This window comes from Nilaparvata lugens, chromosome 6 (genome assembly GCF_014356525.2).
Source record: "Nilaparvata lugens isolate BPH chromosome 6, ASM1435652v1, whole genome shotgun sequence".
Lineage (NCBI taxonomy): Eukaryota > Metazoa > Arthropoda > Insecta > Hemiptera > Delphacidae > Nilaparvata > Nilaparvata lugens.
This window is the reverse complement of record NC_052509.1, coordinates 40,220,136-40,475,926: the sequence shown is the minus strand read 5'-3', so window position 1 is coordinate 40,475,926 and position 255,791 is coordinate 40,220,136. Positions and strand designations below refer to the sequence as shown.

General features: G+C 35.2%; 3 protein-coding genes and 2 long non-coding RNA genes across 5 annotated transcripts; 4 read left to right on the top strand and 1 right to left on the bottom strand.

Annotated features, from left to right (window-relative positions):
* Nucleotides 1-21,508: 21,508 nt before the first annotated feature.
* Nucleotides 21,509-38,170, top strand: LOC120351917. Its single transcript, XR_005571630.1, has 3 exons — nucleotides 21,509-21,746; nucleotides 21,903-22,017; nucleotides 38,061-38,170. It is a non-coding gene; the product is annotated as an uncharacterized LOC120351917 (long non-coding RNA).
* Nucleotides 38,171-44,977: 6,807 nt separating this feature from the next.
* Nucleotides 44,978-54,528, top strand: LOC111059382 (N6-adenosine-methyltransferase MT-A70-like protein). Its single transcript, XM_039430793.1, has 9 exons — nucleotides 44,978-45,586; nucleotides 48,285-48,478; nucleotides 49,314-49,448; nucleotides 50,105-50,256; nucleotides 50,785-50,957; nucleotides 51,985-52,129; nucleotides 52,750-52,897; nucleotides 53,441-53,619; nucleotides 54,156-54,528. The coding sequence occupies exons 1-9, from the start codon at nucleotides 45,502-45,504 to the stop codon at nucleotides 54,265-54,267; spliced, it is 1,323 nt and encodes a 440-aa protein (XP_039286727.1). The 5' UTR covers nucleotides 44,978-45,501; the 3' UTR covers nucleotides 54,268-54,528.
* A 2,761-nt stretch (nucleotides 54,529-57,289) lies between these two features.
* LOC111061278 (dynein heavy chain 6, axonemal-like) lies at nucleotides 57,290-240,054 on the top strand. The gene is made up of 72 exons (XM_039430794.1): nucleotides 57,290-58,042; nucleotides 58,497-58,587; nucleotides 59,289-59,433; nucleotides 60,880-61,069; nucleotides 63,123-63,267; nucleotides 65,712-65,951; nucleotides 67,442-67,589; nucleotides 68,915-69,017; nucleotides 69,432-69,612; nucleotides 71,639-71,805; nucleotides 71,947-72,173; nucleotides 72,359-72,533; nucleotides 73,904-74,033; nucleotides 74,244-74,345; nucleotides 74,896-75,045; nucleotides 75,728-75,856; nucleotides 76,794-77,051; nucleotides 77,423-77,632; nucleotides 78,239-78,451; nucleotides 79,325-79,471; nucleotides 79,666-79,842; nucleotides 80,212-80,403; nucleotides 80,729-80,875; nucleotides 81,890-82,009; nucleotides 82,194-82,330; nucleotides 84,623-84,813; nucleotides 84,992-85,107; nucleotides 95,267-95,412; nucleotides 97,484-97,629; nucleotides 101,704-101,836; nucleotides 102,028-102,166; nucleotides 103,175-103,387; nucleotides 105,531-105,716; nucleotides 105,900-106,037; nucleotides 106,324-106,572; nucleotides 107,458-107,681; nucleotides 108,091-108,302; nucleotides 108,736-108,991; nucleotides 109,654-109,846; nucleotides 111,058-111,281; nucleotides 111,828-112,080; nucleotides 112,882-113,072; nucleotides 113,470-113,642; nucleotides 114,711-114,894; nucleotides 115,927-116,092; nucleotides 116,968-117,129; nucleotides 119,147-119,323; nucleotides 136,399-136,595; nucleotides 142,142-142,387; nucleotides 145,510-145,747; nucleotides 172,997-173,157; nucleotides 173,903-174,044; nucleotides 176,561-176,746; nucleotides 177,710-177,882; nucleotides 180,574-180,754; nucleotides 181,434-181,613; nucleotides 184,835-185,068; nucleotides 198,211-198,360; nucleotides 198,697-198,804; nucleotides 199,402-199,484; nucleotides 200,334-200,535; nucleotides 205,225-205,465; nucleotides 206,325-206,528; nucleotides 210,353-210,451; nucleotides 211,559-211,710; nucleotides 211,861-212,031; nucleotides 212,660-212,839; nucleotides 214,609-214,701; nucleotides 230,588-230,788; nucleotides 232,082-232,199; nucleotides 234,182-234,432; nucleotides 239,773-240,054. Exons 1-71 carry the CDS (start codon nucleotides 57,936-57,938, stop codon nucleotides 234,409-234,411), a joined length of 12,273 nt encoding a protein of 4,090 aa, XP_039286728.1. The 5' UTR covers nucleotides 57,290-57,935; the 3' UTR covers nucleotides 234,412-234,432; nucleotides 239,773-240,054.
* Nucleotides 103,563-105,165, bottom strand: LOC111055336 (60S ribosomal protein L39-like). Its single transcript, XM_039429861.1, has 2 exons — nucleotides 104,992-105,165; nucleotides 103,563-103,568 (listed from the first exon to the last, which is right to left on the bottom strand). The coding sequence occupies exons 1-2, from the start codon at nucleotides 105,148-105,150 to the stop codon at nucleotides 103,563-103,565; spliced, it is 165 nt and encodes a 54-aa protein (XP_039285795.1). The 5' UTR covers nucleotides 105,151-105,165.
* LOC120351918 lies at nucleotides 128,498-131,602 on the top strand. The gene is made up of 3 exons (XR_005571631.1): nucleotides 128,498-128,904; nucleotides 129,566-129,747; nucleotides 131,449-131,602. It is a non-coding gene; the product is annotated as an uncharacterized LOC120351918 (long non-coding RNA).
* Nucleotides 240,055-255,791: the final 15,737 nt, after the last annotated feature.

Below are 255,791 nucleotides of genomic sequence, written 5' to 3'. Positions count from 1 at the left end.
ATAAAATTACACAAAAACATTTGATGCATTTCAGGCAATTTAACCCATAATTACTCACTTTTCATATTTAATGGTAACTGTAGGAAAAATAAAATGTGAAATATGTGCGCAAAGTTCCTCTGCTGCACTCAAGAAGCCATTCCGCCCTCACCTACAGCTCGGGCGTAAACTTTTCTTTCGGTGCAGCAAACTGTCACTTTGTGCACTAGTTGCACAAATAACTATTTCCTACACTTACCTTGAAAAGTGACCATTCCTACTCTGATTACAGAACGCAAAGAATCACTTTTCTGCTCTAGTGCGCAAAGTATTACTTTGCGTATTATCTTGCAGCCATCCCAATCAGCTGTTGACATTTTTGGTGTGTATTTTGAATGCGAATTTGTTCTATCTATATTTTATCTGATTTTCAGATAAATAAAAATGAGAACTCATTGAATTATACATTTTGAATATTATTTCAAATAATATTTTTTTCATTCATAAATTGATTGGTTGAAAAATTATTTAGAAATTAAGATTTACTCAAAATTATTCAAATTTTCAAATTAATTGGATTAATTTTATTTTTAATTTGAATAAATTATTGATTATTAATGCTCAATTGGATTATCAAGTTTAAAATAAAAGGTTGTTATAACAAAATTATACAGACAAACATTTCATGGATTTCAGCCATCATTTTACCCATAATCAACCACTTCTTATATTCAATGGTAACTGTAGGAAAAATTTGATGTGAAATACGTGCACAAAGTTTTCCTCTGCTGCACTCAAGAAACCATTCCGCCCTCGCCTACGGCTCGTGCGTAAAAGTTTCTTTCGGTACATCAAACTGTCACTTTGCGCACTAGTTGCACAAATTACTACAGTATTTCCTCCATCTCCTGTCTAAAGTGCTTACTTTACAATACCAGTGGCGAAGCTACCTATAACTAAAAGGGGAGTCTAAGAACTCTAAAGCTTACCGTTTGTCTTTCAAAGTACATTTTTATTCAAAAGACAAAGAAGGAAACAGAGTTTGGAGCCTAGACTCCAAGACCGCAGTGAAGCTGGGCCCACCATATCGAGCCCAAAATTTGAAACATGCCAATATTTAGTGCTTTTTTTGGGCTTCCAGAATATCCAAGTTTCAATTTTTGGGCTCAACCGGAAATGGGGTTTATATATTGGCGGGCCAGCTTCACGGTTAGCCCGCGACCATCACCGAACATGAAGATGAAGGTGTCATTCGATAGAGCGAATTTTGGGCTTCCATTCTATACCATTTTCAAATTTTGGGCTCAAAAAATACGACCGTGAGAGACTTCGAAAGTTTTCAAATTCGGCGGGCCAGCTTCACGGTTAGCCCGCGACCATCACCGATCTTGAAGATGAATGTGTCATTCGATAGAGCGAATTTTGGGCTTTCATTCTATACCATTTTTAAATTTGGGCTCAATAATTACGCTGCGGGCGGAGGAAAGACGTTAAAGGCCGGGGGAGGGGGGGTTAATGTATTAAACCAGTCCCTTGTCACCCCCAGGGAAAGTGTATTCCAGAGAAATTTGATAAAAATCGATTGAACAGGTCTTCAGCTATCATGTAATACCACTTTCAATTTCTGGGCTCGATAATTACGCTTTCAGTGACTGGAAGAGCTATAGGTAACCAGCTCCCTTGCCGCTCCCAGGAAAGGTGAATTCCAGAAAAACTTGATGGAAATCGATGTAACAATTCTACAGCTATCATATTATACCACTTTCAAACTTTGGGGTCGATAATCACGCCGTCAGCGGGGTGGAAGTGTAGTAGGTAACCAAGCAGGTACCTTGTCGCCCTCAGGGAAAGTGTATTCCAGAAAAATTTGATAAAAATCGATGGAACAAGTCTTCAGCTATCATGTGATACCACTTTCAATCTCTGGGCACGATAATTACGCTTTCAGTGACTGGAAGAGCTGTAGGTAACCAGCTCCCAGGAAAGGTGAATTCTAGAAAAACTTGATGGAAATCGATGTAACAAGTCTACAGCTATCAAATTATACCACTTTTAATTCTTGGGCTCGATAATCACGCCGTCAGCGGGGGGGGGGGAAGGGTTGTAGGTAACCAAGTCCCTTGCCGCCCCCAGGGAAAGTGTATTCCAGAAAAATTTGATAAAAATCGATGGAACAAGTCTTCAGCTATCATGTGATACCACTTTCAATTTTTGGGCTCGATATATCACGCCGTCAGCGGGGGGGAAGGGTTGTAGGTAACCAAGTCCCTTGCCGCCCCCAGGGAAAGTGTTCCAGAAAAATTTGATAAGAATCGATGGAACAAGTCCACAGCTATCATATGATACCACTTTTAATTCTTGGGCTCGATAATCACGCCGTCAGCGGGGGGGAAGGATGTAGTTAACCAGGTTACTTGCCGACCCCACGGAAGTTGTATTTTATAATAATTTGACGGAAATCGATGGGACAAGTCCACAGCTGTCATATGATACCACTTTCAATTTTTGGGCTCGATAATCACGCCTTCATCGGGAGGGAAGGGTTGTAGGTAACCAGGTCCCTTGCCGCCCCCAGGGAAAGTGTATTCAAGAAAAAAATCATAAAAATCGATGGAACAAGTCTTCAGCTATCATGTGATACCACTTTCAATTTCTGGGCTCGATAATCACGCCGTCAGTGGGGGGGGTGGGGGAGGATGTAGTTAACCATGTTACACACACTTCACAGAGACAGAGTACAGTACAGAGTAGTTTTGGCGCGCAGCTCAGTCACCAGTGCCTTGCCAATCACACATATTATTATTTAGTCTATTTCATTGTCAAACAACACACCCCCTCAATGAAATAACCCAAAAAAAAATTATCAATCAAAAAACAAAGTAAGTTATAGGAAAATTAACATAGGTAGTTCAAAACATCTTAATTATTAAAAAATATTATTTCTAAACTTGACAAAAAGTTCCTTTCCCAAGGGTTTTGTGAAAATGTCAGCAATCTGATCTGAGGATTTTAAATACTCAACTTGAATAACACCTTCAGAAATTTTCTCTCTACAAAATGATACCTTATATCTACATGTTTCATTTTTTTATGATGCTCAGGATTATGAGCTATTTTGATAGCAGACTGGATTGTCTTCAAACAACAAAATACAAGTTTTCTATTTTCAACAACACAAAAATCAATTAAAATTCCTTTTATCCAACAAGCCTCGCTTGCAGCTTGGCTCAAAGCAACATACTCAGCTTCTGTGCTAGATAATGAAACACTCTGTTGCTTCTTGGTACACCAAGAAATAGTATTACCAAAAACCTTGAAGCAATAACCTGAGGTTGATCTTCTCTCTAAATCACCACCCCAGTTTGCATCTACATAGCCTACAATCATATCATCATTCAATTCTCTCTTATATACTAGCTCTAAATCTAAAGTACATTTACATATCTCAATACACGTTTTAAATTTTTATACAACATTTCACTGGTACAACTTTGGAATCGACTCAAGAAAGATACAGTAGGTACAACACAAATCAGTTCTAGATCCTACAACAGCATACATAAGACAACCAATTAGTCTATGACATTTCTTTTCTATTTCTACAGACTCTGACTTATCTCTAGTCAATAATTCAAAGTTGAAATTTTTATCCATGGGAGTGTCCATTGGCTTACAATCCTGCATGTTGAACTTTCCAATACATGTTTCAGATACTCCTTCTGACTAATAACAGTTACCCCCTTCTCAATATCTTGTTTGACATTAATTCCCAAGAAATTAGAAACTAAGCCCAAGTCTTTCATCTTGAAATTTTCTTGTAAGACTGATTTCAATCTTGAAACATCATTCTCATCTGAACCAAAAATGAGTAAGTCATCTACATACAATAATAAAAATACCTTTTTACCCTCCACAATTTTAGAATACAAGCAATAATCATTTTTAGACCTAGTAAAATTGTTCATTTTCATTACAGAATCAAATTTAGAATTCCAATCTTTTGGAGATTCTTCAGACCATAAATTGACTTCTTAAGTTTACAAACCTTATTCCTAAATCCTTCTACTCCCTCTGGTAATGACATATAAACGTCTTCTTTGATATCACCATTAAGGAAAGCATTTTTCACATCCATCTGATATACAGGAAACCCTAATTTATTTGCAACACTCATGAAAATCCGAAAAGTTGGCAATTTGGCCACAGGGGCATAAATGTCATTTAAATCTATGCTATCCTTTTGTTGAAACCCCCTAGCAACTAATCTAGCCTTGTACTGAATATTACCCTTCTCATCATTCTTAATTTTAATACCCATTGCTATCAACAATTTCTTTGTTTTCTGGTACAGTATCTACCTCTGTCCAAGTATTATTCTCTTTCAAAGCATTTAGTTCAGTTTTTACTGCCTCCAACCACTTTACAGAATTGTTTGATTTCATAGCTTCAGAAAATGTAAGAGGCTCATCTACTTGTAGACTAAGATAACTGGTTTCATAGTCTTTCAACCACACTGGTTTTTTAATCACTCTTTTCTCTCTCCCTCTTATTTCATTATTTTCATCCATCATGGGGGGGGGAAGGGTTGTAGGTAACCAAGTCCCTTGCCACCCCAGGGAAAGTGTATTCCAGAAAAATTTGATAAAAATCGATGGAACAAGTCTTCAGCTATCATGTGATACCACTTTCAATTTTTGGGCTCGATAATCACGCCTTCATCGGGAGGGAAGGGTTGTAGGTAACCAGTCCCTTGCCGCCCCCAGGGAAAGTGTATTCTAGAAAAATTTGATAAAAATCGATGGAACAAGTCCACAGCTATCATATGATACCACTTTTAATTCTTGGGCTCGATAATCACGCCGTCAGCGGGGGGGAAGGATGTAGTTAACCAGGTTACTCGCCGACCCCACGGAAGTTGTATTTTATAATAATTTGACGGAAATCGATGGGACAAGTCCACAGCTGTCATATGATACCACTTTCAATTTTTGGGCTCGATAATCACGCCTTCATCGGGAGGGAAGGGTTGTAGGTAACCAGGTCCCTTGCCGCCCCCAGGGAAAGTGTATTCAAGAAAAAAATGATAAAAATCGATGGAACAAGTCTTCAGCTATCATGTGATACCACTTTCAATTTCTGGGCTCGATAATCACGCCGTCAGCGGGGGGGGGGGGGGAAGGATGTAGTTAACCAGGTTACTTGCCGCCCCCACGGAAGCTGTATTTCATAATAATTTGACGGAAATCGATGGAACAAGTCCACAGCTGTCATATGATACCACTTTTAATTTTTGGGCTCGATAATCACGCCGTCATCGGGAGGGAAGTGTAGTAGGTAACCAGGTCCCTTGCCGCCCCCAGGGAAAGTGTATTCTAGAAAAATTTGATAAAAATCGATGGAACAAGTCTTCAGTTATCATGTGATACCACTTTCAATTTCTGGGTTCGCTTTCAGTGACTGGAAGATCTGTAGGTAACCAGCTCCCTTGCCGCTCCCAGGAAAGGTGAATTCCAGAAAAACTTGATGGAAATCGATGTAACAATTCTACAGCTATCATATTATACCACTTTCAAACTTTGGGCTCGATAATCACGCCCTCAGCGGGGTGGAAGTGTAGTAGGTAACCAGGTACCTTGTCGCCCTCAGGGAATGAGTTTTTCAAAAGAATGTGAAACTAGTAGGTAGGTATGAACTAATAGTAGATATGAAGAACTCCTCAAAAATATTATATCATATTCTGAAAAGTTGAAATATCATTGAATAATCATTTTTTAACAAAATTGAAATGAGAACTCAAAAATCAGTTGAATGTCCAGGTCGGAAGTTTAGATATTATTCAATTTTGATTATAAACTAACAACAATTGAATAAATTTTTATAACTTTGTTAGTTTTGAACAGATTGATTTGAAACTTCTTGGGTGTGTTAATTGTAAGAAGCGTTCATGATTTTTTGTAGAGTTTTCCTACGTCCCCGTCTCCCTCCTCAACTGAAAAAAACATGGTAGTTCTATAATGCGAGAAGATTTAAAAGTCGCGCTATTCTGAGCTTCCTCTGTGCTTTGCAGCAAGGGACAGGATTGGATTAAATCGCCCACGGAACAACATTATTGGTCTACTCAAAAGCGCTACTTTTGAATCCTCTCTCATATACCATCAGAACTACCATGTCTTCGGTTTAGGAGGGAGAAGGGAACGTAGGAAAATTCTACAAAAATCATGAACGTTTCCCTTCATACAATTAACACACCCATGAAGTTTCAAATCAATCTGTTCAAAACTAACAAAGTTATAAAAATTTCTCCAATAATTTGTTGTAAGTTTATAATCAAAATTAAATAATATCCAACCTTTCGACCTGGATATTCAACTGATTTTTGAGTTCTCATTTTATTTTTGTTAAAAAATTATTATTCGATGATATTTCAGCTTTTCTGAGCTTGTCATCATATTTTTGACGAGTTTCTTCATACCTATATCCAATCAGGTATATCTTATAATAATGATACAGTTCTTGAGTAATTAACATTTATTTTGTATACTCTTGTATATTATTGTCATTGAGTATATACCTAACTGGATGAATACTTCTTGTACAATTCAATTCATATTCCATATAATTCAATAATATTCTAGTAATTTGAATTAGAATAATATATAGTATGAGGAGCATAAGGCTGTTGGAGAATGTTTATTATAGAATGTAGGAACTGTTTGTAGCATTCAACGTTTTAATTCAAGTTCAGTATACTTTCTTGTGCATATCATTTATCATTGCCATATACTGTACGATAGGTATGGTTTGAAACTTGGAATAAATTAAAATGATAGGCAGTGTTTGGCAAAGATGAATTATTTATTCAATTCAATTCAATTCATTAAAAACACACAAAACAAGACAAAACAAAAATACAAAGAATTACGAAACAAAAAAACACAATAAAATGTTACAAATATAAAAAAACCATGGGCTTTGTGTTTGGGTGTGTTGGAGAAGAGAAAAAAAGAGAGGAAGATACCTAGCCAACTATGGTTTCCCATGTAATAGGCAGGCAAAGGAGAGAAGAGAAGTAATGAGGAGAAAAGGAAAGGGAGAAATGGGGGGAAGGGAGAAAACAAAGGATTAGGTACTCAAAATAAAGGTAAGTGAGTCCACTGAAAAATGAAAAAACAATGCTGGAGCAGAAATCTCGAGTAATATCTAAATGGAAGAAGAAATTACTGTATGTCCAGTTTTTTATATCCAGTTTAATTTTTTCACTGATCTTATTGTCCATGAGAAAGTGATTTGGAATGAGGTTTATTACTTTAGTACCTATGTGAATTAACTGCCTCCTTATACATTCAATATTAGTGTTGTAGGTTACATATTTGTTAGCAGTGGCCCTTAGATTATAATAATTAAGAGTAGAGTTTATTGTGAGAGGAAAATCGGATCTATATTTTATTAAGTACTCAATTATGGTTTTTACTTTCCTTGCCCTATTACCATAGGTACGTAAGGAAAGTATTGCTTTCCGAAAAAAATTAAGGTACCCCAATTTCTAAATTTCTATACGTTTCAAGGTCTCCTGAGTCCAAAAAAGTGGCTTTTGGGTATTGGTCTGTATGTGTGTGTGTGTGTGTATGAGTGTATGTGCGTCTGTGTACACGATATCTCATCTCCCAATTAACGGAATGACTTGAAATTTGGAACTTAAGGTCCTTACAATATAAGGATCTGAGACGAACAATTTTGATCTAATGCAATTCAATATGGCGGCTAAAATGGCAAAAATGTTGTCAAAAACAGGGTTTTTCGCGATTTTCTCGAAAACGGCTCCAACGATTTTGATCAAATTGATACCTAAAATAGTCATTGATAAGCTCTTTCAACTGCCACAAGTCACATAGGTATCTGTAGAAATTCCAGGAGCTCCGCTCCATCTATGCAAAGTTTGATTTTAGATCCCCAATTATCAGGCTTCAGATACAATTTAAATAAAAAATTTCAGATGGAAAAGATTGAGCATGAAAATCTCTACAATTAATGTCCAGTAACATTTTCACCTAAAATCGAAAATAAGCTCAAAATTCGAGAAAATGTTATTATTTCAAAGTAGGGACATATATGATATTTCAAGCTCCTCAATTAAAGCTGTGATTGCTTTTATTGTGATTCCTCTTACAAATTGTATTAATGCCTGTATTGACGATGCAGTTTTTCCTTACATTCTGAAGCATTCCAAGACAGTGCCAGTTCATAAGAAAGGGAGTTGGGATGATCCTGCCAATTTTCGACCTATATCAGTAGGATCAATTGCAAAGGTTTTTGAGACTGGTATGGCAATAGCATTGTATGAATATTTTGAAAGCAAGAGTATATTATTCACATCTTCCCAGTATGGATTCAAGTCTGGTCGGTCAGCAATAACTGAAGCTGTGGAGAGTTTGGTGACAGATATTTTGAAGTTTTGAGATTGAGAAGTTTTGCCTTGCTGGAGTAACCATGTGCGATCTGAGCCGTGCATTTGATGTTGACCATGATATATTGTTGGCTAAGCTTGAACACTTTGGCATTGAGGGAAAGAGCAATCAGCTGTTGAGATCATATTTGACAGATCATAGGCAGACGGTTTGTGTCAATGGTGTCTTCTCTCATCCAAGATATGTGAAATATGGCATTCCTCAGGTATTGAATCTGGGGCCATTGCTCTTTATAATAATGACAAATGATATTAGAGTGAGTGTGGATAGTAGAATAGTGAGCTATGCTGATGACACATCATTACTTTCATGTGATGCAAATCTGGATATGTTAAGGGAAAGGATGGCTGATGCTCAAACAACATTTCTTCTTGGTTTCAGGCAAACTACTTCTTATTAAATCGAGAAAAAACCAAGTCACTTATTTTTAATTTGAAAAATATAAAAGATGAAATCACTTCAGCTAAGCTACTTGGTATAATTCTAGATACAAAATTAACATGAACATGCCATATTGACTGGTTATGTGGTCGGCTCAGTAGAGTGGTTTTTCTATAAGATGTCTGAGAACTCTTGTTCCTCAGCAATACTTGAGGATGTCCTACTTCGGGTTTTTCCTGAGTTTAATTCAATATGGGTTTATCCTATGGGGTGGAGCAGCCAGTACTATAGTGTGGTCCACATTATAATGGCAGTGGATAAAGATAGAAGAATAGTGATGCTGATTATCTACATTAATTAATTATATTTCTACACAGTCAAAAACATTATTCTCATCGAATATGTTCCTTTTGTCAGGCTAAAAAAGCTTCAAGGACATTATAGAATATTATCAATCAAGGCATTCAATAAGCTGCCTGTTAGGGCCGTTTGCACAGTGTAAGTTTAAGCTAAAGCTTAAACCAAATCTGGATTTTTTTTTGGTTTGAACTAAAATTCCATTTACACAGTATCAGTTTAAACTCTGTATTGAGTTTAAACTCTGGGAAAGTTTAAACCTCCAAAACAGGAGGTTTAAACCAAATAATTTGGATTAACTTGACATCTGTAAAGATTTGATGGGGAAACAGCTGATAGTAAATTATTTATCGATGGTTGTTTTTAATGCTTCTGTAGATGATAATAATTATTAATTTAGGTTATAGTGAATCATTATTTGAATGTAAAAATAATAATAATAATGGAGGAATTGATATTGATTGTGCTTTTCATAAAGTCTTATAATTTCTCTACCAATATTAACCCATTTGTTAATATGAGGGCTCACTTCATTATCTGATGGCATTTTGAATACCTGAAGATAGCAATGTGCTTGAATCAAGTTGTCAGATCTTAAAAACTAAATACATACATATGCTGCTGGTGAACACTTGACACTAGAGATTGTCTCTAAGTAAAGGATGCCTTCAATTTGAGTATGGTACAGGCAGCGGTTGGCTTGAACTGGGTTCAGATGCAGTATTGCATGGATCTGCGCAGTTTTGTGCAAGCAGTACAAGTTGAATATGTCATGATAACACGTTGCAGCGCACCAAGAGAAATCAAATTCCTTAAAACCGGTAAAAGAAATACATTATTTTACAGCTAAGACAATGTTATACAACGTACAATGAAAAAAATCCAGAAAATACCTTATCATTTGGCATAAATTGAAAATCAAGATTTTAATCAACTCGACAAGGATCAAATCATCCGGCCTGGAGGACCAAACAACATGTGAAATTTAGTCTTAGAAAAGAGTGGACTGTATAAATACGAGAGAATAAATCAAATTCTGAAAAAAGAGAAACAATGTGTCTTGACTGATTTGACACCTGACTGAAATTCCGCAAGAGTGCAAGAACCGTTGTGCATTCAAAAACCTGTACACTGGAATGAATGCAAAACAGTTTTAGGCAACTCAGTATTAAAACTAATCAACAAAATGTAGGCTAAGGTGAAATACCAAATAAAAAAGTAGGTTAGTAAAATACAAACTTCAATCAGCATTAAAGAATATGAAATCACATGAACAAGAAATAAAATGTAGTTGAAAAACAGTAATCTGAATGCAAGAACTGATTGCAATGTAACAATTTGAAATAGTAAATTATAACTAAAGATAATCAGGTAATGATGTTACCAATATGCAAACATTTCAAACAAATTAATTATTAAAGAGTGACAGTAAAAAGTTATAAATATAACAGCAATGCACATAGAAAATAATCTATCTGGTTATCAAAATGGAATAATGAAATAGTTACTAAACAAACGTTTATAGAATACCAGAGTCTATAATAAGTAATCTTTAGTTTAAACCTACAATTGTCATTTTTAATAACAAACAACACCTAGAAAAATTGAAATGTAAAATATGTTGAATTGCAAGGCTTCAACATTTGAATTGGTTCGATACCAACAAAAGAAACAGGTAAGTAGAAATTAACCATAAGGTTATATGAATAACAGTAGCCTATACCGAAATAGCCTAATTGCAAAATGCAGAAACTACAACTTTAGCAATAATCAGATAAAAGTAATAACAAAGAATTGAATAAGATTGATAATTACAATGTTCACAGAACATTCATGAATTGCTTACAAAAACTGACAAACAATTCTCAAGAGCAATTTGGCTAAGCAAATATAACTCAAAATAAAGTAAAGTTTACTATGAACAACAATGAATTCCTAACCTGAAAGATAAAAACAATAGATTAGGGCAGTATTAAAATACAAAGTAGGTGATACAAAATACTCAGCTGCAGAACATAATGCAAGAGCCAAGGTCCCGGTTTGGTCTAGGGCCTTCAAAGACAGCGTGAGCTTCCAATAGCTCAAATGGACATATCAGGAGAGACACAAGATTCCAACTTGTTTGAAATGCCGATGAAACAGCAGCCAGTTGTAGAGGAAGAGTTTTCAATCAAAGTTTCAAAGGAAATATTTCCCAAGTTTTGGAAATATTCAGTTGCAATACTTGTAAAATGTGATTCACAATTGAGAGTCACATTAATCAGTGAGATTGGCAATATATCAATAATTATCAATAGAATGAATGATGGGTAAACTTTCAGTCCCAAAATTGCAAATAAAGAATTACTAACAAGGTTAGCACTTGATGTAAAACAAGAGTCTGCAATATGTAAAACAAATTTAAACTTGTAGAAAGACGTGGTGATGCACACAAGCAGCCATTTTGAGAATGCCATAATGGAAATAAAAATATGTAAAACTGAAACAAGTGTTCAAATCTTGAAAAACTAATAATAGTTCCACAGAACCAGTCGAGATTATCCAACAATTGAAATAAACAAACAGGGTGAGGTGAAAACTATTTTCACAAGAGATGAGAGTTCAAGTTGTAACTTACAAATTGTACAAGGAAGCGTACACACACAAACACATTGAAAAGTTAAAATAGAAATAACAAAAGAACTAATTGTCCAAATTTTAAGGTTGATGGCTCCAAAGAACCGATGAAATGTCTCCAACAAATAAAACAAGCAAACAGGGCAAGGTGAAAACTATTTTCACGAAAAATGAGAGTTCAAGTTGTAACTTAAAAATTGTACAAGGAAGCATACACACACGAAAGTTCACAAACACATTGAGAAATTAGAAATGAAATAACAAACGAACTAATTGGCCGAATTTTAAGGTTGATGGCTCCAATGAACTGATGAAATGTCTCCAACAAATAAAACAAGCAAGCAGGGCAAAGTGAAAACTATTTTCACGAAAGATGAGAGTAATTGGAGACACACACAAACTTGATGCTAGACAGCCAAGCTATGAGCAGTGAAGGAAGGAAGTGGGTAGCAAGCAAGTGCTACCTCGATCAAGAAATCACCAATAAAAAATTGATGTTTAAAAAGATGCAAAAAATATCCGGAAGCCAAACAACAAATTGACAAATACAATAATAAAATGACTATGGCTTCAGAACATATCCAAAAACTAAAACAAAGATAAGTAAAAATATGCAGAGAAAATGCACAGTATCAGGTTGGCAGTGGACCACTAGCGCTCCAGCGGCAAAGATACAAACTAATGACTACCGCGCAGAGAACATGACAATTCAAAATCAAAAATCATAAAAGAGATTGTTTGAAGATGGAGAATAGTTTTAACACCAGAGTTTAAACTCATTACAGAGTTTTAACTGATACTGTGCAAACGGAATTTTAGTTTAAACAAAAAAAAATCCAGATTTGGTTTAAGCTTTAGCTTTAACTTGCACTGTGCAAACGGCCCTAAATTGTATTTATTTGGTGGATTAATGTATTCTATTCTATTCATAGCGGTAGCCAGGCAGGCACAAATGTTTACCGAAAAGAGAACTGAATCTACGGTTACCGTAAAACGGTGTACACACGTACGTTTGCCTCGGGTGAGCATTCGTGTATGGGCTTGCATTCGCATGTCTGGACACTGTTTGCTGAGGCATGTGGGCGAACCGGAACCCTGTCGGTATTTTGGCGTGCGCAAAGGCGCATCGGGCGAGCATTGAATGTATGTGTGGACGCGTTTTTGCCATACGGGTGAGGCAAAACGTAAACATTGGAGGCGTCATAACCTAATTCCAATGAATTAGGTTAATGAATGACAAATCAAATTGTGATCCAATAACTAATTTCGAATTGTAGGATTTTTGTAATTTTGTAGGATATGTGGATTGCCAAATATTCAAATAGAAACATGCATGGAGTATATAATTTGTATCATGATTAACAAATTTAGAACTGCATAATTTAAGTGAAAATAGCTTCTCTACAGGGTTCCTACAAAAAAGTATAGCTCACATATTATTTTACTTTGGCTATCAAATCATCTTGTGTTTGTTTTATGTTATCAATAAGAGTTGTTAATTAAAATTGTAATCTTCAATATGATATTATACGTTTTATATAGCTAGGCTATCTATAGAGATTTATTCAAACTTTGAACTATTATTCCTTAAAGGTAAATCTTGAAGCTAATCTTTTGGAGAATCTTGTTTCGTCATGTGTATGAGCAGAGTTAATTTTAAATGGGCAGCAATTCAGTATTTGATTCAATTTATGGCTAATTTCGTTGAAGAAGACTGTCAATTTTGTGGGACAGTGTTAAGTGCTTTGATTAGGTCATCAAAACTTCTGGAATTATTGTAGGAATTTTCTTTTTTTGAGATTCAGAATGGATATTGGAAACCAACAAATGAATCGCCTAATGCCAAGAATCTCAAAGTTAGAGCCAATTGTTCTTGTAAAGTTATGGCTTCCCTCATGATGGTATCATTTGTTTGGATAACTAGTTGAATTAGATTCAGTATATTAATAAGATAATGCTTTGACATCCTAATAAATTTTGAATTGTCAATCTCATAGGTCTATCTTATGTCATGTAGCAATTAATTTCCTTACTTCAACCTACAATCGTTCAACCCACCGACATTGTTTGTTAAGTTTTATTTTCGATTTTATTATATAAGTCATTAATAGATACAGCTGCATTTTGTGATAATTATCTTCAATGATGGAATGACGCCATTGTTGTCATGTTGTGGGAAATTTACAACTACCATGTCTTCGTCACTGTGTCTTCCTGTCGTCTGCAAATCAGATAGCTTTTTGAATGCCGAGGCATAGGTGGAACGCGTCCACAAGGACGTACAGTGAATGCCGAGGCATGTGTACATACCATTGTTCGCGCGAATCTGTACAGACGTGAGTACAAGGCTTCAAGCTTTAAGCCTTTAAGTTCCGGTTGCACAAAAGCCGGTTAAATTTTAATTGTGATTAATTCCACGAGAACCAATAAGAGAAGCCGTCTTATCACAAAGACCTTCTCTGATTGGTTCTCTTGAAATTAATCACGGTTAAAATTTAACCGGCTTTTGTACAACTGGGCCTAAGCCTGTAGCCACTGTGAAAAATAGGTTACCTACCTATCGACAAACCACAGCCACAGAATAAGTACAGAATGGAAACTTGTAATCAATCGCCCATCTAACCAATGCTTTTTACATGACCCCAATACTAAACACGTCACGTGACCTTGGGAAGTTCCAATCCTGGTCTTCTGATTGGCTCGTGGCAGTGAATGAGATCAATTGATCCGGATCTTTAAAGTGATCTATTACAATACTATTACAATTCGGCGCTTCCTAACAAGATGGCGGATTTTGGCGTCAGGGTATAGCCAAGTTTCCATACTGTATGGATTGTATACTGTACCACAGCTTCAACAGGACATAGCATCGACAAACCATAGCACCGACACGACATAGCATCGACAAGTAAAATTAAATTAGGCATGCCACCACAGCATTGACACGACCTTAGACCAGTTATAGAATAGACACGGCCAATTGTATATTCATACCATTGATATATATAGTTAGATGACTAAGCTATACCTTCAAGCGTTTGGAAGCATGATGCCTCCTTCATTTCTCGTCGCCATTGAATATCGGCAAGAAGTCAGGCGCCCAGACAGACTTATACGGGAAAACATCGACTTTCATTGTGTTATATCTTTCGACATACTTGATGGATTTCAATATAATTTTTTTTCAACTTTTCGTCATTTCCATTACATATGATACAATGATTTGTTCATTGAACATTATTTTTAACTCGACCAAACATCTAATTTAGTGAACCTACCTCACTACAGATTTTGATCCATTCTATTAGCAAATGAATCTCATTTTTACAATATTTTCCTATTACTATGTATTTAGAATATGGAAAATAAAACATTTATTATAGAACGCTAATATTACTGTATATTTTATCAGATGGCAAATAATAATAAATTAACCATTATCACAATATTTCGTGAGACTGTTTCTCATTCGTTTTGCAACTTAAGTATAGGTACTAACTATACTCTATACTCCTATATTTAATATAAGATGATAAATAGCTACATATTATAAGAATGGGAAAAATAAAACAAAAATTATAGATCGCTGATATTATCATATATTTTATTAGATGGCAAATAATAAATTAACCATTATCACAATATTTCGTGAAACTGTTTCTCATTCGTTTTGCAACTTAAGTATAGGTACCTAACTATACTCTATACTCCTATATTTAATATAAGATAATAAATAACTACATATTATAAGAACGGGAAAAATAAAACAATAGCAATGATGAAGAATTTATAGGCAATTTTAGCAGATAATATTTTTTATAATACAAATTTAGCATACAATATTTTCATAGTTCACAAAATATTACAATATAAGACAATATTAATGGTATGGAATATGGATACCTATATTGGATCTATGGAAATAAAATTTATCATAATATTACCGAAACTTATATTTTATTACTTGGCAATAATGATAATGAATCACCTAAGCACAATATTCCTTGAAACGATCATTTGGCACTAGGCTTAGCCTGCATGAAACATGACTGATGAAAATATAAAAATACTTATGTATGAAAAGAAATATTTTTATCTGGCGCATGCAGATTCGTACATCCATAAGCACTGCATGAAACTACCATACTTCGAATATTTTTTATTGCTTCATAAAAAATATTATCATTTGAAAAAGGCTCTTTTTCTACACAGCGAATACAAATGCCCGACTTCTTGCCCGAAATTTCTGGTAGCTACACTAGCGCAGTGGCATCATAGCGGACTTTGCTCTTCTTAATCTTATTCTCTATATCAATGATTCATACTAAAAGTCGATGAAGCCAACATCTACTGACAAATTCGCCCACCTTGACGTCACGCATTGTATAGACATTGTTGTTGAACAATGCATTGTTGTAAAACATAGCTTGTTTTCCATAGCAGATTATCATTTATTTATGTAATTATTATTCATGAAAATGGTAATCTCCTGCACAGCATATAATTGCACTGAAATTTTTAGGAAAAAAGTGGAAGTTGAAATTTGTACACATAAATATTGTGAGTTGTAACTATTATATTATTATCCTTGGTTATGATGTAAGTGAACTAATTGCAGCATGACAATAAATTAGTTTTGTAGGCTACTGTACCTTATTATTTTCAATACACATTATAACTTTGAAGCTGATATCACATAACACATCATAAATTAACATTATATTGTTTTTGCCCGTAGCTATAAATAACCTAAAAACACCATGAATCTGAAATAGACACAATCTAAGAAGTTTTCAATACGATGCGTGACGTCACTGTTGTGACATCAAGGTGGGCGAATTTGGCAGTAGATGTTGGCTTCAGAGGCTAGACTTCCCAGGGTGTCTATTCTATAACTGGTCTAAGTTATAACTTAGACCAGTTAGAGAATAGACATGGCCAATTGTATATTCATACTAAAAGTCGATGAAGCCAAAATTTACTGCCAAATCCACCAATCTTGACGTCACAACAGTGACGTCACGCATCATATAGACATTGTTGTTAAACATAGCTTGTTTTCCATAGCAGATTATCATTTATTGTTTTCCATAGCAGATTATCATTTATTTATGTAATTATTATTTATGAAAATGGTAATCTCCTGCGCAGCATATAATTGCACTGAAATTTTTAGGAAGAAAAGTGGAATATCTTTTCATGCGTAAGTTGAAACTTATACACATAAATATTGTAAGTTGTAACTGTTATGATGCTTGGTTATGATGTAAGTGAACTCATTACAGCATGACAATAAATTAGTTTTGTAGGTCACCATACCTTATTATTTTCAAAACACATAACTTTGAAGCCGATATTTGAAGGTTGGATGTAACTGTACCCTTGGACCAGTTATAGAATAGACACGCTGGGAAGTCTAGCCTCTGAAGCCAACATTTACTGCCAAATTCGCCCACCTTGACGTCTCAACAGTGACGTCACGCATCATATTGAAAACTTTCAGATTGTGTCTATTTCAGATTCATGGTGTTTTTAGGTTATTTCTAGCTATGGGCAAAAACAATATCTGTTAATTCATGATGTGTTATGTGATATCGGCTTCAAAGTTATGTGTTTTGAAAATAATGAGGTATGGTAGCCTACAAAACTAATTTATTGTCATGCTGCAATGAGTTCACTCACATCATAACCAAGGATCATAACAGTTACAACTTACAATATTTATGTGTATAAATTTCAACTTACGCATGAAAAGATATTCCATTTTTTTCCTAAAAATTTCAGTGCAATTATATGCTGCACAGGAGATTACCATTTTCTTAAATAATGATCACATAAATAAATGATAATCTGCTATGGAAAACAAGCTATGTTTAACATTAATGTCTATGTGATTCATGACGTCACTGTTGTGACATCAAGATGGGTGGATTTGGCAGTAGATGTTGGCTTCATTGACTTTTAGTATGAATATACAATTGGCTGTGTCTATTCTATAACTGGTCTAAGGCATCAACAAACCATAGCATTGACAAGTCACGTGGTACATCTATGGAAGTGTGATCAACTTACTAAATGAACATGCAATAATATGATAAATGAAGTTTTTAGTAGAATAATAAATATAAAACAATTATTATCAACAGCTTTTCAAATGAAATTTTCATTTATCATTGAAATATATTGAGCCTCAGGCTTAATGATATAATGAAATATACAATGTATGGACTTCAGTTTTCTTTTCAGGTTATGTTTTTAGGTTATTTCTACTGGGTGTCCATAAATGAATATCGGGGTTTTAACACTTTATAAGATTTATTACATTATACTTACAGTTATTAATGATATGTCAAATGAAAGAGCAACTCAAACAGTTTTATTTACAAGCTTACAAGTGTTCTATGTGAGCACTATTAGACACATGGCACACATCAAGTCTATAGCCGAGTTCTTCCCAAACGTTGAGTAGTGTGTCTTCTGTAATTGTTGCAACAGCTGCTTCAATCCTCTTTCGTAATTCAAGGAGGTCAGCTTGTAATGGAGACACATACACATGATCCTTGATGAAACCCCAAAGGTAAAAATCGCATGGCATTAGGTCAGGTGACTGTCAAGGCCACGCATAGCAAGCTCTGTCATTGGGCCTCTTGCGTCCAATCCAGCGGTCGGGTACAGTCTTAGACCAGTTATAGAATAGACACGGCCAATTGTATATTCATACTAAAAGTCGATGATGCCAACATCTACTGCCAAATTCGCCCACCTTGACATCACAACAGTGACGTCACACATCGTATAGACATTGTTGTTAAACATAGCTTGTTTTCCATAGCAGATTATCATTCATTCATGTAATTATTATTTATGAAAATGATAATCTCCTGCGCAGCATATAATTGCACTGAAATTTTTAGGAAAAAAGTGGAATATCTTTTTATGTGTAAGTTGAAATTTATATACATAAATATTGTAAGTTGTAACTGTTATATTATCCTTGGTTATGATGTAAGTGAACTAATTGCAGCATGACAATAAATTAGTTTTGTAGGCTACTGTACCTTATTATTTTCAATACACATTATAACTTTGAAGCTGATATCACATAACACATCATAAATTAACATTATATTGTTTTTGCCCGTAGCTATAAATAACCTAAAAACACCATGAATCTGAAATAGACACAATCTGAAAGTTTTCAATACGATGCGTGACGTCACTGTTGTGACATCAAGGTGGGCGAATTTGGCAGTAGATGTTGGTTTCAGAGGCTAGACTTCCCAGCGTGTCTATTCTATAACTGGTCTAAGGTCGATGCTATGTCGTGTCCAAAGACCTTATAGATGCAAAGACCTTATCTCTTTAAGGTCTTTGGTTGTGTCGATGCTGTGGCACTGAACTCTATACTAACTGGAATGGACTAGCAACACAAAGAAAGTGAGGCAGCTGGTAAAGATAGGCAACCCGCATTGCTGTGGGATTCGTCATTTTGTAACACATTGGCTCTTATGGAAAAATGCATTGCACAGTTTCAATTTGTATTTTATTCCTATATTGTATGTCTTATTCCATGAAAGCGTTATTTTTCCTTTATTAAGCAGTTCATTGTTAACTTTTTGAGAGCAAAAATGATGAAATAGGTTGAATATGAATGAAGAAACGATTTTTTTCATTTGTGACTGCAGTAGTTTTAGTATTGTCAACTTTTCACAAGCAAGGGAATAACTTTGGGCCAGATTTCAGAGAAGCGTATAATCTATTTATTTAACAAGGACAAATATAAACTGTCATGAAATGATTGGGAATGAAAAAACAGGCTCATAGTCCTTATTATTCCAATCCCAAATTTTGTTCGTACACAGTCCAAAGGAGGGATGTGTTTAATTGAAACTATTAAACACAGTCTTATGTTTATTTTAATAGGATATACTATTGTTTTTTTGGATTATATGATTTATTGTTATTGTTAAAGGAAAGATTTATGATTTATTGTTTAAGGAAATATCTCAATTTAATAATATAGGCCTACTTACAGCAGGCTATAAATGTAGAATTATGTAGGTGTGCATTGGTGTAATTTCAAATCATGCAAGAGTGGGAGTTTCAGAAATGAAGCAAATAACGAAGAAACATTTTATCATATTATATGACTATGATAAGCAAACAGTAAAATATGCTACATAGTTACCAGAGTACAATGAACAATTTGAAATTGAACGGTTTCAAAAATTAATTACAATTCAGCTGATAACAATCTCATATTTTTCACAATAAAAGTAGGTAAATAAAATGAATTATGTTGACTCATGATGATTATTAACACAGGATTAATAAATATATAATGATAGCAATGCACTAGGTATTCTGATAACATTTCAAATCATGTAAGTGTGGGAGTTTCAGAAATGATGCAAAGAAATCTATAGAGAAACATTTTATATTAATTGTATTATAATTATGACCATGATAAGCAAACAGTAAAATATGCTAAATAATTATTATAATATTGTAAATTGAACGATTATTTATTTGAAATGGAAATGTTTCAAAAATTAATCACAATTCAGCTGATAGCAATATCATATTTTCCAAAATAAAAGTAGGCTACTAAAATAAAGTAGGTACCTAAAATAAATTACGTCATCTCATGATGATAACACAGAAATTATTAATCATCTGTATTTATTCTTTTTTGAATAAGGACTCATTTGTTCTTCAACTATGTTTTTTTATTTTAGATGCTAATAAATTAGGCCTAAATTTTCAATTAGCATAGAAACTATCACAGTATACTAGGAATAAAACCAAATTTGTTGTTTTATTTTTGGTCAAATAAACTGATCAATATAGAAAAAAGTATTGGAAATGCATGTAAAACAAAAAGGTTTCTTCAAATTAATTAATAGACTAAAAATGTTTGACTCACCTGTGAAATGGTGTGAAATGGTATTTCATTTCCTTTAACATGCCCATTCTTGCATCCAAATGCAACACAATACATCACCATTTTTCGGTCGTATTTTTATTCAATTCTACGCATTTTACAACAAATACATCACAATATTCAAGAGAAAAGGTTGTGATCTAATACTGATAGCCCTAATACTTATTCAAATCCATTTTTCAACTTTAAAAATGAAAAATCGTACTCAAGCTCAAGAGCTGCAACAACCTGCTTAAATGTATGAGTAAGAGAGAGAAGGGAATTCCACACGGTATGCCTGTCTCACTCACTCCGCCTCACACACTTTTAGCTGTAGCTTATCATTGGACAGCCCGTTCCAGTTAGTATAGAGTTCACTGTGCTGTGGTAGCAGGCCACCAATAATATTTATAATTTAATTTTACTTGTCGATGCTATGGTTTGTCCTTAGACCAGTTATAAAATAGACACGGCTCATTGTATATTCATACTGAAAGTCGATGAAGCCAACATCTACAGCCAAATCCACCAATCTTGACGTCACGCATCGTAAAGAAATAATAGAAAACTTTTTTGAGTTTGTTATGGAAGTGTTTGTGGTGTTTAACTTACATTGTTGTTGAACAATGCATTGTTGTTAGCTTGGTTGTGACGTCAAGATGGGTGGATTTGGCAGTAGATTTCGGCTCAGAGGCTAGACTTCCCAGCGTGTCTATTCTATAACTGGTCTAAGGGTTTGTCGATGCTATGTCGTGTCGATGCTATGGTTTGTCGATGCTATGTCGTGTCGATGTTATCTATGGTGGTTCCCCCAAAAAATAAAAACAGAAAATTAAAATGTTTCTTTAAGTTAGTTCTTAAGGTTAGGTTATTATGTACTACTTATTTTTTGGCTCTGTAATTGTATTTCTGAATTAATTTCCTCAATGATTATGCTAATTTCTATTTAATACATTTTGAAATGGAGCTAAATTTTGGTCACTAGAGTTTGGTTCATTTGGAAGTGTTTATTTTCACTTACTCGGGTAAGTAAATAGGCTATGCACATCAAAACCTTTGTTACTTAATGCAGTTAATAATATTTATCATTTAAATCGGAATATTATATATTGATTTATTTTATTTATTGTAATAGAGTTTTCCATGTTTATTGATATGTTAAAATACTTTGTATTTTTCAGTCCACAATGTCTGATGCTTGGCAAGAAATCCAAGCAATAAAAAATAAGAGGAATAGTCTTCGAGAAAAATTACAAAAGAGAAAGAAGGAGAGACAAGATATCTTGAATCTTTCAGGTAAGATATTTTTGATTACGTTTTGTAAGTTATATTTTATTTCATTAGTAAATAATTCTTTGCCATTAGAATATAGGTACTGAAATTCATTTAACAGGTTAATAATTTATGCAGACATCACATCATGGGTCATACAGACATTTATCTATTTATTTCCACGTTCAACTTAATAGATAGTTTAAGAAATACGCATGGCTTTTGAGCATGAGTCGTCGCTACGGAATTGCACCTTTAATTTACACGGTGAAACTAAAACAATTATTATAGTTTACTTTTGAAAAAATACATTTCAGTCTGATATAGCCTAATAGAACTCGTAGTGGTTGTTATTGTAATTATCATTTCAATGTAAATCAGGAGGAATTAAGGTTAGCATGTTCTTTAACTCTATGGGTAGACTGAATTATTGAGAAAGTTTCTACCAATCAGATTAATATGTTTCAGTAGAAAGACATACCAGCGGTTGTACATCATACTTCCATTTTTCGTCATGACCAGAGTTCTGAATTTACTGTGTCTGTAGTGGACCTGACTTGGTTCTTGTCGTAGGGCTTGACTTATGAGTTACATCCAAATAACACTTATTATTACGTTTTTCAACTTAGTAAAACATTTAAAATATATGATTTCACAACTTTTATCAACATGGCCTTACTTTTTACTTTGGTATTCTTCTCCGCAGTCTGGTGACCGGGGAATCGTCTATTTCCCCTCAATGGGGTTGTCGTCAGGAGTGTGTTGGTGATCTCTGTAGAGATGTCTCTCTGAAGTGTGTGAATGTGTGATCCTCAATGAATTCGGCAACACTGTAATATGGTCTATCCGTCAGATACTGCTTCAAGCTTCTTGCGAATGTATTTCTGTTCTCTGTAGATTTTATATAGCTGGGAAGCAGGTTGTAGAGCTATGCACCTGAGTGAGCTGGAGAGTCACTGTACTTTTTTTTCCTGTAATGAAAATAATAATATCGTGTGGCCTGGCTGGCTCAGGTCTGGTGTCAGAGTTTTCAGGTCGCAACTGATCAATTTCAGGGCCTCTGACATGACCTAGCGACTGCTTTTTAGGCAGCCGGGACCGACGACTTAACGTGTCCATCCGAAACACGGGATTGGCCCGAGATAAATATCTTCCTGTGTTGAGGAAGGTCTATGTCACTTCTATATCTAGTCCTGTAATTATGTTTGTCTTGCCTTTGGGTTAGGTTTGAATTTGTTACGAGTATTACAGCTTCCAAGATATATATTGAAATAACAGTAAGAATATGCATTTTTCTTTAAATAGGGGTTTGCAGTGTTTTATGTACGGTAGTTGACTCTGCATATAATTCTTACTGCCCTCTTTTGTATTTTTAATACTCATTTTAGATTGTCTTCTCATCTGAGTTGCTTCGCATTCTCCTGATGACGAATGTCGCTGATGAGAGCTTTTTACATAGTTACTCAGTAGCTGGTTGCTTCTATCGTTTGCATGGTAGTGTTTTGATGCTCGTCTTGTGTATGATTTGTTGGGATGAAGTCTATGTGGACTGTCTTCTCACTGTTTATGGCCAATATTATATTATTACATATTAAGGTGGCTTCTGTAAGAGTCGAGTCAACTATGTTGCTTCTGTTTTCCTTTCTGTTGACTGGAAGTAGTGTGCTTTTGGCAACCGCAAACAGAATACATTTCTTATTTTCCTTTAGTTTGTCTGGGAAGTCGTTAATGTAAACTAGGAAGAGTAGTGGTCCCAGGATTGACCCCTGTGGCACTCCTCTTTTTACTGACCGGAGTGATGACTTATACTTGTTTATTGAATTTTGTTCCTGAGAGTCCAGTTCTACATATTGTTTTCTGTGTAGAAGATAGTTTTCTATCCATTCAAGTGCTCTCCCCTGGATTTTCATTTTTCTCAGTATCGATCTTTAGTATTTCCCAGTCAAGGACATCAAACGCTTTCCGGAGATCAATAAATAGACCAGAGGCTGATTTTTTCTCCCATACTTTATCACAGAGTGCAGACATTGCTGTACATTTGCTGCGGGTTGTCCGGGAACCATGTTGGCTTGAGGATAATAATTTATTTTTCTCTAGGTGTGTGGCTAATTGGTTATATGCTGCTATTATCTGTTATCTTTGATGTGATTGGTAAATTTGCTATTGGTCTGTAATTTTTTGGGTCTGATTTATCTCCTGTCTTATACTTTGGGTGGATCTTAGCAATTTTCAATCTTTGAGAAAAGCAGATTGTTTAAATGATTCATTTACTATATGCAGAAGTGGTTTACTTATTCCATCATCACATTATTTGAGGATTTTGCCGGTTCTATCATCATGTCCTGACGAGTTGTTTGAGAATATGACCAAGTTCCACATCAGTGATGGCATTTAATTGGTTACAAGCTTGAACAGTATCCGATTCTTCAGGTCTACTGTGGTATTTTCACAATTTTTAAATTCTATATTTTGTTGTGTGAAGCACTTGTTTAGAATGTTGCATTCCTGTGTGGGATCAGTTATTTTTTCTCATTTACGGTTAGATACAGGTTTTCCTTTGAATTTTTTCCTCTCATCATTTATTGTTCTCCATAGGGGTTTTGTCTTATTTACTGCCTGGTGAATTTTTGTTCTTAGTTGTTGATTCCTTTTGTTTTTCACATCCTGATCATAGCCCTTTTTCATTTCCAGATATAGATCCTCATCTTCTGCTCTTCCTGTTAGTATGTATCTATCATGCGTCCTTTGTGTAGCTCTCTTTAGCATTGTTGTTTCTCTATTCCAGAAAATTGCCAGAAGATTGCCGAGGAAATCTGCCCCTCATGTAATTCTAGTATGGAGTCATTAGCGCATTTCCTCTTAGAGTGCTCCGCTTACCAAAGTTTTAGGTTCCTTATTTTGCCTTACACCAATAATGTTATTCAGGAAACAAATAAAATAATGATTCTCCTCTCTAATTTCTATAATGAAAAAATTGTAAACGTATATGAATATATCTTGAATGCTCTGTCTAGGAGAAATGCAGAGTAGCTTTACTTTACCTGTCTAAAAGTGATTGCTATTGTTATTTGTGATATTTCTTATAATTAGTCATTTTTGCTAATTTTACTGTTTTCTATTGTTACTTTTTTATTGAAATTTGCATGTAATGCTGTGATGATTGTCTGTATTTGATTTTTAAACATATTTCATCTATTGTTATGTATTATGTAGGCCTATCAACTCAACTCATTTGTATGGCGTTTGTCGAAACAAATAAAATGATTTATTATTATTATTATTCCAGAAAATATCATTCTTGGTTGTCTTTATTTTCTTAAATTGTCTTGGCATAGTTTCATCAATGCAGGACCGCATGATTCTTTGAAAATAATTGTATTTGTCATCTATTGAATGAAATGCAGTTACAGATCTCCAGTCGCATTGACTCAGTTTCAGTTTTAGTTCATTTAGATTTGTTTATGAGTAGTTTCTTGCATATTTATAGGTGGCCATTCGATGAACAACTTCACATTTTATGTCACACAGTATGGAATGGTGATCGGAAATTAAGTTTGGATGTGCGATTGTTTGTACTTTTTCAATGGGTATATTTAGGTAGCAGCCTTCTATACTTGTAGTGTTGATGCCTGAGTTTTTCTGGTGACTGGAATGTTGTATTTGTAGCAGCCATGTTGTTTTAGAAAGTTGTTCAAGTCCTTATAGCTTTGTTTGTTTTGAGGATATCCATATTTCTGTCACCTAACAATACCATAAAACACTGTTTATCTGAATAATTTTGCAGTATACTTCCCAGCTTTGTCAAGTATTCTGTTTCCGTTCTTGGGTCTGGTGATCTGTAGGAACCTATTACCACCAAATTCTGTTTTTTGAGTCTTATCTCTGTTGCTACTGTCTCGAAAATTTTTTATGTAGGTTTCTGCATTTCATTGAAAATAATATCTTTTATTATTTTCGTTAGACTGACCTTTTTATACATTGCTATGCCGCTCCACATATAAGTAGTTCGACAGAAGTTTGTCACTAATGAATATTCTGGTATATTTGTGCTCAACAGCTCGTCGAGTCTAAGGCCGTGTTTTGGTAGTATGATTATGTCAGGAGAATAGAGATTAAGTTCTATTTGATGTTTATCTATTTTAGTTTGTAGTCCTCTTTGTAAATTCAAGTGTTTGCCTTTTCCATGATGAGTTTGTGTCTTTGAAATTCTATTTATTTCTGTTTTTCATTATATAGATGGTTTTTGGTTCTGGTATTGGGTTGCAGGGCTAGGCCAGGAGATGAGGCGAGGCTGTATGCCCGTTTGTGTGTAGTTCCTGTTTTTCAATGTTTAGGTGTATATCAGTCGCAGTGTCCAGTGCCATTATCATTCTCTCAGCCAATACTCTAGATCCCTCCGAGTTTGAATTTACACCATCCCAGTGTAGGTGGTCTCTTGTCAGGTGTTTAGAGTTGTCGACATATGTTGCCTTCAATTTAACACATAAATTTCAGGGCTTTGTTTGTCTCAGTAATAAATATCTCATTACAATCCTCTTGAAGTGGAATTGAGTTCACGAACCATTTAGTATGAGGAAATCTTTTGCTGTTTGCCTCTATCGTAAGTCAGAGAGGCCTCATCACATGGTTAGGAGTCTTAGATTTGTTTACGTTGTTTGAGCCTATGTTTAGTGGTGCTTCTTTGGTAGAGTAGGCCTATGTTTGCTTTTCATAGATCTACTAATATATTGTATTATTGCCTCAGGGATAACTTCTATTTCAATTTTCTAATTACTGTTTTTGTTTACAATTTTTGAAGCTTCCTTTATTAAAGTGTCACCCATTATTAGCGGAATATCCAAACTTATATTTTCGTCTCTAGCGCATATCTTAGACTTACTTTGTACAGAGTCGTCAATTTGGTGGACAGAATTTACTAAATTTACTATTTCGTTCACAGAACTGTCTTGGGCCTTTTCTCCATTGCACATCAGAGTGTTTGTGTAATTTTCTATTTTATTTCTTATAGGACACGTATTTTCAGGGTGAACTCCTTGAGAGACGTCTTATATTATGTTTTCCAGTTTATATATTACATCCATTTTCCTTGCTAATACTTCGGACAGTCTACTATTTTCCTCCTTTAAAATTTTAATTTCATCTCTAAGTTCAGTAATGTCGTCAAGTAAATTTTTTACTGTAACATCAGTTTGACTTGTCCGAATGGCATTTGTTTTTGCAGTGAAGTCACCGCGCGTACTTATATTTGACTCCGAAATAATCGAGTCATTTTTTGCGTTCAGCATATCTTAGATATGAGAAGCTTCTTGACTTATACGAAGTCTACAATTTTTACATAGTCATTGATCTGGGGCGTTTCCATCTTTCATAGCATCATACTGATCCCTACACACTTGTTATGTTACCATTCATTTTCGTTACATTCACAGGCTACTACCCTATCATCTTCAACTACTGTTTTCCTATGCACTTGGGACGTTTTTGAATTTTGGCCTCTAATCTTGTTGATAGGAAATTGATAGGCTACTCAAGGCTAACCTAACTTATTTGGTTTCAGTTAATTTCAGAACAGTAGACAAAGATTTTTCAACTGAGGCACAGTTTCAGTTTATACATAGACTATAACGAGCAAGACACACATTACAGTTATTTATTGAGGTCATGTAATTCAGGCAGGATTAAATTCCGTGGTGAAGTTTTATAGATTTTCACTATCAATCACATTAAGTCATCACTTGGCTAGTATCACAGGAAAGTTGCAACAGTTCATGCTTATTGTATCGTTACAAAGTAGCCGGTGTTTGATTGCAGAAATTTTCTATTATAGAGGTTATACAGTCACAATAGACTACTATGTTCACTCTTATGCAATCTATAGGATTAGGTTATGTCTCAGTATAATTCACTTTGTAATATAATAGCATTTTTTAAGTCAGATTCGCTTTCTAGAATTCCAATATCTGCTATTTATACAAAAAGAAGTGGCAAATTGAAATTTTATTTGTTGATTTATTTGGTATGCAAGCAAGTATCTCACAAAGTTTTTTCGTAGGCTCAAGGAATATGAACTTTGACCTTTGACTCTTAAATGCCGAATTATTATTGAGATAATACAGGCCTACCTATGTATTTCAATGGAAGCAGTAAAATATTGAATTTATAAAATAATTTTACCAAGACAAGTCTTGAGTAACTTGAATTTTTTTTTCAGATTACGTCCTAAAGACTCCAGTCATGGAGTATAAGACAAGTCATGTTATTACATAATAATTCTAACACTAAGTAGTTCAACCTAGTTTAGGTTTGAAAGGAATTCTTGTACACTATAAAAAGCTCTATCAACTAAATATTTTTTCATTTGTTTTTTGAAAATCTTCAAATCATCATTACTTTTCAAGATTTGAGGTAGCCTGCTATAAAATCTCCTACAATTATAATCTGGTTTTTGTTCAAATAACCTACTATTGTGACCCATTATATGATAATCTGCTCTGTTTCGCGTATTATACTCATGAACATCTGAATTCTGGATCACACCACTCGTTTTCACATGCATTACAACTTCATATACATACAAAGATGGCACAGTTAATAGACCAAGCTTTTTAAATAAAGGCCTACAAGAGTCTAACCTATTCACTTTCTCTATACATCTGAGTGCCTTCTTTTGAATCTTAAACACTCTGTCCATATTTTGTTGAGATGAATTACCCCATACTAAAATAGCATACCTAATATGAGATAGTATAAGTCCATGGTAAGCAGTTAACAGTAGTTTTTTATCATTCAGCCTAGCAAGCTGCCGCAGGACAAATACCCCAGATGATATCTTATTACATATCCTCTCAATGTAAGGATGCCATGTTAATTTCCTGTCCAATAAAATTCCCAAGAATGCTACTTTCTCTTCTTGGACTAATTCATTTTCCTCTACAAACACATTTATTTCTCTATCCTCTACTGAATTATATTTACTTTTGAATTGTAGGAATTGACATTTCTTACTATTTATTGTTAATTGCCTTTGCTTCAAGAATTGGACAATTGACTGTACTCCAGTAAAAGCATTTATTTCTAGACTATCTAATAAATAATTGTTAAAGATAAGCGATGTGTCATCAGCAAACAACAGAGCTCTGTGATCTTTTAACTCTTTTGGTAATTGGTTCACATACAACAGAAACAGTAAGGGACCCAGAATTGAGCCTTGAGGTACTCCAGCCTGGACCTCCAGTTTTTGAGATTTAATTTTTACTATTTCATTCCCATCCACCTTGGTAAGCTCAACACACTGGTTTCTACCTATGAGATATGATTCAAACCATTTTAGTTCTACACCATTCACACCTACAGTTTTTAGTATTTCCAATAATATTCTATGGTTCACACAATCAAAAGCTTTGGATAAATCAAGAAATATTGCAGCTGCCTTCTCACCTGAATCTATTATATCTATTAGTCTTTCAACAAGGGATACTATTGCAGTCTTAGTAGATTTCCCTTTCTGGAACCCATGCTGTTCATCACATATGAAATTAATTTCTTCCAGGTGCATCAATAACCTATTTAAAACTACTCTTTCAAAAATTTTACTTATTACATTTAGAATACTAATGGGTCTATAATTTTCAACTCTTTCAGAATCACCGCTCTTGAAAATTGGCAAAATTTTTCCTTGTTTCAGATCATCAGGGAAAATACCCTGCTCTAGTGAAGTATTAAGGAGATGCAATAAAGGGTCCAGTAATTCATTTTCACATTCTTTTAAAATTTTGCTTGAGACCCCATCCAATCTTACTGTTTTTTTGTTATTCAAATTTTTTATTATTCTTGACAACTCATCTCTTGATAATGGATGAAATTTAAATACCTTTTCAATTGGCTCAGCATTTAATGTAGTGTTGTATTATAAGTATTAGTGTTCAGTGACTTTTGGAGATTATATGCAACCTGTTGATAATATTTATTGAAAAAGTTACAAATGTCTATACTATCATCCATATAATTTCCATGTTCATCGATTATCCTAGGGACATTAGTAACTGTATCTTTTTGAGCTGCTCTCCTATTTCTATTAATTACCTCCCAAACAGCAGAGTTAAAATTGGTACTAGTTGTTAATATTTCAGCTGTTTTCTTACACTTAGCTTTCCTTACTTCTTTTGCATAGTTTTTCTTTAGACATTTGTATTTGACTTCACTCGGAACATCCCTCACTAATTTAAATTTCTCATAAGCTTCCCTAACAATATTTCTTTGAGTAAGAATATCTTCTGTTATCCATTCATCTACTTTGTTTAATTTACTTTTTACTTTGACTTTTTTTATCGGACAGCATACACTAATGTGAAATCTTAGAGTATCAATGAATTGCTTATATTTGTAATTTAGGTTACAACTGTTATAAACACTACTTCAATTTTCTTGAAGCAGTTCCTGCTTCAAACAATTTATATTTCCTAGCTCATATTGCTGAATTTCTTTCACAAAAGTTTTTTTTCTGCTTGGATTCTGGCCCTGCAACTTAACATCTAAAATTTGATAGTTATGATCTGATAGATCTGAGCTACCTAACCTGACATTACAACCTTCTATATTTGTGAGGATATTATCAATAATTGTCTGTGAAGTTCGAGTTACTCTTGTATATTCGTGGACCTTAATTTCTAAATTATTCATATTAATAATATCTCTAATATCCTCTGTCATTTTATCCTGCCTAGCAAAATCGGTATTGAAATCTCCTACTACTATAACATTTGTGAAACGAGCGGTTGTAATTTCCAAAAGTGTATGGAGCAGCTCACAAAATTTTTGCCAGTCTCCATTTGGTGACCTATAGATACCTAACACTGCTACCTCAAATCGATCATCAATTTTTAACCTTAGTCCCGTCACCTCTAAATCCATCTCAACAGAAAATCTCTTAACAAAATCCAGTTCATAAGTTTGGGTATGTTTAGCATTGCTAGTGAATATACATACACCACCACTTCTATGAGCTACTCTACAAAATTCTGATCTCAGTGAATAGCCTGGAATCCTAACTTGATTTATTTCCTTTATTTTTAAGCCATGCTCTGTGAAAATAACAATGTCAGGATCCTCCTGTTTAAGAAATACTTCTAATCTGTCAATTTTGTTGCGAAGATACTGAATATTTTGATGATAAATACTAAAAATCTTACCATCTTGTGCTCCTCTATCTCTAGCATTTGTAGCTATTTCCCTTTCCCTGTTTTGAGCCAATTTACTAAAAAATCGTTATTTGTTTTTTTGACTGTTTTTAAACCAGAGGATTGCAAACGGCTTTCAATCAGCTCTGCCAATCTATTACAAAAGATTACAAATTGGTAATTATTTATAACGGACACATCAGGTATTTTTCACTTTTTTCATTAATTTTTTAAACACTTCAAAAAAATCTTCTGTGACAACTGTCAGTATACTGTTTAACACTCAAAACTCCAATGCAAAAGGAAAAGCTAATCTCACCAAACCCATCCCAGCCAATTAAATCTTACTAGTGCGTGGGTACATACAACTCACCGCCGCCTCAAAGAAATAATATTATATAAAATAATATATAAATAATAATATAAAATAATATATAAATAAAATAATATATAAATAAAATAATCAATATATTTTATTAAGCAAGAAATTATATTTTTCAATAATTTCATAATAATTAAGGTGAAATATTTTGTTAATTAATTATTCAATTGACACTAATTCTACACTAGTAAAGTAAATTCGTATGGCTTTTGTTGGTGGGGAGTCCCTTTCGGGAAGGTCCCACCGCCTGAATATATAATTTAAGCCGTCAATGGGCCTTACGACTGTCATACTTCAGCCGGGACCGACAGTTTAAAGTGCCCATCCGATAACACGGGAGTGATCTGGTTAAAAAACTTTTGGTAATTGAGAGGGTTTGAACCCAGGATCTCTATGCTGCTACGCAAGCACTCTATCCACTAGACCACGGATCACTCCAATTCTACACTGTTAAAAGACGATCTGGCAACAGAGCAAAAGCGAGAAAGAGATATCGCTATCCGCTTTGTTGAATGATAGACAAGGATAGCAATACCATTGCTTATTAAACACTGCCATTATAACGTGAACCAGACTTTCTTTCAAGATGACGGATTTTGGCGTCAGGATACTAGCCGACTTTCCATTCTGTGGTTCAGCGCCAAAAAATCTGTGATCAGGTTTTTTACTGAACGTAAAAAAAACACGTTGGAATTGATCAGTGGCTTTGAACGCTACCAATATCGGGGCACCGAGCTTTGCTTGTTATTTATTATTTTATTGATAAACAGAAAACAATTCTATAAAATGATTGGAAAAGGACTAACAGGCACATCCCAAAACTATTTCCACCCCGAATTTTTATTTATACACTATAAATAGTCCAAAAAGTAGGTTATGTTCCATACTCTTGAATTCAGGTCCAATTTTAAGTCCAAACATTTAAAAACAACAAAGTTCTATTTTAGATTGGTTACAAACCAAATTGAATAACAAAATAACACTCACTAATCATTTAAGACTGTAAAATAATGATTAACTTTGAAATTTATGATATACTCTAGTTTAGAATGATATACCATGTCATGTCAACAAATCAGTTTATTTTAATTGAGTCGATTAAAATTTCTAGATAATAATTTCTCTTGAGATAAGCTGATTGATTCAACAGCTGAAAATAATTCTGTCTCTCTCCCACACACGCATCTTCTGTTATCGACAGACGACGAAATTATCATCTGTTTTTCCAAGGATGATTTTTCCAAGGTCCTTCAGCGAGTTTTCCCAGGGATGAGACCTAGTGAAATCGAGCTGTTTTCGAGATCCGTTGGACATAAATATATAGCCATATATTTATATATATTTACAGAAATTCCTCGATTAATATAATAGGATAAGATATCTTCATTTCCACTGGAAATCTAATAATATTATTGTATTTAATAGTTTTATTTGAAATGGTTCAAGTTCGTTCGTTCGTGCGTGTCAGGTGATAGATGATCAAATGCCTAAATTAAAATAAAAATCCACTGTTTTAACAGCTTCGTCATTAAATACAAAGAGGTCTTGTCGAGTGCATGCTGGTGCAAGACAGAATTTTAGGAGGTGGTCATCTGACTGGATATCGCCACAGTTGCAGTACGGGTCCTCAATCTGCCTCCAAGTTGTGCGATTTTCTTTTGTGCAGGCACACTCTGCTCTGAGGCGGTTCAAAGTTTTCCATTTTCCATATGACAGCTCTGCTGCTGTTGGAAGTTGCTCCCTCAACACCAAGTCAGTGGCGTCTGTACTCTCATGCCATAATCTCATTCTTTCCTGTGGAGCCGAGGAGCCCAGCTCCTGTGTCTCTGTCAGAAAGCTGCATCGGGACTTCAGCTGGTGATTTGCAGGGGTGTGGCCAAACATTGGGTGTCTGTTGTCATTAACCTGTCGAGTTCGCTCAGCCCTACCAGCTATCTCTCTTCGGATTGATGGAGGGGCTATCTCACTGAGTTGATACAGCTAGTGAGTTTTCGTTGGTTTCAGACAACCTGTCACAATTCTGCAGCTATCATTGAGGGCCACATCTACCTTCTTAGCGTGGGCTGATCGGCTCCACACAGGACAGGCATATTCCGCAGTGGAGAAACACAGGGCTAAGGCTGTTGTACGCGCAGCGTATGAGCATCAGCACCCCAGGCAGAGCCAGTCAGTTTGCATAGAAGTGCATATCTGGAGTTGACCTTCTTTTTTGTTTTTTCACAGTGACCTTTGAATGTCAAGCTTCTGTCCAATTGCACACTATTGGCTTCTTTATTTTTGATGTGGAAAGCATTGACTACAGTCTTTGTAGTGTTCACCTTCAGGAGGTTTGCTTTGTAGTAGGCATCTAACTCTGGGTTAAAACGGTTCAGCTTGTCCTCAACTTCTTCAAATGTGTTTCCTCTGGCTGCTACTGCCAGGTCATCAGCATAAATGAATTGCTTTGTGCTGTCTCCAATTGGTTATTCATTCACAAAAACATTGAATAGGGCAGGAGCTAAGACACTTCCTTGTGGTAGACCATTCTTTTGCTTGTACCACTTGCTACAGTTGTTTCTTATGTGTACTTGGAAGCATCTATCTGTTAGCATAAAGCGGATTACCTTTATCAAGCCGTGATAATATTATACAGTTTTTGAAGGAGTTGTCTATGGTTGATTGTATCGTATGCTGCTGACAAATCAACCAGAACCATGCCACTGACCTTCCTCTCCTGGAGCCCATCCTCAATGTACTTAGTCAGGTTCAATACTTGGCCTGTACATGATTTTCCTGGGCGGAACCCAGCTTGTTGAGGAATTATTTTGCTTTCTAGAAGAAAGCAATGAGAAGTACAGATTCCTGCAGTTGATAATGGAGGGCAAGATTGAAGGAAGACGCCGGCCTGGAAGAAGGAAAACATCCTGGTTAAAGAACCTGAGAGAGTGGTTCAACATTGACTCAACATCTCTGTTCCGAGCTGCAGTCAATAGAATCCAAATTGCATTGATGATCGCCAATCTCCGTCGCGGAGCCGGCATATAGAAGAAGAAGAAGAAGAAGAAGAAGAAGAAGAAGAAGAAGAGAAGAAGAAGAAGAAGAAAGGATATTCTGTTGAGAATAATTCTCTGAAAAAGTTTATACATATTGGACAGAAGAGAGATTGGGCGGTAGGATTTTGGGCACTCAGGGTCTTTTCCACACTGCAATGATCTTTGATTTCTTCCAAATTGCAGGAAATGTTGTTAAATAAGTCTGTGATCCACTTTTTTGCTATGGGACCAAGGTGGAAGAGATGTTCATTGAAAACTTCAATCATGCCTGGTGACTTACGAGTCATCAGTGATCTTATTGCGATATCAATTTCGTCTATCCTTAATGGATCCTGAAAGGTGCTGGTTTCTCTATTTGGACATCTTATGATTTTCTTCTGTCTGATTCTACTTACGGGTTTACCATTCTCAATCAGGACCTGAGCCACTTGCTTTGGAGAAACATTGGTATGGAGGCTTTTTGGTTGACTCTCACAATTCAGTTTCCGAATCAGTTGCCAGGCTTTGTAGCTATTTCTCTTCATGTCCACTTCCTCAAGCACCTTGCACCAAGTTTGCTTTCTGCAGTCTGCAATACTTGAATTCAGCTCTACTCCTAGTTTGTGAGTGTTATCTGAAAAAGGGTTAGCATTGAAGGATTTCATGTAGTCATTGTACAGTTGCTGGAGTTCGTTGGAGAATCCTGGAATATATTGTTGTCTACAGCTCCGGGGTATGCTGCTATAAGATGTAGTTTTTAGCAGATTCAAAAACTTTCCGTAGTCTGCTGGATGTGGCTGAATATTTACTACTCCGGTTTCCATCTGGGCTGTGAAGGAGCTCCAATTTGCTTTTTTAAAGTTGAATCTCCTTTTCAGAGGGATCTTTCTCACCCTGATTGATGGAACCACCACCAGTATAAGAGGCCTGTGTTGGGTGTTGGGATTAGTATCCAGGATATGCTTGTCAAATGAAACTCTAAATTTATCTGTAATGAAAATATTGTCTGGGTTAGTACCTGACTTTCACCTTTTGCTATTGAAGGATGCGCTCTGCCTAGGGTAATTATTTCAAAGTTATTATTATTCATTGTATAAGAGGACATTACTTTTCAGGTTATCTCTGACGAAAATGCAGCTGCCGTATTGCCTGTGGGGGATCTCCGAAACCAGTTCCATCCCATGTATTTTGGGTCTGCTTTGAGCATCAGTTCTATGTGACTCTTGAATGCACAGCACATCACATCGACGTGTCTTGCAAATATTACCAAGTATTTCTTCCTTTATACTAGATAAGCTCTCAATATTAATTGAGATTGTCACGAGGGGAGGCCCTGGAAAGGGCCGTTTTGAGGCATTTCTATTTATATCACCTGTATTGGCTGCAATCTGTTCTCCAACTGCTAAGTTAAATCTTTGGTGAAACTCTTTGAGAGCGCGAAGAGTATTATCCATTTTCGAAACGTTTGTATAGTTTGCAGTCGGTCCAGGGGCACCACGTGGAGGAACAGCCTTACCCCCATGGTTCAAGTAAAAAGCATGCATAGATATGATCTCACCAGGCTGGCAGCCCAGTTGAGGCCACGTCTCGAGTTCACTGCGAATATGCAATTTACTAGCACTTATGGTCGAATTTATTATTTAAATATCAAGAAAACCCGTTTTATAAAGTAATTTGGCAGCAAAAATATGTAATTCGCAAGTTTAATTTGATTTACTCCTTGTCTGTAAATTTATTTATTTATTATTTTAAATGTATCAGTTGTCGCTTGAGGTTCAGATGGTGTTTCTGTTGGCCTCAAATTATTCCTCCACAGAGTAAAATGGTGACTCTATTAACCAGTTCTTGATTTTTTCCCTGAAGCTCCTGCCATCAAGGCTCTTCACTCCATCCGGCAAGATATTGTACATTCTCAGGGCTAGTTCCGGAATTCAATCCTTCTTACTCAGCCTGCAGAATGGGACGTCTACGTTCACTTTTTCTCTGGTGATATATTAGTGCTTGTCTTCTCTTCTAGTGAATGAGTAAAAATTTGCTCTTGTATGCAACAGGGAGAGCAAGATATATTGGTTGTACACAGTTAGTATTTTCAGCCTGATGAAGACGGGTCGACAGTGGTTCAAGTAGGCCTATACCTCAAACCTTCTCTTACATCCATGATCCAAACTTGTATGATCTATGGTGTCATGTCAAGAATAAAAAAAAAAAACTAAAAACACTAGTTGATCAAGATGGCAGTGATCAAATTCAAATCGAAAGTTAATTATCTTTGAATGCCTTGCTCTTTACCTCAATGGCACTTTAGCCATAATGAGACAGGCCATCATTCAGAAATTGCTGGACATTGTAATAAGCCGTGGTTGTGAGGAAACCGGTCTCGAACACGCTGAGGAGCAACTCTCCTACTCCACTCCTGCAGCTGACAGCCTGTTGAAGTAGCGTAGTGCTCAACTCCTATAGCATCGCAGTCATTAACTGCTGCAGAAAGGGGGTCCGTAATAGCATCCACCACCTCTCGAAGCATCAATACAGACATGCCATACACATCAGGGCTCCGGGATGGCTTGAAAGAACAGATAATCTTCCTCAGGGCAGGCGGAGTGACGGGACGGAAGAAACACAGACGAGCATGCACTGATGGAACTCATGCAGCTCATCCAGTTCGTGCAGAAGCCCGCCGAATCCAGGATCCTCAGAGCTTTCTTCTGCTGGAGCAGTACATGTTTACAGCCTGGTGAATAACCCCACAACTCAAGTCCAAAGTTAATGTGACTATGAAACATAGCAAACAAAATACATCTCCACCATATGCTTCCTGGAGATCAATGGCTTTAGACGTTTCAGTAGAAACATCACTCTTACCAAGCTTGGTATCCAACGTGTAAAGCCCAGTAGTTTCATTTCTGTAAGACCAAAATTGCTGGCCCGACCAAGAGTGAATGTTGTCTCCTGGGTTTTGCTTCCACTAAGCACCAGTTCGTTGCTGGTGAACCACTGCTTGGATTGCACAAAAATATCCGCTGCTAACCTCTCGGACAAGTCTGGTGCTCTACCCTTTGCAAAATAATGGCAACGTCAGCAAACATGCGGATGTTTCCCGGGAATCCAAAGTCGTTTATCATCACCAGAAACAGAACAGGACCAATCACTGGACCCTGAGGCACTCCATGATGAACTTGTAGTGGACCTGAGTTTGCTCCTTCAAGGGTGAGAACCTGCTTTCTGTCAGATGAGTAGGTTCTGAAGGTGGTGAGGACTGGACTGTGTACTCCATAGGTGGCCAGTTTCTTGAGAGATTATCGTGAGAGACTCACTCAAAACTCAAAAGCCTTGCTCAGGCTCGCTGAGTCACATGCCTCAAAGGAGTTCAGGATCACAGTAACTAGCCTTCTGTGACCTTTGATTTTACCTGCCTGAATCCATGCTGGTAATTTGTATCATTAGTCTTTTGTCGTGACTAGAATGTATTTCTCATAAGAATATATTGATTCTTTACAGATTCGGCTAATGTAGTTTCACCTCTTAGTAAGGTTCTACATACAGAAGGAGGGGGGAGTAGCGTGCCATCACCTGTGGCTGTAAAAGTTGGTAAGTTGTTTTTATGTAATTCTGAATTTAACCTATCGTAAGGTGCGTTTACATTAGTAAAGATTCCTTGAATTCAAGTTTTCTTCAAGTTTAAGTAAAATGAATGGTTTTTGCAAGTTTACAAGAACAGAAACTTGAATCCACTCTATCAATGTAGACTCTTCTTTAAGGTTTGTTGATTCAAGTAGGGATGTTGAACATGCTTCACTTTGGATTGAACATGAATCTCCAACCTACAAATGGGGAAAAATGAGATATTAGGATACCCTATTCCACTCCCTAGGTTATCTAATAATTGCGAAGTATTGCTACAACGCGGACTAGCCACAGCCGGACATGGGTCGGGGTCAGTAGCCGTACTGAAAGGTGGAGTTACCGGACCTACGCTTCTCCCTCTATCCTGATTCTTTACCCTCTGCTTCTTTCGCGAGATTTTTAATTTCAGGGGAAGAGTATTTGCCCGTTCCGTTGCTGGCCGATTCGGCCCTCGGCCTTTGGAATAAAGGGTGGGTGTTAAGGGAGATTAAGATAACCCTATACAAGGAGACGGATCTGACTATCAGATCCCTACAAATAATTCTATTTATAAAGGTAGTACGCAATCTGAACCAACTGCGAGTTGACGGCGGGCAGACTGGACCTGCGAGCCCGGAAAGAGGTTTTTCTATGGGGTTTAAGGTAAGAGCTATAGGGTAAAGGTATGATGGATCTATGGAGTTGTTATTGGTATTTAAGATATAGTTAAACAGGGTACGGTATAGGGTGTAAGCTATAGAGAATAGGGTACAGGGTCTAAGGTATAGGGTATATGGTACAGAGAATCAATAATAAGATTATTATTCTCTACAGCAAATAAATATCTGCTCAATAATCCGCAATCTGAGAATTGTGCTCTAGCTCCCAGCAAGCTGGACCTGCTAGCTAAATACAGGGTATAAATTTCAGCTATGTGGAAATTAAAGTTTAGAATACAGGGTTTTAGGTGTAGGATTACTAATTCGCGAGCCTGTAGCTGCGAAAGGATTTTCAGCAATTCTGAAACTGCTAAACAGGATTTCCGCGCCAGTCTAGCAATTGCGCGACGGTTATTGAGGGCTAATCTGTAACAGCCCTTAAGGGAATGGAAATCACGCTCAATCGTCCGAAACGCTTTTAAATTAATAGTCAGTATGTCGACTATTATGAGAGGATAGAAAAGGTTTTCACAGACACAGTCTGTAGAATAATATCAACAGACAACAGTCTGTCGTTGTCAGGATAGGAAAGGATTTTTCCAGGATTTTCCACAAGGAAAATATCGAGTCAGCGACTCCTAATTCAGGAAAAGATTTCAATGGGCTTTTCCAAGTAATTGCCAGTCTAAGGACTACAACAAAATCGATCTCTAATTTGCAACTGAGATCACAGGAAAATTCGTGAATTTTCCACAGGGAAAACCAGCAAATAATATTTGCTATTAAAGGAGACAGGTTTCTAGGAATTTTAGAAAGGATTTGCAGGTCTGAAAACCAGCGACCGGGACGATCTCGAATCTGGAACTGAGATCAGGGAGGATTTTAGAACAGGAAGAATTAAGAGAGAAAGAGAAAGGACGTCGCAGTCTGAATGACTTCGACAAGGAAGTTCTCAAGCTGTACCTGAAAGCTGGAAGGATTTCAGAATAGGAAATGTTAAGAGAGAGAAAGAGAAAGGACGTCGCAGTCTGAATGACTTCAACAAGGAAGTTCTCAAGCTGTACCTGAGAGCTGGAAGGATTTCAGAATAGGAAATGTTAAGAGAGAGAAAGAGAAAGGACGTCGCAGTCTGAATGACTTCGACCAGGACGAACTCAAGCTGCACCTGAGTTCTCTGGGAAAAGGATTGGAATTTTCCTACTAGGAATTACAGCAAGTCAGAAACTGCTAAGCAAAGTTGAAATACAGGGCCACCTTATAGTATGAAAACTAAGCAAGGAAAATATACTCAAAATGATAATTATTTCTCTACGAGGATAAAAATTAATCGAGAAAACTATTCTCAAAAAGGACAGGGATTTCCCCACAAGAATAAAAATTACTCTTTAAATTGAAGGCAACCTTACTACAGAGAAGGAAAAACATACGGACTACCAGTCCTGACATACAATTACCTGAATCGACGTGGATACTGATACGGAGAATGACGAACCGATTCTCACTTCCCCTATTAAACTTAAACACGTCGTGAAGCGACAGAGTCGAGACTTATAAATTAAGTACTCAAAATAATCCGCTACAATCCGCAAATGATGCGGAACTCACCGTGATCGAACCGAAAAGAGCCTAGATAAATTTCCCACTTAACTGTTTGTAGTACAAACTTAAGATCCCTTCCATGTTTTCAAAACCAAGGATAACTCGTTCACCTTCAGTGATACGAGTTTAAGAGAAATAACTAACAAGAAATAAAATCCCCAAGGAAGATCTATCTTCGAGTTGTCCGGAACTCGTCCTACAATATCCTATTCTAACACACAAAATAGAATAATTCCCCTAGAAATAGTCTAGTACCGGGAATGTCGTAAGAAGAGGAGATTCGCGACCCGTTCACACGCTCGACCACCGAACAACTGCACTATAAATAAAACCTACAAGGACAGAAAATCCCCCAGGAAAATCTACCTTCAAACAGTCGGTGATTCGACTCACAATATTCTATTCAATAAAATAGAGAATAGAATATTATCCCTCTAGAAAACCACTATTGGGAGCGCCGCTCGGAACGCGGCCGTACACAAACTCAATCACCGAACTACTGCCTCTTGCCTAGGTCTCCTCGAAGCAGAACAGGGTCGCTGAAAATTAGGAGGCCGTGGGAAAAGAGATTGCCGACCAATAGGAGAGACGATCTCAGGAGACGATCACGCCACTGGTCATGTGACAGGGTATGATTCCACTAATGCTGATGCTAAGGGTGTAACCATGATGACAATACTGCTAATTACTATAATAAATTAGGCCGATAAACAATCTTTCTCACCAGAAATTACAAGAAGCGGCCTCTCTGGCGCAACTGCTGCTGACTGTATGTTAGATAACAGAACGCTCAAACCAGTAAACAAAATCTGGAAATTTCTGGTTCAGATGAATCCGCTGATGATAATTGCAGGGTTGTCGCCGATGATGATGATTTATGTGCTCGACTCTAAGCTTAACAAAATAAATTCGGCTGTCGACCATATTTCTCTACTGAAATAAAGAAAATTATCCAAATCATATGCAAAATTATGCTTCTCCTTTCGTCGCAAAATTCACTTTGTGACAGAGATAACACAGTTGTCAGTCAATGTGGAATGTTTAAAAACAACTATATAAAAAAGTATGATGTATTATGAAGGATAAAACTTTGAGAAAAATGTAAATGCAGCTTTACTAGCAGATCCTAAACAGTAAAACACTGATAATGCAATATAAAACAGCTCTTGTAGGAATTGTACCTACTTTTCGAAATCGCCTACTGAATATTTAACAATGAGCTTAGCTTGTATTGTTGAAGTGATGTACATAGTCCTACGTTGGATAATTGAGTGTGTCTTCTTTTTGTGAATAGTGTAAAATTTGTGTGTCTTCTTTTCAGGTTATTGAACTAAATGAACTTTGAATCGTACTTTTTGGTGTGAAAGTAATTGACCATATTTTTATTGAATTTGCTAACTTGTTGCTCAGTTGTCAAAATTAAAGCAATTTTCGTGAATTTATTAAATCAATTTCATGTCGAAAAAGCCACTATATTTGAAATTTGTACGAGCATTGACCTTTTTGCAGCTTGTGCTTTTCCACTGGAAGTTATGCTCAACGCTCGTGGAGGGGGAATAATTTTAAGTGAAAAGGCCTCAGTTCGAATTGAGACGTAACCGGAAAAACATGTAACGGTGTGCGAGCCTCGGTCCTCTGAATGGATCTGTTTTCCATTCAGAGTGACAAATTGACAAGTTCTCGTTATATTATCATTAATTTTGATCTAGTTTGAAAGAAAAAACCGATAAAATTAGTAGAAGTAGAATTAGAAGATTAATTGCGTGGGTGAATCTTAGTAAAGTATAGTGAGTTTTCTTAAATCGTATGTGAGTGTTTCTAAAGAGTCTAAGTTTAAATTGTAAAAATGGTGAGTGCCAAACTTTTGTTGTTTTCGTATTATAGCTCAATATTTAGTTACATAGAATGACCGAGGCCCGAATTTAGTTGCAGCAAGTTAGCAAGCTCCCAAATGTAGAAATTGAAAATGGAATATGCCTTCTGTCATAAAACAATTACTTACTTACTTACTCTCAGGGCCATCTAAATTCAAAATTCATTTAAATATCAAAATTCAAAATTTTTAGTTTAGTCATTAGTTTTGAAGTGGAATTTGGACTCTTTGAAGTGAAAGTGAAATCTTAACCTTATTCTTTTTTGAAACTTTTATTTGTAAAAATTTGGGAGAAGACAGTTTTGGGCTATGCCTGTTGTCTTCTCCCAATCATATTATATTTATTATAATTATGATCTGTAATTGCCAATGAAAAGATGAAAAACATGAATAAATGAATTAATAAGAAATCTATATCTAAGTTGAAATTTGGCCGCACCAACAAACTGTCTCCACGTAGTTCGCTCCTCAGCATCTCTTTCTGTCGCTCCAAGTCTCTTCATGTCAGTCTTAACCTGTTGCCACCATCTCTGTCTGGGTCTCCCACGGGGTCTTCGTCCTAGAGGGTTGGATGTTGAAACTTGTTTCAGCTTGGACTCTTTTCCTCTTCTGAGTATGTGCCCAGCTCATTGTAATCTCCTACACTTTGTTTCACTTACAATGTCTGGTTTATTGTAGAGTTCTCTGATTTCCTTATGTTTCCTCCTCCATTCTCCTTGCTCGTACGTGGGCCCATATATCTTTCGCAGCACTTTATTTTCAAATACTATGAGCTTTTGTTTTTTCTTCTTCTTTCTTGGTCATTTTCCAAGTTTCAGACCCATAGAGTAACACTGGACTTATAATTGTCTTGTATAGTCTGAGCTTTGTTCTGTGAGATAGGGACTTTGAAGAAAGTAGTTTTTTGCAGGCATACATACACAGTCCTGTTCGCTGAGTTTACCCTATTTTGTATCTCTACACTATCCAAATTTTTACTTGAGATTGTTACTCCGAGATATTTGAATTCCTGCACTTGTTTGAATTCATGTTCATCTATTTTCAGGCTGCCCATCCTTTCCCCCTGGTTTCTTGTAAAATGTATAAATTTAGTTTTGGAGTAATTTATTATTAGGTCCATTTTCTCGGCTTCTTCTATTAGCAATTTGGTGAGAGTTTTCATGTCCTCTACATTTTCTGAAATAATTGCACATCATCTGCAAAAGCCAACACATTAATCTTCGAACAACCTCTACACCGATATCTTGCTGTGCTACTTTTTGAAGCGCTTCTTCTATGGCCAAGTTGTAGAATTGGACAGAGCCCATCACCCTGTTTTGCTCCCCAATTAACCAACAACGGTTCACTGTAGTTGCCATCTATTTTAACTGAGCATTTTGATCCTGTCATACTTATTTTTGACAAATTAATTAATTTCTTTGGGATGCCAAATTTCTCCAGTTGTATCCACAGTTTATCTTTTTTAATGCTATCATATGCTTTTTGGAAGTCTATGAAAACTGCATAGAATTCTTTGTTGTACTCCCAATACTCTGCTATTATTTCTTTTAAGATGAAAACTTGGTTTGTTGTTGACCTGCCTTTACGAACCTTTGGTGCTCTTCAATTACCACATCACTAGGCGGTTGAGAATTACTTTTGATATAACTTTATAGGGTATGAGAAGGGAGATGCCTCTGTAATTACCGCAGTATTCTTTAGCTCCTTTTTTTAGTATGGGCACTATAACAGCTTCTTGCCATTCAGGTGGTATTTGCTTTTTCTCCCAAATTTCCAGGGTTAGTTCCCACAATTTTCCAACAATTACTTCACCCCCTTTAACAATTCTGCTGTTATCTCATCTCTTCCAGGCGCCCTGTTGTTTTTCAAGGATTTGAAAACAGTTACTGGATGAATTTGTTTGAAAATTTGAATGTTACATGACTTTTATTAATTCGTTCTATTTACAATTCAATAAACCTGACGTTAAATTTTAAAAGTATTTTCAATGAAGTTCCTGGCTCGTAGTTAGTTTTTGTTACTATAGTTGCTAGAATAGGTGACTATTAAATAATGATGATAATCTGTGCATGTGAATGAACGACTCCACTATAAGCTCCCAACCAATCAAGGATTCAAACATAAGTTTAGTAGTATAATTCCAGCAAATATTATAGAAGAGTAGAAACACCCCCTCCGTTTACAATTTTATTTATTCTTATGGCTTTTATTGGCAGAGAGATCCTTTTGGATGTTCTGCCTTGCCTTATTACCCAATGTCATTTCCTATCAACACTCAAGTTTATAGGTTATGTATTGCGTTCTTTATGTTTTCTCACTAAAAATTTGAACTTTGATTTCCTGAGTTTTTATTTTATAAAATTTAAAATCAATAAAACTCATTTCTAAACACACACATTTAAAAAATTTCTAAACACACACATTTATTTTTATTTTATAAAATTTAAAATCAATAAAACTCATTTCTAAACACACACATTTAAAAATTTTCTAAACTCATTTCACACACACACACACACACACACACACACACACACACACACACCACACACACACACACACACACACACACACACACAACACACACACACACACACACACACAACCACACACACACACACACACACACCACACACACACACACACACACACACCACACACACACACACACATTTCCTGAGTTTTTATTTTATAAAATTTAAAATCAATAAAACTCATTTCTAAACACAAATTCACATTTAAAAAGCAAACAAATATAAAATGTTGATGAAAATATTTCACATTACAAATTTGCATTATTCATTGCATGCATTACACAGATGTTATTGTTATTTAAATAACAATATATACAGCTTGATGTTATTGTTAGTTAAAAAGGTAGCGGTTGGCTCCGTGGTCGGACTGATTATCTATCACTCAGATAAGTTGAGATTCGTGCGGCTGCTACTCCCGTTGGAATGGTGACCACATGAAGAGCCGACTTCTCAAAATATAATTTATGACTTCCCGGTGGTTCGGAACATACCAAAAGCAACTCCAGTTTTTCAACATGTCTGTTTTTATTGTTAATCGATTTCACTTTCAATACTTACCTTCAACTTAATAACACCTCAATGTGATCTTATTTTGTAGAGTAAAAGAAATAGTGAAGGATGGCAACTCGATCCTCGAAGTGGTTTCGGCTGAGCATGCCAAGTTGGTGGCCATGGCTAATGAAACCAGTTGCGACCAAGAAAAGCTCACAAAAAACAATTCTGGCTCAACTGTTGAACAGACTATGAAAAGAAAAGGTTCGTTTTCTTTATTGATAATTAAATTATCTCCATTTTTAACCTATTCATATTTTTGTTTTAATACTTCATAGGGCTGGTTTCCGAGCTCGGGATCTATAAGTTCTGGACTTACAGAGTCCAGGACTAAAATAAGCTCTCGGATCTAAATTGACTTTCTGAGTCACGATTTTATCTTCTAAACTCCGAGGTCTATTGAGTTTTCGACTTATTTGAGTCCAGGACTTTAACGCAGTAAACAGAGGGAAATTCACAATATTTTGCTGTTGTATTGTTGGCATTTTAGCAAAACGGAAACAGCTGATTGCAGCGGGATAATTCAAATGAGCATGCTCTCCAAACTATTTTGTAAAAATAATACTTTTCGATTTCTTTGAAGGCCTATTCAAAGCAAAACATTTGAAAGGTGAATGAATAAACATTTCATTTTACGTTATGCTGTTATTGATCATTGATCCTAACCAGTAATTTTAGAACAAAAATTTCATTAGACTATTTAGTTTTAAAACTCATTTGTTTTGAAAAAAAAACTGGAATAATAATTTATTATTATTATTAATATGTTGAATATGACATTGATTAATAACATTCAGATTGGAATGCAAAAACCAAGGCAATCCTTATATTATTTTTCTTGACCATTTTCAGGTTATGTCACATTCATCGTAAAATAAGGTTAGTTTTTTACGCATATTCTGATACAATTTTATTGCAAAATAAACTTGCAAACTATATTTGGATGGACTAATCCAAATAATTTAGGTATTCCATGACATCTATTTGGCTTTTCATCTACTCCAAAACAATAACTGAATTGTGTTTGCTCAGTTAAGTCTAGAACTTTAATTTAACCCTACCCCAGTCGAGGGTTTAAAATTACGCTGTTTCAAGTTCTGGACTTAACGATTTTTGATAAATCCTCGACTCGGAAAGAGGCGAGAATCTAATTCAAGTCCTGGACTTATGAGCCCTTCACTCAGAAAGCGAAATTATAAACTCCAGGGTCCAATGTGATCTCTAAACTCCAGAGTCTATCTAAGTCCTCAACTACGTTAACGCTCTGACTCGGAAAGCCAATTTTCTGACTCCAGAGTTTAAAGCCAGTTAAATTCTAGAACTTAGCTAAATCCCGAGCTCGGAAACCGGCCCTTAGTATCCCATACTGAGTTAAAAGTTCTCCCAAATGAATTATTCTCTCTGCTAGACCCTTCTGGTAATAAATAGTTCATCATTAAGGCAATACTCACACTAGCGCGACTCAAATCGCGAAGCTACTTCATACATCAGCTGTTCAAGTGAGAGTTTTTGTCAACTACGATAACAAAATTTCTTATTTGATATTCAATAATGATTAATAATAATACTAGTAGACTGCCATATTAAAACTAAAACCTAACCCCAAGCCTTCCTTCAAGCTAACATCAACCTCTAACTAACTTCTCATTAACACTAACTATAACCCTAACCTCAAAGTTAGGTGAGATTTGGTTTGTTAGTGAGATTAAGATTTGGGGTGAAATAGCTTGCATATAAACGAGAACAATTTCAAATTTGTTGAGAAAGTAGTAAAATTTCCCATTTTATACCATAAAAAGATTTTTTGATCAATTCTTATAATAATTAATATATAATATCAATTATATAATAATTGTTATAAGCCTTCAATTATACAATTCTAAATAAGTCAGGTTGAAAGGTCCGAAAGATTGGAGTCGTACGATTTGAGTCGCTCTAGTATGAGTAGGTAGAGCCTAACTCACTAATGGAGAGTTAATCGTACTGTCTGCTTTAAATTCATTATTCCACTGTCAACTACCCTAGCAAATGTTGAATTATAAATTGATATTGATTCCTAGAACTATGTCATTCAAGACGTTGTATGGGTCCTCCCAAAAAAGCAATAAACATAAAAATAAATACTGATTTAAATATTTTGTGATATCTCATCAAACTACAGATTCTGTTTTATTTATTGGTTAATACCAGGTAACCCGTGCTTCGCAAGGGTCGAATAAAACATAACCTACTGAAATCTTGAAGAATTAAAAATAGTCCTATAAACATCCTCGGTAAATTCACTTTTTGAATTAATAATAATAATAATATTTTGTATGGCGTTTACTGGTGAGGAATCCCTGGCGGAAGTTCCACCTCGCCTGAGTATATCATTTGAGCCGTCAATGGGCCTTACGACTGTCATACTTCAGCCGGGACCAACATTCAACGTGCCCATCCGATAACATGGGAGTGACCTGGTCAAAAACTTCTGGTGATGAGCGGGTTGGAATAGGGGATTTTTTGAATTATTCTATAATATAAAAATCGGCTTATAAACAAGTACGGGATAGGAAATTTACGAATGACTCATCATCACGTCTCAACTACTGGACACATAACCTTGAAATTTTGCTTATAGATTCTCAATTCACCGAGAATGGTTACCGGCCTATTTTAAATTCTTATAGATTTCAGTAGATCAAGTTTTTATTTTGTCAAGTTTTTAATTAGACCCTTGCGGAGCAGGGGTTCACTGTTTGCGTATAGCCTATGACCGTTCCACCGATAATTTTTAAATATAAATATTTAAATGTGTTTTCTAATGTAAATTTTTCTTTATTTCTGTATTGTATTGTGTTTCAAGTTTAAGCTAAAGTGGCTTCCCAATTTTATTCATTCTCTCGTTTATTTATTGGTGCAGTGGAGAAGTCATCCAAGTTGAGCAGTGAGCCGGCAGGCAAAGTTGGCAAAGCATGGAATGGAGCAGCGGTGAGTGCGACTGCAGCTGCAGCGGCGGCGGCGGCAGCGGCCACATCATCCGGCCACGTCAGTCCGGCAACTGCCAGTCACAAAGACGAGAAGCGCACCAAGCAAAAGAAAACCAGTGACATCATGGTAAGCAGCAATCATCTGTTCATTCATCTTTACCCATTCGCATGAAAAGAGAACAACAGCTCCTATCTGTTAATTTCGTCGGTTTTTCAAAACTGTAAAATACTAACAAAATCTGAATTAGGTGCTACTTCCAAATTATCCAATTCTTCCAAATCAAAATCCAATTCTTCAATCCTAATATTTCACATTGTAAGATGAAGAGTGGTGAAGAATTCCAAATAATCATTGTAATATTTTAAAGGTTGAAGTATTCATAGATTATCTTGGCTTCTTCTTCCAGAGTGAAATGTTTGAAGCTCAGTTAGTCCTGTTGCTTAACAAAATAATGAATGACAAAAATAGACTTGAGATACTGGTGTTGGTGAGATGTTGTGATATCTATCCATGACACCATTGGTGTTGAAACATGTATGTCATTTTACAATAAATTAGTGATATTTCCGACATCCCAGTGCTTTCATCACAAAAATAGAGATAGTATTTGTTAATGATAATTAGTAGTTTCGTTACCAATTATCATCAAACATTAATTTCCATTTTGGAGAAATGTCACATCAATTGTAGTTAATTGTCAATATTCTTCATTACATTGTATTCAATAGATAATCAAATGCATAATAAACCACATAAGTTACTGTAAATATGGTAACTTGAAAGATTTTTAATAAAAGATTAGGATTGTTATAAAAATTTCTGAGTGGTGTATATTGGTTTCTCTGCATCATAATATAGCTAAGTTTTAATTTGATTTTTATATTACTGTATTCGTAGTCATGAGTTAAGATCCTCTATATCTATGTTATACCTGTTTGTACTTTTACGTAACGATTTTCAGTCGCTGCTTTCCATGCCGTCAGCAAGAGAAAAGGAAAATAAAAAGGTTGGTGAAGAGATTCTAGCGCTGTTGAGTAAACCAACAGCTAAGGAGCGATCATTAGCCGAGCGTTTCAGATCACAAGGTGGAGCTCAGGTAACGATATTATGCAAAAGTTTATTGATTGTTACTTCACTATTGGAATCAGATTTTATTCTCATTTTTCTCAATTAACTTCCGTAATTTCGCAGTGTTAGACAATTTGCTGAGCAAAAATCAGAAAATGTATTTATTTTTATAATAATAATAATAGTAATGTTTGCTTAACAGTATTCATTTTATGATTTGATACATCTTACTTGATATTTGTTACTCTTCCATTCTTATCACTACCGCCGATGTCCCCACAATCATGAATTCTTATGAATCGTAACATGTTCCAAAAATAGGTCAAGTAATGGTCACTTACACAGTAATACTTTCACGATAATTCGTAGTCCAAAAATATGTTAACTAAACAATTTGAATTCATTAGGATTGAAAACTGAATATAAATAGAATATTTCACTCAATAATTAATACAGTTTTTCAAACTGTGTTCTTCTGTTTGTACAAAAACCCGAATATAGTTCAAATATGTATAATATAGAACTTTATTAATCAACTACTAAATCCAAACAATAACTGGATAATAATTATAATATATAATGATAAACAATATGAATAATAATAGTAATTATTATTTGATACACTCCCTTCATCATTGAAACCAATACTTTTATAATTTTCAAAATTACGTTTTTGATAATTAGGTGATGGAATTCTGTCCGCATGGAACAAGAGCTGATTGCACAACAGATCACTGCAAGAAACTGCATTTCAAGAAGATAATTCAAAAACATACCGATGAATCTCTGGGCGACTGCTCTTTTTTGAATACCTGCTTTCACATGGACACTTGCAAGTAGGTTCATCATTTCTGCATTCAAACTTACATTTATTGTGGATTACTACAATAAAAATTAATTTATATAATACGGATAAAAAGTTTTTTTGTGAATTTACAGTACTAATTCATATCGCACAATCAACTCTTAACATATTCTATTCAAATTATAAATCAAAACTTCACATATAGGGCCGCCAACCTTTGTTTTAGTTCAAACAGCATGTAAATTAGTTCAGTATAACGTTTAGAGTGGTTGTTGTCAGTTTTGCGAACGTATTTTTCTATATTATAAGGATATCAATAGCACATTAATAATTATCAATTCGTTATTTTTTTGAGACCCTGATAGAGAACAATGAACAAAAGTAGATGTGAATGAAAAATAATGAAATACGTTAAGAGAGGAATTTCTATTCAAAGTGCTGAAATTTCATGTTAAAAACACATAAATGTCCATATTAAATCTACACCTCTGTGTCTTAATTATTGTTATAATTTGTATTGGGAAAATGATTTGCGTACTAATAATTGAAATAATTTCAGATATGTCCACTACGAAGTAGATGGCCCCACTGTACCTTTGCCCAAAGAAGGTGGACTGACAGGGGAAGATAAGGTGCAGGACGGAAATGTGCTCAAATGCCAGGATGCTACCATTCTCTACCCGCCTCAGTGGATTCAGTGTGATCTTAGGTATCTGGACATGACGGTTTTAGGTGCGAACTACTTCAAACAAAACAACGTTTTTACAATGCTACACGCTCAACCTAGTGCTATAAAGAATGCCAGTTAGAATGCTCGTCTTTCACAAAAGGACAACAACTTCATTTCAGACATTATTAAAAGAAACAGACAGAATAAAACCTGTCCGAATTGGAACTTTGGCCTTTCTTTTGACGCAAGCCGCATGAATTGACACACTATCTAAGCCACTGGGTTTTGCTGAAATTTGTTATTATATTATCGTATCAGGTTTGTTTTCGGGTTGATTTCTGCGGGTATTGCAGATTTGACGTCTTGTGAAATCGGACTTCCCTAGGTTTTATAACTATGTGATTGATGCCCTGATATAGGTTTTCAACCATATATAGGGTTGGGCAATGAAATATGGAGGATTTGGAATAGCTGTTGAACGAAACTTTTTCCAGTTTGTACCTTGGATGTTGCCATTTTATATTTAGAGGAAAAACTTTATTATTAAAGTTTATTAAATACAAAAAATGACATTGGCTAAATGGTGTCCGTTTTTGTCCATATACTTCTGTAGACATTGTGAGAAGTTGTCCATACTCATCCACATTTTCACGCAACGAGATGAGGGGTCCAGGGAAGGTCTGTCTAAAAAATACATAGTTTCTTAATTTATCATCTTCTCAATAGTGGCAGAAAAAAAACACGCAGCATTGTTAGATAACGATCTGAATTGATAGATGCTCAATAAAGTAAGTGCCAATGATGAAGTTCTGACTCATTAAACATTCAATTATCCGCCATTGCTACAGAAACAGCAATTACAACAGAAAATCTCAATCTTTAAACCACAGATTCCCTCCAAGGCAGATACGGCAAGGTTATCTCTTGCACAGCTTTCTGTCATCAACTTCTCACAACGTCTACAGGAGTGGTTCATCAAAAACGGACGCCATTTTACAGATGCTATTTTTCTTACTCACTACTTAATCCATTTTAACATTTTGTTGGAAGAAAATGTATGTTTATTTCTAAAATGTGTTCAATTTTCAGGTAAATTTGCTGTGATTATGGCTGACCCCCCATGGGATATTCATATGGAGTTACCTTATGGTACATTGTCAGATGACGAAATGAGACAACTTGGCATTCCTACACTACAAGACGATGGTCTCATTTTTCTATGGGTCACTGGCAGGTGAGTCATTCCAATACCCAAAGTATTTTTCTGCTCTTATAAAAAATACATTGTATGTGCAATACTACCTGATTTATCAGCAGCTATTGTATCAGCATTATTACCTGTTATTGTAATCAAGTCTATGTAAGGCAGACTCATTTCAATATTATTTTTTTTAATATTCCGTTTTCTACTTTATCTGCAATGCAAAACCATCCATATGGCTTAATTAAAAGCACATCAAGAAATAAAATATAGATACTTCATTGGAAGTGAAATCCTGTAAAACTTGAGGCTGAATTAGAAAACTCGATGAAATAGAATGGTAAACCAGTAAACCGCATGTAAGCAGATCACATACGCGAATGAATTTAATTTATTTACTAGTAGTAATATTCACAACTTTTATTCTTCGGTAATCTTCTTTGATTATGTATACTTTACAGATAATAATTTTCAACCAATTTGAAGCTGAAATTTTAAATTAGCTGTGAACTATGCACTTGACATACAATGTTATTTATATTGTCTGCTGAACTTGACTAATCATTTATTTGTTGAATCATAATTATTATCGATCAATCATTAACATTAATGATAATTAATAATGTATATTTTAATCATTACTATAATTGCAGAGCTATGGAATTGGGCCGAGAATGTTTGAAGCTGTGGGGCTATGAGAGAGTCGATGAGATCATATGGGTGAAGACAAATCAGCTTCAGAGGATTATCCGGACAGGACGCACTGGTCACTGGCTTAATCACGGAAAGGAACATTGCTTGGTAATAACAACATTCGATTTTTCTATTCAAATGTATAAATCCAAAAGATCAATGTAATTCATATATTTGTAAAAAAAGGCTAGTGATTCCCTGAATTGACACGCCTATTGACTCACTGCAGTTGATCGCAATTGAGATTCGAAAGAATGTACCCGGGAATTATCACTCACTTAGTTCTGTATTTTCTATTATTTGAAACGTGTGACTATTATTTTCACAACAATGCTAATTAAAAAGGTAAAAACTAAAACTGTTTTCAATTTAATTAAAATTATGAAAAATTGATTAATTGGCTGAGATATTTATTTGAATATAAAATAATTATTCCGTACTCCCTCAAAAAAACATTTGGTTTCCTTGAATTTCAACTTCCGAAAAATTTTGCTCACAGTAGAATTTAATCCCACGACCTCTCTTTTCAGTGTATAGCTCGGTGCTGCGAGTCAATTTATTTTCAACTTGTCGAATTCTGAATGTGAATTTAGTGACTTGAATCGTCAAGTCTTTTAATAAAATTTCATCCATGTACTACTTCTTTTACAGGTTGGCATGAAGGGATCACCACGTAATTTGAATAGAGGGTTGGACTGTGATGTGATAGTCGCTGAAGTAAGAGCTACTAGTCATAAACCTGACGAAATTTATGGAATAATTGAACGTCTTTCACCTGGCACTAGAAAAATAGAATTGTTTGGCCGACCACACAACGTGCAACCCAATTGGTTAGTCGCGTCAATTATAATCAATAGTCTGTTTCTGTTTCATTTTTTCCTATTACTGTTTCAATATAATTTATCTTATTTATTCCACATTAATTAAATCAATAGTAGAATTTATTGCATCTCCTTTTTATGCTGAATGATGCCCTCACAGGTATTCACTTGTGGTTTACGGATGAGATGTTTTTGTAAACTATTTAAAATTAAAAGTTACACTGTGTGAAAATCTACAATAATTTATCAAATAAAGCTTTTGTTTTTGGTAAGATATAGTGATATTTTCCCATAATAAAACAATAGAATATTGTCCAAAAATACCAAGAATTTATTAAAAAGTTACAAACATGTTTGAACACCTATGGTGACATCTTCTGTGTGAGAATTCAAAAATAGTTTTCAAAACTCATACTGAAGATGACACCATAGGTCTTGGAACATGTTTGTACCATTTTGATAAGTTTGCGATATTTTTAGACAATAATCCAGTGTTTTACTATCAAAGCTACTTTATTATATTTTGAAATGTTGTTTATTTGTAGGATAACTCTTGGAAATCAAGTGGATGGTGTACGTCTTGTCGATCCAGAGTTGATCAAAGCATTCCGTAAGCGCTACCCGGATGGAAACTGCATGGCCCCTCCCAAGACGTGATTGATGCAGCCACAGCAATTCCTATAAAGCTGACTTGACTCCATAAAATTTGCACTCAACTACGAAATTGACTTTTCAAAAGTATATCTAGTCACGAAAACGGACTATTTATTCATAAAACGTGCATGTACATAGTATGGACAATGTTAGGTATAGAATATTTTTCATTTTTTATTAATGTAGATTGATGAACACTAATATTGTAATAGCTGTAGTACAGTATTTAGACTATGAATATTCCAAGTAAATATTTATTATTCATGTTGATTTGTAATTTTGAAACCTCATCTGTGAGTGAGACTAAATAATATATTATGTATGATAAGAAACTTTTGGATCAGATTTGCATCTCACTCAAATATTTTTTTATTCTTATTTTCTAGTCTTAGTTTCATGTGAAAAATAACTGAATGTTTTAGTTTTTAATTATTTTCAGGCATCGTAAGTCAATTTTTGTCAAGAGATCTGACATGCCAAAGAGTCAAAGAAGAGCGTGAATTTGAAATAAATTATGCTCCAACATATAGAATATAAATTTCTGGTGAGATTTCCAATAGCTGATGACATGTATGACATCGCTCATGCACTAATTAATATGTTACCATCAATGTGTCGTTTATGATTCTACAGTTGTACGCTTTCTTAGAAAGCACCCATAAATAACGTAACTGGTTACTGGTTACTATACATAATAACGTGACACCAAACAGACCCGAAACCGACACATAATGAGTCCAACAACTCTCCAGTTCAACTCGTATGAGCATGTTTACGTACCCGGCTCGTACGTGGAACAGTTCATACTTGAAGAGGACGACATAGTTATGTCACTTGTCTCAAAGACATGGTTAGGAGTCAGTGAAATGCTGTGTTGTACATTTTATGTGCCGGTCTGGAGTCGGCGGAAGGAATTCGTTTTTCCCCTGAGTTACGCACTTTGAGCTCAGCAGAAATGGAAGAATCTGATAAGGAAAACGGCTCATGGATAATTTCCTGGTATATTTCACCTTACTTTATCAGGTTAGTAAATCATAGTTGATTTCAGAAATTATCGAATTAAAAATTGAAAAATTTCTTTGTATTGCAAAATTAGAATGCATTTTTATGAATATTTAATAGTAATTGTTTTCTACTCTTTAATCTCCATGGTTTCTGAAGTGTTTTAAATTAATTTAATCAATACCGTATTTTTTGTTGTAATCTATAAATTGGTGAATTACTTGGAGTAAAGTACCTAATGAATGAATTTGTAATATAATTTTCTTTGTTATGAGGTACCATGCCACAGTTGTGCAAGTATAAAATCATCTTCAATTCTTAATATGGAAACAGGTACTGTATGCATTGATCATTCATTGTTACCATCGAAGCTAGTGAGGATAGTAGCCGCCACAAGACACTGGTTTTTCGGACCATTCATTTGAGAGCAAAAAAGTAACACTTCTATACTAGGGGAGCATTATATTTTTGGAGAGTGTGAACATTTTCAAAATACATATATACCTATTTAGGAAATTAAGAGGGCTATTTATAATCAAGCATTTCTTGATGTTGTATCATGCTGTTATTTGGTAGTCGCATACCGTATGGTCACATACCTGATCTGAGGCGGTTCTCGCGAATCACTCCATTCTTCATGGAGTTGGGTTGGCTCAAATTGGATAAGCGTAGACAGTATTTTCTTCTTTGTCAAGTATATAAAATTCTGGTCATGAGGGAGGGCCCTACTTAATCATCTAGCAGATGATTTCATCCGTCTTGTTGATGTCAATCCAGATCGCAACACGAGATCTCATTTGTATAACTTGCAGATTCCTATTCATCGCACTGCAAGATACAATTCTTCGTTTGTGGTCACTGCTGCAAGACTTTGGAATGCTATTCCTGAACATGTCATTTTTTCTGTTTCACTAAGCGTTTTCAAGATGAGACTTTTCAAATTACTTTTGGAGGGCAACGAGTAGTTTTTTTTCTCTCTACAGTATTTTATTTCAATTTTTTTTGAGTTGGGTTTTCTTTGAGCGCGCGCGCGCTTGTGTGTGTGTATGTATATCTGTTAAGAAAATTTAATTTGAGTTATTTCATTTACTTTGTATTGATCGAATTTCATGTGCATTCCTCATTTCTATTCTGTAAACAAATAGGTTCTACTCTTTGTTTCTAAAAGTTATGTACTCTCATCTACATATTTATTTTCTATTCTGAATATGTTAATTGTTCATTTTTCCATTATAATGTAGTGCGACTTGCAAGACCTGGCAATACATTGTCATTTGTGATAAACAATCAATCAATCAATCTGGGACCACTCACCACATGTAAGCAACATTCTCCTACTGCAAAAGAAAGCACTTCATGTCCTTAAATATAGTGAGTATGACGCACATTGCCAGCCCATTTTCCGAAGATTGGGCATTCACAAAGCCCAATTACATCTTAAATTTACTGCTATATGATAAGCTGCGTACAGACTTGAGCAGCACAAACACGCGCATTTTACTTTCTATCTGCTGGTTATATCTGTATTTGTACAGAAACTGTTAGATGCAAATATAATGCATCATCTCGAGTCTGTTCGTAGCTTAATGTGCAACGCTACAACACTGCATTAGAGAAAACAGGTGTAATTCTACAGCACCCTAGAAAGGACAAACCCAGATTTGCGTCGTTTATCAAATGTGAAGGACTGTTTTCCTGTGTTGTCGCTGAAGATATTTAATCACTCATCGGATTCATTGAGGGTCCGCCAAGTGAGTGTTTGCAAATAATCTTTTTCCTAATGGTTGATCGACAATAGCCTATAAGGGATAATTTTTTTTCTATGACGAGGATGCTCAGAAACTGAGGAAATAACTTACTGCCATCATAATTAATTACAGATGTGGTCAGTTTAAAAATTATTTTGTTTAACGTTTTTTATACTTTTGATTTTACAGTTTTTATTTTTATTGTATGACCCGATCTATCCAGGAGTGGCCTAGTCTACAATCAACATATTGGTTGCATACAACTATAATCAAATGACGTTATATTGTGAAACCATTGTCACAAGAATCAATCTAGGTAGATCGATGAATAATTTATCTATTTACTTTGAGATGAATGAGAGAAGCGAAAGACTTAATCACGGTTAAATTTAATAAAGTGCGTTCAAAAAACTTGAAAGCATGCTTGTAATCTTCTATAATTTTTTCCATGGCTATAAACTTTTTATCTATGTTGTAAATTTTACATTAATGAAGGATTTTTAAGAAAATCTACATTCATTGGTTTATATTGGAGCGGCTCATGTTGATTGAATAAATATGGTAGCAATCTGATTTTTATCCAATCGACTTAAGTTAGCTGTTATCCTTATGAATATAGGAGGAGCTGTTCAGCTGTCGACTTGGACCATTACCGTATCTGTTGCTAGGGAAGTTGTTTTGACAACCAACTCCTCGTCTAGCTCTCTATTTGAATGAGAGTCTGACTGTCTTGTCTACGCTATCACTTTCAAATATAATGTGTTTACATTCATTGAATGAATAGAAGAGCATAATTTAATTAAACACTATGACATTGATGTAAATGTGAACTGAGACTTGTTATGTTTTAATAAAATAAATATAAATGAAGTTTTCTCACTAATATTTCTACTTTTCTTGACTCAACTATTTACATTTAAAATGTCGACAAGCAGCAAACGCTCCAAGTCAAGTAAATATGACAGTCCTAATAATGAACAGAATTATCAGCCTAGCTGGCTGGATAATAAAAGAAAGAATTCATCAACGTAAGTTAAAGACAAACTTTATATTTTAATTAAAGTACATTTTTTAATAATATTGTTTTAAAAAATTTATTTGATCTTTTAATTACCGGTCAAGTCAAACCATCATTGTATGTCTATTATATATTTTTATTAGATTTGAAACTATTTAATAACTTTCAAGTAGACTAGCGTGTGTGAACTTGTTGTAATGATGTTGAATGTAGGTAGGCCTACAGAAGAATGTTTGCACAGTAATTATTATTACTATTATATTATAACGGTGTCTACCGTTTGGTACGGTATCCTAGAGGTAGCGTTGATAAACATAACTTAACATACTTATGGCTTGATTTATATTTCATGTAGTTGCATATTTTATTACACACTGTGTCTAATAAGGACACAGAAAAAATATGCGTAAAATATAGAAATTTCCTGCTCAAAATAGACATTTTATCTAACTATTCTATTGCAGATCCCAATCTCATCTTCAATTTGAAACTCCACACAAACGAGCAATGCAAGGAGGAATTCTATCAAAAGTTGATGATTATCTTGCACCATTGGTAAACATTATATTCAATTGCTTAACTATTTTCTTATAAACAACAGCCTTGCTGACATCAATAAATGCCTTCCCCAAATTTATATTCCCTTTCATACGTTATTGTATTGTTTATCTAGTTTCTCATTCATTCAACTTTTAACAGTCAGTGATAATAATTCTAAAAATCAGTTTAAATTCCTCGTCTTTTTATTGAAGCTATATATTATATTGAATAACAAAACTGGTCTTAAGATCCAATAATTATAAGCCCATTCACACAATTATTAGGCAACAAACCACTGGCGTAAAATTCAATTTTATTTTAATATGATTCATTGTATATATTATATCAGGTAGGCTGTTGTTATTTATTTAAATTAGGCAGTTTTTTAATGAAATCACGAACTGTCTTTGAGCTTATTAACAAACTATTCTGTTGAAGAAATTAAGTATGGTTAATCATTTGTATCTATCATTTTGTCATAAGTTTATTATTATTCGGTGCATATAAAATTACAGTACCGTATTCTATCGAAATAATTAAACTTGTTCATAATTTGAATAATAGATACCAATTCGATAATTGATAATTGCTGCCAAACTGTTGAATGAATATAGAAGAAACAATTCATAAAACAATATTCACTATGTATAACAGACTCTCTAAGCATATTATAAAAAAGTAATCACGGAATGGGGATGGGAACCATTTTGTTACAGGAAGATTTTGCTTGTAATCAAAGAGCTAGGATGAGCAAAGCTAGAGAAATGGCAAAGACACCACATGATTTGATTGATTTCTTGGAAGCTGACCAAAAATTAACAGAGTCCAGTTATCCAAATCGAGAGCTACCGTTATTTTTTGGTGTGTATTTAGAATTTTTCTATTATATTCCACAAATTATATTCAGACAGATTATTCATTTGATTAATTTTGTATTTTAATTTATATTTTTAACCTGGTAATTTTGCAAATTCTTTCATGAATCGGCTTACATCTATGTATTTATTGAGAATACATTAACTTTTCAACTTCTTATGTCAATATTTCTATTGAAACTTTATTTCAATGCAATCAAGTAATACCCTTTCATTTGTATTTTATGAATACAATTTAATTGTAATTTATTTTGAATGAAATATTTAATATAATTTTCCTGTGTATGACGATGAGGTGATAATTTCCTACAGTGTAGTTTAGTGTTTATAGATTATTGATGCAGAAATACAAATTTTAAATCAAAATAATGTAGCTTATAGGTTTTAGGAAATGGAGTGAGAAGATGATGAATTAATTAATTAGATAAGTTTATGATATGTTAAAAAATCATGAGCTTGGTGGGATTCAAACTCACGACTGTTCTGAAATCAGTTAAACAATGGTGGATAGCGCCTTTTGTGACTGGAACTGTGGTAGGTAGTTCACAAATAATTGATATTGTAAGCAAGATATGCCTACACCCAATATGTAAAGGGAAAAGAACTATGAATACAAAAAATGAACAGAATAACTAGAACTTTAATGAGTCTTTAACATATTTACATTTGAACAAAACAGGATTAATTTGATTATAAAACAATATTTTATATGAATTAATGGGGAAAACACTCGCTTGCTGCTAATGATGATTCAATGTTTGTGGTTATGAAAAATTTAAGAACAATGATTCAGTAGTCACCTACCTTTTTGAAATAGCTTCCCACTTTGGCATCCACTGGTATTATTAATTTAATATTAACGCGGCGTTAATTATTAATTAAAAATCAAAATAACTGATCTAATGAAATGGGTTCAGATCCCGTCCTATTCAATAATACAATTCTCTTTAAACTGCCCGAACTGCGACAGGAAACTGTATTATAAGACAAGAGCAAAATCTATCCTCTTCACCAGAACAGCCGGACTTTACTCACAGTCCTATCGAACGAGCTCACACACTGACCAAAAGAACAATTTTTGGGTATTAAATATAACTCAGTCAATGCCAAACATGAAAGCCATTTCAAGTACATATTTTTATCTGTCGCACAAGCGGCACGTTTGTTATTAAAAACAAAAGAGAAGCTACATTAATTTTGACAACAAATGAAATAAACAATCTTTCTGTCGATGACAAAGAATTGTTCAAAGACAAAAACACTGTTCATTAAACTTTTCTAAATTAAAACTCTAAAATCCTGATCAATATGAGATAAATATATGATTCATATATATGTCCCATATGACCAGGTGACAATATTAAAAGAAATGAGAAATCATATTATATTTATTCTTATATACTTTTTTTCATTAATAAAATACCTTTTCAAGATTCTTCAGACGCCTTATCATCAACTAGAACTCATAGAGAGGAACACATTAAAAAACGTACTCCTCCACAGACTTGCAACCTCAAAGAAGTTATCAAAGATTTGCGAGAACGAGATATAGAAGGATTCCACTATTATCTCAAGTATTGTGTTCCAAGAAGCTCTGAATTCTATCATCCATATTGTTTGAAGTAAGTTGGTTATTCCACATCTACATTTAAAATAAATCGAACTGTACACTGTACCTGAATAACTCGTAACTAGTACCTAACATTAATAGGCTGGTATTGCATTAGGCCACCTATGAGTCGCCAAGTGTGGCGAGGCATTAGTTGTTATTGTGCTGATTATATTAGGCCAGCAGCCGACACATCAGATTTTTGTGGCGACCGGCTGTTGGCTCACCACCACCCCGGCCACCTGCTTTGCTCAACTACGTTAACAACCATTTGTGATAGTCTGCATTTTACTGCCTTATCTAAACCTTTATCTACCTTAGCTAAATTCTTCCATCCAACTACTTTTAAAATTTGATAATTTTTCAATCATTTGAAATGTTATAATATCCACTCATTTTAAAACTTGATACTTCACAAACGAATGAACGAATTTACTGTGGTTTCTTCACAGAATTGTGCCATACACAGAGATTGATCAGAACATGTTCATGACAATCAGTAACAATGGTGGATAGCGCCTTTTGTGACTGGAACTGTGGTAGGTAGTTCACAAATAATTGATATTGTAAGCAAGATATGCCTACACCCAATATGTAAGGGGAAAAGAACTATGAATACAAGAAATGAACAAAAGACTAGAACTTTAATGAGTCTTTAACATATTTACATTTGAACAAAACAGGATTAATTTGATTATAAAACAATATTTTATATGAATTAATGGGGAAAACACTCGCTTGCTGCTAATGATGATTCAATGTTTGTGGTTATGAAAAATTTAAGAACAATGATTCAGTAGTCACCTACCTTTTTGAAATAGCTTCCCACTTTGGCATCCACTGGTATTATTAATTTAATATTAACGCGGCGTTAATTATTAATTAAAAATCAAAATAACTGATCTAATGAAATGGGTTCAGATCCCGTCCTATTCAATAATACAATTCTCTTTAAACTGCCCGAACTGCGACAGGAAACTGTATTATAAGACAAGAGCAAAATCTATCCCCTTCACCAGAACAGCCGGACTTTACTCGCAGTCCTATCGAACGAGCTCACACACTGACCAAAAGAACAATTTTTGGGTATTAAATATAACTCAGTCAATGCCAAACATGAAAGCCATTTCAAGTACATATTTTTATCTGTCGCACAAGCGGCACGTTTGTTATTAAAAACAAAAGAGAAGCTACATTAATTTTGACAACAAATGAAATAAACAATCTTTCTGTCGATGACAAAAAATTGTTCAAAGACAAAAACACTGTTCATTAAACTTTTCTAAATTAAAACTCTAAAATCCTGATCAATATGAGATAAATATATGATTCATATATATGTCCCATATGACCAGGTGACAATATTAAAAGAAATGAGAAATCATATTATATTTATTCTTATATACTTTTTTTCATTAATAAAATACCTTTTCAAGATTCTTCAGACGCCTTATCATCAACTAGAACTCATAGAGAGGAACACATTAAAAAACGTACTCCTCCACAGACTTGCAACCTCAAAGAAGTTATCAAAGATTTGCGAGAACGAGATATAGAAGGATTCCACTATTATCTCAAGTATTGTGTTCCAAGAAGCTCTGAATTCTATCATCCATATTGTTTGAAGTAAGTTGGTTATTCCACATCTACATTTAAAATAAATCGAACTGTACACTGTACCTGAATAACTCGTAACTAGTACCTAACATTAATAGGCTGGTATTGCATTAGGCCACCTATGAGTCGCCAAGTGTGGCGAGGCATTAGTTGTTATTGTGCTGATTATATTAGGCCAGCAGCCGACACATCAGATTTTTGTGGCGACCGGCTGTTGGCTCACCACCACCCCGGCCACCTGCTTTGCTCAACTACGTTAACAACCATTTGTGATAGTCTGCATTTTACTGCCTTATCTAAACCTTTATCTACCTTAGCTAAAATTCTTCCATCCAACTACTTTTAAAATTTGATAATTTTTCAATCATTTGAAATGTTATAATATCCACTCATTTTAAAACTTGATACTTCACAAACGAATGAACGAATTTACTGTGGTTTCTTCACAGAATTGTGCCATACACAGAGATTGATCAGAACATGTTCATGACAATCAGTAGCCATGGTGTTCTCATCTATGAGAACGGACAAAAGCAGTTTACAAAATTGGAAAACTGGGAGCGTGATTATGACTATTATACCAAACTGACAAAGGTAGGTTTAAAAGCCTTTTTTACATCATCGGTATGATTGATAAAAAATATAACCAACCTAATTATAAAAGTAGGTACAGTTCATTGTTAGTTTTAGTAATTAATCAGGTTGTAAAATGTGTTATGTAAACGTTATTTTACTCGTCGTGATAAAAATATTGTCGGGTTTTCTAATTCACTCGATTGTGATTATATATAAAATTATTTTTATAGTAAAGAGCAGTCAAATACAGTTGCATAAGTAGTGTTTTCTTGAAAGTGCTATGTTTGGGTAGTATTATCGAGCTATCATCAATATTCATATAGGATTGAATTGCAATATTTATTTCACTTTGATTTGTGATGCAGCCGGTTCTCTGCTATTCATCACTTCTTCTTCTTCGATGGCGCTACAGCCCAAATCGAGCCCTGGCCTCCTCAATTCTGCGCCTCCATTCGTCACGATCTCTTGCCTTCCTTCTCCAGTTCCTGATGCGAAGGAGTTCTGCTGCATCCTTGGAAATACCATCCGCCCATCTCAGTCTTGGCTTCCCCACCGGTCTCTTGCCTCCTGGCTGTCCCATATATATTTTCCTGGGGGCGCGAGTGTCAGGCATCCGCTCCACATGCCCTGCCCATCTTAAACGTTTCAGTCTGACATATATGGACAGGGGTGGCTCCTTATAGAGTGCAGCTAATTCGTTGTTATTTCTTATTCGCCAGACACCCTCATCACACACAGGTCCATATATTCTACGCAGCATTTTCCTTTCCCAGCGGTCTAAATTGCCTGCTGCCTTTGATGTTAATGTCCAAACTTCGCTTCCATACGTGACCACTGTACGTATTATGGACTTATATAATCTAGCCTTTATATTTCTATGGACGCTTCTAGACTTGAATATCTGCAGCATAGAGAAGAATGTTTTGTTCCCCGTATTGAGCCGCTTCTGTATTTCTTTCATCTCATCACTGTCCGCTGTTATATTAACTCCCAGGTAGGTGAAGTCTTTCACGTTCTCAAAGCTGTACTCACCCACCAATAGGTTTTGTTCTCTTCTGTTGTGCTGACGTCTGCTTTGATGTAGGAACTTGGTCTTATCACAATTCACCTTTAGACCAATCTCATTAGCTGCATTTTCCAAGTTTGTGAACATTTCTTTGACTGCTGCCACTGATCTTCCTGCTAGGTCCAGGTCATCTGCATACCCTAATATCTGCTGGGTCTTGTTTATTAATGTACCACTTGTATCTGCCAGAGTCCCTCTTATCACCCTTTCTAGTGCAAGGTTGAAGAGAACTGGTGCTAGGCCATCTCCTTGTTTCAGTCCTTGTTCCACCTCAAACTTATCTGTCATTTCCCCATCTATCTTCACCTGACAGGTGTTATTCTTTATTTTCTTCAGTGCCTTCACAACATCATCAACCGTGGGTGGTTCAATGATTATTTCATCATCAATTACTTCTAATCTCTGGTCTGGCAGTACATTTTGGTCTGGGTTGGGGTTAAGCAACTGACTGAAGTAGGTCCTCCATCGCTCCATTATGCTATCTTTATTTCCAATTATTTTTCCATTCAGATCCTTACAAAGTGTTGTTTTTGGCTTGTATCCTTTCTTGAACAGGTTTACTCCTTTATATGCCTCTCGGGGGTCTTTCTTCTCAAAATCCTGTTGAATTTTGGTGACCTTGTTGTTGTAGTATTCTCGTTTTTTCCTTTTAATCACACTTTTAGCCTTTCTTCTAAGAATATCATAGTTTGCTTTTTTTGCTCTAGTTGGCCTTTCTATATAGTGTCTCCGGGCCTCATTTCTTTTCTGTATGGCCTCCTCACACTCATCATCAAACCAGCTCTCCCGTCTTGTTTGGGTACTATATCCAATAGTCTCCTCTGCTGCCTGGGTAATAGCCCTCTTCAGATCCTGCCATTCCTCCTCTGTTGTTCTATTCTCCTCCTGTGCGTGTACAGGTAATTGAATGAGATTCTCCAGTGCCTCTTGATATTTCTTTCTTTCACCTTCCTCCCTCAGTTTATCTACATTCAGCTTTGGTGGCCTCTGCTGCCTTTTATTGTCTTTACTGCGAATTCGGCATCTAAAATCAATTCTCACCAGAGAGTGATCAGAATCACAGTCCGCACCTCTGCAGCTCCTTATGTTTGTGATGCTATTCATCACACGTTCTTTAAAATACTTATTCAAATGCTTGTACAAAGTAAAAATTGAAAAATCAAAGTTTCTTTGATGATTATGTGTTTGAATAAATATTTAATAATTTCAAAATGATCATTATTATATTTACTTTATTGATCTAACATAATGTGTTAGATCTTTCTTCTTCCAATTCCTTAATTATCTATTTATTACAAGTTGAATAATAATGCAAGACCTGTAGACTTTTACAGTGACTTCATAATTTAGTGATCAGTAACAGAGCCGATCTGATAATTTTGTGAATTATTTTCAGATAAAGCTATTCTCAACATTCCCGAAATGGAAATGCTTCCACACGTGGTTCAAAAATGTAACAAGAAACAAGTTCATGAAAGCTCGAAAAGCGATTTGTGAACAACTATTTCTGTTGGATCCAGTACTGCAGCAAGCGTCACTCACCATTAAATTACTTATCGGTGACATGTCTGAATTCACTTTTATGGACTCGTCCAGCATTGAAAGGAATCAACTGCAAGACTTTGTCAATCTACAGGTACCTATTAATATTATGCTTTAGAATTTCAAACATTTAAATTTTCACATAAGAGATTTGGAATTTCTATGCATGCATTCGCTTAATAGTTTCATTCAAAACATTCAAATTTATATATTTATTTGATTTTATTATGAGAGTTTTCAGATTGTGCCTTGTATACATACATTTAATTTCCCAATCAACAAAATAGCTATGCTTCCTTGTATAAATCCATATTGGACTAGCATGTAACCAGTGCTTTGCACTGGGGAAAATGCTGTGTTGTAAAATGCAATCCTTATGTCCAGGAAACATGAAAAACTAGAATAAATTATTAATTATTTTCTCAAATTTTCATTAAGATTTCAATCTGAATGTCAAATCTCATTCAGAGTTCAAATCAGAGTTGAAAATTATCAGAAAAAATGTGTATGAGTGGTCTCAACCAGCAACTTTCATGAACCGTGCGTGCTATGGAATCACTTTGAGAAAGCTCCTAGCAACCTAGTTTGGTTGGGCTTTTATCGTTGCAAAAATTTAATTCAGAAATTGAATATATATCTCTAATTATTAAATAAAAATTAATTGATTTTAATAAGAAAGAAAACATACATATAACCATCCTTGGTAGATTCAGAATCCTAATGTAAAATTGCAAGTTAATCAGTTCATTAGTTCATAGGAAACACACAATTGATCATCATCGCTGATCATCACTGATACGGCAATCGTGTATTTCCTAACCTGTAAATGTATTTAAGACAATTCCTTTCTTTATTAATAGGAAGATAACTGTAGAGTCTTTCAGTTGTCATCAACACTGTGAATGCTTTGTTCTCAGACGGTTCATTTCCTAAAACAGGATAAAACCACTACCACCGTAAACACTACCACCTGTCATGCACTATGGCTTTGTTTACGGAGGTAGTGATAAAACTCGTCTTGCCCCCGCACCAGAGCCACATGTTTGAAAACCTGAAACTATTCTTTCAGTTTACTTGAAAAAATTTCCAGAACACTCCACCCAGAGCTTTATCCCAGGCCAAAAACGAGTTCAATATGAATATGTATGAATATGCTGCAAAATGTCATGGCAAAGTTGGGAATTGCATAGATTCCAATAAAGTACATTTGACAGATGTTTCTTTAAAAAATTCTCCACCTATTGTATAGTAAATGGTAACCTTTTTACTTCATATTCTTGACCATTAAATTTTAAAAATTAGTCACGTATTGAAATCTTACTCTATCATGTTTAATAAAATTTCAACAATAAAAATATGTTTAAAATCAATTGAATAAGTTCAAACTGTCGATTATTCTCAAATTTCAATAATTTTCAATTATAATCAGATTATCTTAATTTATTACTCAAATTACTTGAATAACATACCTTATAAGTTTAATTTGTACGATGTAATTGAAAATTACATAATGGTATGCTCTTGATATTATTTCTTATTTCTCAAATTTTACATAATTCATGTATATTTGTTTTGAATTTCTAGTTGAAGAAAAAAGACGAAGTACTCCAATGTTTAGCGAAATTTCACACAGAAATACGAAAAATTCTATACAATGCATGCATCGACTATCTTTGGTCACTAGGATTCACACCAGATGACAGCAATCTAAGAGTTCCATCTCATCTTGTTGGTAAGAAAATATTACCATGAGGAAAACAAATCCATTCAATAGGGTGATTTTTCAACCAATACTGATGAATGAGATAACTTACCTATTACCTAACTTTGACCTATCAAATTTATAATCCTACTTCAGGACTCTTTCCTACGGTCCTTCAAAGTTTACATGTAATCCTTATGGCAGAAGATTTGTGAGCTGGCCACACACAAAAATAAAAATCAGCTGTTATATTCATTGCGTCATACAACAGCCGTTGGTAGATAGTAGACAAGAGTGTGTGCTGCTCCATAATCGCCCATGTATTTTATTCTAAACGCCCCGACTAAAAAAAATTACTGTTCTGTGAGAAACCATCCAGCAGTGCGGCCTCAGGTTGAAGACATGCTCTAAAGACATTGCTTTGTTTCAATAATTGTTCTGTCTTCAGTGTTCAGGATTAATTTATTTTTAGTAAATTATTTATTTTGCAGTTGAAAAATTATCTATATTATAAATAAAATGTCGCATCGCGCCTCCTCAGGTGTGCATCCAGCTAAAGTTTTTATTTATTTTTTTTTATTCATTTCCACAAAAAACATATAAATTTTCAATAATAGTTGAATAAAAACAAATCAAGGAAATATATATTTCCCCACTTAGACTATCAATCCGTGTGTGGGGAAAGAATTCTTATCTAGAAAAGCCTTGCGAAATAAAAGATAATCAAATACATTTCTTGAACAACATATAAATTTTACTTTTTTAAACCTGAAAAACAAACTTTAATTGAACAACAAAAACTTCAAGTGTAAAGAATAAAACAAATTAAATCTATTACTAATATAGGTTGGTGCTATAAGATCGAAAGAGTCAAAAGAGCGCTGCATCAAAAACAAAAACTAAAATGAAAGCAAGAAGAGAGAGAGAAAAAACAAGGAAAAACTAATGGCTTATAAACAAAAATGAAAAATGGGAATATCTGTAGAAATTTGTCATGAGATGCATTAAACTATTTGGCGGTACGAAGTTCACCGGGCCAGGTAGTTAGAGAAATATAACTGAAAAATCAATTGAACATTATTTTATGGATATTGTATCTTTCAATATTTATAAATCTAATATATCGATTGCTTTGAAATTTACTCTTATATTGATGTTAGCTTTATGCCATTTTAGCCTTATGTCATTACTTTCCAATTGAATAGTATGTAAAATGAACCGGCTGAGTAAAATAAAATTGCTCTTGAACAAAAGCTTCAACTCTCACCCAAGACATGGTGGATATTTTTAGCAGCTCTTTAATATTTCAGCAACCATGCAGTCTTATTATTTTACTTCCATCATCTTGTTTTCAGGCACGATTGCCATGAAAGGAGTAACGACAACAAAAGATGGTAGATATCGAATGTCATACACCGATAAAATGAATAAGCGGAAAGCTTGTGCAAAACTTGCTAGGTAATTTTTCATAATTTTTACAGTTTAAACTAAACTTTGAACAAATAGATGAGAAAGTGGTCTAAGTATATGAATTATTATCAATGGAGACATGTTGAAGAGGTCGTGGATTTATTCAATAGCTATACTGTTGATTGATTTTGAATTAAACTTCTAATGCTAGGTAGTGCCAGGATTCAGCGCAGAATTTGTCAATTCGGATCCTTTGAATTCAATTTTAATCAGTATTGGATTTTTCCGTTTGTACAATATCTGATTTGGTCTTTGAGTTTTCATTTTTTCTAAAAACTAAAATGCTATGATTCATTTATGAATTTAGAACCATTCCAACAAGCTATTTTATCTTATCACTCAATTTTTATTAACTCGCTCTTGATATAGTTTCCTGTAGAATTGAACCAGAATCTGTTACAGGTTCATCACTCAGTGTGATATAATGGTTCAGAATCTATTCTATAAGATCATCTCCAACTCACTGAAACATCTGCATGCATTGGTAAGAAGGCACATGGCTCATCTCCCTCATCACAATGTTTTTGAAGTGGAAGATTCGTTGACTGTTCATTTTGAACAAAAACGAGAAAAGCGACCCAAGGTAATTCTATGTTAGTCCTCTGTTATTCTCATTCAATCTAACCTTTAATATTTTTTGATAATAATTCTGAAAATTATTAGGAACTCCTCTTCATTAATTTGATTAAATTCTCTGATTTTAATAGTTTGAAAGATGTATTGATACATTCAGTAAGCAAAAATTTCACGGTATACATAGGCCTATCTGTAGGATGCTTATTAAAATTCAACCATTATTGAAGTAGAGTAAGTTAAATTTTTCTCATAAATTTGCTTGTATGATATCAATATCAATAACTTGTAAATTCCATGCTGATAGATTTGTCAACACCGTCAATAAGATGTGATAATTTTATAATACAAACTACAAATATATACATGAATGATCATGATTGTCAACTATTACAATAATAAAATATAATAAGACCTTAAAAACGGTGGTTGGGTAACAGCAGCTAGTCGTCCAATAAAACGACTTCAATGCAAGATATACAACTTTAAGGGCCGGTTTCCGAGCTCGCAATTTAGCTAAGTTCTAGATTTCAAAAAGCTGGAGTCAGAAAATTGACTTTCCGAAATTGGACGTAGTTGTTTTTATGGTAATCTTCATTTTCTCATTTCTATAATTGGAAACTTTTTCCTTGATGAAATTGAACATTCCTAAATAATTCAAAATAGCTGAAACTTTACTATTTTCTCTTTATTTTATTTTGTGTTCGATTTTCTAGTTCTTGGAAATTTAATTTAAAGGTAGACTATGAATACGTCCTGTTTCGGAAAGCCAATTTTCTGACTCCAGCTGTTTAAAGTCTAGAACTTAGCTAAATCCCGAGCTCGGAAACCGGCCCTAAATGTATACAATTATAACTATCCTTAAGATTATCTTTTCAAATAAAATATATAACTACTGTTTTAATAGAATTCTTAAATTCTTATCAATTACTAGCCGTCAGGCTCGCTTCGCTTGCCATATCCGTCTAGCCAGGTGGCTCCGCCCCCTGGACCCCCGACTGGATCGTCCAAAAATGAGATCAGCGGGCTCGCTTCGCTCGCCTGCATGTAGACCTCAGCGGAACCTCTGTACCGCAACACAACATTATTGCACCCCAGCTGAGCTTCTGTAGTAAATTTGAACATTTTCTGTTTATTTGTTCTCGATAAAGCTGAGAAAACGCTAAAAAACGCAGATTTTGGGCGTATCTTTGAAAATTTTTCCAAATCCGTTCTTATTGCGCCTCTAAAGGGCCAACTGAACACACCTACCAAATTTGAAATGTTATGTCATATTTTTATCATATGTTAGGACGATCCAGTCGGGGGTCCAGACTAAACGTCTGGCTAAACGGATATGGCGAGCGAAGCGAGCCTGACGGCTAGTAATATAATATTCCCAGGAATAGCTCTGATTGAAGTAGCAGTACCCAATCAATTTTTCCGCGATAAATCAGGTATTTAGGAGGTACTGGATAAATTTGGTATTTAGGAGGTCCTGGATAAATGCATTTCAATCTTCAACTTGGTGCCAACCTAACAAAGTCAACTCAACTTAATGCCAACCTGACAAAATTTTCAATTTAGTTACCAGAACAACTGTTTCGAAGAGGTACTCTCTCTAAATTATAGTTCTATATTATCATATGGTATGGACATTTCAATTATAATTTTAAGATATTGGAATGAGAAGAATATACATGCTAAAAGCCGAACTTTCAACCCTTAAAAACCACCCTTAGAGTTGAAATATCGCCAAAAGATTTCTTAGTGCGCCTCTAAAGGGCCAACTGAACATACCTACCAAATTTGAACGTTTTTGGTCCGGTAGATTTTTAGTTCTGCGAGTGAGTGAGTGAGTGAGTCAGTCAGTGAGTGAGTGCCATTCCGCTTTTATATAATAGATGAAACAAACAGCTGGTAATTGTCGGTCCAAACTGAGGTAGTGCATTGTGTAGCAACAAGCAAAGCACTGAATAGTTTTGTTACTCCAGTAGGCCTACCTGTATACCTTCAAGTTTCAAGTTCTGTATTCCAAAAAATGCTACAATTTTCAGTTTCCACTGTTCTATTGCACTCTGGATTCAACAACCGATAATTTATACATAAAGCCCGACGCTGAAGAGTTTGTGAGCACATTTGAGAGTTTGATGGACATTTGGCAGAAAACTATTCAAACCCTAAAATCGTTTGTGGATGATGAATTATTCGACAAATTCACAGAGTAAGTATTAATACAAGAATCCTTTTCACTTGATAGAACAATAGATGGTCTATTAACTAACTTAAGAATTGGATCTGTTTTGAAAATATGTTCTATTAAATACTATACAGTATTAAACTCTGTGATGTATTTTCTTATCAGGCCTACAATCTGCGACGAACAAGAAGAAAGGCTTATTGGAAATGGAATATCATTGTCATTCATATTGGAAGGAGACTCCGTAGCTCATAAATTCAAAAATGAAACCATTCATAATATAAATGTGAATATGGACTTTGTTCACAAATACATACAGCGCTTCAATGGCCTCAGGGATAATTATAAAACTAATGAGGAGTTGGATTGCAGGCTTATAACCGATCAAAAAGGTATCAATATTCGAATCCTCTGATGTATAATAGAACCCAAGGTTATTCTATTATTTCTCACTTGTGTGTTTTTCATTTGTTTATTCAAACTTTGCAATTTATTTCTTTTTTAATGCATTTCGTTTTGTTCTAGGATACATAATGTAGCCTATCTAATATTTATGTTTTTAGTTCTATTTTTACAGTTTTGGAATCATTTCGGAATCTCTTGTCCCTTTATAAAAGTGAAATAAAGTCTATTGAGTGCGTCATCGAGATTCAATGCATTGGACTGATTGAATTGATAATTACTGACTTCAAAAAGAAAATTCTTCCCTCATCCATAAGATTACTAGAACTCACAGAGGTTTCTCTTCCAAGGTTAGTGGAATTAATGAATTCTATATTGATCCTATGGTCTTTCACTGTAGGACATCAGAGAGACTCCATTGGTGTCCGTGTGTAAAGCAAGCTGGGACACTATAGTCTGTGTAAAATAAGTTGAGACTTGGCCATCCATCCGAAGAAATTTCAGGGTTGCCAAATCGTGTAAAATTGCGACTTTCTTAAATTTTCAATTCAATGTCAGAATTGGATGTAGAATATCATCCCCGATATCCTAGTAGTGCAAAAAAAAGTTTCAGGGTTGAAGGATTAAAAGGAAATTCAACTTTTATGATAAAATTGGAAACATCGCAGATTTGTTTTCTTTTGAATATCACTTCTCTCAGAATCATGGGCCGTCGTAATGCGTAATAATTTTATATCAAATTAATGGAGAGAATGTCTTCTTTCTATTGATGTCTGGATCATTTTTATCCGACCTATAGTTATTTTCAATTAATGATTATGTTCGTCAATATCGAGACATTTCGAGCAGAAAACATGACATTTTTGACATGCTAGAAACGTTTTTGTTTCAAAAGATAAGTAGGTGGTGAAAGCGAGAAAGTTTCTCAGGAATAATTAAAATTATTTTTCCAATTGTCAAACGTACTCGGAAGAACGTATTTTGGCCTCTTAGGAGTTTCAAAGTCAAGGATAGTGTCTGAATGATGTGCAATCATTATGCTATCAATAGCTGGGATTAACATAAACAAAATACAGAACGATTGAAAAATTCAACATAGCAACTGCAAGCCACATGATTATAAATAGTGAAGATGACAACCTCGCCTCGAATAGTCCTTTCTAGAGGTAATCAGCTGCTTGTGTTTGAAATAATTTAGTCAAATATCTGTCAAATTTGAGAAAGTTGCAATTTTAAACGATTTGGCAACCTTGTATTTTGTTCGGATGGAGGGCCAAGTCTAATTTTATTTTACACAGACTGTAGGAATGAAACGAGTAAGACACCAGCCGACCGCCAAAACGTGGTGTCTCGGCGGGTGTCTTGAGTATATGAACGCAATAAGAACTATAATGCCCTGCGACTCGCTTTGTGAGACAGCCTGGTGTACTAATGTATTATGAGTCTAAGCTCAAATCTTGTTTACTTCATACGGCATGTTACAGTACCAATCCGATTATACAATCTGTTATTGCATTACTGGTTTCTCCTTACGATTAAATAGCTAATTGATGATTATTATATTATAATACTTTTTCCAGATATCAAATTTAAATTAAATTTACTTACAAAAAAAACACATATTTATTAGTTATCTAATATATTGTTTCTTAGTACCCTACTTCATAGAAAGATACAGTATAACAATTACCACAGATACAAATAACTCAATTTTTGACAGACTTGGAAAGGAATTGATTGATGCCTTATTAGCCGAGGGACAGGATGCTGCAATGTATCTTGAGATCGAACCAAGGACTACTCAGGACTTTGTCGAATATCTAAGTTTTTTGGAGAAGGTCTCGTTGAGGGTGAGTTTTATGTGTGAGATATTCATTTGAAATAGCGATTATTATCCATTAATTGCATTGAGGGCATAAATCATCTCATAAACTATTCATAATGACAATGGAAACAATAAACAATTATCAGTACAAAATATACATTTTCAATCCATCTAAAATGATTTAATATATCAAAGGATTTAAAAACATAATGGAAATCCAATAACTTTTTTCTAGGTTGAACAAATGGAAAACGAATTGGAATATTGCAGGGAATTGTATGATATTATTGAAGAGTATGAAGTACCATGTGCTCCGGAAGAGATTGAAAATTGTAATGTGAGTATACCGTTACCTATAGTTTGAGAATTTAATGAACTATAGTAGGGTCTCGTTATAAGAAGCGAAACGGGTTTGTATGAAGTAAAATCTTTGGATGAATGTTGCTTCTTACAGCGACTCGATGTTTTATATAGCCTACACCTCAGCTTGTTTGTATAATTTGCTATTTTTGCTTCTCTATTACCTGTCGTATATGGTTCTAAATTCAATTCTTTCCTTATTCTCTCGTCCCTTGTAGGCTTGTTAACATGAATCCGTCTATCTCGTTCATAATTTATTATTTCCTAGCAAATATCATAATAATATTTCCTGATTGATCCCAAGTGATAGGACTGAAGTAAGAAAAGTGATAGGGTGACGTAAATGTTTACAGTATGTAGGCCTTCTATTAGTGGACGGTTTTATTAATATTCAATGAATGTTATGAAATTTAAACTAGGTATAGATCTATAGATCAACATACAACTGATACATATCAATCTACATTACAGTGTTTCAACAGTTGATCAGTTTCAATTAATATGGACAAACCGAATTTGTTTTGCAGACGTTTGGAAGTGTACTGAGCAATCTGCACAATCTAGTTGCAAAAATAATTGAAGATCGTGAGAAAATTATTTCCAAATTCAATGACCAGATGAACAGAGACATAAGCAACCTGAGTGAAGAGGTTGATCATATCAGAAATGAAGCCTTGGTAAATTCTTATTACTAATTTTCCTCTTTGAACTGTTATAATTATATAATTGATTCCTGTTTATCAGTTGATAAACATTTACACAGCTACCGGTGTTTGAGTTGAAGCATCAGTTACTTCATTTCTATTCTCAAGTATTTGGTAAGGTAACTGTAAGTAATATTGGATCAAATACTTTTTAACCATCAAATTAGTAAAATTCAGACTATTTTTATAAAATTACTGTAAATTGAATTATTCAATGAAATTACATAATTTTAGGAATAGCGTAGATAGTAGAGAGTAGGGAGTATCCTACTTGATGGATAGTTTTGTAGACGGTACTTGGAGCTAGGAGTACTCGTAGATGGATCCTTTAGGCCACTATTCTTCAGGTACAATCATGTAAAGTTATTCATAGATAATATAATTTCTCACTTTATGAGCATTCATTCAACATGAAAAAACTACTAACAACTGAAATATATTTGTGGATCTGATAGCAATCAATTTTGCCGGTATCCAATATTGCTGCTTTCACTTCCATTACCAAAGTGAGTTCGATTTTTTTCACCCAATTATGACTTGATGAAAGTGTTTGGAATCAGTAATTAAATTTGGCAATAATTTATTACAGTATAAGCTATGAAGCCTATCATATATTTTTGACAATATCATGTAAACATCCTCTCTATTCTCATAGCAACCTTGGCTAATTGACATAAATTCAAACCCAGAAGACGCGAAATCAGCTCTAACCAGTCTTATAGAGCAGCTGACTGAGTGCCAGAAGAGTGCTAATGAATACAGAGCTCATCAGAAAGCATTCAAGGTACAGTAATAATTTCAATTTGTTCGTTAGATTTTTTATCATGTAAGATTCGATCATCAAAACCAACCTTTGAGATTTAATGTTGGATTGATTCATCTATTTCATTATTGAGTCTCTGCTCGTATTATTGGGGCTCGACAGTCAACGCCGGTTCAGTGCGGCTGTCGTGGCGTGGATCAGGGGGGGAGGGCTTAACTAGGCGGTTTTACTCTATGTCCTTTAGAGGTGTAAGTGTGATGTGTGTGTGTGTGTGTGTGTGTGTGTGTGTTTGTGTGTGCGTGTGTGTGTGAATGTTTTGTGTGAGTGAGATTTATTCACTATTAAGATTTCTTGCTTTTAATTTTCTCTTTTCTTTCCTCTTAATTTATTCAATTTGTAGTGAATTGATTTAGTTGTTTCCTTATAATTTTTAATTATCATTTAATTTCAAATTTTAATGTATATTATTATTTTTATGTAACTTATCATCGTGGGTTAAATGGAAGAGGGGGCTTCTATTGCCTCAATTTCGCCCACATCACTTTTATTGTAAAGTGTAAATAAAAGTCATTTATCTATCTATCTCGGCCCATCACAGATAACGTAACATTGACTACCTACTCATCCTTCCAAGTGACTATGGGCCAAAAGACGAGTCTTCATCTTGAAATAAAGTATTCTTATAATACCTATGATGTATGCTATTTTCTTGTATAGATGATTCATCATTCATTTACAAACTAAACAAAAAAAATAAGTGGGCTAGTTTAAATTATCATAAAAAGTGTATTACTTGAGGATTACATAATATTATTTGATTTTAAATGTGTTGTGAAAGATGTTGTAGCGACTCAACCTCAACCTTCAGATAGACTGTTAATGAATCAAACAATTTTTCAATTTGATTTAATGTTTCCTTTCCTATACTTACCAGTTTTACATTTAAATTTTTCCCAAGGTTGAAGTAACACGATTTGATCGTTTGGATGAGGCCATGAATGATGTCAAGTTGAGACTTCTTCTATGGGAAAGCCTTGAAGGCTGGGGAAATTATGTCAATGAATGGACCTACAATGATTTTGACACTCTCAATCCGGAGGATATGAATCAAGCTACGGCGAAATTCCTGAAAAATTGCTTACAATTTGAAAGAGGCTTGCCGACCAATTTGATTGTGTCAAAATTGAAGGAGAGCGTTGAACTCATGAAAGATAAGGTAAAGTGTTCATAAACTAATACTCAATTTATTTGATCTTCCAATTAGCTGAAATACAAGTGTACTGGATATAAATAAAAATATAAATCCCTTATAAATAAAATCTAGAGTACCCTTTTTAAAATTATTTCGTCATGACATGGAAAAAATAATTTTTCAATCACTTGATAATGGTATCACATAGCCGAACATGTTGTGACGAAATAATTTTAAAAAGGGTACTCAGATTTATATTCAAAATTAGCCCTAAAGAAAAAGACAAGTGTACTGGAATATAAATATTTATTAGTATCTTACATGAAACTGATGCACTACATTTTTTTCAATTTCAAGATTCTTAACATTGTTCAATTTTCAAATGAATTTTTCAGCTTCCAATCATCACTTCATTGAGAAATCCCAACATGAAGCCTCGGCATTGGTTGAAAGTTGAAGAAATTTTGAACTACAAGTTTTCGCCTGGTGAGAAGAAAACACTTAAACTATTGGAAGATATCGGAGCATTTTTGTCTGCGCAAGAACTCCAAGAAATATCAGGTCAAGCCAGCTCTGAAGCTAGCCTTGAAGCTTTGTTAAAAAAGGTTTGTAAAAATGGTTTAATGGGTTTTCCTTTCTTGAGTATTAACACATAATTACCATCAATGATTACTCAAACTCTTCCATTCCTAGCCCTATAATTCAATCTTAAAACAAACTATTTCAATTAAATTCTTCCATTCGTGGAGAAAATCGTAAACCTTGATATTTAAACTCAAATTAAATTAATATAGTAGGAAATTTCAATAGAAATATAATAAAATGAAGATTGATTCGTAAATCGTAATTATGCACCTCATGTCAAATGATTATCATATATTAAGATTATTTTGTATATGCAAAATGTCAATATTTTATATCATTTTCATATTATCCTTTTATTCTTCAAAAATAATAGGAATAGGAATAATTTGTTAAAATATTAGTATCAATATTTATATCAACACTTTCTACTAATTATTCTCCGTTATCAATAACTAATAAAAATACTGTGTTTTAATAAGTGATAAACATTGAAAAAACAATAATTTAAAAAAATTATATGCTATAATTCAAACATTAATTGTCATTTTTCCACTATAAGGAGATAGATGCTGGCGATAGGAAAGTTGAATTATTAAGTGAAATATTTGGCTTACTGTGATTTGCAGGTTGAAGATGCATGGAACTCATTGGAATTCAGTGTGTTGCCTCACCGAGATTCGAAACAAGTGTTCATACTTGCTGGACTGGAGGAGGTTCAGGCGGCGCTTGATGAGAGCAACATCAATATAATGACAATTGCCAGCTCGCGACATGTGGGGCCCATAAAGACACGAGTCGATGGATGGTCCAGCAAACTCGATCTTTTCGCAAGAACTTTGGTAAATCAGTGAAAAATTATACAAAGTATTTCTGTAAATTACTCACTCTTGAGAAGGGATAGAGATAGAGTTTCAATCAATGACGTTCATCCTCGGCACATGGAGCTAGGAATTGTCCAACTTCTCAAGCCACGGTCAAATCAAATCAAATTCTTTATTTACACAATGTTGTACAAAAGTAAACTGTAGGCTACACAGAGGAATACGTTCGATGTCATACCCATGTTTGGACTGTTTTTTAAACGTTCCTGGCGGCATTACGTATTTAATGTTTTTTTTGTGAAATTTCAATAGATCTGTTTCAAGGAGTTTGATTGTTGGTTAGTGGAGGTGACGACATTTAGCTGTACTTGGCTTTCTGCGCTTATATTCAATTACTTCTATTGTCTACTTCTCAATACTGTTCTTCAAGTAGTTCTCATATGAAAAATGATGATACTTGAAGCTACATCTGAAGTTCTCGTCTATAGTGTGTCAGCAGGAATCTAATGAGCAAGACCGATTCACAGTAGCCACTTAACATCTCTAAGAGTAGGTACCAATAAAGATGATAATACTGATGAACTGAATAATCACGTGATTCAGTGTGAATGAAAGCACTGAGAACTGGTAGCCTATTTACTTGATCACCAAGTAAGAGCTGATATGAGTTATCATTTTTATAAGCACACAATCGCAAATCCTTTTTATTGTTATCTCTTCTTTCGATGAACAATATAGGCCTATTCATTTTTCAAATAGTTAGTTTAGAATATTGTTTCTAGAGAATATCCTTGTACAGTAATGTAATATGCAGCTGAATTATTCAGTAATTAGTTAAACTGAAATTCATTATTCATTTATTAATATGAAGTTCATTCACTCAATTTTCAGGATGAGTGGTTGACTTGTCAAACAAACTGGCTCTATCTTGAGTCGATATTTTCTGCGCCCGACATCCAACGTCAGCTTCCTTATGAATCGAAACTTTTCATGGCTGTTGACCGATCGTGGAAGGAAATTATGCGCCGAACAGCCAAGGTTATTAAGTTCAATTCTATCCCTCTGGTAGATGCATAGACTTGTCTAATATTACTGATTTCACCGTGAACTATTTGAACTAATACTATAGTTAGTAAAGGACCAGCAACCATATTAAAGCTGTATCGCATCTCAATTCCAACATATATATTTCAGTATATTAAATTTAAGAGTAAACTTTTTTCAATTTTCAGAATCCATTAGCGATGCCTGCTTGCACATATCCAGGATTGTTGGAAACGTTCCAGAATAATAACAGTTTACTGGATCAAATCATGAAATGTCTAGAAGCTTACTTGGAAACAAAGCGAGTTGTATTCCCTCGTTTTTATTTCTTGTCTAATGATGAACTTATTGAAATTCTTGCTCAGGTAATTGTTCTCATTTATTATAAAGAATTCCATTTTTATAAATGAGTCGATAGTATCTTTGTGATTAGAAGATTGAAATGTAATATGTTGCTATTATAGGATCTACAGTCTTTCCATCTACATAAACGTTTGATGATCATGAGTTTGTAATTTTATGTTTTGAAAATCACAATGTGAAAAATCCTAACATGTTCTTGTTCTAGCTCACAAAAATGTATTGAAATTCATTAAAGATAATTTATGTAGGGTACAGAACAGTACTGTGTAGTAGTGAATGAGACTCAATGTGAAGACTTCAAAGATAACGTTCATGGTATATGCAAAATAAATTGTACAATATTCAAATATGTCTGATGAAAATTTTTTCAGACAAGAAACCCGTTCGCCGTACAACCACATTTGAGAAAATGTTTCGATGCAATAGCCAAATTGGAGTTTGGAGTGAAAAGCCTTGAAGGTAATGCAGAAGAAGCAGCCACTGAAATGGTCAAGTCAACTGAATACACCACTGATATCATTGCTATGATCTCACCAGAGGGTGAGAGGGTTTCACTTGGAAAGGTAATTAATGTATTTGGATTATTATTTCTATGTTCACAATGCTTGGTTTCTATTGTCAAATATATGTCATGATCTGCATCGTGGGGTCGTGTCTGTATTTATGCACTATCTCTGTTTAAACGGGGATTTTGCCCACAACTTCATTATTACATCATTAATGATGTTTTAGATTAGATTAATGTTAAACTTGGATGTTTCATATGACTAAAAACTATGGGTATTATATTATGGTACCATATTATCTAAACCATATACATAGCTTCCACTAAACATACACAAAGCTCGTTTTCTTTAACATAAAGTTTATTCTCTTTATTTCTCATAGGGATTGAAAGCAAGAGGCAATGTTGAAGATTGGCTTGGCAAAGTAGAACAATCCATGTTCAGCTCGCTTCATAAACAGATGAAAGAGTCATTGGATGACTTCAAGGAGAAGAAGAGATCTGAATGGGTTCTGTTACATCCTTCTCAGGTGAATTTATATTCAATTCTATTGGAATATAGATGACATTATAAATTACTAGCAGATATCCCGTGCTTTACACGGGGGAAATTTTGTGTTGTAAAATGCAATTACCTTATGTCCAGGAAACATAAAAAATATTCATTATTTTGTGAAAATTAAATTGTGCTTGACAATCTTTAACAGAGTTGAATATTTCCAGCAAAGATAAATGAGTTTTATAGATCTTGAACCCACAACCTTTGATTCATGAACCTTGCGCGCTACCAACTAAGCTATGGAGCTACTTGGAGAAAGCTCTCCTTGGTTGGGCTTTTATTCAAGTTAGGATTGCGATTAATCAAATAGTCTTTTTAAAAAATGAATTTAGTTGTTAACCACATATTACTAAAATTTTATATCTCGCGATAGAGCTCCGTTCACTATGTCCGCTAGCTTGGAACTGACTACTAAATTCAATGTTACCTTCCACTACAACTATGCTACATCAACAATAATGGAATGAGGAGTGCTGACTATATAAGTAATTAGCTATATAACTTATATACGTAAACTATGAGTCACAGATTGAATAAATTTGTTTTGATTTTATATTAGAATTGATTTTAATAACAATGAAGGGAAAAGTTTTCTTCAAGTTACAAGTTTTTCTTTTTTTTAAGTTCATGTCCAACCTCGGTAAATTTAGAATCTTTATGAAATATTGCAAGTTAATCAGTCGTTAGTTCATAAGCGATAATGCGTCATTCGTTTTTTCCTTTCCAGTACATGTATGTATTAATAAGCCAATACCTTCCTTCTTTATAATATTATAGATTTATGAAATCAGATTCCAATGCTGAGTAATTTGTTTGTGTTAACATGGTTTTTATCATGATGTTTCACTCCAAACAAATTATTGTTATTGAATTAATTTCTAACTTCACTATTATAATAATTATTCAAAGATTAATATCTTATGGTTTCTTGCAATTTCTCACAAAAACTGTTAAAACTATTATATAATAAGAAATCGATTTTCAGATTGTATTGACTATTTCGCAAGCCATGTGGTGTAGAGATGTTCAAGAAATATTTACTACAAATAACAATGGAACTAGTATTGATATGAAACTGGAAGCATTCGAGAAAAAATGTTACAAAGTAAGTAAGCAATTTCAATATTTAATTTTATTGAAAAATGAATAGCATGTTATGAATATCCAATTTGTGTTGGAAATCGAATCTGAATAAAGTTAGTTTCAATTCAACCTTCCAACAGTAGAAGTCAGTAGATGTGGATAGTGGAACATAAATATGATAGACGTGATTAAACTGTGATGTTTAGGATTTGAACCAATTGGCGGCAATGGTGCGCGGAGATTTGGATCGATTGAAGAGGATGATACTGTGTTCGCTCATCACCATAGACGTACATGCAAGGGACATTATAACGTCAATGGTTCACAATAAAGTGAGATCAAGGTATGCCAAATAAATCACTGAAACTTTAAATAAACAACTTCCTTATCTTACATGAAGATGATGTATAAATATAAAGCCAATTGATAATTTCTCAAATAGATATTGTCTTACCTGTCAATTATTTAGAGAATAATTTGAAAATGATTAGGAATGATTGTGTGTGTGTGTGTGTGTGTGTGTGTGTGTGTGTGTGTGTGTGTGTGTGTGTGTGTACACGATATCTCATCTCCCAATTGACGGAATGACTTGAAATTTGGAATGTAAGGTCCTTACAATATAAGGATCCGACACGAACAATTTCGATCAAATGCGATTCAAGATGGCGGATAAAATGGCGAAAATGTTGTCAAAAACAGAGTTTTTCGCGATTTTCTCGAAAACGGCTCCAACGATTTTGATTAAAGTTATGCCTAAAATAGTCATCGATAAGCTCTATCAACTGCCACAAGTCCCATATCTGTAAAAATTTCAGGAGCTCCGCCCCATCCATGCAAAGTTTGATTTTAGATTCTCAATTATCAGGCTTCAGATACAATTTAAACAAAAAATTTCGAGTGGAAAAGATTGAGCATGAGAATCTCTACAATTCATGATCAGTAACATTTTCACCTAAAATCAAAAATAAGCTCGAAATTTGAGAAAATGTGATTATCCAATGGCAAACTGTTAGCAACTGTTGATTCTATTAAATGATTCACTATGAAGAGATAGCAGACCTCGTGTGTCTCCAGCGTTATTGCTCTGTCACCAGCTGGCTCAAATCTTTGAATAATAGACTTGAGATGCGCGGGAACACTAGCGTCAGGTGATCAATTTTCATAACGGCAAGGAAAGTTGTGTGAGTGCGCCACACCAGATTTTTAAATTCAAAATTTTAAATCATCATTCCTGGACCGAAAATCATGTAACGAAGCAGTGTGTGATTACAACCAATAACCTTATCTTTTGGACAACATTAACATTTTATCAAAATTTTTGGAGAGAAATAGTACAGGCTCAGCCTAATTTTTCCTCCAATGTCATAATTGTATTATGATTATAGTATTTTATACAATAAATGAATAAATAAAATAAATTGGATTGAATTTTTATTTTTAACGTGTCTATTGAAAAAAGTTTTTATTTAAGGGTATAGAGTCACCTGAAATATAAACTATAGTGATATGAAATGAAAACTCACAATATTATCTTATCCTACCTGATCGTATAAATTTTTTTGTGATAGTTAACAAAACACATTTATAATGTGTTATAAACTAGTAGTTCTGTGAACAATAGACCTCACGCAGTTTTCTCTTCTACAATTAGGCCTATCTAGCTATTTGATTATGAATGATTCTATAGTCTGATTAATCCTATCTTCAGAGTAGATGATATATATATATATATATTATATATATATATATATAAGACACTTTAAAGTTTGTAATATAAATTAAAACAGGAGACACGATATAAATAGATTGAAAACACTTAAAAACTTACATTAGAAATGGGGGAAATTTTCGGAGACTGTTTCTCCTTTCTCAACCGAGAAGACTCAGTTGTGTCAACCGTGAGTCTTCTACTCGGTTGAGAAAGGAGACACAGTCTCCGAAAATTTCCCCGATTTCTAATGTAAGTTTTTAAGTGTTTTCAATCTATTTATATCGTGTCTCCTGTTTTAATTTATATATATATATATAATATATATATATATATATATATATATATATATAGTGATATCGGAGTATGGAGGAAATTCCTTTTTCTTTCATATTATCCTTAAAATGCAAAATTTCAAAAAAAAACTTGTGTATACATCGACGTGCAGTTAAATCAGGAATATTCCTGCCAAATCTCATAGAATTCTAAACGCGTTTGGCCGTAAATGCGTTACATACAGACGAAAGAAAATCCGAGTTAAAACATAGACCTCACTGTGTTCTGTCAATAACAATAAATTATTTTTAGTGGTGGTTGATATTGTCAATTTCTGATAAACTTCAGAGTTTAACAGTTCACCAGAGTTTGACAGTGGTATAGCAAGTAAAACCGATATCTCGTTATATTGATAAATTTGTGTCAGTGATGATTACAAGTTTTTCTATACAAAATCTCTTATAAATGAAAAACCTATGATTAAATATCTATCTATGGTACCGGTATAGGTGAATATAAGCAATAATCTGATTTTTTGAAAATATATATGGTACCGGTATAGGTAAATATGAACAATAATTTGGCTGACTATTTTCATTGTTGTGAATATTTTGAATACGTTTACTGAAATTCTCTTCTGAAAACTTGCAGCGATAATTTCGAATGGCAGAAGCAACTGCGCTACTACTGGGAAACAGACATCAACAACTGTGTGGCTCGCATGTCGAACGCGCGCTACGTGTATGGCTTCGAGTACCTGGGTGCGTCGCCGCGTCTGGTCATCACTCCCCTCACCGACAAGTGCTACCTCTGCCTGATGGGTGCTCTCCAGCTCGATCTTGGTAAATACTATTTCTCAGCTTGTTCAACTCAATACATTTTATAACTTAACTAAAAGCGTTATTCGGCAATGCCTTGAAAGATATTTTTGTTTCAAGGACAAAGCCCTTTGTAGTTTTATCACAAGTTTGATGAATTTAGGACAGGAGAAATACAGTTAACTATTCCGTATTTTCATAGGGGGAGCACCCGCGGGTCCGGCTGGCACTGGGAAAACTGAAACAACAAAGGATCTGGCTAAATCGCTAGCAATCCAGTGTGTTGTCTTCAATTGTTCGGAAGGTTTAGATTACAAGGTAATGCCAATAATATTCAATTTCATTCATTCTATTTACACAATCACAACATCAAATAAATGATTGGGAGAGAATCAACAGGATAAACACAAAACTGTTTCTCTTCCTAATTTTGATTAAAAAAAAATAATAGTTCAAATGAGGTGGTGTAAACATCTGCCATTGGATAGCCCATATTACAAACGAGAGCAGAGGACTGTCGATAAATTTAAAAAGAGCAAAATATTGAATGATAATATGCTAGAATAAAGAGAGCAATAATTAATAGATTGAATGTAGTAAGTAATATTTTCAGCATTAAATTTATACCAGAAGTGACTTATTTGGTTACTCACCAGCAAGTAGTTTTCTTCAAATACTAAATACCAATTTACTCCAGGAATTGGAATTAGGTTTGTGGCAGGACGAGACGGAGTCGGGAAAAGGTGTTGGCCTCTCTTGTACATCTGCTACCCCTATCCGATGTATGTTAATTCTGACATCAATTTAATTACTGATCAGTCCGAAATTTGCTTGGAAGATAACTTTACTATATTGACTATTACTTTACACAGCTGTACAATTCAAAGTCCGATCGCACTAGTTGAATATTTCAATACATATATTCACAAATAACAAGGAAAAAACTGTACTTTTCCCCAAATTGGGACAGTTAATATATCGATAATAATTTTAACACACCGACGAACGTGTAAAATTGAATTTCAACAGCAACAATCGAAAAAACAACAACGATCCTGCTTTTTCACCGTCCGATCCGAGCTGACAAATTCAACTGGCGATTATGCGATAGAATAATCTAAATACTAACTTATCCGCTAGGGCGCAGCAGCTGCCGGCCTCGCCACTACAACTGCCGCGAGACTCAAAACTAATTTAAAACTAGACTTAATCTAAATACGCTAAAGGGCGTCACCATTCCCCCCACCCTGAAACGTAGTTTTCAGCCACGATTTTGGCCAAAACTAGACAAAACAAAACAAACCGAAAGAAAATTAAGACGACAAAAGAAAAATGCTAACACAACAAAACGAACAATAATTCTTATCCTAAGAATTATTGTGTTGGCAATGGAAACAATTTGGTGGCAGGACGTTTGAAACGACCAGTAGCTAAACGTACTACTGCCACACGTATGACACCATCGGCTCCATGAAACACTTCCTCAATGATTCCTAGAGGCCACTTCAATGGGGGTAGATTAGGCTGATCCACTATCACAACCGTTCCAACAGTGAGAGGAGGTGATGACTTGGACCACTTTCCACGTACTTGTAATTCATGGAGATACTCCTTTCTCCACCTATTCCAAAACGATTGAACAAGCTGGTCGATGAGTTCGTAACGAGTGAGACGATTGACGGGAATGTCGGTCACATCCTTCATTGGAAAAGCCGTCAACGGTGTCAACTTCAAAAAATGAGCCGGAGTTAAGGCGAGAGGTTCGTTCGGATCCTCGCTCTAAGGGCACAACGGCCGAGAGTTCAACACCGCCTCCACTTGAACCAACGCAGTATTCATCTCCTCATAGGTCAATAATTGATCGCCAATCACCTTTATCAAATGCGACTTGACCGATTTTATGTTGGCTTCCCAAATTCCACCGAAATTTGGGGAAGCAGCGGGAATGAATTTCCAATCCACTCGATAATCAGCCAGCTCATTAGTAATTGTATTTTGAAATTCCGACGAATCCAATAATTTCGCTAACTGTACCAGCTGTGCATGCGCACCAATGAAATTTGTACCATTATCGGAATAAATTACACGGCAAGGTCCACGTCGAGATAAAAATCGGCGAAATGCTGAAAGAAACATCGGCGTAGATAAATCAGAAACCAATTCTATGTGCACAGCCTTTGTTGACATACAAACAAATAGACAAATGTATGCTTTGAGGATGAGTGGATTTCTGCGTCGAGCCATTGTGATGCGTACAGGCCCACCGTAATCAACACCACACTGTCCAAACGGTTTACTCTGGAGTACCCTGCATGCAGGCAAATCACCCATTTTGGGAGGTGTTACGCTAGGCCGACATCGGAAACACCTATTGCATTCTTGAATACGACTCCGAATGACCACACGAGCAGAAAATATCCAGAACCTCTGTCTTATTAACGACATTAATAGACGAGGACCAGCATGACAATTTTTTCGATGATAATGATCGACAAGAGGGTGATGAAAGGATCACTCTTAGGCAAGACAATAGGGTGACAGCTGTCAAAATCCATGTCTGAGTTCGGCAAACGACCACCAACTCGAATTAACTCCTTGTCTATAAACGGTGACAAACGCTGAAATTTGGGGGCACAATCTTCACCCTTTTTTAGTTGAACAAGCTCACGTGAAAAATGAATTCTCTGTACGACTCTACACAAATATCTCTCCGCCGCATCGAATTCCAGTTCACCTGCTTCGGCAATATTCGCACTGCCTTCAATACTAGTATCATGATACGAAGCAAACGTTGATAGTCAGAGCATTTCTCAATCAAATTATATATTACATTATCTGAAACACTTTCAGATTGAACAACCGTGACAACATTTGAAGATTTCATTTCAGGTGGACACTCTATTTCTTCAATTTCAAATTTTACAGGCCAGTGATTTTCCTCCATAGTCAACCAGTGGGGTCCTGTCCACCATGTCTCGTGATTAATGAGATCCATTGGTTTAAGACCACGCGATAAACAATCGCCGGGATTTTCCTCACCAGAAACATGCATCCAACAATCGATGCGTGAGTTTTGAATTTTCGAGACTCGATTAGCCACGAACGTTTGCCAACGCGACGGCGAACCTCTTATCCAATGGAGAACAACAGTTGAGTCCGACAAAGCGACAACTCGGACGATTTTACAACGAAGTTCGAGGACAGAGAGGGTAGCTTCAAGTAGATTGACTAGGAGAAGAGCAGCGCACAATTCCAATCTCGGTATTGATAGAGTTTTCCCCGGTGCAACCTTTGATTTTCCACACAGCAGCGTTACTGTTGAAGAACTACCATCTTCTTCCTGTGATTTCAAATAGATCACAGCTCCATAGCCAGACTGACTTGCATCGCAAAAACAAATTAATGTAATCTTGGAACCAACAAATACTCCTAAGTGACGAGGAATGGACAAATTCGACAAAGATTGAAATTCTGTTTGACATATCTCCCACTGAGATGCAATAGAATCAGGCGGTTTTTCATCCCAATCTGAACCAATACGCCATAATTCTTTTATAAGACATTTCAAAAACAACGTGAGAGGAGCCACTAGTCCTAGAGGATCATTGAGACTTGTCATCAGCTCCTGAATTTTGTAACTTCTCGTGCGTGTCGTCAGCTAGGCTTGTATATTAAACCTGTCTATTCAACTGTCACTGGGTTTGGCGGTCAATCAAGCAAGGTTCAAGGTCGAGCGTCGTTCACAATTCGTTCTCACGCTGACACTACATTTTCGTTTGCTGTTGATGCGTTGGTAGTTGAAAAAATACTTGACAGATTACCATCTCGTGAAGTTGATGTGTCTAAGTTGTCCTACTTGAAATCATTGAAATTGGCGGATGATAAATTTTTCATCCCTGGAAAATTGGATGGTATTTTGGGTGCCGAATTCTTTCCCGATCTTATCAATAATTACCAATCTCATCAAGAGGTAGGTTCAGTCAAATTAGTTGACAGTAAACTGGGTTTTATTGTTATGGGTCGAGCCCCAGTTTTGAACTCGTCACAAAATAAAAAATTCAATAATTGTTTGCTCGTCTCTAGTCCACCTTTGAATGACCTAGTACAGAGGTTTTGGGAGGTTGAAGATTGTCCTAAATCGGGGAATGATCTTACACCTGCCGAGTTGGATTGTGAAAATAATTTTCGTTCGTCTGTTTGTCGTTTGGAATCAGGTCGATTCGTGGTATCCTTGCCGTTTGAAAAATCAGCTGATTGTTTGGGTGATTCATATTCTATGGCTAAACGGAGATTGACAAATTTGGAAAATCGTCTCGCTCGCTCCAAAGATATGAAGATCGCATACCACGAAATAATGTTGGATTATTTGCGCCAAGGGCACATGACCTTGATTGAAGATCAGGAAAATAAACAGGGGTATTATATTCCTCACCACGCAATCGTGAAGGCTCGTAGTACTACTACACCTGTAAGAATCGTTTATGATGCAAGCGCTAAAACTACGACTGGTTTGTCATTGAATTCGATTCTCCATGCTGGTCAGAAGTTACAGACGAACATTTTCGTGTTGCTATTGAATTTTTGTCTTTTTGCAATTGGAGTGACAGGTGATTTGAAACAGATGTATCGTCAAATATTTGTGAGTGAATCTTGCCGTGAATTTCAGCGGGTGTTATGGAGATTTTCGGTAGACGATCCTGTTGAAACCTATGAAATAAATTGTGTCGTATTTGGTATCACTTCCTCTCCGTACTTGGCTTTGAGAACTATCCATGAGTTGGTTGAGAGGGAAGGCGATAATTTTCCGGATGCTAAAGCTCGCATTCCTACAGATATGTTCATGGACGATTTGGTAACGTCTGTCCCTTCTGTAAGTGACGCGAAAAAATTGTGTAGTCAGGCCAAAGAGCTGTTTAAAGCTGGTGGATTTGAATTGACTAAGTTTGCGTCAAATTCAGTAACTTCCAGAAGTGACTTATTTGGTTACTCACCAGCAAGTAGTTTTCTTCAAATACTAAATACCAACTTACTCCAGGAATTGGAATTAGGTTTGTGGCAGGACAATACGGAGTCGGGAAAAGGTGTTGGCCTCTCTTGTACATCTGCTACCCCTATCCGATGTATGTTAATTCTGGCATCAATTTAATTACTGATCAGTCCGAAAATTGCTTGGAAGATAACTTTACTATATTGACTATTACTTTACACTGCTGTACAATTCAAAGTCCGATCGCACTAGTTGAATATTTCAATATATATATTCACAAATAACAAGGAAAAACTGTACTTTTCCCCAACTTGGGACAGTTAATATATCGATAATAATTTTAACACAACGACGAACGTGTAAAATTGAATTTCAACGGCAACAATCGAAAAAACAACAACGATCCTGCTTTTTCACCGTCCGATCCGAGCTGACAAATTCAACTGGCGATTATGCGATAGAATAATCTAAATACTAACTTATCCGCTAGGGCACAGCAGCTGCCGGCCTCGCCACTACAACTGCCGCAAGACTTAAAACTAATTTAAAACTAGACTTAATCTACTAAATACGCTAAAGGGCGTCACCAGCCATAATAATCACAGAAATTTATAGAATATTACCTTCACTTCTGCACAGGAAGCTAATCATATTAGCTGTACTTTACCTAGCACTGTAATCCAAGCAGTTGTGGCAAAAAGCCGTCCAATATTTATTTCCACTTACTATAGTTTGTAGAACACAAATTTTCCTCAATAAAGTCGATAACTGACTAAAATATAATAGTTTTTTTTTTCATTTTTTCATTCATTTTCCATTTTTTGACTCAAAGTAATCTTCAATCAAAATACAGTACAATTTAAACTTGTTAAACATTGGAACTTTAACCTTTGTTTTAGAACAATCATTATGATAAAATTGGAAACATCGCGGATATTTGTTTTTCTTTTGAATATCACTTCTCTCAGAATCATGGGGCGTCGTAATGCGTAATAATTTATCAAATTAACGGGGAGAATGTCTCCTTTCTATTGGTGTCTGGATAATTTTTATCCGACCAATAGTTAATTTTTAATTAATGTTTATGTTCGTCAATGTCGAGATATTTCAAGCAGAGAACTTGAAATTTTTGACATGCTGGAAACTTTTTTGTTTCAAAAGATAAGTGGGTGGTGAAAGCGTGAAAGTTTCTCAGAAATAATTGAAATTATTTTTCCAATTGTCAAACGTACTCGGAACAACGTAATTTGGCCTGTTAGTAGTTTCAAAGTCAAGGATAGCGGCTGAATGGTGTGCCACCATAGGCTATCAATAGCTGGGATCAACAAAAGCAAAATACAGAACGATTAAAAAATTCAGCTACTGCATGCCAGATATGATTATAAAATAGTGAAAATGACAACCTCGCCTCGAATAATCCAAGCAGTGTTTCATTACAGCCTTTCTACACCTTTTCCAACTGTATTTGAGAAAGTATCAATTGTAATTGAGAATAGTCATTTGTATTTGAGAAAACTTCAGATGTAAATGAGAATAGTCAATTGTATTTGAGAAGTCATCACTTGTAATTCAGAATAGTGAGTTTTATTTGAGGAAGCATCATTTCAATTTGAGAACATACGATTTGAAATCGAGAAGTTGTCAGTTGTAATTGAGAAATGATTTTAGAGAACCAGCTGACCTTCTTCACATTTTCACGTTCTCATTGTAGCTGTTCATTTGCTTACTTCTGAGGTCGATTTGCGTAGACTTGAGGATTTTCTTGTTAAAAAAGTGTGTTTTGGGTGTTTAAAGTTCTTGAAAGATTACATAGTTTGATGAGCATGTGGTGAATTATGTGAGAAAGTGTAACTTGGAGAGCGACTTGTTTGAACTGTACTGAAGGCTGGAGCTAAAAGACAATTGCGGTATTTGTCGTGTGAATATGGTAAGAAAATCAGTTGTAAGGTTAATGTCATGTCGACATCTATTTTACAAGGCATTTGTAGGAAATCAGCGTCAGTTGATTAATCAAAACGAAGATCAATGTACAATATGCCGCCAAAACATTGATCATGTGGATGATGTTGAAAGAGATGTCTATTCAAAGCATGTCAATAAAGATAGGCAGAGGATCGTTTCAGCGGCAAACAGGGGAGAGGATTGGGCGGCTTTGTGTGCACAATTAAATGTGCCGTACAAAACTGGGTATCGGTGGATCAGATCCGGCGAAGACGTTTCCCTACCCAAAGGAGGAAAGAAACCAAAGATTCTCTCAACAGAAGAAATTGATGTGGTCACGAGTTGGGTAGAGACTGATTCAGGTCTCACCTTGAAACAAATCAAAGCAAAGATCTGGACTGCTTTCAATAAAATTATTTCTACATCAACTAGGAAATTACCTTGAGAATAGAGTTTTTAGAGTCAAACAATGTCACTATGAACCAGTGGCAATGAACACAATTGAAAACAAGACAAGGCGAGCTGAATATGTCCGTAAATTGAACGAACTACTACAACAAGGGAAACAAGTAGTTTGGTTGGATGAAATAAACTTCAATCTATTTTGTAGGCGTAGAAGAGGACGCTCTAGGGCTGGGAACAGAGCAGTGCAAAGGCTCCCTTTGCGAGCAAAGGACCAAACGTACATTTGATTTCTGCGATTTCAGCAGCAGGCGTTTTAGCTGTCGATCGCAGAAAAGGTTCATTCACCAATGAGTTAGCGAATTCTTGGGTTGAAATTCTTCTGGGAAAATGGCAAGACAATGGCAATCGGCTCCAGGATCTGGTTATTGTTGTTGACAATGCGCCTTGCCACAGCCAGCTAGAGGCAGTAATCAACCAAACTCAAGCAACACTACTGCGATTGGCACCTTACTCACCTTACTCACCTGAATCCGGTAGAGACAATTTGGTCAAAAGTTGAGGCGTATGTGAAGGCGAACCTTTGAATTCCACAAGTGCAACCTCCAGGAGTAGGAGAGCAAAGACTTGTTTATTTATAAAATGTGATTGACGAGGCAAAAAATACTATTGTTGGCGGTGATTGTGCTAGAGCTGTCCAACATACTACAAGCATCCATCCTGCAGCCTTAGAAATGGAAGATATTATGCAAGTTGGAAAATAATGGAATAGGAACATTCTATGCATCCTATATTACTGGTACAAAGATTATTAACCTATAAGGACTTACTGAATATACAATTTCTACTATTTCATTATTTTTCATGCCTTTATCATATACTTCGATTTTATTAGACTATAGTTAATGTGTCAATTGTTTTTCCTTTCATTTTTTCTATCAAACTTGTAAATAAATTACGTTCAATTTTGTTATGAACGCCAACTTATTCTTATTAATTGAAAGCGATACGGTATCGTACACTGCAGCAAAATATCTTTCTCTTTCTGATGACAGTATGGTATGTAAGAAAGTGCGAGCTGGGTAACTTACTCAGGTATAGACTTGCAGTGCACTGGTTGGTAACTCATCAAAAGGTGTATCATTTTGTGATGAAGTAATTGAAATAAAATCAAAATAAATCATTAAAATAGCAGGCCCATATTATGAATAATAATGGGAGCGAAAGATGCGTTTTTCAGATAGGCCTATGATTATTTAAAAAACATTGACCGGTAGAGGACACCAAACTCGCCCGCCCCTCATTGAGGAATGATACAATATTTTGCCTAATTACAATACGGTATCCAAATTTCAAGTTATATTAAAGTTTTTTCGTATTGGACGATTACAAAAAAGGAAATTATAATTTAAAAACAAAATAAAACTGGAGAAATTTACCAATGAACAATATTTTTTTCTGTGAAGTGATAATATTGAGTGAGAGCAAAGAGCTGTTACATAACTATTTCAATTAGGCACAATTCAATAACCTCTGAAGGAATAAATGCTCAGTTGTAAGTATCATTAACATAAGTAGAATTTTTACTGTAGTTTGAAGTCTCAAATTTATCTTAGCTGCGAGTCTCAACTTGTATTTATGTATGATGATCAGCTAGCTACATTAAATATACTGTAGTGTACAGGATAAGGAATAGCATTTTTTTATTTTTAATGTTTATTTCCAGTACTCATATTTTTCATAACTGTAGGCTACTCATATAAAATAATACCTATAATAATAATACATAATAAAATATAAAAAATATATAAATATATATATATATATATATATATATATATATATATATAATAAATATATAAAAAATAATACATATAAAATAATATATTCAATATTCCAATAAAACGTTTAGTTTTTGAAAACAAATGATTTTCAAGCCCCAAAATCCATTGAGGAATTGCCGACTTGTTTGATCAAGAGATTCAATTGATTGATTATAAAGTTCAATTGCGCCGTAAATATAGAGAGTTTGATCTTCATCAAGTGCAATATTTCACAAAATGTTTGGAGACAAAAGTCGCGTTGACAATACATACATAGAAATGATACTCAATCATTCGTAAACTGTACAGGGGAAATACTTTCACCATTGAAACTATCAATTTGCCCCCATGCAAAGCCTATGGTAGTAATTGGAATACAGTGTACGTACCTTAATACAGTATCTTTTCCTGCTCAAATGTCAATTGGAAAATTTTCTCATTTTCAATTGATATCTTCTCATTTACATTTGATGATTTCTCAAATACAATTCACTATTCTCAATTACATCTGATGACTTCCCAAATGCAATTGACTATTCTCATCTACATCTGACATTCTCTCAATTACAAGTGACTACTCTCAATTACAATAACTTTCTCAAATTAACTTGATACTTTCTCAAATAAAATTGGAAAAGGTGTAGAGGTAATCAGCTGCTTACGTTTGAAATAATTCAGTCAAATATCTCGTAAATGTCCAGCTTTTAGCATACAATTTGGTACACAATGCATACCATGCAGCCGCTCTCCGAACTTTAAAATTCCTTAGAGACCAAAATACGATCGTCCGACTACTTTTGACAATTGAAAAAATAATTTTAATCATTTCTGAGAAACTTTCTCGCTTTCACCACCCACTTATCTTTTGAAACAAGAAAGTCTCCAGCATGTCGAAAATTTCATGTTTTCTGCTTGAAATGTCTCAACATTGACGAACATAATCATTAATTAAAAAATAACTATAGGTCGTATAAAAATTATCCAGACACCAATAGAAAGAAGACATTCTCCCCGTTAATTTGATATAAAATTATTACGCATTACGACGCCCCATGATTATGAGAGAAGTGATATTCAAAAGAAAAACAAATTTTCGCGATGTTTCCAATTTTATCATAAAAGTTAAATTTTCTTTTAATCCGTCAAACCTGGATCTTTTCTAGCACTACTAAGATATCGGGGATGATATTCTACATCCAATTCTGACGTTGAATTGGAAATTTGAGAAAGTTGGAATTTTACACGAATTGGTAACCATGTAATTGTTTGGATGGAGGGCCAAGTCTCAACTCATTTTACACAAACTATAATTAATTGATTGCAGATGATGGGCAGATTCTTTAGTGGGTTGGCGCAGTCGGGTGCCTGGTGCTGTTTCGACGAATTCAACAGAATCGACATCGAAGTGTTGTCAGTCATCGCTCAACAGCTCATCACTATTAGAAACGCCAAAGTAGCCAAAGCATCAAGGTAATTCAACGCTATCATAATTATCACTATTCCATTGTTGACAACTCAAAAATTGACCCTCGTAACACTTGAATGGGAAATGGGGTGGATGATGAAACATGTATTTGTCTTGCTCATTTTAATATTATGGTTCATTTTTATTATTATGGTCTCTCGATGAACAAACCTTTTTAAAAATTATTTGAATTCAGTATTAAACATTCAAAATGTTGATCACTGAACACTGAAGCATTATAGACTTGAATAAATCATATGTTGGGCTAAATCTTATATCTTATTGTACTTACCTTTTACCTATAATTTTTCTTCGATATTTCAATGTTATTGGACCATTTCAGGAGAAATTATGAATTTATGTATTTTTTGTTTGTTTTTGATGACCTAATATCAACTTTCTGATTATTCTTTTGTTCTTATCTTCTAAGATCATCCTTGCATCTCTTGATTTTTAGACTCCCACCCAGAAAGACCTAGCCAGTGATTTTTATTCAAATGAGTGTCTGTGTTTTGTCTTTTAATTTGCATTGTTGAGTAAAATTGCTTTGATGATTCCTGCTGATTATATTTTGTGACTTTTTGACTTTGTATGTCCTGTTTGTATTTAACTCTGCCAAACATGTAAAACTTTAAATACAATATCTAAATTCTATATAGGCTATATATTAATGACATAATGGTGACATATATATAATGACATATATATTAATGACAAGGCTATATATGCTGATGGCACGACAATCTTGGTTAAAGGTAACAATAATCTGGAAGTCATGGAGAAAGCTAAGATTGCTGTACAACAGATCAACAGGTGGTTCAAAGATAATTCATTAAAGTTGAATAATATGAGTAAAACGAATGTTGTGAAGTTTTCTGCAAGAGGGAATGATAATGATCCACTGGTAATGGGATGGGACTATCCTGCTTCTGAAAAAACAAAATTTTTAGGGGTGGAACTGCAGGGGAACTTGAAGTGGGATAGCCACGTGGAAAAGCTCCAAAAAAGACTGTATCATGCTCTCTTCGCTCTGAGAACTGTAAAGGCAAATTCAAATATTACGACAGCTCTAAGGGTCTATCATGGATATCTCCTATCATTGATTAGATTTAGTATTCTATTTTGGGGATCAGGAAGGAACTATTTGAACACATGCTTCAAAATGCAGAAAAAAGCACTTGGGGTTCTTGAGGGAGTGAGTCCTTCTTCTTCCTGTAAACCTATACTCAGGAGACTCCAGCTTCTTTCTGTTCCAGCTATCTATTTCTTGGAAGTGGTTTCTTTTGTGTTCAAAAATTCAGAAATTTTCAATGTTGACCGAATTAATCAGAACTCGAGGTAGAAATGCATGTTTGTTCCAGCTCCCAATTCATAGACTCTCTCTGCTTGAAAAAGGGCCGTATTACTCAGGATTAAAGTTTTATAATTCTATTCCAGAGGATATTAGGTTGTGTGGTGGTTATAAAGTGTTTTTATCTAAGATAACCAGGACATTGGTAGAGGCATGTCCCTATACAATAGAGGAGTGCTGCAACGCATTCTCAGGATTCCGATCCTGAACTTGACATGTTGCATGCCACTTGAGCCTTGCTCAAAAATGTGTGGCTTTACGCAACTAAATTGTAATAAAATAAATAAATGATTTTTTCTTAGCATGATTGTAAATATGCCGTCTCAAGAATCTTGAAATTGGATTAAACTTAATTTAATTTCAATTCATTGAGCATTTATTTATTTATTCTTTTTTCACAATGAAGCACAGATTGAGAGAGAAAAACTAAGAAACCTTGTACTATTTCTCTCCCAAATTTAGGTAACATTAAAAGTCCAAATGAGTTTATGTCTTCTAGATTTCTACAAAATTTTCAGTCCAAAAATATTTATACAAACCATTCTTTTGAATTTAGATGTTCCAAATACCAAAATAATAATAATTTATAACACTCAGTTATTTTTAAAATAGAGAATATTCACTTATTAGAGAAATTTTTAAACACAAAACAAACTTACTCCAAAAACAAGATAGTGTTATGAAAATCCATTAATTACAAATTTCCTGTTGTATTTAAATTTTAGATTCATGTTTGAAGGTCGAGAAATCAAATTAGTGATGACTTGCGCGGCTTTCATCACGATGAACCCAGGATATGCTGGACGAACAGAACTGCCCGACAATCTCAAGTCATTATTCCGTCCTATGGCCATGATGGTGCCTGATTACGGTAATTCTCATAAAAAAACATTATAATTATTATTATTATTATTATTATTATTATTATTATTTATTATTATTATTATTCATGCTTTTGCGGATTATACAAATAAGAGGGGCATTTACATGCAACCTTCAATTCTTCTCTATTATTCAGATTGTTCTCATCAGCCTACATTTTAACTACCAGGTACATTGCAGTGTTTGACGTACTATACGTGCCGTATCTAGAAGAACTGATTTTTGCATTTTTTCTACTAGATTGTCTGAAACGTCAATCATTTTGCAGCATTCCACTGTTGTTTTTGGTATCAGCCAACCCACAGTTATAATAATTGGCAATATTTTTACCTTGTGCAAGCCATACATATCTTTGAGTTCGAATGCGAGCTCCTGATATTTCCTAAGTTTCTCTCCACGATTTTTTTTGAGCTGGTTCTCATCAGCTGGCACCGCAACATCAATTATGATAGCCTCCTTTCTCAACATGTCCATCAAGAGGATATCAGGCTTTTATTATTATTCTGCTGGTATGCTTCTTCACAACCAGATGGTTGGTCTTTAGAGTGCTTACGGATCCAAGTCAAGTAAGCGCACTTTACTATTGAGTTTGTTGACTGATGAATATAGTTCGTATTATACATTTAACAATAACATACCTACAGTTGTAATTTGTTGACTATTGACAATATTAATGTATTATTATTATTATATTATTATTATTATTATTATTCTGCTGGTATGCTTCTTCACAACCAGATGGATGGTCATTAGAGTGTTTACGGACTCAAGTCAAGTAAGCGCACTTTACTATTGAGTTTGTTGACTGATGAATATATTTCGTATTATACATGTAACAATAACATACAGTTGTAATTTGTTGACTATCGACAATATTAATGTATTATTGAAGTTCATATCATATTATACAAGTATTAGTCGCAGTTGTTTGTCCCACTATTTTTCACTTTGTTGGTATGATGGTGTTGTGTAATAGTCATTAGTTTTCCTCACTGTTGTTTTCCGTGATGTTCAGGACCCTTCTTGTTATTGAACAGGTGTCCAAAACGACTGATTTCTGTAGTTGAGTGTACAGGTCGGGTGAAAGATTCAGTTACTCTATGGATTTGTGAAGTGATTTTGGAACTACGGCTGTTGATGATATTACAATGGGAACTATGTAGACTCGCTCCTGATGCCACATCTGCTTTATTTCGTCACAAAGAAGTTGATATTTTGCTATTTTCTCGGTTGTTTTCTTTTGAATGTTGCCGGTGTTGGGAATTGTGACATCAAATAGGTAGGTGTGTTTCATTTCTTTGTCTATTACTGTGATGTCTGGTCTATTGTGTGGGACAGTTCTATCGGTGATTATATCTCTGTTCCAGTAGATTTTGACTTCACTGTTCTCAAGGACATTGCTCGGCTGGTATTTGTAGTAGGGGGTATGATTGTTGACCAGTTTGTACTTCAGTGCCAGCTCCTGATGTAGTATTTTACACACGTTGTCATGTCTCCTTGTGTAATCAGTTGGCGCTAGTACTGAACATCCACTAGTAATATGTTCTATTGTTTCTGTTGTTCTACTGCAGAGTCTGCATGTGTCGGTCTGAGTTGTTGGGTCCTTCAAAAAATATATTTTTGTAATTCCTAGTGTTGAATATCTGGTCCTGTATAGCTGTCATGAATCCTTCTGTCTCAATGAAGATGTTACCTTTCGTGAGCCAGGTGTTTGATGATGCTTTTTGGTCGATGTGGGGCTGCAATATGTGATTGATGTGCTTACCATGTAGGGTTTTCTGTTTCCAACTAGTTTTCTTTTTCTCTATTGTATTGTTGTTGATTTGCGGTTGTAAATCTGGATTGTTCAATTTCAGTGGGGTGCCGGATGTTGGTAGGTAAGTTATTGCTGAATGGAAGGGTATTGATTGTGCTTTGGCATAGAAGTATTTTCGGAGGCTATCGATTTGTTCATTACACATATTCTTTATATCTATAACTCCTCTTCCTCCTTCGCTTCTAGGGAGTGTGAACCTTTCTGTGGCCGAATGAGTTGGTGAGCACAAGATTTGTTGAAACTCGTTCTAGTTAGAGTGTTGAGGGCTTCTAGATCTGTCTCAGTCCAGTCTATTATTCCAAAAGAGTATGTTAGTGTAGAGATGGCTTAGGTGTTTACTGTTTTGACCTTATTTCTTGCTGATAGATGCGTGTTAAGAATAGTTTTTAGGCGTATATCTGCCCTTCAGATTCAATTTAATTTCGGTTTGTGTTTTGCCTATTCCTTGGTAATTGTAAGTGTCCCCTTCGGCAATATCTTCAATTTTCTCATTGCTGATTGTTGTGTAGGGTAGCTCCGTGACCTGTCTTCCTTTTCTGATGCTGTTAATTTGCATTTCTCTAATCCAAACTGCATACATATGTCACGGTTGAAGTTTTTTGTAGTTTTAAGGAGGTAATCTAGTTGCTGTCTGTAGGGTTTGCAAAGAGTTTGAGGTCGTCGACATAGAAGAGGTGGGAAAGGGTGTAAGTATTTTGCTGGTTTCCTTCCAATTTGTAGCCATATTTCGTTTTGTTTAGCATATTGGAGAGAGGGTTTAGGGCTAAACAGAACCATAGGAGGCTTAGTGAATCTCCTTGGATGATTCCTCGTGTTATTCTGATTGGTTTCGTTTTATTTTTATTCATGCTAAGTGTTGTCGTCCATTTTGTCATTACAGTTTTTAGAAACTATAACTTGTGGGTTCACACGGTACATCTGCAGTACATGTAGCAACCAGGAGTGCGGGACGCTGTCATAAGCTTTTTTATAATCCATGTAGTCATAATGATAAGTTCCTGTGTTTTCTTTTAACATTTGAGGTGATTTCTGCATCAATTATTAACTGTTCCTTACATCCTTTCGAGTTACTACTGCATCCTTATTATTATTATTATTATTATTTTTTTTAAATAATAATTTTTAATTTATTATTATTATTATTAAATTCTTTCTTTTTTTATATATTTTTTCTTGTGTATGTTTTTTTGTGATAAGCAACAACTGCAATCCCATTGTTTTATTATTTTATTGCTACATATTGCTACACAATACAATTAAATGAATTATTATCAATTAATTTTTTTTCTACTCAAGATTGACAACTATTTTTCTTTTGATATGATATGATTTGAATTGAAAATTATTTATTTTGGGATCACTGATTGATTATATCAATGTACTATTTCTATGGTTTTTTTAATATAATGTAAAACTTGACTCCTCCAGTCAAACCTTCTTTAGAAGGTTTTGGAGAATTTATATTTCGTCTGGTTTATAATATTTGTAATTTTCCACTGAAAGGGAATCTTCTTATCTTTTGTCATTCTTGCTTTTTTTATTATTCTTCATTTGTTTTGTTTGTAAGATTTCTTTTTAAAAGTGTATTTTTCATTTTTGTTTGTTATATTTTCTATAATAAACTCCCTTCTTCTGGGGGTACCAGGACGAAGGAAAAAGGAAAGGAAGGAATTATTATTATTATTATTATTATTATTATTATTATTATTGAACGAAAATCAAATCCAAATTAGTGCTATTTGAAGACATCTGCATATAAAATATTGCCAATAGAGAGAATATAGTTAGAGGAAATTTGATGAACACTACTACTAAGAAATGAAGTTTTGAATCGTGATCTAAAAGGTGATTACATAATTTGGTTAGTTTTTAATAATATTCTTCAAGTTGGATGAAAACAGATTTAACATATTCCTATGCTATTGTAATAGTTTTTCATATTCCAGTCCTAATATCAAAGAAAATATATAATTTCTTCTCATTTTCTTCTTCTGTTTGATATTCAGTCTTCCTACACTATTTTTCAACTCATTTTTCTCCTCTTCTCAGGGAGAATTATCAATCAGTATGCAAAATGAAGTCATAGTTATAATGAGATGAATTTGAATCGCTCTTACATTACCGGTATCTAACTCTCAAGAATTAATCAGAGCAGAAATTTATTGGCAGTGATGAATTGTACTGTTCATTGCACTTCTATAATTGAACACTTACAAATAGTGTTTATATTCTAAATACGTTTTCTAGGATTAATTGCGGAAGTGATACTGTACTCTGAAGGATTCGAATCATCTAAGGCTTTATCGAAGAAGATGGTCAATATGTATAAACTATGCAGTGAACAACTTTCACAGCAGGATCATTATGATTTCGGAATGAGGTGAGCTAAACCACAAATTCGATAACATTTTTTGGCGTTTTCTTTGAACTGTGCTAACGATATTCATAGTCGTGTACCGAAGTTTTTAATGGTTGATGAAAAGTTAGTTAGAATTGTGAAAAGTTAGTTAGACTTGGAACTTATAGGAATTTTGGAAGTAGCACTTTCAAACAATCTTTCTTCTCTTCCAGGGCACTTAAAAGTGTATTAGTGATGGCTGGTTCTCTGAAAAGAGAAAATCCGGATATCAGTGAAGATTTAGTGCTAATTAGAGCACTCAGAGACAGTAATCTGCCAAAATTCTTGAGCGATGATGCCATACTATTCCACGTATGTGAATCAATATTGTTCATATTTTCCCATAAACCTTTCTGTAAGACTATAATTGATTTGAAATGTTTTGTGTTCGATTAAAGTTGTTAGATATCCATACTCAATAAAACGACGTTAAATTGTTGCAAACAATTATTGTTGCTAAACTAGTTTCCCTTGTTACTCCACAGTTTACTAATCATTAATAATGGTAAACACCATTTCTAGAATTTACTAGGGTTCACTTCTTCTTTTTGTTCTTTCTCCTATCGAAGGTTGGAAATCATCACAGCGATTTTCACTTCACTAATTGCAGCCCCGAAAAGTTCTCCCGAGTTGCAGCCATACCAATCTCTCAAATTACATAGCCAGGACACACTTCTACGTCCTTACACTTCTTTTTCCCCTGATCTTTCTCTGCATGGTAAGCCGCAACAGTACATTTTCCTCACCCTTCATTACATGTCCTAAATATTCTAATTCCCTTCTTTTTATTGTTGAGATGACTTCACATTCTTGTTGTTCAGATGACTTCAGTCCATGTTATCCCTCAAATCCTCCTGTAACACTTCATTACAAACGCCACGATGCTTTTGAGGTTTGACTTTTCACAGTACATGCTTCCATGTCATAGAGTAACGTGGAGAATACTTACTAGAGATACGGGGAGAGGGTTCATTTGAGGTTAATAATGGTGAAACAACTGAAACTATTTTACGGTTTTTTTAAATAAATAATTGCATGGTAGTGAATGCAAGTGTTTTTTATTCACTATAAATTTGTACTTATGTGTTTGAGTAGTTTAATGGATTTTTATGTGTATACTTATTATTAGAAGGTGATATTTATTTGAATATTCATACTGAAAACTTGACTATTATTACAACCACTTGTTTGTTGAAACACTTCTTCAAATTACGTAAGTAGCTTTGGCAATTTATAGCTGTTTCTTCACGTCGTTCTAAACGGAATATTCATCTTTCATCTGTTGGTCAATTTTATAATACATTCGTTTTTATTTTGAAGGGAATCATGAACGATCTCTTCCCAGGTTCTGTTCTTCCGGAACAGGACTATGGCGCTCTGCTTGAAGCAATTGAAGAAGTGCTAGTGAACAACTCTCTACAGCCTGAAGCCTGTTCCACTGCAAAGGCCATTCAGCTGTATGAGACTATGATTGTTAGACATGGTGTGATGACTGTTGGTCCTACGGGAGGTGGCAAGACAACTGTACTCAATGTACGTTCACACTAATTTTATAATCTATCTCAAATAATATTGATAGTACAATGTGAAATGATTGTTAGACATGATGTAATAACTTGGTCCTACGGGAGTTGGCAAGACAACTGTACCCAATGTACGTTCCCAATAATTATAATCTATCTTAAACATATTGATAATACAATGTAAATTAGTTCTTGAAATGAAGGAGCATATTATGAAATGAGATTAGAAAAAACCACGTTCTCTTATTGAATATTACTTGAAATATTTCATATGACAACTTGCATTCGTATTGCTATCTCAATATATAATTTTAAGAAGTGCTAATTTTTTTATTTATTCTATTTGATGTGAATTGTTTCTAGGCAATTCAATTATTGTATTTTTCACCTCCATTGAATGTATTAATACTCTTCACAAAAGTGTATTCTTTGTTACTTCATTTTTATTGTAGGCCTATACGATTGCAGTCAGGGAAATTTAATTCTCCAATTTTTGGGTAGTGAGCATGACAACTGGACTTATATAAGTTTTAGCAGACTATTAAGTCTATTAAGTTACTCCTAATTGCTTATCAGTCAGTAACGAAGTTGCTTTTTTACAAGACCTTCTGCTTAATATTTTTTGTTTCAAGCAATTATTCTTATCAAGCGATAAGTGACTCTTCCACAATGTTCTAACTTTAACTTAGTTTATTTTTACTTTCCTTGCTCTATTACCATAGGTAAGGAAAGTATTGCTTTCCGAAAAAAATTAATGTACCCCAATTTCCAAATTTCTTTACGTTTCAAGGTCCCCTGAGTCCAAAAAAGTGGTTTTTGGGTATTGGTCTGTATGTGTGTGTGTGTGTGTGTGTGTGTGTGTGTGTGTGTGTGTGTGTGTGTGTGTTTGAGTGTATGTGCGTCTGTGTACACGATATCTCATCTCCCAATTAACGGAATGACTAGAAATTTGGAACTTAAGGTCCTTAGACTATAAGGATCCGACACGAACAATTTCGATCAAATGCAATACAAGATGGCGGCTAAAATGGCAAAAATGTTGTCAAAAACAGGGATTCGATTTTTTTGAGATTTTCTCGAAAATGGCTCCAACGATTTTGATCAAATTTATACCTAATATAGTCATTGATAAGCTCCATCAACTGCCACAAGTCCCATATCTGTAAAAATTTCAGGAGCTCCACCCCATCTATGCAAAGTTCGATTTTAGATTCCCAATTATCAGGCTTCAGATACAATTTAAACAAAAAAAATCAAGTGGAAAAGATTGAGCATGAAAATCTCTACAATTAATGTTCAGTAAAATTTTCACCTAAAATTGAAAATAAGCTCGGAATTCGAGAAAATGTGATTATTCTATTGCAAACTGTTGGCAACTGTTGATTCTATTAAATCATTCACTATGAAGAGATAGCAGACCTCGTGTGTCTCCAGCGTTATTGTCCCGTCACCAGCTGGCTCAGATCTTGGAAAAGTAGACTTGAGATGCGCGTGAACACTAGCGTCAGGGTATCAATTTTCATAACGGTAAGGAAAGTTGTGTGAGTGCACCACAGCAGATTTTTTAAAAAGAAGTAAGTCAATTTCATATTTAAATACAAATAATCCACAAACATCTTTCAATTTCAGCTTGGTTCTCCAGTGTCTACGTTTAGCGTTGTACGTAATGGTATTTCCAGTGCGCATTCTCACCCATTGTGGAATCGGCCGATTTTGCTTCAATTTCATGGCAAGCTTCTGCTTTATTTTAAATGTCGTCTTATGCGCCGACATTATGCAGCTCCGCAAGCACAGCTACAGAATGAAACGAAATGAAGGATAGTTGCCGGAAGGAGGATCGAGGAATGTGTTGAATTCTTTAGAATGTGTTGAAATTTATGTTCATGAATGTGTTGAATTCTGGTTTATGAATATAAATTTGTTCTGTAACGTATGTATAGAAGTAGTATTTTTTGTTAATTTACACTTGAATTAGAAAATTTGTGGAAATTCTGTACAACATACTTGAAATTAATATTGTGAATTCCTCAAATCGTTTCTGAAATTAACAAGATTTTCCCATTTTCGATGCATAAAAGTGGGCCTATTTAAGATCCTGCAAATATATGTTTTCCTTAAAAACGTTATTTCAATAATTAATTACTATTTTTTAGGCTTTGAAATGGGCTCTGACAAGACTACATGAGAAAGGAGTTGAAGGACCCTATTACCGGCCAGTCAATACTTATACGATGAATCCGAAAGCTGTTACTATGGGAGAGCTTTATGGTGAAGTCAATCCTCTGACATTGGAATGGAAAGACGGCTTACTGGGCATTTTTGTTAGACTCTCTGTTCAGGTACATTGAACATCGATAATTTCAATCAGTCTTCACACTCTTTCAATTAATGTTAAATGATTTGTGGTTCAAATTAATAAATTATTAAACTAATTTATGATTTGAGAGTGGTTGAAGAGATTTAAAAGTTAATTAGAAAAGTTTTCAAAATTTGTTGTCTGTTTAATAATTTTTTATTCGTAGTGCGATGAAGAAATTCATCAATGGGTGATATGTGACGGACCAGTTGATGCTGTTTGGATAGAGAATATGAACACAGTTCTGGATGATAACAAAATGTTATGCTTGGCCAATTCCGAAAGAATAAAGCTGACTCCGTGGGTGAGTACGGTTTCTAGAATTGCGATTCTTGAGGTGAAATTTATTCTCAAGAACAATCTTTCTCAATACGATTACTAACGCTCCAACTATCTGTATCGTAACAAATGATTCTTTATCAAGAATAAGCATTAGACATTTTCCAAATAATGCTCAATGTTGAATAAGGCAAGATTTAATGCAATTCTCACAGATTGCCTTTATAACTTTGTCACATTTATTAACTTTTGTAGTATTCAATTGATTATTTTCATCAGCGATATTCATGTAGATTTGAACTTTTTGTCAGGTCCACATGCTATTCGAAGTGCAGGATCTTGCACAAGCATCCCCAGCCACAGTGAGCAGATGTGGCATGGTTTACATAGACCCCTGTGAGTTGAGGTGGATGCCCTATGTCAAGACCTGGCTTAAGTTGTTGACAAACACTTTTCCCATGATCGGTGAATTCAATCATTACATCGTTGGTTTGTTTGAAGCGTATGTCGATGATGCCTTAACTTTTGTGAACAAGTCATGTCAGTATGCTATTCATCAGGTATGCTTTTGCTCAAATACTTTCCACTTCCACAACGAATTCGTTCATCCCATATTATATTAGTTTAATTCTTTATTAAATTATAGCTAATGTGAACATTCTCGGCTTACCAACATCACTGAATCGATGTAGTAGGAACGCATAATCTTAAAACGTCTGACAAGTAATTGAACAATGAGTATTCATGTGTAATTGGGTGAATATGAATTTTCCTATCGTATTTCTCAATGATAAGATAGTATTCTCCATTCTGGTACACCGTACTAGTACACTCAATGAAGATTTGTTTCTTATAAATAAGAGATGGCAGGCAGTATCACAATGAATGAATTGAAACAACACAAATGAAAGAGCTCAGATAGTCGTGATTAATAATATTATTGTAGCCTATTGTGCAATGATTTCAAAATATAGAAGCATTTGATTTGATTTATTATCTGACGTAATATATGCTTATATCCATCACATATCTAAAGGCTCACTTATAAAATTGTTATATCACTGACCCCTCACTCACTCACTCATTTCTGCAAAACTACTACTGCATGGATTGCAATAATTCTTGTAAAGATAACGAATCATTATCTCTTTAAGAAATCTTAAATCCGAAAAATCCATAATTTTCTTGTATATTTACAGAATTTTATAAAATCTTAGCATGAAATATTATACTTGCTGCTGTTAAATTAGAAATGCAATGTCTCCGACATTTTAAGTTTGACATTCTATGATTAATAAGTTACATATTTTTGCTTATTTTGGATGTTTATATCTCCGAGAGACTATGTAATCTTTCAATATGTAAAATTGATGGTGTATTATTAAAACTGAATTATGATGTGATTTGTTTATAAACTTGAAATTGTGGCGGGATTTATATTTCAGGTTGACATCAGTAAAATAACAATGATCTGCAGTATGATGCAAAGCCTAGTGACGGAGCCAGGTGTATGGGACAAGTCGCTGGACAAGAGCCGACTCAAAACAATCATCGTGCAAATATTTCTCTTCTCTTTTATCTGGTCAATTGGCGGCAATCTTCTCGACGACTCTCAACAGAAGTTCGATGAATACGCTTCCTCTCAATTTGAGGACAACTCCGATTTAAAGTTTAGTAGATTTTTTGTAACTTTGTTCCATTTTTCAGTGATTATTCATTCTTATAACAATGCACAAATCATGAAAAACAGGCTCAGTTCCAACTAAAACTGTAAAGTTACTCTCTCGTATTATTATAAAATTATAGTGTAAATAAGGACTGGTTTTTGTATTGAATCATTGATGGAAAATAAAGTATATACTTTGAAATGTGAGTATGTAAAAATGTATAAGCATTACTGAACTTATCCTTATACGTTATCGAAGCTTAATCAATTTTTTATTTCAATTCCAGATGTGCCTGTTATTCAAATATTCACTTCTCCTTTTATATTTCCAATTAAAAAGTTTTAAATGATATATTATTGAAAAATAGTATTCGAAACACATTTTACCGATAATTTAAATTTCTATTTTCAGTTTACCGCCTGGTGGAGGCTATTGGCAGCTTTATTTCAATACAAAGAGTCGCTCTCTAGAACCATGGGTTAGAATAGTGGCGCCTTTCGTCTACAACTCAGAAACTCCCTTCTTCGAAATGCTTGTGCCTACTGTTGATACAGTCTGCTACGGCTTTATAATGGAGAAATTACTTTCCGTCGATCACCCCGTCCTTTATACTGGATACACAGGTAGATTCGTTGTAGAAAATAATTTACAAACAGTTCATTTGTCAACTAAACTAAATAATGAAGAGATAACAGTGTTAACATTGATTTTCAGTTCATTATTATTCATCATATTGGCACTGAAACTTGAATTTTTAAAATTTTGAATTCACTTAATAAGTATTAATACTAAAAACTGCAGTGTAAGAAATAGTACTTCATGCAGTTCTACAAACTAATCAAAAATAGAAACAACAAACAAAAATGTAATCAAAAATAGAAACGCATGATTCGTTGAAGTAGACCTATGTAAGATAAATGAATATTAATATTAATTCCTCCATTTCTATTTTAAATTGTGAATCTAATATCGCTTTATTTTTCTATCCATAGTTTAAAAGGATTGAATCAGCTTTTTTAAGATGTATTCGTAACCAAAGTTTCCGAAATAATACAGGTGTCGGAAAATCCGTAATCGCCAAAGCAGTGCTGAACAGAATGTTCGATAGTGGAAAATGGGTTACGGCAGCGTTGAATTTCTCTGCCCAAACCAGCTCTCTGAGAACGCAGGAAATGCTTGAGAACAAACTTGAAAGGAAGAAACGAACACTGCTCGGAGCACCTGTTGGCAAAAAGGTGGCCATTTTTGTGGATGATGTCAACATGCCCAAGCTAGAAACGTACGGTGCTCAAGCTCCCATTGAACTCTTACGGTTTGTTAATCACTAACTTATGCTTTGTTCTCTTTATATATCCTATATATTTTAATAGCGAAAATTTCTTAAAGAAAATACACGTATTAAAGAAATAATTTTTGTGGATCAGTTTAATTTTGATTGAAGCTGATTTAATTTCAACTCATTTCGGTAAAAAACAGCAGATTGAATGTTCTGGAATCCCTCTATCTATAAGCTATTTGAGTTCGGTAATGATTTATCTAATAAATAAATATTCTCTCATATAACACTATATTAATGGATTGTATTACCGGTAACACTTTTGGGTGACATAAATGTTCAATAAAAGAATAATTTAATTAGGTAGTGTAAACCTTTCAATTATTTTCATTTAATGTATAAAATGAATGAAATTTAATAATAACATTTAGAAAACACTTTCTTTGTAACTAGACATGTTTGTCCCTGACTATAACTTTCTTGAAATACATTATACTGAAGAAGGAGTCTCAAGAAACCAGACTGACCCAGGCGCTTTGATATTGAAGCTGCACTCTTTTAATGATCCGTTGTCTGGTTAATTTGCAGTAGCTGAGTCGTAATTTATAAATGTATCATTGTGTGTATTATATTCTGAGTCGTAATTGTTGGTGAGAAATGGCATAAGTTGCATACTTTGTTTGGTTTGGCTTTGGCAGGCAATTGCTGGACTTGAAAGGCCTGTACGACAGAGAGAAGCTGTTCTGGAAGGACATTGAGGAGGTGGTGATTTGTGCAGCGTGTGCTCCGCCCGGCGGAGGTCGCAATCCACTAACTCCTCGCTTCGTCAGACATTTTGCCATGCTGCTCGTTCGCTCGCCAGATGAGAATAATCTGAAAGTCATATTCCGGGTGAGTAGAATTCTCTTTAATAGCCTCAATAAAAATGAATTTAGAATAATATCATAGAGAAAAGATAATCCTAGTACAATAAGATATCCTATTATATAGTTTATGTTCCAATTTTCATTGTTAACTCAAGTCGATAGTCCTAGTTTTTTTTTTTTTTTTTTTTTTTTTTTGGTGAAGCTATGTAATGCTGGTAGTCTCTCATACTGTGCCGTTCTCATACTCTCACCCGACCATATCAGTAATAATAGATAGTAATCGGCTTCAGTTAACAAAAATCGGCTTGAAACATAAACGACATGGGATATCTTCTTATGCTATTTTTTCTCCATGATAATATATGTAGCTGGTGACTCTATTATATGCATGGACATTGATTAATCAACCTCATTTGTATTATAAATTGGTTATTGTATTATTCATTTTCAATCGGTTTATTTGTTGATATTCTTGTTGTAGGCTATAACATTTACCCACTATTTAAGTCATGGTGTAGTTTCTACTTTTTCATGACAATAATTTATGACAATGATCATGAAACACATTGAAAAATTGCATGAATTTTCTGTGTGAGTAACCAAAGATTAATGACATTCTATTATTTTTTCAAAATTATAAATTGAACATTAATTATTGGGAATGGGAAATTATATGACAGATAGAACTCTGTTAATATTGTCAGATGTTATATTGTATTTCTTCTAAAATAAATGAATTCGTGGATTTCTATGGAGCCGATTCTCTTTGTAAATATTTTTAATGACTGCATATATGACCAATTTTTGATATACCTAATATAGTGCGATTATGTTTCAACCATAATAATACCTCAAAATACATGTAGTAGTACATATAATACTATTATTTGACATCGATTTTATAATCGATTGACATAGTTGTTTTTCCTCTAAAATCACTGTATTCCATGTTTTCAGTTCTTCATTTATATTATCTCTTTTCATGTAACTGACCAGTGACCATTCTATCAGAAAATTGCAATGAGAATTACGTTACTCTTCATATTTCAATAATGTTTTATTATTAAATTACAGAAAATCAATTATTATTATTTTCTTGAGAATGACTGGTCCAAGTGAATGAAAACCAGTGAAGATAGGGGTCTTTCGAGGCTTTACTTGCTTTGCAGTTAATAAAAATGTCGTAATTTCACACATTGTATGTACTGAGGTTGTTGCATTTGTGTACGGTTGCAGTCTATACTGAGGGGCTTCTTTGAAGATTTCTCTCGGCCAATAACCGAATCAGCCGACAGCATTGTGAATGCCGCCATTGAGATCTACCGCAGAATAGCCGAGGATCTGCTTCCAACTCCAGCCAAGTCGCATTACATTTTCAATTTGCGTGACCTTTCAAAATGCATTCAAGGAGTCCTCCAAGCTGATTCTGGAATTATAAGGGAGGTGGCTGAAATTCAAAGGTGAGCCTATCTCTTTCTGTATTTTTTCATCCAGTTTTATTAGGCTATTCAATTTCTTTAAGTGTATATTGATTGTCAAGACAATTTGTCTTTAAGGACTAGAAATTGAATTACTTTTCTGTTATTAAATAGAACGACTAGCAGTCAAATTTCTTCAATAAATGAATTCATTCACTCACTTTAACAACGAAATCTTTCGGCAAATCCGCCATCTTCATGATTGTCCTCATAGACAAGTAGAGGGTTTTTTGTCTATGAGTACAACCATGAAGGTGGTGGACCTGCCGAAAGATCTCTTTGTCACAGTAATGAATAAACTGATTTTTTGAAGAAAGTTGACTGCTAGGCGTTCTATTTAATAATAAAAAAGTAATTTAATTGTAAACAGTTCTTGATGGAAATAACATTGAAGAATACTGAAAATGAACTCAAACTTATTGGTCAATTACTAACGTGGCTGTTCTTCAAATATCTCAACTTCTATTCCTCTCAATGTTAATTTGTGACTAACGATTAAACTTACTTTCCATTTTGCTATTCCCTTAGATTATTCTATCATGAGTGTTTGCGAGTGTATCATGACAGACTGGTCAATCAAGAAGACAAAAGCTATTTTTACAAGATGATGACTGAAATCTGCCAGAGAAGTCTGGGTACTCCCGTTTTGAAAGTCACCAGCCAAGATCTGATCAAAGATCCGCCCGTTCTTCTGTTTGGAGATTTCCTGAAAACGGTTTCCTCTGAAGATCGTGTGTATGAGGAGATTAAAAATATCGATAAACTGAAAAATGTATTACAGGTAAGATAATCATGTAATTAAGATTATCCTTAATCAAGATTATCATGTGATTGTAGTACTCAGTGGAATCATACAATTTTTCTATGATGATATCCACATGAGCTCCGAGCTTGTGCGTGGGTTATGAAACTGACGAAGCTTAATATTAAATATTTTTACAATAATTAATAGCTTGACACATTTCAAAGTCAAGCGAACACTACCGGTATTGACTTTGTACATGACTATTAACACTCAATTCTAGAACTTTTGGAATCAATAAAATTGATGTAAATTATCTCTGATGTTGTATTTATACTCCTGCTAGGCTATTATAACATTGAATTTGTATTTTGTTCACGTAGGCTTAGTTATGTCATCATACAATTTTGCAACTACATGAGACTCCAAGAGTCTCTATGAAACATAATTGAATTGAAGAGTTCACATCTCTTCTCATATTATCTTGACTCAAGTTGAAATTCTTCCTATCAATTCCATATCTCTGTTATTTATGTTTACATTTTAACATGCGTCTGAAATAAAATATTATTCACGTTTACTATTACTTGGTCCTTTTGCAATTAGTCCTTGCAATTAAACTTTTAAGTAGCCCTATCAAAATTCTTGAATGATTATCAACATTTTTTATACTTTATTTGCACTTCTATCATTTTTATCCTCAATCTTGAATAATCGGCAATTCATTGGATAAATGAACAGCCTTCCTCAAGGTAATTTTATTACTGGTTTCAATAGAAATTCTACTAATTTAAGTATCAATATTTCAAAACATTAGCAGTATGTATTTGATTTTCTTAGGAAACCCTGATGGATTACAATTTGACTACTTCAAAAGAAATGAAAGTGATTTTCTTCATGGATGCAATTGAGCACTGCATTAGGGTGGCCAGAATTTTGAGGTCGGAAAGAGGCAACGGTTTATTGGTGGGAGTTGGTGGGATGGGCAAACAGAGCATCACTCGGCTTGCATCTCATATCAATGGTTACAAGTAATGTCACCTATTTGAATCTCATATTATTTTTGAATTTATTATATTATTAAGAACTTTTTATTATTATTGAGATCTAATAGTTGAATCAATATGACTTTAACTTTAGTAGTATATGACTTCAAGTAATCACTTTTCAATGATTTAGAAAATATAAATTAGAATTATTCGTGAAGCAGGAATTAATGATGATGGACATTTTTTTGAAATGATTCGTCAATTGTATTTCTTTGAATTATCATTAAACTGAACTTGAAGAATTTTAAAGCTCTTACCAAATTTGAATTATTCATGTTATTAGAATATTAATTTATTCAAGAATTATTCTTACAATTATATAAGTTTGTGAATTTTAAGATATATGAAATAACCTCAACTTATTCCTTCAATCCTACAGATGTTTTCAAATAGAGTTGACACGCACTTATGACTACAACTCATTCCATGAGGATCTCAGAAATCTGTATAATCATGCGGGAGTGCTCAAAGAGAATACTGTATTCCTATTTGTTGATACGCAAATTATTATGGAGGAATTCCTAGAGGATATCAATAACATTTTGAATTCAGGTAACTAGAAATCTTATCCAAATCTATCATCTTGATTTGTATTATAAAGTAAAAACTAATAAACTCATAATTTTAATGATATGACATCCATATTGAAGGGTTTGATAAACTTAGTGATGAGTTAGTGGCCGAGCATTTGTGTGCTTATATCAAATTAAAAGGGTTTTTGTCGAATTATGTCGAAATAATTTTATATCCTAATAATTTTGTCGAATTATGTTAAATCTAAAAGCAATGAAATATTATTTGAAATATTTCGTCTTTTTTTATCTCCCCTACCATCGACTGAAGTCCAGTCGAGTTGTAATGGAAATTATATCCTTTCCTAGAATGAACCTTCATTCTATGCAGATGCATATTATATCATCATAGGCCTAATTGAATTGCATTTCATCTTCAATTCGTTCGATAATTATTCAATTAATATTTGTAAAACATATTGAATAATAATTATTGTGAGTTCCACTATATTCCGTATGATTAACGTCACTGCTTTCCAATGCTGACAGTCAATCGCATAGCATAAATAGGCATTCATAGCAAGATTGTTAATTATTATAGAATTGAATCTGAGTCAGCAGGTTTTAAATCAATGTCAAATTCAAATTTTATTTATTCGAATTCACAATATTTATAAACACAAGCACAAGCAGTAAGATAACAAAAACACACAGCTCAATGGAAATAATGAATAAAAAATTAATTAAATAAATACCGGTATGTTTTATCAGGAAAAATTATGAATTAGGAATAAAGAATACTACTTGCTGAATACTCCACGTTTGCTAGTAGGAATGAATATCACTTTGGTGATATTCCGGAATATAATGGAATATAAAGGAATCTAACTTAATGAAGGAATTTCACTTGATGTCAATGAAGGAATCTCATATTTATCCTAACCGGATTTTATTCGTCTTCTCCAAAATTAAATCCTTCACAATTCATTATGCTCCTCAATTCCTCACCATCACAATATAGTATCCACACAAACAACAAATTATTCCGTTTTGACAATGTATGCGCTACTATTCCATGAACTAAATGGATTTTGATTGTGTGTTGAAGGAGAGGTTCCCAATTTGTTTGAGGCGGATGAGCTGGAAAAGGTGATTTGTGCATGTCGCCCGGCCGCCAAAGGCGCCGGCATCGCTGAAAACAATCGAGATGGCATATTCGACTATTTCATATCGAGAGTCAGAAGCAAACTTCATCTAGTTATCACTATGAGTCCCATAGGTGAAGATTTCAGGTATTTATGGGACATACTCTATTAAAAACAAACTGCTATGTTCTTTAGTAAAAGTAATACTATTCTAGTTAGCTACTGTAGTTAGTGATACTGGGGTAATAATAAAGAAAATGGACCTTCAAGGAGTTGTGGTTAGATCTGTGGTATAATCAAACACAACAAACAACACAAACACATTGAAATGTTATATGATTCTTCAATATTCTTGTCCGATCAATAAACCTCCTACAATAAACGTAACCCATAAAAAACCCATTGAAATAGAATAAAATATGAAAATGAAAATTCACTTATCATCTTGTCTTATCCAACATACTGGTATATTTGTTCAATATCAAACTTCAATTGTTTAAGTCAATCTTTGTTGCAAAAACACGAAAATTAAACTCAGAAAATTACAAATAAAATGAGTAAATTGATAGCTCAACTGGACCAACTTAAAAAAAATATAATGCTGCAGAAATTCTATGCTCAGAGAAACCTGTTTCTGATCCTGCAAAGGAATATCGCGCATTATCAATCCATATTGTTTTACTTCAATCTATTAGTCTAATAAATTAGTATTCTATTCTATAGTATAGAATACTATTCTATAGTATTAGTATCAGTATTCTATTAGTCTATTAGTTAGTATAAATAATATCAAGCTTAATATCTATTGTACCTTAGTACCTTTATATTTGCTTTTGAAATGACTTCTATAACTAATTTTTGGCCCATACTATTTCAAACTGGCGATTCTTGTTCAAGTTCCCTTAAAAAATGTATTATTCTTGAATAATTTAATTAATCGATATTTTCCCTGTCGTTAAGTAGCTTTGTCCCAGTCAACACACAATGTGAAAATCACGTTTTTTCACGTGAATAAAAAGTGAAAATTAAACATTTTTTTCACGTGAAAAAATCTGTGAAAAATTTGTGAAATTGATAAAGCTATTTTCACGTCTTTCACATGTGAAAAGTTGGAACATTTTGATCTCTGCATATTTGTTGAATATATATCCAAATTCACTTTGTGGTTTCTTTTTTTAGACGAAGATGCAGAATGTTTCCGTCTCTGGTGAATTGTTGTACAATTGATTGGTTCGTGAATTGGCCGGAAGAGGCTCTGATGTCGGTTGCAGTTGATGCTCTTCAACCATTGAATGATGAAAACCTGATCAGTAGCATGTCTACAATGTGCTACACTATACATTCGGTAAGTAGGCCTATCACCATAGATCACCAAGATCAGTTAACTCACGTTGTAGCTCAGTAACTCAGCAGTAGCTTACGAACCAGATTAATTATTCATGCAGTTTGATAGCCTGGCTCAAACTGAACGATTCTGTAGAAAAATATGCCAATACATACTCTTCAACATTCATAAGATTATGGCTATTTCCTGAACATCTACAAATTTTTAGCATCCATTATCTTGTCTTCTATAATGTAAAATATTTTCGAGAGTTCCATCATGGATATTCTCTATCTAAACAGACATGGCAGAATACGAGGTTGTTTACAAATAATGGACTCCATTATAATGTATTTGGGAGCAGAGAAATGCATAATTACATAAATTCAATAAAATTTAGAATATTTTACAAAGCATTTAAATCTACTCCAATCACTTGATGGTTTTTCATTTTAACTGATTACAATTAAATAGGTTAAGTTCTAGTTTTGTTTACAAAATATGATCAACAGGGGAAACATCTGTCAGTCATGACTCATGAGCAACCGTTCAGCCACAGAATACACACAAAATGGAAGGTATCAATCTAACCAAGATTTGAGAGCACCAAGACCACGACACATGACTGCATCATCTTGTTAGAAATTAAAACTACTGCTGTATTACAATGCTACACTTTCTTTCAAGATGGCGGATTATGGCGTCAAGATACTAGCCGACTTTCCATTCTGTGGTTCATCTGTGATCACTAATCTGTGATCAGGTTTTTACTGAACGTAAAAAAAAACGATGGAATTGTTCAGTGGCTTTGAACTCAACCAATGAATTAAGTAATGTTATTGTGCTATGAAAAATGGCCTGTAAAGTAACTTTTACTCTTTTTCTTTATTTTATAGAGCGTTGAAAAAATGACAGATCGATTCTTCAATGAAATGAGACGTCATTATTATGTGACACCTAGCAGCTATTTGGAACTCATCAAACTCTATCTATCATTACTGCAGAAAAAGCGAGAAGAAAAGAGAAAAATGAGGGAACGAATACAAAATGGTTTACAGGTTAGCATGAAATTGAAATTTATCTTCTAGATTTATTTATTTGGCTATGCATTTTTCTCAAGTTTTGTTTCATTTGACATTTAGGGGTCGCTCTTTCTACTCTTAAACCCGTTTAATCAACGTATGGTCGCATTTTTTATAATGTGTTTCAAATAAGTCAGCTGATGATTTAAACTTGAATTCAAGTTTAACTTTTTTGGAGAAAGCTACTCTCAACTGAGAGTAGTGTGGCATGGGTGAGGTCATACCTTCTTGACAGACAGCAGTGTGTTCGATTGGACAGCACGTCTCGATGGAGGGTGGTCAACAGGGGGGTACCTCAGGGTTCAGTTTTGGGACCACTACTGTTTAGTTTGTATGTAAATGACGTAACTGACCGACTCAGACACTCCAGATATCATCTTTATGCAGACGACCTACAGATTTATAGACATTTCAAGACTGATAACTTTGGTGAAGCAGTTACTCTTATGAATGAGGACCTGACTGCTGTCTCACTCTGGACAGGACAACATGGATTGAAAATTAATGAATCAAAATCCAAAACAATCGTTATAGGTAATAGAAGACTTTTGAACCAACTTGACTTTAACCATGGACCTTTCATCGAAATTAACTCTCATAGACTGGATTATAGTGAAAACATTACAAACTTAGGACTTACATTTAACAGACATCTAGACTGGACTGAACAAGTGACAAAGACTTGCAACAGGGTCTTTGCAGGCATTCACTCACTGAAGAGAATTGGAGCTGTTATCCCCTTACGGGAGAGAATAATGCTTGTGAAGACCTTGATATTTCCGCATTTCCATTATGGAGATGTGGTCATACAGGACATGACAGTGACTCTTTCTGAAAGACTGCAAAGGGCTCAGAACTACTGCGTGAGATTCGTCTTTGGCCTTGAAAGGGACGTCCACATAAGCCCTTACATCACTCAGATGGGTATTTTGAAGCTTCGAGACAGCAGAATTTATCATGTGCTGATGCTCCTCCACAAGGTTCTGACAACTGGGTCTCCTCTCTACTTGAGTCAGAAATTTCAATTCCTCGCAGGAATCAACAGAAGAGATACGAGGCATGGTGCGAGCCTGTTGAGCATTCCCATCCATCGCACTGTGACATATAATAGGTCGTTCTGTGTGACCGCTTGCAGACTGTGGAATAGCTTACCCGCATCTTTGAGGAGTGTGGAGAGGCGGACACTGTTCGGCGCGGAGGTCTTGGCGTGGCTGAGGGAGGGCGATCGGGGCATAGGATGAGGAGGTGTGTATGCGTGGTGTGTTTGCTTGTGTGAAAGGTGTGTGTTTGCGTAAAATTTTCTTGTTTCTTGCTTAAAAATTAAAAAAAAATTCCTATAACTCTATTTCCTAACTTTTTTTTTATTTTCTTTCAGTCTAAAATATATTATACTAAATTGAATGAAATAGTTTTTGTTTTTGTTTTTTTTTTTCAATTATTGATTTCTATTATATACATATATATATTTTTTTCTATCATATTACTTATTATTATATTTAAGAGATTATTTCCTTATGTTTTGATGTAGATGCAGTAGAATTGTATAGGAAGGTTAAGTGGGAGAGAGGGCCGGCTGCGCCCTAACTTCGCCCTCCAGGTTAAAATAAAGGCAGGCTATCTATCTATCTATCTATCTATCTATCTATCTATCTATCTATCTATCTAATGTTGGAAGGAAACTTATTGTATCAATTTCTTGATTCTTTCAAACTCAATATTACGCCGCAGTAAATGGTATGCGCAGTTTCCCCACTGTAATAGGAAATCTTGATAATGTTTTATTACTTTGATTTTGACGTTAATTGATGATTTGATAGATATGAATAATATTGTGAAGTTTATGCGTGAATTTGCATATCTATTTTCTCCCGAGAAGTAACCATCCATCTAGTATTTGATAGGCTTCTAAACGTCCAATTAGCTTCAAGGATGCTAATGCATCTCATCTTACTAATTTTGGAAGTGAATCTAACATTATTTTTCAACTTTTTAGAAATTGTACGAAACAAACGAATTGGTGATAAAAATGCAACATCAAATCAAAGAAATGGCACCGCAGTTGAGAGAGAAGTCTGAAGCGACAGTGAAACTGATGTCTTACCTGGTCAAAGAGAAGTCAGCCGCTGATGACGTTCGCAAAGTTGTCACCGAAGAGGAAGCTATAGTCAAAGTAAGTCTGGTGTATCCTAATCATTTGTATACCATTTGAAAGTCATAAATCTTTAAAAATGTAGTATCAATGATTTTCTTTCGGGGAAAACAAGAAAAGTAACTCACATCAATTATTAGAAATGATTTATGAATCATTTAGAATTATTGCAGAAATGCTTGGAAGTACATTTGAGAATCGATGATTGATATTGATTTACAAATCGTTTAAAATAATTGGAGTAGAGTGAGAATAATTGCTGGGAGTACTTTCCAATAATTCAAGAATGGATGATTGGAATAATCTATATAATTGTTTAATGATACTTCACTAATAAACAGATATGAAGTATCTCGTCCATATAAATGTTATTTGCAGGTCAATTGGCTAATTGGTCAATTGGCTTGGTCGTTTTGCATTTCATCAAATCATCATTGCACTTCCCAATTACTCACACACAAGCAAGAAGCTCATGTGAGCTTTACCGTGATAAAAAAATTGTGAAAAGAATTGTGGGAGAATAATTTTCACTCTCAAATCATTTAGAATTATTGATATCATTTGTTAAAAATTGTTCCAAATTGAAATTGTTTGACAATAATTTGGATGAAATAATTTAGAATTGCTTAATAGTTGTTGTCAAAGGATTCAAGGCTCTGCAGGATAGCCGGGTAAATTCAGGATTCATTACCCTCTTGTAAGAACTAGGTTCGGATTAAAAGAAAAAGAAGTACAAAATCTCTGAAGAAGGTATGTGTGTCAGTGTCAGTGTGAGAGCGCGTGAGGGAGAGGAGAGAAAGATGGAAATAGTCAGTCTTTCATAGATGTCAGTCAGTTTAAGATGAATGACATCATAGAGTAGCTCAGATGTGTCTGCATACTTCTGAACAGCATCAATGCTGTTCCCTTCCAGCTAATGCTGACCGTTTTAAGTGAATCTCACTACAAAGCAGTAGCAATAGATTGGTAGCAAGACAATTTGGACGAATGTTGTTTCCACACTTCTACAGCCGCCTGTTTGTATGTCTCAGTATGTTACAATATATACTGGCTTATGCTCTAATTTACTAGACTATAAATGACAGTATTGCTGTTTATTCAACGAATTTTACTAGATATGAGAATGAAGATTGAATGCAATTCGAAAAACAATAGTATAATATTGTGATGTAACTACATAAATTGGCGGTGTTTCAACCAATAAAATTATTGTCAACTCTCTGAATATAACATAACATCCTTCACATTAGAACACGATCGGGAGAGATATATATAGAGAGAGAGAGACATTTTTTAACAAAAACTTTAAAGGAACTTTTTTCGGGACCAAGTTTCGCATATTTCGTCACATATCTTAAAAATTACTGTAGCTATAGGTCTGGAAACGGTTTTATTGAATTTTCAGTTCATTTCACATAAAGTACGCTAAATTGTACATCTTAATTAACAGCCAACAAATACCCGTAGGGCTTCGTTTCAGCAGAGGCACAGAAATTCAGACGAAATCTTCCACCCTCTATCACTTGGTAACCAAGCATTTTCGGACCCATGTTAATTATAATTTTTTCTTCTTTTGATGTGAGGAATCACGCCCTGATTTACGGGCACCTTTTTTCAGAACATTCTGTATACTGATTATATTTTGTCCACTCTCAGGTCAATATCCCTTTACACATGAACTCTTTCTGCGAATAACTTTCAAAAGGGAGTGGAAATGTAAGAACTATTGTTTACAGGAAAACTGAACCCATGAAACCGGTCGCCTTTAGTCAACTAAAGGCGGTCACGCACCGCTTGTGCGTGCGTGTGAGGGTCTGTCACCTCCATTTTTCAGTGGCTTGCAAACGATAAATTCCTTGGCTAGATTCCATTTAAAAACCGTTTATTTCCAAAATATTCATCAAAAACGCCAGGAAAAAATCATAGAAGTTTCCCACTTAATAGAGCAATATAAATGTTTTCTCAAGAAATATCAATTTTCACCTCGTAACTTGAATAGAGAATTAACAAACCTTCAAAATGAGATTTTGACCGGAGCGTGCGGATGAAAATCAACCGAGTTATATGGAATCCCAATTAACATTACGATTATGGAGATAGCAATTCGACATGGTCCCCCTCCTGCAGAGCCTTAAAAATATGTTCAGTAGTTAACGTTATTCATAACAAGGCAATGAGTAGAGTGGCAAATGTGACCACAAAATGTGATGATGAATGATATACGATAATTGAAATAATGGGAAAAACATAACTTGCAAGTACTGTAATTGAACCAAGGATAAATAAGCCAGTTACACAGCACATCGATTTTTTGCCGTTTTTATAATTCTACCAGATTGAATGGACAACATCATATCTTCATCAAGTTATGTTCAATCTAATAGAATTTATGAGGACGGAAAAAATTGGACGAGTAGAAATCGATGTGTATGTATAATCTTCTAGCACTGTAAGTCTGTGACTGGACGTAGTAAAATTCCTACTGTTCTGGATGAAAATCGTGCTGAAGTCATTAGGGAAGGCCCGCTTTTGTTGACTCTCTAAACAAATGAAAGACAGTTGGAGAAAGAGATTTTGAAAGGTGAGAGAGAGTGAGTGAGTGAGAGAGAATGATTGTGTGATTGAGATAGGAGAAACAGAGTAAGCGCGTTAGAGTGTTTGAGTCTTGGGGGATGAAAGCCAAGAAAGGAATTTGGTAGTTCAATGAACTTGAGAATGACCGTGGACTAAATGACACAGAGAAGCTCAAATACTTTCTATAATAATTCTTACAGCATGTTCTTAGCGAACTGGGCAGCCTGGGCTTATCTTCACCCTTTTGTTCTCGGGAATATTAAATTTCAACGAGAGCAGGAAGCTCTTAGCTCAGAGTCGAGTAGGCTTACTTTGAAATTTTTATGATCGACGATAGTTTTCAATCAAATTCGAATTTTGAATAAATTTTCTTGGAGCCATTACACACTGTACAAGTTCTCTGTCCAATAAAATTCACCCTCTCTCTTGTTCTTTTTGAGGTGAACAGGATATCAACTGTGATAATTGACCGAGCGAAGTGAGGTGTAGGATTCAAGTCGACGGTTTGGCATTTCTCTTAATGTTTAAATGTTTAAATGTTTAATGTTCAAATGTTTAAATGTTTAAATGTTTAAATGTCTAAATGTTTAAATGTTTAAATGTTTAAATGTTTAAATGTTTAAATGTTTAAATGTTTAAATGTTTAATGTTTAAATGTTTAATGTTTAAATGTTTAAATGTTTAAATTTTAAATGTTTAAATGTTTAAATGTTTAAATGTTTAAAGTTTAAATGTTTAAATGTTTAAATGTTAAATGTTTAAATGTTTAAATGTTTAAATGTTTAAATGTTTAAATGTTTAAATGTTTAAATGTTTAATGTTTAAATGTTTAAATGTTTAAATTTTAAATGTTTAAATGTTTAATGTTTAAATGTTTAAATGTTTAAATGTTTAAATGTTTAAATGTTTAATGTTTAAATGTTTAAATGTTTAATGTTTAAATGTTTAATGTTTAAATGTTTAAATGTTTAAATGTTTAAATGTTTAAATGTTTAAATGTTTAAATGTTTAAATGTTTAAATGTTTAAATGTTTAAATTTTAAATGTTTAAATGTTTAAATTTTAAATGTTTAAATGTTTAAATGTTTAAAGTTTAAATGTTTAAATGTTTAAATGTTTAAATGTTTAAAATGTTTTAAATGTTTAAATTTTAAATGTTTAAATGTTTAAATGTTTAATGTTTAAATGTTCAAATGTTTTAAATGTTTAAATGTTTAAATGTTTAAATGTTTAAATGTTTAAATGTTAATGTTTAAATGTTTAAATGTTTAAATGTTTAAATGTTTAAATGTTTAAATGTTTAAATGTTTAAATGTTTAATGTTTAAATGTTTAAATGTTTAAATGTTTAAATGTTTAAATGTTTAAATGTTTAAATGTTTAAATGTTTAAATGTTTAAATGTTTAATGTTAAATGTTTAAATGTTTAAATGTTTAAATGTTTAAATGTTTAAATGTTTAAATGTTTAAATGTTTAAATGTTTAAATGTTTAAACCCAAGTAGCAAAACAATATTGTCTCATTATTGCCACAACATTCAGCAACATTGTTAAAGATATTGTCATTATAATATTGTAGCAGTATTGTCATAATATTTTTGCAATATCAAATCATATATTATGTAAACATTGTTCAGCAATATTAAATAATATCTATACAAAATTGTCACAATATTGAATAATATATCATGTAAATAATGTTTGGCAATATTGAGATAATATCAATACAACATTATTACAATATTAAATTGAAAATTAACTAAATATTGCTAAGCAATATTTAATAATATCTATACAACATTGTCACAGTATTGAATGATATACCATGTAGATATTGTTCAACATTTTCAGATACTAATATCAATACAACATTCGCACAATATTGGATAATTTACCAAGTAAATATTGTTCAGCAATATTTACATAATAGCAATATAACTTTGTCACAATATTGAATGATAATGTAAATATCGCTCAAGTCTAATCAAAATCCCATTGAATTTTTCTACTTGAACCGAAATCAGCAAACCCTTCTTGTTCAAGGATGACATACTTGGTTGGAGTCGAGCTCGAATATGGCTTGTTGGGTATTTAGCTTTTATTGCAAGGGTCAAACAAGTCTAGACTTTGGTTTGAATTCTCCTTGTTGATCAAGGCTGACAAACTGACAAAGAGAGATTATATTAGAATAAATCTAGTTCTTTACTTAGGTATGTTACAATATACACTGGCTTATACACTTATTTCATTAAAATGACAGTATTGCTAATTATTCAACAAATTTGACAAAGTATGAAAAATAAATGAATGAGAATGAAGATTTAATGCAATTTAAATAACGATAATATAATATTGTGATGTAACTACATAAATCGGCCGTGTTTCAGCAAATAGTTGTCAGAGAGAGAAAGAGAGAGAGAGAGAGAGAGAGATAGAGAGAGATTGAGAGAGTGAAAGAGAGAGATTGGATTAGATTAGAGTTATTTATTTATGTATGTTACAATATTTACTGGCTTATACATAAATTGATGGTAATGCTAATTATTGAACAAATTTTACTAAGTATAAAAAATTATTTTAAAAAATAATTAAAAGAGACAGAAAGAGAGAGAGTGAGAGTGTGTGAGAGAGAGAGTGAGTGAGTGAGAGATTGAGTGAGTGAGTGAGCGGGAGAGAGAGCGGGTGAATAAGCAAGAGGGGAGGAGAGAGAGAGAAGTGATAGAGAAAGCGAGAGAAGATGTTTTGTCCTGTATATATAAGTACTCATCCAACTGCCCACTATCCCTAGTATGTATAACTAAAGCTATTCAACTATAGCTGCAGTATTTACAAAGCAGGGACCTTCTAAACCTTTCTGGATAGAAAAAGTTGAAAAGTAGACAATGATTCCAATTCGCATCAATAGATCAGAATTCAAAAGAGTGTGACACACCACTAACTGGATTTTTGGCTGAGAATCTTCTTGTCTTTGCTGGCAGGTAGCCTACTGAAAACTAAATTCTGAACTGTAGCCTAATACTGCTTCTTCGTTTCGAGTTTCTAGTACATCGCAGTACTGTTCCATAATTTGAAGTAGGCTATAGTACATGAACGATACATAGCCTATTTAGTATAGAGTTCACTGTCACTACGTAATCTGAGTTGTGAGTGAACTGTTTACTTATATCAACCGTTAATACCTGAATTGGATGAGTCATACCTGTATTGCATAGATTTTTCTAATCTTCTATAAGTTTCTATAATATTCCATAGTTTCTCTTATAGAAACATAATAAATGTTGATAAATATGAACTTCTGAAGAATGAATTAACGTTTGAAATATTATAAATGCATAATATAGAAGTTTGATTGTAGGAAACGTGTCGCAAATATAATATAAAGGCAATAACATTTTACAGAACACACTACAGTTTTGTAACACTTTTTGTAGGTGAAAGAGGTTGTCACACTAGTTTTTGGAAGATTTGCAGCTGAAACTCTCATAGCTCTCTTCCTATCCTAATTTATAGTATCTATCAAGATTATAGTAAGTTTACAGCAAAATAATGTAGGCCTATATGTAAGTTTTAGATCTTCATTCAATTATCTTCCGTATCATGTGAATCACGATAATAATTTGTCTGTGTTGATGTTTTAGAGTTATCTGTAATATAGCCTAATTAAGGAAATAATATTGGCTAATAGACAGACGTAGGTGACAGGAAATTCACGAATGACATATCATCACACCAGAACTACTGAGCTGATTGACTTGAAATATTTTGCATATTGATTCTTAATTTACCGAGGATGGTTATAGGCCTATTTTGAATTCTTGAATATTTCAGTGGGTCAAGTTTTTAATTAGACCGCCATTGCGGAACACGGGTTATCTACTAATTATAATTTTAGAGAATCTCACATCTACAGAGCACACCCAACATACCCCAAATGTTTTCATTACATACTTTATTGGACGACACACTATTGAATTTCATGTTGAAATAAACCTGTATAGATTTTCCTCTTTTGTGCAAATAGAACTTGCTACTGATGTTGAAGAGTCATTTTCAGATACGATTCAGACTAAATACTTGAACGATTGTCATTACTTCTCGATAAGCCCAATATTTGATTTCATTATTGATACGGTACTGTATTAATCAATTACACGTAAACTTCCAGCACATGTGGAGTAAATGCATCGTTAATTTTGTGTATCAACATATCACAAAAACTATCATAATAATATTGAGAGTATTGAGAGGAGAAAAAAGTATCTTATTTGTATCACATTTTCTAGAAGCTCATCACAGTTCATATAACTCAAACGCTTCAACAATATTTGTCTCTGAAAACAGTCCTGAAAATTTCTTGAAGTTAAAGTTATTATATCCACAAGATAGCTGCATGATTGGTAAACATCTAGGATCTTGGAAAGCTGTTGTTTTTTCAATCTTAATGTTTCTATGTATAAGAAATAATAAGTTTCATCACAACCCATAAAGTAGTTTTTCAGAAATTGTGATAAGTAGTAATTTCCAGAATTCAACAATCAAGTTATTAATTACATACTGACTCAATTAATCTACCCAGTAGATCTATATATTGATCAGAGAGCACTTAAATACCTTCAATTACATTTTAGTCGCTTGATTCAACTAACGGAAATCGAAATATTGAATGTCAAAGAATATTAACTTACTGTATTGTCTCTTATGATAAATTGGAGACTATTTGAAAGAAAAATAGACGATATCTCTCAAGTCTTTGAAATGAAATTCACCTCGAAAGTGAAGATATTTCGTATTTATTTCCATTTACAATAATAACAGCATTTACTTTGCACCCAACCACAGCCCTACCACCAGTGACTGGTGGGTTTTTTATACTCTTTGCATTTTGGTTCTGTTAACTACTAGAAGATCGATATCCAAAGGGTCTGATTGATACTATGATTCGAAAATTGGTTTTCATGGTTGAGTATTGAAATAGATTAGAGATATCAAATTGAATTCTATGAAAGAAACTCAGGAACCAATTCAAGTAAAGTTGTGAGAACAGCAAATGTTATGCCAACGATACTCCCCTGTACAGGAGTCAATTCAATCATTGCAATTACTACATTTTTGAGAATCATACAGTGATTCTATATTAATCTGTGGTTCTTCAAGGCTTGGAATGAGCTTGTAAAATATAACCATCACACAAGAGACACACGATTTTTTCATTACACAACATGAAGGAGAAAGAGAAAATAGCTTACGCCTCACTTACTTCATTCAGGTGCTTAGTTTTTAGCATAGGCTATACAAGCGAAATTATATTGTCAAGATCATTTCGTAGCCGGAGTTGAGAATCCTTTTAAATGAGGATGAATTGCAATTTAGTTTTTTTATCTCTTTTCTAATTTGAACCATATTACTAAATTTTGAGGTCTCGCAGCATTTTACAAGTCTTCTTTAGTTTTAGTAGGCCTATTTTACACTTTCTCTGATACCGTATCGTATCAATCTTATTCCGGTCGCGTATTAATGGGGAGGATATTATTTTATTACTTTTCCGACAGTTGCATAACTTGGCAAACAGATAATGTATTCAAGAGTTTCAAGTCTCGTTTAATCTGGTAGATTTCATAAGGACGGCAAAAAATCGATCGTCCAAAAATCTATGTGTGTAACTGGCTTAACTATCACTGGCTTCAAGAAGCTCAAGAAAATAGTTTTCTTATTATTATCATCATATGAAATTACCGGATTGTAGGTATGGAGGCTTGATATTAGAATACCGGTACCGTACAGAAAGTTTTTCAATAGTAGAATCGTTTATTTCTCAGGAATACTTACTTCTACCAGAATCGGTGTTTATTCGATCAGATACATGATCACAACAATAACATTTCTTGCTGAATGATAATTTTATTTCGTGTCTTGAAGTTGGGTGCTACTAGTTTTCCAGTTACACCATATCGAGCCAAAGTTGTGAGTTGGTTGGTTGGTAGTCCAACATGAGAGAGTTGAGGAAGACTCCCTGCCCAATTTTAACACCCGAGTCCACTCTTTGTCGCCAATTGCTCATCTGATCGATTTTTGCCTCCTGTTAGGTACCTCCTAGATACCTAGGAGGATTTGCCTCCTAGATACCTAGCCAGTTAGGTTGTATGCGGTACATAACAGAGAATGAATATTGCTCTCAAAAATTGTTCGCCATAAAATATTATGGGTGAACTTCAGAGTATTAGCTTTTGCAGTGAGTAGAACTGAAAAAAATCAACTCAGATCAGCAACCTTTTCTATAGTTTTTTTCTGTCTATATTTTTATTAACCTCGTCTACCACACCACTCAACCCCTCTTTCTCTATCTATCCAAATGGGAAGGATATTATTCCATATCATTTTTAGAGAAAGGACAATTATTTGTCGAAACACCGCGATTTATGAAGATACGGTACATCGCAATGTTATCGTTATTCAAATTGCATTCAATCTCTATTCTCATTAATTAACTCTTCATATCTTGTAAAATTCGTTTAATAATAAGCAATATTGTCATTCAACGTGAATTAGTGTATAAGCCAGAAGTATAATAACATAACATACATAAATAAAGAACTCTAATCTAATCTAATCCATGATCCATCATCTCTACACTCTCTCTCTCTCTCTTCTCTATTCAACTGCATTATGCTTTCTATTACTATGTTATATTTTCCAGTACGGTAGGCTATATAGTTTGAGTCTCTCCACTTACTACCTGCTCCACAGTTTCGAATAATAGTCCCTTCTTTTGTAATAGTGTAGGTCTGTCACCATTGTCCACTGGTCTACCCTCTCTTTCTCAACTCACTCCTTCTCAGTCGGAGTATTTCGCGCCCTTTTTGGTTGGGTTTGCATTTTGGTTAGTTGTAGTCACTAAACTGTCACTTTAGTCAGTCGCAAGGGCCAGTTAGTTTCAGTTCATCATGTATTGAATACAGATTACAGTTCATGTTTCCAGTGTTTTATCCGGGAATTTATTTGTTTTGAAGTCACTTGATCTTCTATTATCAATGTAAGTACACAATAATATTACTATATTTATGGAAGTTTGAATCATAGACTGATAAAAGTATATCTACTATAGAGTAGCTTAGAGAAAATACACATTATTATTATATTTTATAGATGTAGCTTGTGTTCTGTCTTTTCTACCTATATTAGGTAGGTTCAGTTAATTCATTTTGGTTGACTAGTTGAATTCTACCTGACCTGATAGGCTGTAATGAGCTAGAGGACTGAACAAGCTTATATTTTTTACCGGTCATCATACGATAGCCCACAAATTTGGGTTATATATTTAGTCTCTTATTTCAATCGGTATAAGAGTATCAGAGCCTATGATTTTTGTCAAATCTTCAGCATTCCAAATTTTTTCAAATCACTAGCTATTATTTTTTTCGTATTCAATCTTGAATCCAAACCCCTACTTCAAAAATATTATTTTTTGCCGTAACTATAAATTCCACTAAATGAAACAGAACTAAGCACTTAGAACAAAAATGATTTACATACATAATCTGCTTTCTAAGTTATTTAATAGAGTTTTTTGGAAATTGTAAAAAACAAAGGTTACATTATGAATTCATCAGATAGATATACTTGATCCCTTTGAGAATACTTTAATTTTGATTTTATCATCCAACTAAAATATATTGTTTTTTCATTGTTCAAAGGAGACGTATGTCGCGTCATGCGCCGATAAAGCTTTGGAAGGGCGCACAATCACGAGTATCATGGGGAAGCTGGTGACCCTTCGTTGCCATATACTTTTCGTGGAAAAGAGTTCAACGCAAGGACGGCCATGAGATAGAGAAAAAAACATTCAAGGACCTTCTCATAACTAAAGTTATGATTGGTAAGATTTCAGCAAATTTATCTTTTTGAAGTTTACTGTGTAGCTTGCTTCATATTTTTCAACAACGCTAATTTGGCAATATTAATATCAGCCAGACAAAATCCCACTTGAATAGAAAATACTACTTCACTGACTCAAAAACTTTATTTCGCCATTAAACATGACATCCACAAACACCGTGGTTGAGTGGTAGAGTGGACACTACTGTCCAAACTTCGCCACGACATTAAAATGAAGGAGTCATTCTATTCTATTTAATAAAAAAATGAGTCATTCCATCCAGGATCTGCAATATTGAATATCTAAGTTGATTTTTTCAATTTGGGAGGTGGTCATTATGATGCTGATCGTTACTTAGTATTGGAAATATTAATTGATTTGTAGTAAGCTACAAATCTGGGATTAACACTCCACATAGCCCCCATCCAGATAAATTAGCAAAAATAATATATTTTCAAAATTTACGCCAAAACCCAACACTCTGGTCCACAACTTACAACTCGACATGTATATACATATATACATATGTATACATATACATATGTATACATATACATATGTATACATATGTATCGTTTGAAAAATATCAAGTAGCACATGAAATTAGTTTTATATATTCAAATGTATAAACTTGTAAGTTCATCATAAATAGAGTATTTTCTTCAAGTCTTTGGTCTACTATGATAATTTTTATAAACTTAAAAACTAGCATTACACATTGATATACCCTTAACAATCACAATAAATTGTAAACGCACTTGTGCTGGGCCACTATGTAGTGATGCTCAAGTCCTATTACTCTGAGCCATAAAAAACATGAATTGTTTGACATAATATAATAAAACTGCCCAATAAATCCATTGAATCAGCGGCCCAAAGAGCCTTGTCCTAATGTTTTTTTTTCATTCTATGACTATACTATATAGTCTACTACACTGTATTATATACCATACCATAAACTCTCTACGACTCTACCTATACTACTCTACATAGTATAGATATTCTGTTATTAGGTAGTAGAATAGTAAAGCTGTACTATAATTGTTCTTTGATAATATTTGAATTGGCTCAAAATTATGTTCCATGATGATGAAATCGAACCATTTTTTCTAAATGAGCTCTATCTTTCCAAATATAAGTAGAATTCTAAATGCTAAGTGTCGAATAAAGTTACTAAACATAACAGGAGGGGGCATATGCTTCATTGCACAAGGGTCGAAAATGTGCTAAATCTACCTGCCAAAGGGTATTGCAGTTGTATTGTTCTCGCTTGACCGTCCCATGTCCCCAATGAGATAGGTTTCACCCATTGATTTGATATTCTATTTTTTTGTTTTATTGATTTGAAACACAGAGTCGTCGTTAAAATATTCTAGTAGAATTCATCTAGAAGTGAAAAATTACATTTTTAGGAGAGCAACTGGAAGAATTGAATACCACGAGCTCTTATGACAATAACTTTGTATTCTAACAGATAAGTGAAGTAAGCATGTTCTTTCCAAATTTAGATGACATTCTTCATAATAATTATTGATTGATTGATTGATAATGTACATAACTGAGGTTCCAATTTTGTTTTCCTTTGAACTTGATCTGCTGTAGACCTACAGGTCAAATGCTTCCGTTTTGACTTATTTTTGTACCTGAAGTTATACAATAAAGATGACATTGAAATCAAGTTGATTCAATTTTTGTTTACAGACATGGAGAAAAGAAGAAGAAACAGTCGTCTGCTGAAGTCAATGAAGACGAGACACTTGAAAATTTTAATTTGGAGCTCCAGCCATAAAATACAATTCGTCGCATTACTATGTTAATTATGAATGTTAAAGTAAAGGATTTATTCATCAATTTTGAAGTTATGTAATTTTTTCACATCCAGCTGAATATACTATTTATTCTATAAAGTAGATTATATGTCAATGATTTAGAACCATTCTGAAGAACTTATTCAATCATTTCTAAAGTGATTTAAAGTAGTTTATTAATCATAATTTTGCTCACTTAAAGCATTGTAAATCATTGTAGAGTGATTTGAGAGTAATTTGAAAGTGTTTTTAATCTACTTTGAAATGCTTTGAAGTGATTTAAAAAGTACATAAATCGATGATTCTAAATGATTTTTAAGAACTTATTTAATCATTTGAGAGTGATTTCAAATTATTTTCAAGTAGTTTATAAATCACAATTCTGCCCAATTAAATCATTGTGAATCATTGTACAATCACTTAAAAGTGATTTGAATCTAGTTTGAAATGCTTTGAAGTGATTTAAAAAGTACATAAATCGATGATTCTAAATGATTTTTAAGAACTTATTTAATCACTTGAAAGTGATTTTCAAGTAGTTTATAAATCACAATTTTGCCCACTTAAAGCATTGTAAATCATTTTACAATCATTTAAAAGTAATTTAAAAGTGATTTGAATCTAGTTTGAAATGCTTTGAAGTGATTTAAAAAGTACATAAATCGATTATTCTAAATGATTTTTAAGAACTTATTTAATCATTTGAAAGTGATTTTCAAGTAGTTTATAAATCACAATTTTGCCCACTTAAAGCATTGTAAATCATTGTACAATCATTTAAAAGTAATTTAAAAGTGATTTGAATCTAGTTTGAAATGCTTTGAAGTGATTTAAAAAGTACATAAATCGATGATTCTAAATGATTTTTAAGAACTTATTCAATCATTTGAAAGTGATTTAAAATGATTTTCAAGTAGTTTATAAATCACAATTATGCCCACTTAAAGCATTGTAAATCATTGTACAATCATTTAAAAGTAATTTAAAAGTGATTTGAATTTACTTTGAAATGCTTTAAATTGATTTAAAAAGTACATGGATCGATGATTCCAAATGATTCTAAAGAACTTATTCAATCATTTGAAAGTAATTTATAAATCACAATTTTGCCCACTTAGAGCATTGTAAATCATTGTACAATCATTTAAAAGTAATTTAAAAGTGATTTAAATCTACTTTGAAATGCTTTGAAGTGATTTGAAAAGTACATAAATCGATGATTCTAAATGATTCTGAAGAACTTATTCAATCATTTGAAAGTGATTTCAAATGATTTTCAAGTAGTTTATAAATCACAATTTTGCCCACTTAAAGCATTGTAAATCATTGTACAATAATTTGAAAGTGCTTTAAAGTGATTTAAAATTACATTTCAAAGTACTTTAAACTGATTATTTTGCTGCTTGGGTGGCAGAATACGAGGTTGTTTACAAATAATGGACTCCATTATAATGTATTTGGGAGCAGAGAAATGCATAATTACATAAATTCAATAAAATTTAGAATATTTTACAAAGCATTTAAATCTACTCCAATCACTTGATGGTTTTTCATTTTAACTGATTACAATTAAATAGGTTAAGTTCTAGTTTTGTTTACAAAATATGATCAACAGGGGAAACATCTGTCAGTCATGACTCATGAGCAACCGTTCAGCCACAGAATACACACAAAATGGAAGGTATCAATCTAACCAAGATTTGAGAGCACCAAGACCACGACACATGACTGCATCATCTTGTTAGAAATTAAAACTACTGCTGTATTACAATGCTACACTTTCTTTCAAGATGGCGGATTATGGCGTCAAGATACTAGCCGACTTTCCATTCTGTGGTTCATCTGTGATCAGGTTTTTACTGAACGTAAAAAAAAACGATGGAATTGTTCAGTGGCTTTGAACTCAACCAATGAATTAAGTAATGTTATTGTGCTATGAAAAATGGCCTGTAAAGTAACTTTTACTCTTTTTCTTTATTTTATAGAGCGTTGAAATAATGACAGATCGATTCTTCAATGAAATGAGACGTCATTATTATGTGACACCTAGCAGCTATTTGGAACTCATCAAACTCTATCTATCATTACTGCAGAAAAAGCGAGAAGAAAAGAGAAAAATGAGGGAACGAATACAAAATGGTTTACAGGTTAGCATGAAATTGAAATTTATCTTCTAGATTTATTTATTTGGCTATGCATTTTTCTCAAGTTTTGTTTCATTTGAAATTTAAGGGTCGCTCTTTCTAAAGTCGTTTCTACTCTTAAACCCGTTTAATCAACGTATGGTCGCATTTTTTATAATGTGTTTCAAATAAGTCAGCTGATGATTTAAACTTGAATTCAAGTTTAACTTTTTTGGAGAAAGCTACTCTCAACTGAGAGTAGTGTGGCATGGGTGAGGTCATACCTTCTTGACAGACAGCAGTGTGTTCGATTGGACAGCACGTCTCGATGGAGGGTGGTCAACAGGGGGGTACCTCAGGGTTCAGTTTTGGGACCACTACTGTTTAGTTTGTATGTAAATGACGTAACTGACCGACTCAGACACTCCAGATATCATCTTAATGCAGACGACCTACAGATTTATAGACATTTCAAGACTGATAACTTTGGTGAAGCAGTTACTCTTATGAATGAGGACCTGACTGCTGTCTCACTCTGGACAGCACAACATGGATTGAAAATTAATGAATCAAAATCCAAAACAATCGTTATAGGTAATAGAAGACTTTTGAACCAACTTGACTTTAACCATGGACCTTTCATCGAAATTAACTCTCATAGACTGGATTATAGTGAAAACATTACAAACTTAGGACTTACATTTAACAGACATCTAGACTGGACTGAACAAGTGACAAAGACTTGCAACAGGGTCTTTGCAGGCATTCACTCACTGAAGAGAATTGGAGCTGTTATCCCCTTACGGGAGAGAATAATGCTTGTGAAGACCTTGATATTTCCGCATTTCCATTATGGAGATGTGGTCATACAGGACATGACAGTGACTCTTTCTGAAAGACTGCAAAGGGCTCAGAACTACTGCGTGAGATTCGTCTTTGGCCTTGAAAGGGACGTCCACATAAGCCCTTACATCACTCAGATGGGTATTTTGAAGCTTCGAGACAGCAGAATTTATCATGTGCTGATGCTCCTCCACAAGGTTCTGGCAACTGGGTCTCCTCTCTACTTGAGTCAGAAATTTCAATTCCTCGCAGGAATCAACAGAAGAGATACGAGGCATGGTGCGAGCCTGTTGAGCATTCCCATCCATCGCACTGTGACATATAATAGGTCGTTCTGTGTGACCGCTTGCAGACTGTGGAATAGCTTAACCGCATCTTTGAGGAGTGTGGAGAGGCGGACACTGTTCGGCGCGGAGGTCTTGGCGTGGCTGAGGGAGGGCGATCGGGGCATAGGATGAGGAGGTGTGTATGCGTGGTGTGTTTGCTTGTGTGAAAGGTGTGTGTTTGCGTAAAATTTTCTTGTTTCTTGCTTAAAAATTAAAAAAAAAATCCTATAACTCTATTTCCTAAATTTTTTTTATTTTCTTTCAGTCTAAAATATATTATACTAAATTGAATGAAATAGTTTTTGTTTTTGTTTTTTTTTTCAATTATTGATTTATATTATATACATATATATATTTTTTTCTATCATATTACTTATTATTATATTTAAGAGATTATTTCCTTATGTTTTGATGTAGATGCAGTAGAATTGTATAGGAAGGTTAAGTGGGAGAGAGGGCCGGCTGCGCCCTAACTTCGCCCTCCAGGTTAAAATAAAGGCAGGCTATCTATCTATCTATCTATCTATCTATCTATCTAATGTTGGAAGGAAACTTATTGTATCAATTTCTTGATTCTTTCAAACTCAATATTACGCCGCAGTAAATGGTATGCGCAGTTTCCCCACTGTAATAGGAAATCTTGATAATGTTTTATTACTTTGATTTTGACGTTAATTGATGATTTGATAGATATGAATAATATTGTGAAGTTTATGCTTGAATTTGCATATCTATTTTCTCCCGAGAAGTAACCATCCATCTAGTATTTGATAGGCTTCTAAACGTCCAATTAGCTTCAAGGATGCTAATGCATCTCATCTTACTAATTTTGGAAGTGAATCTAACATTATTTTTCAACTTTTTAGAAATTGTACGAAACAAACGAATTGGTGATAAAAATGCAACATCAAATCAAAGAAATGGCACCGCAGTTGAGAGAGAAGTCTGAAGCGACAGTGAAACTGATGTCTTACCTGGTCAAAGAGAAGTCAGCCGCTGATGACGTTCGCAAAGTTGTCACCGAAGAGGAAGCTATAGTCAAAGTAAGTCTGGTGTATCCTAATCATTTGTATACCATTTGAAAGTCATAAATCTTTAAAAATGTAGTATCAATGATTTTCTTTCGGGGAAAACAAGAAAAGTAACTCACATCAATAATTAAAATATAGCTTATTTCTTTAGCTAGGCTATCAGGTTTAGATAAATATTTGTTAATGTTTTATTTGTTTGTAAGAGCCTAAAATGTATCGTTATTAATACCAATTTCAATTTTGGTCTTAATCACCCCAACAATTTGCATATTGTAGTGGATCAATATTATCAATAGAATCTTAAATATCTGTGTCATCTGTTATTTACTCTGTTTCAATTCTATCTTCTGTTATTCCTGATTCAAAAATTCAATTCTTCAATGTGCAGACTATAATAAGTTGGAATGTAGAAGATTTAAAAACAGGTTTAGACCTAACTTAGACTTCGTTCAAATATTCAAATTCAATTTTCAATAGTTTAAGTATTTGAGTGATTAAGTGTTGCTGTGTATGTTATTAGGAAAAAGCGGCTGAAACTCAAGCTCTGGCTGATGACGCTCAACGAGACCTGGACATGGCTTTGCCGGCAATGGAAGCTGCCTCGAAAGCACTCGAATCCCTCAACAAGAATGACATCAATGAGCTCAGAGTCTTCAATAAACCTCCAAATCTCGTCAAGTTTGTTATGGAAGCAGTGTGCCTTCTACTTGGCCAAAAGTGAGTTACCTTTTAAATTATCTATTGCGATCAATCAAGGAGAATGACTGATCCAGCGGTTAGTGTGATATGTAATCTTTAAGTTTAGATAGATGAAGATCTCGGGCTCTCTAGCTCCCTTGGAAGGGCTACTGGCTCATTCCAGCTCCACTAACAATAAATATATTATTCTAGCCACTTTCCTTAAGTTGAGAACCCACCTGAAAATGTAGCTTTATTAATATGTTATCATCGTCCTTTTCATGACGCAAGCTCAAGCCTGAGGCTTCATCATCATCAGTGGAGATTTTACAGGTTCAGTTTAAGCAACCAAAATATTATATGAGATTCATTTCACCAAAAAGTATAAACAAGATAATCAACGTTGAACAACATATAAATGAAATAATCTAAGAAAAATATAAATATACCAATGGCCTATTAGTCCAGTCACTATATACATTGTTGCATGCAATTTATATTGTAGTTCTGATTTTTTAAATCTATTATTTGGGTATATAAAAGAAGTCCAGAACCAATTTCTTCATGCAAAATTTCCTTGTGCTAGATAGAGTGGCTCAAAAACCTCGTATTTTTGGCTCATTTTCTTGGCTCATTTTCCAGTTTTAAGATATTTCTGCCAAATCTCGTAATCGGACAGAAAAATTTGCTCTCGCTTTTTTTTAGATTTAAAAATTCTGAATAAAATAAGATCATTCGGAACTCTCTATCTCCAATTAGTACTGTGTTTTGATTTTTCAAAAATGAGTGAAATTTGAAGAAAAGAAATCAATATTGATGAATTTTAGTTTTTGATCAACAATATCTTCCAATTGTTACCATTTAGATGTATAATTCAAAATCCCTCTGGGCGTATTTTTGTGCTCTACATTCTGAGATCAGGTAGAGCGCTCTATATCATATAGATTTTCAGGTACACTTGACAACAATGCTCCTTGTATTGTGGAAAACACCTCATTTTCAGCTTCAACCATCATCACCAACTACATTGTCCTCACATTGCTATTTCGCACAATGGACATAAGTTCATGAGATTATGTTCTATGAGAATCACCCGTTAGATGCACTTCATTTCAGTATTTTCTAGTGGAGAAGCGCGCTTAAGGACACCTCGAGGATCAAAATTTATTTTTACACAATGCTCAGATTTCATCGTACTACACTTCATTCTTTTCAACTCGTCAAGGCGGTTCAAAATCATGCATCAAGTCAAATTCGGTCGAAAAATGGAAAATTTATTGTTGAGTGTACTTAAGCGCTTATTCCAATACACAAAAAATCTGGTGTGGTACACTCACACAACTTTCCTTGCTCATTGAACTGTAAGCCTCATTCTCAAACGAGAATAATTTAGGGGAATAACATAATGACGATTGACGGTAACTTATTGAAACTACGTTCAGACTACTGTATAAATGTGTATAATATAATTGTTTTCAGAGTCCTTTTTCCTTTGTGTTAATTGTGAAATTCGATGATTTTTTTCCAAAGTCGTCAAAACAGCTGTTCCACAGATGAAATATCTCGACTATGTGTTCTTTTTATAAACTGCTCTATCTACCTACCTCATGCACGAGAAGGAGGTTACAAAGTCCATTTCTCTAGGTTGGGGTGGAGCCTCCATTAGTTTCTCAGGAAGGAAACTTATGCCAGTTGATAGAGCTGATAAATAACTATACAGGGTATGAATTTGAAAAAAATCGGTCAAGTCATTTTTGAGAAAATCGTGAAAAACATGTTTTTTAGTAATTATCCGCCATTTTTCTTAAGAATATTAAGCTGCGTACACATATTCGTGCTTCCAACCCGCACCGAGCACGCTCCTCCCTCGTACCGCCTCGTACCGCCTTCGTACCACCATCGAACCACAGTCGGACCGCCCACGCACCCATCATGAACGTTAAGGAAGATGTTAGATCTTCTCGCGTTCCCCGGTCGAACTACTCTTGCTCCCCGGTCGATCATCAATCGCTCTGCTGGAGTGACGTTCGGTTGCGGAGCAGAGCGAGAGTCTGTACGCACCTTTACGGAACTCCTGAAATTTTCCCAGAAATGAGACTCATGTCAGTTGATAGGGCTTATAAATAGCTATCCATGATATAAATTTGAAGAAAATCGTTAGAGCCATTTTCGAGAAAAACGTGAAAAACATGGTTTTTTAGTAATTATCCGCCATTTTTTCCGCCATCTTGAATTGAATTTTATTGAATTTCTTATTGTCGGGTCCTCATGGTATAAGGACCTTAAGTTTAAAATTTCAAGTCAATCGGTTAATTAGGAATGGAGTTATCGTGTTCACAGACATACACACATACACACACACACACACACACACACACACACACACACACCACACACAACACACACACACACACACACACACACACAAACACACACATAGACCAATACCCAAAAATCATGTTTTTGGACTCAGGGGAACTTGAAACATATTATAGAAATCTTGAAATCAGGGTACCTTAATTTTTTTGAAAGCTATACTTTCCTTTCCTATGGTAATAGGACAAGGAAAGTAAAGATAGCCAATTGACTGGACTATATAGACATTTTTACTCTCCAATCATTTTCTAATTTGTTCTTCATTTTTCATTACACTGGTATTCTGTAAAGTTTATACATCTCAATCAGGGGGAGTAGCAGTTCATGCAAACTGTGATGTACGTGACCTTCCGAACCCAAAGCTGGTCAGTGTTTCCCCACTTCTATTACCCCTGCACTGACTGTACCCTTCTTACCTTATTTCATCTCTTTCCATATCTTTCTCTAACTATTATTTGGTTCATGTTATTCAATGTTAAAATTTTCTGTTTCTTTTTCTTTCTTGGTTAAAAATTTCCATTCTTTTGTTCTGTTTTGGCTTCAGTAGTACATCCTCATCGATTCCTTCCTTCAACTAAATTCCATCAATATATACCATTTATTTCTTACAAAGAGGACCAACAGCTGCTATACTGTCTATTTCTGCAAGTTTGGTATTGGTTTTTAGTTGTCGATAATCAGCAGTAATTATGTTGAAGGAATTTGACTGAGTAATGGAGTCGCAATCGCTAGTTAAGCTGTTCGCGCAATGAATATTGAGTTGGTGCTCTGGTAACAAGATGAGCTGCCACTTGATACAGTTGAACGCCCTTAAGCGGCCTCTTGGCAGGAGCAGTAAATACAGCTTCCCAATCACGATTTAAAGATCATTTATACAAATTGGAAAAAAATTATTCATGCAAACAAGTAAAGAATTTCAGTACATTATTTCTGTATATATTTTTCATTTGCAGAGGAGATTGGCAAACATCAAAAGTTGTGCTTGGCGATATGAATTTTCTAAAAAAGTTACAAGAGTACGACAAGGATCATATACCTGATAGTATGTTGAAAAAACTGAAAGATTACGTAGATCACCCAGAGTTCGTTCCTGATTTGGTGGCAACACAGTCGAAAGTGTGCAAGTCTATGTGCATGTGGGTGCGTGCCATTGACACCTATGCCAAGGTCTACAGAGTTGTCGAGCCAAGAGAAAAAAGTAAGTTTCAATTTGAGTCATTGGTGCCATACACTAGAAAATAAAACTATGAATTTCGGATTTCTGCTTTTTAAGTTTACGCACTGCATAATGATAGCAAGAGTAATTGATTTGGATACTTTGGTTTGCTAGCTAAACCACAAATTACTACTTTCATTGATTCCTGAGATTACATTGAGACTACATTTCGCTATTATTCTGATTCTTGGCTATGAACGTGGAATACATCTCCATTTTATCATTGTCTGATTATTTTTTCTTTAGAAGAGTTACTGAACGTCACTATTCCTAGTTAAATAAAAACTAGAAAAAGATTTCCATAAAATTTCTTGGCGTGCAGACGTAGCGTTGTTGAATTAACGAACTTCCAATATGAATTAATAGTTTTAATTGTTCAAACTAATACTCTTCATTATTCATTACATTTTACTTGTCATGAATTTTCACCGTCGTCAACAATTTATCTACTCATTGTGAAAATTCATGACAAATAATAAAAATTATGTAGTTCTATTACACTGCGTACACATATTCGTGCTTCCAACCCGCACCGAGCACGCTCCTCCCTCGTACAGCCCTCGTACCGCCTTCGTACCAACATCGAACCACAGTCGGACCGCCCACGCACCCATCATGAACGTTAAGGAAGATGTTAGATCTTCTCGCGTTCCCCGGTCGAACTACTCTTGCTCCCCGGTCGATCATCAATCGCTCTGCTGGAGTGACGTTCGGTTGCGGAGCAGAGCGAGAGTCTGTACGCACCTTTACGGAACTCCTGAAATTTTCCCAGAAATGAGACTCATGTCAGTTGATAGGGCTTATAAATAGCTATCCATGATATAAATTTGAAGAAAATCGTTAGAGCCATTTTCGAGAAAAACGTGAAAAACATGGTTTTTTAGTAATTATCCGCCATTTTTTCCGCCATCTTGAATTGAATTTTATTGAATTTCTTATTGTCGGGTCCTCATGGTATAAGGACCTTAAGTTTAAAATTTCAAGTCAATCGGTTAATTAGGAATGGAGTTATCGTGTTCACAGACATACACACATACACACACACACACACACACACACATACACACACACACACACACACACACACACACACACACACACACACACACACACACAAACACACACATAGACCAATACCCAAAAATCATGTTTTTGGACTCAGGGGAACTTGAAACATATTATAGAAATCTTGAAATCAGGGTACCTTAATTTTTTGGAAAGCTATACTTTCCTTTCCTATGGTAATAGGGCAAGGAAAGTAAAGATAGCCAATTGACTGGACTATATAGACATTTTTACTCTCCAATCATTTTCTAATTTGTCCTTCATTTTTCATTACATTGGTATTCTGTAAAGTTTATACATCTCAATCAGGGGGAGTAGCAGTTCATGCAAACTGTGATGTACGTGACCTTCCGAACCCAAAGCTGGTCAGTGTTTCCCCACTTCTATTACCCCTGCTCTGACTGTACCCTTCTTACCTTATTTCATCTCTTTCCATATCTTTCTCTAACTATTATTTGGTTCATGTTATTCAATGTTAAAATTTTCTGTTTCTTTTTCTTTCTTGGTTAAAAATTTCCATTCTTTTGTTCTCATCGATTCCTTCCTTCAACTAAATTCCATCAATATATACCATTTATTTTTTACAAAGAGGACCAACAGCTGCTATACTGTCTATTTCTGCAAGTTTGGTATTGGTTTTTAGTTGTCGATAATCAGCATTAATTATGTTGAAGGAATTTGACTGAGTAATGGAGTCGCAATCGCTAGTTAAGCTGTTCGCGCAATGAATATTGAGTTGGTGCTCTGGTAACAAGATGAGCTGCCACTTGATACAGTTGAACGCCCTTAAGCGGCCTCTTGGCAGGAGCAGTAAATACAGCTTCCCAATCACGATTTAAAGATCATTTATACAAATTGGAAAAAATTATTCATGCAAACAAGTAAAGAATTTCAGTACATTATTTCTGTATATATTTTTCATTTGCAGAGGAGATTGGCAAACATCAAAAGTTGTGCTTGGCGATATGAATTTTCTAAAAAAGTTACAAGAGTACGACAAGGATCATATACCTGATAGTATGTTGAAAAAACTGAAAGATTACGTAGATCACCCAGAGTTCGTTCCTGATTTGGTGGCAACACAGTCGAAAGTGTGCAAGTCTATGTGCATGTGGGTGCGTGCCATTGACACCTATGCCAAGGTCTACAGAGTTGTCGAGCCCAAGAGAAAAAAGTAAGTTTCAATTTGAGTCATTGGTGCCATACACTAGAAAATAAAACTATGAATTTCGGATTTCTGCTTTTTAAGTTTACGCACTGCATAATGATAGCAAGAGTAATTGATTTGGATACTTTGGTTTGCTAGCTAAACCACAAATTACTACTTTCATTGATTCCTGAGATTACATTGAGACTACATTTCGCTATTATTCTGATTCTTGGCTATGAACGTGAAATACATCTCCATTTTATCATTGTCTGATTATTTTTTCTTTAGAAGAGTTACTGAACGTCACTATTCCTAGTTAAATAAAAACTAGAAAAAAGATTTCCATAAAATTTCTTGGCGTGCAGACGTAGCGTTGTTGAATTAACGAACTTCCAATATGAATTAATAGTTTTAATTGTTCAAACTAATACTCTTCATTATTCATTACATTTTTCCGGCGCCACTATATCAATCTCTAGTATGATGAATCAATTTGTTTTAGTTGTGACATCATGGCAAGTGAAGTGAAGCAGCACTTAACAAAATATTAAGTAGAAACTTACCCTTTAAAAACAGATCCTTTATTCATAAACGGCTTTGAAAATGTTCCTAGCTAATGCTCTTATAAACTAATCAAAACAGTTCTAGAATTTCGTTTATTGATGCTGATTGGCTTTTGCTATTGTTTGATAGGTAACCAAAGCCAACATGAGCTGCGTACAGATTTGAGCGCCACCAACTTTTCCACTTTTCATTATATTAGGCCCGGTTGCCAAAAAGCTGGTTAGATTTTAATCGTTATTCTTTTCTTTTTGAAAAATCCTTCTTTGATTGGTTTTCGTGAAATTAATCACGATTAAAATATAACAGACTTTTCTGCAACCGGCACTAACTGTTTGTGTACAGATATAGATATAATCAACTGATAGTCCATTCAATATATACATAAGAAAGGAGTTGTGCTTGCATTATATATTAGAGTTCCGATTTTTTTTATATACTATTTGGATATGTAACCAACCCAGAATGGGGGTAGAATTAAGAGATTCCTAAATTCTAAAGGGCGAGTCATGGGACTTTATTAAACAACAAACTTCAGCATTCTATTAAACTTGTAAAATTTTATTAGATGAATTAAACTGATTTAAATTTGGACAATAACAAGAATAATCTATATCGGTTCATTACACATTCTAAAAATTTAAGATGACTGCATGTAAGATTTTGCTAACTGCTTATTTGGATTCTAACTGTTCACGAAGGTAGCGTGGACTTTACTCATTTCTCAATTACAAATTTATGATACTAGGGACTCGGTCATTCAAGGGTTTTTAGCATGAGCTAGAAAATATAATGGCACTAACAATCGATCAATTTATAAATTCATTACTATTTAGAAATTTTCACTACACTGATTACTCCCGGATAACTTACTAATTTAAACAAACATTGATATATTCACTTCAAATAATTAATAAACTACTTCAACTTAACTTACGGCGAAAATAATACATATTAACAAACTTAAACAGCAAACAATTTCAACACACACGTTAATTTTGAGCCCTCGAGGCCCGAGGCTACCTCTGGATTCTAAATGTGAATTCGGCCGCGGCTTGATTGGAACTGAACTATTCCACGCAAATTATGCTCCCCTTCCACCAACGAGACAACGGTCCACGTGGAGACGAGCATAATTCCGTGGTAAAGGAAAATAATGCAAATTTGAAATTATTTTTTAACAGAAAAATAAATTTCTCACGATAAAAATTCACACACAAAATTCAGCTACAAGATCACTAAAGTCTCATTGTTGAAGTCCTAATTCTAAACTAATTTTAAACCCATACTAAATTTATCTCTATGAAAACACAAACCCATGATTAATTTATTTATTTCAATATTATCACCATCACAGATACATGAGGGAAGTCCAGAATCAATTTCTTCTTGCAAAATTCCCTTGCGCTAGATACAGCGTGGCCCAAATATCTTGTATTTTTGGTTCATCTTCCAGTTTCTCAGCCATTTCCACCAAAACCGTTAATCGGACAGAAAAATTTGCATATAAAAAAAAAGAATAAAAAGAAGAATAATTCAAAATCCTTCTGGGGGCATTTTTGTGCTCTACAATCTGAGATCATGTAGAGCGCTCTATCTCATATAGATTTCCAGGTACACCTGACAACAATGCTCCTTTTATTGTGAAAAACACCTAATTTTCAGCTTCAACCATCATCACCAACTACATTGTCCTCACATTGCTATTTCGCACAATGGACATAAGTTCATGAGATTATGTTCTATGAGAATCACCCGTTAGATGCACTTCATTTCAGTATTTCCTAGAGGAGAGGCGCGCATAAGGACACCTAAGGATCAAAATTTTAAACACTCATAACTTTTGACACAATGCTCGGATCTCATCATACTACACTTCATTCTTTTCAACTCGTCAAGGCGGTTCAAAATCATGCATCATGAGTCAAATTCGGTTGAAAAATGGAACATTTATTGCTGAGTGTACTTAAGCCTCTACCTAAGCCTCAGATAGAGCACAAAAATAGCCCAGAGGGATTTTGAATTATTCATCTAAATGGTAACAATCAGAAGATATTGTTGATCAAAAACTAAAATTCATCAAAATTGATTTTTTCTTTAAATTTCACTCATTTTTGAGAAATCATAACTCAGTACTCATTAGAGATAGAGAGTTCCGAATGATCTCATTTTATTCAGAATGTTTAAATCTAAAAATAGGCGAAGCAAATTCTTCTGTCCGATTAACGGATTTCGCGGAGCTGGAAACTGGAAAATGAACCGAAAATACGATGTTTTTGGGCCACTCTGTATCTAGCACAAGGAAGTTTCGCATGAAGAAATTGGTTCTGAACTTCTCTCATGTATCCAAATAATAAAAAAATATAAAAAAATCAGAACTACAATATTTATATTGCAAGCACCAATGTATGTATATAGTGACTGAAAGTGAAATGCGCGTGACACTCAACGGTTCAAGTCTGTACGTAGCTTTACATAAGAAATTCTTCCAAATCGTTTATAAAATGTATGCATTTAATACGACCCAAGTTTTGTTTAGATATCAGATATGAGATATGAGGTAATGAAATATTGTAATTGGACAGGGTGGAGGCAGCCGAAAAGGAGCTGAACCAGGTTGTGAGCGTGCTGAAGCAGAAGCAGCAGATGTTGGCAGAGGTAGAGGCGCAGATTGGGCGACTAGAATCGCAGTACGACGCGTCGGTCGCAGAGAAGGCCGAACTGGAGGCCGCCATGGACCAATGCAACGCCAGGCTCGGCCGCGCCGGGCACCTCACGCTGGCGCTCGGCGACGAACAGATTCGATGGGAGCACACTGTTCAAGTAACTAGTTCATTAGCACAATTGAGGCCTATTCTATCATCATTTGTTTAACATTTCCTTTCAGTTTGAAAGTTCAGTTATTATGTATATTGTTACTTTTATTGATCACTCATTACATATAGTTATTACAATATAATTATTGTTCTTTGACTTCCTCTTAGTTCAAAAATTCAATTGTTATTCATATTGTTATTACTTTTAATGATCACTAATTGCATATATTTACTAAAATAGGTCGATTGTATAAAAGCTTGCAATTGCTAGTTCTAAGTAATTTCCAAGCAAATGAATTGCTAGGATTCGAGTCATAACTGTTTAATAATATTTGTATAGCTAGAACTAATGACTAGGTTCTTGTCACTAGATTCTGGTTTTTATTCAATCGACCCATATTATTCTTTGACCTCCTTTTAGTTCAAAATTTCAGTTACTTCTTGATAAAATCATCTTTCTACATCATAACTTCATTGGTAATGCGAACTGATCAGGTAATCAAAATTCAATATGATTTGTTATGATTTTCCACTTCTGGAAAATTCAGGTTATTCTTGACTTGATTCATTCACAGACTTGTTTGGAACAACTGTCTCAAGTCGCTTATCAGAGAATTTGGTTATGAATTAGAAAATTATACAAATTGATTATGAGTTGTGATAAAATATCGGAGCACCGAGCTTCGCTCGTTATTTTTATTTATTGATAAACAGAACACAATTCTTTAAAATGATCGTGTTTATATTTCACAGCTGGCTATATGTCATCTTATGAATCTCGGGGATGCGATATTTTGATTTTTTACATACTCACTCGCTCACTCACTTTAAAAAAATCTTTATTGGTTCTTCAACAACAATAAATATATAAAAAAAACTTTCAGCAAAAATAAAAGAAACCAATCACCTGCAAGGAAAATCCTCTGTGCAGGTGAGAGTTGCTAATACAAATTCAATAGTCATTAAGAACTTACAAAAGATGAAATAAGAATTTATATAATATAATATTTAATAAAAGAAGATGATGAACAAGAGGAATAAGGGTGAAAGAAAGAAGGAGAAGAGAAAAAATGAAAAGAGAAAGAAAGAGAGATGGCAAATATACGGTACTATTGGAACAAAGATAAGAGTCACTCAAAAAGTATGTCCTCGATTTTACTGGTAATTATCCATTCAATAGTTCTTTTTTCAAGCAATGAAACATAATTCAGATTAATATGCTCCATAAGGTAATCTGGAATTTTGTTGATCAATTTTTTAGCTAGGTAGAAGTATTGTCTCCGGCAAACATTAAGATCCATTCTTATATTTTCAAACCTATTTCTATAAATAGTTAAATTGAAGTTTGATTCACGGAATAGAAAAATATCTTTATTATTCCTAATGAAAATAATAAGGTTTTTGATATATAATTGACGGACTGTCAAAACTTTAAACTAGTTGAATAAATATTCCGTTGGATAAAGACGAGGTTTACCTAAAATAGTTTTAATAAGGTGTTTTTGGATAATAAAAAGTTTTTTAAAATGAGCATTCAAAGCACCCCCCCCAATCCCGAATGCCATACTGTAATACAGATTGAGCATATGAGTAGTAGATTAGCTCTGTTATTCTTTGATTATTTAGTTGTTTGATTTGATGAAATTTGTAAATAAGAAATCTTAGTTTTACTTTCCTTGCCCTACTACCATAGGTAAGGAAAGTATTGCTTTCCAAAAAAAATTAAGGTACCCAATTTCAAGTTTTCTATAGGTTTCAAGGTCCCCTAAGTCCAAAAACATGATTTTTGGGTATTGGTGTGTGTGTGTGTGTGTGTGTGTGTGTGTGTGTGTGTGTGTGTGTGTGTGTGTGTATGTCTGTGGACATGATAACTCCATTCCTAATTAACCGATTGACTTGAAATTTTAAACTCAAAGTCCTTATACCATGAGGACCCGACAATAATAAATTCAATAAAATTCAATTCAAGATGGCGGAAAAAATGGCGGATAATGACTAAAAAGCCATGCTTTTCACGGTTTTCTCGAAAACGGCTCCAACGATTTCCTTCAAATTTACACCATGGATAGCTATTTATAAGCCCTATCAACTGGAATGAGTCTCATTTCTGGGAAAATTCCAGGAGCTCCGTAATATTCTTGAGAAAAATGGCGGATAATGACTAAAAAGCCATGCTTTTCACGGTTTTCTCGAAAACGGCTCCAACGATTCTTTTCAAATTTATACCATGCATAGCTATTTATAAGCCCAATCAACTGACATGAGTCTCATTTCTGAGAAAATTGCAGGAGCTCCGTAATATTATTGAGAAAAATGACAGTTAATGACGGATAATGACTAAAAAACCATGTTTTTCACGAAAATTGCAGGAGCTCCGTAATATTCTTGAGAAAAATGACAGTTAATGACTAAAAAACCATGTTTTTCACGATTTTCTCAAAAACGGCTCTAACGATTTTTTTCAAATCTATACCCTGTATAGTTATTTATTAGCTCTATCAACTGACATGAGTCTTTTTCCTGGGGTACTAATGGGGGGTCCACCCAATCCTTGAGAAATGGACTTTGTAACCTCCTTCTCGTGCATGAGAAGGTACACGGTTTTTACTTTTTCTTCTTCCATATACCGTGGGTACGGTAGGTAGAGCAGTTTATAAAAAGAACACAGTCATAGTCAAGATATTTCATCTGTAGAACAGCTGTTTTGACGAATTACAAAAAAAAATCGAATTTCACAATTTACGTAAAGGAAAAAGTACTCTGAAAACAATTGTATATACACATATACAGTAGTCTGATCGTAGTTGCAAATATGTTTCCGTCAATCGTCATTATGTTATTCCCCTGAATTATTCTCGTTTGATAATGAGTCTTATAGTTCAATGAGCAAGGAAAGTTGTGTGAGTGTACCACATCAGATTTTTTTGCACATGCTGTCAATATGACTGTTCCATCTTAGATAAGGATCTATAAATATTATTCAATGTGTTTCTATAGTTTGCATATTGGGCTTTGAGGATTATGTTGAAAGGTTGTTTCTTAAGGATTTGATGCATGCGGTCACGATTTCTTATGGAAGTGATAAATCCAATAGTAATCCAAGGTTTTAGAGGTTTCATTTTGTGTGTTAAAGTTTTGATGTGAGTGACTTTTTTATCTCAGTTGTTATTTTATCAACAAAGAGATCTACAGCATCATCAATATTCAAATCAATTAAAGCATTTACATTGGACCAGTTGTAGTTTTCCATGTTTGTTGCTAATTCTCTATAATTGATTAATTCTTTATAGTTAACTGTTAATTGTGGTTTCTGAGAAGTCTTCTCTATACACAAACTCAAGCAAATTAGAAAATGGTCAGTTACACTCGTTTTAATTATTGAGCCAATAGAATCATTACATCAATAGAATCTAGGCAAGATTGAGAGCCATTGACCACCCGTGTAGGTTTGTTTATATATGATTTGAATCCGTTAGATGAAAGTAAGTTGAAGCTGTGGTTACTATATCGGTTTCCTGCGGCCAGGATCGGTGTCTCGGGGTCGAGAAAGGCGTTCCCAAGCCTTACTCAAGGTCCTCTTGCTTTTCCAATTGGAACTAGCAAGGTAGAAGAGACCTCTCACCGGGCGTCACTGCTGGTCACCGGGTCCCCAACCTCGGGTACCGGCTATTTCCTGCGGCCAGGATCGGTGTCTCGGGGTTGAGAAAGGCGTTCCCAAGCCTTACTCGAGGTCCTCTTACCGTTCCTGGTCCTCTTCGTGATGTCCCTGGGTCTAGTCAGGTTTTAGCCAAAACCCGACTTGTCGCCACTGGTCGAATCAGGCAAGCTGGCTGCTAAAAGTCGCCGAAGTGGTCGCACAATACTCACCTGCTGCGAGTGTTGTATCTTGGAGCTTCCAGCGTCTTCTATTAACTCCAGTTAACAGAAGACACAATTCGAAATAGTCGAAGGAGTTGGAGTATACTCTGGTCACGAGTTGTACTCACTCTCTAGCCGCACGCTGCTTTCTTCACTAGTTCTCGACCGACCGCCCGTACTAGACTGATCTTCACTGCCTCTCGGCGAGAAGCCCTCCAGCAGCCGAGTGGGAGGGGGTAAGGATGCGCAGCATAGTTGAGCAGTAGCTCAGTTGCTGTCTTGCTCGTTGTACAACGAGATCTTATGATGAGATTACCGAGCGTCTTCAAAACTAGCTCTAAAATCAATTTCCCTCACTAGTTACGATATACATCGCATTCGCGAATGATTAGCGAGCGTAAAGAAAATCTACTGCGCATGCGCGGATGGATAGCGAGCGAAAAAGTAGATTCTCCTCAGAAATAAGCTGTTTCACGAGGAGAATTGTGTATGTAAATTCTTTTTTTACGCGCAGTTGTAGAAAAAATATCTTTTTTTCTGTAAGATCTGTGTTGAGAGTAAATATATATTGTAGAAATAATGCGGTGGGTCAGCGACTATTATTTTTTTTTTAGTTTTTTGCTAGATATGTTCTTGACTGCTTTCAATTTGGTCCAGTCTTTCATTCCATCTGGTAACTTTTAAGGTGCAATTACTTGGCGCGTCGTTCAAGCCGCTTTGTATTTACGGCTGTAGTCTATTACTGTATAGTCTATATAATATCGATATCGAATCTGTAGTGACTATAGCAGCAGCGCGACTATAGTGCGGTCCACGTTATAATGGCAGTGTACGATCGACAATACTGTTGCTGTCCTTTTCTATCATACAACAAAATATAAAGCACTATTCCTCTCTAGCTTTGCAATGTTGTCTGTTTGCCATAATAATTTTTTTACTTTTGACAGTGACTGTACAAAAGTAAACAAACAATTCTCAGCCGCCATTTTTTCTACATTCTATCAAAATTCTTTAGTACACAAGTCGTATAATTGATTTGAAATTTATTTTTGAAACAATGAAATAATTTTTAGACATTACCGTATGAGAAACACAAATTAAAATACCTGAAATGACATTTTTAAAGTTGATAACTAACCATATCTAACCATAAGTTAAATATATATAGTAGTAGTATTACAACCCTATTGTTATAGAATATAGCTGACTATGCATTATCTTCTTTATGTCTCAATTAATTATTTTCAGTTAGTTCTACTCAAACTCTTGACGAGAGCACTCGGCTCCCGAAATTCTTTAATTCGGTATTTTCTGTAGTTGTAGTGTTAATAAAGTTTCAATTTTTAAAAACTCAGTCGTGTCGTCCAATCACTTAACTGGCGCCCGAACTTACGTCGCGGAAAGTTTTATCGTTGTATCCATCCACGTTCATTAAACTCGGATACAAGACCTTTTATCTAGTGCAACGAAAAAACTTTGAGTTTCACCTCTTCATCCGTGAACCAACCCATATATTTTTCTCCAACGAGAAACTCATAGTGAAACTGACTCGACTTCAAAATCCAAAATCTACCACTCAACTACAAAATTATTCTCCTACGAGAAAACAAAGTCAAGTGTTATCAGAGTAAACTCAAACTTTCAAAAATTTCTTCAACAAGAGCTTAACTTTCACCAGTGTTGATAAGTGTAAATCAACTCAAACTACAAAAACGAAATCGACTTCAAGTACTTCTGAATGGAAAACCACCATCAAGCTGTTATCACCATCACGCTGTAACCGTATCCAGCCTTGCAGTTAGCTCAACCCCACGCTGGCCACCGCAGGAGACGAGAGGACTCTACAGAGGGACCGAGATCTCGCCACCTACAGGAGGATTCCTGCTGTCCTTATATCATCTGAAGGAGAAGACGACACCGACGACGACGCTGACGACAACCGGAACATCGACCACCAACCTCAATCGACTGTGAGTAATTTCGTTATATCTCTTCCTCAGCCAAACCTTACAATGCCTAATATCTCGAAACAAATTCCTCATGACACTCTTAAATTTATACCCCATTATGATGGTACTTGCTATAAGCTACCACATTTTATTAGTACTTGTAATGAATTATTAGTGTCCTATTGCAGTGAAAACATTGTCGAAAAATCAGAAAATCACTGGCTCCTTTTCAGGGCAGCCGTAAGCCGTCTTTCAGGACCCGCAGAATCAGTTGTTTTTAATAACAATTGTACAACTGTAACAGAGCTGATAGCCGCTCTAAAAACAAACTTCGCTGACAACAGGTCCGTTCCAGACCTAATTGCGGAAATTACTTTCATGAAATTACTTTCCTATTCCAATGAACACCCGATCGAATTCATTAATTGCCTGGATGAAAAACGCACAACTGTGTTGACTAAATATAAACTAGATGGTATCCAAGGTGAACTTTTGACAAATCTAATGCAGCAGTTGAACGCAACTCTCACCCGTACATTGATTCACGGAGTACATCCAACTTTGGGCTCTCATTTGCAAATCCTCCAAATTCATGATCTTGACGATGCTAGACATAAGATTATTAATGACTGTATTATTGTTCTAAGGAGCTTGAACTTCAAATCAACTATCAGTACTATCAATAAAATTGATTCAAGAGCTTTTAATCAAACGCCAATGCGATCAAACACATTCACTCATGCTTATCAAGCAAGCAACAGAGCTTTTTCTAACAACTTCTCGCAACCTCGAGTACCGAATTTCTTCCAACAGAATAATGGATCACAGCAAACATTCCCCCAGAACAGAAACATTCAACAAAATTTTCCTCAAAATCAATTTGCTCAATTCCCTCACCAACCGAGGCCTGTGCAAATCAATCCTCAATTCAGACAACCACATAGTAATTGGGATATAGTAAGTGGGATTCACAAAACACTGTCAGCATGCGCACAGTTCAAACAAATCCTTCTAATCGTTTCAAGCTGAACCCAAAATCTCCCTTTGAAGTGCATCATTTGCAAGATGACTTGACAGATAACTCATCTAATCTTTTCGGAAACGAAATCCAAAGCATGCAAAACCAGCTAACTTCACTTACTGAAGCATTCAACAACATGCAGGCTCATTTTTTAGGGGTAGGCCCAACATACTCAGCGGAAACACCCCCAAAAAATTTGAATTGAATATCATAAATAAGTCGCTCCCATATTTTGTCGACCACGCTAACCGTAAATGGTTGACACTGTAAATGGTTAACCGTAAACGGTTAACGTAACCGGATGGTTGACACTGGGTCGTCAAAGAACTATGTGAACCCCTCTATCATACCACCCAATGTGACCAGATATAAAGAAAAGTTCGTAGTAAAAACACCAGCCGGTGAAAGTGATGGAAATGAATACATTTTTATGAACTCAAATACTGTGTTTCCAGGAAGTTCACAAATCAAAATGTACGTGTATGACTTTTCAACAAGATACGATATCTTATTAGGTCACGAAACTTTGAAAGAACTCAAAGCCAAAGTAAATTATACAAACAACACGTTACATTATCGTACTATTTCGAAACCGTTGTTATCAGTGATTAACTCTAATGAACAAATTCAATTGAAACCAGGATTTAATGTTGTTACTGTACCAGTTAGGTCGACTCCTAATCTCAAGACAGGACTACTTAAAGCTGTTTCTCATGAAAGTTATTACGTTGAAGAAAGTATTGTTAGTATAGAAGAGAATAGATGTAAGTGCGTAATGTATTCCAATGAGCTCATGACCATAAGCCCCGAGCCAATGGAGATAGAAGAATTAGAAACTATTTTTGACAATGATGAAATTGATAACTCAGATGTATAAAACAAATCGGATATTATAAGAGAAATTCCCAAACTTCTTTGGACGGACCATATGAATGTCGAAGAGCGGAAACATATCATAAATCTAATACGGAATTTTCCTGAAATTATCAAACGTGAACATGATGAATTGACAAGTAGTACTAATCTGTTGAAATTTGAAATCAACACTACTGTATCACGTACACCCTGAGTAGCTTCAAAGGTGGGTGATTGATACCCAAGTATTGCTCCTGGATGACTTCGCTCAGTCATAATGTGGGCGGGGAAAGGAGGCAAGTCGAAGTTCCTCTTCCTTCTTCTTTGTGCCTCAGCTGGCGTGAACAGCACCTCCTGGTGCTTCTGACGGCGTGAAGGTAGCTCTCTTCTCTGATGACACCACTTTGATGTAATTTTGTATCGGCCTTACGGCCTCGGTTCCGCTCCAGTGAAGTAGGAAAAGGAAGGACATACAGGATAGGGACGGCAGACAACGGTCCGCTGTGCCCTGGGGAGAAGGGAGAATAGGGACGGCAGACAACGGTCCGCTGTGTCCTAGGGAGAAGGAAGAATAGGGACTGCAGACAACGGTCCGCTGTGCCTGGGGAGAAGGAAGAATAGGGACGGCAGACAACGGTCCACTGTGCCCTGGGGAGAAGGAAGAATAGGGACGGCAGACAACGGTCCGCTGTGCCCTGAGGGGATGGAAAGAATAGGGACGGCAGACAACGGTCCGCTGTGCCCTGGGAGATGGAAAGATAGGGACGGCAGACAACGGTCCACTGTACCCTGGGGAAATGGAAGGACAGGGACGGCAGACAACGGTCCGCTGTGCCCTAGGGAGATGGAAGGACAGGGACGGCAGACAACGGTCCGCTGTGCTCTGGGGAAATGGGAGGGCAGGGACGGCAGACAACGGTCCGCTGTGCCCTAGGGAGATGGGAGGACAGGGACGGCAGACAACGGTCTGCTGTGCCCTGGGGAAATGAAAGGACAGGGACGGCAGACAACGGTCCGCTGTGCCCTGGGGGAATGGAAGGTCAGGGACGGCAGACAACGGTCCGCTGTGCCCTAGGGAGATGAAAGGTTAGGGACGTATGGCAGCCAATGGGCCGCTGTACCAGGACAGGAGGTCGGGGACGTACGGCAGCCAACGGGCCGCTGTACAAGGAGCAGGAAGGTTGTGAGCGGAATGCTGTGGTCTGGGGCTCGTCCGGCCTTAAATACTCCCCCAAAGTGGAGGGATGGAGTTGTGCTGCCGCCAGAGGCGGTGGAAATTGTCTCGATGCGCAGAAGATGGTGCGCCATCAGTACCTTCCTTATCTCCGCGGTTGGCTAGCGTTGCTGATAGCCGAAAGTCTTTCTTAATATTATTAATTATTTAGCAATATTTTCCGTCACAATTTTACTTTGTGACACCCCACTCCTACTTGGGGGGGGGGGGTCGGAGCCCTCTATGGCACCACCTTTAAAGGCGTGAGCCATCTAGGCATCACCTTAAGAGGTGTACACCTCCCAGGCATCACCTTATAAGGTGTATGCCGCTCAGGCATAGGTCACTGCCTATGGGCATCATCTATGCCTGGTCTACGGGCACATATTTACGCCATCCATCCGGTAATTGGATTTTTATACGTGGCTTGCCAGCCCGTTTGCGCTTACCAGGTGTCGAGACTCGGTTACAGAACACTGGATCCTTCCTCCTTGAGTGACCTGGTGTGGGTTCCTGGGACGGTGGGACTACTTCATTGATAGTCGCACACTGCGTTGGCTCTCCTACGTCCATATCCATTGAGGGTGGCATGGACTCCTCCACATCCATGGCAGTGGGGGGTGGTGTTGTCTTGTTCACATCCATGACTGTGGGGGGTGCTATTAACTTTTCCACATCACTCTCGGAGTTACCACTTGTGTTGGTGGCTGGGGCATGAATTGTGGCCCGCCGTTCAGAGTCATTCATCTCATTCCTGTGATCCATCACTATGTTGCCCGAAGATGCTTGTTCTGGAATATATGACGATTCCGCCCTGGCATCAATCAAAGCATTGAGTTCAACTCCATTCAAACCAACCTGCATGAATATCCTTTTGTCGCGATCCTTGTTGTCCTGAGATTCGGATTGTACAGCTGATATTGTTGGGACTGCTGTTGTCTTAGTCCCCAATAAGAGAGATCGCAACATTATTAGCAGACTTGTAGGATTCAGTTGGGGAGGGTCCCACTCTACCTCTCTCGTGAATGTGTGAATATTCACCCTGTTTTCACGCATAAATTCCATGCCTAATAGCAACTCTTGTCCAAGTCCTTCCATTATAGATGCCACTAGTGGAACTGTGATTTGTCCTATAGTTACATTAGTTGTCAGCTTCTCATTTAATGGGGTAGATCGTCCATCAGCTAATATTGCATGGTGATGAGTTGGTACCTTCCTTATCATCCCTATTTTTTGGATAACTTCATAAACCTCATTACTCATATAATTAGCTTCAGCGCCACTATCTAGCAATGCCCGACACTTTTTACCACCGATTGCCACAGTAATGAATAGTCTGTTGTCACTTGATGACTCTTCAATCACAGGGATCCTGTGTGCCGTTTGCATCACTGCTGTCTTGTTCGGAGTTTTATTCTCCTTCTGCACATCACAGACACATTTCAGTGCTCTCTTTCCGCTCCTTTTACATGGTGGGATATCGGGACAGTGTGATCTCCAGTGCCCCGGTCTCTTGTATTGCCCACACATGGGTTCAGACTCACTAAGAGATGGTCTGTTACTAGTAGGGGTGAAAACTGTCTCAACCTTGAGCCTTGTAATCTTCTTAGTGTCCTCAATCATGTGAACTCTCGAATTCTGTCTATTCTGTTTCTCCTCTGCTTTTATTTGTTCATACTCCCTCACGAATTTTTCCAATTCGTTGATACTATGAACATCTGATTGCCGAATATACAATTTGTACCGTGGGAGGAGATTCTTATACACTCTCTGTAATTTATTCTCGTCTGTAAAACCTTCCCTATGCCTCATGAGTGTCAGTATTTCTTCGAGAAATTCGTCAAACGATTCACCTTCCTTTTGCTTCCTTGTCTGAATTTGATTCTCGAGGTCCTCCTCATAGGTAAGTGGGTAGTAGTGTGATCTGAAATCTGTCACAAAATTGTCCCATGATTTCCACTGGTCACGACGATTACGCATCCATAGAGTAGCTTTACCAACTAGTAATTCAGGTAGCGCGACTAGTAGTTGGTTGCCAGTGAGCCCATAGGCTTGTTGTAGTTCGTCTAGCCTTTCTAAGAAGCTGGGAGCATCTGATTGGCCGTCGAATGACAGTCTCCAGCTTCTTACTTTGTCACATACCGCCCCTGGGTCCATGAGGGGGTTTGTGTGAATGTTGGTTCCAACTTCAGCATGCCTACCTGTTGCTGAGTGACCAGTCTCCCCACTGCTTCTGCTCATTATACCAGGTCTAGGGCTGGGATAACGTACAGTCATCTTCTTATGTTGTTCTACTAACAACTTTCTCAACTCAGCAAGTGTTCCAGATGACACTATGCCCCAATCTTGTAGAAGATTGAATGCCTCATCCTTTTTCAATCTATAGATCCAGGAAACTCTGGGGTCACCTCGGGGTTTATGTCCTCGACTGACTGATCCTCTGTCAGCTCCTGGTGTTGAACATCTGAATCAGACTCTCCCCGTTCACTCATGATTCTTACTTTGTTGCCTTGTGCCCCACGTTGGGCGCCAATCTATCACGTACACCCTGAGTAGCTTCAGAGGTGGGTGATTGATACCCAGGTGTTGCTCCTGGATGACTTCGCTCAGTCGTAATGTGGGCGGGGAAAGAAGGCAAGTCAAAGTTCCTCTTCCTTCTTCTTTGTGCCTCAGCTGGCGTGAACAGCACCTCCTGGTGCTTCTGACGGCGTGAAGGTCGCTCTCTTCTCTGATGACACCACTTTGATGTAATTTTGTATTGGCCTTATGGCCTCGGTTCTGCTCCAGTGAAGTAGGAAAAGGAAGGACATACAGGATAGGGACGGCAGACAACGGTCTGCTGTGCCCTGGGGAGAAGAAAGAATAGGGACGGCAGACAACGGTCTGATGTGCCCTAGGGAGAAGGAAGAATAGGGACGGCAGACAACGGTCTGCTGTGCCCTGGGGAGAAGGAAGAATAGGACGGCAGACAACGGTCCGCTGTGCCCTGGGGAGAAGGAAGAATAGGGACGGCAGACAACGGTCCCCTGTGCCCTGAGGGGATGGAAAGAATAGGGACGGCAGACAACGGTCGCTGTGCCCTGGGGAGATAGAAAGATAGGGACGGCAGACAACGGTCCACTGTGCCCTGGGGAAATGGAAGGACAGGGACGGCAGACAACTGTTCGCTGTGCCCTGGGGAAATGAAAGGACAGGGACGGCAGACAACGGTCCACTGTGCCCTGGGGAAAAGGAAGAATAGGGAAGGCAGACAACGGTCTGCTGTGCCCTGGGGAGAAGGAAGAATAGGGACGGCAGACAACGGTCCGCTGTGCCCTGGGGAAATGGGTGGACAGGGACGGCAGACAACGGTCTGCTGTGCCCTGGGGAAATGAAAGGAATGGGACGGCAGACAACGGTCGCTGTGCCCTGGGGAAAAGGAAGAATAGGGACGGCAGACAATGGTCCGCTGTGCCCTGGGGAGAAGGAAGAATAGGGACGGCAGACAACGGTCCGCTGTGCCTGGGGAAATGGGAGGACAGGGATGGCTGACAACGGTCCACTGTGCCCTAGGGAGATGGGAGGACAGGGACCGCAGACAACGGTCCGCTGTGCCCTGGGGGAATGGAAGGTCAGGGACGGCAGACAACGGTCCACTGTGCCCTGGGGAAATGGGAGGAGAGGGACGGCAGACAACGGTCCGCTGTGCCCTAGGGAGATGGGAGGACAGGGACGGCAGACACGGTCCGCTGTGCCCTGGGGGAATGGAAGGTCAGGGACGGCAGACAACGGTCCGCTGTGCCCTAGGGAGAAGGAAGTATAGGGACGGCAGACAACGGTCTGCTGTGCCCTGGGGAGAAGGAAGAATAGGGATGGCAGACAACGGTCCGCTGTGCCCTGGGGAGAAGGAAGAATAGGGACGGCAGACAACGGTCCCCTGTGCCCTGAGGGGATGGAAAGAATAGGGACGGCAGACAATGGTCCGCTGTGCCCTGGGGAGATGGAAAGATAGGGATGGCAGACAACGGTCCGCTGTGCCCTGGGGGAATGGAAGGACAGGGATGGCAGACAACGGTTCGCTGTGCCCTGGGGAAAGGAAAGGACAGGGACGGCAGACAACGGTCCGCTGTGCCTGGGGAAATGGGAGGACAGGGATGGCAGACAACGGTTCGCTGTGCCCTGGGGAAAGGAAAGGACAGGGACGGCAGACAACGGTCCGCTGTGCCCTGGGGAGATGGAAAGATAGGGATGGCAGACAACGGTCTGCTGTGCCCTGGGGAGAAGGAAGAATAGGGACGGCAGACAACGGTCCGCTGTGCCCTGGGGAAATGGGTGGACAGGGACGGCAGACAACGGTCCACTGTGCCCTTGGGAAATGAAAGGACAGGGACGGCAGGCAACGGTCCGCTGTGCCCTGGGGAAAAGGAAGAATAGGGACGGCAGACAATGGTCCACTGTGCCCTGGGGAGAAGGAAGAATAGGGACGGCAGACAACGGTCCACTGTGCCCTGGGGAAATGGAGGACAGGGACGGCTGACAACGGTCCGCTGTGCCCTAGGGAGATGGGAGGACAGGGACCGCAGACAATGGTCCGCTGTGCCCTGGGGGAATGGAAGGTCAGGGACGGCAGACAACGGTCCACTGTGCCCTGGGGAAATGGGAGGAGAGGGACGGCAGACAACGGTCCGCTGTGCCCTAGGGAGATGGGAGGACAGGGACGGCAGACAACGGTCCGCTGTGCCCTGGGGGAATGGAAGGTCAGGGACGGCAGACAACGGTCCGCTGTGCCCTAGGGAGATGGACGGACAGGGACGGCAGACAACGGTCCGCTGTGCCCTAGGGAGATAGAAGGACAGGGACGGCAGACAACGGTGCGCTGTGCCCTAGGGAGATGGAAGGTTAGGGACGTATGGCAGCCAACGGGCCGCTGTACCAGGACAGGAGGTCGGGGACGTACGGCAGCCAATGGGCCGCTGTACAAGGAGCAGGAAGGTTGTGAGTGGAATGCTGTGGTTTGGGGCTAGGGACGTTCCGATACTTTCGATTCTTACTGGTATCGATACTTTGCTTTCGATACCGGTGGTATCGGTATCGGTATCGAATGATCCGATACTTTACTGGTATCGATACGCAAGTTGGGGTATCGAAACGGTATCGAATGGCGAAATGGGTAAAAAAGTAGTTCACTTCAATTAATGACATAATCATAAATAAATTCGTATATAAATTTTAGAAGATTATAAGGATTAATATAGATGAAAATTATAGTACTGATTCAATAAGAAAAAAGTATTGAAGGTTGATCGTTGTTATGAAGTGAAAAGTATAGGCTACAAGGAACAAGTGAGTCACAAATTACTCCGCTTCCGACACCACACCGCTATGCTAGTAGTTTCTATTTCTAGTTTTGTTTTTTTTTTTTTGGAAATTGGAAATAACATTGAGATTGAGAATGAGAAGTTCAAGTCCCTGAAGTTAAGAGTTTTGAAATAGTTTGTTGGTTATTAGAAACCTGGAAATATCGATACCTGAATTCACCATCTTTTAATTTGTGAGCAATTTTTTGGTGAGGTTAAAGTTTCCTAGCTTTGAATTTATGCTGTTTAGTTGTTCAGTGACATCATAGCTTCTTAAGTATACCAAACATATTTCGTATTTGCCCAGTGTAGCAGTTACCAGACATTACTAATAACTAATTATCACTAATAACAAACAGTACATAACTGACTCAAGCTCAGTCAATATTGGTTCAAAAATTATCAATTTGATATACTATTAAGACCACATTTATAATTCTTGAACAAATATTCCTACAATATGAAATCAAATTGATAATTTTTGAACCAATATTGACCGAGCTTGAGTCATTTACCCATCTTTAGGGACGTTCCAGTTTCGATACCACCATTCTTTCAATACTTGGTATCGAAAGGAGGGTATCGATATTAGTAAAGTATCGAAAGAAACGTATTGATACCCTTATTGATCAAGCTGGAGTCATTTTACTTGATAGATTGCAGTTAGTAGATAAGTATTTTAGTTGGTAATTCCGATACTTAATGCTCACTCGATGCTTGAGGTATCGGTATCGATACTTTTCTTTCGATACTTGTGGTATCAATACTTTTCTTTCGATACTTTACTAATATCGATACCCTCCTTTCGATACCGATTCGATACCAGGTATCGAAAGAATGGCGGTATCGGAACGTCCCTATTTGGGGCTCGTCCGGCCTTTAAATACTCCCCCAAAGTGGAGGGGATGGGGTTGTGCCGCCGCCAGAGGCGGTGGAAATCGTCTCGATGCGCGGAAGATGGTGCGCCATCGGTACCCTCCTTATCTCCGCGGTCGGCTGGCGTTGCTGATAGCCGAGCGTTTTTCTTAATATTATTAATTATTTAGCAATATTTTCCGTCACAATTTTACTCTGTGACAACTGACGAAATCTCTGTATATTCTAAAAATTGTAGATACCCTTAAGTGTTCAGGAAGGACGTTGAATTAGAAATTGACAAACTTCTTCAGAATAAAATAATTCAACATTCCAACTCCCCATATAACAGTCCAATTTGGGTAGTGCCCAAAAAACCAGACGCCTCCGGTAAACGTAAAATACGTGTCGTTTTAGATTACAGGAAGATTAATGATAAAACGATTGAAGACAAATATCCCCTCCCAAATATTGAGGACTTATTTGGAAAGATTGGAAGGGCTACCTTTTTTTCAGCGATAGATCTCGCTTCTGGATTCCATCAAATTCAAATGGAAAAGGAATCAATTCCAAAAACTACTTTCCAACGTGCAATGAACATTTTGTTTTCCAGAATGCCCAATGTGTTAGTCTACATGGACGTCATAATTCTGTTTTCCGATAATCTCGAGGAACACTTGAAATATCTAAAATCAGTTTTCAAACAACTTAGAGATCATAATCTAGAAATCCAACTGGACAAAACAGAGTTTTTTAAATGAGAATTACTGTACTTAGGACATATAATTTCTGAACGCGGAATTCAACCCAATCCTTCAAAGCTAGAAGCTATTAAGAACTTTCTAATCCCAAAAACTGAAAAAGAAATTAAGCAATTTCTAGTATTGACAGGCTATTATCGAAAAATGATAAAAGATTATGCTAAGATTGCAAAACCTCTCACACATGCCTTGAAAAAAGATGTTAAAATCAATCAAAACAATCCAGAATATCAAAAGTCATCCGAAACATTAAAACTTCTATTACAAAACGATCCAATTTTACAGCTACCTGACTTCACAAAAACATTTATTATGACTTGTAATGCTAGCAATTATGCTGTAGGTTCAGTGTTATCACAAAAATTCAATGGTAAAACCTTACCCATTGAATATGCTTCTCGTACACTTAATCGTCATGAAGAAAATCTTTCTACAATTGAGAAAGAATTATTAGCTATAGTCTGGTCATGCAAACATTTTCGACCATACCTCTATGGTAGAAAATTCATAATCGAAACCGATCACAAACCTCTTCAAGGCTCCACAGCATTAAAGAACCGAATTCAAAATTAATTCGTATGAAACTCTTTCTAGAAGAATTTGATTTTTCAATCCAGTATGTGGAAGGTAAATCGAACCAAGTAGCCGACGCTCTTTCAAGAATACGCCCACTTCACGTTAACATAATGGAAAATGACGAAGACGAACCTTTCCAAGGTTTCGAAAGTGGTTTTCGTGGTTTCAATAATGACTTTCAGTATCTCGAGAATAACAATGATCTCGGTGACCCCGACGAATTTGACATGGACGAACTGCTTAGATTTAACACTAACACAGATATTCCCTCAGTAGACACAGTCACACTTGACGATTTTCTTCAACATGTAGGCAAATCTGCCGAACAAACTAACAATTCCGATCGAGACAATATTGTAAATAATGATAATGATGCAAATGATAATGATGCTAATGAACAAGAAATTGATAATAATCGTAGTCTAGTTACAATACATTCACAGGAGAGCTCGAATGAACAAGTAGTTATTGCGGAAGATGACAAAATAATCAATGTTGAACAGAATCAAATCATTTTAGAACGTGGCAACAAAGAACCTGTTATCAGAAAAGTTTTTACAAAAAACAGATTGACTCTGTTATTGAAAAAGAAATGTAACATAGTTGCCTGTAAAGTTGGTATACGGGCGAAAGTTTTACGTGACAACGACTTTGAGTGATAAATTAATTTTAATGTGAATATTCATTCCTATAGTAGGAAGAAGGATGAAATAATAGTAACAATTTAAAACATTTATTTATACAAAGAATTATATTTAAAACATTAATTTATACAAAGAATCTCGCACTGAATTTCATATTAACAAAATTTTATTTTTACCTTCACACATCCTCAACAAAATCACTCTGTCTCTCTCGCTCTTAGGCGGGCTAACTGTGCTCGATTCAATTTTTTACATAGCAAGTCGCGTTCATTTTTTCAAGTTAAACAAATTATTATTGGCTGAGAAACGATTTATACTACTTTTGTGATTGAAAACTACCACAACATTGTGATTACTACAACATAACCTATTCACTTATACCTATTATACTTACACTTATACCACAGAATTAAAATTGTAGGAGTTTTCTCTGCTTATACCTATTCACTAAGTAGTGGCGCAGTCGAAGGAGATTGCTCCGTTTCACTCTCTCTCCAGGTGAATGCCTTCGGGTTGCTGGCTTGCTGCTGCGTTGCTCGCCACTGCTCCTATTCGTGCTCTTTCCAGACGACCGTGAACCGAAACGAACGCTCTCACTCGCTCTCATTGTGAGCGCATAACGTGGGAACGTAACGCAGTTTCTTGAAGTGTCACCCGGCAAACCAATTTATAAGACGTTGTCACGTCAATAAATGATGTGTGTATAAAACCCAATGATGAAACCAAACACACTTTATGGGATACTTTGCTCCAGGACAGGTGTAATGGAAAAAGAATATGAAATGATTTTTGAAAATTTTAAGAATGCTATCATTGCTAATTTTAATTCTGTGAACTTAGGATAAACTTAAGGAAACTCAATTAGCCACTAATCCAAGAGCGATTCAGAAACGACCCTTCAAACTTCACCCTAATCGAGTGAAGCGAGCTCGAAAGAAAAAGAAATCAACTAATTTATGTGTTTGAGGTAACAATGTTTGTTCTTCTGATGCTGTGGCGTTGCTAACACCAGCAAACCCGACACATAGATATACATTCACTCATCTAAGTAAAACATCACCCATCACTCAGCTATCAAAATTCAGGACTCGTTCATAATAAATGAAACCTTCACATACATGCATAATATTAATGTAAACATGTTGCGTATCGAATTAAATACTATAAAAAGAACAATATTCACTTTGCGTGAACACAATATCGATCAAGGCCGTCTAGACATCATAACAATGCATTTAAAATACACAGAAACAAAACTAGATCACATCAATATCAGCAAAGTAGAAATAAGCGTGGACTTTCCAATGGACTTGGCTCAGCTATTTCATGGGCAACCGGTAACATGGATGCGAACGACAAAGAAAAATACGACAAAATATTATTTCAAGTTCAGTCAAATGAATACCGCTTGCAGCATAATATTGAGAATCAATTTTCAGTAAACAAAAGGCTCATTGATGATTTTAATGCTGACGTGAAAAAGATTCATGGGAATAATTTGAAAATTATAAATTATTTCAAAACTCTCTCAAATCAAACTACGACTGTACAGCTGAACCAGCAATTTTCCCTTTTCAGAGCTCATTAAGTTTGCTCTTTAATAAAATAAGCGATTTAGATACTAGTTTGGAGTTTTGTAGATTGAATATTCTACTTTCTAGTATATTATCCCATAAAGAAATAAATAATATTATTTCTGAATCTAATGTAAAGTTGATTTCTGAAGAACCTAGACTAGTTTTTGAAAAACTTATGCTGGATTCATATGGAAAAATATCTAAAAAATTGAATAAAACTAGTCTGGAAGCTGTAGTGTGAGTAGTTTTTGAGAAAAAAGTTGAAATATGCAAAAAAATCCAAGTAGAAAAACACAGACTTCTACGTTTGATGCCCAATAACTTTCTTTAATGACCAGTAAACGAATAATTTTTCGCAATGAAAATTGTAGAGAATTTAATTCTGAAAAGAATCATGTAAGCTGTGTAGACTAAATTTAAATAAAAGTTTAATAAATTGTATTCTTATGTATAGTACATTACACCACAAAAATTTGCTGTTTTATGAGGAGAGAACTAATAACTCATAGGTTATAACTATATAGGTTACACACCAGATTTTTCATCTTTTCGGCCTTATAATTTTTGAACGATTGATGAAAAAATCCGTGCTGATTATAAGCTGATGGAGCATCAAATCGAAGATAATTCAATATTATGTTCAATTTGATGTATATATTCTCACTATTTTACGAATTTCCCTAAGACTGTTGCAGCAGTTTTAGTGTTGAGAGTGAAATTTTATGTTCAGCAACAATAGATCAGTTGACAATGAAATTTGGAGGGAATCTTTGGAACTCAATTTTGGACTTTGCTGCTTTGTTGACACTAGTTTGGAGGTGAGCATATCAAAAATCCCAACCCCTATATCAAGTGCTGAAGGGATGAGGGTGGTTTGATAGTTGCATTTTCCACTTATTACTTATCTGCTTATATCTTGGAAACAATGAGTTCCATTGACATAATCAACTACATAACAATGAAGCTTAATAAATTTCCTACAAGTTTTGTTTGGTAAAGGTTTTCGTGAAATCTGATACTTTTCGAGATATATTTATGTTCTAAAGTGATGCATTTTCAAAAACCCAGTTTTTCTTCCATTTGTCGCTCTTTCAAGTGTTATAACTTTTCAACAATTGATGAAAAAAGAATGTGCTGGTTACGAGATTGTAGAGCATTAAATTATCTTCCATTTCATGTATAATTCGACTATTTCACGCATTCCCATACGACTGTTGCAGCAGTTTTAGGTTTGAGAGTCAAATCTCAAAATTTGCAACAAGTGACTTTTTTCGAATATCACACTATTCTGTCATCATAAATTGGCAAATACATCATTGAACATTCACATTAAGTACCTATTGGAACGTCTGCGGGACTGAACACAGGGGGTGTTTCTAAACTTCTTACCAAACAAGACACTCAAAACTAAATCTGCTGCAACAGTCGTATGGGAATGCGTGAAATAGTCGAATTGTACATGAAATGGAAGATAATTCAATGCTCTACAATCTCGAAATAGCACATTCTTTTATAAGTTATAACACTCTTGAAAGAGCAACATTCTTAAATTCATCAATTGTTGAAAAGTTATAACACTTGAAAGAGCGACAAATGGAAGAAAAACTGGGGTTTTGAAAATGCATCACTTTAGAACATAAATATATCTCGAAAAGTATCAGATTTTACGAAAACCTTTACCAAACAAAACTTGTAGGAAATTTATCAAGCTTCATTTTCATGTAGTTGATTATGTCAATAAAACTCATTGTTTCCAAGAAATAAGCATGTAAGTAATAAGTGGAAAATGCAACTTTCAAACCACCCTCATCCCTTCATGTACTGAATAGAATTTTTTCATCAATCGTTCAAAAATTATAAGGCCGAAAAGTTGAAAAAATTGGAGGCAGAAGTGTTTTTTCAAAAAATGTCTCACCTTCAAGAGCGGATATCTCAGAAACTATTAATTATTATTATTATTATTATTATTATTATTATTGGCGTATGGCTTTGAATGGTGGGGAGACCCAAGGGTAGTTCCACCTCGCCGTATGAAAATATAAGAGAAATGGAAAAAGATAAGAAACTATAAGAGATATGGAAAAAATGTAGAGGACAAAACTTGTTTGTAATTTTGTGTGCTTTAATTTTGTACAGAGTAGAAATGGTTATAAGATGCATAGTTTCCGAGATATATGCGAAAAATGAAAAAAATGGTACTTTCAAACCACCCCCACCCCTTAAGCACATGGGGTAGGGGTGAGGATATGTTCGATATGTTAATCCTCTTACTATTCTCAAAAGAGTTGTGGAGTTGAAAATTGTGTTCCAAACTTGTCCCTCAATAAATCTTTCGTTGACTGGACTAGAAAAGTAACACAATATATCCGATTAAACTATTTTTATGTTCGGAACAGATACGGTACACAATAAGAAAACATAATTAAGACGGTAGTTTTAAATCAAGAGAGAATTAGGCCTATTTAACTTGCTAAATAATTAAAACTACAATTGCTACAACACGATTTTTTCAACACACCTGTTTAATTAAGTAGAACTCGTCTGACCTTTGCATAGAAAAATTCCTTCTCCAGTTCTTCAAGATCTAGGGACTGAGCTATTTTATGTTCGCTAGACCACTCACACGTTCCCGGGTCATTGTTGATCTTAGATATATGTCTTCATTAGCTTGAGTTTGGAAAAGCTTCTTATAAAATTTCATCATTCATTCAATTTATTATTCATTTGCATTTAAAAATTTTCCGTTCCTTAAAATTTGCCGCCCCCAAAAATCTGCCGCCCTGGGCGGCCGCCCGGTCCGCCCACCCCTGGGGCCGGGCCTGCTGAAGAGGTACATCTTCAAGTAAGATAAATAGCTCCTCTCTCAAAAAGATTGAATAGATTATGCCATTAAGCCTGGGAGGAAGCTCGAACAGAAGTAGATGATCTCCTATGATTCCTGCCCAAATGTTTACTGAAAACTGATGTTGTGGACGATTAGGATTGATGACATGAGGATTCTCATCTGCCCAAATATGTTGGTTGTGGACGTTAACGATAGCTGTTCTTGTAAAGTGCCTCGTCGGTGAATAAAACGGTTGTTAAAAAGTTTTTCTAAAAACCATCGGCAAATACCAGCACGGGGAATACAGTCTCGTGGCAATAGAGTATGAACTTTCTGGAGGTGGTATGGATGTAATTGTTGCTCTTTTAGTATCCTCCAAATAATAGATTGATTGACATTAGACTGCACTGACAATTCTCTAGTGCTCTTCTCTGGATGTTCATAAATTTCATTGAGAACTTGTTCTTCTAACTCAACAGTCCTAGTAGATCGGGGTCTGCTTGCATAAATGTGCTCTGTGGACATCAAAGAACCTGTTTCAGACAGACGTTGATGAATAGTGGCCAAAAATCTCGAACTTGGACATAATCGGTTTGGAAAGTTCTCTTGAAACAAACGTCTTGCTTCAGTACTACAGTATTACAGTGTCCCATCCCATACATTAAATGCATGTCAGCTAATTCGGAGTATGAATAATGTCTAAAATTACCTGCCATTTTTTAAAAAGTTAACACTTAACACAAAAGCAAAGTGAAATGGTTACAAATAACTGGTTAATAGATTAAACAAAATACACAGCGCGGTTACAGTAGGCCTAACTTACAGTTTGTTGTTTTGTTGAACAGTGAGCTGAAATATTTCTAAAAATAATTTTCAGCTGATAATTTCTTTCAAATATTATCTTATTAAAAACAAAATAAATCAACTGTTTTGGAACAGCTGTTATTTAAATCCATGTTTTATTTGCAATCAGCTACAACCTATGAGTTATTAGTTCTCTCCTCATAAAACAGCAAATTTCTGTGGTGTAATGTACTATACATAAGAATACATTTTATTAAACTTTTATTTAAATTTAGTTTACACAGCTTACATCATTCTTTTCAGAGTTAAATTCTCTACAATTTTCATTGCGAAAAACTATTCGTTTACTGGTCATTAAAGAAAGTTATTGGGCATCAAACGTAGAAGTCTGTGTTTTTCTATTTGGATTTTTTTGCATATTTCAACTTTTTTCTCAAAAACTACTCACACTACAGCTTCCAGACTAGTTTTATTCAATTTTTTAGATATTTTTCCATATGAATCCAGCATAAGTTTTTCAAAAACTAGTCCCCGAACAATTCAGCATCGGTGTATTTCTCCAGAGGAACTGAATTCCGGGCCAAATCTTTCACTCATATCTGTATAGCTCGCTAATGAAGCGTCTATGGATATATGTTTTTAGGAACTTTTTTTCTTATTTTTACCTCTGCTATCACGTATCAAATTATTTTACTATAATAAAGAATCGCCCTGTATAAAGAACTAGCAGGAACCCGTGCTTCGCAAGGATCTATTTTCAAACTTGATAATCTGAAAACTTGACGTAATGAAATTTTGAAGAATTTAAAATAGGCCTTGGTTAATTAAGAATCTAGCCTATGTGAAAAATTTCAAGTTATTTAGTCCAGTAGTTCAGAAGTGATGATGCGTCAAACATAATTTTCCTATCCCGTACGTGTATAAGCCAACTCTTTATTTTATTATAGATATGGTTAACGACTGCAAGAGATAGGAGTGTGGAACAGAATAGTTGTGAAACTATGATAGCGCCAGAAGTGTCCCGAACACAATAGAAGGTACATGAACTTTTTGAAAGTGATTTGAAAAAAAAGTTAAAACATCAGAACTGAGAGTTGTCAACCTTATCATTCTACCTCCATTTAGAGAGGCTTTTGTTTGAGCCGAATGAAATCTTCTATCTTCTATATATATATATATATAATATATATATATATATATATATAAATGAATATATAAATGTTTGTGTGTTTGTTCCCTATGACTTGAAAAATACTTGACATAACGGCATGAAACTTGGGGAATATGTTGTGTGAATATTGGGGATGGTTTCTGATTAGAAATTTTAATAGCGGCTACCGAAGAACGGAAAGATGATCATGATTCAAGATCATATTGAGATAATATGATTTAGCATCTAAAGTTACCAGCTGTAATAAACACGTCACCCTATGATAAATTGTGTAGGCTACTGTTCTGTATTACAACGGTAGTTTGGAGTTGAAGTGTAGTTGATTGTTACCAGCTGTAGATAATGGTTCCTTAGAAGACCTATACAAATAATTATCACTCCCCTATCATTTAGTAACAGGAAAATGTTGGAGAAAATTATTCACCTCATGGAAGAGAGTTGTTCATATTGCATTCATTAATGGCAGAATAATTTACAATTTTTTTTAATTTAGCTTAGCTTATATTCATCCTAAAATGGAAGATGGAAGGAATATGGAATTCTGCGTGATTCATTGTACATTGCATATTTCCTGGACCATCTATTGACAATCAACAACTATGAAAACATTAAATTCATCTTTGAAACACTGATTTAACCTATTTCTATTTTTAATTCAACACTTTACTGATAGATATTACTACCAATTGATTGAGAATAATAAATGCTGCATGACTATAAGCACATAGGAAGTCCGTATTCAGATGTAAATGAAAATATTGATTGTCAGATAAATTTCGTGATTCACCAAATAAAGTAAAGTGTGACATGAGATACATTGACTTTTTGGCGGTACGAAGTTCGCCAGGTAAGCTAGTTGTAAATAAAGCTTTATTATTAATAGTCAACGCTGAAAAAAGACAGGCTCAATCACCAGGAATACTATGAATTCTATGAAGGACCAGAAAGCCATTAATTTTGAGTAGTTTAATCACTTACATTATGGACACTGGATACTTTATGGACAATCAATACGTATGAAATTTATTAGCTACAAAAAAAACTTTGATTGAAGTGACCTCGACTACTACAATATGAATAACCATTAAGATCAAATAAAAGAAATTACTTACATCTCTCATCCACTCTTACTTTTTGTTCACAAAATATTAACTCAAAAATATGAGTTATATTGAATGAACTCACGGCTATACTACTCAAGTTTGTCTTTTTCTGGACGTGCTACAAATAAATGTAGGTTTATGTTTGACATCTTGTTTTTGTAATCTTGTTGTCTATTAAGAATTTTTTCAATGTGATTTTTGTTTGCAATAAAATTTGAATTTGAAAAAAGAATTATCAACAAACTCCTAACCAAAGAAAATCCCTGTGCTCTGTTCTAATCGGAATGTATGAGAATTGGCCAAGCATACAACAATGGAACAAACACGTGGCAAGCTCGCACTTGGAGAAAATTTAATTCGATCAGCTGATTGATAAAATTATTTTAAGCTTTCCAATGATTAAAACATATTATGTTAGAATATCATGTGTCAATTATCTCAGTTCCATATGGCATTCACCTTACCATGTTCATAACCTTACTAAATAGGATCCTTTTTCATCCTTTGAAACCCTTAGAGACAAAATTTCTCAAAATCCGTTCTTAGTGCGCGTCTAGCATGTTTGAAGAATATTTGTGCAGAGTTTCAAGTCTGTAGGCCAATTAGTTTGAGCTGTAGTGTGATTTTACATGAAAATTTGAAAAAAATGTCCTCTCCTGGACCCCTCTCTGCTCCTGGTCGGAATTTTTCTGCATAGATCTATTCATTTTTCATAGCTGAACAAAAAAGTTCCTCATGACTTTGCTGTGCAATGAGCGGTTAAAAGGTACAAAATTTTTGGTGGGCCCCAGCTCCCTCAGGGGGGAAAATTTCTGAAAAACCTTTCTTAGTGGATGTTTTGAGGCTATCATAAACAATTGTGCAAAATTTCAAGTTTTTAGGCTCAGTAGTTTGGGCTGTGGTGTGATTTCAGTCTGTAGGGGCTTAGCCTTTTATAGATGAGAAGAGAAGAGAAGAAGAAGAAGAGATAGAGAAGAGAAGAAGAAGAAGAGATAGAGAAGAGAAGAAGAAGAGAAGAAGAAGATATATATCCTACTTCATTGAATTCCGTTTAAAATCACCTACTTATGAAACCTTCTTCTTATTATCCTATCCTGTTTATCGTAATACTGAAGTTACCACCATTCATGAATATCCTTACCTTATCCTGAGATGTGACGAAATTTTATCTGGTAAATGTGAATTTTTGTGTGACAACTACTACTGCAAAAATGTGACCGTGATAAAAAATAAGTGAATAAGTGAAGTGTTAGAAGATAAGAAATTAGAACACTGTAAACAATTAGTAATTAATGAATCTGCTTCTTTTGTAAAATTCATTCCAATTATCAATCAATATCTACTGTACAAAATTGACAAAGCTATTATTTTATCAGACAAAAAGAACACTACATTATATCCAAAATCAACTCAATTATTGTATCTTAATAAGTCAGAACAGTTATTCGAACATCCTAAAATACATGAATATTGGGAAAGTGATATATCAATCCCATCTGAAGTTCCATTTCGTAAATTGAGAACAAACTTTGATATAAACAAACTTTGATCATTTGATATTATACATGAAGCAAATATTACGATTGAACCACTACTAGCAATAGAAGAACTTAGCATTGCAAAAGACGATACTTATTATATTTGGATTTTTATTATATGTTTTATTGTTATTCTTAATATATTTATTGTATTTAAATTATTTAACTTTATTAAATATGTAACTTCTTTACGAAATAATTGTAGAAATGTTAATGTAGCAGCAAATTCGCAAGCCCCAACATTTGTTCTTGGGCCTTCCTCCAAACCCAAAATTCTGAACGCTGAGGACAGCTTCAGTCTAGGGGTGGAGGAGTTAAATAGCTATAGTAGTAGTATTACAACCCTATTGTTATAGAATATAGCTGACTATGCATTATCTTCTTTATGTCTCAATTAATTATTTTTCAGTTAGTTCTACTCAAACTCTTGACGAGAGCACTCGGCTCCCGAAATTCTTTAATTCGGTATTTTCTGTAGTTGTAGTGTTAATAAAGTTCCAATTTTTAAAAACTCAGTCGTGTCGTCCAATCACTCAACTCTAGACTTCATCCATGCTCCAGTTAGCCTTCACATATAGGTTAGACCTACTCGTACCGGTATGAATAATATTGAAAGGTTATTTCAGAATTATTTCCATTGAAATTAATTATTTTAAATAGGATTTATATTTTCCTATTATTTTTAAAAGAATTTGGAATAGAATACCTACCAAATAACTTAATTTCTGTTGTTTTGAAGTTCAGATTGGTGTATCACAGCTTTTTAAATTAGCTGCCATTTCAGGTTTGTATAGCAATAAAAATCTGATCTCAGTTATAGAAGCAAATTTTTAAATCAAATTATGAAAAAATATATTGTCTTGATTATTTTATCAATGAAATGATAATAATTAGGCTATTATTAGATCAAATTTAATGGGATGAATTTAGTAACAGCTGTGTACACTCAGTGGCATAATGGAGAGACTTGGCAACATTTTTCTCCTATCTTTCTTCACTGCCATTATAACGTGGACCTCACTATAGAGTCGTTGCTAAGGAATTACATCTGTACAGACTATCCATTAGATCAGCAAGAGTATTTTGATATAGGCGCATAAGGATTTATAACTACATTTTGAATATTGAATTGAAACAACTTACAGCAAAGTCATTTTATTTGTTATTATAGATGCTTGGAGACGAAATATACCATCTAACTGGAGATGTCCTAATTGGTGCAGCATGTGTAGCTTACGTGGGCGCTTTCACAAGTGAATACAGAGAAGAACTAATAGAGTACTGGGTCAAAGTACTTGCTGACCTGAAAATACCAGCGTCTGAGAAATTCAGGTACTGTCATATTAATATTGATATGATGTGATTGATATTTTCTTTTATGAATAAATAAAGATAGATAGTTAATCATCTTTTTTAATTTATTTTATTTTATTTTTCATTCATTTATTTTACAAAACACTATAATCATAATAATTAATTATGATTATGACCATGGAGGAAAACTAGGCTGAGCCAGTACCATATTTTCTCTCCCAAATTTTGAGAAAATGTTTTTTTTCCAAAGTAGCCTATTATTAAATTATGAAATCAACCATCAATGCTCAGCCACTTAATTTTCGGGCATTACGGCACTTAATTGTTCAGGAATAGTTATTTGAAAAATTTGCATTTTGAAGGTTGACGTAAGAAATAGAATAAATTAGTTTACCAAAGAAATCTTATAGATAAAGTTTGAATAAAGATAATGATAATAGAATTGATAATGAAAAACTTGAGGAATATTACACTTTATTTGAAAAATTTAAACACATGAAATGAATAAATGCACATTTATTATAAAGAGCTTCATTACAATTTTTAGAATTGAATTCTAATATTATTTTACGAAGAGTGATCCCCTCTCATGGGACCTGGCCTTGTGAGAGAGCAATATGAGGAATTATGGCGGAAGTTGAATGAACTTACAGTGTTAGTTGCGTTTCGAATCAGATTGAATTTATTTTAAGCTGATAAATACCAGTCAGTATTTGTAATTTAAGCTGTTAATTTAAGCTTTTAGTGTATTTATCTTTTTCAGTTTGATCAATGTTTTGGCTGATCCTTATGATATAAGAATGTGGATATCGTTCGGTTTGCCAAGAGACAGTGTCTCCACTGAGAACGCCATTCTGGTCACTCAAGCTGGCAGGTGGCCGCTCTTGATAGATCCTCAAGAACAGGTAATGGATAAAATAAATTCATTATTGATGAAATTCTGGTTCACAGCTATCTACAATGTAGTGGCAACAATGCCTTCCTATCATTTCGACTGACTTAATAACGTAAATCTCACTATAGAAGCATTTTACCCTAAAAGTACATCGAAGCTCTTGCGTTTGTCTAATGTTTTGTCTTCATTCATGGAGTGAGCACAAAGTAAAAAGAGTTTTCCTTCCTTCTGGATCTTCCTTCTCTGTGGATTGAGTGAATGTGTACTGAATTTGTGCAATGCGGGCTGCATATTTGACCCCTTATACCCCATGCTCATACTGGACAAGTAGGAGCGTACATTTTGTTGAACGAGTGCAGTGATTTCTTCTCTATGACAGGTTGCAGCTCGACCAATGTACACAATAATAATTCAGTATCATACACCATAGACTTCAAATACTCCCACACGTAACAATCACAACTTGAAAAAAGCATAACTATTGGAGAGAGTGAAGACCAACTTCAGAGTGCCTCCACATTTTTCAGCATGAAAATTGACTCCATCCTAACGTTATTCTTTATTTACTATGTTGAATTAAATATTCCAATAAACTTATTTGTAGTAATAAATTGATTTTGGCCTTGAAATAGTAGAGGGATTTACATATTTTGTAAAACGTCCATATCCTATGGTGAACTATGTATTCTATTTTTGTGAAGTATTTTACCAGAGTTACAAAAGGGCACTGGTTGATTCAAAAACATATTCCAATACAACATGAACAATAGTATGAATTTGCAAGATTCTATTATGATCTATTATTATTCTATTATCATTATTATTATTATTATTTGATCTGTCTCAAAGAGACATTGATAGTTGTTTATAAAGCCCAAGCTGAATCCGTAGTAAGATACGGTGTCAATGTTTGGGGTAATGCAAGTGGCTATGAACATTGATAGAGTTAAGAGATTACAAAATTCCTTGCTAAAAATAGTTCATTCAAAACAAGAGAGTTACCCTAAGCCAAATTTGTTTAAAAAATATAGCATTCTTCCTGTAAACGAGCTATTCAGATATGATATCTTATTAAATAATTATTTTTCTAATAACTATAGAATGTCAATAGAATTTTGCATGAGCGAAGACAAGGTGCTGCATATAAAAGGTTTATTGTGCCCGAATACAATAATTATCATGGTAAATGTGAACTTAGTTATCTTGTACCAACTATTTTCAATGAGTTGCCAGATGATTTAATTGGTCTGGATAGAATTTCAATTGTTAAAAATAAGATGAAACACTTTCTGTTAAATAATTTGAGTGAATTTGAATGATATTCATAAATTCTTTCTTTTTTTATATTTTTTCCTTGTGTATGTTTTTTTGTGATAAGCAACAACTGAAATCCCATTGTTTTATTATTTTATTGCTACATATTGCTACACAATACAATTAAATGAATTATTATCAATTAATTTTTTTCTACTCAAGATTGACAACTATTTTTCTTTTGATATGATTTGAATTGAAAATTATTTATTTTGGGATCACTGATTGATTATATCAATGTACTATTTCTATGGTTTTTTTTTAATATAATGTAAAACTTGACTCCTCCAGTCAAACCTTCTTTAGAAGGTTTTGGAGAATAATTTATATTTCGTCTGGTTTATAATATTTGAAATTTTCCACTGAAAGGGAATCTTCTTATCTTTTGTCATTCTTGCTTTTTTATTATTCTTCATTTGTTTTGTTTGTAAGATTTCTTTTTATAAGTGTATTTTTCATTTTTGTTTGTTATATTTTCTATAATAAACTCCCTTCTTCTGGGGGTACCAGGACGAAGGAAAAAGGAAAAAAAAATTATTATTATTATCCCTGTTTGAGGTTTTGCTTGACCACCCTTTCCCTGGGCTCCGACCCCCAAGGAAGAGTGACAAACGATTTTTCCAGAGTGACTGCTCCACATGTCCATGTGGTAAACAATCATACTGGGTCCGTTACCATTAAATCGTTTGCTCTGAGTAGACGTAATGAACCAAGAATGACAGCCTTCTGCATCCGACCTGCAAGTACAGTAGCAGGTCTCTCACAGGCTGAAATCGTTCTAAGGTTGGCCAAAAATGAGGGTCACATGCCCCCCAGTACACCTACAATCAACACCACCATTTTCACAGAGTAGCCTGGGTTTAGCCTGCGCAGCTCTATTAGTAGGTCATGATATTTCGCCTGTTTTTATTATTATTATTATTTTTATTCAAGATTCTATTATCATCTATTATTCTATTATATTAGGACTTTAGAATGTGTGCAGAGTTATATATGAGTGTACGACTAAAAAATTACGAAATTCTCAAATTTTCATTTGATTGAACTCTCTGTTCTCTGAAACACATTGAACTGTGTCGAATATTTAGTAGTTCATACTACTAAGCACTACGCATGATTTTTGATTAATTGTATGTTTTATACATGCTGCAATCTAACTTCTTAAATCTCGAATTCATTATTTCAAGTCAAAATCAATCTAATTTGTTGTAGGCCAACAGATGGATACGAAATATGGAATCAGAGAATGATCTAAAAGTTATCAAACTCACTGATAAGAATTTCCTTAGGGTGTTGGAAAGCGCGATTCGCGTTGGATATCCCGTTCTGTTGGAGGAAGTTGGTGAAACGTTAGATCCAATCCTAGGACCCATATTGCTGAAGCAGCTTTTTCTCGTGGTGAGTTGTGCGAATAAAGTGCATTATCCAATCATCACTCATTTCTAATCGTACAATTTTCAAGATTTTTTCACCGAACGCAGTGAGGTCTATGTTTTAACTCTGATTTTCTTTTGTCTGAATGTATGTAACGCATTTATGGCCAAACGCGTTGATAGAATTACAATTCGTTTGGCAGGAATATTTTTTTTTCAACAACGCGTCGATGTATACACAAGGTTTTTCGAAATTTTATGATATATGAAAAGAAAAGTGATTCCTCCATACTCCGATATCACTATATTTATGTATCATATACTCTGAAGATAGGATTCATCAGACTATAGAATTATTCATGAACAATCAGCTGACAAGTGGATTATTAAATTGCATGCATTACACAGATGTCTGGAGAAGCCATGTCTATTTCTATAAGGTCTATGGTTTCAATATTTTGTTTAGCAGTCATGGTATTATGCATGCAAATCAGTATCAATATTCTCACATTTAAAAAAGTAATATGTGAATACAAATAATTAAATGAACTAAATAATGCTAAAGAAATTATAATACGTTTGATTAAAAAAAATAATTTTCAAATATTTGAGAAGTATTTTCATCAGATGGGAAGATTATCACGTAACTGGATGAATTATCATATATGGAATACAAATTCAAACGTGAACTGAGTTTGTTAACATTTCAAACAGGTGACATCAGATACCTGATAAAACAGGTGACATGGATGATAAAATTGTGTGAGGTCTACTGTTCACAGAACTACTAGTAGTAAATTAATCCAGTTTGTCGATTAATTGACAATAATTGATTAGTAAATTCAAATCAGCTCATTAAACAATTAATATAATTTGTTGTGAAAATGTCAGCTTCAAAAATAATCTAGAAAATTAGTAATGGATGTATTCCTACATAATATTATATATAAATTAAGGGATTTCTAACTTAATGTTTATTTTGTTTCAGAACGGGCAACCAATGATTCGACTGGGTGACTCGGATGTGGAATATGACAGAAATTTCCGGCTTTATGTGACCACTAAATTGGCAAATCCACACTACTTGCCTGAAGTGTGCATCAAAGTCACTTTGGTCAATTTCACTGTCACTCCATCAGGCGTTGAAGATCAGCTGCTAGCGTGAGTCTGAAGAAATTATTGAATTATAATAATGTTATTAGGTCTACCTACGCCACCCTCTAGGAGATCTAATAAATGCGAAGTATTATTGCTACTAAGCGGACTAGCCTCAGCGAGGTCCTACAATCCTCCCCCTATCCTGATTATGTACCCTGATTCTGTAAGGGTTGCTTTTGACGCGATAATTTGAGGTGTACAGGAGGTGCGCTATGGCGCGATACTGTCGGCCGAGTAGGCCCTCGACCCCGGGGCTTCAGGATGGGTGACGGTTAGGGTTGGGAAAAGTATTATACAGGCAAAAGGATATAGATAGTAAATCTGTACAACAAATTATGTTTTGAAGGGTAGTACGCAATCTGCAACTGCGTGTTGACGGTGAGCAGGCTGGACTTGCAAGCCTGGAAAGAAGTATTACTGAGAGTCTCAGGGTAAGAGTTATGGGAAAAACGGTACAGCGATTTAATAGGCTTATTAAATGTCTTCAACAAATTAAGATTTGTTAGGTAATATGCAATCTGCAACTGCATGCTGATGGCAAGAAGGCTGGACCTGCAAGCCATGTACAGAGTAAGGGTTATAGGTATGGTATAGGTGGTATAGGGTATAAGGTACAGGGTACAGAGAATTGATATGATTATTAATCTCTACAACAAACAGGAGTTTGTCTGACAACTGCTGCAACTTGTCGGCTAGCAAGCTGCACCTGCTAGCCTGGTACAGGGTAAAGGGTATAGGTAGGTATGAGGTGTATCGGGTTTAAGGTATAGGGTATAGGGTGTATGATTTCTGAAATGCGAGTCTGTGACTGCGTAAGGATAATTAGCAAATCTGTGACTGCTAATAAGGTTTTCCACTACAGTCTGACAACTGTGTGATGGATATTAACAGTCAATCTGAGGACTGCTATAAAGGGTAACTCCAACTCTCTCACAGAGTTGCCCAAAGCACTCTTAATTCAATAGATAGCACATGGACTACTATTAGAGAGTGATATGGATCTTCACAGGCACAAGTGTGTGGAATTATATCCGAATCAACAGTATGTCGATGTCGGGGAAAGATAGGATTTTTCTACAAGAAAAAATAGCGAAAAAACAATAGCTAATTCAGGAAAAGGAGTTCTAGGACTCTTCCAAAGGAATTGCATGTCTGTGAAACTGCAATAAGGACGATCGCTAATCTGCAACTACGATCTCAGGTAAATCAGGATTTTTCACAAGGAAAAACAGCAATCAGAAACTGCTATTTCAGAAAAAGGATTTCCTACAGGGAACAACAGCGAGTCTGGAAATGCTATTGCGGTAAAGGATTTCCCTACAAGGAATAACAGCGAGTCAGAAACTGCTATTTCACAAGAAGGACAGGAATTTCTTACTGGCAAGGAAACACATAGAAGCGACCAGTTCCAACATACAGTTACCTGAATCGTCGTATATCACATTACAGAGAATTGTGAGCCAGCTCCCAATTCCTGTATTCTAACTAAAATGTGAAGCGTCAGGACAGAGTCTTACTAATTAAGAGATCTAGAAAAGTGCTATAAATCCCAAAGAACCTGGAACAAACCTTGATCAAAGCAAAGAGAGCCCAGCTAAATTCCTCCTTAACTGTTTGACGCTGCAAACTTAAGAACCCTATACAGTTACCCAAGTACCTAAGGACAACTCCAACACCCCAAGTGATACAAGTCGGGAAAAATAGCTACAAGGAAAGAAAATCCCCGAGCAAAATCTACCTTACAGTTGTCGGTAACTCGACCCACAAATATATATTCTATAAAGTATAGAATAGAAAATCCCTATGGATGAAGATGATGATGACTGCCGGCAATGAAGTAGATGATGATAATGACCGTGCTCCTACTCTGAAATAAAGAAACTTAGTCGAATCCTATACAACATAGCAATTCTCCTGCCGTCACAAAATTCACTTTGTGACAATGCATATTGTAGGCCTACCTATTAATTGGTGTGCCTCATGCAGTTTTTTTTTAAATATGTCAAATTGCGACTGAGTCTAACAAGACCCATAATGGTACAAAAACAAAATAGCACTGCGATGTACATACATAAACATGATGTAAAACTAAAATTATAACAGATGAGTTCAGTAATAACGTGGATTAAAAACATAGAAATTGGTTCACTCTAGAAAAAATATATCTGTAAATTCAAAACGTAATATTATAATTCAGTCTCATTCTGAGTTAAGCATATATCACTAGGTATCCCCTCTTTCAATGCTATTGCAAATTCTACTCCGTGTATAGAATATGACATATTTTTAATGTTTTCTCTGTTCATTGACTATGTTGCCTGTATATTTTAATACTTTTTCAAGTTATCATTTTTATGAATCTGTTGAGTACCTATGTTGTCTGTATATTTTAATACTTTTTTAAGTTATCATTTTCATGAGTCTGTTGAGTACCTAATTATGTTGCCTGTATATTTTAATACTTTTTTAAGTTATCATTTTCATGAGTCTGTTGAGTACCTAATTATGTTGCCTGTATATTTTAATACTTTTTTAAGTTATCGTTTTCATGAGTCTGTTGAGTATCTAATTATGTTGCTTGTATATTTTAATACTTTTTTAAGTTATCATTTTCATGAGTCTGTTGAGTACCTATGTTGTCTGTATATTTTAATAGTATTTTTTAGTTTTTATGAGTCGATTTATTAATTACAGAGACGTTGTTCGATTAGAGAGGCCAGATCTTGAGAAGCAGAGGAACGAACTAATAATTAGAATCAATAACGATAAAGGCCAACTAAAAAGCATAGAAGACAAGATTTTAAAACTTCTGTTTGCTTCCAAAGGAAATATTCTCGATGATGAGGAACTAATTGAAACGCTGAATGAGAGCAAGGTGATTAAATCGATTCATATCATTAAATATTTATTTCTCTCAGTAATTTATCCATGTGATTCGCTTGAATCGCTTATTGTAAAGTAATTTCATATCGTCTTGATCCATAAGTAATGTTCTATGTTATCAGTGCTAAAATCTCTAGAAATGGAATTTATGTTGGGCGATTTTCTACATGAGTTTTTGGGTTCTAGTGCGGCAGATCATCCCCCAAACGTAAAAAATTGCAAGGTCTTGAAAGATTTCAAGATCCAATGGACTTGTAACTCTATATGAATGAATTATGCAATGAAATAAAATTAATATGTTTAACATTATTTCAGATATTTATTCAATGAAATGCAATTCTATTGTATTGCTTGATTGAAGGTTGGAAGAAGCTTTATGGAATCTGCAACTTTACTGGCTTGGAATTCTATTGTGTCAATGAGATTACACATTTATGAGTTCCGTTTGTTTTGATCATTTTATAACTTGCAATCAACTAGTCTACTTAAAATTAGGCCTATCGAAAACACTTTAATACAATGTTAAATATAAAAATAATCAGTCCAGTCTACAATAGTAATTAGATTGCCTGTACTTATTGTCTGAACCTTTTATCAGAATCTTTTATTTGATATTTCGTACCTACATATACTTGCTATAATAATATTAGTTAAGTGTTGATTGTTTGCAGGAAACATCGAATTATATAGCGACCAGATTGGTTGAGGCTGAGCAAACGGAAGGCAGCATTTCTGTTGCCAGAGAAAAGTATCGAAGTGTGGCTTCGCGAGGTGCCTGCCTCTACTCAGTTGTTAGTACCCTCGCCGACATTGACCCCATGTACCAGTTCTCTCTCAAATATTTCACATTGGTAATTCCAAAAATATATTTCTTATAGCATGTATTTATTCTCAATCTTTCCATGATATTTAGTTGTTTTCTATTATCAAATAATAAAACCTTGGTCTTGGAAGTTCTCTTCTGTAACTCTTCTGTAGGTCATGTCAGAGGCGGCCCCCTAACATTCATCACTTGCAACCACAAAACTCTGAAACTCGATATTATTTTATTACTCATCAACTTGCAGTTCACTTAATTAGCATGTGAATAAATTGCTGATATTCTCATTCTTATAACGATTTTTCCTTACATAGTCCAGGCAATGATTGCTCAAAAAAGGGTATAGAGGGAAAAGTTGGAAGACAATTTTTGACCCCGCAGTTCTGTTTAGGTAGTAAGAAGGTGAACATATCAAAAGTCCCCACCCCTACCCCCTGTGCTTAGGGGGTGGGGGTGGTTTAAAGGTACCATTTTTTGGTTTCTCGCATAAAACTCAAAAACTATGTATCTTTGAGGACTTGACTGTCATATAACAAATTAAAGCTTACATAATTTCCTACAATATTCATCTCACAACTTTTTCTATATATCCTTTACTTTTCGAGATATCGGTTCTTGAAGGTGTGACATTTTTGAAAAAAAAACACGTTTGCCACCAATTTTTTCCATTTTTGCTCTTATAACTTTTCAAAAAACGATGGGAAAAAATCATGCTGATTATGAGCTTATAGAGCATTAAATTCTCTTCGATTTGATGTATAATTCCACACTTTTAAGAATTTCCCTACACCTTTTGCAGCAGCTTTAGTGTTGAGTGTGAAATCTCCATTTTTGCAACAATAGACCAATTGACAAAGGAATTTGGAGGAAATGTATTAAACACAATTTTGACTTTGCAGCTTTGTTGAGACTAGTTGGGAGGTGAACATATCAAAAGTCCCCATTCCTAACTCATGTGCTAAGGGGTTGAGGGTGGTTCAAAAGTTGCATTTGTCAGCGTTTCGCTTCCACGCTCATATCTTGAGAACAATGCGTTCAACCGACGTAACTAACTATTCAAAAATGAAGCTTGATGAATTCTCTACACTTTTTGTTTAAATAACAAAGTAATAATTGTTAAATAATAATAATACATAATTGTTAAAATAACTGGTTTTTATGCTGATGTTTTGCTCTTTCAGGGCTTATAACTCTCCAACAATGCATCATAAGAACTTTTGCTTATCTTAGTTTTGTAGAGCATTTAATTCTCTTTGAAAGGTGTATTATTTCACTATTCCAAGTATTCCTTTCATTGTTATAGCAGCTTCAATGTATGGGGTGAAATTTTCATTGCTGCAACAATTGATAGTTTGACAATGACATTTGGAAGGGGTGTCTGTGACACAATTTTCGACATTGCTGCTTGATTTGTATTAGTTGATAGGTTAATATATCAAAAGTGCGCATCTTTATCACCTCTTTTGAATTTGTGGAACCGCTGAGTTGACACTTGTTGCAGCAATGAAAATTTCACCCCTTACATTGAAGCTGCTATAACAATGAAAGGAATACTTGGAATAGTGAAATAATACACCATTTCAAAGATAATACACCATTTTAACAATTAAACACCTTCAAGAGCTAATATCTCGGAAACTTTTGCCACTCTTTGCCACCAAAATATGTAAGCAAGATATGCCTTCACCAATTATGTAAGGGTGGGAAAATGAAAAAACAAGAAAAAGAGATCGTACAGGTTTTTGATATTTAAAACAAATCAATAAATTATTTATTACAAAATTAGAATTATAATTAGAAATTACGAAATAATAATAATCAAATGAATATTTCAGGGGCTACTCGCTTTGCTGATCTGTGGTCGTTCAGTTTATGATAATAATAACAATAAAAAACTAAAATTACTATTTAGAATTATAGATCTTACTTTACCTTAACAAAAAGTCCCTTGGCCTGCTCTTCAAGGTCCAGTTAAAACACTCCCGAATTTAAAATAAAAAAATATAAAAAAAACTCTGCCAGTTGATTGAATCAAAAACACCAGCTTTCCCTACAAGATTCAAATCCTGAAAAAACAATTATGTAGGTTTAAACTGCCCGGACTGTGACAGCCTATAATTGAATTCTCAAGACAGAATCCTTCAGGTAACCAATGCCTTAACTCAACAACTCACTTCACAAACGGTTCAAGTATACGGGCCTCGAAAGAAAAATTCCAAATCTATTTATGTGAAAAACACATGTAGCCTTGATTCACAGACCAAAAGTCAACTCATTCTTGTTTGTATAGCATGGAGCTAAACCCATAATATTGCCTTCACGAAACGTGATAAAACACACGTTTCATCTTTGTACATTGGAGATCTTCTCGCTTTATCAATTATATTTAATAATTAAATCCGCGACCAGATTTCCAATTCACAAAATAATATTTCAAAAAATGAATAGGTTTTGATGTCATGTATGACATACATCAAATCGAAGAGAACTTAATGCTCTATAAGCTCATAATCAGCATGGATTTTTCCCATCGATTTTTGAAAAGTTATAAGAGCAAAAATATAAAAAAATTGGTGACAAACGTGATTTTTTTTCAAAAATTGCACACCTTCAAGAACAGATATCTCGAAAACTAGTGGAGATATAGAAAAAGTTGTGGGATGAATATTGTAGAAAATTATGTAAGCTTTAATTTGTTATATGATAGTCAAGTCCTTAAGATACATAGTTTTTGAGTTTTATGCGAGAAACCAAAAAATGGTACCTTTAAACCACCCCCACCCCCTTAGCACAGGGGGTAGGGATGGGGAATTTTGATATGTTTACCTTCTTACTACCCTTAACAGAACTGCGGGGTCAAAAATTGACTTCCCAACTTTTCCCTCTATAACCTTTCCTTGACTGGACTAACAGTTATTTACTCACACAAATACAGGCTATAAATTCAGTTATCTTAGATCTCTCTTCAGAAATATGCTCTTCCACTCCTTTGAATATACATCCTCAAATATAAATTAATATATTGCCTCTTGTAGGTATTATTTTGTATTAATTTCAATTTTTCCTATGTTCATCTACTTTCATATTCAACAATAATATGATTATAATTGTCTCTAATCACTTTCCGATAAGGTCGATACTGACAATATTGATGAAGACTATATATCCTTCGTGAATTTTCATAGATGAATGGATAATTCAAACTGATACTGTACATAGTTTCGGTAGTTGAGTTTGTATTTTCATCCACAGATATTCAATCAAGTTATTGAAAGTAGCAAGAAATCAAGCCAACTGAAAGAGAGACTGCAAATACTACTGGACCAGATAACGCTTTCCGTTTACACGAATGTCTCAAGAGGCCTGTTTGAGAGACACAAACTGATTTTCAGCTTTCTCTTGTGTGTGAATATATTCAGAGAAGCCGGAGACATTTCAATCGCCGAATGGAACTTTCTCATAAGAGGTCCTGTTGCTAGTAAAATTGTGAGTTATAATTCATTCGCAATAAAATAGTTTTCATAAATAGTACTTGAAAATATAGTTTTCATTAAAATAATCATATTATATTGTTACAGTTCCATACATGATTTCTGCATCATTCTCTCTTTCAAAAGACTAGAAGGAGTGAATGAAGTAGTGTTGAACTATAAGAATCCAGGAAAACTCATCCATTGATTTTGTTAAATGTGTACTTATACCCACAGATTAATCATTGGCGGAAGGTGTGGCTCGTTCATCAATTGGGCTAGTCAGTCGGGTCGAGCGAGGGGTTTGTTACCACTGTCTGAAAAAATGGCTTTTGATGGCCCTGAAAAGGGACCAAGATTGTTGCTGGTGGCCCTAAAAGGGACCAAGGCAGGCTAGATGTTTAGTAGTCGTCGACTGGCGCGATACCACGCCGCGCGAGGGTCCCGGGCAGGTCCGTCTGGTGCGAGAGCAGGCCGGCAGGGGCTCAAGTCAATGGTTCGCAGTCTCCACTCTGGTTTACCCGGGCTACGGAGAGGGCTGACCGGGTGATCTACTACCAGAGGTCGTGCCGAATCTCCGCCGGGAGGACCTCCTCGACCACTTCCTCGTTTAGAAGGGGCCTTCGGTCAAACCCCGGGCAGGCAGGGTCGTAGGCTTCCGCTGCACACACTCCGAAGTCGGTTCGGCACCCAACCCGCGCATCCAGAACCGCGCGCCAGTTGTTAGGCTGGGGCGCTAAGTCTTGGGGCGCAGCTGGCGCGGCGGTGTACAGCCTCAGCCTCTCCTCCACCTGCGAAGCCGACGTAGGGCCCTCCTCTTCTGGGTTCGGCGGCCGGCTCGGTTCCTCCTAGGCATCGGTTGGGTAGTAGACAAGGAAGACACCTCAGGTTGCGGTTAGTCTCGCCGTGGTTCCCTCATTGGCCTGCTCGCTGCTCTGCTCCTGGTCTCGGTAGTGGTCTCGGCTGGTAGTGGTCTCGGCTGGTGGTCTCTTCTGGCTCTTCAGTGGAAGGCTGCTAGTGAGCAAGTGCTATCGAGGGTAGCTGAGTAGCCCCCTTTTATTCACAGTCCCCGAGTTCACCTGCGCTGCTATTGGCCGGCGGTGCTCGGCCAATATTTCAATTCAATTCAATTTATTAATGTCAACAAAAAATTAATATACAATTCATACTTACAAACATAAAATACAAATTCTTTATAAAATAATGAATATAAAATATCATATTCTAAATAATATTGTTGCATCCCTCTTTAAGCAAAGCTTGTGATGAGGGATGGTGTATCTCTAGAATGTTGGATAGCATAAGATACTAATATACATCGTAATATTAATAACATAATTAGATTTTATAATTTTACATTACAATATCAAGAAAAAAGAAAAAGAAAATTCCATTCTCTTATGCTATTTTCATACAAATGTTGCTCTTGTAATCAGTATAGGCCTAATTGAGATTCAACTATATGTTCTACATCAAAGATAAGATCACCAATATTTAAAAATAAAACAACAAATTCTCTTCTGCTCTGTTATACTAAGTAAGATATGTATTTTAAGAATAGAATTGAGATTTACAAACAGATTTGAGAAATAAATCAAAATTAGTCTTCATTTTGTCTCCCTAATAAGTAGTGTCGAAGATACTGTCTAAAAGTTTTGAAAGTGAAAGAATAATAACAATTGGTATACATTGGGATGCTCCAGAAACTTCAAGCAACAGACGGTTTAAAAGTCTAGGACCATAATACGCTGCATGAGCACTGGCAGCCGCTGTTCTACAAGGTGGTTCTAGCAAAAATCTCTCAGATTGTCTACGAGTAACATAGCCGCCATGAGGGGCTATAGGGAATCTATTGGGCCACGAATAGACAAAACTAGCTAGGTCAAGATCATACAAGTGCTCAATACTGAGAACATTAAATTCTTTATAGAGCAAATTTGTTGGATATCTAACCGGTTTTTTCAAGCATATTTTAATAATTTTCTTATACAATACTATAAGAGGCTTAAGAACGGTAACACCACAACCACCCCAGCCAATTATACCATATCGCACAACTGACTGCACAAGCGCAAAGAAAACCATTTTAATTTGCTCAACTGTAAAAATATTTCTCAGTTGAACAAACTTATACAGCGTCTTCCTCAACCTAGAACATAAATATGAAATATGGTCTCTCCATTTCAAATGCTTATCAATGATTATTCCCAAGTATTTGGTGCTGTTCTTAAATATTATTATAGGACATAGACAACTATTATCATCGCATCCAGTTTCATGAAAAGCCAAACTCCCCTGGTTATCTGGCTGACCTGCTGAGGTCAAAGAAAATGACACTGCAGTAGTTTTTGCTATATTCAAACTAACTAAGTTGAAATCTAACCAGTTTTTTATAACTTTCAAACCCTCATTAGCTCTACAAAAAACATCTTCCCATTTTGATGCACAGAAAATAGCAACAGTGTCGTCAGCAAAAGAAAACAAAGAACAGCTCTCAAGCTCTATCTTGAGTAAGTCATTAATGTAAATCAAAATAATATTGGACCCAGAACTGTTCCCTGTGGCACACCCATCGTAATTTCTAATTCTGAGCTCATTATACCATCAACACTAACCACCTGTGATCTACAACTGAGATAGCTTTTGAAGAAACCCAATGCAACACCTCTAATTCCAATACCTTCTAACTTTCTAAATAAAATATTGTGGTCCACTGTATCAAAAGCCTTCTGGAGATCTAAAAACACAGCTATACATTTTTCTTCCCTGTCCAGTGTTTCAATAATTCTCTTAGTAACATATATACAGCATCAGAAGTACTTACACCCTTACGAAAACCAAATTGGCAATTAGATAAAATTTCATATTTTTCCAAGAATTCGACCAAACGAGTCTTAACACATTTCTCAATCACCTTTGACAAACATGAAAGCAGAGAAATTGGGCGATAGTTCCCTGGATCACTTTTGTTACCATTCTTATGCAAAGGAATAACAGTGGCCTTTTTCAACTCGTCGGGGAAAACACCATTCAAAAGCATAAATTTATTACATGAGCCAGAGGAACTGAAATTATGCGAGAATTTGAACTCAGACATTTAGAAAAAATTCCATCAAATCCTGGTGCTACCCCTTTCTTCAAGTTTTTAATACACATATCAATTTCCTCTGCTATGACAGGAAAAAAGAAAAACGAATTACAAAACAATCTATTAGTTTTTTCCCTAAAAATCTTGTCCTTTACCTTAGTAATTTTTTCAGAAATTCTTCTACCAACACTCACAAAATGTTCATTAAGCTCCTCTGCTATTTCATTTACTTGATAAGATCTCAAAATGCGATTATCCTTGGTAACCAACTCTTTAATAGAACAATTAGTTTTACAAGGGGTATCTGTTGCTTCATTCACAACCTTCCATACAGCCCTTAGATTATTTCCACATTCAACTAATTTATTCTTGAATACTGTTCCTTTAGAGTTCGCAATGCCGACTTCAGTGTTCGATTATATGATTTAAAACAATCCATCAGCTGTACATTAAATGGTTGTTTACGAACCTTAAGAGACATTTTGTCTCTTCGCCTCATACATCGAAGAATACCATTAGTCACCCAAGGTTTGATTTTCTTTGTATTATTACTAATCCTTCTCCTAACAGTTTTTGCAGAGTCAAATAATGAACGAAGTCTATCATAAAACAAAGAGAAAGCTAGTCTGGGATCGTTCTCCTGAAGAACATCGTTCCATGTTTCTGTTTTAATTTTTGATTGAAAAACATCTTCATTAAATAATAAAGCCTGAACATCCTGGGAATCAGATTCAACATCTCTGCCATATGACAACCGGCTCTTACGTTCTACACACACACATCACTGCATTGTGATCTGTGATTGCACAATTATATATAGCTGATTTGAATAGACAATGCTTACTTTTCAAAAAGATCTGATCGATACACGATTCACTTAAAACAGTACATCTAGTACTGCCATAGAGATAATTTATAAAGCCATATTCAAGAAGATTATCCAAAAATCTATTACCCACAAGAGACAAATTTTTATCAAGAATATCAATATTAGAGTCACCAACAATTAACCTATTTTCGAAATGTGCTGTCTCATTCAGAAAAATCTCTAGAGCATCCACAAAACACGCTACATCAGTTTCTGGTGACCTATATAAAGCTGTGCAATAAAACTCCAATTCATCATACACTAATTTGAAATTCAAAACATTGGCATAATCTATATCTACTTCCAAAATATTATAATTAAGTTCATTCTTTATGTATACTACAATGCCATCACATTTATTAAATTTTGTTGGCTTTATGATTTTGTTATAGCCAGAGATATCAAATCCAGTTATATCGTGTGTGAGCCAAGACTCAGTTAATACTATAATATCAAACGCGACATCAAGACCAGACAACAAAATACACAATTCATCAAATTTTTCCTTATACTCCTAATATTTAAATGAAAAAGTTTTAAATTCGAATCATTGCAAAAAAAAACTTTCACTTCGTTCAATCACATAGATTAATTGATTCATTACTATTCATATTTTCTAAGTCATCAAGTAAATCACAAATATCCATTACAAACTTATAGAAATAAAAGGTTGAGTTACCAGTGATTTATGATTACCTTACAGCTTTGAAATATCGCTTTCATTTTTTATCACCACCACACTCTTGCTCGCTTCATCCTTTTTCACTAGAACGTTGCTGTCCCGAATCCATACAAAATCATATTTCTTTTCCATTGCGCATTTTTAACTTCTCGGAAAAGTTGCATGACCGATGGCGAATGATGTTGGAAAGCGAGCACCCTGCTCTCAGGAAGAGCCTGCGAAATGCATTTCGATGATATTCCCGGGCCTCTATTATCTTTAATAGCAGATGATCTGAAACTGGAATGCCAAGCTTCCTTGTCTTGTCGACGCAGAAAACGAAACACAATAGGCCTAATACTGCCCTTGACTCTCGACGGCAGTCTATGTGCAGTACTCAGGCTTTGGGCCGTTATATCACTATTGATTACCGAAGAAATGCTATTGAAAATCTGGAAGACAGACTCATTAGGCGTCTCGGTGATCCCTGTTACGACCAAATTATCTCTACGAAAATACTCTTGCATATTACAAACTTCAGTTTTCAATTTTTCATTTTCAGCCTTCAATACACTAATTTCACTCTTAAGATTTTGTATTTCCTTTTTATACAAAATGATTTCTTTTTTAAAGTCGTCAAATTCGTTTGATATAAATTCCATAGAGTCTTTTATTGAATTGAAGTCTTCTTTGAAAGAGGGAGAAATCTCTGAGTGTATCATCTGTTTCACAATAAGTGCGATAGCTTGAAGGTCGGCAGGAGAGAGAGCGCCTGACGCTGTAGTAGAATGAGAGGCACTATGAATAGTTGAATGACCGGCCTTATCTTCTGACCTATTTACGGCAGTTCCCGACTTGCATGAAATGCACTTCCATTTACATTTACTTTCATTAGACATTTTACGAAAGTTTTGTTCCTTTATAAGTTGACACAAGAAATGAAACTCATTTTTACAAGATGAACACAATAACAGGTCCTGTTCAGGAATTTCACCTGTTATTAATAGAAACGTTAATAGAAACGCAGGAACGGGTGGCGGCGACTGAGGCGCACCCTGGTGGCGGGTGGGTCAACCACTCATTTGGTTGATGCGTGGCGTGGGGAGCAGAGCAGAGCGGCAGGCTGAAAGGTAGCGAACGCGAGGGAGGTATCAATTCCCCCCCCCCCCCCGTTTGAGGTAGCCACGGCGAGAATTTATTGATTGCAAAAAACAAGATACAATGTTTACAAAATATACAAAAGTGCCATTGGGCGATAATTTTACAGAAGTGAGACCAGAAGGGTCTCCCCCAACAGGTGGGTTGTGGTCAATAATTACAGAAATAAGACCAGAAGGGTCTCCCCCAACAGGTGGGTTGTGGTCAATAATTACAGAAATAAGACCAGAAGGGTCTCCCTTCCTATTGAGATAATTTTCTTGGTTCAACACGGCTTCGCGTTGGATTGCGGTTAGCATGTGTAGACACTGGTTAATATGGTCTTTGTGCGGTTCGAGTTGATTTTCGGGCCAGTGGCTCCATTCCCCTGGCCGTGGAAGGGTTTGGCCAAACAGGATTTGACTGGGGCTGTATCTTGTTGCCGTGTTCTGTCGATTTCGCAGGGTGAATAGCACGGATGGTAGTTGGTTCTCCCATTCTTGGTGTTGTTCTTGTAGGCGGATCCGTAGTCCCTTCTTGAGTTCCTGGTTCCTTCTCTCGGTAGGGTTGGCTCGGGGGTGATAAATTGGCGTGGTGTAGTGTAAGACTCCCCATTTGAGGCAGAGTTCGTTCCATAGTTTCCACGTACACTGAGTGCCATTGTCGGAGAGTAGGATTTTTGGGTATCCCCATCTGGGAAACAGGTGCATATCCATCGTGCAGCCAATCGTGTTGGCGTCGCCGTGAGGCAGCGGGTAGGCTTCTATCCACCTGGAGAAAGAATCAGTGATGACCAATATGAATCGATTTCTTCGCTTGGAGAGTGGGTAGGGGCCCATCAGATCGAGACATATGGTTTCCCATGGTCTAGTAGACCGTCGCGGTCGTTGCGTAGGTTCGTGATTCCGGTTGTCCACTTTTGAGCAGCTACACAGCAGGCAATTTTGTACGTACGCTGTTATCTGTGCCTTCATACGGGGCCAAGTGTAGTATGTAGTGATGTTTTGGTAGGTTTCGGCATAGCCTGGATGTCCCATTAGATCATCGTCGTGATAGCGGAACAGTAGCCAGGTGCGAAGGTTGGGCGGTATGACTATTCGCCAACCGTTGCGTGTCTTCTTCTCCCAGAGTCGGTTGTGTAGGCGGTAACTGGTGAGGAATACTTGATCAGTTCCCGGTTGATCCTCCAACGGTCGGGGTTCGATCTCCATCCATTGTTGCACCTGCACGTTGATCTGGTCGTCTGTGGCCTGTGCTTTCCGAATCTCTTCTAACAGTTCAGTTTTGGTTGCGATGCTTGCTAGCGTAGCGGGTTCACTGGTGACTGGCAGGATGTCGGGAGGCATGGTTCGTTCTAGTTGTTGACTGGTCTCCTCAACTTTTTCGTTGTCGGGTTGCCGTGACAGTGCATCGGCGAACTGATTCTCTTTACCCGGGCAGTGTTCTAGGGTGAAGTCAAATTCTTGTAGGAGCAGGGCCCATCGAGTGAGTTTGGCGCGGCTGTCCTTTTCAGTTTGTAACCAGGTAATCACCTTATTGTCGGTACGGAGTATGAATGGCCTGCCTTCCAGGTAAGGGCGATATCGCTTTATTGCCCAGACAACCACAAGGCACTCTTGTTTGCTACTGTGATACTGTTGTTCCGTGTGGTTCAGCTTGGCACTGGCGTATGCGATCACCTTACGGTCATTGTTGATTTCTTGGTATAGGACAGCCCCTATACCGACCTTGCTGGCGTCTGTCTGTAGGATGAAGGTCTTGGAGAAATCTGGTCGACAGAGTGGTTGGATGTTGGCGGTCAATGCTTGTAGGCGGCGGAAAGCTGTCTCTTCTGTTGGTGACCATTTCCATTGCGTCTTCATGCTAAGTAGCTCAGACAGAGGCGCACAAACGTCAGCAGCGTTGGGTAAAAGTTCTTGTAGCCAGCCGACTACTCCGAGAAATTCTCGCAGTTTCTTTCTGGTGGTGGGTGGTTGGGCAGAAGTCACAGCTAGGATAGCCTGCGGTTTTGCTTGGTTGCCCTCGGAGGTGATTATGTGACCGAGGTATTCAAGTTGCTTGCGGCCGATCTGGCATTTTGCTGCTGAGACAGAGAGATTGTATAGATTTAACCGTTCAAACACTTTGGCTAAGTGGAGTAAGTGTTCTTCCCAGGTATCCGAGTACACAATGATGTCGCCGAGATAAGCGTAGCAGAACTTGTCGATGTATCCACTCAGTACCTTGTTCATCATGGATTGGAAGCAGCTGGGTGCATTTCGTAGGCCGAAAGGCATGACCTTAAATTGTAGCTTTTCGCCGTAGGGAGTGGTGAAGGCCGTGTAAGGTCGAGACTGGGGTGCGAGTGGTACCTGCCAGTATCCCATCCGTAGGTCGAGTGAGCTGAATATTTTTGAAGTTCCCAGGCTTCGAATGACGTGCTGTAGGGTCATCTGCGGTGCCGTGGCTGGAACGGTGATGGAATTCAGCCATCGGTAATCGATGCAGAACCGTGATGTGCCATCCTTCTTGGGGACAATGACAATTGGAGAGTTGTAAGGCGAATCACTGGCTTCTACCAGGTTGCGTTCCTTGAGGGCGGCAACTTCGGACTCGATAATTTGCAGTTTCTCCCGTGAGTATCGGTAAGGCCGCTGGCTGCGTATTTCTGAGCTGTTGAGTTGAATTGTCATGGTGGCGGCCGTGGTGATAGAGGGTGGCAGCTGCTCCATGAACAATTTTGCGTGTTGTTGCAGTAATACTGTTAACCGTCGGTGCTGGTCGCTGGGCGTGTCTTCTAGTAACTTGTCAACCAGGTGAGTGTCCATCTCTACTGAGACTGGTGGTTGCGCTATCCAGAAGATCGTATCTCGCTGCGTCTTGCCGTAGATTAGCCTGTCTTGCTCAAAGTCAAGCACTGCCTTATTCTCCCGAAACCATGGTCGTCCCAAGATGATGTCTTCGCGTAGGTCAGGTAGACCTAGGAAGGAAATATTTTGAATGTGCTGTTGGATCTGGAGTTCCAGATGTCCTTGTATGGCCGTTTCGCAGCTAGTGGACGGTTGGCCAGCAGTACAGGTAGCTTCAGCGGTTGGATCCGTGTACCGTGGTCGAGGTGGGCAGCTCTCACGAAGTTGTGCGTTGCGGCTGAATCGAGTAGAGCGTGTAGTTGTTTACCGCGAGGATGACAGGGATCCGGGGTAGAGTCTGTCCGTCTATCTGGATCACGGCTAGGTTCGGTGCTTGGCTGGGCGGAGGGCTGGTGATGTGGTTGTTGACTACTGGGGCGGCAGTGTTGGTGACCTTGTCGGTGACTGCGGCCAGGGCAGTGTTGGTGACCTGGTGGCTGACTGCGGCTGGGGCAGTGTTGGTGACCGGCTGGTTGACGGCGGCTGGGTCAGTGTTGGTGACCTGGTGGCTGACTGCGGCTGGGGCAGTGTTGGTGACCTGGTGGCTGAATGCGGCTGGGTCAGCGTTGGTGACCTGGTTGTCGACTGCGGCGAGGGCAGTGTTGGTGACTCCGTCCATGACAGCGACCCCGGTAGGTGGCGGGTGCGTGTGGGTCACAGTTGCATGTTCCTCCCCAGGCTGGTGGTCGATGACGCGCTCATCGTCAGCTGGTGATGCTGTCCTCTCGCGGGCCAGTAGAGGCGCGGCTGGGTGCTGTGGAGAGTCTCTGTCAGCCGGGAAGAGCAAGGGGTCTTCGGCGACATTGGAAGGAGACTTAGCGACGCTAGCAGGGTCTACGGTGGCGTGACGGGTAGGCGATCGATCCGTTGTGAGTGAGACGGTCATGAGTGACGGCTGGGTGGTTGACGTGCAAGGGTGTGCCGGACGCGGTTGCTGTTGTGAGACGGTGACCCGGGTGACGACTGGTACTGGGTCATTCTTGATAGCCCGTGGAGGTGCGGCTGCTAGGTACCGTGGAGAGTCTCCGTCAGCCGAGAAGAGCGAGGGGTCTTCGGTGACGTTGGAAGGAGGCTTGGTGACGCTGGCAGGATCCAAGGTGGCGTGACCAAGGAATGACTGGCTGGCCGGTTCGGTGACGGTTATCGCTTGTAGTTGGGGTGGTGACCTGCGAGGCTGGCGCTGCGGGTCTTGCACCTCATCGTTAGTGTAGTGGACTCCTACTTTCCGTGCTGGAGGGGTGGAGTCCGAGTCTCTCCAGTATCGCCGTTTCCCTGCCGTTTCTTCGCGAGTTCTGGGCAGTCGCGATGAAAATGCTTGGCCGGGCAGTAGTGACACTGAGGAAGCAGGTTGTAGTTGAACCTCGGCGGCGGCTCTCGATGGGGTGGCCCTGCGGGTGCCGTAGGTTGAGGCGGCTTATATTTTGGTCGACTGTTGAGGTCGGTTTCCAGGTAGTTGGCGATCATGATCAGCTCTTCATAGTTCGTGGGACGAGCAGCTCGAACTAGGGTGTGAAGCTCGGAACTCAGCTGACCGATGAGCAGGGCGATCACCTCGTCTTCAGCCAGGTTGGTTCCTGAGTGCTGCTGTAGTTGGAGCTTCTGACGGATGAATCGCTCCACTGGCTGGTTCGGTTTGTGGGTGGTGCCATAAAATTCCGTGTGAGCGGCTGCGATTTTATGGGCTCCCGAGAAACGGGCCTGAAGTCGGTCACGGAACTGTTCCCAGGTGGTGACGAATTCTCCGTAGTCTCTCCACCAGGCGGCGGCGTCGTCTTGTAGTTGCGCTTTTAGAAGCATGACCCAGGTATAGCTGGGAATGTGGTGACCCTGTAGCAGCTCTGTGCACTGTCGCATGAAGGTGATGGGGTCTTCATGGAGCTTGCCGCGGAAGAACGGTAGCAGGGTCGCTATGCTGGTCAGCTGGCTGAGGTTGCCGGTGTAGCTGACGGCTGGAGCCGGTAAGTTGGCCATGTTGCTGGTTGCGGTAGTGGCGTGACTAGAGGTTGACGGTGGAGCAGGCAGGTTGACGGTCAGCGCGCTGGGTTGCAGGGTGGTTGGTCGAGCGGGCTCGCTGGTGAAGGCGGGTGGCTGCGTTGCCCCGGTTTTGCTGGTGGAAGCGGGCGGCTGCGTCGTGCTGCTGTCGGTTTGACCGGTGGTCTGTGCAGGCCAGCCGGCGAATGTAGACTCGGTGTGCTGGCTGGTTGACTGCATCGAATCTTTGGTGGTCGTATCTCCACTGTCTCCGGCTCCGGTTCTAGTCGCTACCATGTTCAGGTGTTATGGGCGCCACTGGGAAATTGCCTGTTCCCAGACAGGTATTCTGAATTGAAAGATTCAGAGACACATTTTGTTGAAAGAAAATAAGTTTGAATTTTTTGTGTGAAAAATTCAAGACATACATTTAGATGAAAAATTTAAGACATACATTTAGTTGAAAATTTAGGTTGACATTTTGTTTGAAAAAAAAGTTTTGACAGTGATAACGGGTTACTGTATCTCCATACAGTGAGTGGCCCCACGTTGGCAGGCGCCAATAATTGATATGGCAGAAGGTGTGGCTCATTCATCAATTGGGCTAGTCAGTCGGGTCGAGCGAGGGGTTTGTTACCACTGTCTGAAAAAAATGGCTTTTGATGGCCCTGAAAAGGGACCAAGATTGTTGCTGGTGGCCCTAAAAGGGACCAAGGCAGGCTAGATGTTTAGTAGTCGTCGACTGGCGCGATACCACGCCGCGCGAGGGTCCCGGGCAGGTCCGTCTGGTGCGAGAGCAGGCCGGCAGGGGCTCAAGTCAATGGTTCGCAGTCTCCACTCTGGTTTACCCGGGCTATGGAGAGGGCTGACCGGGTGATCTACTAGCCAGAGGTCGTGCCGAATCTCCGCCGGGAGGACCTCCTCGACCACTTCCTCGTTTAGAAGGGGCCTTCGGTCAAACCCCGGGCAGGCAGGGTCGTAGGCTTCCGCTGCACACACTCCGATGTCGGTTCGGCACCCAACCCGCGCATCCAGAACCGCGCGCCAGTTGTTAGGCTGGGGCGCTAAGTCTTGGGGCGCAGCTGGCGCGGCGGTGTACAGCCTCAGCCTCTCCTCCACCTGGCGAAGCCGACATAGGGCCCTCCTCTTCTGGGTTCGGCAGCCGGCTCGGTTCCTCCTAGGCATCGGCTGGGTAGTAGACAAGGAAGACACCTAAGGTTGCGGTTAGTCTCGCCGTCGTTCCCTCATTGGCCTGCTCGCTGCTCTGCTCCTGGTCTCAGTAGTGGTCTCGGCTGGTGGTCTCTTCTGGCTCTTCAGTGGAAGGCTGCTAGTGAGCAAGTGCTATCGAGGGTAGCTGAGTAGCCCCCTTTTATTCACAGTCCCCGAGTTCACCTGCGCTGCTATTGGCCGGCGGTGCTCGGCCAATAGAAACGCAGGAATGGGTGGCAGCGACTGAGGCGCACCCTGGTGGCGGGTGGGTCAACCACTCATTTGGTTGATGCGTGGCGTGGGGAGCAGAGCAGAGCGGCAGGCTGAAAGGTAGCGAACGCGAGGGAGGTATCAATTCATTGTCCGATTTGGATGAAATTTGGTATGCAAGTTATTTGAAACAAGGCGCAGAAACGTATGTGTAACGATTTTTGGTAGGACCTCCGGTTTTTTTGTAATATTTAAAAACCTTAGACTTACCTCAAAAGCTACTTTTTCGTATCTTTGAAGATACAACAATTCATGTATTAGTTATTTTTTGACTAAATTTTCAGTTTATCAGGTACAATAATAAAATTATTGTATTGTATGCATTTTGTGTGCATTTTTTTCACGCTCTACAGTGTCAAGTCTTTTGTTTTCCTTTAGGTATGAGATCGGAAACCGATTTGTGAGCATTAACATTCTGCATAGGCATAACAAGCCATAACATTAAATCCACTTTTCATTAAAAACATCATTAGCAACCTCCTGTCACTGTCACCAACAAAATCATCTTATTTAGAATCATTTTCCATCTCACCATCGTCTGTGAGACGATTCATCATCTAAATTGCCTACTGCATATTCCATTTTTCCGTCAGTTGACCGATTTCTTATAATTAATTATTAGAAAAGTTGTATGCCTTTATTGTAAATATGGAGACGATATAAATGTACCTCCTTGATAAGTCCGGTGTCCCTGCAAACAGTGTCTCTAGCACTTTCAATGGAGAAAATAATAGATGACATGGCTAAATCTTCACAATATACTGTACTTACTGTACTGGCCCTTCTAATTAGATTGAAAGTTGTATTCATAAGTGAGGTCTACTGTTCGCAGAACTACTAGTATTTTGCCGCATTCCTTGTTTTTAGTAATGTATTGCAGCATAGTAAATTACAATGTATTTTCATTTTTATTAATATCCCTCAAATAGCCAATAGCTAGAGGGATTTCAAAATATATGTAGCCTATACTGTTTTCATTGAAATTGTATTTTGAATAAATAAATTAAAATTCTAATTGAAAAAATTCTTGACCTTATTGATAGTATTTTTGACGATATTCTTATAGCATATACCAAAGAAGCCAGATCTGCCTACATTGTCGGAAGCTAGTTGGTTCGCTGTAAATTACCTATCGACAACATTTGAAGGTTTTGAAACATTGCCAAGTGATTGCATCTCCTCAAAAATTGTGATTAGCTTTGGAGATTTCTCAGAGGTAAAATTATCTATTTTGTATGCATTAAGAATTATTCCATCAATAATATATCCACAGTTTTTTTCATATTCTAGTAGTTATTTTTGGGCAATCAAATTCTCGTTTGTACGTTTTCAGAATTTTTTTAACTAATCGAGATGTCCCTTACAAAAACTTGATAGATTTCCTTTCTTGAAAAACAGCTATAATATTTTAAAGTCATGTTTTTTTTAAATTCATGATGTTGGTTGTATTGATTAGATGATAAAATATAAAAAAGAATAGACCACTAGAGAATAGAATAGAAGCATTAAAATAGCAATATAACTTTTCATTTGTAAATGTATTCGATTTCAGACTATCAGCATTGACAATTCAAAAGCAGAAGAAAGCAGAACCAATTGGAGCAATAAATTGAATCTGTTCCAAAAGTTGATGGTGCTTAGATCACTGAAAGAAGAAAAGGTAACGTAATTCAACCTCTATCAATCATGCATTGTACAAAAAAACCTCATGAATATAAAAATTAATTTATTATAATCAAGATTTATGTGTAGTGAAAAAAGTTCATGTTTAGTTTTCAGTTCAATAGTATAGGTAGATTTGAATTTATATGGATAGTTTACTTGATAGAAAAAATATAATCCATTAAGAAAATGAAACATGCCATTAAGCAGGCACATCAATAATTTGAGATTTTTGTATTTACAGGCCATTTGAGTAAAACTAAAATGTGTTGAAAACATATTTTGTTTAATTTCAGTCTCATTCAGCTTTTGTAATTATGTACAGATTTACTAATGTGTTACCGGAACTTAAATATAATATTCTTTACCGTATGTATAAATATTATATAACTTACATATGTTGCAGGAACTTTATCCTGATTGGCTATTTTCAATTCAATTGAGTAATGGTAGTCTACTTTTGTTTATAATAATTCATATGATAGTGATTCTCCTCATTCGTAACTCTGACATCAATCATCCGAGAAATTATTACCAAGTTTTTTCAAGTATGTTTCAATAATTCACATTATCATCTACAATTTATTCATTTCAGTTGGTATTTGCTATCACTGAATATGTCAAACTACAAATGGGCCAAGATTTTGTCGAAAGTCCTCTGGTTAACCTCCATGTGCTGTAAGATACTCAACATCCATTGTATATTTGCTTCATTTTTCATTGCCGTACTCCATTATCATACAGTTTTTAGACATTTGTCTCATTTTTCATTTTTATAGGCAGTATGAATAGGCATAGTTTCACTTATCTATTTCATATATTATCAGTTATTGCACTTGCATCAATTGTAATAATACCACTCATCTTCATTCTTCTACTTCATTATACTCGTAATTTTTACTTGAGCTACGTATAAATACAAACCTCTGCTTCTTTTAGTTAATTTTCATAACCTTTGTACTTACAACTGCACATACAGGTATTGTATACATACGGTATTCATTTTATTTCACTCACTCACTTATTACAGCTCTGATATAATTTACACGTGCTTTATAACATTATGCATGCTTCATAATGTACTTTACTCTTAAATGTCAATGCTCCTCTATTTCAGTAACACAAATGTTATTTCTCATCTTTAAATCGGTTTTAAGTTGATGCAAATCTAGGAATATTAGGCCTACCCATATGGTACACGATATTTAAAACTACATATTTCACAATATCTAAAGCTAGATCTTCCACCTATGGTACACAATATCTAATTCACCTCAATTAACACTATTTTTTGGAAGAGTAGATTCAAGTCATGAATAATATTTTCATTTACAATAATACTAACAAATTGTTAATATTTAAAATAATATATTTAAATATGTAATTAACTAATAATTATACTATAGTACATGATTTATAGTGGTATACATTTATTGATATAATATTGTATCTAGTGATTGTCCTCTGATTTGTTTAATGTTTATGAACCAATAATAATAAATGTAATGTGCTTACTGGTCTAAACAGATACAAGGACACGTCGAACATCACACCGTTGGTGTTTGTGCTGAGTACAGGCTCGGATCCCGTGGCAGGTTTCCTGCGATTCGCGGCTGAAGCGGGTGCTTCCGAGAGAATCCAGTCGATCTCGCTGGGTCAGGGCCAGGGACCCATAGCCGAGAAAATGATCCAGTCTGGAGTCAAAAATGGAGAATGGGTTTTCCTACAGGTAATAGACTGCTTCACTGCACACCGCTCATTCATTGCCATCAAATTGGATTCTTCATTACTGTTATTTTTCATATCTATTCATTTGAAAATCTTTAATATAATAAAATAAATAATCGTCTTATACATGATAGGAAATTCACGAATGACGCATCATCTCTTCTAAACGAAATAACTGAACTGATTAACTTGAAATTTTGCATAAAGATTCTGAATTTACTGAGGGTGGACATAGGTTATTTCTATTGCTATTAATCAATTAATTCTAATATAATTGAAAGTAATTTATTCAATTTGTGATTCAAAGTTTACGTAACTATAAAAGCTCAATAAAATAGGGCTATCTTCAAGTGACTCCGTAGTTTTGTTGATAGCGCCCGCAGTTCATGAATCTAAGGTTGCGGGTTCGAGACCTATCAAACTCATTTTCTTTGTTGGAAATTTTCAATTCTTAAAGATTATCCATGTAATTTCAACAAAATAATAAATAATTATTCTATTCTTTCATGTTTCCTGGACTTGAAAAGATTACATTCTATAACACCAAATTTTGCTCAGTGCAAAGCTCGGGTTACCTGCTATTATGTCATTGTTTCCAGGTTTAAGCCCATTGAAACAAAACTTACTTACTTAATCCTCTTCGTTCCTAGTGGAACATAGGACATCAACAGCACGGGGCCTCCATCTCACACGGTTCTGAGCTAGATCCTTCATCTCTCGCCATTCCTTTCCCGCATCCTTTGATTGCTTGTGCACACCTCTCCTCTTCTCCATGTATGACGGGGTCGTCCCGGTCTCCTTCTCGCAGCAGGGTTCCATTGAAAAGCCTGTCAGCCGGTGGTCTGCGTCTGCGCAGTATGTGTCCGATCCATCCCCACTTCCTTCTCCTCATGGTTATACGCATGGGCGGCTCTTGGTTGATCTTTTCCCACAGCTCTGCATTGGACATTCTATTGGGCCACTATATCTGGAGTATCCTTCCAAGACATTTATTGGAAAATACTTGAATTTTCCTGGTAGGGCTATTTGAAATTTTCCAAGTTTCTCTACCATACAGCAAAACACTCTTAGGGCCGGTTTCCGAGCTCGGGATCTATAAGTTATGGACTTACAGAGTCCAGGACTAAAATAAGCTCTCGGGTCTAAATTGACTTTCTGAGTCATGATTTTATCTTCTAAACTCCGGAGTCTATCAAGCTCTCGAATTATTTGAGTCCAGGACTTTAACGCAGTAAACGTGAGGGAAATTCACAATATTTTGCTGTTGTATTGTTGGCATTATAGCAAAACGGAAACAGCTGATTACAGCAAGACAATTCAAATAAGCTTGCTCTCCAAACTATATTGTAAAAATACGTTTCGATTTCTTTGTAGGCCTATTCAAAGCAAAACCTTTGAAAGGTGAATGAATAAACATCTCATTTTACGTTATGCTATTATTGATCATTGATCCTAACCAGTGATTTTGGAATAAAAATTCAATTAGGCTATTGAGTTTGAAAACGTATTTGTTTTGAAAAAAAAACTGGAGAAATAATTTATTATTGTTATTATTATTAATATGTTGAATATAACATTGGATAATAACATTCAGATTGGAATACAAATTCCAAGGCAATCCTTGTATTATTTTGCTTGAACATTTTTAGGTTATGTCACAGCCGTAAAATGAGGTTAGTTTTTTACGCATATTTCTAATACAATTTTATTCCAAAATGAACTTGCAAACTATAAATTATGAATTTAGATGGACTAATCCAAATAATTGAGGTATTCCATGATATCTATTTGGTTTTTTATCTACTCCAAAACAATAACTGAATTGTGTTTGCTCAGTTAAGTCTAGAACTATGAAATGAAATGAATGAAAAAAAATGAACTTGAATTTAAACCCTACCCCAGTCAAGGGTTTAAAATCACGCTGTTTTAAGTCCTGGACTTGACGATTTTTTATAAATCTTCGACTCGGAAAGAGGCGAGAATCTAATTTAAGTCCTGGACGTATAAGACCTTCACTCAGAAAACGATAAACTCCAGGGTCTAACATGATATCTAAACTCCAGTCTATTTAAGTCCTCAACTACGTTAACGCTTTGGCTCGGAAAGCCAATTTTCTGACTCCAGAGTTTAAAGACAGTTAAAGTCTAGAACTTGGCTAAATCCCGAGCTCGGAAACCGGCCCTTAATGTTTGAGTTGTATAATCTTACTAGCCGTCAGGCATGTAAGAGGGCTTGCATGTAGACCTCAGCGGAACCTCTGTACCGATTTTGAACATATTATGTCAATTTGATCTCGAAAAACACCTGAGCTCTTCCACCTCAGCTAAACCTGTGTACTGAATTTTTCCTTATATATTTTCATCAATTATTGAAAAAGGTGAGGAAACGCAGAAAAGCTGGTAAAACGCTAATTTTGGGCGTATCTTTGGCGTTATTTCAAATTCCTTCTAACACAACATTATTGCACCCCAGCTGAGCTTCTGTAGTAAATTTGAACATTTTCTGTTTATTTGTTCTCGATAAAGTTGAGAAAACGCTAAAAAGCGCAGATTTTGGGCGTATCTTTGGAAATTTTCCCAAATCCTTTCTTATTGCGCCTCTAAAGGGCCAACTGAACACACCTACCAAATTTGAAATGTTATGTCATATTTTTATCATATGTTAGGACGATCCAGTCGGGGGTCCAGACTAAACGTCTGGCTAAACGGATATGGCGAGCGAAGCGAGCCTGACGGCTAGTAATTTAATATTCCCAGGAATAGCTCTGATTGAAAGTAGTAGTACCCAATCAATTTTTCCGCGATAAATCAGGACCTCCTAAATAGGTATTTAGGAGATACTGGATAAATTGGTATTTAGGAGGTCCTGGATAAATGCATTCCAATCTTCAACTTGGTGCCAACCTAACAAAGTCAACTCAACTTAATGCCAACCTGACAAAATTTTTAGTTTAGTTACCAGAACAACTGTTTCGAAGAGGTACTCTCTCTAGAGTTCTATATTAACATATTGTATGGACATTTCAATTATAATTTTAAGATATTGGAATAAGAAGAATATACATGCTAAAAGACGAACTTTAAACCCTTAAAAACCACCCTTAGAGTTAAAATATCGCCAAAAGATTTCTTAGTGCGCCTCTAAAGGGCCAACTGAACATACCTACCAAATTTGAACGTTTTTGGTCCAGTAGATTTTTAGCTCTGCGAGTGAGTGAGTGAGTGAGTGAGTGAGTCAGTGAGTGAGTGCCATTTCGCTTTTATATATATAGATTTTATTTTTCAGACTAATCTGGTTTGACTGAAACACTTTGTTCAGACTACTGAAAACTTGTTTTGCCTTGCCACAGCCTTCTATAGATAGAAGGCCGGACATGTTCAATATGGCAACGTGTGGTTCAGGCCGAATTTATTTGATATGCATAGATTCATTACACCATTAGAAAAATTGTATTTTGTAGAATCATTTGTATTATTGTATATTGTGAAATCATTTGCATTTGTTAGTAGGGATAGTAAGTATTTGATTTATGTCAATAATGTGATTATAAACCCACAGAGATATGTAAAGATGGATTAAACTATTGCTATTGGATTTCAATTCTTCTGTGATTTTGAGTATACTATTATGCCTAGATATAATTGAGTTAATGGACAAAGTTGAATGAATTATCATTATTCCAGCAATTTATTCATTCAATAACTTATTAATTCATTATTAATATGAATTATCACTTCTCTTTATAAGGCTACTTTGAAATTATTAAAACATGATATAAATCTTCAATACCCTACTCTTTTGTATTTTTTCTTCCAAAACACGACTAGTTCCAATTCATCTAAAGCCATTTTTTTAAATAAAAAAATATGAGTTGAAACAAGTCTTGTTTTAAAAGAAAAAATAATAATAAAGGGTAGGGTACTTAATGATGTGTTTTAATATAAATTGATGGATATTTTTACGAACAAAAACTAAATTAAATAAATAAATAATAATAATATTATTGTAGTAGAATATATTCCCTTTGATAGATATTATTGAACTATCGATTATCATTACGGTATTGAAGATTTATATCATGTTTTAATAATTTCAAAGTAGCCTTATAAAGAGAAGTGATAATTCATATTAATAATGAATTAATAAGTTATTGAATGAATAAATTGCTGGAATAATGATAAGTTTGTTATAGATGCACAAAAAGCGAATGCATTAAATTCAGAAGTTTCTTCTGCCCTTCATGTTTCATTTACCACACTACCTAAATAGCAGAATTTATCTACTTTCCTGTCCAAGGATGATGTCTCTTTGATTTGCACCATTCACAAACATCACCTTAGTCTTTTCTTATTTATTTCCAGTCCAATGCTTTCTGCCACTTGTTCAAGTTGTGAGGTCTTCTCTTGTAAGTGTTGGTGGCTTTCAGAAATCAGGCACACATCAAACAAAACTTGTTAAACAATGCAAAGGAATATTGTTGAAATGACTGGCTATTACGGTTAGGTACAACTTTATAATAGAAATAAAAGTACAATTTTATCTTCGATTCCTTGTAAGAATCATCATTATTGAGAATCATAATTATTGAGGTCAATGGAAGAATTGTGATTTATGTATTTCGATTCCTTGTAAGAATCATCATAATTATTGAGGTCAATGGAAGAATTGTGATTTATGTATTTGTGGGTAGAACTGTCACCTGGCGTCGTCTTGGATGCTGTCGATGGAGCGCATTGTGATTGGCCTAATACAGAATGCACGCGAAGTGCACAACGACTTCCGTCTGTTCCTCAGTTCGATGCCGACCAACAAATTCCCAATCTCTGTGCTGCAGAACTCGGTCAAGGTCACTAACGAGCCGCCGCGTGGACTGCGCTCCAACGTCAAACGTGCTTTCATCGACTTGCAACAAGATTATTTCCATGACCACCGTAAGTGTCACTTCAATTTCCTATAACTCTTTCAATTGATATCATTGCAACTATTCAAAAGAATAGCAGCATTTCAAATACTACAGTTCGTTTTATCACGGACACTAAAACCAGTTACATACAAATCAATTTTTGGACCTCCAATTTTTGAATTCTACCAGATTAAACGGAAGTTGACAAACATCATCTGTTTGATATAATAGATTTTATAAGGACGGCAAAAATCGTACATCCAAAAATCGATGTGTGTGTAACTAGACTTACTGTCGTCTGAGTGATTGACATTAGAGTTTACTTGACATTAGTCAAGTGTTCGGGTGTTCACTTGAGACAATTTAACTTGAAATTGACGTAACGTGAAACAACTTATTGTTTTTTCGAATTAATATGCTTCTTCTGATGTTAACTTATTTGGATAGTTATTTTTAATCTTTCATAGGACGTATTTGCATTATGGTCAATTCTCCATGAAATTATGCTTTTTACTCTACTTGAATACGGTGCATAACTTGAATACGGAATACATGATAACTTTATACATCTTTGAATTATTCCTAGTAATTGATGCTTGTGGATAAAGGAATTCAATAATTATTGTGAGTATTCTGAAAGTATATTTCATATTATATGCTTCTTCATTAGAATGAACAATGTCATTTTTACATACTCTTTACTACCGTAGTTATTCATGCATAGCATGGATAATATATTATTTAAATCACGCCTCTCCTTGTGACATCAGCCAATGCATAAGATTAATAATTTAGTAATCTATGAATTTGTCTTGTACCATTACTTGTTCCCAATATTGTATTGTATTTGATTCAATAAATATTGAATATTATGAATGTTGTGGCAGCACTCCAAGAGAGTTGGCGCAAGATGATTTTTGGAATATGCTTCTTCCACGGTGTGATTCAAGAAAGAAAGAAGTTTGGTCCCCTCGGCTGGAATATTTCGTACGAGTTCAATGATAGTGATCGCGAATGTGCCTTGCTCAATCTGCAATTGTTTTGCAGTGATCACTATGTCATACCATGGGATGCCTTGGAGTATACTACAGGTAATCTAAAACCAATTGAAACCTATTCCTACTCGTGTACAGGCTTGACGGATTGGGTCAATTTACTCAAAAGATAAAACTCACATTATTAAAATATCCACTCTCTGCGAACTTATAAACTAATGCGAATATTCTGAATATTTTTTATTTAGTCTGTACACACCTTAAGCTAGGCGCACACCAGTTAGTCAAGACAAGACAAGCCATGAAAAGACAAGACAACTTTAGACAAGGCTAGACCAGACAGCTTCAGTCATATTGACGCAACACACAACAATCAGTCACTTTAGTCAAATCGGACCGGTGCGATTATGATTTGGGAGTGGATTTGCTTGCAAGAAAGAGCAAATAGGAAACACTGGATTCATCCATATAATAGGAAACGGGAAGAAGAGAACATATTGGAGAATTTTATTTTAGAATTGAAAAGTGATGAAGAAAAATTTCATGATTTCACACGTTAACACTGGAATCATTCAACTAACTGCTGAAACTTTTAAAAAATAGATTGACAAAAAAGAACAAACATTTTAGGAAAAGCTTATAATTATTATTATTAGATTATTATAAACCATTTCTTTCGACCATATTCCCATTATGGTGTGCTCCTTCAGTCTTGGATTGTAAATCAGTTCTTTTGATTGAATGAGCAACACAAATTTTTCATCATGACCACTGAATTTACACTTAAAACTACAAAAATGAATTTTCACCGACCACAACAACTACGGAAATGAATTCACACTGGCCACATCTATCGATTGTCTAATGATGACTGATATAAATGGTGCACGCTCTATCACTACCTCCGTAAACAAAGCCATAGTGCATTCTGGTGACGTCAGCACAGGTAGGGCACCTACACCAATAAAAAATGTGTTGATTTCAGCTGATCTATATCAGCTAGTGTTTTTATTGGTGTAGGAGCCCTACCTGTGCTGACGTTACCATCAACCACCTGTCTTGCACTATGGCTTTGTTTATGGAGGTAGTGGCTCTATTCGATTAGACGTGGAGGAAAGACACGCTTAGACATGTCTAGCTGCAATGACTAATCAGTGTTAGTTTCGTACAATGTGAAGTATTGTGATTACGTGTCTGATGATGTCTTGACTAACTGGTGTGTGCCTAGCTTAAGTACAGTATATTGTGAAGATTTAGCCATGTCATCTATTATTTTCTCCATTGAAAGTGCTAGAGACACTGTTTGCAGAGACACCGGACTTATCAAGGAGGTACCTTTATAAATCGTCTCCATATTTACAATATTAACATATATTACAACTTTTCTAATAATTAATTATAAGAAATCGGTCAACTGACGGAAAAATGGAATATGCAGTAGGCAATTTAGACGATGAATCGTCTCACAGACGATGGTGAGACGGAAAATGATTCTAAATAAGATGGGTTTGCTGGTGACAATGACAGGAGGTTGCTAATAATGTTTTCCTGAAAAGTGGATTCAATCAGGACCTCCTAAATACTGAATATATACTAAATACTAAATATTTAGGAGGTTCTGATTCAATGTTATAACTTGTTATGCCTATGCAGAATGTTAATGCTCACAAATCAGTTTCCGATCTCATACCAAAAGGAATACAAAAAAATTGACACTGTAGAGCGACACAAAAATGCACAAAAAATGCATACAATACAATAATTCATTGTACCTAATAAACTGAAAATTCGGTTAAAAAAATAACTAAAATAACTGATAGTTATGAATAATAGAAGTTTGAGATTGAAGAAATGTTTATGATGTAAATATTGTCTACAACTAAATAGTTGTTGATTTATTAGTTGATTAATTTTCATGATGATCAAAATAGTCCACAACTAAAATAGTTGACTAATCTGTAGCATAGAAAATAATAGTTATTTATGTATTGAGAGCGTAAAACTCGACTTTATCGCTGGAATCACATACACATTTTTTCTACAACTGCAGTATTGGACTCCAATAAAATAAAGTTTTATTTTAATAATTTATCCAATTAATTTTATAAATCAATTTAATAATAATAATAATAATTCTAATATTATCATAATAATTTATATTATTAGAATAAGATAAAACAAAGTATCGTTTGCAAAAGAAATCTGGTCGAAACGAGATTCGAACCTGGGTCCCACAGAGCAAGATCCAACGCTCCAGCTGCTCTCTACACTACCGTGAGTTGTTGATACTGAAGGCGAAAAAGTAGGAACATCAATTGCTGTATCTTCAAAGACGCTAGATAACAAAAAGTACTTCCAGGATGGAGTTGGTCTGCGGTTTTTTAAATTACAAAAAAACCGGAGGTCTTATCAAAAATCTGGTGTGGCGCACTCACACAACTTTCCTTGTCGTTATGAAAATTGATCACCTGACGCTAGTCGAATTAATTTATTTAACAACACAGACAAATTCATTATAGTGACCAACAAATAATGCTTGTTTCACTTTTTTACAAGCGATAAGAAATAAAAAGAGATGATATGCCTATAATTTGAAAATTGTTGAGGGCTAAACCAAAAACCTTGGATCATAGCAAGTTCAGAGTGAGCCTAGAGTGGGCTTGTGCACATGAGTTCACGGTGGGTTTGGTGTTGGGACTTGGGTTAGGCTTGGGGAGCCAAACTTAGAACAAGTCAAACAAGTGCCAACTTCGATCTCTAAACCAAGTCGAAACCAAGCCTTCAGACTTGTGTCCCTGAGTTTAAAACAAGCTTCGGGACTTGGGCAAATGGACTTGGAACGAGCTCCAAGCAAGCCCATTGTGCTGTTGGGGATTTAATTAATTGTGAATTGTGATAATTTCACAAAATTTATTTATTTTACTCATTTTTTCATATCTACAGTTAACTGTATTCTTTCTCCACCATTGCTTATAAAAATAACTACCATACACTTCATATATATATGATGAGAAAACATTGATTTATAATAGTATATTACGGTACAAGCACAGAAAGTTAGTGTTTACAGTATAAAGATAGTTTCATGGGCGAGGCTTGCCGAGCCCGGGAATATGTTATCCGAATACCGTAAACACCTTCCTGAGAGAGTCGCGTACAATATTTTTTGCCACACTACAGACGCCAAAAAGTTAGGCGGTTTTGTGGCTAGTGCGCTAATCAACAATAAATAATTGAATAAAAATGGTTGCGAACGAATGTTGAATTAGTTTGATTCAAAATTCGAACTGAAATAATGGCGACTTCAGATGAAGAAAGTTGACACTCGCCCGATCTAGAGGATGACTTATGTTCGTTCTGGGGCTGTGATCCCGAGATGCTGATTGGTCTGTTCTATTCAAGTCATCTCTAAGCTCCGCCCTGGCTTGGAATATCTATCCGAAAATCCGATACATTAGCTCCCAATGCTAAAGACCATTTCTCTTCCACCTTTCTTAGTTCCATGTTAGTGGCCGGAAAGGGTACTCTTTCCGGCCTTAGCCGGAAAGAAACCTGTTTCTTACGTCAGATGAGAGTCGTCTGCAAACAATGTCTTTCAGATCTACGTAGTGACTGGTAAACAGCTGCTTTCTGTGCAGTGTGGCGAAAATATTATTTTACTATTCATGAATGATACATAATTTATATATTTTATTTTTAAGTCATAATTTCTTCTGGAACTTCTGTCATATGGATTGGACATCAACACACATTCAGTAGGGAAAAAAGTGAGAATGTATATCTTTCTAAATATTGATAAGATAATATTATAATAATCAATGATATTATCTATAAGTCAATATTCTGGGATAGGTAATTGAACTAATTCTGTGAGAATCGCATGATATGTATTGAATTAAGAGTTGTATTGTTCTTTATAGGAGAGATCACTTATGGTGGAAGAGTAACTGATTACTGGGATCAGAGAACTTTGAAAACTATTCTCAAGTTTTTCTTCTCTCCAACAATTTTAGAGCCTGGTAAAATATAAAATATTTTCTACTAGTAAAAACGTATTTCTAAGAAAACTTACAATTCAAAGTAAAAGTCTTTTTGTCCATTTAAATTTATTCATTCGATATGATGAACCTATCATATGAAATACATTCATAAAATACTGTAGTTGAGATATACACTTGCCGTCTTAATTGTTCCTGTCTATGAGTTGCTTGAGGACCTCAATGCTATGCATGGTCTGACCTAACGCCATAACAATTTTACCTTAAGGTGAAATAAAAAGATGTTGTCAATTCCACAAAATTTATTTGAGTCCAAACTAGTTTCGATGCACTTGGCATCATCATCAGTGGTAGACTGATGATGCCAAGTGCATCGAAACTAGTTTGGACTCAAATAAATTTTGTGGAATTGACAACATCTTTTTATTTCACCTTAATATGGAGAAATTCCACAACATCTCTGTGCAAAGTGTTAACAATTTTACCTTGTGGCTTCATCAATGTACGCTACCAACTTACTTCTCTGAATTGAAACGCTGGATTGAATTACTAAAGACAAACTTATCAATATTTGGAAAGGACTCAACTATAGACTTGATGTGCTTCATGTGACAAATTGTAGTCGTACTGAACTTATATTTGAAATATAATTCATATTTGAGTGGAACAAATATTATAAAGACCTAAAACACTGATATTCATTGTTCATTCATACAGTTATACGGTACGTTCAATTAAAATATTGTTCAATTCAAACTGTACGTTATTAATTTTTATTCATCTCTTATTATTAATTGATACTAGTTTCTAGATACTAGATTGCGGTAATATCAATCAACAGTTGAACGCAAATAACAATAATTCTAAAATTTCTTACATAAATAAAAAACTTTCCTAGATTATATGTATTTTGGACTCAAAATTGGACGAAACTTATGAAGTGAAAAACATAACCTATTTTTGGACAATTTCTATCCATTTAGGGAAAGAAATAGTTTTGGGCTTTAAACGTATTGTTCCTTTTTCAATCATTCATAGTTGAGAATGATATTGTATCCATCAATGTATAAATAATTATAATTTTTATATCTATTAGGCAGTTCCTTGATTGAATTAATCTTGTTGCAGATTACAAGTATTCGAAATCAGGAACCTACTATTGTCCAGAAAGTGATGAATGCAATACACTTGAAAGCTACCGGACCTTTATTGAACAACTTCCCATCATTGAAGAGCCTGAAATTTTTGGAATGCATGAGAATGCAAATATTTCATTTCAAGTAAGTTTCCAATTGAATGTTGTAGGTAGTTATGTTATTAAGATGTGACGTCTTACAAAATGTTTTCACTGATATTTTTCTTTTTCATCGTCACTTGTTGGGCAGTCTGAAGCATTACACGTCTTTTATAATGGTATACTCTTTTTTCAGGCGAAAGAAACTCAAACAGTTCTATCGATGATATTGTCAGTGCAATCCAAGGAGGCAGTGTCCCTTGCAGGGAAGTCCAATGACGATATGGTGTATGAGTTAGCTGAAACTCTGGCTGGTAAACTGATTATAAAAATTGAAGAAGAAGATGCTCATCCCCATGTTATGAGAGTGAGTAGACTTATAGATCAATTAAGTTTTGCAGATTCAATCATACATTTATATTATTTACAGATATGTGTTGAATTTAATTGAATAATAATATTGAAGAATCATAATAAATTGAAGAATTTTTCTGTAATTTTAATGAACAAACGGTTATTTTCCAAATAAAAAATGGAAACAATTATCAATTCAACTCAGTTTTTGGCTTAGCTGGAATAAGTAGTCTTGAACTACAGCAACTTGCTCTCAAAAACGTTCAACAAAAAGGACTATTTGCAACAATAATACAAAAAAAGAAATTAATCAAAGAATTGTATCAAATTCAAATATTTTTACAATATCAAAAGAGAAAATAGCATCAACTGAGTACAATCTTTCCCTTATACTATTCAAATAATAATTATTTGTAGCATATTTCTTTCTTCTTATAAACTAATTATCAGTTCATGATAACATTATTTTTCATTACTATGATTCATATTTCTGAATTTTAGTTCACAATTATTGTGAACTGGAATCATCAGTTAATTGCAAAATATAATATAATTCACCTATAATTCTAACAATTTTAATTTAGCTATAACTTTTGTATTTCATTAGCGGTTGATTTTCAATGCATTAATTTACTCTGCAGCGTGACTCACAGGCGAGATTGGCACCGCTGACCACGGTTTTGAAACAAGAGATTGAAAGATTCAACAGCCTCCTAAAAGTTATTCATAGATCACTTTCTGAGTTGAAGAAAGCTATCAAAGGATTTGTTGTCATGAATGATGCTTTGGAAGGGATGCATATTTCTTTTTTGAACAATCAGGTAAATTGTCTCAATTTTTCAATAAATGGTGGATGGTGACAACCGTTATTTTTTCGAAATGGATATCTACCACTATATCATCTTCACAACTGCAAGAAAAGTCTATCATTTGTAGATATGATTCTGAGTAGCATCCAACATACAGTAATTCAATTATTTACTTAATCTCGTCCCAAATATGTCATATCATATTATGCTGCTGTTCATTTCTTGATGAAAATAATTTTTCGCCCCCACTTGGATGTAATGAGCTGCTTTTCGTGCGTCATATGGAGGCCGAAAATGATTGTTTTCTGACAAGGCCGATAAAATTTTTGCGGCCCTAGGGCTGTAATATAACCTTGAAGTCAGGTGATTCTGATTTGATGTGAACGTGTTTACAAAATAGTTTATGAAACGGAATCAGTTTATGCTTCTAGAATTGAATAAAGTATTTTGCAATAAGATACAATCATTTTATTTGGATGAATGAAATACAAATAAGATATTAAAAACTATTCAAATTTAATTTTCAGAGTATAGTAGAATCCGACCCCTAACCTCATAGTACTGCTTTTGCCACGAAACCTGGTGGATAATTTTGGAACTACTTGGGCAATTTCCTTGCTGCTGAACGTTTTACAAATACAGTAGTTTATTATGAAACAGAATTAGTTAATGCTTCTAGAATTGAATAAAGTATTCTGCAATAAGGCACTATCATTTTATTTGGATGAATGAAATACAAACAAGATGTATTATAAAAACTATTCAAATTCGATTTTCAGAGTAGGATAGGACTTCTAACCTCAACTTCCGATAACAAGCATTGTTGACATCCAGATTGTCCAAATTTCAAGTGCGCTAAAACAGCTGATCCAAAAAATTTCCATTATTTGTGTTTATTATTCAAGAATCAAAACATTCATAATAATATCATCTTATTGCCATTTGAAAGAATATGACAGAATAAAAAATTATAAACTCAACCTCCCACATTAAAACATAATTGAACATAATCTTTTCGGTTATTTAGACAAATTGAAATCCACCCAAACCCAGCTTAAGTACTGCGTTTACCACTAAACCTGGTGGATAATTTTGGAACTACTTAAAACAACCTATTTTTTCGGACATGTTATTCATTATCAAAATTTGGGAACAGAATAGTTTGTGCCATGCCTGTTGTTCTTTCCCGATATATTTATATGATATGTAATAATTGTATTCACTGAAAATGAAAAAAATTAAAATACTTGGAGAATTTCCTGATATTATGATTACCTCAGATTTGCTAGAGCTATGACCTTCCAGTTTTGCTTTCGGAAGTGCCTAATAAACAATTATTTTCATATATTTATTGTTTTATTTTTTTGTGTGGCGAAAAATAGCGTTCGCACCACGGGCAAAAATATTTTTCCGGCTCTCAATCTTTTCTAGTCCTCGGCCTAAGGCCTCGGACTTGAAAACCGATTTCGAGCCGGAAAAGTCTCATTTTCGGCCCTAGGTGCGAAATATACTATTGTAATTGTACAAAAATAATACAATTATTCAAATTATTATTTTCTTATATTAAACCATTATAATCTACGGTATATTTTATAGGTACCTGATATATTACTTTCAGCACTATTCTCATTTCAACGTTAATTTTTCTCTACAACATTTGAGTCAAATGTTTAATTTTAACGTAATTGAAAATATAGAACGACTTCATAAAATGTAATCTTGATTGATTTCAGTAAAAGTTACATTTTATATTTTTATTCATTTTGGTAAATCGTTTTCAGGTTCCTGAAATGTGGGCAAGGAAAGCATATCCATCGCTGAAAAGTTTAAGCTCTTGGATTCATGATTTGGAGCTTCGGCTGGATTTCATAACTGTAAGTTTCTTCATCCAGTTGGACCTTATTATCTGTATTTTCCTCTCATCATTACAAATTGATGGGATAATCATCTGGGATCAATTCCACTCTCAGAGCAAAATTTCTTATTTTATAGAATTAATGTTTTTTATTTTACGGGATATTGATTATTCCTTGCATGAGAATATTAATCCAGAATAATTCAGATTAACACTTTTTCTAATTCATTCATCAAACCAAAGAAAAAATATTGAACATTACTAGTATTGACTGAACAAATACTAATACATGCATATTAAATATGTATATCTAATAATTATATACGTATAAATACCTGCAATGAAATTCCTGTGTGCCGGTATGAGTTAGCAAAAGATTAACGAGGTTACTATCCCAAACTGAAATATTTAATAACAATTTTTTACAGGATTAACCAATTAAAAAACTTGAATATTTGAAGAACGATTTACTACACTTTTGCTCTTATGCTCATTCACTTTTCCATTATAATATAGAAGTATGCCTATGGGGAGCAGAGCAGCCTATGACACTCATTGAATAAAATCTGGTGTGGTAGGCCTACACTCACACAACTTTCCTTGCTCATTGATCTATAAGCCTCATTCTTAAACGAGGATAATCTAGGGGAATAACATTATGCCGATTGGCGGCTAAATAATTCTATTAAAACTACGATTATACTATTGTTATTGTTTTCAGAGAACATTTTCCTTTGTTTGAATTATGAAATTTGAGGATTTTTTAAAAGTTGTCAAAACAGCTGTTCTACAAATAAAATATCGACGTGTGTTCTTTTGAATAAACTGCTCTACCCACCTACATCAAGCACGAGAAGGAGGTTACAAAGTAAATTTCTCAAGAATGGGGTGGACCCCCTGTTAGTTTCTCAGGGAGGAGACTCATGCTAGTTAATAGCTGATATATAACTAGACAGGGTATGAATTTGAAAAAAAATCGGTCAAGTCATTTTTGAGAAAATCGTGAAAAACATGGTTTTTTAGTGATTATCCGCCATTTTTCTCAAGAATATTACGGAGCTCCTGCAATTTTCCCAGAAATGAGACTCATGTCAGTTGATAGGGCTTATAAATAGCTATCCAGGGTATAAATTTGAAGAAAATCGTTAGAGCCGTTTTCGAGAAAACCGTGAAAAACATGGTTTTTTTAGTCATTATCCACCATTTTTTCCGCCATTTTTAATTGAATTTTATTGAATTTCTTATTGTCGGATACTCATGGTATAAGGACCTTAAGTTTAAAATTTCAAGTCAATCGGTTAATTAGGAATGGAGTTATCGTGTTCACAGACACACACACACACACACACACACACACACACACACACACACACACACACACACACACACACAACACACACACACACACACACACACACACACACACACACACACACACACACACACACACACACACAGACCAACACCCAAAAATCATGTTTTTGGACTCAGGGGACCTTGAAACGTATAGAAAACATGAAATTAGGGTACCTTAAATCTTTTTGGAAAGCAACACTTTCCTTACCTATGGTAATAGGGCAAGGAAAGTAAAAAACGTATTATAATACAAAAGCATATTATTAGAGCTGCGCTTGGAAGACCCTCACTCTATCCTAGCAGACTAATATTTGAAGACATAGTTCTACCAAAGTTACGTCAAACTTATGTGACAATAATTCTTTTTATTAATTAAAATACACATCAATTTACCCATCGTACAATCCCTTATAATATACATTCAACAGACTATATGTGAAATTTGTATAAGTAAAATAGTGGACTGTATAAAGGGTTAATGTGTAGGTTATGAAATTTAGTGGGATACACAGAAACTAACAAAATCCACATATAAATTTGCAAGGAGGAGATTCCAATGTGCTTACATAATATCTATTGAATGAAAGCAAATTGGCATATACAGCAAATGGTAACTCAGGATTGAGATTGAAATAAAAAATACCAAATGAAAGGTTGAATATAATCACAACTTCAATTAAATTGTTTGTAATGCAAATAAATAATTAAGAGAACTTTGAGAAATTTAGAAAAGTGAATGGTTAAACCAAAATTAATCAACAGGCTTGATAAATAATGAGAAAAGACTGAATATTGAAAAATCACAATTAAATGCTCAATTAATAAGGAGCTCAGGTAACAAATACAATAGTAATTAAAATATTGTATCCAGCACAATTTGTAATGAAAAGTTTTAGAAGAATAAGAAAGTTGAAAATCAAACAAATGATGATCGATTACAAAACTTCAAAAGTTTTACAATGAATTAGAACAAATAAGCTGAACAACAGTAGTCGCAAAGTAAAAGTAATAATTGTTACATAAGACAAGACCTGCTAAGGTGCAAGGATCAAGAGACTAAACTGACACAAAGGAAACTAATAAAATACAATATTAGTGAAATACAAGTAAAAGAATGGTGCTAATTGCTTACTTGAATTTAAGCAATGACAAAATACTGGAGTGATGTTTAAACACTTTCAATTCTTTGAAATTTTTAAAGATTGAGTTACAACAATAAGACAATATGAACTTGGATGTTCAAGAGATTAAAACTTGATAGATAGCCAGAATAATCGAATGAGTTTGAGACTATTTAAACTTTTAGAAATCGAAATGAAAATACATTAATATGTAAATTAATAATTGAAAAATAAATAACAAGTTTTTTACTATGAATATTACTAATTATTATCAATTGTAAAACCGAAAGGATATAATCACCAATAGAAGATGAAGACTTCGAAATTAATGGAAAACACTCAATTAAAAAGATTCACTGAATGTTATTGATAGATTGAGACAAGTCTAGGAAGGGAGAACAAATATACTTTAAACTCAAAATATTCAATTTAGAAGAGATAGCACAAGATCTATAACCAAAGTGAATATCTTGCTACAATTGAAGTGATGTGAAAATATCAATATCATGATATTTAGAAAATCGAAAAGATTGAAATTTGAACCAAGAAAGAAAATGTTTAGAGAAAGGACTTAGCTCAGAAAGGTCGAAACAACAGCAGGCGAAGACGAGCAAAAGCGTGTCCGCAGAGGTGGTGCAGATCAGGATGAAACCCCACAAACCAAGTTTTTGGAGACCAGCAGGAATCCAAGACAACTCTAGGCTGACAACAGTGAAACCCTCACTGTTGTAAGAAACCGATGAAGCACCGACGAAGACCCTCCAAGGCTGATGGGGAGATGGAATCCAAATGTACGGTAGCAGAGTCTCCAGATTCGAGATGACGTGGTAGAAGAAACCGCTTCTTCAATGAGTAGCACTGCAAAGATCCAGAATTGCAAGCTAGATGCGAAATCCAAAAAATAAGATGAATTTAGATTGAAAACTGAATGAATGAAGAGGTCTCAACACTGATAGAAAAGTTCATGTACACTGCAAGGTTTGACGCACATGAAAACTTGTAGATGAAATAAATCACAAACTAATAAATTGATTTTGAATCGGTTAACGACAAGACGTGTAGCGCAAATTGATCTATTGAAATCAATGCTAACAGTAACCATAATTCATTAAATACTTGAAGTTTTGAAGAAAGATTTGGGACCTCGACATAGTTAATGAAAAGAACAGGAAGGAAGGTAGCTCAGACAAAAAAGCATGAAGGAAGTGACTATGTGACTCAAAAATACTGCCAACACATATATTGACGAGAATACTAATATAATGAAAGATAGTTAAAAATGATTACAAAAAATGAATATAGATTATTTATCTATAAGGATATCCAAAAGACAAAATTGAGACAAAACCGAAACCGCAAGTGGCAATGAAATCTTAACTTCAATACTAGTCCAGTCACTATATACATTGGTGCATGCAATTTATATTGTAGTTCTGATTTTTTAATATATTATTTGGGTACATAAGAGAAGTCCAGAACCAATTTCTTCATGCAAAATTTCCTTGTGCTAGATACAGAGTGGCCCAAAAACCTCGTATTTTCGGCTCATTTTCCAGTTTTCAGCTATTTCTGCCAAATCTCGTAATCGGACAGAAAAATTTGCTCCTACCTTTTTTCTAGATTATAAAATTCTGAATAAAATAACATTATTTGGAACTCTCTATCTCCAATGAGTACCGAGTTATGATTTTTCAAAAATGAGTGAAATTTGAAGAAAAAATCAATTTTGAAGAATTTTAGTTTTTGATCAACAATATCTTCCGATTGTTACCATATAAATGTATAATTCAAATCCATCTAGGCGAATTTTTGTGCTCTACAATCTGAGATCAGGTAGAGCGCTCCATCTCTTTTAGATTTCCAGGTACACCTAACAACAATGCTCCTTGTATTGTGAAAAACACCTCATTTTCAGCTTCAACCATCATCACCAACTACATTGTCCTCACATTGAAATTTCGCACAATGGACATAAGTTCATGAGATTATGTTCTATGAGAATCACCCGTTAGATGCACTTCATTTCAGTATTTCCTAGTGGAGAGGCGCGCTTAACCTCAAGGATCATTTAACAACAAGTTTTTTTCGATTCGCGATCTTTAATTTCGACTTTGTGAAAAATCCGGAAAACCAGTGAGTGAGGTGAACCCTTCAAAACAAGTTCTCTGTGTATCACACCTGCGATCTTCGAAGTTCAACCTGGCAGACCACGAAGACTCCTTCCACAAATAATTTGAGCCGGAAGTAAAACTACCATCAACTGTAAGTACAGATGTGAACATTTTCTTCACTTCATCTTCTACACTCATTCGACCGTCAAAATTAGACCCTGTGATCATGTCAATCAAATCTATCCCGAAATATTTGCTGGACTATATTCCAAAATTCTATGGAACTTCCAATTAAATTCCAAAATTTATCAAATCTCTCCAAGACATTTTCAATCTCCATTGTAACGATAAAATTGAACAATCACAACGCGAAGAAAATCATTGGCTGTTATTTACTGCCGCCCTCACAGTTTGGAAGGTGCTGCAGATGATGTTGTACAAAATTGTGAGTGTTCCAACTAAGCTGAACTTATTGAACTTTTAACAAAAAGCTTCTCTGATAAACGCACGGTCCCTGACCTAATAGCCGAAATTGCTGTAATGAAATCATTCCAATATGAATACCCCCTCGACTTCCTACAAAGACTCAGTGAAAAACGCACTTGAGTGGTGACCCGCTATAAGCTTCATGGTGTAACCGGGGATCTCCTGAGAAATCTTCTCGAACAACTCGATACAACTCTTGTCCGCACGCTCATTCACGGTGTTCATCCAACACTCGGAGCTCATCTTCAGGTATACAAACTCAAGAACTTGGACGACGCCCGCGATACCCTGCGCAGTGATTGTAGCATTGTTTTGAAACAATTAAAAAGTGCAGTGAGTGAAAAGCAAATCAATTCTCAGTTCCAACCGCGGAATTTCTTTCAACCGCAACCAGTGTTCAATCAATTCTGACAATTCTCTCCTTGGAATTTCCGCCAGCAACACTTCAATCAGAATCGGTTCCAGCAACCCTTCACTACTCAGAATCGGTTCCAACAACCTCATCAAATCCATTTTCAACAGCCTCAACATTTTAATTTTCAACAAAGTGTAGTTCCCTCTACCTCTACTTTTCAGCAGTCGCAATTTCAAAATTTCCAACCGAAATCTTTCAATAACAATTCTCGTAACTTTTCAAACTGAGCACGAAACATTCAACAGTCTCACAACTGGGACTCGCAGAATACTGTCTCCATGCGTACTGCTTCTACTAATATAAATACTAACAATTCGGCAAGAAACAATCCTTACCAGGATCTTCACTATCTCGATGAATCAAATGATGATATCAATCAAGTAAATGCATCGACTCGTATTCAATTGTTGCAGTCGCAACTCAACAATCTAACATCAGCTGTGAATGAAATGGCAGATCATTTTTTAGGGTGTGGCCCCAATCCGCCGGAAACCCCCCCAAACAGCTTGAATTGAATATTATTGATAAATCGCTACCCTATTTTGTCGATGATGTAAACAGAAAATGGTTTTTTGACACTGGATCGATGATGAATTATGTACATCCTGCAATTGTACCGCCAACTCTAACTAGATATAAGGAAAAATTTGTTGTAAAAACCCCGGCTGGTACAAGTGGTGGACATGAGTATATATTTTTTGTTTCATCCACATTATTTCCGAATCTTTCTAGAATTAAGATGTATATACATGAGATGTACATTAAGATGTATATGATTTTTCCGACAGGTACGATATTCTTTTAGGCAATGAAACAATGCAACAACTCAAGGCCCATGTAAATTATGAGACTAATACGTTAGATTATGGCAACGTATCAAAACCGTTATTATCTGTAACTAATTCTAGTAGAAAACAAATTGAATTGAAACCTGGATTTAATGTAATAACTATCCCAGTTAGGTCTATTCCCATTGTAGGACAGGGATTACTTAAATCTGTAAATAATTCTAACTATTGTATTGAAGAAGGTATAGTTGACATTGTTAATGGTGAATGTACTTGTATAGCTTTCTCTCATGAACTCATGACCATCAGTCCTGAACCCATGGAAATTGAGGAAGTAGAAACGATTCTTGACTCGCATAATGACTCAATGACCACACGTTCTGAAAATTTTGCATTGATAAAGAAATTGATCCATGAAACTTTACGAACTGACCACATGAATGACGAAGAAAAAAGAGAGATATTCGATTTAATTATCAAATTCCCTGCGATAATAAAGCTTGATAATATTCCTCTTGGTTCAACAAACTTATTAAAACATAAGATCAATACCTTAGATGACAATCCTGTGTACATACGAAACTATAGGTACCCCCAAATATTCAAGAAAGACGAACAAATCGAAATTGATAAACTGCTGCAAAATAAAATCATTCAACCCTCCAACTCTCCATACAATTCCCCAATATGGGTTGTTCCAAAAAAACTAGATGCTTTCTCAAAAAAGAAAATAAGAATGGTGATAGACTACAGGAAACTTAATGACAATACGATAGCTGATAAATATCCTTTACCAAACATTGAAGATCTTTTCGGTAAAATTGGGAGAGCCACTTATTTCTCCACAATAGATTTGTACTCAGGTTTCCATCAAATCGAAATGGACCCAGAATCTGTTCCTAAAACTGCTTTTTCAACGGAAGATGGTCACTACGAGTTTCTTAGGCTCCCTTTCGGGCTGAAAAATGCACCCCCATTCTTTCAAAGAAATATGAATATATTGTTTGCTAAAATGCCGAATGTATTAGTATATATGGATGATATAATAGTATTCTCTGACAACTTGGAAAAACATTTGAAACATTTAAAATCTGTTTTCAAGAAACTACAAAATCACAATCTCAAAATACAGCTTGACAAAACCGAATTTTTCAAAAGAGAATTGTTATACCTTGGCCACATTGTTTCAGAACGCGGTATTCAACCCAACCCAGCCAAATTGCAGGCCATAAAGGATTTTAAAATACCTTAAACCGAAAAACAAATCAAACAATTCTTAGGGTTAACAGGCTACTATAGGAAAATGATACAGAACTATGCAAAAATCGCAAAACCTCTGACTCAGGCATTGAAAAAGGATGTGAAGATCGATATTAATAATACAGAATATGTAAATGTATTTGAAAAATTGAAAACAATGTTACAGAACAGTCCAATATTACAACTCCTTGATTTCTCTAAACAGTTCATTGTCACGACTGACGCGAGCAATCATGCTATAGGAGGGGTATTATCCCAAGTTTTTGAAGGAAAAGATCTACCAGTAGCGTATGCTTCGCGAACTTTGAATAAACATGAGATCAATCTCTCCACCATAGAAAAAGAGTTATTGGCTATTGTCTGGTGCTGTAAATATTTCAGACCTTATTTATACGGACGGAAGTTTCTCCTTCAAACTGATCACAAGCCTCTCCAGTGGCTTCATAGCATCAAAGAACCGAACTCGAAACTCATTAGATGGAAACTATTATTAGAGGAATTTGATTTTGATATTATTTACATAAATGGGAAGACCAATTACGTAGCGGACGCTCTGTCTCGTCCTAATAATGTTAACATGATGGAAAATGAGGAAGATGCGTTTTTAGGTTTTGAAGATGGCTTTCGCGGGTTTGCGAATATTGCTACTGACCCCCACGAAACTGGTCTAGAAGATGGCTTTCACGGTTTTGATAATAGTACTCATGACCCTGATCATGAATACGATGACATTAACGTGGAAGAATTGCTGCGATTCAATACTCGTACTGAAGCTCCCTCCATAGACGTTAGTTCCCTTGATGAAATTCTCCAACAAATAGATAACCCTGCCGTAGGAACTGATAATGATGATATTATAGGTATTGATAATAGAAATGACGACGTTGTAAATAATGATGCTAATGAAAACATTGTGCGTGATATTGATTATGAAAATGTTGTAAATAATAATGAAAATGGTAATGAACGTGAAGATGATAATAACAGTTTAGCCACAATACACTCTCAAGAGAGTTCAAACGAGCAAGTAACTATTGCTGACGACGATAAGATTCTGAACATAACAAAAGAACATAACCAATTAGTACTTGAACGAGGTGACCAACCCCCTCGCTTGATTAAGATTTTTGATAAAAATAGATTGATTATTTATTTTAGGAATGCTAATGATTATGATGACATGAAAGACAAATGTATAGAGTATTTGAAACCGAATACAAAGTATGGAGTTTTCTGCTCGCGTGCCGGAGCCCTATACGATGAGTATGAACGGATTTTTAACATTTTCAAGAACGTACTACTAGAGACTTTTGATTCGATCAAACTTAAACGGTATAAAAGAATGAACTTAGATGTGACACAAAATGATGAACAAAAACAGGTGATCTCTAATTATCATGAGGGTAAAACATTCCACCGCGGTATCAATGAATCTTATAATCAAATACGACGTAAATATTACTGGTCATCAATGCTACAGGACGTGACTGGTTACATTAATAAATGTGCTGTTTGCTTAAAGGTTAAATATGACAGGAGACCCGTTCGAGTTGACTATAAAATCACACCCACTCCTGAAACACCGTTCGAAAAAATACAGATTGATTGCTTCCAATATGACAAAATAAAGTTTTTAACAATGACTGACTGTTTTTCCAAACGCTAACGGTTCATCCAATAAAAAGTTTGAACCAAGTCGATATCCAAGAATGCTTAAACGACTGTTTCTCTGCTTTCCCCATACCCAAAATTGTACAAATGGACAACGGACGTGAATTTGACAATGCAGGCCTACGTGATTTCCTGAGACTTTATGGCATTGAACCATATTACGTTACTCCCGGACACCCAGACTCGCAAGGTTGGGTAGAAAGGACTCATTCTACACTTATTGAAATTCTGAATGCCATTCAACTTGAAAATAAAACCAACACCACTGAAACTAATATGAAATTAGCGGTAATTGCCTTCAATAATACTCTAAACTCTACCTTGAAAATGTCTCCTATGGAAAAAACATATGGAATAAGTTATCGAATAACCCTTTTGTAAACGGAATAACAGAGAGATTAGTAACTGAACAACTGTCCCAACAGTATCTTGAACGAGTCAACCTAGTGCATGAAATGATTAAGAATAAAATTGAAGTAGAAATTGAATGTTAATCGTGAGAAGAATGTTGAAATTGAAAACGAGCCACACATAAAATCGACATTTAATAAGAAAACAAAACCGAAATTCATCAAAGTAAATTACGATACAACACAGCAATTAGCTAGGAATCCCAAAGCTATCCAAAAACGCCCTTTTAAATTGCACCCTAACAGAATGAAACGGCCTAAAAACCGGTAAAGGGTAAGAAAAAGGATTTATTTGTTACAGGACGTGATGGTACTGCCCCTAATTCTCCTGTTGCTGGTCCCAGCAACGTCTTATAAGATGGTAGATTTGAGCAGAACATCTGGCATTGCTCCAATCAAGATACATAATTCTCATGTCATTAATGAAACTTTTACCTATGTTCATAATATTAATACTAGTTATTTACGTTTAGAATTAAGTAATATTAAATATTGAAACATTTGTTGATTTTCTCGCTAAAAGAAATAATATTGATAAGAATCGCTTAAGTATGATGAAATTGAATTTGAAATACACTAAGAATAAATTGAATGATATTCAATCAGTTAATTATAGGCAGAAAAGAGGCCTTTTTAATGGTTTAGGATCCGCGATTTCGTGGATCACTGGGAATATGGATGCTAATGATGATAAGGAAAGATATGACAAAATTTTGCAGACAGTCCAATCTAATGAATATCATCTTAGTAACAATGTAGACGAGCAATTTGCTGTATGAAAGTAATCAGAGCGAATAATCTAAAAATCAGCAATTACTTTAATTCTTTGTTCAATGAATCCAACCGAATGGAAATGAATCAGAAATCCTCTTTGTTATTAGATTCGCTCCTGCTCCTGAATAATAAAATATCTGACATTGTAACTAGTCTCGAATTTTGTAAATTGAAAATACTCCATTCTTCTATTATTTCTCATGATGATATTTTTCTCCTACAAAAAAACTCAAATGTCAGCTTTATTTCAAATAAAATTAGTGTGTTATGGAAACTAAGCAAAGTACATTGTGGAATATATTTAAAGACCATATTTTATATTTTGTGGATGTACCGCTATTGTCATCTGTTTATGAAACGTTTTTTCTATTGTCTTATCCTTTCATTGTCGGTAACGAAATTTTAACAACTATTGCGTTGTTCAACTTCTTTTGTTCTTCGAAATGACAAATTATTTTCTGGAAATTGTGAACTCATTTATGATTTAGTGCAGTAAGCGAATTTAATGATATATGTATTGAGCAATTATTAAATGATAGGATTCTAGACGGATGTAGTAAGGTAGTTTTGAAAGACGGAGATTCTTTCATAAAATATGTAGAAATAGTTGATAGTTTTATATTATTTAATTTTAGTACATGTATGGTTCTGAATACTGATGTGAACAAGAATATTACTCTTTTTCTTAATAAGAAAACGCAATTGTTGAAAATTAATAGCTCAGAAACACTGATTGGTTACTACAAACCAAATATATTTTGGGAAAACGAAATTGTACTTCCAACTGAATTTGTAGAAAAAAAACGACTATCCAACTTTAACTTTGATCATGTAGCGTACTGCTAATATAAATTTTCAAAAACTTGATGTTCTAGATGAGTTACCTCTGACCGATAATCGAAACCTATGTATTATTCTATTGCTTATTTTTACTGTAATTTTATTGATTGTTATAATATTTCTCAAACGGCTGTTTATCTGGCACAAACTTTGTAACTTAATCTGTTGTAAATCTGAAGTTGAAAATGATACTGTGCAGCGTGAACCAGAACAAATTAATATGCCCCAGACTACCATGTACTTAGTTTATAATACTTTAAATATAATATATATTTTTTCTTTCTTTGAAGCTGAGGGCAGCTTCACTCTTAGGGGGGAGGAGTTACATCTGGTAACACCTAATATTATTGCTGACGCTGTATTCCATTGTAATGCTCGATCATAGTATTTTTAGTCAGTCGACTGCCAAACTTCACCGAGAGCACTTCTCTCTTTTTCGATATATATTTTATAATTATGTGTTTGAAAATAAAGTTTTCTTTTTAAAAAGGTGTTTGGTTATCCCAGAACTATAACTATAGAACTGCCAAAACCGTTAATATGAGAAAAATATCTATAATTTCCGAATTTTTTCAACAATCGAATCTAACTTTACGAACATATTTTTTCATGAATCCTTTACAGCAGAGGGAAGAGAAAATTCTATTGTACATTCCAAGATCGAGAGATGATTTTTATAATAAGGGGTTACCGAGATACATAGCTTTGAATATAGAAATTGGCCATTTTTGTGTATTGGAATATGGGCTTAAGTACACTCAACAATAAATTTTCCATTTTTCGACCGAATTTGACTTATGATGCATGATTTTGGACCGCCTTGAAAAGCCAAGAAGAATGAAGTGTAGTAAGATGAAATCTGAGCATTGTGTCAAAAGCTATAAGTGTTTGAAATTTTGATCCTTGAGGTTAAGCGCGCCTCTCCACTAGGAAATACTGAAATGAAGTGCATCTAACGGGTGATTCTCATAGAACATAATCTCATGAACTTATGTCCATTGTGCGAAATTTCAATGTGAGGACAATGTAGTTGGTGATGATGGTTGAAGCTGAAAATGAGGTGTTTTTCACAATACAAGGAGCATTGTTGTCAGGTGTACCTGGAAATCTAAAAGAGATGGAGCGCTCTACCTGATCTCAGATTGTAGAGCACAAAAATTCGCCTAGATGGATTTGAATTATACATTTATATGGTAACAATCGGAAGATATTGTTGATCAAAAACTAAAATTCTTCAAAATTGATTTTTTCTTCAAATTTCACTCATTTTTGAAAAATCATAACTCGGTACTCATTGGAGATAGAGAGTTCCAAATAATGTTATTTTATTCAGAATTTTATAATCTAGAAAAAAGGTAGGAGCAAATTTTTCTGTCAGATTACGAGATTTGGCAGAAATAGCTGAAAACTGGAAAATGAGCCGAAAATACGAGGTTTTTGGGCCACTCTGTATCTAGCACAAGGAAATTTTGCATGAAGAAATTGGTTCTGGACTTCTCTTATGTACCCAAATAATATATTAAAAAATCAGAACTACAATATAAATTGCAAGCTCACCCCCTTTTTTATGTCTATATTGACTGGACTATACAAAAGGCAGTGAGATGCAGACTCCAAAACACAACAACAGCTCACAGAAATCAAAATTGTCAACTCACCCAGGCAATGAATGCTCAAAAAAGGGTATAGGGGGAAAAGTTGGGAAGACAATTTTTGACCCCGCAGTTCTGTTTAGGGTAATAAAGAGGTAAACATATCAAAAGTCCCCACCCCTACCCCCTGTGCTAAGGGGGTGGGGGTTGTTTAAAGGTACCATTTTTTGGTTTCTCGCATAAAACTCGAAAACTATGTATCATAAGGACTTGAATGTCATATAACAAATTAAAGCTTATATAATTTCCCACAATATTCATTCCACAACTTTTTTTATATCTCCACTAGTATTCGAGATATCCGCTGTTTAAGGTGTGACATTTTTGGAAAAAACACGTTTGCCACCAATTTTTTTCTATTGAAATGAAATGAAAAAATTCTTTATTAGGCGGAGTTAGGACTTTTAAGTCCTCTCTACCACTAAACTTCTATTTTTGCTCTTTTAACTTTTTAAAAATCGACGGAAAAAACCAATGCTGATTATGAGTTTATAAGGCATTGAATTCTCTTCAGTTTGATGTATAATTTCACGCTTTTACGAATTTCCCTACACCTTTTGTAGCATCTTTAGTGTTGAGTGTGAAATCTCAATTTTTGCAACAATGAACCAATTGACAAAGGAATTTGGAGGAAATCTTTTAAACAAAATTTTTGACTTTTCAGTCGGTTAAACGCATTGTTCTCTAGATATGAGCGTGGAAGCAAAACGCTGCAAAATGCAACTTTTAAACCACCCTCATCCCCTTAGCACATGAGTTAGGAATGGGGACTTTTGATATGTTCTCCTGCTCCTAACAAAGCTGCAAAGTCAAAAGTTTTGTTTAAAAGATTCCCTTCAAATTCCTTTGTCAATTGGTCCATTGTGGCAAAAATTGAGATTTCACACTCAACACTAATAAAGATGCTACAAAAGGTGTAGGGAAATTCGTAAAAGCGTGAAATTATACATCAAATTGAAGAGAATTTAATGCCGTATAAGCTTATAATCAGCTTTGGTTTTTTTCCTTCGATTTTTAAAAAGTTAAAAAAGCAAAAATAGAAAAAAATTGGTGACAAACGTGTTTTTCCAAAAATGTCACACCTTCAAGAGCGGATATCTCGAAAACTAGTGGAGATATAAAAAAAGTTGTGGAATGAATATTGTGGGAAATTATATAAGCTTTAATTTGATATATGACATTCAAGTCCTTATGATACATAGTTTTTGAGTTTTATGCGAGAAATCAAAAAATGGTACCTTTAAACCACCCCCACCCCCTTAGCACAGGTGGTAGTGGTGGGGACTTTTGATATGTTTACCTCCTAACTACCCTAAACAGAACTGCGGGGTCAAAAATTGTCTTCTCAACTTTACCCTCTATAATCTTTCCTTGACTGGACTATAAAAACAAAATGAATGAGTAACCTAAAACTGAAAAACGGTGAGATTTAACACTATAGTAAATGCTTTCAATATTAATTTTACTTCATTGACATCTATTAAACACCAATTTGAATATCAGAGTCATTAACTAATAAATAAAATTCCAGTTACTTTATCGAGTATAAAATAACAAAAACCAAATTAAGATTAATAAAATTGTGGGTAAAACAAAACTATTATTTCAAAATTGAGAACTGAGTTAGATGAATCACCAATTTTGGCAATATTAATATTATTCATTACTGTGTAAAAATTATAAAAACTCGAAAATTATTATATTATTTTTCTGTGCATTTATATTTGGTTTATCAAGTACTTGGATTATTGATAAAATTAAACATCCATAGATTATCATCCACAGAATTTTCTCATTTGTACTGCTGTTATTAGATTTAAAAAAAATGTATTTCTTATTTTAAGAACTCGTGGCTGGAGCTCAAGGTTCCTTTTCCCAGTCACGCCAAAAACTATTGTATCTTAATTATTATTTTCATTTATAAAAATATTTCTTGTATTTGGCAAAATAAATGTTGATATCTAATAAGAATAAAAATCAAAAAAGGTTATAATCTAAAAAAATGAAACACTAATAAATGATTCAAAGAGAAGCTACAGAAAATAGGTATTTATTATTATTATTTTCATTTTATCACATTGCTACCGTATGTGAGTTTTTCATCAAAATCGGTCTATGATAAGACTGATGAATTTATCTGCTGCTAGGTTTAAGAATGCCCTAACCATTGATACAGTGTTGAGCATCACTGCCTTCTGCATCAAGTAGATCGTGTTTCTTGAGTCACCCAGAGGACTTGGGTTTGTAGTCACTTTTTTCCCCATCAATCCAACTGCAGGAATTGACCAGGACGATTTCCACTTTCTCTTGATGCCAGATATCCTTTATCTCAGCTGCCAGAGGGAGATACTTGGAAATCTTTCCACTATAGTAGTGATCCATGTTATGGCAGCATGGTATGCCTACATCTATTAAGACTGTTTCCCTGGTCAGCTTATCCATCAGGATTAAATCTGGCATGTTATGTGGAATCGTTCTGTCAGTTAGCACAAATCTGTCCCAACACAGCTTGTGAGTACTGTTTTCTATAATTGATATGATTATTATTATAGCAGAAAGAGATGAAAAGGAGGAGGAAAGAATAAGAAAATGGAGTAAATTGATGCAAACCGGACACTGTTTGGAAAATTTCGTCCTGAATTTTAGTTGTCTAAATGTATTTATTTATTCCATATAGTTTAACTTTTTGATTCTGTTGTTACTTCCAATGAATTCGGAAGGATTCAAATTTAAAAGTCTTCAAGTGAAAGGAAAAAGGGTGAAAAAATGAATATGATTATTTGAAGTTATGATATACTCGTATGAGATCCTGGTGGATAGGTTGGAGATTTAATATTACCAACAGTATGGTAATACCTCATTATTGTCTTGTAGTTTTTTATAAAATATACTGTTATAAAAAATACATAATATTGCAGAAGATGTGTTTCATTACGATTTCTTTATTCCATACATTCCTTAAGATTTTATTGTAACTGAGTTTTGCATTATAATGCATGAAATTGACTTACTTTTTTCAAGACTTGGTTGAAGTTTGGACCTCCACCGTCGTTCTGGTTGCCTGGCTTCTTTTTCCCACAAGGCTTCATGACAGGTTGCCTTCAGACTCACGCTCGAAAAAACAATTTTCCAATTGATCAGCTGATAGTCGACTTTACTGTGTGTCCAATTTTTATTGATCAAGAAGAAATAAAACTTGCTCATGATGAATCCAATGCGGAGGTAATAGAAAATAAAATAATTGTGATACTATTCCAGTTTAATATAGACTGTATATTTTGTTAGTACTACTGAATCTTATCAAAGACTAAAGTTTTTGAATTTGTCTTTACTATGCGTTCACTACTAGACAACACTGAACTCACAAGGAGGTTGAAGAGAACAAAGCCCTTCGAGTTGTTGAAGTGCTAGTGAAGTGAAAAAGTATACTAAATATAAGGGTAGTGAAAGAATTTGAAGTAGTGCAATTATAGATTGGAACTGTAGTCTTCACTGGAAGACTTTAGCAGTAAAAATTAATATTTTAGGATAAGAAATAAGAGAACAAAATTAATTTTTAGTCCTAGTGACTAGTTTTAATAGAAATAATAAAAAAAAGAAAAACTATGCGTTCATCCTACTGAATATCTTAGAAAATATCGATTTTTGAAAATACTTCCAAGTAAATTTATTCCAATAATAAATAAATTGATGAAGTAGCCTGTCTTACAATCCAATATTAATCAGAATTTTATAAAAATTAACATTCTGATGAGAAAACATTTCATAGGATAAAGCTTTTGCTGAGCATGCATACAAAATGAAAATATTATCTGGAAGCATTCCACACTAGGTACCTTGATATCAACAAATTCTACAGGAGCATGAATAAAGCGTTCATCAATATTGTTATTGCATTTAACCTATACATTTTTCTAATATCTTATTACTGTGCTTCTGGAAATTAGAAAATCCAAGTACCCTTTTTTAGAACTTCATTTTAACACTTACGACATGTTTCGGCAAATCAAAGCTATTTTCAAGTGAGTCAATGAAAAATAAAGTTAAAAAAGGGTAATTTGATTTTTCAATTTCCAGATAAATACGAGTAGCACTCACCAAGATTCACAATAATATTAAACGACAATCGAATTATAGTGCTATTGAATTCTGTCTTTGACTAATATTTTTGTGTAAAAGCGTTCATAGAATTTCTTCCAGCTATTTTCTCTGTTGCCAATATTTGCTCAGTAGGAGTCTCCAGAGTATTTAGCCCTAATTTGTATCATCCTCCAACTTATATTATTATAGAAAGTAACATTTTCTTTCATGAACTTTGGATTATCCGCTCTGTGTATACTTGAAAAACAGAACCATATAAATTTGGACATTCCACTACCGGTATCACTGAACATCTCACTCGCTATTACCATAGAGTAAATATATTCAACTATTAACCTGGATTATTTGTGTCTGCTAACACTTCCTACATTATGCTTATTGAATTCTAAGTTAACGTATGTTTGAATTACACAGGTAACAGAAGCTTATGGAAATGTGCATGTGCCAGAGGAAGGCCAACTGGTGCATGGATTGTTCATTGATGCAGGTCGATTCGATGTTGAAAAAATGCTGCTTGTTGATCCGAAGCCAGGTTTGCAACTAAATCTCTTCTACATTCAATTTCTACAGATTAATTAACTGCTGCTATTCATTTCTCCTATCACGAACAATCTTGGAAATGTATATTTAATATTGAATATATAATTATATATTTTCCACATTCTACATCTCTTTCACATTAGATAGATAGATAGATATATTTCTCGATCCATGAAACATCTATAGATGCATAAGATCACGTCAAAATATTAGAACACATACATAATAGAGTGAGTACAAGTCATATTATTATGCTTTTATGGTTTCAATGGTTTTTATAGCATTACAGGTCTATGCTGGATTCAGGCAGCTGAAAAAACTCGTCAACATGATAGAAGGGGTTTGCGCAGAGCCACGTATGTAGAGTTTTTTGAACTCTATGGTTCTCATGTCTCTAAACTTGAGGGGCAATTTATTAAATAGACGTCTACCCATTATCAGATGGCTGGACCTTAGCCTTTCCAGACGGACAAAAGGAATGTTGATGTCATGCCTATGTCGAGTATTGATCCCATGAACGTTCGATCTACATTGGAGCGTTTCCCTACACTTATGAGTGTGAACAAGGCTACTGAATATATTATAGAGATTCACTACCGTAAGAATGCCAAGCTCAACAAAAAGTGGCTTACAGTGGGCTAATCTATCAGCTCTACTCTCCATTAATAGGAGGTTATTAATACCTCTCCAATCCTGGTAGCATTACCCCAGAACACCAGGCCTTACCACAGAACTGACTGGAACAGAGCAAAATATGAAGATTTTACATATTCAAAAGACACACATGACATCAAACGCAGTAAGAGGAAGTTCACTCGAGACAACCTATCTAAAACCGTATCAATATGAGGAGCCCACGACAGATCGCTATCCACCGTCAGTCCAAGAAATCTGGCCTTATTAGAAATCGAGGGGTCGCTCACATATGGTCTTAAACTGAAGACAACTGTCTGTGTCTTGGCTTGGTTCAGTAGAAAACCATTAGCTGCAAACCAATCAGAAACCTGTGTCATTGCATTATTGGCCCCTTCACCAACTGTCAGAATATCACGACCAGTATTTATTAGAGTAGTGTCATCTGCATAAATATATGTATTGGCATCCACATTATAAGGTAAGTCATTTACAGCTTTAAAAAAAGCAGAGGCCCAAGAATGGAGCGCTGAGGAACTCCACATTCAACACTCACTGTAGGTGACCATTTACCATGAACCTCAACCGTCTGCTTCCTGTTACAAAGGTAGGAGCAAATCAAATTCAGAGCTGTACCCCGGATGCCGAAGAAATTCAGTTTCTCAATCAGAATCTTGTGACTGACACAATCAAATGCCCGACTCAAGTCACAAAAGGTACTCCAGGCGAAACCCCTCTTCTCAAATTCATGGGGTATATCCGTGACAAGAGCATCAATGGCATTGGTTGTTGATCTACCCCTACGAAAACCATATTGGGAGCCCGTGGAGATGCCCTTGTTCTCAAGAAAAAACTCAGCTGCTCCGAAACAATACACTCAAAAACCTTAGCCAAGACAGGGATGAGCGATATTGGCCGGTAGTCTGCTGGATCCTCTTTGTTACCCTTCTTGAAAATCGGACACACTCGGGCAATCTTGAGGAAATCCGGAAACACTCCTTCTCTGAAGCAGGCATTAATGCACACCGACAACGGCTTAGATTTCTTCAAATCAATTATTGTTTATTTCAATTCATAGACAAACAATACAGTTCAAGTGTAAACAACAGGCATTCGCACAAGACTGTTTTAAACCTTCATACAAAATTTAATAAGCAATGTTCAAGCTCCATTCATTTCGCCTTATCATGAAATAGGTGAATTAAAATAGGTCATGAAATATGCATTAAAATAGTACATAATTAGTGATTTATATATTGGCTACGGCATCAAACCATTTCTATTACACTTTTACTTGTCGATTTTCTCAATCAAATCGAAACGTTATGGAATAATTTGCAGGTGAACTGAATCCATTGCTGCCATGTATGCACTTGATCCCTGTAACTGAATTGAAAAACACAGAATCTCGATACGTGGCACCATTATACAAAACAGCGACGCGCGCAGGTGTGCTGAGTACGACAGGCCACAGCACCAACTTTGTAGTGCCTGTCCTACTCCCCACTGACAAGCCTCACAGCTATTGGATCATGAGGGGCACTGCTCTCCTTACTGGTATTGCCCAGTAGAAGCTATTGCAAATGGCTGTGGTAAGTTTTCAAGTAAACATTTATATACCAGTTACTGATATAAAAATATCAATAAAAAAGAATTTCCTGAAAATATCAATTTTTGAGAAAGTTATTCAATTTTCCAAAAATGATCAAAATTAACTCAACGAGCTATTTACAGTCTTTTTTTTTAATGGAAAAGTTCCTCAAAAATAAATATTTGAGACATTTTTTTCTGATCAATCAGTAATATCATTAATAATTTTTCTTTAAATTGTATGTATTTATCTCTTACCGAATTTGAAATTATCTGTCCCAAAATTTTAAACTTCAGACGCTTATTAATACAGACTCCGGTACCGTAGTGAATCGGGCGATTTTGAAATAACTGTTAAAAATCTATGAAGTCGTTTTAATTTATTTTTATTTTATTTATTCATTCATTGTACAGAACACTATAATCATAATATAGTTATGACATTGGAGGAAAAACTAGGCTGAGTCTGTACTATTTTTCTCCAAAAATTTTGATAGAATGTTTATGTTGTCCAAAGGTTAAGTTTATGGAATCACACACTGCTTCGTCACTTGATTTTCGGTTCAGGAATAATGATTTGAAAACTTTGAATTTTGAAGGTTGGCTTAAAACTTTAAATTAATGAATCATATATTACAAATAATGTCAAAACCCCATTATTTGTATCACTGTAATCTTCACAGAAAAGCATTATTATTTAATTTACAATATTATTCATTTCTTGAAAATTACGTCCTTCTCTCGCCTGGAGTTTCGTAATAAGCCTCCACGGCGAATGCACATTGTGGATTGCTCCAAATCTCCATCCATTGCCACTGAAATTCGTTGAATAACTGAATATTCATCGTTGACCTTCAACATTCGACTCTCACACCCACCCACCCCCACCTACAAGTTCTTCGCCAGCATTCCACCAGTACACTCCATTCGCTCTGACTCAGCTGATTCATTCTCAGCGCCTCCACGAATGTCAGGCAAGAGAAGAACGTCACCTAGCCGACGTAATTTTTAAGAATTGTACAATATTGTAAATTAAATAATAATCCTTTTTTATATAGATTACGGTGATACGAATAAAAGTTATGTTCATAACTTCATTGATTTTTAACATTAATTTCAAAATCGCCCGATTCACTGCCGGACTCTGTATCTCGAAAAGTAATTTTTGCTGGATTGCGAACCACCGGGAAGCGATTTTACAACTCAAATCATATTCAGAGGCGTTGGCTCAAGCGGTCAATACCGTGATAGTATACAGATCGATAAAGTTCGAAAAATATCACCAGTAGAAAGTTTTTTTCAGCCTGTTGCACATCCTTCTCCCTGTTTGCCGTCCAAGCGATTTCATATTCATAGCCTACTCGAAAGAAGAGGCGTTAGCACATATGCATATACAAAAGCATATACATTGCTTTCAAACGTACAGCTACACTTTATCAATAAATTCATAAATTCAAATTATTTTTGTAGTCTACACTAAACATTGTGTTGAGTAACAGATATAAGGCAGCCTGGCTGCCTTAGAGCTGAGACTGGCCAAAAAAAGTCAGTGAAGATATCCCGATTTCCCCTGATGCCCTAAACCAGTGCTTTGTTGATGTCACTGATGCCAATTTAGAGTTAGGCTCTGGCACTTCGCATGCTGACTTGCTGGAAAACTTTCCATTCAATGAGCACCATAAAATTGACAGAGCCTTCAAATGGAGAAAGGTCAGTGTTCAAACAGTTTCTGCAATTGTTACAGGGCTTACTAATTCACATAGTGAAGATGTCTTTGGTCTCAGCAATTATGCAGTGAAAAAACTCTCACTAGCCTTAGTTCTCTGACATATCTGATAAATTTTATCATGAGGAGCAGTACTTTTCCTGAATGTCTCAAGCTATCAAAAATCACACCCCATTTACAAAAAAGGTGATAAGAGCTGCCCAGAGAATTATCGTCCAATAGCTAGTGTCCCTATTTTTAGTAAAATAATTGAAGCATGTCTTTTTGAACAGGTCTATGAACACTTCACATCAAATGGTTTACTCTACCAACATCAATACGGACTCTACTGTTATGGCAGTGAAAAAGATAGTTGATGTAATACTAGAAAGCTTTGAAAAGAAGCATGTAGTTGTGACCTGTCTAGTAGATTTGAGTAGAGCTTTTGACACTATCTCGCATGATGTTTTCTTTAATAAATTGTCTTTCTATGGGATTTGCAATACTGAGCTACAATTGCTGAAGTCATATCTCCTAAACAGAAAACAAATGGTTGTGATCGGTAACTCCTCTTCCGAAATAATTTCGAGAATTATTTTTTTATTTTTAATAATTATTATGAATGTAACTGCGGCGGTACCACAGGGCTCAGTTTTGGGGCCTTTTCTGTTTCTGGTCTTTGTAAATGACTTCAGATATAATGTTCCATATTTAAGTGTATTATAACCTGATGACACGACTATTGTTGCTACAGACCCATTGATAGAAAGAGTAAGAAATGAACTTGATAATGCTCTGTCTACGGCCAGGACTTGGTATGTGGCCAATGGTCTAAAATTGAATGAATATAAAACTGAGATATTGTTTTTCTCCCTGAAAGACAAGCTGAGTAGTGGTCTGATTAAACCGGTCAAACGTCTTGAAATTCATATGGACTACAAGCTGAACTGGGACACACATATTGAGCACCTTTCAAAAAAATTATCTTGAATAATCTATTTATTGAGAAAACTGAGAAATTGCGCGTATTTAGACATATTCATATTGACCTATTTTGGGCTCTTCCACTCACATTTGAGTTAAGGAATCCGGCTATGGGGTATTTCCGTTCATTCAAAAATAGTGTTCCTATGGCAAAAAAAGCTCTTCCTAGGACTAACACAGAGAGATTCATGCAGGCCATATTTCCCTAATTTGGGTATACTAACCCTTCGATCTCTCTTCATTTATTCAAATTAAATTTACGTCAAGGAAAACTCAGACAAATTTTCTATTCATGAAGACTTCCATAGATACATGTAATACCAGGAACTTTAGAAACATTGTAGCACCACAAATAAGACTTACTAAAACTATGAGAAGCCATACTTACCAGCAGTATTTGTATAATAAACTGCCAGGAATCTGCCACTAAACAAATTTAAGATAGTTTTATACAGTTATCTGAAAAATAATGCCTTGAGGAATATCTGAATACCCAACTTGAATGTAATATAAATATGCTTTAGCATGTTAGATTTTCTATCCAATTGTGTGTACTTTTGAAATTATGAATTATCTGTTGCTCTTGTTGTAGCCTGATGGTTAATAAAATGAATCTTGAATCTTTAAAGTTGAGTTTCAAGTTATTAAAAATGTTGTGTAGAAAATCTTGATATTTATTATTTCCTCCATCTATGATGCAGTAATTTGAATGGGAACCGTATATTACTTTGTTAACAACTAAGGGCCGGTTTCCCAGCTCGGGATTCAGCTAAGTTCTAGCAGGACCTCCTAAATACCGGACCTGACCATACAAACAAGATGGCCGCCGTAGTTGGTTGACTAACTTACTGCCATCAGCTAGTTTTCAGCTCTCTCTAATAACTCATTACTTTTCAAAATTATTTCTAAGAATTTAAATGTTGTTCTTATTAAAAAAGAAATTATTTGATAGGGCAACTAGGCTTTATTTGTTCTCTTGCACATAGCATTCTCTTGCATGTGAATTCACATGCACATAGCTTATAATTATCGTTACTGTATTTTATTCTAGCCTAAGAATTCAATGTTTTCAATTTTCGCGACTTTACTTGCTTGGGCAACTGATTATTATTCTTTTGCCCAATACCGTACCTTTACACATGATTTGATTGTGTTGTAAGAAGGCTAATTTGGAAAAATTGTAGGGAAGGCACCATCACATAGTTTTACTTTTTTCTTGGAGCAGTCACATAATAAGAACCATCATCACACAAAAACTTGTCTTTTTTAATAAGGAGGTCCTGGGATTTAGGAGGTCCTGGTTCTAGACTTTAAACAGCTGGAGTCAGAAAATTGGCTTTCCGGAACGGGGCATAGTCGCAGTTTTTATGATAATCTTTATTTTCTCATTTCTATAATTAAAAACGAATTTTCCAGTTTTTCGAAATTTAATTTAAACGTGGACTGCGACTATGCCCCAATTCGAAAAGCCAATTATCTGACTCCAGCTGTTTAAAGTCTAGAACTTGACTAAATTCCGAGCTTGAAAACCGGCCCTAAGGCCCACCGCAGAGTAGACCTTTTTGTGCAACCGGGCCTATATAGTCTGTGTAAAATGAGTTGAGACTTGACCCTCCATCCGAAGAAATTACAGGTAGGGTTGCCAAATCGTGTAAAATTCCAACTTTCTCAAATTTTCCATTCAACGTCAGGATTGGATGTAGAATATCATCCCTGATAGCCTGGTAGTCGTAATGCTTAATAAATTCATATCAAATTAACGGGGAAAATGTCTCCTTTCTTTTGGTGTCTGAATCACTTTTATTCAACCTATTGTTATTTTTAATTACTTGATACGATTATGTTCGTCAATGTGGAGACATTTCGAGCAGAAAACATGAAATTTTCGACATAGAATTTTCGATGCTAGAAACTTTTTTGTTACAAGAGATAAGTAGGTGGTGAAAGCGAGAAAGTTTCTCAGAAATAATTGAAATTATTTTTCTAATTGTCAAACGTACACGGAAGAACGTATTTTGGCATCTGTTGAGTTTCAAAGTCAAGAATAGCGGCTGAATGGTGTGCCACCATATGCTATCAATAGCTGGGATCAACAAAAACAAACTACAGAACGATTGAAAAATTCAGCAACTGCAAGCCACATGATTATCCTATTATATTAAGCGAGCAATTTCTGTAAACTACAGAACGATTGAAAAATTCAGCAACTGCCAGCCACATGATTATCCTATTAAAGCGAGCAATTTCTGTATTTTTATATCTGGTTATTTATGTTCAACGGATCTCGAAAACGGCTTGAAAACGATTTTCACGAAATTTAGAACATAGTAGGTTTATGATATAAAAATTCGATTGCACTAGGTCTCATCCAATTCGAGAAAGTTGCAATTTTACACGAATTGGCAACCTTGTAATTTCTTCGGATGGAGGGCCTAGTCACAACTTATTTTATACAGACTATAAGTGAATGTTTCGAATAAGCAACTTTCATTAATATGGCCGTGTAATTTGTAAAATTATCAAGACTTATTCATTATTTCTGCAAATTTTCACTATGATGAAATAAGCTTAATTCAATCTTTACTTCAATAAAAATTTATTGTAGTATTAGTATAACATTCTCATGTTATCATCTTTTTTGTATTTCTTTCAGATTCTCCTGCGAAAACTGCAGTTTCATAATGGAAATCATTTTGTGTATTTTCTGAAATGTTCTCTCTGCTGTCATTATTTTTATAATTCTTTCATTTTTTGGAAAGTTGGTTATATTAGGTGGATTTTTGAAATATCAAATTCTTTTTCATATGTGTTTATTATTTATATCTACATTATTGCTGTAACTTTTGCAAATAATTATTTGAACTGGTAAAACCATGTATCAGTGTTGCAGTTATTTATACTATATATATTATATTATATAAATAAAACTTTTATAACAATTGTGTTCGATTTTATGGGTAAGAAATGTAGTTTTTATTCTCATGTACAATAAGGGTGATAATTGTAATTCTTAGAGTCTCGGCAGGTTTTCGATTATGAGCAGTGATTATAAATGGATAACACAGGTATGGTATACAATAGAAAATTAATTTAGTGCAGAGTTCAGAACTGTACCTTTTATAAGTAGAATTTGAAGCTACCGTAGCTGATAGGATGTAGGTGTAAAGATACAAAAGAAATATTATCATAAACTTTGAATTCTAAATATAGTATTATGTATTATTTTATTAGGTTACAATTATAATAGTATATATTTGTACAATAATCATTTTCCAACAAAAAAAAATGAAATTTGGAAAAATAATTGTGTCTAGGTTTGGGTATAATCATTGGATTGTTGTGTGTTTCGATACCGTGTAGTGAACTTGCATGGAAAAAGGTCAGTGTGTGTGTGTGTGTGTGTGTGTGTGTGTGTGTGTGTGTGTGTGTGTGTGTGTGTGTGTGTGTGTGTGTGTGTGTGTGTGTGTGTGTGTGTGTGTGTGTGTGTGTTGTGTGTGTGTGTGTTTGAAACAAAAGTTTTAACATAAGTTAATAACATTTTCTTTTGGCTGCTAGTTTTCAACAGAAGTTAATAACTTTGTCACATGTTTTGCCTGCAGCTGTAGTTATTAGGGAACAGCTGCAGTTGTAGGGTAGGGATGCTGGGCGAGGGGGTTGCGGGGAAGTAACCTGTTATCAACAAAAGTTACCGACTCTCCATGGATAACATAAATCTTGTTAATAAGGAATTTTCTGTTTAAAACACGAGTTATCAACTTTTTTCAAGATATTTTTTTTCGATTCAGTCAAGTTGACAACTTTTTATTAATAACTCATGTTATCAACTCCGGTGTAAACGCAACTCAACATAATGTTATTAAGTTCTGTAAAAGTCTGTGCAAAGGCTGAAAATAAACTTTCTACTCGTGATATTTTTCAAAGTTTTTCGATTTGTAATATCATCAAGCTATCAAAATGAAAAAATTTTCTCAGGAAATTTTTTTTTCGATCATTAGTTTTGGGGATATGAGCGCCTAAAGTTCAAATTTTTGGGATAGAACATTTCAAATTCGCTAAGAGATAAATCCATGAGATTTAGAAGATTGATTCTTTATGGTATTGCTGATATAGTAAAATATCAATTTTCTGAAAATATCAATTTTTAAGATAGTTATTCAATTTACTAAAAATAACCAAAAATACTTTTAGTTGAGTAATTTTAGGTTATTTTTGATAAATTGGATAACTTTTTCAAAAATTGATATTTTTAGAAAATGTTTGTTTTAATAGATCAACAATACCATGAAGAATCCATCCTTTAAATCTCATGGATTTATTATCTTACCGAATTTGAAATGTTCTGTCCCAAAAATTCGAACTTCAGGCGCTCATATCTCAATAAGTAATGATCGGAAAAAAAACATTTTTATGAGAAAACTTTTTCATGTTGATAGCTTGATAATATACAAATCGAAAAACTTTGAAAAATATCACGAGTAAAAAATTTTGTTTTTAGCCTTTGCGCAGCCTTAACATCAGTTGATAACAAAAATGTTAAAAACTTGTGTTATCTACTCCGGTGTAAATGCAGCTTTAATCCTTATAGATTCCATTAGATTGAACATAACTTATCATACATATCATGAACATATGTGTTTGTCAAGTTCCGTTCAATCTAATAGAATCTATGAGGATTAAGTTATTAACATTTTGTTAATAACTTTGGTGTAAACCCAGCTATTGTTTCTCTATGGTAATAGGCTATATCAAATAATAAATATATTATTTTTGCAATAATTACTATAACCTACTATTAGCTATAACTATATGAAAAATTACTAATATCTACTGATACTATTCTGATACTGATACTATTATAATAATATATGGTTAAAAGAATTTATCTTTTTTCTACCTGTATGAACTAGTGACCCACTGTGTCGAATTACTCGTTCAAGAACTGTTGCATTGTAATCTTTGAAACCCGCAACTTTTAATTATACATAGTTAATAGGCTAGTTTAAGCTACCGTATGTTATCTTTTTGCATAAATCACATGTGCTTCCCCGTTCACTCCTTTCACTTACTTAAAATAGTGCAGTCAACAAAAGATAATAGAGGGAAAAGTTTGGAACACAATTTTCAACTCCACAGCTCTTTTAAGGATACCGTAGTTAGAGGAATAACATATCAAAAGTCCTCACCCCTACCCCCTGTGCTAATGGGGTGGGGGTGGTTTGAAAGTACCGTTTTCTCATTTTTCGCTTATATCTCGGAAACTATGCATCTTATGAATATCTGTATTCTGTGCAAAATTGAAGCTTACAAAATTACCAACAAGTTTTGTCATACAAAAAACGGACGACTTTGTCCTTCAGTAAGTCAAAAGTTAGAACTCGCTAACGCTAGTTCAATAATTATTTTATACAAAACCACTATAAATGAACAAAACATATTATTTACTAAGCTTAATTTATCATCTACCTAGGTCTCTATCTAGGGAAACCAAACTGAACATTTACAAAACGCTGATCCGACCAATAATCACCTATGGCTATTTTGTTTTTCAAAAAAGATGTATTTTCTTTTTTGGTGGAAGGGGCATTTTATAGTGTTGGCGAGTTCTTTGATAATGGAACCTTACAATAATATAAGAAATTACTCATACTTTAAATGATTGATGTAGTAGCCTACTGTATGGCATATATGTTTTATGTTCTATGTTTTGATTTTATTTTTGACGATATACTATTTGATACAGTCAACTTTTTGTACAACAATGTGTAAATAAAGAATTTGATTTGATTTAAATAAAATAGGAGTCAAAGGGTCAGAATTAACGATACGTTGAGTGAACCCGGGGACATTACCATAGGTATTCCTCAAGGATCAGTGTTATCAAGTACTTTATTCCTGGTCTTTATTAACGATTTGACGGATGGTGACTTACAGGGAAAGATTACATCTTTTGCAGACGATACAGTTATATTTTATTCGGCCAAAACAAATCAAGAACTTAAAAATAAATTATAAATGGATCTTAAGCACCTTAGGTGGTGGTTTTGCGAGAATAAATTAACTATCAACACAGACAAATCTATTATAATACAATTTAATCTACAAAACACGGATCAGGAGTTAACTAGTATTTACTTCCATAAATTAGATTGTGCGCAACAGGTGAATAATATATTGTGTAACTGTGAAACAATAAAACAAGCACGTACAGTTAAGTATCTGGGCCTCATATTGGATAGTAGGCTCACTTGGTCAGATCATGTACAGAAGATAAAAAATGAGTTATTTGTATACTGTCACGTTATTCTTTATATTTAAATAACGATTAGCCTCCTGCTTGGCATCAGTCGGTAAAGCATGAGATTTGATATAATTATATAATTAGGTCGTGGTTTTCTAATAGTATTCAGTCTTAAAAAATCTTGATAGGCCTAGATATGGCTTCTCCTATAACTCTTGTAATTCAATAAAAAATAAATATATATATAACTATGATACTTATACAATAGTGTTGAGGAATAATAAATAAATTGCACACCATAAACGTTTCATACATATATTACACAAATAATGCAAAAAAATAAATCGAGGCAAAAAATATATATAGAGCGATAAAAAATATAATATAAAAATAGAACAATAATTGAAATCAATAAAATATCACAGGCTAAACTTTATATTCTAGATTTATGGCACGAATCATTACCATGTGCCTTTATCTTAAAATCATATGCATTCTGTTGCATGTAGCTGCGATATGCGCTTGCTAATACTTGTCGACTTGGACAATTCAATTAAAAATGTGTGCTTTAAGATCAGCTTGATAAATTAGCCACTAATAATCCAAATATATATATAATTAAAATCTCTAGTACTGAGCAGATTTCTTTATATCGAATATATATTTTTATCTCAGGGTGCAAGCTTCGGCACCTGACGGAATAGGTAGAGCCATTCATCTAGTGAATTAGAGCTATAATACACTATCGCAAATTATACTGCAAAAAAATTAAATATCATATGCATATGTTTTAATAGCCTAGATTTTGTACTTCTTGATTTAATAGAAATTTCTGAAATATTGATCTATATTTTTCTTTCAATGAAATACCTTTAATACTAATTTTACTTGCGCAAGTATTACTCTTATTAATTTCTTAATTTATAATAAAAACCCTTTCGACGAGCTAGCTTTGATTATTAGATTAATTCGAAGCACTAGGGCGCCCATCACTAATTCAATTTATCACTCACGTGTCGAAAATCTTCTTGTAAGCCGCCGATGTCGATCCAACTCCATGTGGTCCGGGAATATGGTAGCCGGAATCGTCTCCTCCAAGGGGTTATAAATTTATTTAAAATGAAAATGACTTCTGCTTCACAATAGCATCACGAAGTCTTTTAAGAAATTTAATAATTTGATTTAACTTAACTTTTACAAAATCATTAGTAAGGTACTACGCTCTAAAATATTGGGGTCCTCTTATGGTGGCATTTGGCTGGCGAGTGCTGGTTCTCCTTTCTCAAGTTTTACAGATCCTATTTCCGACTTTCAAATTAGCATAAAATTTAAATATCTTAGTCCTCCGCCATTTAGGTTCAAATAGATCTTACAAAAAATACCAAAATATTACTTAGATTGTATGATTAATAATTCTTTGCTTTCGAGCCATATTGATAACATAGACTATATAACAATTCAACATAGATTCCGAACATTTATAGAAATATATATAATATTTTTGAATTGGCCTACAATTGCCGCCTATTAACTGCCGTTTTACTATTGGTGCATGCAAATTTTATTCGGTATTCATGCGCCTGGTACCTCTTATTTCCTGAATACATTAAATTATTTTTATTTGGTTTTTTATTTATGCTCTTTACATGCTAGCTAATATTCTATACATTAATATTAATTCCATGCTACTTAATAATTAGCCACGTGATCAGGTGTTTTTTCACATTGCACACCATCTGATTGCAATAAAGCTCTGCCAAGGGGTTTTGGTCAGATTCTACGTTTCTCGGTTTGATCGATCTCTAGGTCACCGATCCGTGAATACATGTACATAACCTCAATCTTCAAATATTTTATATAATAATCTATTTATGAGCAATAAAATTCCTTCAAATCCTTTTTAGGTTTTTTGTACCATTTAGCCAGAACAAGCTGATGCTATCTAATCTTAGTTATTATCTATTTGGCGATATTAGCCAGTTACTTTATTTTCAGACCTATTACTGTTTCTGTTAGGAATTTTTATCTACCCAAATTTAATACTTTACACGCGCCCCTGGGTTGAATTCAAAATATTTGAGAATCATAATGTTTTAATGAAAACCCACCCTTCAATACATCGATATACACTATACTTTATTTATAAATTATACTCTCATACTTCTATCACAGTTCGCAGACATATTTGCTGCATCTCCTTTATACCTTTATCAAATACAATAACAAATTCTCCTCCTCAACACACGTAAAATATCATAAATATAAACTTCTAAACGCACTCCTCCTGACAACACTTAAAACATAGTAATTTTTAAATTCGCCACTTGCAGGGCCGCCAACCTAACTACACACATTTCATAATTCTCATAAATGATTCCTTTTAGACAATAATTTCGATTCACAAACTTCTGGGCTTATATCTTATAGTATTTCTTAGGTCTTAATATAAATAATTTTTTATACATCAGGTACAATACTTTTCCTTGCTAATGGCTCTTTGGTTTTTTGGTAGCTTGTATTCACTTTAAGTCTTTTCAGGTAACAAACGTGGCATAATTAAAAGTAATAAATATAAAACATATAAATAAATATACCGACATTAATAAATATGATAAATAACAATAATAAATAACAATGATAAATAACAATTTTCGGGGTAACCATACTTTTTATAATCATATGTTTGCAGGCATTACATATTTGATTCAGGTGGCCTTGCCCAGCTGGTCACTGATTCTACAGAATTTGCTGTCGAATTTCATAATTAACCTAACTGCTGCATTTTTTTCTCTTTAAAGGTAATTTACAAATTTTAAATATACTATCCCCGCTTGTGTCCTTTTTTAGTGGATGTAGCTAATTTAATTACACATTTAAAAATTATTCTTTTTCTTATTGCAGGCTTCTAACGGCTGGAAGGAATTAAAACATTGGATTGTTGCCACGCGGTCCTATGCCAAGATTAAATTTATTAAGGAAGGTTAGTAATCGGTTTGATAATAATGTTTTCCTTGATTTCTTATCATATTTATTTTAAATTCTGTGATATTTCATGTAGAATTGTTGTAGTTTTCCCGTATCTTTTGACTTTCTGCTTGTAGCTATACTGCTGTAGGCCGTTTGGTTATCTGCTGTCCGGTTGTTTGTTGAGGCTGTCCTAATTGATAATTATTTTCATGAATATAAAACCCCGGTATCTTGTGTATTCTTTCAAACAATTCCTTACTTCATTTATGATAATTCCTTTTAATCCATTCTTTTTCCAATCAATCTGTACTCTTAACTCATCCTTCCTTTCATTATCATTTAATATTCTTGATTTCAGTTTGTCATAAATCATCATGCCCACAACAATAAACATTTTTATAATATTAACTTTCCAATTATCAAACATAGATTCATTTATCAATAATAATACAATATTTTCCATTATATCTGCAACACAGTCTTTTATCAATATCACAGCCATTATAACATACATTACACACCATAACAAAACATTTATCATCTTTTCAATAGCATAATATCCAGGTACTTCCATTTTATTGACATTATTCCTCATTTCTTTCACTCTTCTTAACCACCTTCCATTATTCATTAGTCTCAATAAGTAGTCCACTCCATTATTTTCCCGGCATAAATCCATAATAGTATTTCTATCAGTTCCGTTTCTGTCATATTCCTTTGGCCTATTTTTCCGGTCACATCGCTGATCATAGCCTTTAAAACGTATGTGCCGCGGATGCATGACGTCGGTCCCTTCCTCCTGGTGACGATCCGGTATCCTCCTTGGGCCTCTTGAAGCGTGCATGCGGCCGGTATGCGCGCGCGTGGTTCCTCCTTCGTCGCTTCTTCCGCCTCCGGGCCTTGCGATGCTGGTACCTTCGGTCATGTAGTCTGTCCTCCTCGTCCTGATGCCGGTCGGGTGTCCTCGGGCGCTTCCGTCTCCGGGCCTTGCGATGCATGTTCCTTTTGTCATGTAGTCCGTTCTCCTCGTCCTGATGCCGGTCGGGTGTCCTCGGTGGGGTCGGATGATGCACGGGTGCGGTGGCGGTCTCTTGATGCGCGAGTGTGACTTTCAAAGCGGGTAATATGGTGGCGGTCTCTTGATGTGCGGGCTGCTCTACCTGCGGTGATGGATCGTCGGCGGGGAATATAAGGCTCAAGAGGGGTTGATGCTTACAGGGCACTTTGAGTGCATGGTGGGCGGCGGTTTTTTGTGGTTGGATATTGGGGGTATCATATAGTCCTAGTTTATTAGCTGTAGTTTTCTGTATATCTGGTGGCGGGTCGTTGGGTGCTGGGTTCTGGGTTTTTTGTTGATTCAATCCTATTGCATGTGCTAATGTATAATTTGTGCTTACTTGTTGAGGTGGCGGTTTATAATTTCTGTTGTAATTGTTCTGAGTGTGATTATTATTTGAGTTTAATCGATCACGGCCATCATAGTGATTCCTTTTGTAGGTTTGCTGTGGATAATGGTTTGTTTGATGATTTTGAAAGCTTCTATTATTCCAATTATTTTGATTATGATCATAGCGGCGTTTAAATTGAGGGGCAGATCGGTAGCGATCATATGATACCGGTTCATAATTTTGGCTGTTATACTGATTAATTTTGAGTTATGTTGATTTTGTGCGTATCTCTGGTCTGAACGGTGGTTTGATATTGCCATCACAGACTGTATGCCATATAAATGATTTATCAGCTGTTTGCAATCAGTAATGGGTTGTGTGGCGAGTGCCATTCTAACTTGATACGGTAGCTTCTTTAAAATAATACTTGCTAATGCAGATTCATTAATGGGCTCGCTCAATTGAGAATTTTTAAACTGTAGGGCAGTGACGAAAGTGGTACATGCACCGTCTAAATTAGGGTTGAAATCGCATGATATAATGTCCGCTAGCACGTCCAACTGTTTACTTCTGCTCCAATACTGTTCCAGGAAGACAGCGACAAACTCATCCAATGATGTAAATTCATGGGCTCTACTCCGAAAGAACATCAGGGGTTCGCCAATCAATAAATTAGTCAAACGAAGACGCCAAAAATTCCAAGAGGTAGGTGCAAGAGTTTGTACTAATTTTATCTGATCAATGAATGGTTGAGGTTGCAAATGGCGATCAGTATTATCAAATTTTCCCAGTCCTTGTAATATACTATGTACGTTGAGGTTGTCTGTTTGAATCCCTTGAGGTCGTTGTTGAATATGATTTTCTAATGCTATTATTTTTTCCTGTGTTATCTGCCATTGACTATTATGTGTAATTTTATTTGCGTTTATTTCTTGATTTAATTGAGTCAGAGTGGATTTTTGAATTAGTAGAGTTCCGTTTAAAGCTTTACAGGTTTCTGTATTTTGATTGATGCTACCTTGCAGTTGGTTCATTTTTGTGGACATATTAATCTGTTTATTTTGTATTTCTTTAATACTGTTAATATTTTTGTCAACTGTAGTTGTAAGGTTTGATTGGCAACGGTAATTTGTTTGTGGATTTCTGGTGGCAATCGGCCTTAATGTTATTTGTTATATCCTGAATGGGTGTAGTGATTTGTGTGGTAGGTTATCTATCCTTTCATTGAGTTCACATGTAACCGTATCCAACCTTTCCGATAATCCTGCCGTAACTTTATCCTGACTTTCTTTTTGTAGGGTTATCATTGCTTTTAATTCTTCCCTATGATTCTCTACTTTAGTTTCAATATTATCCAACCGTTGTTCTACTGATTTTATAGCGCCTGCGGTCTCTTTCATGCCCTGTTCCACTGTTTGTTTATTTTCCTCTTTTACTGTAGCAATCTCTTTTTTAATCTCCTGCATCATATTATCCATTGTTTTTTGTAACATAATGTTGAAAGTACTGCTAGTTTGTTCCATTATTACCTTTTGAAGCGGATCTAACTCTGTGATTGAAAATATACTTTGTTTGCTCAGGTGTGACTCGGCCTCCGGCGATGCGGGTTCTGCAGGCTGCTCCTCGCCCCCTTCAAAGTTGATCTCTACTATCCGTTGATTCAATGGTGTGTCAGCGGCGTCGATTCGAGTGGATGATAGAGGTTGCAGACCTGGTGGATCGAAGACTATCGACCCGACGCTTCCTGGTTCCCTTTCTCGTGGCGTATTGGCATCTACCGTGGTGGGGTTTGATGTGCTTGGAGTCGACAAAGTGGGATCTGTGCAACCGCCGTACATATATGAAACTTCAGAGTTTGCGGGAGTGTGATTCATTATGTCAAATATGATAAATGCTAATTAAACAGTGATAAAAATGATAAGCGAAAATGCTTAAAAAAGAGACACAAACCGGGACTTACAGTGAAACAGTGATGTGTAAAGTGTTTGGATACTCATACAACAAGGTATTTATACTTAAGTTTTTTATAATGCTCTAGCGCCCCCAATGTTTTGTTTTAATTTATTCTTGGCTAGTTTACAGGCTGTGACTTATTTTCCAACCGGCTTAAACACATAATATATTTTTGACTAGAAAGTAATAGCAGTTTAGGCTTATAAAATATAATCTCTCTCTATAAACATGTATTTTTTTTTTTTTTTTTTTTTTTTACAGTACTAATAATCTATATTTTTCTTTCAATGAAATACCTTTAATACTAATTTTACTTGCGCAAGTATTACTCTTATTAATTTCTTAATTTATAATAAAAACCCTTTCGACGAGCTAGCTTTGATTATTAGATTAATTCGAAGCACTAGGGCGCCCATCACTAATTCAAATTTATCACTCACGTGTCGAAAATCTTCTTGTAAGCCGCCGATGTCGATCCAACTCCATGTGGTCCGGGAATATGGTAGCCGGAATCGTCTCCTCCAAGGGGTTATAAATTTAATTAAAAATGAAAATGACTTCTGCTTCACAATAGCATCACGAAGTCTTTTAAGAAATTTAATAATTTGATTTAACTTTAACTTTTACAAAATCATTAGTAAGGTACTACGCTCTAAAATATTTGGGGTCCTCTTATGGTGGCATTTGGCTGGCGAGTGCTGGTTCTCCTTTCTCAAGTTTTACAGATCCTATTTCCGACTTTCAAATTAGCATAAAATTTAAATATCTTAGTCCTCCGCCATTTAGGTTCAAATAGATCTTACAAAAATACCAAAATATTGCTTAGATTGTATGATTAATAATTTCTTTGCTTTCGAGCCATATTGATAACATAGACTATATAACAATTCAACATAGATTCCGAACATTTATAGAAATATATATAAATATTTTTGAATTGGCCTACAATTGCCGCCTATTAACTGCCGTTTTACTATTGGTGCATGCAAATTTTATTCGGTATTCATGCGCCTGGTACCTCTTATTTCCTGAATACATTAAATTATTTTTATTTGGTTTTTTATTTATGCTCTTTACATGCTAGCTAATATTCTATACATTAATATTAATTCCATGCTACCTAATAATTAGCCACGTGATCAGGTGTTTTTTCACATTGCACACCATCTGATTGCAATAAAGCTCTGCCAAGGGGTTTTGGTCAGATTCTACGTTTCTCGGTTTGATCGATCTCTAGGTCACCGATCCGTGAATACATGTACATAACCTCAATCTTCAAATATTTTATATAATAATCTATTTATGAGCAATAAAATTCCTTCAAATCCTTTTTAGGTTTTTTGTACCATTTAGCCAGAACAAGCTGATGCTATCTAATCTTAGTTATTATCTATTTGGCGATATTAGCCAGTTACTTTATTTTCAGACCTATTACTGTTTCTGTTAGGAATTTTTATCTACCCAAATTTAATACTTTACAATACATAAGGAAGTTCTATTTCCTCAGACAGTTATGTCCAAAAGAAGTAGTGTTACAATTATTATACCATGCAATTATTGGTTCTAGAATAAATTATGGAATAATATGCTATGGGAGTGCATACAATGTTCATATTAAACCTGTGATTACTGGTCAGAAACATATATTAAAAATAATTTGTAATAAATCTAAACAATATAGTTCAATGATGCTCTAACTATCAATATTATCAGTGAGACATTCTTTTCTATTCAAAGCATTGCTGGATTTAGCTGAAAATAATTTCGATATTCAACAGATGAGAGAAAGAATAAACCTCAGGAATTCACAGGACATTAACCTCCCAAAACAAAGATTAGAACATTCCAGACGACACTTCAAATACATAGCTATAAAAATATTCAATTCACTTCCAGTAACAACAAGGAAAATAACGTCACGTCAGTTATTTAGAAAAGAAATCAAGAAATTCATTTTACAACTAGACAACCCAAATGATTTTTTTATTAAATTAATATAGGACTAAATTTAGTATAATTTAGACATTACACGTCATGAACACTGCAACAATCAAATATCATTGAACTCACAAATCCCGTCCAGTATGCGTAAACAGTAAAACAGTATTAAATTTCAATCACTGTCTCTTTCTTCAAAACGCATTCATTTATGGTCTAATTACATCAGCACTTTGAAAAAAACGAAACGTTAACTATGAATAAAATTGAACTAAATATGAAAAAAACAGCAACCTCTCCTTACATAGTTTTAAGTTTTGTGTAAGTGTGTGTGTTTGTGCGCATGTGTGAATGTGTGTGCGTATGAATGTGTGCGCATGTGTGAATGTGTGCGCATATGTGAATGTGTGTGCGTATGAATGTGTGCAAGAATGATTATAAATATTGACATATTGATTTATTTCAATATAATACCATATTCAATTATTATGTTCTTCATGATATAATATTTAAATTTGTATATAAATATTTTATTATATATATTCAAGTGTCCCCACACAGGGTAGCCTATAGGGAACACATATTAGAAATTAGGAAACAATATTGTATTTGATTGTTTAATTATTTATTTATTTATTTATTTTTTTTTTTTTTTGAATAAAGAATTTGAATTTGAATAAGGAAAGAATTTGATGAAGTGGAGGATGATCTCCGAAAGATGGGGATAAGAGAATGGAGACGAAACGCATGTGACCGTGATGTGTGGAGGGCTCTTGTGCGAGAGGCTAAAGCTCACATCGAGCTGTAAAGCCAGAAGAAGAAGAATTTATCATGAGTACCACGACTGGAGTCCTGGGTACACAGTGATAACATTTTGAAGGAAAATCAGGCAGGTTTCCGAAAAGGGTACTCGACAGCAGATAATTTATTTAATCTCATTTCATTGGCGGAATTGAAAACAGCAAAAAAAGGTGGTAAATTATATGCCTTTTTCGTGGACTACCGGGCTGCATTCGATACAAGAGGAGCTTTCGTTAATAGAGGAGCTTTGTTATATAAATTATCATCTATGGGACTGTCCACTAGGTTTCTTTCAGTAATTAACAGCTTGTACAGTGGCACAAACTCGAGTGTGTGGTATAAGGGTGCAGTAACGGAGTCGTTTGGTACAGATACAGGTCTCAGACAAGGCTGCTTACTCAGTCCTTTGCTGTTTGCATTGTTTTTGAATGATATTGAGGAGGAATTGAGAGGAGGTGCCACTACGGTGGTGTTAAGCTCGGTGTCCTCATGTATGCCGATGATATTGTGGTGCTGGCAGATACTCCAAGAGAATTACAAGGCATGATAGAGAGGTTAGAGCAGTATTGTGAGAGGTGGAGACTAGAGGTAAACCTGGAGAAATCGAAAATTATTATTTTTAGAAAAGGTGGAAGAAGGAGAGGTGATGAGAAGTGGGTTTTTAATGGAGAAGTTATAGAAATTGTTAACAGGTATAAATACCTAGGAGTAACACTCACGCCAAACTTGAGTTTCACCCCGCACCTAGCTGATAGATTGAAATGCGCAAAGAGAGGTTTGAATGCTGCATGGAATCAGGTGATAAATGATTGAAAGGTGCCGTTAGCTTCCAAATGGGTATTGTTTAGAGCGGTAGCAAGAGCGATAATGTGTTATGGAGCTCAGATATGGGGATATAGAAAATTAGAGGAAGCAGAGAAGCTCAAAGGATATTTCATAAAAAGATTGTTTGGTTCACCCTAAAATACGCCCAACTATGTCATTTTTCTGGAAGATATGGAGTCATCAATATATTATTTCACTCTCAGTTTGCAGTCTTCGTATATTGTAAAAGTTTTGTCTTATACGAAAGATAGGTATCCGAAAAAATTAGCGTTACAAATAATCAGTCAGAGATTGTCATGGTATAAACATTGGAATGATATGGCCAGAGATTTAGGAATAGAGATAAACTTGAATAGACAGAGCTTTGCCAATTGGAAAGGAGAACTAAAAAAATTGAGAGAAGGCGTGAATAAGTGTGAGATAGAACGATTTCAAAGTAAGGCAGCAGAAGCAGGATACCACAAAATTTATAAAAGTTTAAATCTAAATTTAGGGAATGACAGTTACCTTAAAAGCGATATTGCCTACTCTCAGGTCAAATGGATCATGAAGGCTAGACCTGAATTTTAAGCCCTGGATGATGGATAGAAATTTCCTGTGCTCTCTTTGCAATAGAAAAGAAGAGGAAGATGTGTACCACTTTATTGCAAGATGTCCAGTACGGTACTCAAGGAATGGAGATTTAAGTGGCTGGGTAAATCTATTTTGGGTACCCAAGAGTTTACAGTAATTATTATGAACGGTAGTGATTGGAGAAGCCTCGCATTATACTGTAGAGATGCTTGAAAATACCGATGGTTTTTGATAAATAACTTCAATTATTAAGTTACAATTTATTCCTATAAGTTGTACATAAAATAGAAAAAGTTGTGAGGTATAAATTTTTATTTGGTATACTGATAGTTCCAGAGTTCTAGTTTTTGCCATTTTGATGGAATCTTTGTTGTAGGCCTATTTACTCTACTTTCTTTGATGATATTTCCAATTCATGAAGAGTTTCATTGTTGAAATAGTCGAAGTCACTGAATTTTAAGTTACTACTATTGTTAGTTTAAGCGAATACAATGCTGAAATATTACAGTAATACTGTATAAAACTCCTTATGAAACTCCTTCAGCTGACGGCTTAAAAGCCAAGCTTGTGATTTTGTTTGATAATTTTATGCTTGTATTCAATTTTTGTCAATAAATCATTATTCTATCCTTTTCTATTCATGAGTACCACTAGAGTATATGCGCCTACAGTTGAACAATACCGGTAATATAAAAACATTCCACAATAACATCTATATTCACAACTAGAATAAAAAATACTTCGAAATTCATCAGTCCCTCAATGTTACGGGAAGCAATACTAAAAATATGAAAATATATTAGTTTGTTCAACATCCTACAGTTTATAATAGACAGTTTATATCATACAGTTTACAATATTACTTGTGAATAGCTCGTCGAAAAACAATGTTTTGAAATACTATTGTTCACGTAGACCTTTCTGCCAGAAGGGCGTTGGCGGTTGTGCGTGCATCAAACACGTAGGAATCTACAACTTAGTCCAACTTAGTCCAAAGTTAGCAACTTAGTCCAAAGGTAGTTTACAAAGAATAGTTGTGACGAAAGGCAATTCATTCTTTGTAAACTACCTTTGAACTAAGTTGCAAAGGTAGGTAGTTTACAAAGAATAGCTGTGACGAAAGGCAATTCATTCTTTTTAAACAAAGATAGCTCGTTTGTCCATTGCAGTTGAGAGCGGTTTCGCATGCCAACATACAATACGATATAAAGCTTAAATTTCGTATTAGGCGCATAAAACAATATTTTTAGACTCATTATGAGAAGCAGGTGATTTAATTAAAAAATCAAATATCTCGAATTCCAAATGAAATCTATAACCTGCATGAGTATAACGACCACACAGCTGCACACAATAATGAATGTGTTTGCAATGTTCTATTCTATCTTGTACGATTTGTAAGGTCGAAACAATTTTATATTGTAGTTCTGATTTTTCAATATATTGTTTGAATACATGAGAAGAGTCCAGAACCAAGTTTTTGATGCAAAATTTCCTTGTGCTAGATACAGAGTGGCCCAAAAACCATGTATTTTCTGTTAGTTTACCAGTTTTTAGTTATTTCCGTCAAACTCTGTAATCGAACAGAAAAAATTGCTCTTGCCTATTATTTAGATTACGAAATCCCTAATAAAATGAGATCATTCAGAACGTACTGTCTTCAATGAGTACAGAGTTACAATTTTTCAAAAATAAGTAGAGTTTTAAGAAAAAATGAATTTTGATGAATTCTCATTCCTCATCAACAATATCCTCCGATTTTTACCATTTAAATTTATAATTTAATTCAAAATTCCTTTGGGCGTAGCTTTGTGCTCCACAATTTGAGACAAGGTAGAGCGCTCTTTCTCATATAGATTTTCAAGTACACCTGATGGGGGGGGGGTGTACTTGATCGGGGCGATCTGCGCCTGTCACCACCTTCTGTAGAAGAAAGATGTGATTCACATTATAACATTATATTAGTCCAGTCAATTTAGACATGTAAAG

What these genes read in the sequence shown, in the direction of transcription:
- LOC111061278 (XM_039430794.1), top strand. Translation starts at nt 57,936, where the DNA reads ATGTCGACAAGCAGCAAACGCTCCAAGTCAAGTAAATATGACAGTCCT. An exon ending in GCTTGTGCAAAACTTGCTAG is followed by an intron (nt 69,018 to 69,431) that starts GTAATTTTTCAT and finishes AATCTGTTACAG; the next exon opens with GTTCATCACTCAGTGTGATA. An exon ending in AACTGAAAAATGTATTACAG is followed by an intron (nt 112,081 to 112,881) that starts GTAAGATAATCA and finishes TGATTTTCTTAG; the next exon opens with GAAACCCTGATGGATTACAA.
- LOC111055336 (XM_039429861.1), bottom strand. Translation starts at nt 105,150, where the DNA reads ATGTCGGCGCATAAGACGACATTTAAAATAAAGCAGAAGCTTGCCATG.
- LOC111059382 (XM_039430793.1), top strand. Translation starts at nt 45,502, where the DNA reads ATGGCTAATGAAACCAGTTGCGACCAAGAAAAGCTCACAAAAAACAAT. An exon ending in TTTCTATGGGTCACTGGCAG is followed by an intron (nt 52,130 to 52,749) that starts GTGAGTCATTCC and finishes CTATAATTGCAG; the next exon opens with AGCTATGGAATTGGGCCGAG. An exon ending in ACGGAAAGGAACATTGCTTG is followed by an intron (nt 52,898 to 53,440) that starts GTAATAACAACA and finishes CTTCTTTTACAG; the next exon opens with GTTGGCATGAAGGGATCACC.